This window comes from Calonectris borealis, chromosome 16 (assembly GCF_964195595.1).
Source record: "Calonectris borealis chromosome 16, bCalBor7.hap1.2, whole genome shotgun sequence".
Taxonomy (NCBI): Eukaryota; Metazoa; Chordata; class Aves; order Procellariiformes; family Procellariidae; genus Calonectris; species Calonectris borealis.
The window spans coordinates 15841601-16096330 of NC_134327.1; the positions used below are offsets into that span (position 1 = coordinate 15841601).

The 254730-nt window shown below is 49.0% G+C and overlaps 1 protein-coding gene across 4 annotated transcripts; it reads left to right on the plus strand.

The window, feature by feature from the left end:
* Positions 1-2246: 2246 nt before the first annotated feature.
* On the plus strand, positions 2247-243012 carry LMF1 (lipase maturation factor 1). 4 transcript variants are annotated; one of them, XM_075165486.1, is made up of 15 exons: positions 2247-2448; positions 12759-13068; positions 27673-27683; positions 62391-62539; positions 84751-84816; positions 142186-142353; positions 177396-177579; positions 181124-181277; positions 184374-184557; positions 195010-195122; positions 206329-206554; positions 206750-206820; positions 219531-219695; positions 239854-240125; positions 240892-243012. In XM_075165486.1, exons 1-11 carry the CDS (start codon positions 2247-2249, stop codon positions 206501-206503), a joined length of 1716 nt encoding a protein of 571 aa, XP_075021587.1. In that variant the 3' UTR covers positions 206504-206554; positions 206750-206820; positions 219531-219695; positions 239854-240125; positions 240892-243012. The 4 variants fall into 4 exon arrangements, with proteins under 4 accessions (XP_075021587.1, XP_075021585.1, XP_075021586.1 ...); XM_075165485.1 differs by lacking the exons at positions 2247-2448; positions 27673-27683; positions 219531-219695; positions 239854-240125; positions 240892-243012 and adding an exon at positions 212129-214030 and having other exon boundaries at positions 12595-13068; XM_075165484.1 differs by lacking the exons at positions 27673-27683; positions 206750-206820; positions 219531-219695; positions 239854-240125; positions 240892-243012 and having other exon boundaries at positions 2336-2448; positions 206329-206741.
* The last annotated feature ends 11718 nt before the right edge of the window (positions 243013-254730 follow it).

A 254730-nucleotide genomic window follows, 5' to 3' on the forward strand; every position in this document is an offset into this window, starting at 1 on the left:
CTGTGATTATTAATTGTACCATTATGGTACCACTTAGGAATCCCTCTTCTGAATCAGCACCCCCTCATTATAGATGCTGGACAAATACAGGAGAAAAAAAGGTAATTCTTCCTCTGAAAATCCTTTTCAGCCTTAATCCTGCTAACCCTGGATCAGATTTCCACAGGGAAGGATCAGGGATTTTAATGGAAAAAATATTGCCGCTGGAAAAATCTTAACTAGTAGAAGGAAGCTCCCAAATTCTTTGTGAGATCCCCACTTCCCATTTAGCAAATGCAGCTGAACGCTCAGCGGGATTGTGTATAACTGCATTATACATAACTGAATGTATGTTTTCTTTAGAGGAGTCCCCAAATGTTAATGCTGCTTTACAAAATAGTTATTTCTGCGCACATTCACTTTCTCTGTTTTATTTAAACCCAATTCCTGGCAGCCAGAGGGGCGAAAGACTAGACCTGAATGAACACAGAGTAATTTAGGGTGCCAGGGACAGCAGGGTTGAGGTGCTGGTGGGGACAGCTGCTGGGGGCTGTGACAGTAAATGCTTGTTTCTCTGTCACTTTTGCAGCTGTTTGGAACACAGCAAAATCGGGTCGGGCGGGGGGACGTGGCGGCGCGCATTTTGTTGAATGAAGATCAGCATCAATGATGCCTCAGCGCCTGCCTGCCGCCCTGACATCTATGAATCGCTTTCCCTTTGAGACTTGAAGGCTCGGAGCCTTGCTCTTAAATATCTTGTTTGCGTTTACTTGCTTGGTTTTTACACTGTTTTCTTTTCCGATACCTTACTTTGAAAAGAGGGAACGCGACGGAAAATCGCGACATGAAAATAAAAGCTGACAGTAAGCAGGTAAGTGAGGAGAAAACCCCACACAGGTGACAGTCCGCACAAAGCCGTGTACCAGCAGGAACTCAGAAGAGAGAGGAGGTCATCTGATGTTCTAACCCACCGTTTTATCCCACGTTTTCCTTTATAGCTTGATCCATCTTCCAGTAAAGCTGAAGAAAAAGCTGCCATTGCCTTTTATGGGGGTTGGATCGGTCCTTTAGAGTAACAACATTTTTACGCCATTTGATAGACTTAAAACTTTGCAGCTCGTATTGTTGCACGGCGCTGCTGACACACCACGTCCCCCGAGCTCGGGGAGCTGAGTTTGGTGTTGGTCCCAACCTGCACATCTGGCAGATCTCAGAGCGATCTTCGGCAATGAAAACCGACCCAGCTCAGCGTTACCTTCCCAACTCCAATTATTCCTTTTTTTTGCTAAATCTTTAGCCTAAACCCTCTGCTTTTCCTCAGTAATTTCCTCAATTATCCAGTTTGTTTTACAGACATTTCCATTTAATGTGGAATTTGCTGTAAAAGTTTCATAAAGACCCCACAAAGGAAACCATTAGATTACATCTATTTAAATTTATCTAGCCAAACCTCGTGGCTAATCCAAAGGGAGTATACCAGAGGCCTGTAACAAATAGCTTATTTTTCTTTCCCTATACAATGCACCATTATGTAGGTTTTTTCTAAGGAGAACAATGCAAGCAGCAGTGATGGGAAACTGGAAAAACAAAAGAGGCATTTAGAAGGGACCGGTTTACAGTCTGAAAAGCATTGAATAATGTTACACCTGATAACAGATACTTTCTCAGAGACCATCGAACGGTTTAGCACGGCGGTATTTACTTAAGCGGGATACATGACGCACGTCTAAACTCATCGGTGGCTGCCGAGGCCGCTTTATTAAAGTGGTTTTGCTAAAAACCAGTATTTATGAACTCAGCACGGAGTCAAGTGCTCGACGGCTCTAGACTATAGGAAGCAGAAATCCCGGCAGCATCAGAAGCGGCAAATGTTGAAAGCCTGAGGAATTTAACTTAGCATTTTTCCTCGGGGAGGGAGCCCAAGCGCGGCGGGGCGAGGGGGCTGCGGCGCTGCAGAGGGCCCTGGCCTCCTTGGGCGGGAGGTGGACGAAGGGTTTTGGAGCCAACTCTTTCCGTTTCTTTCTGGGTGTTGTTGTTTTTTTTTTTTAACTTTGCACTTTCTCGCCGTTTTTCAAAGGTCGCTCCCTGCGGCCGGGCCGTACAAACGCCATTTTTCCACAGAAACCCCCGCCCGGGCCCCGCTGACAAGGCCGACCCGGGGCAGCCTCCCACAGCACCACCGCCGCAGCCGCCCCCGCCGCCGCCCTCCCGGCCCGGCGCGGCCCGGCGGCGGTAGCCCGCGGCGCGGCGGGGGGCGGGCCGCACGCATGCTCGCTGCGGGCTCCGACATGGCGGCGCCCAGCGCGGCGCTGAGGCAGAGGCGGGCGGCGGCGGCGGGCGGCGGCGCCCCCCCCGAGGCCCCGGAGCGGGCTGTGGCGGGGCCGGCGGGCAGCAGGGCCGGGCCGCCGCCGCCGGGCACCTTCTGGCTGACCCGCATCGTGCTGCTGCGATCCATAGCCCTGCTTTACTGTGAGTCTCCGGGCGCTGCCCCGCGCCTCTTTCTCTCTCCGCTGCCCGGGGAGCGGGTGGGGGCCCGGCCCGGCCCGGCGGAGCCCCGGGCTGCTGGGGGCGGCCGGGCTCGTCGCCACGCAGAACCCCGTGAAGTCCTGGGGTTGCCCCGTCCCCCAAGGCCTTCCCCGCTGCAAAGCCTCAGGTGGGGCAGGCGGGACCCCCGCCACGGGGAAGGGGTGAGCCCTCCCGTGGGGTCCATGCTGGTGCCACGGTGCGAGGTCCCACCGTGGCGGGAGAGGAGGCCCGTGACCGTCTCACGAACTCGGTGGTGAATTTCTGTTTGCAGGACGGGGGGCTGCAGGGTGCTTTGCTGCAGTCCTGGGTCCGGGCCCCGTCCTGTCATGGCAGGGATGCAGCAATTGCACTGAGGAGCCCTGCCTGCTTTTTACCAAAGTACTGCTTATTTTGGGGTGTTGGGGGTACGCGTTTGCGTACGCAAAGCTTGAGGGGACGACTGGGATGTGAAATGGGAAGAACCTCTTGTTTTCAACTCTTGCTTTGCTGCTGGGACGGGGACCCTGCGGCTGATGGCTGGGATGGTCTTGGGTGATGTTGGGGCTCCCGTGTTGGTGGAGCTGGAAGGAGAGTTTGCTCACACCGCGAGGCTGGTACCTGTCAGCAGAGCTGGTCGGAGCTGGTAGTCCTTCTTCTTCAGGGTAGATGTTGTGAGCTAACTTGCAAAGGAGAAACTCCTCGTCTTACACAGAAGCAGGTCTTTAGCATCTTATGTAGGACTGGAGAAACACGACATTCTTGGGTGCCAACAGTACCAGTCGGGACCTAGAATTGATGTGACCTTAAAATGGTTAACGGTGAAATCGGTTTTCAACCTTGGCTGTGCTCATTTGGCTCTCGCTTTGGCAAGGAACGCTGAGAGCCGTGCTCGGAGCCCACTAGTGCTCCACTTAAAAAATATTCGCAGTGAAACCTAAACTGACATGTAACACACTACGTTACAAATTCTAAACTTGCCCCAGATTTGTCCACAAAATCGTTAGGATTTGTAGGCTGCCAGCCTGCTTAGATTATTTTGCATCAAAACCATGCAGAAGTTGTAGTTTTGTATGGTTTTGACACGTGCTCTGTTTCTAGTTTGGTTTCAGCTCTCGGTGAAATGCGGGGTTATGACTCTTTCAGTCAAAATGAAAGCGATTCTGATATTCCCCCGTGTGTAAATCCAGACTGCTGAGTTTCCCGTAGCTCAGTTGGCAGTTTCCTTATGACAAACTGATTAGCGTTCTCTGCTGTGCGTTCGGTGGAGGCCCGTGCTTTCTGATCATGGATTTGGGGTTATAAATATGCCACATCCAGGACCGAATGCTGTCCTGTAGGGTGCTGGCATGTTCAGTGGGGAGGTGGGAAAGGAGAGGTGGTGGCTGGAGGGGTGGGAGTTGGTAAGGGGGTGATGAGGCAGAGGAGGGCAAAGAGCGAGGCAAACGTATGGGACCTTCTGGTGAGTGGGAGACCTGATTCGGAACAAGGAGAGCAGTAAGAGGTGAGGAGCAAGTATCCCATCCAGGGTCAGGTGAGTTGCAGCATGGAAATGGTTGAAACCTACTGGCTGCAGGGAGAAAGGGAGAGCGAGCATTTGTAAGCCAGAGGGTGAAGCTGAGATGGCAGGCTGGTGAGTGAAAGCGGGATGAAAGAAAATAGGGAGAAGAACTGGATTTGGCACTTTTCGAAAGAGGAAAGGGGAGTGGGAATGCCTGGGAGTGGCAGAAGCGGGGGGGAGACCCCAAAATGCTTCCACAGTACCGAGTGAGGAAACCGTTTTGAGAGAGGTAGCCTCAGAGGAAAGGATTTGGGTACCAACTATGTTTGGGTAGGAGGATGGCTCTGTCCTTTGTAATGGAGGAGGTGCAAGAAAGGAAAAGTTTATGTGCTCGTTATGCAACTTCAGCTTGATTGCGATCAGGTAACAGTGATTTCTGCTGTTTGTTTTGGTTGAGTAACAGCCAAGGGACCCAAAGCCAGAAACCTTGGCCAGATTTGAGACAGAATTCTGACTTGGGCCGTCACTTGCAGCGATGTTGGGGCTCCAGCTCTGATCCCAATGCGGGGGAGACGCTGCACAGCCTACAACCGAAGCACTCACGGAGGGGAAAGTAATTGGTGCATCTGAGGTGGAGAGATTGTGAAGAGGTAGATTCCTCTGTCAAAGGCTGCAAAACCATGATACGACTGTTGGGGTGGGTTGCCTTTTGATCTCTTCTGAGAGCCTGGGTTTAGAAACAGCAGAAAACAATTTAAAGCCTCTGTGCCAAGCACCTCTTCCAAGCTCTTTTCTGAAGATGGAACCATTTACTCTGACAGATTATTTTTTTTCCCAGACGCGGCGATTTGCACACACCGAGTCTCAGACTTGCTGAGGAAACGGTTGATGTCGTTGTGACAGTTTGACATTCCTCAGTCGTGGGATGTTTTTCCCCCTTCTTTCATTTCACCCTTTTAAATGTAACCCTTTCATTCCTGCTGTGTTAAGCAACAAATCCTTTGGGGGACTTTGTGCTAAAGTATCAGGAAAGTGGTCACCCCCTGATGACTGCAGCTCCTGCTTATTAGTGCAGCTGTGTGAGCTGAAAGCTTGTTCTCTCTCCTAGGTGGAAAGGGAGGGGTGGGAGAGTGAAGGACCCTGTGGATGGGATGGAGAGAAACATGATTTGGGGTGTACGGTGATGCTGAGGTGAGGGGCAGAATTGCCAAGCGTGATTTGGGGGCCTGTCACCTCCCTCCTGCCCCTCACTCCACTGTTGAGAGGCTGTTTTATTGCCTGATGCGAGCTGGGGAGATTTTCCTTTGGATCTTCTCCTGCTGAAGGAGGACAGGCAGAGCAAGGCAGGTGTGAAGTATCCTGTGTGCCCTCCCTTCTCCCCTGCCCCCTTTGATTCTAACAGCTCTCCTCTTCTTTTTTTGAAGGGGGTTTCCAGAAGCAGCCAGAGCCTGGGAAGTCCCTGGCAAAGCAGCTGTTGTCTGAGAGGCAGGTTAGAGATGGAAGGTGGGAAAGGATCTGATGATTTGTGGAGGCCAGTGACCAAAACCACCTGCTGCTTGCAGGAATGGGAAGGAAGGGGAAAATGGATCCAAGCTGAAAGTGCTTAGTGAGGTTTGCTCTTTGCAGCAGGGCTGTGCCAGTGGGGTCCTCCCAGCTGAGCACTAAGGTAAATGAAACGCCTGTCTGTGCAATTCTGGTTTTAATAGTAGCTAGCACTGTGCACTTGTAAATTAGGTGACACTTAAATTCTTACAACTGGCAGCCCTCAGAGACGTTTTCAAATCTGGGACCTCTTTCGGCACTTCACCAGCTAAGCATGGGCAGACCAAGTTGTAAAACCCTTCTGGAGGAGGAGGGTGTGAAGTGACACAGAATCCAGCCCTGAACACTGCGGAAGAGAACAATTGTGTAGGTCTTACCCTGTGCTCTGCTGCCCAGACCCTTCTCTCTGTTTCTGTAGGGGTATCTTTGTATAATACTGGTGTGCAGACTGAAGAGACTTGTCTCACAGACTTCCACCGTTGCAACCTGCCTGTCACTGGCTAACTGCAATCTCTAATACAGTAATTCATGGGACGGGGAGGCTTGGAGAAATGATGTTTTGAGATCTGAAGGTTTTCCGTCCTTGTCTTGCATTGTGTGTTTGTTCTTTATGGCAGGAATTGACATTTTGTAAATACAGAAAGTCTTTGAGGTCTTGTTGGAAGTCCTCTTACAGGTAAATAGCTGGTCCCAAAGCTCTTGACAACAAATGTGCTTTATTTGCTCCCTTCACCCTCCTTCTAAATCATTGTTAAGTGCCCTTTTTGGATGATTACTATCATCAGATTCCAGATGTAGAAGTTTAAGTAATTAGATACCACCCTTCCCAATTCCAGCCAGGCTCTGTAGAGTGCTTTGAAATAAAAGCTATTATTTAAATCCAGTTTATCTTCCTTCCCCTTATGTATTGTTTAATAGTAGTATTTTCTTTCCCCAGAGCTAGAGCTACGGGAGGTTCATGCTACTTCTTCCTAATTCTGAAATCTAAAGCCTTCTCAGGGGGGTTTGGCTTCCTGTAGGTTCCTGGCTCTCCCCGGTGTCCTCCCTCCTCTCTCTCTCTGCCCTCTCCCCTGCTTTCCCCCTTCTCTTCCCTCAGTTATATTAAAAGGCTCCCAGTAGCTTTCAGCTTGCCTGGTCAGGATTATAGTACATCTTCGGACGCTTTTTCTCCCCTGAAAGGTTTTATTTCAGTGCAGTGCTTGTTAGCAAGTCTGCACAACAAAGGCAGTATGTTAGCACTATGTCCTCTTAGCAAGCTACATGCCTCCCGTTTAACTCTGCACAAAAGAGCTGCGTAAGCGAGACAGAAGTGCGTTTGGTCCTGAACAAAGCACTTTCACTGTGGGAAGATAAATTCATAGCAAGCAGTGATAGTTTAAGGGAAATGATAACAGGATCCGAGAAGGAGAGGATCTATCTCCCAGTCTGCTGCTTGCCCAGAGCTGGTCTGGAGCAGACGGATCTTCTCAGGGCATCCTCCAGCTGCAGGCTGGACTGCCGCTGGTGTGGTTTGGAACAATCTGGGTCCTATGGGGAAGCTTTTTAGCAGTGCCACAGCCCAGAGTTTTCTATTTGCTTTCACATTATTTCAAACAAAGAGACAATGGGGAGATAAGTGCTCAAAAAGCCTCCAAAGCAACAACCCCAAAGTCTTTAGCTTTGCTGTGAATGGCAATAAAACAAAAAAGTGTTAAGAACGGACTACTCTGTTGTGTGTTTATTTGTGGCTGTAGGGTTGGATGATGAAAAGGGGGTGCTTGGTTTCAGTCTGGCTCTTTGCTCAGTACTTCGGTGTTGTTGTTTCTGTGTTGCAAAACTTTGCAGGGGAATTTATCAATTGAAAACTTACTTGATTCATTTCTCTGATAATAATGAAAAGGCCATGCATATTCTCCTGCTTCTTCTTTTCAGTAGTACAACCTCAGCTTGCCAGCATCCAGCATAGGGCCTTTTTTGAATGCCTTGTTGGGTCAAAGGTGCACTTGATATATGGCTCCAGGCAGATTTTTTTTGTGTGTGCAAAATGTAGTTTGGTTTTCTGTGCTCTTGGTTCATTTCTTCTTGTGGTTTGGGCTTTAAGTAAAAGTTAAGACTTATTTTAATGGGGGGAGAGAGAAAGCCATATGACCGGAAAGTTTTGGATTTCACATCTTTAAATCTTTACAGAGCATGAAGAATGGGATTCTCTCATTCTGCTACCATGACAGGCTGAGCCTGATCCGGGGGAAAGGAACTGAGGTGACAGGGCAATATGGATAGACCAAATCATTTCAGATGGGTGACTCTTGTGTTGCATGCTTGGGTTGTGTTTATTGGTAGCATGTGGGTTTGAACAAGGAACGTGTTCAGTTTTGGGGGAGAGAGGAGGCTGGGAGGGGAAGGAGAAGGTGGAGGGGGGGAGTTAATGGAAAAGTACAGTAAAGCACCTTCTGAGGTGAGAATAAGTGGTGAAGGTCTATTAGCAGTTGATGATAATTTACATGTATTACTTATGTAAAGATCAGCTCGCAGCAGGTAGAGGAGCGTGCTCCCATGTGAGTTGTCAAAGGCTCTGTCTGCCTCCTGAGTGGGAGGGAGCATGGGAGGTGCTGAGGCTGAGTTTTTTTTCAATCTGCAAAGGAGCAAATAGTCTGAAGAATGGCAAAGTGCTTCAGGTGGAAAGAGAGAAGACTGGCATGGGCTGAAGATACCCAAATCCAGGAAGTATTTGTAAAAAGTCCAGGCAGTGAGCAGCCACAGGGGTGATGGGTTTTATGCTGGCTTTGGAGACTTGACGGTGTGCAGAGCTGTGCTTGAGTCTGCAGGGGATGTTGCTGAATTAGGAGCCCAGCCATGGCCTCACGTCGTTCCCATCCATGATGTCGGAAAGGATAGCTATGGGAAAACATCAGCTTCTGTGTCCTGGTCGGCAAAGTGCATCCTGAACTCTGGAAAAGCCCCCTTCTCAGTTATGCTCTCGTTTTGTAAGATGGTACCAGAAAGTGAGAGTCATTCTGAGGGGTTTGGCCTGCTGAAGAGGCTGGAAGGAGTGGGTGACTCTGGATCAGGCCCTGCCTTAGCTTTCTCCATCCTGGGGGAATCCACCGTGGACTCCTCAGTGCCGTATACGCCTGAGCTGGAGGCAGCTCGGGTGCTGATGGAGGCGAGCTGCCTGGTGCATAGGAATGCAAGTGTTTGTGCTGTTCTTGTAGGAAAAACTAAACCCTGAACTGACAGGAGACACTGATGAATGCATTGCCCAGAGTTTGCAAATCCAGGAGTCAAGTTTGCTCAGGAGGAAAGCGGCTTCTCCTGAGCGAGATGCGGAGTCTTGCAGCTCTGTTGGTGACTGAGACGCTGCCCGCTTGCCTGGCTAACAGCGGGGCTCAGCAGCTGCCGGCTGCCCGCTCAGACTCTTTCACCGTTCCAGCATCCCTTAGGGTAAGACCCTTCTCTCTTTGCTGCCAGAGATGAAAATGTCCCTGGACTGGCATGAACCATGCAGAACCCAGGAGCACAGCTTTACAGAGCGTTTGGGGAGGCTGAGGTGGATGCAGTGCCGTTGCTCGAGCAGACTCCGTGCCTTGGACCCCATGCGTGGTTGAAGCCAGCATGCTGTGTGGGTGGGTCCCCGCAGCATCGGCTGACTTACTAACTGGTGAATTCTGGTTCATGTAACAGAACTGCTCTTGCCACCCTCTTGCCGGGAAGAAGCTATGGGACAAACAAGAGAAGTGATTAACCTTGCCCCATGCCCCGGCAGTGCAGCGAGCATGCCAGCCAGTGCCCAAGGTGGAAGCAAACTTGTTTGACCATGTTTACCTGGAGGGAGTGGGAAGATGGAGAGTGGAAAATCCCCAAATGCGAAGCCAAAGGGAGAGAGGTTTCAGAATAGGGGTTAAGGAAGAGGAAGAAAAGCACAGGCTTTGGGGGCAAAAGGGACTTCTCCCTCCCCCCCCCCCCCCCCCAACTAAGCCAAGATCAAAGGGAAGGTTCCTGGAGAAGGGAGCAGGGTCTGTGTTATAGTCAATTTAAGGATACAGTTTCTCGAGAAGAGTTCAGGGAGAGGAAGCAATGACAAGCTGACAAATAACTTCCCTTTTTTTCCCCTGGGATCTATGCATCTCCTGTGTTGTTGAAGTCCTTTGCAGAATCTGTCTTTAGTTTCAACTATTGCATGTGCCTGGTGACATGGGAACTGCTGCCTTCAGGGTGAAGCCTCTCAAAGGCTTAGCTGGTGCCTTGGGAGAGTAGGTCTAGACGATTTGGTGGTGGGGTTTGAGAAGTGGGTGCTGCCTAAGGGATGTGCCCTTCAAAGGTGCTCCAAAAGATGCTGGAGATGAGTGGAGAGGGAGCACGGTGTGAGACAGCGGCTCAGCTTGGGGAGTGTCCAGGAGAGGGAGCTGGATCCGGACGGAGCAGCACGTCTAGGAAATGCTGCACACGTGTGAGCAATAAACGGCGCTCGCCGGACGTGGGCCCCGATGGCTTGGGAGGGTGATGGATCGAAACGTAGGTGGAACGGTCAGGATTTGGTTTGAGTTAGATGAGTTCTTCATCACATTGGGCCTGTTGCCGGTGGGATTTAGTTGTGAAATCATAATATATGAAATATCAGCAGTGCAGCATCTTGTGAGAAATCAGTGCTTTGGGAGAAAACCTCTTTGGAGCCCAAACTGGGCAATATTGAGATGTGCAGTTCATGCCAACCTATAATGCAGTCTTTGCTGCTTTCAGACTTAAAAAGGCTGTACAGTATTTTGTACATACAATGTGTACTTTTCTGCAATTGCTATAGTTTATTTTTCCTAATTTACCCTTTCCTTGTTTATCTTGCATACTGTGCAGGGGTCTAATTTAGATTTTTTTAGAAAAAAAACTCCTTAGCAGTTATGGGTTGGGGCAGCAATTTCTGTAGCATTTAGAGGTGAATTTGATTAGCGCTTTTGGAAAACTGTGCAGCAAATTGCAGTGCTAATCACGGGAAATCAAGCCATGGAGTTTTAAGGCAGAGTTGGTCTTTATTTTTTTTTAAAACCAAAAATGAAGATATTAAGTTGTCTGAGGCTCAGAAGCTTTATATTTCTGCCTGTTTCATGTGTCAGGCTTTCTGATTACACAGTTGTGCCGAACAGTGTGTTGGTCGAAAAATATGAATACTCGAAAATATAAAACACTTAGTTTGCGGTCCAAAGCTGATTTTTTAGTGTTGCGATCAGTTTTTTCTCTTGTCCCTCCCTGTCTGTAATTGAGTAAAATATTCTGCGTGTCTTTCATTAGTTTGTAAAATCCTTCACTGTGTATAGAAGATGGACAGAAAGAGATACAACCAATTAAGCCCCCAACTTTATTGTGTTAGCGCTGTGATTCAGGATCTGTTGAAATCAATGGGAACCCTCCCGGTGACCTCAGATACGCGTTGGATTGTGAGTTTTAGTGGTTTTTCAAATGAGAACAAAATACACGCTGTGTGCAAAGTAATGCAGTAAGTGTTAAGTGGATTAACTGAAATCCACTGGAGACCTTTGTGTGTGTCTGGGGGGAATGGGACATTTGTTTTATTCCCTGGGGCTGCAGACTTTGGGTTGCTAATCGAACTTCAAAGAAAGGGGAATCCAGGCCTGAACTCGGGGTATAGTTTCACATAGACTTTCTACCAGTGTTCCCAGTGAGAGAGACCAACCAGATGAACACCAGAATTCTTGTTTGCAGAATGACAGTATTCAGATAAGGAAGGAAACAGATTTGATCATTAGCTAAGGAAGATTGAGGGGGGAGACAGATCAGCCTTTTGTAAGACCTCTGGTATTGCTGTGTGTGACGTGGCTGGTGTTTGGGTAATGTTTGAAAGATGGGTAAGTTAGCCTCTGGGAGCAAAATGTATGGAGCATAATCAGGAAATGTTGGCCTTCATCATTTTTTTCTGAGAAATGGAGATTACTGCAGTTACGAACTGCAAATTGGTAACTGGAGGAGATTCCTAAAATATGAGATAATCCCTAGAAGCCGACCAGCTTTCTCTGTAGAACATCAAATTCTAGGTCTATAATCTGTAATTAAATTGCTTATGTGCTGTTAAAAAAAGCATCTGGCTGTTCTAAGATTGTCCAGTGCATAGACACTATAAATGAGAGCTGTAGTGACATGTAAAAAGTAGCAATTTAGAGGACAGAAAAATATTAAGACTTTGTATTTCCAACCTACCAGGATGTGAGAGGGTCCAGAAGATCAACCCATAGCATAACTACTGCCTTTTGCAGTTGCGATGAATAACCATTTATCATTATGCTGCCAGAAGAATTAAGGTGTCCTTTAGACACCTCTTAAATGGTGTGTATGAGTTTAAGCTGTGTGATTAACAATATTTTGAAATATTAAGTGTTTTCAATATAAGGAAAAAATCCAGTACTTGATAGATGCACAGGTAGCGTTATGTAAAAATGGAGATACGTTGTCCTCTAAAGTCAAAGCATAACCTTGCAGGCACAATCTGCTATCAGTCTGCTGTGGGTTATTTGTGCTGGGAGCAGCAGACATTGTAGATCACCACCACCACCACCAAAACCCAGGCTGGAGCTGTTGTCTATTTACACTGCACAATGTTTTGTGAAACTGAAATTTGTTGGAAAGCAAAGCTGAAGGAAGTTGTGTGCGCTCTGCCGGCTGCTTCAGCTGTGCTCCCCAGTACCTGTGCGTGAACTGAGTGTTTCTCAGTGTCTCCTTTCCAAACACTTTTTGTAGAAAGGAAATTCTGTCTGGAAGTCTTGAAATTAATGCATTACTTTCACTTGTACTCTGCAGTGCAATTAAGCTGTTTTCCTCATCTGCATTAGGAGATGAATAGCGTATGTGACTAAGCTAGGGTCACGCGGAGTCTAACAGAGCTGGGCTGAGCCTCCTGTTCCTACATTGGGTCAGGTCGCTCGGTTACAGGGAGCTTTTCCCAGAAGTGCATTGTTGAGTTTGCCTGAAGCAAGTGGCATGTCTCTTAGAGCTGTTGAGGAGAAAATTATCTCAAAACAGACTCTGTGCCATTTCCTGGTGTGAAGGCAGAGGCAGTATTTACAGAATTCCTCTGCCTTCTGCATCGTGGTTAATAGAAATGACTGTGTTGTATTTTAATGGAGATGAGGACATGTGAATAAATTCCTTCCCGAGGCATGAATATACTTCTGTAACTCTGGACTCAAAACACGTACTTCAGCGTGGATGATTTCTAATACTGTTTTTTTTCCCCCTCCTTGTTTTCCTCTAGTTGTGGCCTTCCTGGTGGCGTATCATCAAAACAAGCAGCTAATAGGAGAGAAGGGGCTGCTCCCTTGTAAACTGTACCTGCAGAATGTCAAGGAGTATTTCAAAGGGAAGATAAACCTGGATGCTCTGAGCTATGCGCCAACAATCATCTGGTTTCTGGATTGGTCAGACATGGACAGCATCTTGGACTACCTCTCCCTGTTTGGCCTGGCAACTTCAGCCTTTGTATTGGTAACTGGATGTGCAAACATGGTCCTCATGGCTGTCCTGTGGGTTCTCTACCTCTCGTTGGTCAATGTTGGACAGATCTGGTAGGTTAACAATCTCTCTGCTTTGTTCTTCTCTGTAATCTCTTGCTGTTCATTGTACACGTTGACTTTCTATTACAATTTGAGATTGGTAATCTGGTAAGGAGTGATGTAGGAATGTGAGATAAGGAAAGCATTTGGCAGAAATGAGTTATGGGCATGCCCCTGCTCTCTCTCTTTGCCGGGATATCTGCTCTGATTTCTGTTGTCATCTCTGAGAGGCAAATTGGCTGCATAATGTGCCATGCTACACATTGTCCCTGCTGTGGAGTACCTTCCCTCATGGCTGTTGCAAGGGAATTCCCTTAATAATTACCTTTGAATGATTTCTCAATTTTTAGTTCTATCCAGAAGAGAGCTGGAACACTCCGGATAAGTACATAAAGCCCGCAGGGAAAAGTAAAGGAGAAATAGTGTCTGCACATCCCCTTGCTGCAGGGAAAGACTGCGGTGCAAAAGTAAAGGCTTTAAGTGGTCCTCACAGTTGTCAAGGCACCAATTACATTTGTTAAGAGGATGGGCCCTTAGGAAACCACATTTCGTTAGCTGACCTCTTCAAGTACCTCTCTGCCTGTAGCAGAGGTGGTATGGTAGCTTTGGGGAGGTAAAAAGTCATGCCATGAAGGTGTGCCCAAGCTGTGAACATGACACAGCTGTGTCATTGACATGTTCTGGCTCTGTACAACACATTTCAGGACACCTTCTATATAGACGAGCTCAGTGAATTTAATTTTAAGGATTTGCATGTGCTTGGGCAGCCCTGCATCTTGTCCTGTCCCATTCATTCCTATCCTACTCCAGATGGTATGCAAGTGGGTGAAGGATAACAGCTTCAGTTTTCTGAAAAGCTCTGTTCTCTGAGCTCTTAACTCAGCGTGGACTTAAGACTGTGAAAGAAAGCCACAAAATTTGAAAAATAACTTGGTGGATAGTTTTCCATTGCCCATTTCCAAGTTATTCCAAAATAGCTTGTCTATTTGTCTAGATGTTTTATGTTACAGCGCAAGAATTCAAGCACCATCCTGCTCTCATTTCCAGAGATACAGGAGCCTGTGTCATTGTAGCAGCAAAATCCGGATGCGTTCCTTGACTTCTTTCTCTTTGCATTTCTGTTTGTGGGGGAGGAAAACCCCTAACAACCTCCCCCTCAAGCTGCAAAGGTTTTGTAGCTGAAAGCAGGACCCGAGGCTGAAGGTTTGATCTGGCTTGCTCCTGAAGTAGTGGGCTAACTAAGACATTAGCGTGACAGGCTTTCTTCGTTAGTACCCACAAGGCACTCTGGAGGGCTCAGTGTACTGCTGCCGCTGCTGTAGCAGTGTTATAATGTCATTATAGTTTTGATTTTTAAAAAAGCTAGCTGGAATGTGTTCTCAATGGCTCGTTGGGCAGTCGTGTTCTGTGCTGGTCCTCTGCTCCCAGTTGCTTTTCCTGGTGCAGGCAGGCTGAAGGCAGAGGTGTGATGTCTTCGCCGCCGGTGCTGGCGGGGTGACAGTCCTGCAGAACTCCCAGGTTTTTGCCAAAAGAAATCCAGTTGTGCCTGTTGAATGCGTGGCTGTTTTTGTCGTCTTTCAAGTCTTAAAGGGAGAGGCGAAGGGCAGGGGATAGCGAGGGGAGCCTTTTGCCACTGCTGCACTGAACCACCACCAGTGTCCAGCAGCCCATGTCCAGATGCCTCTTCCTGAGAGGGGTTAGAAGCTCAGGGCCAAGCGTTAGGTCTCTGCAGCTCTGAAGACAATGAGCTGGCCAGCAGGAATGCAAGTGGAGCCCAGAGTTTGCCTTTTGTGGATGCTGTGGTTGAAAGGAATTGACTCTTCATATTTGAGATAAGGCTGTATTTTTTCCTCCTTTGCTACTTCACATTTGGAGTTTAAAAGTTACCCTGGCACAGGCAGGTGACTCCTGGTATACAGTGATAACACACCAGGGGAATGGGTAGGTTCTTCTGGGGAAGGGGTGAGAGAGAAAAGAGGGGGCAATAGGAGGCGTTGCCTCAACTTCATCTCTTCTCAATTGTGCCATCGAATATATTAAACAGGAAATTAGGTGGTTCTTGTAAAGGGGTGAGGGAAAAGAATCAAAGTAACCCAGCAGTACAGTTCATTCAGCTGTGGTTACATTTTTCATTAGATCCTCCGAAATGGGTCACTGGGTGGTCAAAACCATATTATTATTGTGCATACAGTGTGACATTCAATTCCTGGAGAAGGGGATGCTGGGTGGCTAGGTACTTACAGGGCAAGTAAACGTGGGGAAAGAGCAAAGGCGGGGTTTAACTAATTTCTCACTGTCCTTCAGGGAATTGTGGTGGCACGAGGGATGAGCTGAGAGTACCTGAAATCTCATGAATTCTGCTGCTAATCGTGGGTGGGTGGGTGGCAGCATTGGCCTTAAAAATAAGGCTGGCTTTAAAACTCCCTTTTCACACTGGTTTGTAGGTGGGCTTAGATAGTCTGTTAACTTTGTCTTACTCTCAAATTTGGGCAGATTGAGAGGTTTTGATGAGTTCTGATTCTTCTCCAGAGCATCTGTTGAAGACCACAGTGACTTCTTATAAAGGGAAAGGGCAACATTGTCAGGCATTCCTGATCAGAGTTACGAGATAGCTCAGCAAAGAGGCGTCTGAAATGAGGAAGAAAATCCTCCTGTGGCCACGTTGTTTTGTAGTTATTGTACAGTCTTTCTTAGTGTTCCTCTGCAGCCGGCAGGCGTGGACTCCTGCGAGCTGGCACTGCTGGGCTGGGCACGCACCCATCAGCTGAGCCGATCCAGAAAAATCCTTTGCAGTAGTTGCCTGGGAAGCCAGTTCAAGGAAGATACGGGGTGATAAGGAGGAATAGAGTTCTCTTCTTTAGGCCAGTGAGGAACAATTTATTCCTTTTATTGCCTTTTTCTATTTTAATTTTAAATGTTTCTATTTGTTTTGGGCTGGAGTCTCCAGATACCGGGCGCTGCTGCAGGAGCGGGTCTTTCAACTGCTGTCCAGCTGGCTTGGGCTCAGAGTCAGAGGAAGCTTCAGAAGAGCAAACCGTCTCCTTTGAAGGGCAGGAGATGTTGCCTGCCTGCCCTGGTACTGCAGACCTCCACCTGTGAGCCGGGGAATACACAGTGTGCCTGGGGACAGCTGAGCCTGCTGTGACAGCATGGCAAGGGACCAGCTAAAGGTCTTGGAGGGTGTAATAACCCTCAAGACAGCTGCTCCTGGAACAGGCTGACGTGAGCTGTTTGTAATGGATTTTGCGGGATAAGGATTACTTTGGCAACCTAAAATCCTGAGAACTGGGGCCAGGATGTTGTCCTGGCCCTGAATTCTTGACTTTGCCAGTTTACTGTTGGCTCTGCCAAAGTGCAGGTGAACTGTCTGAAATAAGATGTACTTTGGTGGTTCTCAAAACTAGGCTAGCTTTCAGAGAACAGCATATTAATTTTGGTACCTGTGAAATGCGAGGCCAAGATTGCCTTTGCCAAATTTGAAAGTGGAAGGCACAGGGAAGCTTTTGTAATTCTGGGCACTCTGTTCCCAAAACAGCTGTGGTATTCGGGGTCTGCTCAGACTCAGAATCTGCTCAGGTCTTCTCTGGGTCATGGGGCATGTGTATAACGGTGCAGCCCTTGCATCACAAGCTCAGTGCGTCTGTCTTAAAATACTGTATTTTTTTTTCCCCTCTGCCATTTTGAACTTTTCATTTTGAAGTAGGAGGAGACTCTCAAGAATCCAAAGGTCTGCCAGTGCAAAAGAATATATAATGTCTGACCCATAGGCTGGGTGAAGTGCTTAATCATTATGTTAATTTGAGCCTTGATTTTTCTTGTAGTTTCTCCAGACGATGCCTAATTTCAGTAAAATAGTAACAGTAAAAAGTGGTCCCAGTTTGAGTATAATAGAAGCTATTTAACGAAGCTAAAGATGCTTAAAAAGATTTTGTGGGAATTCCCCATATTTCAGCGTCCATTTTGCAGACTGCAAGTCCTGCTTGTCTGGGTTCAGTCATTGGAAGAACAGTGCAGCTCCACAGGTCCAATACGAATGGCTTTGCCTTTCTCCCCACTTCCTCCCTCCTGAATATTAATATAATGGATTGCCGTACATTTAAAAAAGAATGGGAAAAGCTGCCCCTTTGTTTAAAAGGAAAAATACTTGTTGCAGGTGACCTCATGAAACCTCCATTTGTGGTTTTATTCCCTACGGTTTCTGGTGGGGCATATGTCTGCAGAGATGGACCATCAGCAGTAGAGGTCCTTTGTTAGGACAAGCTCTCTGGGAGAGGCGTTCCGGCAGAAGTTGAATCATTTTTGTACCAGAATAACTAATGCACTTCTAAAGTGAATTCGTAATTCTGGAATAAAATCACTTTTATCCCACAGTAAGGTGTCTCCAGAGAGCTATTACATTTTCTTATATAAACAAACTTTTAAACTACTCTGCCACTGATCTCCTGTTTCTTCTTCTGTTGTTTCCTCACCGAACCACCCCCCCAGCATTTTCAAATGTCATCTGAAAACCCTTCCTTCCCCTTGGTTATTGTGTTGTTTCATTTTACAAAGCGTATTGCCCACTGTTAGAGAGCGTTCAGTGGTACAGTTTGTAAGACACTTGATACAAAAGCTAGAATTGTGGGTTTTTAAATCCTATTGCCTTTTTTTCTTTCATGACTAAGATTCTGGTAGAGTTACAAGAGCTCAAGGGAATAGATTAAACAAGCCAATAAATAAAACATTATAGTATGAGGTGGCTACAGCGTTCTTTTCAGTGTGTTCTTCCCTTGTGGAAAATGTTGGTGGAGCTACTGCTAACAGGTATTTAGGGTAAAATAAGACTAAGCAGCACACCTTTTTTTCTGCAAGGAATATGAAACCGAACAGTGCTTCACCGCTGTGCAACCCCAGAGATTGCAGGCGAGGGCCGTTTGAGCTGTGTTCACGTGCCCTTCGAAGCCCTCGTGCCCAGGTGGTTCCCAAGAAGTTGCAGATGCTGCAGCACTTTTCTAGAGCACAGAGAGGAGCACATGCCTCTGTCTTTCTGGCCCCAAATGCCTGGGTTTTTTTTTTCATATTTAGCTGATTGAAAATAGTATTAATAGCTTTTAAATGTAATATTAAGGACTTATTGGAGGGAGAGGTATACTGCAGGTCATGAAAGCATGTCTCTGAGGCATGTAATTTAATTGCAATTAAATTACCGTTCTCAGAAGTTCATTTACAACAGAGAAAGAAGAAAGACTTGTATGTCATGGAGGTTTTGTGGTTTATATGTCTCATTAAAAACCACTTGACCTATGCAGGACTTTAATCACAGTCTTGTGTGTGCTAGCGGATGAACTGGTGACTGGTTCAGGCTGAACTCCATTAAATGCTAGGGAGCTGATGAGATGCTCAGGGCTGTGTTTTCACTCTCCAGGAGGGCATTAGTAGCCATTAAATGGACCTCTTCCCCACTTTCTTTCCTGTTATATTCTACAGCTTTGGTTTTTCAGTCTAACGCAGTTGGGTTTTTGTCTGGTGTCATCCTATCCAGTAAAGGTTAGAAACAGATCTCTTCTGAATTTCTTATTCCAGCTTGTAAAACAGCCAGCATGTGAATTGTGGGCTGGATTTGGTAAAACATCATTCCCATTTTTAAGTGTACTGGTTTGTGACCCTCTTATGACAAGGGCACAGCACTTCTGGAAATCCTGATTTTATGACTAGAAGAGTCCTAGTCTGACATGCAAAATACAGATGGAAGAATCACCCTTAGAGCTTCCAGCAGACCAGAGCCAGATCAAGGGTGAATGAACATATCCACACGGGTGCACTTGAGCTAATGCACGTTTTATTAAGTAACTTGGGTAATTCGGTAAGACTTTTGACTGCCCCCAAGCAAGCAAACACTGAAAGATGAGGAGCCGTGCAAGTAGGGAATAGGAACTTGCGTGTCCATTCATCAGTATGCTTGGTTCCCTTGGGAAGTTCTCCGAGGTGGCACTGCACAGGCAGGAATGGATGCGTCGGGCTGTACTTAACTGTGTGACCTTGGCAAGGTCTTTCCATTAGTCTATATCCTGCTTTATCTGCCTGTCTGGAAGTAATACAAGCTTGAACTGAGGGACTGTAAGACTTGATTAATATTAACTTTACAGATATTAAAGTTTGAAGTGCAAGCAAAAATTAATTTTGTGCCTGCATCCAGTGTACAATTGTATTAAAAAAAAAAAAAGTATTTAGGACTTTAGATGAATCACATCAACAAATACCACCTTGATGCGTATGCTAAATTGGAGTCGTTTGAAGTTTGCTAGGGGCTTTGCAAATAACCCGCTTGCAAAGAACCCTTTTGGAACCTGGCTTTATTTTTCTAGCTTTCCAAAATATCCCAATGACAACAACAACAAGAAAACTTAGAATATCTTACTCCTTTATCTGGCCTGGCCTTGGCAATAAACCTCAGGAATTTCTTTGTTATTGCGGATTGCAGCCTTGCATCCCTTTTGCTCCGAACTCCCCTCCCTCTTTCCCCAGAAAGAAAAGATTATCTCTAGAAACGTAACCCAAAAGTTGAAGGATCTCAGGGGGTCATCCTTCCTGTCGAGGAAGCTGCTTTTTGGCACTTCCTACTCGCACAGAAGAGAGGGAGCGTATCGGTTTCAAAGAATGCTGAGAGCAGCCGTGAGCAGTTGATATGACATATTAATGAAAACAAAGATTAATACCATGTGACACTGTTGCCTTGCTGTACAACTGGGAACTAATGAGGCTAATGAGAACCATATTTTTGTTTGAGAGATTAAAATTTAATCATGGCTGATGTCAGAAATGAATCATTTAGCGTTCCCCCCCCAGCATGTGTAAGGTTTCCCCTCCCTGCCCTAGGCTGGCTTTTGGTTTAGCAGCAGTCCTGGAGAGGGGCCGGCCCTTGCCATCTGCTCGCCTGGCATTCAGCGTGGCTGGGAAGGAGGAGGGTGGTGCCATGGCTGGCTGGCCTTCCGTAGTCCACGAGACCTGTAAACGTGTGCTCTGCAGTGTGAGGTTACTTGTCTTGGTTGAGGCAGTTGAGTTAAATGCTCAATGGCAACGGGTTGTATGCCATTAATTTAGGCTGGGATTTTTAAAGGGGCAAGTAGGAGCAAAGACCGCAGTTGCCATAGGATGTCCAAGGAGGTTTGAGTGTGCTCCTGCCCACATCTACTCCAAAAAACGTGCATTAGTCTGTGAGAGTGGCGTAGACTGAAAAGGCAGGCAGAGATGAACCTGATTAAGAAGCCAGGTCCAGCTATGACATGAATTTGAGAAGATCTGCATGAGCTGTCAGTAGAAGAGGAGCTGCCAAAAGCCTTCAGGGCTGTCAAGGGATGCTTCGGTGGGGTCTCGGGCTGCACCAGGTCTGGTCGTTGCCTGCTTCCGTGAATATATTCCTGGAGAAGAACTGAACCGTGGCAAGTCTAACTTGCCGTTGAAACATGATACGAAATACAAGAGAAGCGGCTTTGGTGAAATGGTGTGCCGGGGTTTTTTGAGCAGCTGCAGCGTGGAGATTGCAGCATTACTGCTGCGGCTATTGATTTTGTAGCAAGTAGTGCCTCTAAGATTAACGACGTCTGAATAATGTGAATGCTTGTAGAAACTTAAATAGGTTTAAAAAGAGGGAAACTAAAGGGGAATTTAAATATTTTACATTGATTGGTTGCATGTATTGTTTTGACTTACTGTAATTACTGGCTTCGCTTCACTTAATAATAGCACTTTTGAAGGATTTTTTTTTTATTTAAATCTGGTGTAAGATAGCCAGAGATCTATAAAAATGAAATCACCGCGTGTAGAAGAGATCATTTCTTTTGTCTACAGTAGAAAACAGTATTGTGCCGAGGGTCCCCTTAAGGTGTGTGCAGGGGCTGTAGCGTTATGTCCGTACCGCAGCGTTCCCCGGCTGTTCGGGTGCCGACTGGTGCTGCTCCCGTGAGCATCCCATTGCCAGCCAGCTCCTTCTGCCGCCAACGCATGCTCCGTCTGTTAAATGTGCACTGTGGAATTGCCCTCTGAGTCCTGGTTCATAACCTTTTATCACATTAATTCCAGTAACCGCTTCTGTCTAAATGTCAGGGCTGTTACCTGTATCTAGTATTAAGAAAACATAGAAAAGCAGTGGTGTGTGTCTGCTGCTTCGCTTTGCAGAAAGCCTGACAAAATGACTTAACGTTGTAGAGCGTAATGCTTTGATAGCATAGCAAATGTCAGCAAAAGGCACGTAGCAATATTCTTTCACCTTCTTCCTGCTTCCCCTGCCCCTGACTTGATTCCGTGAGAAGACCGTGTTAAAACATCAGTGGCAATTGGAATTGGATACAGGGTAAAGCCATTGCACAGGGAGCTGCACATACTCTATGGACAGTTAATAACACCCCAGTGTTTCCTTTGCACAAACTGTCTCTAGATTCCAATCACTTCTGCAAATCACGGCCGATGAGAAAATGAGAGCAAAGAAATTATCAGAAGATTATGTGGTTAGTGGCGTGGCTGTGCAGTGTCTGATGTACCACAGGGCTTTGCCAGAGACTGAGACAAATATTTTTTAATTGCTTATTATCTGGCACATCTAATTGCCAGCTGTATCCAGTATGTAGACTTGGGTATTGATTCCACAGCTGAAAGATTTAGGAAAAGAATGAATAATGGTTTTTGTTTTTGTTTTTTTGTTAAACTGTAACTTGCCAAATAGCTTCATGCACCCAGTCTGGTCCAGCACACGTTCATGTTGTTTAACTCATCTAACTTCTGAAACAGCTGTGGTTGGAAAGAATGTTAATACGGTGATTGGTACAGCCGAAAAGCAATCAGGGGTTAGGGAAGGGTCCAAGCCCTGGTGGGATCTGTGTTTACTAACTTCCCTAAGGGTCTTAATCCAGAAATTTATTCTCAAGAACAGTGTTTGCTACCAGCGGTGCCGGCTCATCACTGGGCTGGGGTTACTGCACAAGGAGAGTTATCGCAGGGCTGAGCCATGTTACTGGAGAAATGTTCCAGGTCTGTCTGGGTAAACAGCTCCGTCCTGGAGAAGGGGAGGCAAGCGACTGCAAAAACAGGCAAGCTCTCTTGGGGGAAGGGTCTGGGGTAGAAAGTAGGTGGAAACTTGCACTAGAATAACTCATGTCTTTATGAACTTAGTGTAGAGGAAATGACCACGCTTTCACTGAAACCATGGCCTTGCTGCAGACTTCTTCATTCAATCGGGAATCGCACTCAGTCTGCAGAATGGTTGGCAGTGGGGGGCCAACCTTCAAAAAGAGATTAATTAATGCAGTTAAATGATTCTTTTCTTTTTTAAGCAAGGAATGGAATTACTGAAATGCAGTTTTCCTGGGATTTTACCTGCCAGCATGCTGACAGCAGAAATACAAAACCTTTCTGCTGCTGGTCCTGAAAAAGCAGGATGGCAGCACTTGTTTTGTGCTGCCCCCCCGTGCACGCACTCACACCAAAATGCCGTGGTGGGACTGACCTCTTGTTCTAGGGCTTGAATGTGTCCAAGCCGATGCTGACCCCTTTATTTTCCACCATGTCTGTTTCCACTTGCCATGCACATGCTTTTCAAGTTCATTCTGCCTAGGGAAATGCAGCGATTTCGGCAGGTCGGGCAGCCTGGTGTGGCTCCTGCCGGGCTCTGGCAGGGTGAAGCGGGGTGGAGGAGCTGCAGTGCTGCTGCGGTCGCCTTCTTGCTGCCGGCTCCCATTCTCACCTTTCCTGCCTTGGACTCACCATCCGGCTTAAGGAGCAGCTCAGAATAGGGTTCTCGAGGCTGCCATTTCAGCGTCTGGTTTTGGCACTGGAAGGATTTAACCAAAGCAAACTTCCCTTGAGTTTGGCAAATTCTGCAGTCACATAAGCCAGGGCTTGCAATAATTTTTAGCTTTGGAAATGAGCACGGACAGAACAGTTGGCGAGTGCCGGGGCTTAGCTGGGTAATTCACATTTGGTCTCTTAACCAAGCCTGGTTCCCTGCCTTGCAAGGGGAAAATAAAGTGGTGCTTCGATGGCTTGCCGCTTGCTCGGCCACGGGGAGAGCCGTGCGGCAGCGCCCGACCGCGACGGCTGCGCGGGATGGGCGCGGGTGCGAGCACCCGGCGTGGCTCCAGGAGGGCGGCCGTGCCGTTCCTCATCAGCTGGTTGGCTCCAGCTCTGCCCAGGCACCTTTCCCAGCACCATGTGCAAACCGAGGAGTAAACCTCATCCTCGAGCACTCTTTTTTTAATGTTATCCCTGTTCCTTCCATTTAAATGTGGATGTTGTAATTACAGAGCGCAGAATCCCAGTTTTTAGAGATCTGTGACCACAATAAAGTGAATCCAGAAACCAGACGAGTGGTTTCATTTACTACCATTCTAGCTTATTTCCTCCCCCCACGACCGCTGTGCAATACTAAAGGCTTGGCAGCAACTGAAACCAGCTGTCAAAAATGTTTCTTACCCCCACACTTTTAAGTTAATGATGTTCTGAAATTAATGGTGCACTAGACTAATTCTGTCATTTCATTTTGATGGACTCTCGGTCTCTTGCAAGTGATGTTTGCCAACTGGCTTCTTTGTTTTGAGGCAGTGTGCTGAGGAAGTGGATCCCCAGGTGCCAGGTCCTGTACATATATATACATTGAAAAGATGGTTTTTGTTGTCCTGAAGTGTTTACAGCTTTAATTTGGTTCGTATATTGTGGTTCACCAAACAAGCTTTCAGGCACGTAAACTAGTAACTTTTAGGAGCGTCATGTGCAAGACAGCCGTGGATGAGGTTTTCCACTTCTCGGAGCTGGGAGGTGTCAGCCAGCATCTCGTGTCTGGTTGTCACATTGCGCTGGAAGTGGCTACGGCCCCACGCCGGGCAGAGAAGAGGCACAAGCCTCGGCGGCGGGGAAGAAAGTGGCCTGTTGTGGTGAAAAGCTGAAGGAGCTGAGTTTGATTAGTTGGGAGAAAGGAAAACTGGGAAAGGAGACAAAGATCTTCAAGTGTGTGAAAGCAGCAGAGAGGATGGAAATTAGTTGTTCTCTGTGTTTGCTGTCTCCACGCGGAGAGGACAAGAAGCTGTTGGTTTACGTGGTGGACATAAGGAAAAGCCTTCTAAATGTACATATGGAGGAAAACTGGGCTGAATACCTGGAGAGGGAGGTGCAGTCTCCATCGTTGCTTAGACAGGCGTCTGTCAGAGGTGATTCGCAGACCACCCCTGTCTTGGGGTAGGTGGAATTTCCACATTTTCTATACTTCCGTGGCTTAGCCCTTTTTTTTCCTCCCCTAATGCAATGCCTGCATTTCTGGCAGGCAGCTCATCCAGCTTTCCCTGTTACTGAAATTTTGGAAGGAAGCTCTGCACTCTGCCAGTTGTGTGTCCATTTGATTGCCCGCTGGGGTCTGAGGCTGCTGCGCTCTCCTGGGGAGATGGTCCCTGCTTCCTCCTCTCCCTGGCTGGGTACCGGAGGGGGGACCAGGGTAGTTAATGTGTCACGTTTCCGCCCTTCACAGGGAAGGAATACCTCACAGTGTGGCTTCTACCTGGTTTCCATTGTGGAGAGGTGCTGCTGTGGAAACGGCATTACAGCAGATTTTGGAGCCGTATCCTGATGGAGAATAGAAAATGTGTCTGTGCTACCCAAATACTTTTTCCCCCATCCCAAGTTGTACAGCCCAGAGAATAAGAGAGATTCAGAATGGAGATGAAAGTTGACATCTGGGTTCACTTTCCGTCGAGATGTTCTCCATGGAGAATAGTGAGAGAAGCTGTTAACACTGGCTGCGGATTAGGGATGCAGCAGGGATTTATCCTGCCTGTGGAAATCAGTTTAGTTGGAAGGATCTTGTGGTGTTGGGCGCTGCTGGGATGTGAATGGTGGGTAGGACTGGTTTTTTTTTTTCTATTTTTGTATTATAAATACAGATGTATTTTCCTGGTAAGCATCACACGTAAAGATAAGAGTTCCTGTCTATGTTCTAATGCTATTTCTTACTAGACTCTATTTAGAATTTTGTTACGTTTTACAGACTTGTAAGAGGAGTCCCTGTCCCAGTCAACTCTTGCATTAAATAATCTGTGTAGCTATGGGGTAGATGAGCGGAGAAGGAATGTAAATTTGTTGGGCAGGTCTGGCCGATCTGCTTTTCCTCCTCCTTGAGCAAATAGAAACCATCATCCCGCATGCTTTGCATGCAGAAAAAAGAGATGTTATACAGAAGAGGCGGTGTTTTCTGCTGGGTTGGTTTGGGAGCTCCCTGGTTTTTTGCACAGTTTTTGTGCCTGCGTGTGGTTTGGAGACATGGGAAGCTCTTGCCGAGCCGTGTCTTCAAACGCAGCTCGGCTCCATGCTGCCTCCACCATGGGCACTGACGGCGGGAAGTATTTTCATCAGGAGTGATGTAGTTTAATGTAGTTTAAACTATGTTTTGCTATCAATTTTTGCTTTCCAGGAATATACTTGAGCTAGAATTAATCAGCATGACAATGTGGTGAAAACAATTTAACCCAAATATTTGATGATGTTTATGATTCCCAGCTGATACTTACAGTCTTTCTAAGTGTGACATGAAGTTTGCCTCTAACGACAAGTCATGGCTAATTACATTATTTCTCCAACCAGAAATGACATCACGTTTTAATTTGATTTAGAAAATCTGAATGGAATATACTTTGAATTTGCAAAATTTCTGGTTTTGACAATGTGCAGATCAAAAGTTACTCTGTTGAAATTTACCAAAAAACCCCAAACCCGCAAAATCAAATCCATGTTTTTACTTGTCATTATCTGTCGTTAATGTTTCAAATGCCAAGGCAGGCAGTAGGAAAAAAATCCGTTTTTTTAGTAAACACTTCTGTTTACTCCATATAAGCAAGGAAGAGGACCTTGAAAAGGAAAAATGGTAATTACGTTCCAAACTACAACCTGAAGTCTGCGGGAATTGGGTACCAGCCTGTTTGTACCTATAAAAAAAAAAAAAAATCCCTGCAAGAAGCCCTGCTGCTTTTATGTATTTGGAGTGGGCCATTTGGTTTGGTTTCCTTGGCATTTGTATCGCAGGCTTCTTCAGAGAAATAAATTCACAAGTGTTTGCCTGTCATCACATGACAAGTTATGGAGCCTAGATTGATGTAATCAGCAACAGACACACGTCAGAAAACTTAATGTGGTTCAGAAGAATACAATATTTTATTAATTCCTCATTTTGTGTGTGTCTCTGTGTGTGTGTTTTAAATGAGCCTCAGGGGGTTCTTAACTTCTGCCAAGAAATAAGAATAATTCGTACAAGTTTATGTTTAACTGCACCACAACTGTGGTGGAGAATAGCGAAGTTAGGTTGCCCTTAATGACAGATATCTTTATAAAGAGCCGCTTTTATTAAGAAAGTTAAAACTTATTGTGCATTTCAAAGTTATTGGTCTCTATACATCAGTAGCCCTGTATGAAATTGTTGTTAAATATGTAGTAAAATATTTAGATTGATGGATTTTAGAAGTATTCGAACTACATGGGTATGAGTATAAAATTTGCACACCTATTCAGGACATTTTCAGTAAGAGCAAATCTTTCTGAAAATCTTTAAAAGCCTGGGGTGTTTTTTTATTTTGGGGTTCTGGGTTTTTTTGGCTTGGTGTTTTTTTTTTTTTGTTAGTGTAATGCAGTATACTGCAGATACAAATAATAAAGCCCTGATGTGGGATTGAAGCCATAATGGGAGTAAACACAAGCTGTCTGTTGAAGAACAGCATCTTAAAACTTGTTAATCTTTGCGTTTTACTTTTAATCGGAACTGGTAAACTTACAGAAAATCACTATGTTGTAGCTAAGGCTAACTGTAATGTCAATGAGAAGAGCAGTTGAAAAAGCAAGTTAAATGATGTGGCGAAAGTGTGGTGAAAATTCACATGAAAATGATACAGTAAGCGTGTATCACTTTCCCTGGGACACTGAGGATTGGGGAGCACCTAGTGCACAGCACTCAGCTAGCAGATGGCACGGTGCTAGACTTTTCTGTCTTCAAAAGGGAAAAAAACCCAATGAATAGTTCACCAGCGAGAAGTAACTTCTTGCTTTTCAGCAGCGTGGGCTTCAGCAGCGCAGAAGTATGCATTAAGCTTTGTGCTTTTAACAACTTCAGTTGCTGCCTTCTGCCTGGGAAGTGCTCAGCGTGCTTTGGAAACCATAGATGAATGATCTTGCAGTGGAACGTGGTTAAGCTGCACGATCAACTGGGTTGCTTGCTCGGAGGCGTTTCTCAAATCAGAGGAAGGTGAGGAGCAGCCCTTTGTGAAGCCCAGTATCTGTTGTGATTTGGGACCGTGCTGTCTCTTCTGGGCATGCTGCTTTAGCATCTTTATTGAAAGAAGGGTGGCCAATTGCTTGGGGTGCTAAATAACAGCTTAATTTGTCCAGAAATGAGGGAATTTGCTGCTGTTGCATTTCCAGGTAGCAGCAATTTACCATTTAGTGCCTTTGAGTTGCATGTTACGTGGTTCAGGCATGTTTCTGTACTCCTTGACAGATGTGTTTTAAAACTCAAAATGTGTGAAGTTTGAAATAAAACTAATATGAGACATAGGTTCCTACAACTGATCCACCGAGATTTTAATTTTTTTGCTTTTTCTTCATTTTGTTTTGCAGGTATTCCTTTGGTAAGTGAATAAAAATGAAAAAAAATCTGCGGTTATAATTTATTGGTGCATTTGTGGGTATGTAGCTTTTACATTACTTTAGCTTGCTTTCTCTCTCTCTCTGTCAAACGTTTAAATTACTATTGTCTCTACTCTCTGCCTTTCACTGAATTTCTTTCTGCCTATATGCCCTTAAGGAAGGGAAAAGTGGTGTAAACTCTGAGATTGAGATTGAAGGAGGCTTGGTGGAAGGGTTGTGTAAGTACCAACAGCATCATTTGGAGGGTGACATTAAAGACGAATAGTAAAATAAGCCTGAGGCAACCAAGCAAAGTGAGATCTGAAGGACGTCCCCTGGGAGGGAACATGTTCCTCCTAAATTCCAATTCCTTTTCCACTCGTGATTTGTATGAACGCCAAGAACCTCTTATTCGTATCATCTGCTTTCCCACTGGTGTGTGGTGCAGATATTACTCCCTTGGAGATCTGGAAGGTTGATTCATGCTTTGCAAAGGTTGGGGTTTTTTTCAGCATTAAGTACTCCAATCCACAGCTGGAGTCTAAACAGAAGGTTAGAAATCCTGGTAGAAAATCTGTTTCTCTCTGTGGAAATACTAGGAAAACTGCTAGTGTACTTCTGATTTTTCTGGGAAGTACTGCCATGGCATAATGTCTTAAAGCAGCCTATTTGGCCGTGTCTTCTCATCCTTTCAGCCTGGTGCTCATGCTGTTGGGTGGGTGGAGAAGGATGCTTTGTCATTGTGTGGATGAAAAGGGGATTCGTATTCCCAAGTTGTCACTAGCCAGTCACAAATAGAAATTTGGTTATTCTAATATAAGGCTCAAGAATAGTTAAAGTCCATTTGTGTCTGTGTATTATGGAGGCTTGCAAAAGTAATGACCGAGCATGCCTCCCCCTTCTCCTCCAAGGAATTGCCTCGGTCTCCCTGTTTACCAACTGGTCGTTTTAATCAGTTGTAAGTGAACAAACTGGTTTTAGTGTATGTGGGATATTGAGATGGTGCTTCACCAAGTGGAGAAGCAGAGGAGTATGGAGAATTGTTTCCACTCCTGTGTGGTTTAGATAATACTTTCACATTGGATGTGGATATTTTAACCAGCTGGACTTTACAGCATGAATCCAGACCTTTGTTGGGTTAGTGAGGACACCCCATCTTAGTTTTAACTCAAGTTACTCATCTTCTGTATGTGTTTTCCACTCTCACAAGATGATTGTAGAAAAACTGCTTTTCGCAAGTGGTGTTTTATCTTTCTTTGGCCTTTCTTTATGTCCCAACTGGACAGCCACCCTATGAGGATTACTGAAGTCCTTTGTACGCAGTAGGGTCTCTCCCTTCCTTGTTTTTGGCTTAAGGGCTACTTCTGAATGAGATGAATGAGATGTAAATCTTGAGTTACTTCTGTTAGAATACAGGAAAACCACAATATTTTTGTTATAATATAGCTGAAACAACAACGTTGTCATCCATTGCTGTAGAAGTACATTAAATATTGCTGAGCTCTGGAAGCCTTATTCTTTGGTAGCATCTACTTCAAAGCAAGATCTTCAAAAAAAAAAAAAAAAAGAAAATTCCTGGAGAGATCTTTGTAAATGCTGACTGTTTCCTATTCCCCTCCAGGAAGTGTGCTTTTTTTTGATACATCTTAGGATGGATTTTGGTAGCTTCTATTAAAACTGCAGGCTGTCCCTATGAATTTTAAAGAACTCCAGAGTCTGGAAATAACAACAAGCAGTTAGGCCAAATGGGATCAACTGGTATTGCCACAGGTTTTGCTCTTTGCTCTTACTCTTGTCAGGTAACAGTTATTAAAAACACTCCTCACTTCAGGGAATGAACTGCGAAACAGCCGTGCAAGAGCTTTCACAGTGCAAAGCACCGGCCGCGTTGGACTATTTATCTTTGAAAGGTGAAGAGGTGCTCCGCAATGCAAATCCTGGAGCGGGCGTCAGCCTGGGGTTAGCGCTGTTCTGAAATTAGCCGAGCTGTAATAACTTCTCAGCTTTATTTATTGTTATTCCGGTATAAATTTGGCTTTAGATGTAGCGTGGCGTGTTTCAGTGAGCGCGCAGCGGTTTTACATCGGGTCCCTGCCCGGAGACGGGAGCGCCCGCCTTGATGGCCCCTTTCCCTCCCTGCTTTTGGCAGTGCAGGGCTCTGGTTGCTGAGCGTGGACTGTACGCTGGTGGGGCTGCTCGTTGGCCAGAGTATGCTGGATTGCTTTGGTTCTTCCTAGCTGAGCTGAGGCTGCCAGGAGTCTCGGGGATGGGTGGGTGGGTGGGTGGGTGGATGGATGGATGGATGGATGGATGGATGGATGGATGGATGGAGGTGCTGCCTGTCCTCGGTGGAGCACACCTGCAGGGCCAGCAGCCAGGCTGCTCCTGGAGAGCTGAGCTTCCGTGGCAACTTCATCCTCATGCTCCATGGCCCTCTGTTCGAGCCCCTTTCTAGGTGCCTTGGTGACCTGTGCGTGCCACCACGAGCCAGCTGGCCTCTCTCAGCACCCTTGGTCCTGGCTCAGCTCCAGAAATGGCAGGTCTCCCTCTCTCTGAACACTGCAGCTGTGGTGCTGGGACTAGAAAGAACCAGCAAGGTCAACTTGTTATTTTATCCTTCTTTAAAATTAAGGACACCTTTTCTCCTGACTTAGAATGAGACCGAAGCTGCTTCAACAGATCTGTGGTGCTGACAGCTTTGCTGTTTCTGACCCTTTCTAAGCAAGGGTGCACTCTCCTAGAGCAGTAGTTCCTGATGATGCTTCTGTCGGAGATACCCCCAAGGACTTTTTTTTTTCAGTAGAAGCCTGATTTAATACAGTGATTTATTATCTCTGTTCTAACAGAGGCTTTGAAAAAGATGATGCTCTTTTACAGGCCTTCTTGTCCTCTTTCTTCTATTCTGCCTTATTATTGTGTTAAGTAGCCCCAGATATTCAGAAGACAGTTTGACGGTGCGATGTATGTCCTGAGATACTGGTCGAAGGAGAGAGCTAAGCAGAACTGTGGAAAGGCTGCAAAGATCGCGTGAGTTGTAACGGACAGCCACGTCTCTCCGTAGAGTAAAAATCCAGGTGTGGTGTGGGAAAATGATGCAACTGTCCAGGGAGATTCTGACTCCGCATTGTTGCCTCCATAGCTGTCGGATACCTCTTGGAGCAGCAATCTGGATTCCCAGCAAGGAACATGCAGAAAAGACAGCCATGCATCTGTTTACCTTTTGGCTATCAGTGGGATCATTAAACAGAAAGGATTGAGAAGCAGCTGATCTTATTTGACTCTTGATGCACAAAAGTGTCCTGTTTGGAGCCAAAGCAAATGTTTCCTTGGGGATCGTTCCAGAGAGCCTTGCTTCTGCACTCTTTGCAGGCCAACTGTAGGGCTAGAATTAGAAGCATATTTTAAAAGTGAGAGCTTTTTTTTCCTCTTACAGTAAACTTTCTTGTTAATTTTAGTAAGGAGAGAAGACAATCACTGAACGTTGAATTAAACTCCTAGTTTTTTTCCATTCTCTGTAAACATGGAATAAGCAAATAATCTAGTTTGTACCTATGCCTGCCCTCAAATTTTATATTGCATCTATCATCTCAGAATTTAAGATGAAGTGTGTTTTGATTAGAAGTAGAGTAAAAAGTTGAGAGCCGAGTGTACCTAATTCTCCATTACTTGTTAAATCCTCACTCTTTACTTCAATGCAAATTGTTCCGAGGAGGATTTTCTTTTAAAAGGTCTTCAGGGATCTTGAATTTTAGATGTGCATTGACATAAAATGAAATGTTAGAGTGCACAGCTGGGGTTCTGGCTTTTGCTGTACAAGATTGAGATATTTCTCCTTTGTGAGCGCATGTTTCCAAGGAAGGGGCGAAGTTTTCATATTAGTTGCAGTATACTAGCGAGCAGCGCTGCGGTCACAGAAGAAAATGAGAGTAAGTTGAAAAGACTAAGGTCAAACTTCGCCAGTGCGGGTCCAAAGCTTAGTTTAAAAGCGTACTGAGATGGGGATGTGTCTGGGCTGAACTGTGCCCAGAGCTAACCCCTTGATTCCTGCAGACCCATCTGCAGTGTCTGCGTGGTGGGTGTGAGGTTGCCCAAGTGCAAGAGAATTCACTGGCAGAGGTTTGCTTTTTCGCGTGGCAGCACATAAGTATCATGCTAGCACCCGGTGGCACTTGTTACTCGGGTAGCTCGCTGTGCAGATGGCATGTGGGAGAGACACTGGCAGCAGGACGTGGAGGACGGGTTGGTCCCTGTTATTCCTGAGGAACTTTGTTCCGTTCACAGCAGGAGACCGTGGAGCTGCGGCGCGAGCGTCCCAGCAAGCCCCTGGGAATCGCTGCGGGGTTGAACACCCAGATGGCCATAGGCTGCTATTTATTCATCCTCCCCCCACGCTGAGATGGGAGGGACGGGGCTGCTTACCGACTATTCCTGTTCCTGGCTAATATTGTGATCTGCTGTTCCTGTTTCTCGTGTAAGAGTGGGAAACTTTTCTCTCTGTCTTATTAAATCTATTTTTCAAGCTGTCACTTAACCAGGTCTAGTGACAGAGTCGGATGTTTATGTGGCCCTGGACACTTGAACTCTGGTGTTTTCAATCACAACAGCACCTTTTGCCAGCCGTTGTGAATTAAATACTCCTCGTGACCTTTTACCCTCGCCGCTCTTAAATTCATGCTTTAAAAACAGCTTAATGAGGGGTTTACTGGCCCAATTGGAAGTTTTTATTAAAACCTATTAGTGTGCTAGAGTAGCCTGCCTGAAGGAAACGATTAGCCCAAAGCAACTCAACTCGGAGCTGGCCCCTAGCCACACCAGGTTTTCACTAAACTGTTTCCAGACCCACGTTAACCCTAACACTGCAGCTTGCATGGTATTCATATCCTCTGCTTTAATTTATAGCTTGTCTGATTCTCTCCCCAGCCTTTCTCCATGTTCACGAAAGCATTTTGTTTTAATGTAATTAGACCTGCATTAAAGGGCAACGTGCCTTCATTCAGGTCTGACTCGTTTGAGAACCTCAATTAGGTGGAAGTGTTCCCCCAAAATCCTCTGCTGATGCCGCCCGGGGAAGGAGCTGCCCTACAGATGTGGTGTGGAGCCCGCTCGGATGAAGCCGCGATGCTCCCCAGGCCCTGGTTAAGCTTCCCATGAGGAGCATCCCAGCGTCAACTCGGTGATGCAGCTGCATTGGTGGAGCACCCCGGGGTTTGAAATGAAGCTGTGTTATCTGGAGGGCACAAACCTCAGGATAGCACACGGGAGCTGGAGGGTGGAAATCCCAGCTGCTAAATTCCCCTTGGATCTTAGCTTGTTTACTCTTAAGTCTGTGTTTTATATTAAAAACTGGGCCAGTGGTTCTTGCCCATCTTAAAATTAAACTTTACAATGCTGCTGAAGCCCTGTAACCATGATGTTTGTGTTCTTGTGCTCATGTCTCCGTGCAGCTGAGAAAAGCCAGCCAGAGCTCCTACTTGTTAAGAAAATTGCTGTAGCAAGTCCCATGCCCCAAAAGTGCTGAGCAGCTATCAACTTTGTATGTATTCCCTCCCATCCATGTTCCTGGCTGCTTGTCCAGGCTTCCTGCGATGTCTCCTTCTTGAAACCACAAGGTCTTTGGAGAAGGGACTTCCAGTTCTTTTTTTGATATATTTTTGGCACAGTAGCTTGCCTGTTTGTAGCTGTCTGCAACTACTGAACTGAAGGCATGAAATAATGCAAAACTTGTAAGCTGTATTTAATGTTTTGCTGGTGGTTTTCTTTGTTGTCTGGCTGCTGAGATGACCATCCATGTGTTAATGGTACATCCCCAAAGCAATGATACATCACCCAGGGAGTCACTGATGTATGTACTGAATGCACTTGTCAGGCTTTATGTTGCTAACCTATAATCAGGGAAGGCAAGTTGAAGAGTGAGACATAAACTCTCACTTACAAGACCTTGTTTTAGCCTGCAAAGAAGCCAGATTCCCCCATAATAATACTACAGATAGTAAATATCAAAATTAATAGAAGAAAAACAGGGAGTTGCCAATGTACTAACTAGCCTGCTGTTTAAGTGACAAAGATTTAGCTTCTGGGATGCATTTTAAGCATCATGAAGTGATTTTCCATAAACAAAGTACAAAACAAAAAGCAACTGGTCCTTCTCTGCACCATGTGTTTCCTGAGTGTCACCTTCTGTCTTTATTTTTACTGGCATATGGATGCACCAACCTTGGGAGGTACCTTTTAAAAAGAATGTTTAAGGAAAAATCTGCCATTAAAGTTATTACTGTAAAGTAGTGCCTTTGATTGCGGCAATTATGCAAATGATTTTAAGGGATAAAATACTTCTTAACAAGGACTGATGTAAATGGTGGTACTGGAATAAGTGCATAACTTCTTCAAACAAGATCTTTCTGTGCAAGTAATTTTCTTTCAGCCGTTTGCCACGTTGCCTGGATGTCGACCTGTGTAACCGATGACCGGCCTGCGGATGTGATTTTATTTTGTCTTAATACAGGAATGTAAGTGGGTGGAATGGGAACGCTGGTCTTGCAGAAACTGGGAAACCCTTTCCCTAAGCAAATTGTTTCTCCACTGCTCTTGTGACTGACTTTTGTCCTAGCCTTAATAAAAAGGAAACAAATAAAAATGCTTTTTGCAGGCAGAGATTTTCCTCAGAAAAAGGCGAGTTGGACTAGGTGGCTAGCAAGAGTGGAGCTCTCTTTGATTAAGGCTCTTGCCTTGATGCATTGCCAAAGTTAAGTTAAATGAAATTTCCTCCAATATTAGTTTTAAAGCAGAGAAGTTGGATCCTTGTCTTCCATAGTTTGGAAAAACATTGACCACAATTCAAAGGCAAGCTTATGTTGTTGGTGTGGCCAAGAGACTTATCTCCTATTTCAGCCTGTGGTGCTTAAACTAAGCTTTTAGCTCTCTGTGGAGCAGAAACGCAGTGCTGCACAGTGCGTGGCATCAGTTATGGGTAGTTTTACTGTTTCAGTTCAAATAATTCACAAAAGGTGTCAATGAACAGTCAGTGCCTTGACTTTGGACTAGGTCAAGGATGTTCTCCCCATATTATGGATTTGTTTTCATTGGCCCTCCTGCAGCTGGCATATAATGGCATAAAAGCCAAAAGCCTTTATAAAGTCATTACAGTGAGCAGTCGTGGAGATGCAGCAGTATGGAGGGTGCCCACACGCGACGTGAGTGCCGTTTGCGCTCTGTGCAGTAGCTGAATTGCTGCATCCCTTTGAAACCTCAGCATTAAAGGTATGGTGGAAATGCAAAATGAGTGTCTATTTTCATTAGTCATTTGTCTAGTCTGCCTGAAAACCTGCATTGTGGGGAGAAAACTGTAGGAATTAAAGATATAACAGCAAAAAAAAAAAAAGACGTCTTGAAGGTCTGGTAGCACAGATGTCATGTACAGGTCTTGAGACGCAGTGGATTACAGGGTAGTTTGTTCAGTGTATGCTTCAAAAATGGGCACAGCCTGCACAAGGATGCAGAAGCCTCTGTCTTTGCCAGCAGCGGCAACAGGCAGCCCTGTTGTTCGGTCGGCGTTGGGCTCGCACGCGAGCGCTGCGTCTCTGGCGAGCGCTTGGATGCTATCACGCAGATCGAGCTGTGATGCCCAGTTTGGCTGGAGCAGGTGTAGTAATTTGCAATTGTAATTGTAGCTTCTGTTTTTGCAAATCTGTGTGCAAATAGCAAGGGTATTGTATTCAAAGCTTCATAACCTCCACATTTTCTCCTGAAATGCATTCTCCCTTTTTGGGTGCTTTTCCTCCTTTATAAGGAAAGGATTTAATGTGCTTACTGCAATGGTATTAATGTCTGCTTAGATTTTTATCCTTTTAAAAAGATTCTAATGAGAGAAAATTTGTATATGTGGGTATTTATTTTAAATCTGGGCATTTTTGTACTAGGAGAAAGACAATGCAGTTCGATTAACTTTAATTGCAGTAAATATGTAAGAGTGCACCTATTCACAGATGCACCTGAACAATTTGGTACTGGCACTGACTTCACTTGTGTGCATTATAAAGCCAGCACTTGTTCTCCTTATCTTGCATTAGCGTCTCCGTTATCTGCTATCCTGAGCTTACGTTGGATTTGTGTTAAGCCTTTCCGTTAAACTTGTGACTTTGTGCAGTGTTCCCAATTGCGGCTTCCTGTGCAAAAGCAAAAACAAGACTAGGGTTAATAAAAATGCCAGCTCACTTCTTTAAAAAAAAAAGAAAAATCTTTAGAGTAGCCTTTTCATAGAGAGGTGTATCTGAACAAAGGCACTGGCTCTGATCATGCTTAAATTTTTGAGGAGGATTTGACTTACATCCAAACATCCCAGCTTGGACTGATTGCTACTTGTTTGTGTAAAAAAAGAAGGCATTTCCTTTGCCAAAGAAAAAAGCTTGTTCCAAACTCACTATAGGCAAGGGAAATGCTGCCCACCACCAAAAGGCTGCTACCGCTTCGGGTTGAGGTTTAGCACTGTGCAGTAACGCATAGGGACGGTGCACGGTGTGAGACAGGGTAACCTGAACACAATGCCCACTTGTTTGGGGGGGTTTAAGGAGGTCAAATGTAATTGCCCAGTTGGAGTGTGGCCGGGAGAGGGTGATTAATTTCCCCACTCCTTCAGAAAAGCCTGTGGGAATTTTAATGACCCCAGCGATAAGATCCTCAGTTCTGTGCATCATTCAGAAAAGCGGAGCTCCACCTGCCCAGCCCTGCTGTAACACTGGGTGTGCTCGGATTCGGGACTGGTTCGGCAGCGAGGAGGGACGGGGAGGTGCGGCGCGGGCGAGAGTGCCATCTGCAGAGCCACCATCCGTGTCCTACAGCACAGACGGGTTTCCGAAAGGTAACCAGGCAGGTATGACCGCTCTGACCTTGCTCACGTTGTGGGTTAGCAAGAGGTTGCAGCAGTTGTACTGGCTGTTGGGAGTTGTTGCTTCTCCGTCTTTTGGTTGTTCCTATTTAATTGCACAAAAGCATGACTTTTCCCTCTGCAAAACTGGAGCAAAGTCTTTCAGCAAGGCTAGCCTCGTAGAATAGCCACAAAATTGTTCCTGTAAATACTGTACTATGCGATTATTTTTTACTCTTTTTTTAAAAACAAAACTCAGACAACTGTTTGAAATAGGATTTTGTTAAGTGTCTAGGCAATTACAGAGGACATCAGCTTTATTTTATGTCCTCACCTCATTTATGGGTTACTGCTGTTTTTTCTGCTTCTGAATAGTACCCTCTTTCTGGCCATAGCGTTCACCTGTGTGTTACCGTGTGTGAAGGATCTTGAGCATGCTGCTGCGAGCTGCCGAGCAGGAATAATGGCACCCTTGTTGTCCCTGCAATATTTGCCAGTTGTCATGAATGCCAAGAGACAGCACAGCCCAGGCATAGTCCGTCTACTTGGTTTTACCTTTTAGAAAGCAGTTAGTTCTACTGAATATGTCTTGCAAGCTAGAAGGCCAACATAAAAGCATAAAACACCTCAAAAGTGGGAGATAGGTAGTAAAGTTTTTTCTGATTTTTAGTGAGAAAGACAACTTGGGGAGAATCCAGTGAAAACAATGGATTAGCTCCATGACAGTGCTGGCTTCAACAGGCTGACACTTCTCAGCAAGGCGCTATTTAAATTCATTGTGATATCGCCAGGCTTTTGATGGAAGAAGGATGAGAGATGGGCAGAGTTGTCTTCAAGGCGTGCTTTGATCAAAAGTTAAGTCTGGCATGGGAGAACAAGTTTTATTTTTATTTTTCTATTTTTCTGAAGTTAAATAAACCTTGATGTGCAGAATAACCTCTGAATAATAATAATAATAATAAACTGAAGGACATCCGAGGAACTGCTGCCATTTTTATTTTTCATGAACCACACTGTCATTTCTAACATGCATCTGATTTATCTGTCAGGTTAACCATTGAAATGCCCTTTTTCTGACCTGATATACATCACATAAAAGTTTTAGGGCAGTAATTTATAGAGGATGATTACAGCTCTGAATGTAAAGTTTTGGAGCACCATTCTTCTTGAGGATGGTGGGTCTTGTTGGATGTTCCCGAAGTATATGGTAGAATTACAGATTAAAGGGTTGAGGTCTTGGGACTTGGCATCTCTGGGCAGCAAAAGGAAGTTGTGTGTGGACCTGTGAGCAAGGTCGGTGAGAGTATGGGCCCTTTTTAAGGAATCCAGCTCTATCAGAATATTCTTCATCCTTCCTTTATTCTGGATTTGATCTGGAGTGTGGAAGTTTGAGTGGAAGTCTGTAGATTTTGGATGGTTTCCATCAGGAACATGTAATGAACAGAAGTGCACTGCAGTTTGGGTCAGGTTAAATGGTCAAGATCTTCTGTCTTTTTTAATAAGTCATAAGATTTAAAAAGCAATTTGTCTGGAGAATCATCAGCAGAACCGCACCATACCCTGAATGTCTCTGTGCAAAATCCCAACTGCTCAAACGCAGATGTGGAGGGAGCAGTAGCAGCATTGCAATGGCAATGGCATTTTGGAAAGGGGAAGAACGCTTTAGTATTCCTGCCCATTTGTATCTGGTACTAACTTACTTTGGCCATGTATTTAAAAACAGTATTAATCCAGTGGCTTGACCAATAAAACAAAGGACCGGTTTCAGGAGACATATCCTAGCGTACTCTCATCTATTCTCTTTGTCTTCTTTTTCTTGCTGGGAGGAGGAGGAGTGGTGTGTGGGGTTTTTTTTTTTCCTTCTTTTAAGTCATCTTTTTAAGGGTATTTATTTGACTGTTCGATGCTACCGAGGGCTACAGAGGTTAATGTATTTATGCTGGCAGAGTCCCTTTTTGAAGCCTGTGTGTTTCTTCACAAGTCTGTATTTTGAAGTTTATTGCATTTTCTGTGTTCACTCCACGTACAAAGACTGGTAGAAGAACTGGCGTTGGGTAATGGAGTGGGAGCCAGAGGTCAAGTTTGATCTTCTTAAGTGCTGGACTCCTTGATCTCTCCGGAGCAGGGAACAAGCTGTCACTCTTCACTGTCTTTGCAGAAATTGATGCAAAAGTGAGTGGCCGCATGAATGGAGCCGTCTATGGATTTCTTCTTAAAGTTCCTTTGTCCCAAAATGTCGTTTCCTTGAAATGGAGATTATTCGTGGGAATGCACTGGTTTGAAGAGATTTCTGGATCAGGAAAATGAAGTCAACATTTCTGAAATTGTTGCAACTCTTTTTGTCTTGCCATCTTTAAATTAGGAAAAAAGTGTGTCATAGTTCAGAGAGACTTAGTATGAAGAAATTTAGAAAGTGATTGCACTTATTATGGCAAAATGTGTGCTTGCATTAGTGTGTTGGTGCATGCAAAAAAATGGAATTGTGCAGCACCTCAAAGCCGAATTAAGATCAAACCTGTAGGCTTAGTAGCAACCAGAAATACTGCATTTCCTTGCCTCTCCCTGGATTTAAATGAGCAAACTGACGGATGTCTGTGAAGAAAATGTTTAATTGACTTAGCATCATTTAAAACCGGTATCTTTGTAAACTTAATGGGATATGACTGCATTCTTGAGCATCGTCTGAACTTCAGATTTCGGGTAAAATCATTCCAAGAGCAAACGTGCAAAATCTGAAACAAAAGAGAGGGTGTGCAGAGAAATGTTTGTGCTGTGCTGTTGAATTGTGTTGAGTGGTGTCTCAAAGATACCGCATCAGGGAGCTTGAGCCTTGGAGCTGTCGGTTTTCTTACTAACCCCCAAAGCATCTTGTTTGACTGTAAGGAATTTACTGCGGCAACTGGGAGTTGAAATATCTTGTGTGTTTTTATATGATTTGTGGCATCTTTGCACAGAAGTCGAAGCTGATGCATCTGCTTCTGACTGAGCCCCGTGTCCTTCAGCACGCTGCTGAGCGGGATGCCCTTATTTTCTTAAATACCATACTAGCGTATTACGGTTTCATGTTATCAGTTTTGGTTTAAGGAGAATGCTACCTAGCCAAAATACTTCTGACCGCCTCCTCATTGCATCCACCATGTTCCCTTAAACTCTTAAAAAATTTGATTCATTTATTTATTTTTAGTCTAGCGAAATAATTTTCTCATGGGTTTCTTTTCCGTTTCTAAACTGGGTGAAACCGCAGTGTTAAGCCATCCTCTTTCCAGTCGTATATAGGAAGTGAGCATGAGCCAAGGTACATATTTTATGTTAGTCAAAAGAGATAAGTGTCAGGATTTCAAAGTAAATTCCACCCTGCAACTTCCAGCGCTGAAATCTCTGCTGTACCTTGGCTCTTGTGCCTTGATTCAGAACAGTTGGCACTTTTATTGCAACTCTCTTGTATTTTTGTATTATTTTGGGTGGGGGGTGCCTGCATGCATGCCAGAATTATCTGTCCGAGTCATAATCCCTCTAGGAAAACCCTTGAATGGCAGGAAAACTGCAGGTAGCAAAGCCGGAGTGGGTGCTGGCCCGCGAGCCGCAGGTGTGCGGGCCGGGAGGGGAGGAGGAAGGCGCGTGATGCCATGCTTTGTCATCTCAGAAAGAACAAAAGCAGCCCCCCTCCTCGCTCAGCAGAAGGCTTAACGCCTGAAGGAGGTGGTCCCTCCCCAAGGGCACGTACCTGTCGCGGGGAGGGGGCAGGCTGTGTTATCGGAGGGGAGGGGGATGAGCCTGGGGCCGTGGTCCCACTCGCCTGGTGCGCATTAACTGCATCTTTCACGTCCTGTTTCCCTTGACATCTGATGGGGATAAGGCTTTCCCCAAGGTGCTTCCAGACCGTTATGTAAAGCTGCTACATAAAAGTGAGAGGTTGCTACTCGGTTAAGGCACAGTGCCTAAAATAACAGTGTTTTAGTAGTGGGATTTTGATTTCTATCCTATGCTTTCAGGCTATTAGGTGATTAAAGCACCATTAAAACCGGACTAAACAGCTCTGGATTTTAGTGGAGCAGGTAGCTGAGGTGTGGAGGTTTATGAGGTTACTTCTTGATTTACCATTTATTACGAACATTTATCGGGGAGGAGATACGGGGTAATTTTCGGTTTTGTTTCATGTTTGTCTGAGCCATGCTGGGTTGTGCCCAACTAACCTCGAGCTCAGCTGGAAGACCTGCAGGATGGAGCCCTTCGCTTCTGCGGGTAGGAAGGGCAAGGAATCCCGAGCGGCAGGCTGTGGTTTTAGCCGTGCAGACTGAGCCTCTCAACAAGGATTGCTCAACCTCCCTGGAGCCGGCTCGGGGCTGGCCGGCTCGCTGCGTGGGCAGGCTGGGCTCCGACCTGCCTGCCGAAGCCCATGCAGGGACGGCTTCCAGGGATGGGTGGGAAACAGCAAAGTCAGGAATAGGTCCTGCAGCTCCAGCCTGGTCTGCTGTCACCACCCAGCGCCTGCCTTCTGCAGATTTTCCTCTGCAAAGGAGGGGTTGGGGCTAGCGCAGGGTGACTGCACTTGCACGCAGTGGAGATCTGCCTGGGAGCTGAGCAGTGGTACCGAGGGGAAAAGTCATCCTGCAATTCTCCAAAAATAGGGTGGTACTTTTGTGTGGGAGGGGTGAAAGGAGAGAGCAAAGATGATCCCCCAAAAAAGAGTGAGGGGGGAATAAACAAGCTATGCAATAAATAAGCAATGAGCAATCTGGGTGCAGGGTAGGGAGGAGACGTCAGGAAGGCTCCTCTGGGGGAAAGGAGCAGTGGGGAAAGGTGAAGGATGAGGGGTAGAAACCGATGGGGAAATCGTTCTTGTCCCTTGTTTCGGATTGCTGAGGTAATGCTGTTATTTTCGAATAGAGAGCTGGAGCGCGTGGCAGAGCTCAGTTCCCCCGTGTGATGTCTCTGCTCAGCCCCGCAGCTGCAGGAGGAAGGCTGTCAGCGATGGGAGTGACGGGCTGCTGTAGCTGCGGGACAGCCATTTGTTATCACCAATTGTCACGGGGGCAAATGCAGCCAGGATATTTGTTTTTTTTTTTTTTAATGCAGTTCGGTAAACACGAGGGCCAAATTCAGGTGTAAATCTGGAATAGCGTCAGTGCAGTTGGATCTGCCCAGCTGTGCTGGATATCTCGCTTGGATGAAAGCACGGCACAGGGCCGGCATGCCGGGTTGCTCTGCTCCGCTTGGAGACACTGAAAAATTACTGGAGGGATGGGGAAGGGCAGCAAGGGGGAAGGAGGTGCCAGGGAGGTGTCCAAGGGGATAATGCGGAGCTGTAGCTCTTTCCATCTATTCTGCGCTTTGCTAAGCTTTAAAATGCCACTTTTTGTCCTCTGTATTTAACCGATAAATATATTCTGTTCTCATTTACATGGCTTATTTCTTAATATGACCTCTTCTGGCTTATTCAGCTTTTAAAAAAGGCGTGCCTGATAGCTAATGGCCAGGGAGAGGAGGAGGAGAACACTTTAAAGTCAAGATTCAGTGCTTCAGATTCAACACTTTAAATTAGAGCGTCAGAAAATCCAGCTATAGGAATTGATGTTTACATGGAACCGTGTGTGCCTTCATCCCGAGGCTTCAGCGGGAGGGTAACCGGGGGCCCTGGGCCTGTCTGGGCATTGCCCAGGCGATGCCGGCGCTGAGCAGCCCCAAAAGCCGGCAACTGAGCCAGTGCCGGGAGCGGCCGCGGGGCCCCGACGTCGCCTGGCTCTGCCCGGGGCAGGCGCTGGCACAGAGCAGCATCGCTCCACGCCGATTTCCACACTCGTGCGTATCTGCGGGCACGGCACAGAGATCTTTGTCCTAAAAGGCTCCAGGATTTACAGCTGTGTTGATTGTCGAGCCCTGGGGAAGGGAGTTGGAGGGCTTTCAGCATTAAGAGCTGTCTTGCTTGTGTCCTTGCTGCAGAGTGGGTGAGGTTCGATCTGAAGTGTTATTTGGGCTTTAAAACTTACCCCCAGATACAGGAGTGAACCAGACCTCAGAGCAAAGATAAATCCACGTCCCTGGGGCTTTCTCGTGGGCTGCTGGGTCTCGTGACCAGTGCTGCAGCTCCTTCTGTGTCGTGATACTGCACAGCTTGTCGTGTAAAATCCTTGCTCACGTTTTGCAGCGTTGTGTCAGCCCTACTGTGTCACTGAGATGGTAATTGTATTTATTTATTTATTTTTTAAAGAAAGTAACTTGATGCATATATTTCAATCTACAGGAATATGGAGAGCTCAGAGATCTGCACGGTGAAAATGGTATATAGATAGTTAAGCAGGGGAATTTGGCCAAGACTTTCTGGCACACAGCTTGGACAGTTATAATAATTTATTATAATATTTTCCCATCTGTTTGTTATTATTAAATATGAAGTACTGATGTTGCACAATCTTACCTTTTGGATTTATGTCCAGAAGAAATCGGTGTACATTTTTATTGACTACCTTTTAACTCTAACTTATGGTTACAAACAGCATTTTGAACTTCTCCTTTGTGAGTTTAAAGTAAAATTAAATTAAAAAACTCCTGACACATGCCACTCTTTAAGGGTCAGCACTTTCTCCTTGGAAAATTATCCTGAACATGAATATCTTTCTCAAGTGTTTTATTTCACTTCTAAATCCTGGGTTGCCAGCAGCTTCTTTTCCTCGGGGTGAAAGAAAGAAGTCAGTTTTGCAGTTGTGTCCCTGGCTGTGCACACACAGAAGGCAAAATAGTCTATATTTACACCAGCACCAGGTATAAAACTGCTGTGAACTGCTGTTCGTGTGATTGCCAAAAAATAACTCCTGCTGCTGGACTGCTGATACCTGCTGCCCTGAACTGGTGCGGCCGGGGCTGGTGGGAGCTATAGGCGTTAGTACGGTTTTGTCACACATGCTGCTTTGCGGGGTCACCCTCTGGGGAGCCCCCTGTAATGGAAATAACTCTGCAGACCACAAGCATCTCCAGAAATTCCAGATAATTGCTAAAAACTCCCTTCTCTGCAGATGCATCAATTGGAAGAGGATCTGGGCTCTCTTGAAATGAAGCACTTTTTCACTCCTTTTGGTCCAGAGGCTTGCTATGCTCAGTTCTCTTTATTTCCACATTTCTAGATACTTTAAAAAATGTTTTATCTTTGATATCTATACTTACCCTCGTATGTAGTCATTTAGAGTGGGACATTGTGTCACGCTAAAAAGCTAGTGATCTCTTTTAAGTGGCTTTCTAGACCAACTGAGCAATACTACGTTTATTAGAGAGAAGACTAATTTTTTGTATAAAAGTTTACTGTACATGGTAACATTTAAAAATTGGCTATTTTATAGAGTAATTATTTTAACAAATAATGCAGATGCTTTAGAATTGCTTTTGGTTCCCTTACCGTGTTTCAAATGACTTTTAAATAAAACATTTTTTTTCTCCCTTCCAACCAGGGTTTATTGAGCATACTGCAGCCTCAGGTGTATGATAAATCACTGGAGTAAGTGGTGCTGGTGTTCGGGCTACCTTCACACATGTTTCCAGTTACTGAATTTCAGCCCCCAGCTTTACTGACAAGTTTCCCATTAATGATTGAAAGTTTGCATCAAAGACTGGATAGTTATTTCTATCGATAAAAAGAATGCATTCTTTGAGCAACTATTTTAGAGGTGTTTCCATTCACTTGCAATTTCAGCATTAAAGCAGTTGCAGGATATTTTCCCCTGCTTTGGGGTATTAATAACCATTTGTATGGAAACTCCCCAAGCGGTACCTGCTATTTTGCATTTCCAGGTTGGCTTTACGTTGCTGAATGCTTAACGAACCACACACTCCCTTGCTGGATAACTCTTTGTTCTGGGGCACACGCGTTTTCAGCCTGAATTAATAACACTGTAGAGTGAGGACAGAAAAGCCAGTGATTAATTCATATGGTTCATTTTATGCACTGGAGTCATTTGGGTTTCCTACAGCGGGGAGAGCCGAGCGGGTGTACGAGGCTTGTGGTATTGGGACATATGTGAATAGCTGTTTAATATCAGTTGTCACTATCCTGTGTGATTTTTTTTTTAATGTGGTTGATTTCAGCGGTTTATATAAAAATATAAAAAGCTGCTTCTTCAAATTAGAAGCAAAAATTCTAATTATATGCTACAGAATATCCTCGCAAGTGAATTTGATGTCACACGCATGGGAAACCCACCACCCAGGTTGCCGGCAGCAAGCTGGCTGCTTCGCGGCGCTGGGGCGGTGAGGGGCAAAGGAAAATCTTGCTGTATGCTGTGTTATGTTATCATTAAACCGCTGAATCCTTCCAACTGGCAGCTTCTCAGCAGAACTCGGGGAATGGTAATATTTGTGGGAAAACATGCTGCTTTTCTTCTCCCCTCCTTTCTTTACCAGGAAGGCTTCACGGCATTTGCAGCTGGGCTGGAGAAGGGGGATCGTTCTGGAGTTGCTGTAGGTAGATGTTTGCAGGGATGCCCAACTCCCTGTCTGTCTTCAGAAAGCCGCGATGCAGGATCCGTCAGAGGGGCAAGGGAGTTGTTTTGTTGGGGTGACCTGAATCAGGACTGTGACCAGAGGCTGCAAGAGCATCAGGGTATCTTTGCTGATAAACTGGCTGTGCAAAAACCCTTTGCTCAGCGCTGCTGGGTTTTCACATCTCACTGGTGTGGTGGCCAGGCCATAGTCATCCGGGCTTCCCTCGGTAACAGAGTTTGGGTGAGCAGCCTTCACGCTGCTGCATCCTTAGGAATGAATACTGAGTATCTGTGGTCACAAGTGGAGCAAAATTCCTGCTCTAAACATCTCCAAAAATTAATTTGCAATTGGTTTTGATGTTGTAGCAGAAGCAATAAGTAATCATGGTTGTTAAGAGCTCTAGGAAAGAGCTAATGATTTTAAAAATGCATTTCTGGAAAAAACAGCCTTGCCGGCTAAACTGTTGGACAATTTAAAATGAAGGATTGCATCCTGTGAGTGTGGTGGTGGGGTTTCTTGTTTGTTTGTGTTTGTTGTTATTTTGGGTTTGGGTTTTTTTTATGATCTCCTGGCTAGAGGAGAGGAAAGACGGGACTGGATTTAGGGTTGTCTTTTTATTGCTGTGTTTTGTTACTGACTATGGGATGTAGACATGAATAAAAATAGAATTGTGAGGCTTAAAATATTAGCTGTTGCTTCATAACGTTGCTGTGTCAGGAGCTTCAGGATTCCTCCACCGCTCTCTGTGGCCCTATAGATGCAGCAACAGTTGTCCAGCCCCTGCAGCTGGAGGGGGTGTAATACCCTGGGACAGAAATAATTAGTGTACTTCATTCCGTGTCAAGGGAAATTGGTTTGATGGATGGGGCAGAAAACAAGAAATGAAGAGCCCTGCAGTTCTAAACCTGCCGGTGCTGCCGGTGCCACCGCTGGTGCCTGGGGAGAGGGTCGGGAGCAGGTCTGCATCGCTTTGGTGCCTGGTGTGGTGGTACCTGAACAGTGCAAAGCCACCTCGCCCAAAGGACATGGGAGAGCTGGTAAACTGAGGCAATGGCACAGCCTGAAGCAGGTTGTGGAAGACCGGAGACTTCCCGCAGAGCGTGTGGCACGTGTTTAGTCTTGCATAGTCAATTCTGCAGAGTGCAATTATGTAGTTACTTTGCCTTGGGTAAATATAGATTTCAGCTAGCACGAGTTTGAAGTGGATGTTGTAATTTCGGGAACATATATCTGTTTTAATTTCCTTTCCAAGATTTTCTTGATTGCTCCCTTGATACTTTTCCTGTCAAATTATTCTCTTGACAGTTGAGCCTGACAGCTCAGGTCTATCAAGAACGTTTGCTCCTGTCCCAGATGAATTTGGGCTTGGAAGCTGCGTTGGAGGGGACAGGTGAGGACAGGTCGGCAGAGCAGCCGTTTCTGTGGCAATGCATGCAAAATGCAAGCAAAAGAGGAAAATGAAGCATTTGCCCAGGACCCTCTTTAGGCACTGAACTTGCCGATTTTAGGGCCTGGGTGCGTGGCCGCCCTCCTCTGCCCGCGGGGCACAGCCCGTGCTGCGCTTGGTGGGGCGAGGGATGCTCAGCCCTCCCACCCCAGGACCTGGGGGCTGTTATCAAACTCCCTGATAACTCTGTTGGGGGAAGGATTTGTCCCAGGATTAGGTGACCAGTGCCACTGTTGGAGCACCTCCGTGCTGGGTCTGCGTGCCAGGGGCTGAGCCATCCATTTGTCATTGTCCTTTGCCCTACTACCACTGTTTACAATTTGTTTCTTACCTGAATAATTCTATTTAGCTGGATTTATTAAAATAGTGTGAAAAAAGGAAACACAGGGCATATAATACTGTGCACGCAATGATTCAGGAGGACTTAAGGAGTAGCTTTGCATTACCATTTAATTTACTGTGGTCATTATATATCCTGTTAGATGTTGACCATGGGTTGTTCACCTGTGTACGTGACCAACAAATCTGTGCTCAGACTCATGGCCCCGCCTTTGCCAAAGGTGTAAATGATGGGGGGTTTGTTTGATTATTTTTTTTTAAAGTATAAAATAATAAATAAGTTGCCATTTTTGTCAGGTTTACTGTTGAATTCTGCCTCCTTGGAAGCTGAGTGTGGCTCTTCTGCAAGTTTCCTTTCAGGAAAGTGTTTTTGGAGGAATATTTTTATTTTTATGTTTTGGTAGTATGTAATGATATTGACTGTTCAGTAGTAGGCAACAACGCTGCAAAATGGCCAGAAAACAGAGAAAAATATACATTATTTTCCAAGTGTTGGGGAAAATAGGCAAAGTGAAAGTAATTTATCCCAGCTGGCATTCTCAACCATAAAACGAATGCGTAGTGTTTTCCAAAAAATAGGGTGGTTCATAACTTCCAGGAATTGAGAACCTTGTTTTTCTTCAGGCAATATTAACAGTGATCATTCTCATAGAAGATGTGCAGTTAATGCCAGTTAACCGTGGCTGTGCCATGAAGAGCATACTTGACCTGGTAGTTCTTAATTTTATTTAATGAAGTCCTAGGGTATCTGCAGAACTTCTACTGATGGATATCAGAGCTAGGATACAGGTCCCCCTAATGAGAAGGTGAAAACACGTAGAAGGTGGTCTGTTTTCCTCTAGTTTCAAGGAAAAAAAAAGGTTACTTAAGAAATCATGTTCGTTCAGAAACAAACTCAACGTTGGAAGTTTCCTTGTTATTTCTGTAGTAATAAATTTTGGGTTGTTCTGGAAGTTTTTCTCCTCTCCTTCCCTCATCTTTTTCCTTTGTGGCTGCATCTTTGTGCCGCAGCCCGTGCTGCCGCGCGCGGTCCCCCCATCCCAGTGTTCCTCTGCAGAAGCAGCGGCCGGGGCTGGTGGGGGGAGCGCAGGGCCGGGGGCCGCCGCAGCCCCGCAGCGGGCACAGCCTCCTGCGCGCTCCCCGCAGACTCCCGTTGCAAGACCTTCTCAAGGTGCATCAAGGTAAGACCCGTTTTCAGGCACAGGAAATAAAGGACCTAGAAATGGTAATTTATCATGCCCTTCAGGCGAATGGGAGTTAAATATTTGGAATATATTAATGCTAACTAGTCTGTGTTGCTAGCTCTAATTTCCGCTGAAGGGAAGCACGTCCATATTCATTTTAAACGGATAAAGCAAACCCGGGTCATTGCTATGGGTGCTTCGCTCGGCCGGGCGGGTGACACCTGTAGGGGTTTAAGCCGGGTGCCCCAATGCCGCGGTTACCAGCACTAACACCTACCCTGACAAAACTGGGGGGACTTGGGGGTCGGGCAGCGGGTCTCAGGGTCACGTCCGCCTGCCCGTGCTCGGGGGGGTGGCAGAGACCCCGCGCCCGCCAGGGGCTGTGCATCGGGGGATGCGCGGCTCCCAGGAGCATCCGTGACCCCACCGGACAGCCCGGGGGGGCACCGGAGCCCTTTGCTGCGTCCCCCCCTTTCCCCACGGGTGTCGCCGACCCCAAAACACGCGGTTCGGCCGTGTCTCCTCTCTGGACTCGCGGCCTGGCCGCCGTTACCAAGGCTTCCTTATTTTTACAAAGTGGATTTCAGAGTTTCTTTTAGAACCATCATAAACAGTTAAAACAACTAAACCGCAGCTGTCAAAATAAATAACCCTGCTTTGTGTTGCTTTATCTTTTTGTTTTCTTACCACTCTGAAACTTGCTTATTCCTAAAAATGGAATCCACAGTAATTCTCACAGCTGCTGGTTCAGATTAATAAGGGTGTCTGTCTCCGGCTCTCTTGCCAGTGTCTGAGATTTTCAAGTTTAACAAGTAATATCTATACATGTGGCGAGGAAACATAGTGAATGGCATGTTAATAAGAGCAAAACTTAATGAATGCCACATCTGGCTGTTTCTCAACATAAGTCTGATTTATATTTACCTTTTTTATCAGCTAAAGTCTAAATTTATATTTTAGATGCATATTATAATTGGGTATTTACTCCTGTTATTTTGTAGGTCTTAAGCTGAGCTTCTGTATGCTCATGTTTGACACGGGGGGAAGCTGCTCTGGATAACTGCTGTGCGTCTGCGCTTCATAGAGGGAGTAAAATACTAGGACAGGCTGAGAAAAGAGCTTAAAGAAATGACCGGAGATCTTAAGACTCTTGCAATTATTTCTCTCTCCTCTCAGTGTATCCTCGTGAAGACTGATGAGTAATTTGATCACAGTGGGGAATTTCTGTGGCACAGGGAAGAGAAAAGGCAAAATTAGGGCAATGTTTGGGGCTGCCTTATGGCAAAAAAAAAAGGATAAAATTCTATGGATTTGACATGCTACTTAAAAATTGTAACTGTTTCTGGGGGGTGAGGTGGAGAGGTCATCATCTGAAATCTTGACATCAGGCCTGCAGCATTTTAATTAGCTTTTCTCTGTTTAAGCTGGAAATGGCAGGTTTTGGTTCGAGGTGGCTGAGCGTGGCTGTGTCCTGTGCTGGCTGTGGGCAGCGCCGGCTGCGTCCTCCTTCCCTCACTGTCTCTGAAATCCATTAACGGATTGGCTTTAAAGGTGTCCAAAGGACACTTTTGGCTTTTTTTCAAAATGAGTAATGATGGGAAGAACACCAGCTTCTACAGTGGGTGGGTTTTGTTTCTGCTGTCTTGGTAAATTGTCCTTTGGATGTGGCAGCAGATTCGCCAGGGTAGGTCGGTCGCATTGAAGGTTCAATGTTTCCTGCAGACTGATTGATCATCTGAACAGTAGCTTACAGATCCATTTGCTGTTGCTGAAAATAATTATGTTGAAGTGTTTCTGATTTCTTTTTTTGTTTGTAATTTTCAATGTGCTATATGTTAGTTTAGTTGTTCAAGCACTGAATTAAATGATTGCTGATCTAGACCATCTCTTTCTTTGTATCAACAGGGAGATTTTGGGACTCGGAAGACTTGGCACGTAGTTCAGGTCTCTGACCATCAGCATTTCTGCCTGTTTGTGTGTTTGCTCATCTCTTTGTACTGTGCAGGGAGAGAAAGACTTCCTAATGCAGCTGACTTTTTGGCATTTGTCCCGTAATTGCCAAAAAACTGCTGCTTCCTCCTACGTATCCATCAGATCTTTTTAAAATCGGACGGGTTTTGAAAGCAGCTTTTTGATTTCCTGAGATCCGTGTTTGGTCTTCCTTCCTCCTGCTCCCCCTTTCTTCCTTTGTTCTTGGAGGTTACAGATGTGGGTGTTGAGGTCCCATTAGTCATTTTGGCCACTTCTGAGCTCATCATGCTGAAAAATCTGTGGATTAAACCATTCCTGAATTACAGCAGATTTACATCGCTGAAGCTTCGTTAGAGTTAGCTGAGTTACTTCAGAGTGATGTAGCTGAATGGAGAGTCTTGTTTACTTCTGCTGGGACAGAGGGGATGTCCTAAAAGACACAGCAATATAAATTTTCTTACCTAACTGTAATCCTGAAAAATAACCTTCACTCCAGACAGAGCAAATCCTCTTTTAGAATCAGAAAATTCATATTATAGGTACTGTAGTGGTTTTCTCATGCTGTCTTGTATAAATAGTATCCTGCTTTTTGTTTGTTTCGCTCTTCTTTTAAAAGGTTTTGAGTGTAGAAGATGGTGCAGGGATGTAACGGAAAGCTCCATGTGTGGGTGAAAGTAGTTTCTGGAGTTCGCCACTGCTGAAGGAAATGGTCATCTGTGGTCATCTCCCTCCTGATGGCTCTTGGCTCGAGCACTGTTGCCGCTTCCTTGGATGAGCGTGGTCGGTGGGATCAGGCTGTGCTAACACTGGCCCTCCCCAGGCTCCCGCTCCACAGCCGGTTCACAGGGCTGATGATGCCTCCTGGGCATTTGGCGTGCGTGTTCTGTAGGCATCTGATGATGGGTTGCGTGTAACTGCATGTGGATGCGTGTTTGTTATGCTGAGTGGTGGGACCATGACCATGGCCGGTCTCTCTGGTCCATGCACTGGTAAGAACAGCCTGTCGGAAACCAGTGTGCTGTGCCTGCTAGCAAATATGCAAAGTTGTAATCTCCTTGCTCTCCTTCTTACTACCAGGACCTCTATTTCCTCTCCTGCACCAGGTCGGCCTTTCACGTTCAACCTAAAAGTTGGCCATAACCTGCTCATGCTCTTCTGATATATCACCTTTGAGATTACACCTTTGTTATTGCTCCTGTGATCCTGTGGCTGTTGGGGTGTTGGATGGGTATATCTGCCTTGAGGTTAATGAACTATGCAGCCTTTTTTTCCCTACTCGGTATACAAGTTGTGTTTTAAAGGCACTATGTTCAGGAAAAAATTAGGGAGGCAGAGAAAATTTTAAATGAGAGGTCCACTTCAAACTGATGGGGAAGCCCGATGAAGGAGTCATCCCTTGGTGAGTGTTTATCATCTCCTGCAAATGTTCATGCTAAAACATGTGCTTGCATGAGGCTAGAATGTGATCTCTCTAGGGCAAAGGGAATCTCACATGATACAGCAGGAAAAATTTGTCTAATATGCTTTTTATTTCAAGACTTGCTTTCTGTCTGCTAGCAAAATAGCTTGCCAGGTGCCTTCATGGTATTGGTTTTAATTTGTTCTTGCTTCAAGTGTACAAGTGGGGAATGATAGTTTTGAAATGGTGAAGAAAGCGGGCTGGTTGAGCTGTTAGGCTCAACGTTGCCATGCTAACCATGTTAACAGCTGCTAATGGTTTCTTAAGCTGCCAAAGCAGCCTGAAGATAGATTTAACACCCAACAGACACCTGTGTTTAGCAATTTAGCTCTGCAGGCACACGGCACAGTACTGCAGGGGTCCTGTTCATAAAGAGCAAGATAAAATGTGTTCAACAGGTTGCTTGAGAAGGTGGAAGTTGCTGACTTTCTACTTCATAGTAGGGCTTTCTTGGTGGAGAGTAAGGAGGAAAAACACAATAAGAAGGAATGTAACCTGGAAGAGACGAGCACCAAAGGGATTTTTTGGTATTTCAAACTCAGCTTTGTCTTCCAAAGCCCTTGGTGTCTTTCCCTCAGTCAAAGGACCCTCATGTCCTTGGTTGCAGTGTCCTCCCAAGGTTCAGAGTGCTTTGCAGGTGGGAATAAGGTGCCACTTCTCCCAGATGCTTGGAGGCTCCCGTTCCATCTCTGAAAGGGTCCACCGTAGCAAGGCCAAGTTGCAAGATGACCTTCCCAGGAGTTTTAGCCCCAAGGCGGTGTCAGAGTCCCCACTGGCTGATCCCAGCACGACCTTAAGTTTCCTGAATGAACGTTTGTGCTCATTTCCACCGGTTTTCTCCCTGCCTCTTCTCTTGGGGCAGTTTGTCCTGTGACCACGCGGACTGCAGCGGCCACCAAAGCCGAGCAGAGGGCCATCCCCAGAGTAGCGGGGGGTGCTAGCAGGGGGAAGGCCCTGCTGGGAGAGGCAAGCTGGGCTGGGAGGGTGTGTTGTATGCAACAGCGGTGGCCTGGTGTATCTCGGTCATGTTGGGGTAGACTTGAACTTCTGACCCAATCAGCTCTTGATCAATGCTGGGAGGAAAACATCTATTTCTCTGTGAAAGAGGGCTGAGAGCTGAGGTTCGTCTCTCTCAGGCTTTCAGAGCTGTCACTGCAGCCTCCTGAAGCTTTGCTTGACCATTCATTGCAATAAAGGGGCTTTGAGAAATTTCAGTTGCTGAATCGCTGTTAGCTTCACGGAGGGAAGCTGCAGGATTTCTGTGTAGACCTCCCTGCAGAGAACAGCGCTGCGCTTGCAGAGCTCGTACAGACCAGCTCCGAGCTGAGCAAATGGGATATTTTTACGCGAGATGGATTTCGGGCTTTTCCAGTCACATAGCAGGAATGTGTATAATAACTACCGATTCCTGAACAAACCCTGACTGCTCTGGTTTGGTAGGTGAGGGTTCAGTCTTTGCCTTCCTTGTCCTTTGGGGTATGTTCTGGTTTTGCTTCTTTTCTTTTAAGCAAAAACCTCCTGACTCTGTGCACTTGGTTGTGCCATCATGTATTCTTTTCATCTGATCAGTGTGGGTTTCCAGAGAGAAAACTCACCAGAAAACTGTAACTGGCTTTTAGTTATATCATAGACTTCAAAGCGATCGGCACAGAAAGGATAATTGGAAAGAAAATCCCTTCCAGGTTCTAATTATTTTTCCCAGGAACCAGAGTTCTTTAGTGATGATACATATTTTCCCTTTTGTTTTCCTAGTGCCATGGGAACCTGGCAGTAGATGGTCTCCACTGGTATGTGCAGTGTATACCTGACCCTCCGCGCAGGGGAACGGAGGAATCACAATATTGGATTCAAACCAGTGATCCATCAAGACTTGCTTCTAGCAGTACCAGAGCCAGCTGCTTCAAAGGAAAACAGAGCGCTCCGCAGTAGGCAGGTTATCGGTTTCGCAGGGAAAGCTTCCCTCCGACAACTCCCGTCAGCCAGGGATTGTTCTCTGCCTTCAGGCTTTTTTGTTTTAAGCCTTTAAAGCTGCTTTCTTTTCTTCCGCTGAGAATTGATTGAGTGGGAACACGCTGCCGTGCCCTAATGCAACGTGTAGCACCGATACTAAATGGATCGTATCACCTGGTCATGGTGGCATCACTTGTCCTTGGCCTCTTCTTTCGTTCTGCGTTTGTTCCTGGCTCTGTTTGACATCTCGTTTCACAGTCAGTCCCTTGCATCGCTTCCCATTTCATTTACGAAGTTCTCTGTGTTGCACATGGTTTGTGGACTGTCGCAGGATGCCTAGCTTTTTTTTCTCCCCCCATCTTTGTGGCCAGCCTAAATCCTGCTGATCTTTGTCCAAATTTATTGGTGGCCATCATTGACCCTGCTCCTAATAATCTGTTATGGGGAAAATAGGGTGAATCCCCCGCTGTGGGAGGTGAGTCCAGAGGAGCTGTTAAACCTGCTGTTGGGTTGCCCTGGGACCCAGCACCAACCTCAGCCGTGCCCGCAGGAGGACGGTGGGGAACCCTGGGAAGCCACTGCCATCGCTTGACTGTGAACCACTCCTGATGCTCATTCCCCTCAGCTCGCCAAGATTTGTGGCACAGGTCTTGTGGCTGGTGGCCATGTGAAGGTTTTGAGGGATGGCTTGAGATGTTGACAAGTCCAGTGAGTAAGCAGGAGCTGCTGTGGTTACACATCTCCAAAGACAACACACCCCTCACGGACAGGCAGCAATGCTTGCATGTTCTCCTTGCCTTGATGGCCATGCTTGAGAGATGCTGGTGCCCGTGAGTTCATATGAACACAGATGAAATTATTTTCCTTACTTTAAGACAGAGTAATTAAATACAGTATATATGGATCCCTCAAAATGACAGCCGCCCACAGAGCTAAAAACAGGAAATCCATTAACTTCATTATTTAAAAAATAAAATAAAAATCCTCCCAACTGATTCCTCTGTCACTTAAAGTTCTGCATGGAAGGAGGGCTAATTTAACGCTGCATTAACTCACTGTTATCACCCTCCTGTTACCTAAGTAGTTTCTAATGACTACCCTGGAGAGCACTTGGAAGCTTTTAAAAGTTTTTATGCTAAATTTTTTTTTCTGTGTGGTTTATACTTTAAGAACAGAAGTTATCAATAACATTTTTCCAAATCTTCCAACAACATCAAGAACTATTCTGTTGGCTGCAGAAATGTGAAGTATCACCAGTCGCTTATCTCTTTGGCAGGCAAGAAATTTGAAACATGTAATATAGGTGGTGTTTGGGGAAAATGGATATGGCAGCGTTTGACTGTGGGAAGCTAGTTCAGATCTTGGGCTCGTTGGTGTTCGGGGCAGCAGCGTGTCCTGGGGGTGAGAGTGGAGGAGTGGGGTTATCTGCTCTTGCCCAGGACAAGGCTGTCCTTCAGCCCTCTGAGCTTTGGCTTTCATAGCTCTGAAAAGACTCAAGACCCCACGGGGCAGGCGGCTTGCGAGTCATATCTCTTTGTTCTGGGATCCGTAAGTGAAAGGCACCACCGAATTGAGAAGCAATAAATCATTGTCTTTCCTCGTTGTCTTTTCCTCAGAGCTGTGGTGGACCGATTTCTTCCTTTTTAAAGTATATCTCCTCCTTTCTCTGTCCTAGTTCAGATGTGCTTCTGAGGTCAGCATCTGTTGCACTCGGAATTTGGAGGGGTTTTTTGGGGTGACTTCAAAAAGAAGCATTCTTGTTGCTCTGCAGTATTTTTAGGTCTTAAAGTTGAAACTTTCTGCTTTATATCAGTTGAAAAGAGAGCTTTGCTGTGCTCCTGAGGTGTGTGCAATGCCAAAGCCTGGGCTTCGCTTTCCCCCTGATTGGAAGACCTAAATTATTTCAAAGTTAAGCCTTGCATGCGTGCTCTGCCTGCTGATGGAGGAGATTCAGAAATGCTCTCTGACATTATTAACAGGGTTTTTGTGTTTACAGACTGACTGTGTGACTGCAGAGAGACCTGGTCTTTCCATTAGGAATCGCCAGAAATCCTGTCCATCGGGAGCCCTGGGAAACTTTTAAAACTTGACACAAACTTGAACGTTTCTTGTATGTGCTCTTTGTGCCGCTACTTTTTACTGATATTTGGAAAGCTAGAGAGCGAGGGGAGTGAGTCTGTCCCCCGATGGATTTGTTGTCCTTCTGGAAAAGGAAAAATGACTGGAAAAAAGGCAAAAAGGGGCAATGTCACAGGGGAAGGACAGCTGCTGGCAACGCCTCAGGGAGCACCCAGTGCTTCTGGGGTGCAGAGCACGACCGATCACGGTGTGAACTTCTGCACAGCGAGTTAAAGCGATTCACTGAACATCCTCAGCTTTCCAAGGGTTTCCTTCCTCTGTAGACTAAGGTCTTTGCATCTAGCTGTTGCTCTCCTTAAGCCTAAAATGGCACAGCAGCAGATGGATCCTGCTCACTTGGGTTTTTGGTGTCGTCTTCAGCACCGTGATGCTCTTCCCTTGCCCCGGGGCTGGCCGGTGAGCCCACTCCTCTGGCACTTGTCTTCAGCAGAGAGGAAAAACCAGCACGTTTCAACAGGTGGTAGCCGAGACATGGGAAACTCCTGCGTGAAAGCCAGACCCAGTTGAAACTGGTGACAATTTTGCCATGGATTTTAGTGTGGCCAGTATTTCAAGCTGGAGATAGAAAAGTTATTTGTAGTTAGCTGGCAGGCGCAGTATTTTAACTTATTAGAGGTCATGTTAGCAAGACACTTCAAAACAATGCAGCTCTTTTTAGGATAGTTAGGAACTTTGCTTTGCTTTGAGGAAGTTGTTGCTATGAATGATGAAAGATGTAATGATTTACAGAGTATTTTGTTAAAAAAAAATAAGGAAAAAGCAAAAACATTTATTTCCCATGGCTATGTTGGGTTTTTTTTTTTTTCAGATTTATCTTTCACAGTTGGAAAAGAGGGCTAGGTTTGACTGGGCTGTCCTCCTTTAAGACAATACGTACTTACTAAAAGAAGTATTGATACACCAGTACAGTTCTGTGCATTTTCTAATTTGATTTGTGTTTCTGCAAGTGGGAAATGAGTACGGACGGCAGGGTGAAGGAGAAGGGGAGACCCTGATGGGGAAGGCGATAGGGATGAGCGGTGGGTGCAGAAGCGAAGAGCGGGCCAGTGCCCGTGGCAGCACACCAGCAGGTAAACACCTAATTGCTCAGCACATTGCTCGCTGCTGGACACGAGTCCGTTTGCATCAGTTGAACCGCACGTGGTAGTTGCAATGAGTATTTGCAAACTAAAGCCCTTGGTCAGAATATCCTGTAGTCATCAGCATAACCCATACCATTTTCAACAGGTGTTTTAACGCTATAGCTTAAATTATATCATACTAAATTTCAGGGAGGTAGGGAGGAGAGGCTCAGGCGCAGTTAATCTAATTCCAGTGTAAATCAGTCCGTATTGGGTATCTCCCTTGCTTTGGCTGCCGGGGCGCCTGACACACAATATTCATAGGGAGACAGCTGCACTGTCCGCTCCCCAGCTCCGCTGCGTGCTGGCTGCAGAGCGCGAGCTATAAAACGCGTGTACATTGTAGAAGCATTTGTCTGTGCCATGCAAACGTGCTCTCTATAAATTTTATGTGTAGATACGTATATACAAAGAGAGACAGTTTGCTGTTTCACCTTATCCCGTATTTTAGGAAGGGGAATTAATAAAAATAATTTATCTGAGCTATTTCTACCATAGCTAGGTATGGGTTTTGATTTTGACCAGATGATTTTTTTCTCAAAAACAATTGATAATAAGAATTGATAATTGATAATAAGAAACTTCATTATCTTTGGACCTGACTATTTTGTATTTAGTTCTGAAGGCTTTCTGCCCTTCTCTGCCTCATTGCTTTTTCCCTGACTGTCCATGTAAACAGAAAACCGGTTTGGGATGCGGGAAGGCTGAAGGTCCAGCGTGCAGGGCTGGGTGGGAAGGGGTTGCACTGGCTTTCCTCTATAGCCGTGGACAAGCTGCGATAACTTGGCTGTTTTTTTCATCAGGTATTTGACAGTAAATAGTAAAGATGAAAATTGGAAACCTTAATGATATAATGCTATATAATCTATATTCCGTTAGAAATAATACTCTCTATAGGGAGCCATAATGGGACTGCCTTGGACTTTTCTGGAGACCGTTCATACCAAATTGACTTTTGTTTTTTTTTACATGTTAAACACCAGTAATGTTTTCTACAGTGCATCAGATGTTCCTGCCAAGGCGTACGGTCTCTGCCGAAGGGCTCGGTGAGACCGTGCGGTGCCGGCTTTCGCAGTTCCTCTTTCAAGCAGCAAATGGTTTTTGGTTCTAGAGATCACTTGATGTTGAGCTAAATTTCCTAGCTGTAAATTTAAACTATTGGAGGGTTTATCTAATTTTGAAGAAGAAAAACATTTGAAAACCCTAAAAGGGAAACGGGAAAGCTTTTGTTTTGTTTTGTTTTTTGCTTCCTCCCCTTCCCTGTCTTTCCTGCCCCCCCGGCACATCCTCCCCGCTTCTCCTCCTCCCCTGCCCCGGCAGAGACCTCTAGAAAATGCCAAACCATGGATTTTGCTGCATCAAGTTCGGAGCATGTAACAAACATTTGAAACGCGTGTGGGGCAAGTGCAGCCGCCATTGGCAGTTTATTTTATTTCAAATTTTTTTTTTCCCCAAAAAAAACCCCCGTGGCTCCCTCTCCGGCTGCGCGGGAGATAACAATGGGGCGCTTTGTGCTGCTCTGCAGCTGCTGAAATTTGACTAGATCCAACTGAAGAAAACAGGAGCAGGTGGGTCAACAACGTGACCCTTTCGTTCCCAGCAGTATCAGTGTGCGCCGGGGCCGGAGGGACCGGGGCGGAGGTGAGCCCCGAGATTTAGCCCAGGCGATGAGGATGTGTGGGTTGGCGCTTTGAGGATGGGAGTTGCCTTTCTGAGATAGTCCCGATGCCTCTAAATATCATGGGGTTTGCTGCCATTTATAAAACGGGTTTCACTCCAAAAATGCTACGATTGGGAAATGTCGCTGCACATGATAAACTGGCATCGCTACAGGCAAGAGATCTTTGCTCCGTTACTGGTGCTTTGATTCCCATATTGCCGCTAGTTTCTCGGTTTGTGCGGTGCTCGGCGGCTGTCGTGCGGATGCTCCTAAAGCCCCCGATACCCAGCGCCTGCCCTCCCCTCCCACAGCCCCAAGTAGGGGATTATTTGATTCCCCCTCTAGGTCTGCCCAGGTCATGGAGATGACTTCCTTCATGTCCATATTTTTGCTGTGCTAGAACTGTCCTAAAAACCGTCGAGGGTGGGAATTTCTGCAGCTTGGAGAAGGGTTTGGTACGTGGTTCCCGGTATGTTTGGTGGAGATGGAGGATGCGGTTCTGTTGGGCTCCTTTGCCTGGCTCTGCCGCAGCAGCAAATGCATCTCATCAACACTGCCCGCTCGGCAGCAAGAAGAGGAGGTTAAGGATGGGGAGAAGCTAAGTACCAGTTATTCCTAAGGTCTTCCCTGCCAAGGTGTGATGACTTGGTTGATTCCTTATACATGTCGTGATATGTCTGGGCTTTGTGAGCCTCGGAAGTGGTGTTAAAAGGTGGCAATGCTCAAACTTCAGCAGTGTTCAGCAGACACATGGTTATGGCCTCAAACCTGTCTAAGATTGCAGAGGATTTTGAGTCTGAGGCTTTTAAGGGGTAGACATGAACAACTGTTTGTAAGTCAGCAGTTAGAAACGCAAGGTTTGTGTTGATGGATCTTGTAATCTTGCTTTCTAATATCAACTTACAATAAAGCGAATGTGAGATGGAGCAGAGCCCCCCCTTTTACACTGTACTGTGGATACAGTTGTGGTGTTGAACAACGTGTTCATGTCCTTGAAACTCTTTATGATTTGGCTGTAATTTTTTGTCGAAAACATGATGCACATAGCATCTTGGATAATCCTACCGCAACAAGTGCTTGCATTGCTTATGGAGTAGCATCAAGCAGTACATTGTTTGCACATGATGAAGCCTGTAAGAGGAATAACAAGTTGCAGTCAGGGTGAGTCCATGCTAAACGGGGAAGGGGAAAGCAGTGACAACTTTGGCCGTGGGTCAGGAGCAGGAGGGCTGCCGCAGGGAAGGGTCCAGGGTGAGGAGCTGCTTGGGGTGGAAGGAAGATGGATGGAGGCTGGAGAAAGAGCTGCTGCTGCCGAGGGCAGGGTGTGTGACTGTTTGGGTGATGTGTGCTAGTACGGAAAGTTGATCTGCATGACCACATTACCAGCTGTGGAGACTCAGTCCATCAGGAAGAGGGTTGTTAATAAATCAGGCTCTCCATGCATATCTGCATCTTAACTTGTTTTTTAGCAGGAACTTGCCGTGATCTGATATGAAGGTCAGTAGCAGAGCAAAGTACAGCACAGTACTTCATCTGCGCTAGCAAATCTGCCATTGCCGTCGACGGGTGCAGAACAGCCGGAGCTGGACAGGATTTAGCCGCAAGCCGAGGAGGTTTAGACAGAGACTTCTGAAACGGTGCTGTGACCGTAGTTTGTCCTTGGCTGCACTTGCAGTTAAACCCTGTTTGGTGCCGGCTTAGCTGCACCCGCTGCCAGCCCCCGTTGTCAGCAGCGGGTAATTTAAGAGGTTTCTCCCAACAGCTGGCAGCACTGTTTACTCCGGTCCTCCCCTCCCGCCGCGGCTCTGAGCTGTCCCCCTCGCTGGCACGGTTCGCGTTGGATTACGCTGTTGGACTCGCAGCCGGGTGGTGGTGGTGCCAGGATTCAAACTTGTCGCTTTGGAACAAGAAGCACAGGTGCAGGCTGAACTCATGATCCTTGGAGGCCAGCACATACCAGGAAGGCTTCGGCTTCGCTTCGGACACGCGCGCTCATGCACGCGTCCCTGCACGCCGGATGCGCGCTCGTATAACCCATTTAACGCGCAAGAAATGTGTCACGCGGGATCGCACGATCCTTTCGTGCCCCTTCCTTCCACGCACGCAAACACCTCCCTAGGAGTTCTGTTTAAAAATAAAATTAAAAAAAATGCCCATGTGTCACGCTTGGTGAGAGGCAATGCTGCTCTCGAAGGGAAATGCATACGTAGGGATCTAAAGGCTGTTTGGAGATGTAGAGGCGTACGCCTTCCTGCTCAGCCATCCAGCGTGCATCCTATACGTCTGCAGGGGAACACAGTGATTAACATATGAAAACGCTGATAACAGTGGGATTCTTGTGCAGGCAGAAACGAAGGAGATATACTACCATTTTGGTGCCAGTTAGACCCATAACTGCTATTTGTGGCTGGGTTTAGTAACAATTAACCTTTCACATTTTGTATTAGCCATTGCTTTCCTGCTGCAGCTGCTTTTATAACAATATACTTCGCTTCTCCTCTCAGAAGCACTAATTTTGGCAGTTGGAGTATCTGTTCTAGAAACCACAGGATATATGGAGGGAGAATGGGGATTTTTTTAATAGCTGTTTGATGTATAATAGTATTTTTGAAAAAAAAAGAAAAAAAAACAAACCAAAAAAACAACAAACCCTACATTACATTTTGATTTAAAGGACCTTGTGCATATTAAGAAAAAGGAGGAGATTGCATGACTGCTACTTCAAATATTTTAAAGCAAATTCAACATAGTTTTGCTTGTGTGACAATGTCAAATCATGGTTTTTAAAAATCTCAACCTCGTGTGAAATCAGGTGTCTCAGACTGGAGCTGGAAGAAATCAATCTCTCTGGTAGGTGTTTCCCTGTTTGGGCTGGGTGAAAGGAGGGGTTATGGACCAAAGTTTGTTGCTCCATTTGAAAACTAGTGAAGTGCTTGGGGACTCTTGGGAAGGAACATAGCTACAAGTGACCCACAGGCACTATCTGGTTTAATTTATGTAGACATGTAGATGGGAATACCAGCATCTTAAATGGCTCCAACAAGGTTGCTGAGTTTTCAGGAATTGGCCCCACTAGTGTGCCATTTAGTGTCTTTTTTTTTTTTTAATGGCTTCAGAGTGCAATTGTATTGCACAGAAATATTTGTAAATAAGAGTGTTTAATTGGAGGTAGGACAAAGTTGGAGTAATTTGGTTTTGGCATCAGTATATTGTTACTTAAAAACGTAGTAGAGGTTGGACTTCACCTGTCAAAACAGCATTGCTGTGTTCTGGCTCTTCCTGAATAATCATTTCAATATTTATACTCTGTGCTCTGCTGGAAAAAGAAAATGCAAAATGCAGATTGTCGTGAAGTAGGTTATAGCCTGTCTTCTCCAAAGGGTCTGGCATCGCAGGTAACAGGGTTCACTGTGTGGTTACAAGGCTGTGCTTTGATCTCAGCTCTACGGGTGTTCAATCTAGAGTAATTTTGCCAAATCCAGCAACATGTAAACTGGCTTGATGGACAGTTTGGACTTTTTTCATTATGGTTTTCCTTTATGATTAAAAATTCAAAGCTTCTGGCTGCACGTTAACGTTGATGATGAGTAAGACTTAATGTGATTTTAATCGTCATCTTTTGAAGATAAGGAGTGCCCCATTTTGGCACAAATCCAGTAAAGCCAGTGGGACTGGTGGCAATGGCTTGGTCAGTCCCTGATCTGCAGGAATCAGTAGTGGCACTGATCAGCTGTGTGCCTGGGTCACCTTGCCAGGTCCCAGGGCACTTAAATCGCATTTTCCTTTGCTTCATAAAAGTTCTTATTTTTTCCCTTGCTTCACGCTGCGTAAAATAACCCTGTAAACAGCAAAAGTGTCAATGTGCACTCTTGGAGAAGAGCAACTCAACCCAATGCACCAAGCGTAGACACACATCATTCACGCTTAAAGCATCTCAAGTCCCAGTGTATGTGATGTGTGTGTCAGGTACCTAAGTTCCCCCAAGTTAAATTTAAAAAGCATTACAGTTTCTTTTTTTCTTCTTGGGTGTTTAAAATTTGTGAAAGGATAACTTACAGGACTTATACAATAACTGTTTTCTTTTTCATTTCTCACATGTTGGCACTACAGGATGGGAATCGCAGCTCCTGGAAACAGGGTTCCTGGGGATATTCCTCTGCCCACTCTGGACCCTCTCCCGCCTGCCCCGGCACACTCCTCCTTCCAGGATCGTCATCTGGGGCTTTCGGTGGCTGATTTTCAGGATCATGCTTGGAGCGGTAAGTGGGACTTCGCGTTTTTGTCCTTTTGAGGTGACAGCAAAAGGAGGATCTCATCCTAGCAGAAATCCTGCCCCTGATCCAACACATTGGAGTCCTCTGGTGTAGGAATTTTTCTGGTTACAAGGAAGGAGCAAGTAGCAGGAAACACTTCATGCTCTGGTTTACAGAATCTTTCAACTTATTATTAGTGTTTATTTTAAGGAGGACAAACATCGGAGTAAGAATATCTGTGTTGATTGTTGGTGCTGCTCTTGTGATTGCCTCTTGAAAAGGAATAAAAGTGAAGTTTGAGACTTGGGCATTTGTGGCTTTTTGATATGATGGTTGGGAATCCGGTGGGTAATTCCCAAGAACCAGGAGCTTTACCCCCAGTTATTTTCTTTGTGTGTGCTTTACTGAAATGTCATTCTCTGCTCTGTGTTTTCAGAGAGAACAATTGCTGCATTACTGTCCCATAGCCAGTGGAAATTCCCAAGTAGCTTGTAAAAGAATCCATCAGGAACTGACACATCTTTGTTAAAATAAAGGTGTGCCAGGGGCGTTACCCTGTCATCTGGATCTGCATTTTGGACATTTCAAAACATCCCAAAACTTTAAGCTGAGGGTCATCACTGTAGAAAGGGATTGGAGGCAGGTGGGACATTCCTGTGTCCATTTGCTCTGAAATCCTCCTTTCACGCCAGCTCTTAAAGTGCTTGAATCTGTAGTCGAGCTTAATAAGCTCTTAATTATCCTCCTGCTTTTTTTTAAAAAAAAAAAAAAAAAAAGACAAACTTTTTTTGTGTTAACCTTGGTGTTACCTGTTTTCAAAGCAACTTTGTTCATGGAGAACGTGTTATCGCAGTAGATCTTCTTGAAAAATGTGAGCTGTATGCTGGTTGCGTCAAAGGGTGGCTTCCCAGCCCACAACAGTTCAGCAAATTCAGGTTGAAAGAGCAGAAAATTTTGCTTTTTCTTGTCATGCAAGTGGTATTTCAAAACCCACTCTTTAATGTTGCATTCATTTCTTTGCCATAGCTATTGTGTAGCACTGCCAAATTTTGCTCAGCTTCCTAAAGCTGCAATTCTTGCTCATTATTTATTAATTCCTGCAATTCTTGCTCATTATTATTCCTGCAATTCTTGCTCATTATTAATTAAATAGATCTGGTCCTGCTGCGGGGATGAACAAAATGACTCCTGAAGGTCCACTCCAGCACAGCTTTCTATGACCCTATACAGTATCTGCGTGTGTAGATAATCCCATAGATTTTTAATGCAGCTGCTGGTTGAAAATATTCAGTAAGGGTTTGGGGGACAAAGTCACCTTTGTAATGCTTTTAAAATGCTGTAAGGCTTTCGGTTGGAGTTCAGGTGGATGGTACTGTTCTAGATCCTACCATACTGCTCCTGCCATACCTATGGATGGAGGCTGCTGGATGCATCTGTAATTGTAACTTTACTTTAAGTGACAGAAATCCAGTCTTTTAGGAAGCCTGACTCTTGTAGAGAGAGGGTCTTGTTTGACAGTCCCCAGGATGAGAGCGGGAGTTGGAGTTAATGAGAAGATCTCTGTGCTGGGCTGAACACACAATGTCAGGACAGTCACGGCAAACAAGCTGTTGTAGTTAGGTAGGTAAATGCAAAAGTATTTAGGCTCTTGTGATCTGTTTCGTGGAGTCTTTTCCTGCGACAGCTGGGAAATTCCCAGCTAGAAAAAAAGCTGGAATGGTTCTTAGCAAAACTGCTGATAGGAAAGGAATCAAAGTGGGAGCGTCTGCGGAGCTTGGTGCTGTTTATGGGAAAATGATGTTGGAAGGGAAGTGTGGTAGCCAAGTGCAGTGTATGATTTTGGGAGAGAATAATGGAAGATAATCCTTAAAAATGGCCTGCTTTAAACCAACAGTTTGTAAATCTGTGCGTGGGCTCTGCTGCAGCATCAGAGTCCACAGCCTGGAGAAGCAGTCGGGTGCTTCAGGGCTGGCCCCAGCGCAGGCTCTTGCTGCGCAGAGGCGCTGCCTTCATAGCATCAGGCTGGCTCTGTGACGGTGCTTGCTACTCAGGGTCACTTCTGCACGAGATGGCCTGCTGACTTGCTGCTGGCTCTGGGCAGAGCTCCTTGGGGACAATAATTTGCAGTCCACATGAACATCACAGGTGATGAGGTGTGGGTCTCCATGCAGTTGATCCAACAGGTATGAAGGGTGTGTTGTTGGTCTGGTGAGAACGGTTCTGTTGAAACTTTTTTGGATGAGAAATTAAGGGTGGTTTTCGTGTTAAATTTTTGTGATAAAGTGTCTGTTGTTCTTGATGCTTTCCCGTTTCTCATTTGGACATCACGTTGACTTGGTTAAAATTGAGATCTTTCACAGTTGGCTGGAGAAGGTCCCAGTCACATCTACCCTCCAGCTGGCTGGAGCCACATGTCCTCGAGCCATGGGATGGATGTGGGGAGGTCGCAGTCCCGAGGGCAGCTCCTCTCCACCTGAGGAAGGATTTCTACAAGTTACAGCAGCGCTTAAAACTTAACACACCAGCCACTATTGAGGCATGGTTTTTACAGTAATTTTCAAGTATTTTAAGCAACCGTTTAGGGAACACAGTTGAAGGCTGCTAACCTGCCAGAAATATCCATCCATGTTTTATTACAAATTAAATTTCCTGTCCTCTCCTTTAAGCACAGAATGATAAGCACTTTAGTAGCTGGCCTGCGTGGTTTCTTCATTACATTTTTGAGGGCAGCAAAGGTCTAAGTTGTTAAAGGTTTGTGAGTGCAGTAACACAGCACTGGCTGGCCTTTAACGACAGTCATGGGGACCCGTGTGGGTGACCCACGGGGGCCCGGTCCCTGCAGGACCCCTTGCAGTGATGCAGGAGGAGCTGAGAGTGTTCCCCATCTTGCCAGATAAGATCCCATGAGGTGACCTGTTAATCTTCTGTACTGGTGAAGTCCAAGATGCAAGTTGCCCTAAATGCACGTTAGACTTCGCTTTGACTGCAGGGCTTGGGTGGGCTTGGTTCTGGATGGGGGGGTTGATTTTTTGGGGAGGGGTTTTTTTTTTGTTTGTTTGTTTTCAGGAACCTCATTGTGAACGTATTATTTGGGCCATTTATCACCAGTGACATTTGGTGAAAATGTCAGCATAGCCCCTTTGTCCCCGATGGATGGAGGCTGTCCTGTGGTCTTGATGCTTCTCAGCTTCTGAAATGCTTCTTCTCAGTCATGATGCCAATTACAGAAAGAATCAACAGACCGTGACACTACGGTAGGGAGATGCAGCTATTTTCTTAACAAATTATAGGATCACCAAGTTTGTATCCTGCTTTCCTTTTGAAATGGGAGTCTGACTCTGAGCTTTGCTCTGTTCCTGCTAATTTGTAATATAGATTCTGAATTATGGGACAGGTTGGATATAAAGGAAAACCGTGCTCAACAAACATCTTTGTTACTGTTATCTCTGTACTGCTTCTCAGTTTTATCTGGAGAGTAATAACCCTCCTGTTATTTTAGGGAGAGCCCTCTGCAGAAGAGATGCCGCCCCTCGAGTCCCTTGTCTGTCTGGGTTACTGATGTATAAGTAACAGGCATGGGAGAGGAAAACATGGAAAGGTCATTAAATGGGGATCTATATAAGCAAGTGGAAATCGGTGATTGATGGTATCTTTAATGTTCTGGGGCCCGAACACATGTACGTTTCCTTCTCGGCTGGGGTAATGACGCTTGCAGGCACCGGGAAGCGAGTTTAATGCGCGAAACCGAAGTGTCCTCCCGGAGCGCGGGTGCACCTGCTCACAGGCCATCTTTGGTTTCCTCCTGGTCTGGGCAGGAGCTGAAGCATGTGCACAAATGTGGATGAAGGGAGTTTTTTTTTCCCAGGGGTGGGATTGGCAATGGCTATATCTTACAAAGAAGGAAAGTTCGACTTTCCCGCACGGTTCTCCGGGGACTCTTCTAGCTGGTTGCGATAAGGCTTTCCTTGTAAAATGCCATCCTCCAAGCAAACGGCATTCCCTCAGGTCAGCTCGGTTTTTCTCACCTTGTGCTGGATGTTAGGGGAGCAGTGCCATGTGTGGGTTTGAAACACACCTTAGATGGGCAAGCTTGTTTCTCTTTTGCAACGTGATCGCTCCCAGTGAAGACTTCGGGTTCTTACCCCATAGCTCTCCTGTTTTCTGCACTCAGTTCCTGTATCATGAACAGTACATGGGGCTCGATTCCACTTGTCAGCCCCCTTTTTTTTTTTCCTGTTCAGTGTATCATATTTGGGAACTTTTTCTATGCAGAGCTCTAGCAATCAGAGACTTTGCACTGAAGCACTGGGAATTCCTACCAAAACGAATGTGGTGCCGATGCCCATTGCAGCCCCTCTTGTATCAGCCTGTGAAGGAAGAGAAGATCAAGCCCAGTAAGCTGCTGGATACAAAATAAACCTGACTGTAAAGAAGGGAGGCTGGACCTAAAGCACGTTATTTCCTAACCCGAATTGGCATGATTGTTGCCATCCATCTCCCCAGTGCTCATTAACCACCTTCTCAAAAGCTTCCCATATCCTATCACCCCACGCGCTTGTTTACAACCTCCTAGTTAAGGAGCACTGGAGCAGCAATACGTCTTTGTACTTTCTACCACGTAAACCGTAGAAACCCACAGAGCTGGTGGAAGACGTCTGAGCAGCTCGTGAAGCTCACGAATGCACTGTGCCTGCTCCCTTGCTTTGCTGCTGCCTTTTCTTTTGTGTCTCCCTGTTAATCTCTCTCCTGCTTAGGAGGTGATTGTTGCTCCTGACACTCAGCAGCATCCCCAGCACGGTCCTGTTTTGTCCTCTCTTAGTCTTCACCAGATGTTTGCTGCTGAAGCATGTGAGCACCGATGTCCAGCTCTGGGCTGGTGTAAGGGAGCCTTGCTGTTTCCTGGCTAATCCTCCCCCCAGAAAATCGTGTCCAGATCTTGCTTTATTGTGCATGCCTTCCTGGGGGCTGGCTGGGCTTTCTTAGGGGAGATGCAGCGTATGACAAGTAAAATAATCCCAGCTGCGTACTTGCAGAAGGCGAGGAGCACAGGCAGGCTCTGCTTCTAGGGTTTGATTGGCAGCAAGTGCTGGGCTGATCTCAAATATTGCTGACTTTTTAAAAGACGTAATTATGTGATTCAATCTATATGTTTGATGTTCCTAATAATCCATTAGTGCAGGATGTAAAGACGGATGCTTCTTAGGAGCATGCAGAGGCAACAGAATAGCGGTCCCTTTGTGTGAGCGAGCAGCTTGTTAGAAAATAAGTGATGCAAACAGACGTTTACGGGGCTGATTTGCCTCGGAAGTGCTCAGTGACTTGATGTCTTCGTCGTTTTGCTCACGTCTCTCTGTCACTCTGATTTCTTGAAGCTTGGAAGATGCAAAGCGTTGGGTGGGTAAGCAAAGGTGCGTGCTCAGCCCGTCAGGCATTAACCAAGGACATTAACCAAATGGCGGTGACTTGCCGAAAGGAGCAGCCCATGCTGTCAGTAAGGTGCTTTGCTCGGCAGTGTTGCCTGGTGGTAATTAGGTGTTTTGACATCTGCAGCTACCTGGGGAGATATCGAAGGCACGATGCTGCGCTCTCAAAGCCTCGGCCCTCTCTCAAGTATATATATATATTTTTCAGCAGACAGAGTTTGTTTTCCAGCTGCTCCGTTCCCTGTAGAGCTGTTGTTAGACTTGGTGCCTTTGATGGGTTTGAGGACGGTGGGGCTGTCTGCGTGCTGCTGGCCCAGCTCCCCGGGCTGGGTCAGCCTCTTCTCTGAGCCCCCCACTGCAGGCTGGGGGTCCTGGGGGGCTCTCGGCTCCTGGCAGCCATTTAGTCAAACTGCAGATTTTTATGATCACCTGATCCCCAGTAATGGGACTCGTTGGAGAAGTAGCTGTGCTTCCCCGGTTCGGTGGAGCAGCATCTCCCCTGCATCTTGTGGATTTTCAAACCCAAGTGACATTTGTGCTGTCTGGGCTTCGTGCTCTGGCCGGGCTGTTGGGGGGAGCTTCTGCTTTAACTGTGTGATCTTGTGTGCACTAGGTGAGGCCGTGGGCTTTACCTCTGAGGTGGGCAAGTTTCTGATTTTTTGGTTTTTTTTTTTTGTGATAGGCAGCAGCATTGCTCATGAGCTCTCCTTTATCAGAAAATATAATTTGTGGCTGATACCCCATCCAGCAAATGCTAGTCCCGTTCTTTTTTTGCAAAAGACTTGAAAGTAGATGACAACTTTGTTGAGTTCATATATTCTGTGTAATCACCTGCTGCAGGCAAAAACCGTATGCTGGGGGAATCCAAATACCTGCCCCGCTTGTGCTGGGGGCAGGCTGGGGAGTAGCTGTGAGCTGATGAATCGCTAACACCGTGTTGCTGAAACTTTGTAGTAGCTCTTTGGATCCTGAAAGTCGTTAGTGATTGCACATGTAAACCATAAAATACAGTTTCTGTTTATTCATTAGTTGACTAAGAAGCATTGCGTGCATACTTGCTCAGAAATGTGAGAATTTGATTTTCGTCAACACCTGTGTGCGTAACTATAGTAACACTGATAAAACTTAGTAACTGAAAAAACACGTGTAAAGGGATAGGAGTTCAGGAACGTGATTTAACTAGATTTTGGGAAGACCCCTGGACAAGGTTCATCCTTGAGCCCCCTGCAGCCAGCCTCGACGGGCAAGGGGTAGCAGTGCTGGGTGTCGGGGACATCTCCTGATTTCTCTGCTGTGGGGCTTCCTGTGTCGCATGAGCTTTATCACCCCCCGTCCACCCTGGGTGCCACGCTGCGCTGCGGGGGAGCTCGGGCTGCGTCTTGGCGAGCATCGAGCTGAATCTTGACTTGCAAAGGCTGATGCTTTTGACCGTAGACATGACTTTTATGATTTCCTCACCGATTATTCCCAAGGGTTGCCTCTGCTTGTTACACACAGCTCCTCCAGTCTCACACCAGAGGGGCTTTCTGACAAGAGGCAGTTAGATGTGGGGCTGTTCCCTCCTATCAGCACATCTTTCTGTCGATAAAGCGGGTATAAACAGGGTGTGTAATGAGTTCAGGTCTAACTCTTGGCATCATATTGCCTCTTCCAACTGGAGCTGGTGAAGTGTGGTGGTAATGATGGGACAGGTCAAGGACTTACCAGGTCAAAAAGCAAAGCAAGCAGCGAGTCCCCTATAAAAATTGCCCCGCTGCTGAGGACAGAAAATATGGCTTAGGGACCGGGATGGGGATACAGGTCCCAAACTGGGCCAGGGGAGACACTGGGATGAGCACGGCAGAGCAGGAGCGAGGATGTGGGAGCCCCGTCCAGCAAAGGATGCTGTGCCAGTCCCAGCGAGGTTCTGAGGCCCCTTCCCGCTTGGGCGGGTTTGTCGAGCCTGGTGCTGCCAAAATCATGCACAGCCGGGTTCAGACCTGCCCAGCTCCGTGCCAAGATCTGTCCTTGCATCGTTACATCTTTGGCTTAGCTGGGGAGAGCATTAAATAGCGGGCAGCTTTGAGTGGAGGAGACATGAGTGGTTTTTATGGGGGTGCGTGATAGTGTTTGCACATGTGCTGTCTGTCCTGCTCCGTGTTATTTCAGGTTTGGAGATATTTGAAGTATGCTTGAAGGTTTTTAACGAGTGCGTATCAACCGTGCACGGCCTGGATTGCTGCCGCAGGTGAAGTTAGCGGGGAAAGTCATGCGAGGGAACCCTGCCTGGAAGCGTGAGCTGCTGCTGTTTTACTGCAGCTCTGTGCGGCTGCAGCTGGCACTTGGAGGGCTGGTGCTAAAAGCAGCATGGAAATGTCATTATCCATTTACGGCTGGTGTTCCTCCTGTAAAACATAAGGCACGCAAAATGCCTTTAGGTCAGGTTGGACTCGACACCAACGAGAAGCAAGAGCTGAGACTGAATTTTCTTGCACCAGAGCGAACGCGAGCGTTTGCTGTTTGCAGGTGGCACACGGCCGCGGTGCTGTCGGGTGTTAGTGGTCCCTCTGGAAGCAACCAACAGTGATGGTGTGCTTCAATTTATGTGGCTTCTCATTATCTCCATTTAAAACCGTCTCCTGTGCCTCTTCCCTCTCTGCCTTTCTCTTTGTGGGACGCAAACGTGGAGCCTGGCAGTTTGCTGTATTACACGCAGCCGCGGGCTGGTGGTTGCTGTGCTGGTAACACGGATCCCATCCCAACACCCGCTCTGGACAAGGGAGGTGTCAGTGGGAATCTGTCAGAAACAGTGATCAAGGAGGTCAAACGCCTCGAGATTCCCACTCTCTTGTTCTTGCAAGCCTGCTGCGTCCCAGAAGTTTCATGGCAGCATAGACACATACATACAAGTGAGGCTGTACACATGCAACGCTGCTTGTTTGGACTGTTAATGGAGAGGTGGTCATTTCTCAAGGGTTTCCAATAAGCACTTTATTGTGCATCAGGATGGGTTTGCAATGCCCCGTTAGCAGAGAGCAGGCAGCGCTGCTGAGATGTGTACGTTAGTCAGAGGTAGGTAACGTTTGCCAGCTTGATGATGTGATGTTCTGTACAAATAATTATCACTACTGGAGATGCAACGGGGATGTGGAGGGGATTCAAGCACCAGGGGTGTAACAGCACGTTGGGAAACTGGAAGTAAATAGGGAATTAAGGTGGAGCTGTGTCTTGCAAAGGATCACAGACATATGGAATAAGTTACCAGGGAAGGTGGCTGGAGCAGAGACTATAAGTGAGTCTGAGACATCTTGATTAGTTTCTGGAGGAAAGGATTGAAGAGTGTAGTGAAAAAGCAGGGAAACAGGATTTAAAGCACATTACCACTTTAATTTAAAAGTGCCCAAAGCAAGGAAATTCAGATTTAAAGCTGTGAATCTATCACTGGCTGATGCAGGTGTTGGGGTTGGGAGGACTCCACGGGGTCTGTGTGCAGATGGGTCCGTGCCCTGCAGGCTCCGCTCCCCGGCTGGGGCAATGAGCTTGGGCAGCTTAAGCCAAAGCCTCATGCTTGCCCCAAGAATGAGATCCTTTATCCTCTCCCGAAACCAGGACAGTATGTTATGTAATAATATAATAACATAATAATAATATTTAATAATAATATTTAATAATAGTAATATTTAATATATATATGTATTTTTATATAATAATCTGCTGTGTGTGCAGCGTCCTTGACGTCTTCCTTGTGCGATGCCCTTAAAACTGTTGCAGGGGCTGCTCCCCGTGCACCAGGAGCTGGGGACGGGGTCATGCAGGGAAGGGTTTTTTTTTCTCCCCCTAATTTTCACGTATTTGAGAGCCCTTCCCGGGAATCGCTCCTCCTTACGCAGGGTGCATCATGCAGAAGGTCCTGAGGGGCACACGGGGGATTTAGGGAAACTCAAGTGCATCTTTTCATGTTGTGATTTGTGACTTGGCAGTCCCTCCCCTCAGTTTACTTTTTGTAAACAAAATTTCTCTTTCTCTTTTTTTCCACTTTCCGGATTTCCCTTTCTGAATGTAACTGCAGACTGAGCCCCCCGAAGTCTGAGCTCTGCCTCTCCGAGCTGTTCAAGTACATCCTCGGAAGAAGCCGCTGCAGAACAGAGGAGTCCCGCAGCATTTTTTGGCAGGCAGAGACTTAGAAAATAATTTAAATCCTCTGGCGTTTCAAGTCTACACAAATGATATGTTTCTCCTTTCAGAAGAGAAAAAAAGATCGTTTAAAGTGGTAGTCTTGGGAAAGAAATAGTGCGAAAAGATTTATAATAATTGGCAATAAATTATTCCACTAAATTCTCATCATTGTTTCCTAGTAAATGTTGTCCATCTTTCACAGAGAGATGTGTTTTCACAGAGAAAGGATCATTTATTTCTAGGTTATTTGTATATCATTAGATATTTCATCTCTTTTTAAATTATTTTATATTTTCTTTACTATTAGAAAAAATGTTTCTTTTAACCAACTGCAGCGAATTATTTTAGAAACTAGTGGTTCATGTTAAACTCTTCATTTTTCTTGTTTTGTTTTTTCTTGGATTCTGTTAAAAGTGTCATAACGTGGGTGGCATTTTAAAGGTTACTGGAAAGGGTGGGGATGTGATTAGCTAATAAGGGAGATGAACTTTCTGGCAAAAATAATGAAGACTTTGAAGCAAACAGAATCTGGATGCCTGTAGTAAAATTGCATTAGATGTAATGAAATAAAAGTTGGAATTTAGGCAATCTCTGTAAATACAAAAAAAAAAAGAAGAATCAAACGGATGTAGTTGTCATTTCAGTGACAAGCGTGCCCTCATCCTGGGCATTATGGCTCTGAAATTGAGAATAATTATTCTAATTTGTTTTATTACATTAGCGTGGGTAGGAGGGAAGAAAGGGAGCTTTCTTTTATGGCTTTCTCATTATTCATAGGCGAGCACGCCGGGGCCAGGCTCCCGACTCCCGCGCCGGGGCTTCATGGGAATTTTTGGAAAATGATGTCTGCAATGTTCTGACCTTTGCCGTCCCAGCTGCAGCCCTCCTCCTCTCTGCAGGGATCCCACACTTGACTCCTTAGCAACCTCCTTTGTGCCTCTGATCTCTCTCCATTTGTCTAGTAATAGCCCTTGGCAGGAAGACTTGTTGTTCCTTCGGTGGCTGTAAAAGGCAGGGAGCCGCTAATGCCAAGTACTTTTCAAAATCCCTTTCACCCACTCCTCGCAGTGCGTCTTCAAAGTCAGTCAGATGCTGGTGCAGCCATGGTGGCTTCTCAAAGGGTCTTTCTGGTAGCTGAGGGGAAAACCAGCAACAAATAAAACAAAACAAAAATCAACACCAGTGACATCTCTTTCAGAAAAGTGTTTTCCAGCCCGTCGAGTTGAGGTGCTTTGCAGTTGCCTTTCGTGGTGACTCCAGGTTAGCTTTTGCACTGGACCAATCTGCGCCCATTGCAGCAGAATCTGGACGTTTACCTCCTCTGTGGACGGGACCTGTCCTGTGGGCTTACGGTCCTGGGGCCGTGTCGGAGCAGGAGGGTACCAGGCAGGTAGGGTTCGTTCACCTGAGGGTGGGTTGTTCCAGAAATCTGGAGCCTGGTCCTATAATCTGCTAAGTTGGACCAGAAGTAATGTTCTCCAGATGATGGAGAAGTCCCATCATCTGCCCGCAGAATAGGGCTGACTGTGAGCTCTGAAATGATGCTCAAGGTACAGAATAAAGCTGTTTAAACAGTGGTGTCATCTGATGAGCATAAGCTTGTCATTCTCTGGCTAAGGAAGAGGTAATCTAGCCCGTTGTTTCGCTCTCTTTGCATGGAAGAAGCAGGAGGGAGTTGAATTACCAGCTGTCCATGAGGGGTTTGTATCAACATCAGGCACAGCTCTTAAAGCCTTTAGTTTGCTACTGTCAGTTATAGAAAAAAGTTTCCAAAAAGCCTACTACCTGTGTTATGTCTTCCCTGTGTGGCATTTCTAAAAGAAAGGAATAAGACACCCCTGTGCACCACGCGATCCAGGTCATCCTTCCTGCGCCGCAGAGCTTGAACCCTCCAGCAGAGCCTGCAGGTGGGAGACGGGGCTTCTCGCGGAGGTCTGCATAGGTCTGGCCCACACCCAGCCTCTGCCGCCAGCACGGTTCGTGGCAAGCCCTGCGCCACAGCACTCGGCAGTTGAAGATTTGGGCTCATAAATTATGCAAACATTTAAAAGTATGCAAACAATTTCGATAGCCATAACATGAGCCTTGAGGCATAAAAGGACCATAGAAAATGTGTTGAATTTTAAAAAAGCTAGAGCCCTTGCTGGTCTTGGGAATTAAATATTTTTAAAAATTTTTCTGTTATGGAAAAAAATGGCATAAAACAATGTCGTGGAGTTCAGAGGCAGTTTTACAGGTCCAGCAGGACTGTACGGCTGCTGTGCATTGCTGCTGTAGTGTCGCACCCATCAAGCATCTTTCCCCTTGTGAATGCAGCATTTGAGCATAATATTCGTTATTAAGGTTGCAATAAAATCCAGAAAATTTTCAAGATTTATCTTTTCAAATCCAGAAGAAAGCTGGAGCAGGTGGGCAGCGAGCAGGCTGGGCGACCTGGTGCATAACAGCAGGAAAACTTGAAGTGCTGTAGTATTTCTGCTGTGGTCTAAAGGCAGCCTGTCAGGTCCACGGGTTTGAGGGCTTCAGGTGCGGGGTCCGGCGCCATTGAGGAGCAGCGTAGCTGGCTGTCCCCTTACAGCCTGTCCTATAGGCCTTAAACAATTTTTTAAAAAAAATTTGACTTTGTGATGCTCCCTCCTCTTCTGTGAACTTGGGGTCTAAATTACAGCTGGTTTTGTCTTTAAAATACACTGGTATGTGTTTGGCTCTCAAAAGATGTTGAAAACACTTTTTCCGTGGGTAGCAGAGGCTGGCGGGTGCTGAGTGCGTGAAGTACAGGGCACCGTTTGGGATTTTCTCTGGGAGTGTTTCATATTCATATTATGAGAAAAATTAAAGTCTAGAGTTTAGGATTGCCCGTCATTGAGATTTTTTTCTTTTTTGCCCATCTTTTGTATTGTGAAGACACAGAAAGAAGATCTTTAAATTGACTCTAAATTTATAACGCTGGTGCCCCGTACCCCACCCGTCTCTCCAGAGCCGGTATCAATAGGGGTTTTGCAGACATAGCTTGAGTCACCAGGCTTTTTCTCAGCTTCCCGTGCTATTGGCCTGTCTGTACCATTTTTTTCAGAATTAATTTTGGGCTGAAAAAGTCTCAAAGAGTGCTTTGTTCCTCCTTGACACTCACTCCAGGGGAAAAAAAAAAAGAAAAAGAAAAAAACCGTGGAAAATCTGACATCTGCATTGTAGAGAAAAATCAATAGATAGGGAGGAATATAATTATCCCCCACTCCTGAAAGAATTTTTAAGATATTTTTTGTAACAGTGACTCATATGGGCTTAGAGCTTGAATGACATTTTAATTATTTAGGCTTTTTTTCATTTTGAATCACCAAAGTACAGCAGCCTGAAAGGGGTACAGTTGGGCAGAGCAATCTGCGTAAGATGAAAAGGAAGGATTTGGCGTGTCGGAGTTCAGCCGCTTCCCTCCCTTCGAGCGGCGTCGGGGCGGGAGCTGCGTGGCGCAGGGCGTGCAGAGCAAGATGCTGCACCGCTCCGCAGCGACGGGTGATGGATCACCCCTTGGTTCCTGAATCATGTTTGCTGGCATCGAGTAAATAAGGAAACAGTTTTGTCGTCTTTGGAGACGTTTTGCTCCGTATGTGAAGCGTAAAATCCTTACGGAGTTGTCTGTGAGGGTGCGTCCGTGGTGGCTCTTGAACTGATATTTGTGCCTGGGCTTGATTCTTTGGGGAAGGGGGTCAGGGACGAAAGTGGGGCTGGAGGAGTTGATGGTGGAGGTGGAGCAAGGGCAATGCCATGGATTTTGTTTGGGCGTAGGCAGGTTTAATTAGAAAGACGATAAGCTAATTAGAAAAGCAATTGAAAGGAGAGCGAACGCAGGAGGGAAGGAGAGAAAGAGAGGTCTGACGTAAAGCTAGAGGTCAGAGACTGCCAGCACCCATCTGCGTGGGGCAGAGATGGGGTGAGAGCTTAGCAGGAGGTCAGGGGGAGCTGGAGGTGCCAGTTAGACCCGCATGGACCTTCCCCGGAGGATGCTCCCTCTCCTTGGGGTGGCTGAGCTGCGTCCAGCCTCGGGTTTTGCAGTGGGCAGCCGGGTGGAGGACCCTCAGAGTGGGGAGATTGGAGGTGGGTTTCTGTGATTTTCATTGTCCATGGTGGCTGTGACGTGGACACGGTGGAGGAATCCTCTCCTGGGATGGACCCGCACAGTTCCCATGCTCTGAGTCTTCTGCAGATCCAGAAGGTCTGGGGCAGGTCCGGGGGGCCCAGGGGGGTCAGCTTACGGAGCGTCTGCCAGCGGTAGCAGGGACCAGGCAGTCTTCAAACTCAGTGTTTTGCTTAATCCTAATGGCAGGAGCTGGCGATGATACAATGAAAAGGAGCCGTGTCCAGATGTGCTCCTGTCACCGAAAAATTGCGGTAGAAAAGCAAGGGCCCATTCCTTTTGCACGTTCATCCTCTCTGTGATTTGAGAAGGCGATCCCCAGCATGCCACAGTGCAAATTCAGATTTCAGAACCCTGAAACCAAACAGTGGGGTGTCTTCGGGGGACGCAGCCAGCAGCTGCGCGGCTCGCATCCCTCTTCGGTTCTGCCTTCCACTCCCGTGTTGCGTTCCCTGTGCCATCACGTGCCGTAGCCTTAGGTTTGGGATGTCTGCCACAACTTAATCAAACTCATGAAATGTAGAAATCATAAACTGTTGGTAAACTTTCTCTCTATGGCTTAATTTCCCCTGAAACCCCTTTTGTTGGATACTCTTTCAGTGATGGGGAAAGAGAAGGGGGCATGTGAGGTTACTCAATCAAGCGAGACTGGAATTGATTCAGTGGGAGCGAAGGGGTAATTTTGATTTCCACCCCCAAAGTCCCCTGGCCGCCAGTTGGCAAACCTTGTTGAATACATTTGCAATCTACTGCATTTGAAAGATAATTTATTAGTCATAAATAGCTAGTTGTCAGCAGGCTGAGTTTTATAAACCGGACTGGTTCAGTGCCTTGCTGGCTGGATCAAGACCTGCGGCAGGCAGGCAGGCAGGTGGATGAATGTTTGCAGGGTTTTGCTAAGAATTTGGTGGGAAATGTTTTTTTTATTTCTCTGTTTGGTTGTGGATCTGCTCTGCATGGTCATCTTTCTTCTAACACTGTAGTAAGCTATCAAAGCTAGTGATGATGCTGGAGGCAAAATATCCATGTAGCCGATATCTTATCTATAGCTCACAAATAAAATAAAAGTACAGTAACAAAGTCATCCTGCGGTGTATCCAGGGCGCACATCGGCTGAGTTTGGGAAATGCTATTTATACATGACTGTGAACGCATGGATGCAGAGCAGGGCTGGTGGATGGAAAGTGCACGGAGGCTGAGCGAGGATGGCCGAGTGGCTCTGGTGATTAAAACCAGGCATTTTATTGAACACCGTTAAAATTTAAAAAAAAAAAAAAAGTCCTAAATGTAATTTTCCTTCCCCTGTGAAAAATGCTGGTGAATTTAATGCACCTTAATTGTGAGAGCCTGGGAGCCCCGGAGGTTGGCGTTTTGGAAGTCCAAGCAGGTGCTGCATCTCCATCCTCCCCTGCGCTCCTCAGCCGTGCCCTAAAGGGAGCAAACTTAGTAGGGGAGAAGGTATTGAGCACATATTTCATTCTGGATGCTAATTCAATCCAGGGTTAACATTTTATAGTTCTCATGCGGACAGCAGCGCAAGGAGATTTCTGAGTGTGCAGAATGGCCTGGAGCCGCAGTCAGCTGTAAATTAATATGATGAAGATCTCAACTTTCCCCTTCCCCAGGCCAGGCGTTCTTATTACTGGCAGGGGCTTGTGTGCACGGTTTGGCTGCCATGAGCTCGGCCGAAATGATCAAACCCCGGTGTCTTTGTAGCCACCATCCCATCAGTATGAATTTAATAATTCTGGTTAGAGCTGGATTCAAAGCAAGGCCACAGAGGTGAAAGGGCAATTGCTAGTTCACTTAGCCACCTGTTTCCTTCCCTTTAGCTTATATTTAATTTGTATTGCTGAATACCTTTCCCTTCTGATATGCGAGGCTTTGAAAGTCCCTTCACCCACCCCCAATGTGCAAACAGAGCTGGCGTTTCTGGGGGTGCTTGGTTTTTTCCTGGGGTTGTAAGCATGTGAGCATGCATATGCCTTTATCACTGGGAGAAGAAAATCAACTTTAAAAGCCATTTCCCTGTCCTTCCCCAACACATACGCACACTTTTTAGTTTTATCTAACGATTAGAGTGGATCATAAAAAGGGAGAAATTAAAAAATGTTTTCAAAAATCTCTATCTCCTGCCCATTATGTCAAAATAAATGCAGAATTCAAGTTTTTAGCTAATGCTCTGCTGGCTCAGAACTAGGAAGAAACTTCCTAAATTTGCCAACTTAAAAAAAAGGAAAAAAAACTTTTCAAGTAATTTTGGAATTTAGAAAACAAGAAACAAGTCAGTGTGCTGAGCTTGCTATAGCACATCTTTTCCGTGTTTCCCAAACGATTGCATCGCCACGTGACAATATTAGGAGCATTATGCCAAGCTGGAATAATATAAAAACATGTATAAATGAGGACAATGACTTCTTACAATAGCAGTGACTTGAATTGACAGAGGAAGCTGCGTGCTGCAGGACCGGGTGCTCCTGGCTGGTGCGAGGTACCCACGGGGCTCACGGTTTCATCCTGCGTCTGTGCAGCATCCCGCCCGACGGGGTCCTGTTTGGTGACACTAACTCCTCGGTGCTATCGCCGTGCGAATAGTAAATACCCATATGCAGCGTGGCATCGGGTGCTGTTTCAGATTGCCTGGGATCTGGAGGTTTTCTTCTGTATTTCAGACTTGTGAAATGTGGTCGGTGTGTTATAAGATAACCAGGAGTAATGACGTTACCAGCTGGCACGTAGCCCCCGCTGTGCAGGCAGCCTGACTTCGCAAGATTAATAAAAAGTCAGGGAGATGGTTGTGTTGGACAAGTAGCTGAAAATGGGATGAGAAAGGCTTTCCTCTTCTTTGTGACGGTGTCTTATTGTACTCACATCTTCGGGATGTTTCAAAAGGGCCATAAAAGCTGGGATGGTTCAGTATGTTGAGGTGCGGTCCGGTCTTCAAAGTGAATTACAGTGGGTAAACATGTACTTGTCATTTTTTATCACCCATCAACTGGAGCTCAGTAACGAGCTCAGCTCCTCAGTAAACAGGGGCTGGCAAGATCCTGCCCCACATACAGCAGCAGTTTCTCAGGAGTTAACAGCAGCTGCCCTTGGAAATATTTTTCTGCTTATTGCCTACCTGTAAGCGTGGCCAGCTTCTGACAGCATTAATTAGCGCTGGGCTAACAGATCCATTTTGATGTTGTATCAAAAAACACGTGGTACCTGAAGATGCTAGAACACCACAGGGAGAAATTAAAGTTGGGAGGGATGGATGGAAGGGGACCAGGCTTGGCATGGAGAACACCAAACTGGAAAATATGAAGAGGGCTCTGCAAGTGTTGCTTTTATTCATTTGCTTCCTGAGCCTTGAACTTATTCTTTACAAAAACTAGAAACTTAAACATGTGAGAGAAAGAGTGATTAAGCTGGAGGCTGGTACAGCAGTTTGTGGTAGCAGCTGCCCGTAGCTGCCACCTGGAAGCTAGCGAAGAGTCTAAGTGCCTTCCTATGTTCTTGGACTTTCAAGGTATCAGGCAGATCCTACTCTCAAAAAATGCCCCCCAAAAGTAACAGAAAAATCCTTTGTTAAAACACTTCCGTCCTGGTTTTTCTGACAGTCAGGTATTGCCTCCAACACAGCCTTAACACAGCAAAACACCAGGTTTGTTCTTAAATTTGTCCCACCTAAGGCTGATCTGTGGAGCTCCGTTTCAATCATATACTTAAAACTGAGTGCCTTGCTGCATTAGAGCCTAAAGACGGGCTCTTTCCTTTCTCTCCTTTCCCTCTGCTCAAGCAACGCTACCAGGAGGTAGCTGGAGGTATGAGACCTGGCTGCCGTGCCCCGCGGGAAGGAAGCGGTTAGAAATGTGATTTTTGGGGTTGTGAGCCCTGCTCTCAAAGTGCTGTTAAATGATTTCTTTCCTTTCCTTGTTTTCTATTTAATTTGTCCATATCGTTCACCTGTTAAACTCTGCTTAATATTTGCCCCCAAAATACTCCTTGCAAGGTGTTTGTAGCTTATGTCCAAATGAGAGGAGGGTCTTCCAGGTCTGCTGGAGTCTCATGGGGTCTTCCCATGTGCATGCCCTCGGCTCCTTTTCCTTCTGGTCCCTCGCAGGTCCTCTCCACATCCAAAGAGAGGACAGTTGGGGAACATCAGAGATGCACTACCCTCTGCTTGTCTGCGAGCAGGGGATGGAGATTTTCCCCTGTGCTTTGATCTGTGGTATGGCAGCATAATCTGCTGCAGCTGTGGAGTCCAGGCCAGTTCAATACACACAGAGAAATCTTGAAAATGGATTGGGAATTGTTAGCAGACTGAAAGAAATCCAGCGAATGTCAAACTCCAGCAGATGTGGGGATGCCCATTTCCTCCCTTCCTCCTTCTGCCCTCCTGTGCTCTCTTGGACCCAGATACCGTTTCTCAAACTAAGTTTGCATCTTCAAGAGAACAGGAGCTGACTTCCAAAAATGTCAGCAGAAGCCAAATAAAACAGAGTCCATCCGAGCGTGGAGCAGTAAGGTATGTCAGAGCTCGTCCTGGGTCTGTCCATACCCAGGGATCCACAACTCTTCACAGCAGGATTATTTAGGGAGCCACCGTGGCTCGTTCTCCTTTTGTGGTCCTCCTCAGCAGAGACGAAGCTACAGAGAATGTAGATTTTTGTGCACTACAAGCTCTTGTTTCTTAGTCCAACTTCATTTGAAAACTGGAAAGCTCACATGCCAGTGTGGGAGTGGAAGTGGACTTGAAGACAGCAGCCGGGTAAGAAGACTTGAAACGCCCCCTAATTATGAGAGTGGGAGTTTTCTATGCTGAAAAACAGATTTGATATTAAGAACTTTAAGTGACTTTCCTGTTTGAAAGCTTTATAGTAAACAAAATGTGATTAACTCACTTAGTGACTCATTGCAGGAAAGATTTTGATTTTCAGTATGGTGCTTTTCTATCATATACTTGTTTTAATTAGGCCTGCTGAATAATAGAGCTTGATAACAGCTTGGGCAAGGTAGGAGGGAAGGTCATCAAGATAGCTGTCGTTTTTTAATATTCTAGCATTCTTGCCCAGAGCCTTTCTCAGTGTCCGTCCTGCCACTGATGGGGCTGGCGGCTGCGGCACATCCTGTGAGATGCTATCTACGTATCCTGTAATTTTAGAAAAGGTTCGAGGGGCAGAGCGAGCCGCGGATGATTCAGGAGGGGGAGATGAAGCCGTGACTGTTGACAGCGAGTCTGTCTTGTCCCTGCCTCCCCTGCTCCAGCCCCCGCAGAGTGATGGAGAAGAGAGTGACGGGATCTGCTGAGTAACTCACTAGAGAGTAAAACCGCAGAGCAGCCGTCGGTACCCACCGCCCTGCTTTCCCATCCCGCGAGTCTTGTATGATGCCAGTTTGCATCCATCGTGCTTTTATCTGTGCCTTTACGGATCAGCTCTGCTTGGGTTTTTGTGGTGGTGGTGCTGGTGGGGGGTGTCCTTTTCGTGAAGATGCTGAGCTGCAGACCTCCCCAGCCGGGGTATTTCTAGGTCTGAGCTCCTGGTGTGGAACCATCTCAGCCGCGCATGGAGCCACTCCCAGCCGTTCCCATTGCAACTTGCATAAGACGACAGCGTGTGTGAGGTTTAAAGGTGCCTCCTTCCTCCGGAGGCTGCTGGGAGGGCCAGTGCTCGGGCTTCAGGGAGGCTCGCAGGGAGTTTTACAGGTCTGAAGGCCAGCAGGGATGTGCCGGGCACCTCCGGGGACGGAGCGTGCGCTGCACTGCTTTGGTACCCTTCCTCGTTCCTGTGTTGTGCAGAGCCACATCAGACGCCACAGAAACCTTTGCCTTATTGCTATCTTCCTTATCAATCACTCTGTAGAATAATGATCACCCTTTACTGTATCTCCTTGTTCATCCTCGCTGGTTACGATGGCGTTGATTTGCTCTGTTGCATCTCTAGCATTTGCCTCTGTGAGGTGGTGCTTTTCCTGCGGCTGACAGTTGATGCTGAGAGCTCGTGGGGACCGTGCTCGCTATCTGGCATTTTCTTGGTTGGCCACAGAATGGTATTGTGTACAAATGGCCCTGCCCGGGGGAACTTCCATCGTGCTCCATGAGGTGTGCCATGAGGAGTTCGGGCTTTTACTGCCTTAACTCTTCCAGGTTCTCCTGGTTCATTCTTGGCTAAAAATTACAGGGTGTAAATTGTCTGGATTCACGGTTTTTGAAAATGTGTAATAGTTTCTGTTTACTGTCCTCTTCAGTTAGCACTGGCCTGAAAAATATTTCATTTTTTTATGACTAGGAAAAAAAAGGAAAAATAATTTGGAACAGCAGATGGGTAAAATCTGCTTGAACTCAGCAACGTGCCTGATAACAGGTATAATTTAAGGCTGTAAATTGAAGCCCTATTGAAGGCTACTGGGGTCACCCCTGTTCACAAAGACATATATGTCTAAACATCATCTGATATAAGGCTCAGACCAAGAAAGGTTCCTATTTCTTATTAATTTACCTGCCAAATAAGCTTGTAAATATTTTTGTGGATCTGTGCTTAAGAAAGTCTATATTGGGTTAAGCCCAAGGTCCAATTAAGTTCTTATATTGTCTCTAATAGCAGCCATTAACAGATGCTTGGGGAGGAATATAAAACATAAAGTGATCTTCTGGGGCAGCTCCTGGCGATCAAGTGGTGTAGGGACTTCCCGGAGAGGAGTTTGTGCTCAGAAGTTACCCCGAGCCTGTCCTCTGGGAATGCATCTAATTCCTTTTGAACGCATTTGTACTTCTGGCTCCCATAAAGTAAATGATCTGCTGTGTGGAAGAGTACATCTTTTGTTCGCTTCTAAACCAGCTACTCGATCCTTCCATCAGATTGCCTTTACGTCTTGTATCAGGAGAAATGGTCAATAATCGTTCCCAGTTGACCCCTTCTGCATCAGCCAGGAGTTACGAGACTCTGCTCGGTCCTCTCTTTTCCACGCTCGACAGCCCTAGGCTCGCAGACGTCGTACAGCCCATACTCAGCTCGGGAACTGGGTATTTCTGGATATTTACTTATGACGTCTGGACAGTTTTGGGGGGTCTTTAACTGGAATTTGGAATTTTTCTTGAGCCTCAAACCTGCTAAACTTTGCTTAATGCTGCAAGTGAAGATTTTTTTAGCAATTTGGATGAAACCAATAGGCTGGGATATGCCGTAGTGCTGGAATCTCCTCCTCCTCTGAGCTCTGGGATTTTAGCACAGCAAGGTCACTGGTCCTTTCCCACTGCAAATGTAAAGAAGCTTCAGGATGCTCCTGGTGTAGCCGGCAATGGGTCCTTACAGAAACTCCCTGTATTCTTCTACTAAGGAAGGCAGGAACATTATAATTAGGGGCAATGTCAGAGGTAGGCAAATACCCCCTAATTGTATGCAGATGATAGAGCTGGTTCAACCTTTTGACTAGTGAAGCTTTCCTCAATTTGGGATATTGTGATCCTAATCAGGGACCTTTCCGCCATACATCAAAGCCGTCAGGCTGAACCCGCATACCTTCAGGCTGGCACGGCTTGATTGCAAGGCTTCCTGCAGGCAGGCTCATCCCTGGCCAGGTGTCTTTCCTGCTGTGGACGACTGATTCCTTTTTACTCTTCATCACTGAGGCAGAGAAATTTAATCCCAATATTACTGCCAGCCCTGGAATGGACCCACTGATTTGGAAATTTCACCCTCTTGTTGCCCTGAAATATCAGTGCACAGCAACCTCTGATACCTGCTTATTTCATTGCCAACCTCTAACCTAAGGTGGAGCAGACCTGTCATTAGCGCGTTCATCTGTGTTTAGATCTGTCAGCTTCCTTCCCCTTCTCCTCTTTTGTTTCTCTAATTACTTTGATTGCATCTCTGTATCCAGCTCAGGGCTGGTGAGGCTGCGGGGTCCCCATCCCAGTCTGTATCACTATGTCCTTTTCTATAGGCAGCAGAGGCGGCTTTGCGAGAGGGAGAGAATTGGATCTGGATTTTAAAATTGTGAACATGGCTGTGTTTAGGTCTGCAGGTAACTTTTCGGTCTGTTATAGAGAAATGTCCCAGCGGCAGAGCCTGGTTTTCAGGCTTTTCCTATGGCTTCTCGATGCTCTGCGCGTCCCTGCCTCGTACCCAGCCGTGCTGGAAGCCGATGCTGGGAGCCCTGGGCTGCTCATAGCCGCTCTGCAGAGGCTCGGCTGTGGGTGAAGCATCTTCCAGCACCCTTTAAGTGACGTGGCATATTCCGTAAGGATTTTGTGTCAAATTTTCAGTAGACAGGCAGTGGAAGGAGTCATGTTGGAGCTCTTGTTGCATTATGTTCCCTCAGGGTCAATGACTGGGCCTGGGGTGCAGATGCGGTGGGTCTCCGGGGGGTTATTCCAGCCTCTGTGCTTCCCTGCCGTTACAGGTTCCCCCTGTAGTTTAACCAGAGTATTTGGCATCTTGAGATAATACCTTGACATACAAGATAAAGTAAAATAAAATATTTGTGACGGTATTTTTTGTCTTTTGTTTTTTTTTCCTCAGGGGCTGATTAAAATTCGAGGAGATCGCTGCTGGAGAGAGTTAACTTGCATGGATTATCACTACGAGGTGAGACATATGCACATTAAAACTGATTTCTCTTGTCTGCTTTACTTTGGTAGTAAAATTTTCTCCAACCTTTTCTCTTCTGCCAGGCAGCTATCCATGTTTTCTTTCTTTATCGTTGCCTTCTGTCTCTGGCAACGCAGTCAATGTCCATGTGCCAGCTTGGTGATGCTGTTGTTCCCAATCAGAGCCCTAAAAGACCGATTTCTCTCCTTCCCTCCCCTCACCATCATGGACTGATTCAGGAGCAAACCTGAGCCTCACTGAGAACTCCCTCTGTAAAAATGCTACAGAGAGGAACAGAAAGGAGTTTTCCGTAGCGTTGTGCTGAATGCTTTCTGCTTACGCTTCCAGAACGTGGACGTATGTAGACAGAAATAGAGCATCTCGGTGCTCTCCAAGATGCAGAGCACTAATCGTTGGCAATTCAGAATTACATGGTTTTATCTTTTTGACATCTGTTTCAGTGATTACATTGCATTCTGATTATAAACTGTGGTTTGTATTCTGGCTCTGAGTGTTGTCTCCTCTTTGATTACAGAGAGGGAACTCAGCTTCCCCTCTCTTTTTACCTACATTTTTGCATGTTGTATAAACAGTGTTAAAAAAGAAAGAAATTGCTGCGTGGACCGACACTCCACTGGGCGAGTAGCCCTGGTTTAACGAAGGAAATAGTACTGAAGCAATATTCCCTCCTCCAGATTAACATCACAGCCACTGAAAACGGCACACTACGTTGTAACGCCTCTGATCTATAATCTGTGTCCCTCAACGAGCGGGTGAGCGCGCCGCATCTGTTAGGACGAGGCTGCAAAGTCGCAGCCCGATGCTGCACGCGTCCCGTGTTGGTAGGACCTGGGCACCCCTTCGTGCCTCAACCGCACAGTTATTTTCAGCTCAGGCCTGAGCTGTCAGTCCCTGGAGATGTACCTTTGGGGTGACATTCTCGGCGGACCTTCATCACGTCTGGAAACCATTTCCCCACTCCAATTAAAGCTGGCAGAGCCTGACTTCTCTGACCTGCAGAACGTGTTCCAAGGTGTTGCCTATGAATTACTTTTTACGGGGTAGGCACGCTGAGCAGTGGAAACGGGGACGCTCGTACAGGACCTCTGTCTTTCCACCCTTGTGTGAAGAGAATTGCACGTAAGTGCGAGGGACTACGTTACCAGTCCTGTTACAGGACTGGGATTCCTCTCACCAAAATAGGGGAATAGGGCTTTATTTTTCGCTCCTGTGACTGAGTTAACTGGTTGCATGTTTTGAAATGGAATTTTGCAGGTCCAGAAAGCTGTATCTGCCTTTTCAGCTTTAATGCTCCTTTTTTTGTTAGTATCGTTTACTTTTAATGGGGTTTCATCCGCTGAATGCAAGGGTGACCTTTTACAAAGGCTGCTGCTCAGTTAGCTCTTGTTGGACCATCGGTGTCCTGCTTCATTCTGAGTAAAACTTTGGATGCAAAGACCCTTCGGTGCTGTTGTTCTTAATCCTGAACACAAAGGCGGCTGCGGTAAATTGTCCTTCATTTTTGCCTAGCAGCGTGAGGGCTCTGCTCCGCGTGCTGCCAGGCACCTGGCAGCAGTCAGAGAAAAGCCAGCTCAAAGCGAGCCCCCCAGAATGCCCCGGCCGGCTCCGCTGGTGACCCCAGCCCACAACAGTCAGCCTGCGTAATCCCAAATATTTCAAATCAAAACCAGAATCAGTTCTGTAGCCCAGAAGGCTAATTAAGACCATTCCTGTCATATCCATAACGCAGGATCCCCAGCCTGTGCAAGTAATTGGGAACAGGGGCAGGGGGCAGATCACATTATCAATATCAATTATTTTAATCCGCACAAAAGAAGCTGCAATAAAAGGAAAATGAAAGAGGCCAAACTTTGTCTACTAGCGATAACAAAGGACTGCAATTCACCTGCTGATTTCAACCAGCCAGAGGGAGGGAGAAAAGGGTGAAGCTGAAAATACCTCTGCGAGGGAGGGAGGGAGCTGGGAATCTGCTCGTAATTAGGATGATAAAACTGGGTATTGGACCAGCTCGTAAGTGGACCTGGGCCAAATGTAGTCTGCTGTGATGTATGTTGGCCACCCCAGCTCTCCTGTTCCAGTCCTGAGCTGCAGTCCAAAACCTACATGGGCTTCTCTGCCAAGAGAATTAATGAAAACACATGGCCTCCATCTCTCGCGTGGTGAGCGCGCCCTGGACTATTTATTTGTAGTAGAACCAGCAGCTATGCTCGTGGAAAATAACATTTCCACTTTTGTCAGGAATCGTGTATAAAATAGTAAAATGTTGTTATGGCTTGGTAATTAAATGGAGCATATTTTTCCTCCCTCTTTCCTTTATAATGTGCAGGGCCTTAATCCCAGCCTTTATGGAGATCTGTTCCTCAACTGAAGACCCTCTGTTTAGAGGGCTTACGATCTGTGACGCTGTGTAATTTGGAGAGGGAAATGGCAGAATGCATGGTTTATATAGGAAAGGTATTTTCCTACCAGCCTAACACTCCTCTGATCCCTGAGGAGTAGATGGGCTCCAGTAAGGGTGGAGGAGAAAGGCAGACACTGATGGAGTTGAGAAGGCTTTGCTACACCACCGTACACAGCCTGGCACATGGAAACTGCCTGGAGGCTGGGCTGAGGGGTGGGGGTAGAAACACTTGGCGGATTAATCATGGCTCTAGGTGCCAGGAGTCCCAAACTCTAATCCCAGTTTGGCAAGACAACCGTGAACAGAGAATTTAACCTTCTTCTGCAACAGTTTCTTTGCTAATGTGGCCAGAGGCTCCGAGGTAGATGGGTGCGTTTGCACCCTGGGGTGCACGCCGGTGAGGGCTCCTGATGCCCGTTGTGCCCCAGAGCTTCGCTGCAGCGGTGTCCACATTAGCAGTGAAAGTGGTCGTGCACGGGAGGTAACTGGCAGGTGAAGTCCTGGGGTCTGGCACGGGCTTTATTTGTTGGGTTTGCCGTCATTTCATTGCCGGCTGTGCTTAGGTGGACTTTTTCCCCTACAAAAAGTCCCAGTAAAAGGGAGGCTTTTGCTCAGTGGAACCTGTTCCTGATGCAGTTAATGCAGAGGGAAGCTGCTTCTGTGTTTTAGGTCTGTTTGTCATCATGATTATTAAGCATTTATCTACTGTGTACACAATGGTTTACAAATATGCGTGCAGCGGTTTGCAGACTGGAGCTAGATTTCTGCTTCCACTGGAGCGCATGGCACGGATCCCACGGTGTTCGGCGGCATCCCGCCCGTTGGGCGAGACAGAGCAGCCTCGTTCCCCGCTTGTGTGAGTGGGGAGACGTGGCTGAGCGTGTCCCCCTGCCCCTGCCTGTCCCTGCCTGCTCCAGAGAGCATCCTTCCCCCCTGCAGAGTGCAACAGCTCCCTGCCATAGCCAGGCTCCCATATGGACCAGGGAAAAGGTCTGTTACAGAAGGTTTTGTGCCACTTGAGGCCATTTCTGGAGCTTGGACAGCTTGCAGGACATTGCCCGGGCATTGGCTGGAGCAGCTTTCTAACTGCTGTTAGTAGGTACCAGGACTGTGAGCCAGGCACGGGATCGGGGAGCACCAACCTGCTCCCCAGGGGCCTCTTACCGCTCCCGCCTGCGCCAAGCTTTATCTGGCCCAGGCTTTGCTGATTCTGGGTGTGCTGCTTAGCTGGCACAAGCACAATGTCTTAACATGCTCCAAATGGAGCAAATCCTCTTGTGCAAGACCCGTATTTTAAAATCTCCCCACCAAACCTGCCGCTCTCCGACCCTCGCGCTTACGCTGCAGAGCACCTTGCGACCATATGTCTTGGCACAGGCCAGGTTTGAGTGGCACAGGCAGGAGATGAGCATTTCTGACCTGCAACCAGTCCAAATGGAGCCTGTGTTTTTGGATGCTGGTGGTGGTCTTGGCAGAGTGGTTAAGCAGATAATCTTAGGGGTTTAGAAATGGGAAAGTCCTATGTGGTCACATCTACTGCGTCTCCCCACATTCCAGTGCAGAAGTACTCCCTGTGGGATGCAATCCAGTGATGCATTTTTCTAATGGCTGCCAAAGTATTGTTGCTTTTTAATTACAGACAGATATCTTGTAAAATTCAGCCACCAACTGGTAGGAACAGCTGCCGAAGCAGCTGCTCGAGCAGGCGAGCGCGTGGAGGAGAGCCTCGCTGCGCCTCCTCCTCCTCCGCCAGCTTTGCGCTGAAACTGCGCGGGGGCTGTTAAGCACACCCAGGGGGTCCCTCGTGTCCCGGTGGCCTGTCCTCGGCTGGGCCGGTGCTGGGTGAAGCTCAGCAGAGGTGCGAGCCATGGCATGCAGCAGGCAAGGAACCTGTGGCCCTTCTGCTCACTACTGGAACAACTTGGATTTTAATTTTAAGATAATTTTTTTAAGTGATGTTTTGAAGGGAACACCTTTTATCCAAGAGTTTCTCAATGATTTGCATCCTTTGCTGCAGAAAGCCAGGCTAGGAAGGCAAACTTACTACTGAGACAAAGATGAGGCAGAGGGATAAAGGGAAAGGCCGACAAAAACCCGCTCCCGAAGCAACAAAGTCTGTGTCAGCATTGGAACTGAGACCCAGGATTTGCTTCCCTGCTGTGGAGTTATCTGTAGGTGCTCAAGATGGGTCGGTTGCCACAAAGCAGGAAAGTTTGAAGGACTTTGCTGAACCAGCCTCTACTTAATAACTGAGTCACCTTTTAGTTCTGAATTTTGTCAGTGCTGCTGAGAAAAGCTTTGTTCTTTACGTAAGATGCTGCGCAGCCACAAAGGTCACTTCTTCTGATTTGTACAAATTGTCGCTAATTATTCTGTAACTGTTTTTCTTAAATAGAGGCTGTCAATCAGTGCTCCAGCTTCTGGCGTACAGCAGCTCTCCAGTTCCTGGAGAAGCTCTCCAGAGCACAATGTCTTTTGTACCTAATTACGGGCTTGCTGACTGATAGCTGTGCTGATAAGGATGAGAAGGAAGCTCTAACTGCTCTTTAACTGCCTCTTGATTTCTTTTCTCCCTTCTCTTCACTGTATTAGACCTTGTTAGACTTTTCATCTAGCTTTTTCCAACCTATTATGAAACAAAAAGTAAATAATATCTAGCAATTCATTTTGATAAATCAGAAAATTATCTGCTTCATGATCGCTGATGTCTCAGGATGGGCTTTATTCCAACAGTTTGCATTGCTGGAAGCAAAAATGTTCCTAACAGGGAAACAGGTACTCAGATGTCATGCTCAGAATGTGTGTTTTAAAGTTACAAATTAATATGGGGGAAACGGTGCTGAATTAAACAGAAAACAAGGATATTTAAAAGAAGTAACCGTGCAAAGCATTTTGGATATCTTCTTTTTAATAACATTATGAAATATTTATGTAGCATCCTAAGTTTACAATCACTGGCCCTTCACAGAATTTTCTCCATTCTGAAGACAATAAATGTGAATCCTGGCAGGACTGATGGTCACAATAATGAATTATTAAGGCCAATAAAATGTATTCCCCAGCTGCAGCTTCACTGTGGAACTCCCAGGTCTGGCCTGGCTGTGGGAGCTCAGGTTTGACAGGTGGGTTTTCCAAAACTCACGTCTTCTGGGGGAAGCACAGATCTTCCCCTTACCACAGCCACCACAGGGAAACCAAAGAACCCGCCTCGGTGTTTCGGGCACAGCACGGCTGAGCCACTGGTTGGCACCTTTCCCCCTCGCTGGTATGAAAGGGTCTGATTTTGTTTCATTGGATGCAGAATAATTTGCATCTCTGCCTCTTCCTTCGTGCAGGGCGTGAACTTGCACAGGTTTGCTGATGATTTTGCTGGTTCCCCGTGGGACAGGAGGTACTGGGTGGCAGCAGTTGAGTTACCGAGGTCAGGGCTGCTTCTCAGCCCCGGCGCATGTGTTATCAGATGAGACTTACTGCAGAATTGGTTGCGGCTTGGAGGAGGGTCAAGGTGCAACCTTGACATGGGAAATCATACAGATTTTTCCAAAAGCATTTGAAAAGGTGTGGAAGTCCAACAGTTTGTGCTTGCAGGGCCTGGGGTGAGCTCAACGCTGCTGGGCATGTGGCTGTGAGCCCAGGGCGACTGCCTGCCCTCAGCGTCTGGGAGGGTTTTAAGAAGTGACCATGGGATTTGGCAGACGTGCCGTGGGTTTCTGGAGTTGCTCACAGCCTGTCGTTACTTGAGACAGTAAAATTTGTACTCTGAAAGCTGTATTTTCGTAAAAATATGAGTGAAGTGAGTTGTGATCCATCTCTGCCCTCACTGGACAACTTCCCCCGCAGAAGCCAAAGCTGCTGTTGATGAGTCCTCCATAAAGAGAGCAAGGCAGAGGAACGTCGTTCTGCCCATAGTGGATTATAAATGCAGTTTGTTTTCATCTCCTGTTGTAAAAGCAAACTGTTCTTGGAGTTAAGGCGACTGATACAAAAAGGAAGAGCGTGCTTGTGTTCAGCTTTTTTTTTTCTTTTTTCTTCCATTTGGTCATAAGTTTTGAAAAATGACCTTTTCGGAGGCATAATTGAAAAACCAGTTGTCCTCATTCACACATATCGAAGGGCTGCTTAGTGTGGATTTGAAGCTGAGGATTAGGTGCTTTCTTCTGGTTTTTGGTGACTTGCATGATGTCAGTGCTAGCACTGGAAGAAGGGCCAATTCCTGACCTTGCCTGTGATCAATTAAGTAACAAGATCCATCATAAGGTAAGTGCATGAAGCAATAATATTGGCAGATAAATGTCAACACGACATCAAAAGCTTATTACGCTGTATCTGGATTTTGTATCAGGCTGCTGCAAGGTCTCTATCTGAGACAGGTTTTCAGATGAATCCCAGGTGCTCTATATTGGATGCGAGATATTTTTTAATACAATTTGCTAGAAATGTTTGTTATTCCCAACTTTGGGCTGGGCTCTGTTGTTCTAATAATACTTAAATATGCACATCACTTAAAAAGAGAGGGAGCAAATGCTTTTAAAGGCGGAATTTGTGCTCAGCTTGGGAAGATGGGTATTGCTAGGTTTGCACAGGTGGGGTTTACTGGCAGAAGCACAAGCAGAGATTCAGTGAGTATATAACTTCCAGCTGAGCACTTCTCGGAAGGAGGCCCGGTTTTTCAGAGTTTGGGCGCTGGCAGCAGGTTCTGCTGCAGATGATCAGCGCTTCTGAAAATGAGGTCTGAGATCTCGAAAGCTGCAAAGCAGTAAATTTTCAGAAGTGTAACCGTCCTTGTGGAGTTGCAATTTTGGAAGACAGAGTGATAAATACTGACGTTTATGCCCAGTAATGCTGCTTTTTAAAAAGTGAAGAGGAATACAGCTCTTCTGCAGTCAAAGGATGCTCCAGAAGAACTAGGGTGATTAATAACGTTGGACCTTAAGCAGAACAAAAGCAGATTTCTTCTACTTGCAGGGACATGGTAGGTGATATTTTATTCCAAGCAGAGCAGGCAGGGGAGCTGCTTTCCAGAGCCATGCACTCATCAGAGCGTAGGTTTACTGTCAGCCAGCGTTTGGTCCAGGAGTCTGGCTTGTATTACCCTGAACAGCAAACATGACAGACGAGTGGTAAGTGGATTCCCAACCACCTCGAAGTCAGCATCAGTTCAGCTATCGTCTTCATCGGGACAGGATCCTGGCAGTGAATTTAGGAGAAGGGGGAGGAGCGTCTGGTCAGAGAACTATCGAAATAAAAGGTAGAGCTGCAAATCAGCATCATAAGGCAGACCCAGCATCTTTGGCCCGGGAAACCATATACTACTGAAGTAAATTGGACGTAAGCAGGTGCTGAGAGAGAAACTTTCAGAATAGCTTTAAAAGGAAACTAATGGCAGGAATTGGAGGGATGGGATAAGCACGCAGTAAGTGATCCCTCCCAGACGCCAGCTACCATGGGCGGCAGAGCACCGGTTTTGCTGCAGGATTTATCTCTTCGGTGCAGTTCAAGAACTGCTTTTCTTTGTGTGTTTCTTCACCAAAAGTAACTGTATTAAAGCAATCAAAAATAAAGCTAGCAACCTCTGATTCTTGCTTTGGTATAAGCCAAGCCGTTTAGTGGCACCTGCCACTTGGGTCACCCACCGCTTCCCATTGGTTGCCCCAGTTTTCCCCTGATTTCCAGCAATATTAAAACAAAATAGGATAAACTAGCAGAAGTTTAGTGGAAATGCCCCCCAGGGAACTTTCTGTTGTGAGTCTTTTGAGGTTTTTGAAGCGTAGGAAGACATTATCCCTCCCCACTGCCGGGATCAGCAGCAGAACTGTCAGTCACACGCTACAAATGCATTGGGAATATGCCAATACCGTTTTCAGCAGTAATACAATTCCTCTTCCTGGATTCTTTTCTGTTTTTCTTAAGGATTTGTTTTAAGCCTGGTGAAAGCTTCCTGTACAACTATTGGATTTCATCTCTTCGTTACACTCTCCCACTGTTTCAAACTCGTTTACAGACCACCCAGGACCCTCATCATTTGTCTTAAACATTCTCCTCTTTTCTCTTCCTCCCCCCTCCACCCATTTGGTCTTTTTCAATCCTAATCAGATTAAGCCTTACAACCCACTTTGCAGCCACTTAATAAGCGCTCCGTGCTCCGACCCTGTACGTGGCCTTTATCCTGCTGGCCAGCTTCTCCAGGGGACAGGAACGATGGAGCTTCCCTCTGCCTACCAGGGGCTGTGGGGAATAATCTACTGCTCATGAAATGTTCAGGACCCAGGAGGTTTGTCAGCTTTGAAGATAACAGAGGCAATGCTCTGATAATTATTTAAATTGTGGATTTATGAGCTAGTTAATGGTATGTTTTAAGAAATCTGCAAAGAGAAGAAAGATGACAAATTTCAGTGCTATCTGGAAGACAGAAACGAGAGGGGGAAATGGTAGAAGAAAATTTAAGAGCTTTCCAGCCTTTCCAAGTAACACATCTGTTATCTCTCTTGCTTTATGGTCGAGAATGGCTCGGTTGGCCTCCCTGATATGGTCAGCAACTCCTCTATTTCTACCACAGCATCTTGGTCCTCCAGGGTCCACAACCACGTCCACCAGGCAGGACTGGCTGCCTGGCCCTGGACCCTCTGCCGTGATGGGGCAGCCTCGACACCCAGCTTGGGACTTGCTCAGACCTGGCCCAGAGCCCTCACAGAGGTGTACCCACCCCTGCATACCCCTAATGTCAAAACTAGTCTCCATGGCAACAAGTATGCTAATTTTATATCATCCTTTGTGGCATGCATGGACATTAAATACTGTCTTTTCTGGTCTCCTTCATAGCAACGTGCCAGCTGCAGTCGAGGGAGAGTTGGTCTTCTCATCCGTTCCCACCTTCCCCAGTGTTTGTAGGGGATTAACCATCATTCCAGTTCCCTTGCTTTGGAGACCTTTGGGATGATGCAAACTGTTGGTGTCTGCCAAAATTTAGTGCTCTTCTTTTCCCGTAATGTTTGCTCTCAGAGGTCCAGAAGTCTAAGCGAAACTGAAACTTGAACACTGCGATTTCATGTAGTATCAGCTGCAAAATGGTGTATGCAGAGCTCCAACGTACAATTAAATTATCCAAAAAACAGCCTACATCCTTGCCATCTGCTTTTCCAGGGGAAGCAAAATAACTACATGCTTTTAATTGCAGATAGAGTTTAAACAAATAGGGTGTTGCTTACAAGCTGGTGCTTTCTTCTTTGGAGATCAGATTACATTTTCATCAGATTATGAAAACGTGCTACTGTTTCATCTCTTTCTTTGACTATTAAATGTGTTAAATTGTTTAATGAATTTTCGCATAATAACGAAGTCTGTCCTAATTTAATAAGTAAAATATTGAATTTGTTGCCTGCAAAATAGCAGACACACAAAAAAGTTCTACTGAAGAAGCTGCGTCCCCAGGGGTGGGTGTGTTTGTGCGTGTCTCCTCCTCTGGTCTCTTATTAGGATTTTCTTGGGGGAATAACCATACGAAGCTATTCCAGTTCTCAGGGCCACACTGTATTAATTATTGCACACATCCAAAGTTTTAAATTCAGCTTCAAGCTTTATTTCCACAGAAACGTTGGTCTGTCGAGGAGAAGGACCAGCCATTGGCAGAATTTCATAAATAGCAGAGCCCTTCCATTTGCTGGTAAAAGTTTCAATTATTTGCATATCTTCTATTTACATTTAATATATGCTGTTTCCATGCAATTCTCTGTGTTTTCAAACTTTCTGTGTTGAACATATACTTGATTTGAATTGCAGCACACAGGTAATGTCACTTAAGTAAGCCGGGGGCTGATGGCCCAGTACAATTCCCATACACATTTTCCTCCCTACCGTAGATCTGGAAGAATTCCACGTATTTCTCCAATGTAGTTTTTTTCTGTCTTGCAACTATTACAGTGCTCACAGCAAGCCTCGTAACTCTGTAAAAAGACAAATACAGTGTTAGGATGGTGCATGAATGAGTTAATAGTAAGTCTCTGCTGTGGTGTTTTGCTCCAAAGTCGTGTGCGCCAAACTGACCTTTAATCTTGGAATATAAATCACTTTCCAGTCCTATTATTTGTAAAATCCTACAGGCTTGCAAATGCACAAAAGAAGCCTTTGTCTCTTATTAATTTAATTTATAGGTTAAAGTTTCAAATCAGTGGCAAGCAAAAGCTGATTTACTGTTCACTTCAGGAATTGCTGTTCTGGAAAGCAGGCATTTGCTAGACTGCCTAGAAATTGTGATATGTAATTAGGAGCTTCTGTAATTGTATATAATGTAATATAATTTGCTTATCTTTTTTGGTATGTATTATACATAAAAGCTGGGAGGGTAACTCAATGTGGATTAGCTCTTTCAACCCTAAAAACTCAACAGTCAGTAAAACCACTGTTTTTGTCTTATTGTATTAATATTGTGGCAGGATCAATGTTTTCAAGCGTTAAAGTTGCTGCCCTTTTCTTTTACATATAGAACCATCCCATCATCTCTTGTACAATGCCATTTGTGCTGCAACAAAAAGTAGCCACTTCTGTGATAAAATTTAGGTAAAAGCAGTATGGATCTTTTTCCTGCCAGTTGAAAACAAAGCAAAACAACTGTTCCTGTTATTTAATTTGATTTAAGGTATGAAATTCCCGTGTGGAGTGAGATGTGTGGCACTGGTTTCTCTTCCCAGAGTTAGGCATGTTCCCATCTGTAGTTCAGGCCCGTTTCTTCCACTTCCACATGGGATTTCTAGTTAAGCCATGAATTCTAGTTAAGATTTTGTAACCAAGTTGGAAGGGTGCAAGAAAGTAAGTGTTTTCCTTTTTCTAGTCCATCTCAAAGTAACTCGAGACAAAGAAATGAAACTTTTCCATAACTGTGCTCTCGTACCACATTCCAGGGTAAAAGCTTAGACTGCTCCAGGTGCTCAGAAGAAGCTTTTACCTCTTGACCAATTTGCAGGGAACAGTAGGGATTGTGAATTGTTGCCATTGCAAGGATTATGGAAATATTTGTATTGAAAGTGGCATTTATCTTACCCATATTCATGAATTCACTTATCTATATTTTCCAAGGATCATATTCTTCCTCTTCCCTTTCAGCCTGGCTGTCTCGATGGCTAAAAGGGGTTTTATTGCTTTAGCATTAATCAAGACATTTGACAGAATTGAGCTGGATCCTGTCCAATTAGACTGAGACAATATTGAATTTCGAACTGTCATGTTGGATCCATTTGAATGTAACACAAGCTTGTCGGTCCCTGCAATCAATACATGGGCTTAATAATCCCAGCCCGAGGTGAATGAATGCCCACCTTGCCCCTGCAGCCGTGGACGGTGACTGAAGTCAGCGAAGCTGTGCCGGGGCTGCGTGCTAGGGTTTCCGTCAGCTGCTGGGGGCACCGAACAAAAGCTCTGTGGGACGAGCAGGGAGAAGGTTTTTTTTCTTCTTCTTAGAGCCACGTTCAATGAACTCTCCTTCCTGAAGGAACCTGCTAACATCTGGAGTCCTGCTGCTGGTTCTGCTCTTCCCCAGGCTCAGCACTCCAAGCCGTTGGCTGCCTTGGTGAGCTGGGGCCAGCACCGCTCTTTCACCCACGGTTCCCCTTAGTAGTATTACTGCTTTTTTAACTTCTGGGTGCCAAGCCACCCCCCCTCACAGGGAGGAGAGTGTGGGGAGACATTAACCCGCAACTGCTGGAGCTAAGCAAATTCTGCTCTGCAAATAATACTATTAAAAAACACTTATTGAAATACAAAATATGAGTTGGCTTTAGTACCCACTAGTCTAACAGCATCGCTTGCCACAAAGAACATGTAGGTTTGTTGGTAGCTCAAGGGCCTTGCAACGGTCTTCGTCTTGTTTGATAAAGTTTCCTGTCATCCGTCTAAGGAGTAGAAATAGTATCCCACGCAGGAGGTGGTCCACGCTCTGTGTGAAATGAGCCAGGATTGGTAAGTCCTTAAGGCAATGGTTCAATTAACAGTTTGCAAGCAGCCCACAATGGAAATCTGCTTGAATGTGTTACCCTTGGCCCCGAGGCAAATAAGTGAAATATTTTAATTCAAGGAGTTAATTGCAATTTTAGCAGCCTTTCCATACCAAGTTTGGCAGATAATGTGAAACGCTGTCCTGCTCTGCTCTCAGCCAAATGACTAGGAACACCGGCACAGATGTTGAAACCCAACATGAGCAAGAGCAGGCTGGGAATGTTTCTTGACTCGTTATGTCGTTCATTAATGATTTTTTAGTATTGCTGCCACACTTTAAGTTGCTGCAAATCAGCATAAAGACTGTTTCCAGCAACGACAGAAAGAGAGCCCCGTGAGTGGATAGCGTGGTCAGATCCTGAGATCTCTAACCATTAGTTGCCAGCTCAGAGCGCTGTCTCCCTTTGCCCTTGCTCACCGGTTCTGTTGGTAAACAGAGCTGATGGACGTTTCACAGCCTGTTCCTCCTTTTGAACGTTGAACCTGAACTGAGTGCACAAGGGATTGACAGGAGAGAGCAGGAGCCAAAGAAAACTGCAGTAACCTCTTTTCTCTGCCAAAAGAAGTGAAAGGATAATGTAGCATGTAGTTATCAAAGGGTAGTTTTCTCAAAGCCGGTCAAACCTGACTTTCCTAATTGAACTTTGGTTTTATTATATAGAGAGAACTCTCTTTTGTAACTTGCCGAGATCAAAGTTCACATGAGGGTGCCTCTCCGAATTCGTGCACCCCTGGTCTTGTGTGCTGACCTTGGGTTTGGGTGCTGTTGTTAGGGAAACTTCTTCCAGCAGTTCTTGTCCCAGCTTTGATTCCACGAGAGGATGCTTGGGAAGGTCCTACAGAGATTGTCAAAGAGAGCCTGAGGGTGCCAGGGGAGGGTCAACACCTGAAACCCTCCAAGGGGAGGCAGCTGACCCCCTCCATGTCAGGGTGCCCCAGTTCGCTCCCGGGGCTCCTGAAGGCATGCTCTTCTGCCAAACATGTTGTCCTCCTGCCAGCGGTCCCCAGGCAGCGGCCCTGCAGGGCTAGGGGCAGTTGTGAGGGGCTGGGGAGCTCACCATTTCTTGGCCAAATCCTGCCGGGATGCTGCTTGTAAGAGGTGCTGAGCGTTTCCAGCAGGTTGATCCCTTTGTTTCCCAGAAACCTGCACAAAGTTTTAAAAGGACAGTCCTTTAATTCTTTAAGCCACTAGTCTGAATTTCACCATGGTCTGTTAATTTGTCATCATTGAGAATTTCCTGTAGAAGTTTTGTAAGAAATGCAACCAGAAATATGTCTTTAAAAAGCAGTTTTTCTCCATTAATGCATTTCACTTCTGCAAAATGTTTGATCATTAGTATTCCTCTGTGTATGTTTGTGTGCAGTTTTCATCAAGTTGCTCCTGCTGTACGTTTTCCTAGCCACGAGCAGGATCTAACAGTGCTTTTTATAACTCCCTTTTGCAGTTATCCGTGCCAAATATGCAGCAGCCACACACGTGACCCGACTGTGCTACCAGCAGACAAGCGTTAGCTGATTACCTTGGGGGGATGTAAAGGCCAGCAGTAGTTAACAAACATGGCCGGTTAGCTGCTTAAATATTGGAGATTTGCTTTCTATTGTTTTATTACTCCTGTAAGTCTCGGCAGTATGATTAGCATCAAACCCATTACTTTCCTCGTTACTGTAATGAGTTTATCAAGCTGATGGGCAGGGGAGGGGAGTTCCCTGGGATGATGGAGTGTGATGCTGCCCAGCAGTGAAAGCCATGTGTGTTGCGTTAGGTAATTAAATGCAAAAATTTCTCAACTAGAAAGTACTTCCGAGGTTTGTACACGATATGTTTTCTTGTTTGTGGGACAGCTGTTGGTAAAAGGAAAAGCTGCTGGCAGGACTGTGAAAGATCAGCACGGGGAGGCGGTTTGTTGGGTTTTTTTACTTCTGAAGTTAAAGATATTCTAAAGGTGGCAGTTAGGCAGCTTGGTGCTTTTGAGGATTTTGTCCATGGCTCTGTCCTGTCTAGTGTCTTTGTATCTGTAGCCCATATGAATTATTGGGTCTTACGCTTCTTCCGAGCTAGAATAAGTGAAGAGTAACGCAGCACGGAGGGTCAGGAGGCAGGAGTGGGACCCTGTAAGGCTTGACGGGCACGAGGGAGAAGCTGAAGCGCAGGAGCGGGTATTTACTTCGCTCCTTGCTCGGCACTGTCTCCTATTTTGTCTGACAAGGGTGAGTCCGGGTTTCATTGTATGTGATTTGCCTCCAGCAAATCTCAGAGGCGCTCGTGCCAGGCTTGAGACCTTTCAGCCTGTCTCCCTCTGAGAGTACTTTCTTTGAGCAATAATACGGGCTTTTAGCAGGGTTGCCTCTACATCAAGCGTGGTATGGGTTTAATTTGCTAGTTAAGATGTTCCTGACTTCTCCTAGATTTCTAATGTTTCCTCTTCTACGAAATCTTATATGTCACCTATATGGGAGCCATTTTAGCTGGGGGTTTTTAGGAGAGCACTCAGGAATTTCTTACTGTTTCTCTGGTGCTTCAGTTCAATTTACACTGTACACTAAAGAAATAGTTCCCTTTAGGTTAGGATAGGTTACACGCTCTCGTCCGTGGAAGAACAAAGGACTGTCTGTTACAGCGTGCATGGTTATAAGTTGGGAGGTGATGCTGCAGACGGTGAGGATGCAAGATGGGATTTTGTGGCTGTATTTCACATTTAGGGGGTTGACGAGCAGTGAGAACATTGCAATAAAATAGGACACAGACAATCCCTTAAATACTGGGAATGTAGAAATACATTAAATGATTGGCGCGCAGGGTGTTGGCTGCATTGTTGTTTTCTGTAGGGACGCTATAGCAGCCAGTTGTGGTTTGGGGAGGCTGGGTCCTGTGGTCCTCGCTGGCTGAGAGGGAGCAGCGGGGTCAGGCGGGTCGTTGCTGCCCCTAGGCTGTATCGGTGCCTGCGAACAGCTCTGCCCTCCTCCGGAGGCTGGGCGGACTCCTCCGGCTCTAACGCCGTGGAGTCTCTTGATGCTGAGCTTAACTTGCATCTTTGTACCAGATTTGGGCTTTTTTAGTGCTGCAGAGGTGCTGTTCTAATGCCGTGGCTAAAGGTGATGGCCAAAACTGGGTGAAATCGCTTCATTTTTTTGTTAGCATTAGTCATTTAACCAGATCTTTGTGGGCAACATTAGGTTTTGCCTTCGCCTAAGTTGTCCTAGGTGGTCCCCGGCATACTGCACCTTTTGCTGCTTTTTTGGCTGTCACATCCCCTCCCATGGCTGCAGGCTGATAGAGCCCATCCGTGCATCTCGGTGGCAGGGGAGCCCTGCGTAGGGCGTGCTTTGACACTCCCATAAAAGCACTACATAGCCATAACCGTGATGTCTTTTCATGCAGACTTTTGGTCCACCTCTTTTTTAGAGCCCGTGGGAGATGCGCTCCGTGGCCTGGTGTTCACGTGGCTCTGGTGCACGCAAACCTCTGCACAGTAGCAAGCCCTGACCTCTCTTGCAGGACTTTTCACACTGGGAAAAATGAACCCCCATGGACCCTTAATAGGTGTTTTCATGTTTGGTTTAAGGAGGCTCCACAACATGCTGGTTTTATGGGTATTGCATTTGTGTGCATTTGGGTTTAGAGTCCCTCTGGGATGAATGGCCCAGTTACCGCCCCAGTCTTTTCTTCCAGAAGTTATATTTAGAGGTAAAGCAGCTGTAAATTTGTATAATCTCCTCTGCCATCAGACACTGCTGCTGGAGTATAGGATTGAAGGCCACAAAAAAGCTAGGCAGTGATTTTTACCCTGGAGCAGTGGTTGAAATGATGACTTGAAGTTTGTTTCTCCTGCTGTTAAAATAACCACTGCCTTTGATCCCGAAGAATAGCTAGAGCGGACCTGGGCATGCATTGCTGAAGATGTGGAGATATCAGCACCTGATACTGTGCAATGAGAGTTGACTTCTGTCGCGAATGAGTGGTTTAGAGGCCGCTTAAAGAGATCAACAAGCGGCCCAGATCAACAAGTGGCCCGGGGAAGAAAAGGTGGGGTATGAATGCACCACCACAGCTTCTTAGATCTCCTCCTGCTCCTCTAAGACAATCCCAGGCCTGTGCCCTTACTCTGTACCTGGTTTTGCCCAGTGCAAACATGGATTTTCATGCGTTTTGAGGGGGCTCTGCCTGGACTCAGAGACCCAGATCCAGGGAGTCATTCTGGAAGGTCATCCACATGACGAGCAAAGACCAGAAGCCATCCAGGGTGTGGTAGCCTGTGTAGTCCGTTGGGGAGGCAGGGAGAGAAAGACTGTCTGAAGCTATGGGTACACAGAGCTCAAAAATAATTGCCAGCTTTGGATTTCAGTAGAGCAATGGGCTTGACATGCTTGTTCTTAGGGGGAACTTCCACTGGCCTTCCTTCGCCCATGGCTCCAGGAGCAGCTCTGCATGTATCTAGTTGCGACCTTCTAAGCCCCTGTTTCTTGAAGATGATTCCCTCCATTGCCAGCTGGTAGATTCGAGCCCAGCCAGCCCAAGGTAATGCCAGCCCTTGCGCTTCTGTTCTGCAGTTTGTAAAATGGCTTTGGAAAGGGTCAGCACCATCCAAAACAGGAGATGGCTTTTGTTGTGGAACCAAGAGATCAAACGTGTCTGATGTGTGCTGTATGAGTACAGGCCAGAAAGGTGACAGGCAGGTGCCATGCGAATATTTGATTTTTAGCCAAAACATGCTCTCGTAAAAGCATCTTGGGACGAATTCGTTGCAACGTGCATATGTTCATCTTGGTCCTGAGCGTGCAGCGTGCTGGCCATCAGAGTGTCCAGGGGGACTCAGTCAGACGTCAGCGGGTAGTAATTAACTCACCATTTAGCATCGTACATTTTTAATGGTTTTATGGCTTCTGAGAGACCCCGACTCTTGGACTACTGTTTTTCTTATTGTAGTCCATTAAGAAAGCTTGCTTCAGGATTTGGTTCTACCTGTTGAAAGAATTTATTATAAAAGATATTGAGAGCTTTGTCTTGTTTCGTTTACAGATTTCGTGGGATAAATTGTATCCATGTTATGGGACCATGAATGTATGTCTATGACACCAGCTGGTTTTGATAAACTATAAAATGGCCCGTCTCAAGTAAATTAAACACAAATTTTACGAAACAATTATGCATCGGCCTTTTCATTCCCTTCCCTCAAAGTTTGAATTCAATTTTATTGCTTGAGATTTAGCAGAAATTTAATACTTTATCTTCTTCTGAAGAGTGAACCATCTCTCCAAGGCCCAGCATTCCTTTGGCTGTACAGCGTGGATTTTGGGTTCCAAGCACAGCTTATGTTTTGCCAAATTTAAGTTACTCTGTACCCAAGCTGCCCAAGTTTAGTGGATGGTTAAAACCTTTGAAGTTTGCTCAAGAATGTGCTTTACGTTTAGTTGCATGGCAGGAAAGATTCCTCCTTTTTAATTTTTCATTTAAAGCAGCCTTTGGTCAGAAAGCCAGACTCAACCAAGACGTCATGAGTCACTAATCTTTCAAAATGCTGGGTTCGGCCTGCAGAGGTATCTGTTTATTCAATAAGGATCCCAGACTTATCTTTATTGAAAGAGAGTAATTTAGAGCCACGATGCAGCGCTTAGTCTTGTGGTTATTAGATGAGCATCTAATCTGCTCTGCAGTGGGGATGCGGTCCTCCAGCTTTGCTAATGATAGGAATTTCATTAGTGTCTGTGGGGCTCCGGTGTAATAAATACTTCCATGTGTGACGGTTTGGACAGTTCACTATAGGAGTTCTATGGATGTTTGAGCATAAAGGCACCCACCAGCTCAGGATCATTTAATGCGTGATTGAAACAAAATATGATCGGTGTTGCTGGAGAAGGAAAACCTGGCACACAGGTGGAGGGGGAAGAGGGTTTAGAGAGTGTTGTGGGCATGGCTGAAGCCTGGGGAACCCTGAGGTAACATCGCGTTGATGTCATGGGCAATGCGGTGGGTCAAGAATATTGAAATAGGATGTGGTAGAAGAGGAGGATGCGCAGAGGCAGATCTGTAGGAAACCAGGCTTCGGAGCTTCAGCTCCTGATGGCACAGCTCTCACGGCTTTTGGCAGCGTTTGCTGCGTCCAGGAGGTCTGCATCCCAGGGGAGAAAACTGGGAAGGAAGCTAATACTGTTGAAGCATTCAGCAGATGCACCTAGGAGCTACCTCCTGGGTCAGACCACGGCCTGGGTCCAGAGATCGGGCTGCTGCGTACGTTGTAGAGCCGCTGGCTTAGGCTGTCTCTAGGAGTGCCATCTAGTGCTTCCCTATAGTACTGGAGCATCCCAAACCCTTCGTTTTGGAGAAAGTAAGGCCTCCGTTGGCTTGTTTTGTTGTGCTAAACCAAGCAAGGGCTTGTGGAAAGCTAGGTACTTTTGTTATAAGTTTCTTTGGAGGCTTCATGTTTGTCTTCTGCTTGGCGTGGGTTTCTGGATTGAGTGCGAGATGTGAGGTGGAAATCTCAAACGGGTTTATGTGCATACTGCAAAATTAGCTTGTATTGCTGTTCTCTGTGTTTGAGAGGGGGAGAATCTCTGCAGGGGCTCAAGCACGGTTAGGTGAAGGCAAACGGTCCCCTCTTCCCTTGACTTTCGGATCACAGCACGGAGCTGGGGACAGACGATGGGTTCGCCTTCCCTGGGGGTGCCCGGTGTAGCTCCTAGACTGCAAAAGTTAATTTGTTAGAGACAGGCTCTGGTCTGACGACTGTCAAACCATGAACGTGCTCTGTCTTAGCGAATTTGGTTGATCGTGGTCTTTATGATATGCTGCCCCATGGAGTTACCCCCTTGATATTGATGCTGTGGGGTGAAACTCTTGGCTTTAAATGCTTATTTCCAGTCCGCTCACTCAAAGAATGTCCTTTGTTCCTTTAAACTAAAATTGTGCCGTTTCTGTGGAAGGATAGTGCCCTGGGCTATCTCGTAGGAGGGTTGAGGTGGGTGGAAGAATGATCACATTATTCCCGGTAGACATGTGGTTAACTGCACGTGCGGAGGGGCTGCTTTTATGGGCGCGGGTGTCTGCGAGAATGGCAGGGTTTCTTCTGATTTGCAGGGGGAGGAGGGGGGAGCAGTTCGGGTTTGCCCCAGAGGGCTTCACCCCAAAGGTTATCAAGATTTTGTACCATTTGCCTTCGCTGAGTTTGGCTGTCGCGTTAAGGTCCCCAACTCCCCATCGACACATTTGCAGGCAACTCTGAATTGCGTCGCTTTTTGTGAGTTTGTGCCAGAGCCGTATTATTTTAATGTGGCTGTTAGCGTGTAAATCTGTCCGTATTGCGGCGTATAAACAACAGCGTTTTCCCTTTCCAGTTTTAAAAAAACCCACAGCATTGTTTATTCCTCTGGTTTTTGTCCAGTAACGCTGGGCATCTCCTGCCCGAATGCAAAGACTGAGAAAGCAAGTCCCATTTTAAAACGAAATAGGAGATTGTCTGCCTTTTGGTATTTGAAGTAATTCCATTCCTAGTGCTTTTCTAGAGGATGTTCTTGGGTAGCGAGCTGGTACAGTGATGATTCGATTAGGGGCGAGCGGTGGATACGGGGACTCTCAAAGGCAGGGACAAGGCTTTCCGCATGGGACGCTCTCTGGCAGGTCCCCGAGGCATGCGGCGCTGGCAGGAAAGCCATTGTAAAGCCATTAAAGGTGTCACGCTTCTTATCTGCTTTTTGTTTATTAAAAAAAAAAAAAAAAAGGCTACAAATAAAGCAGTGTCACAAGATCCTACTTGTAATTGAGGGTCCTAAATTAATTAGCTATGGTGAATGTTCTGCATGGCTTTCTCTCTCCTCTGAAGAAGGACCCCTTTGTGCATCACGGCCGAAGGCTGCCCAGGCAGGATCCGCACATGAAATACCTGGGGGCATCACGGGGCCTTTTCCTCCCTCTCTTGTTTTCACACTTCTCTTCCCCTTTCCCTGCCTGTCCTTTCAAATTCTTTGGATGAGAGGATTTCCTAACATCTCTTTTCAGCGTCGCTTCCTCTTCGGCTCCCCCACATTTCCCTTAATGCCTCTAAATTCCACAGCAGTAGTGGTGTTACCCTGGTTGTTTGATTTTTAACATCTGAGCTGACGCCATGGATTTCCAGACCTCTGCGGGCTGGTAGATGCAGCTGATCCTTTTCCAGGGTCCGACGCTGCTCCTCTCACACCTCTCCCTTGGTTTGACCCCCGTGACTGTCATGTTTTAAGTGGTGTGCTGCTTGTCCTCCTCTGCTGTGCCTCTTAATTTGCGGCTTACTGGTTTCTCTTTAGATTTGCTTTTTGTAGCCAGTTTGGTCCTTTTTTTGTGATGATTGACACTGTTTTGCTCTTCATCTGTTGACTGAGCTATGACTTTCAAGAGTACTGGCAGGAGCAAGTCTGGATTTCTCTAGTGTTGGGGTTTTCTGCCTTGTTTCTATTCAGTCTCTTCAGTTTTTTCCCAGTGACTCCTGCATAGCAAATTCAAGTCTACAGACAATAGCTGTTAACCTTGAAAATACAATTCTTATATAATTATTTTATATAATTGTATTTTATATAATTATACTTTATATAATCCATATTACAATTTATATTTTAAAATTGTAATTTAAAATAATTAATCAACAACAGATTCAAGGCTTTTCTAGATTTTACGTTTAATTTGTGCTTCCTGATCATACAGAACTGGGTTCTGCCCTGCAGTGCGTGCACGAGCTTCCCCACCCGACACCCCCTTTTGCGTGGGGATCCGCAGCTGAGGAGCGGAGCTGCTGGCGGATGAGGAATGTGTCCATCAGCCCTGAAATAAATCAGGATGGGAAGTGTGTCGGGGAAACTAATCCACCAGCTGTTCCACCAAGCTGTCACTGATCGCTCAAAGACAAGAATTAGACCAATATAATAAATACGGGGACGTTGTTCCGCAGGCACGGCCACGCTGGCCCGGGTTGTCTCCGTTCCCCGTAAGGGGAGGCGTTGAGCCAAGCTCCGTCCAGAGCATTCCCGATAGCTGAGCATCCTCTAGGAGCGGGCACCCTCTTTCCGACGGGTATGTGCTGTCAGAAACGTGCTCTGCTGCACCAGGAGCTCCTCCAGCCACCGCTGTGTTAATGTAGGTAACCTTAAAGAGGGGTAAATCCAGTGAAAACCCATTCCCCGCAGCCAGCCTACCAGTGCAGTCTGGGAACCTGACTATAATCTGTTCCAGTTGTAAACTTACAATCAGTCCTCACCCTACTACCCTTTTAATACTTTTGGGGCTGTTTAAGCTAAATCTGCTCAGCATGAGTATAATCTTATTTTACTGTTCAATGCAATGTTGTTGCAAGCAGGCCAGGCTAATTAAACTCCACGGCCGCTCGTGTACCGACACTTTTGCTGGAGTAACTGGAGTAATTCATGTTCAAATCCAGCAGCCAGCCGAGCCAGGGCTGACATTGGAGACATATTTCATAGAGCAGTAATGAGCCTAAATTTCAGGTATGCGTCCTCTTCCCCAGCCCTCAACAACATGGCTGCGACACACTGTTTACTCAAGGAAATTAAAGCCAGCAATGTGCATGCTGAGTTTTTTTTATTTGTTTTTTTGTGTTTTTAAAAAAAAACCAACCCCCCTCACAACACCCTCCCTGACTGTTAAAGTTTGTGCATGATTGATTTTAGTGGGTGGATTAAAAGAGCCAATCTTTTCTACCACGTTCCAAATCATACATCAGAAATCATAGGGGAGACATTTGTGCCCTGGGAGTGGGGTGTAAGTTATCCCGGTTTTAATTGTGAGGCCTGGATGTGTGCAAACTGTTTCTTAACGTAATTGGATGAGGGTCACTGGCTGCCCTGAGATATATGGGCACACTAATCAGAGAATAATTTCGACCAAGGTTGAAGTTGCCAGTAAAAGTTGTAAAAGTTAATTTTATAGGAGTTTGTACAAAATATCAGCGAGCAGTTTTGTAGTCATGGTTTATTTGCTTTGTCTAGTGACATTTTTATTATGTTTTATTATTATTATTTGTGTTTTAAATGCAATTTTGGGCAGAGGGGAAGAGAGAGGAGGGAGCGCTGACCTGATTAGCCAAAGTAGGAGGAATTCGTAAACTGACATGAGCTGCCCTAGTCACAACCAGAATTAAATCAAGTTGCAAGATGATTTATATATTTTTAACCTTATATTCTTTCCTTTGATTTCCAACAAGTGGCAAAGCCCATCCAGAGTGTATTAAATAAGTGGGTTTATGTATGCCATAGCCTATTGCTCCGTACGGATGAAACGCTTTCAAACCGCTGTCCTCGGCTGAGCCCCGCGGTAGCTGCAGGCAGGGGAGGTGGGACATGGCTCGCGTGGTGGGAACGCACACGTTTTGGGATGTCTGCAGGACAGCAAATGCAGAGAGCAGTCAGTCGGTTTGGAACTTCATCAAACCCATCTCAGAAGATAATTTTTGTGTTTACTGTTATGTGAGTCCTTCCTTAACCTGCCCCTAATAATGTTAGATTGTGCAGTTCCCATTAGTATTAATAGATATGGCTGAAACCCAATGTCATCAGGTATAGATTGCTTCCATTTATGTTCTTATTTCAGGTGAAATGCTTCATACTTGGATTTTTGCCATACTTGCCTTTTTTCCTCCGTAAGTTTCAGCACAGTCTGTTGTTGAGTGGTGCAGACCCATGCCTCTGATCTGAAAGAATTCGTTAAGGACCTAATTGTACAAATAGGCATGCAATAGCCCACAGTAAAAAAAATGTAAGTCTTATCCCGTTTTGAAAACATGCAGTGGAGAACTAAAAGTTAAGCAGCGATGGGAGTTACCCTGGAGCTCAGCAGAGAGATCTGCGAGGATGTCAGCAGACCCTCGCTGGAGCCCCCTCGGACCCGATCTTCAGAGCCTTCCTGCTGAACGCGAGCAGGCACCCTGCCAGGAGTAGGCTCTGCTGGGTACCACACCAAAACATACGGTATAAAATGTTATAGCCCTTATAAATGAGTAATTGCTTTGGAAAGAGCCCTGTTAAAAGGGCGAACGATGTCAGTGCCATGAAGTTACCCATTAAACTGGAGCAAACACCTAGAGAGTCCAGGTGAAGTCGCTGGCCAACGCTGACAAAGCGCTGCTGGATTACAGTTCAGCTCTTGTCTGCGCTCTCTGTTTGAAGGTCTGGGCTCTGGCCCGAAGTACGGTTCCCTGCTTTTTCAGCAGCATGACTTCAACGTACTTTCTCAAAATAATTTTCTGTGGTCCTGGAGAATCCCCTGAGCTTTGCAGTTTAAATAAAAGCCAGACCTCAAATGAAAGCTTTGTAACATTCAAGCAACCCACGTTGATGGCTTCTTCAGCATGGCACGACCCTTTTTCCAAAAGCAAACAAGATAGTCATACTTCTCAATGAAAGATTTGGGGCTACTAAATGGCCTGAAATGCTTTTTGATGCCTGTCTGGTTACCTTTATATTTTCTCCTCCTGAAGTGAAAAGTTTGGTGTCTGGAGGTACTGTTGGTCATTTTGGGCTCATGCTTGTTCTATCCCCAGCAGAGATGTTAATGTTTGGTAATGAGGTGTGGCAGTACTGTCTCATCAAATTTTCCTTGGAGGATGTTGAGCAAGGGTTTGGAATACAGGTTAGGAGAGAATTGTTCACAGTAGTCTGTCATGGCGTCAAACGAGCATCCTTGATTTGAAATGGTGTTTCAGCTGCCCCGTGTTTTATCTGATGCTACCAACACACCAGGTTGCTCCATAGCCGCAGTGCTCCTGAGGTTGGTTCCAGTAACCTGAGGTCCTCCTGCGGTGGGGAATCTGCTTTGGGAGCCCCGTTCTCCCTTACATGCAAGAGCTGAGATGGACGGCCAGCGAACAGAGTGGGAGACACGCAGCACCAGGGAGCTCCAGGTAGGACCCTCTGAAGGTCCGTTCCTCAGAAATGATCTTGCGTGGTTTATTTACCATCTTTAATATGAAATATTTTTAGCTGGAAGTCACTGGTCTAAATGCAGTGTTCTTCAGTTTGCTCCCTGCGCCAACCTCAGCTTGTTCTGGGCGACCCACCTCTGTTGCAATACAAACTCGTGACAGCGCAGAGGTACCTTGTGGAGAGGGGAAACGGGACGAGTAAGCACGGGTGGCTGTACATCAGAGACCTCTGTACATGCTGGTGTGGTGGTGACCTTTCCTTCCCAGCAAAGCCGAATGCGAGCAGAGCGGGCGCACAGCCCAGCAGCTTATTGCCAGGCGGCCCCAGGCTTCCAGCCTGCCTGCAGCCTGGTCAGCAGTTCTGTTTGTTCATGGTCACAAGAGTTTTTCACAGTCGCTTCACATTAGGCGAAAATACGACTTTTCGAAGAGGGGATTGTGTAATTGGAATTGTTTTTCAGAGCCTGTTGTGAGCACCATGCTTATTCACCTTCCTGTTATTCATCTTAGCATGTCATCTGAGCTGCAAAATCTCTATTGTTTTCTGCTGGACTGAGCCTGGTAGCAGAAAAACGACTTCGGAGAGACCTCGGGGGACTTCATCACTAATAATAAATCGCTGGAGGAATCAGCAAGTATTTTGCATTGGCATACAACACGAAGCAGGCATTTTGCCATTTGACTTCAGAGAGTAGCTGCTTTTCTTTTCTTTTTTTCGGGCCCACTGCATGTGCACTGAGGTTATGCTGCTTGGGCTGCTCAGCTGCACCTATTCAACCATGTGCCAGGTGATTTTTTTATTACGTAGGACTGATAAAATCGAATGTAAACAGCATTTGAGAAGTGTTTGCCCTGTGAAACACTGCAGTGTTCATGTGCTGGTGGTAGAATGGGAGTTCAGGTTCGTACATATTATCAGAAGCAAGAGACCTTCATTATTAAAAATTATGAGCCACGTGTTTTGAAGGTCTATTCAGTGTCTGCAGGACAGGTAAAATGTTAGGGCTGTAGCAGTTTGTTGGTTGTAATGTCCCAGGGACAGATGCATTTCCTTATTTCTGCAAACTTTAAGTAATAAAGTTCAATTGTGTCTGTAGTTTTGAAAAGCAGGGAGGTCACTCAGCCCTTTGGAACATCTATAAAGCATTTGGTCACAGGCCTCGTCCCCGATATAAAGACAGTCATAAAAGATATCTTCACAATTTATGAATTGAAGCAAATTGTTTCTTTTTGGTGAACATATGACTATATTGGGAAATGTGCTCTTCTACATTCTGCTCTTTGTATACTCATGCACTGCGGCGTTGCCAGCTGTCCCAGTCAGTGCTGCAGAAAGGGATGGATTTTTACAGTGATTTACCTTTTCACCCCTTCCCTTGCACCATTGAGAGTCAGCTGCTACTTTTATCTGCTACTTTCTGGAAGTTTTGCTTGACGCTTGTGTCTATAAAGGCTGCAGTCGTGCCTCTGGTCTGCGGGGCAGGGGAAAGCGCTGCTTCGCCGGGGGGATCTGCAGGGGTTGACGCGGTGGCCGGTGGGCACCAGGGCCCGGGATGTCCTCGGTCAGCATTTCTCTGTGCGGTTGCTCCAAGTCACAAAGCCCACAAGCAGCGTCAGCGCAGGCAGTTGTGAAACGTGGGAGGCCAAACGAGAAGTAAATGCCCCTTGATTCTGTTTATGCCTAATAGTGACATTGTTCAGTGCATGGTTCCTGGTTTTTGCAGACTGACCCTTTCTAATGCGCTCCTGTAGAGAAGGATTCATTAACACGCTGTTTAGGGAATTCTTGAACGCTTTCCCAGCAGTTCCCTTCATTACTGCAGATGTTAAACTCCAAGAGCCGTGCTGCAAACAATATTAGCGTGGGGATGACAGACGGACACTTTAATTTTGATGCCTGCATTGCTCCAGTTTTGATGCTGAAGTTTCATTAACCAGAGCAAAAAAGAAACAGTGGGGACAGGAGAAATCTCACGTATGGGCACGTACCTCTGATGGTGGGGTGAAGCTGAGCTAGATGGGACCAGGTGGCTTCCCCGGTCCCTGCACTGAGGGCTGGAGAGAGGATGCTGCAGGCAGTGAAATGCGTGTTGTCCATACCTTTGCTTTCCCCTATATGTCTTGAACTTGTAGTCATCTTTTTTTCAGTTTTGAACGAATGCTAGGGGGTTGTTTCTGGCTCGTGGAGGTTGTGGGGTGAGCAGCGGCCGGCTGGTCTCCCTCCCAGGTGGTTACCTCCTCGCTGTGACAGCCAGCACAAAGCTCCTAAGAGCAAAGCCCGGTCTGGTGGGAGGGCAGCGCCCAGGCTGCAGCGGGCTGTGGAGCCGGCCCCGGTTTGCTGTGTCGCACCAGCCACTGTGCGAAGAACAGAATTCAGAGCTCCGAGACCCTGCTGCAATGAAATTCAAAAGTACCCATAAATTCCACTCATTTTTCGTTAACATGTAGGATCAGGAAATCATGCTTTTGGCTCTCAGACTTTAATAAGGAGACTGGCGTAGTCTGTCTCCTGTAACTTTTTGATGGCTGAATCTATTAACAGGTGAGAAATTACTTAATTTGATTCTTCTATTTTATCTGACATTGAGCAGTTTCACAGCTCCAGTTCCTGGATTCAGGGAAACGTGTTTAATTTTCACCATACATCTATGTCATTTGTGATCCTTAACTTCCTTCTCTCCCTTAAGCAGATGATATCAGTACGAGGCTTGTTGGTATTTAAGAGGATGCCTGTCTCTGTTCTTATTTATTTTGGTTTATGTTGTTACTATGTAGGTCTACTCTAAAGAGCTCCATCCTAGCCCTGGGCAGTCCACGTGGAGGGGACAGCTGAGCTGGGATATGCTTTTATTTTATTTTATTATTATTTTTATTTTACCTAAGAGCTGCCTTTGGTTCTTGACATGTAGTAGGTTAAAAAAACAGAATTCCGGATCTTAATGAACAAAACTAGGATGCACAGACTCCAGCTCCACTGCTATTTAAAGAGTTTAGGGACATGTACTGGTACATGGCTTTGCGGTGCCCAGTTTATTTATTTCACTGAAGTGGGACACAAAAATATTTCTTCTAAGTCCTCAGTGTGGATAGGAGTGGATGTGAGGACAGTTCACTTGCTGTCTAAAATCCTCTTATCAGGGCTGATACGGTTCTTGGGGGTGAATGCGAGATATTGATTTTCTCAACACCAGTCTGCAGAATTTCTTAAAAAAGAAAAAAAAAGTGGTTTTAATTATTGTAAGTAGGAAAAATATTTGCATTATTAAAAACATCTGCATCCAGCCGGGATTGCTCTTATCAAGTGAAATGTTAATTGCTTTTGACTGAAGCAACAGCGTGTTTATTCAAATATGCCTTTCATTTTGATGATACTGCTAATTAAGCCCTTTATTTTATTTAGACAATTACGTCTAAACAATTGTGGAGTTACAGTAGCTCTAATTGAGCTCTATTTTCTTACCTGCTTAAAGATTACACATGGCTTTAAAGAGAGAGAGAGGGGCTGAGTTTATGTCCCAGAGGATGTAAAACCCCAGAATCTAACACGAATTGGTCAACTTCCAGTTCCTGTTTCTGTCTGTAGAGTTTACGGGGGGATAGAGGGTTTTGTTCTATTTTTTACTTTTTTTAAAGTGGATTCTGCTTTCCACAAGCCTGTATTGATGTTCTGGGAGTGTGGGCTGCTCCCCCCGTGAAGCCCAGACCTGCTCCTGGTGTCTTCGCCCAGAAACGCGGGAGCTGAGACCACGCGTAGGTCTGCGAGGGGGCAGGAACGTCCATTGCCTTGATTCGGAGCTAAACCGTGAGCTACTTCGATTGCACCCTCCTCCCCACGGGCTTTTACTCCTACTGTGCACATGCTTTTGCTCCCATTTCTCCCAGCTGTTCCTCTTCTTCCATCAGTATAAACTAGCACCGATGCTACTAAATTCGCCGGAGTTGTGTGAGAATGGCTTTCTGCAGCCCTTCGCTTGCAGTTTGGTTTCTATTTTTAGGGACGTTGGAAGGAAAATAGGATCCTTTCTCCTCTGGTCACCAGGCACCCGTTTCCCCATCTTCTCCTTGTCTCTGTGCCTGGCACCCGGAGCTCAGTTGCTGCTCTCTGGCGCTTTAACTCTTGCACCCTCATCTTGCTGTATTGGCTTGCTCTGCCACTCTGTTTTCCGTGATTTTTAAACTATATCCGTGTAAAGCTAAGAAAAAAAAGCTTCTAAGTAGTAAAATGTGTATTTCCCCATACTCTTTGTATTTACAAATCCCTCTGTTTTCAATGTAATTAATAATTCAAACCCCACGCTTAACTTTTCCCTCCTCTGTTGGCTTTCTTTGCTGCAGTTCTGAACCTGTAGGTGTGTGTTATTTCTCTCTCTTTCCTTGTTCTCTTTTTATTTCTCGCCATCTGCCCTGTTTCCTTGCTGTGTGGTTTTCCCTGCGCTGCAGCTGCCTCGTCCCCACTTTCCCAGCGAGCTCTCCGGGGCTTTTCCCGAGTGAACGGGAGTGGAGGGCTGAGATGGCCTTGCCGGAGCTGCCTCTTCGCCAGTGCCTGGGCAGGATCCGTCCCGGCTGCTTTAGCATTCCCAGACCGTGCTCGTGCTGCTCTTCACTTTGCCTTGAAAAATTGCTCTGAGAGGAGAGTGTGGAGCAAGAAAGGCAAGATTTTCAAACTACTGTATCAGTTTAGTAACGGGGATCAAGAGTTGTTTTAACTACATTTCCTAAACATATTCCAGGTGTGAAATCTGTAACTTGCCTTTCCTCCTTTCTCTCTCTCTTTCCTTCCTCTCCTCGGGCACTGCGGTGTGGGTTTTGTTCTTGGCCGCCGCTAAAAGCCGCAGCAAACCCTCTACCGTGCCCGGCTCAGCGGCGTGGCAGCAGGAGCAGACCCAAGGTGGTCCCACAGCTTTGCGGGCGAGGGTTTCAGATCTGCGGCGGGAGGATATTATTTCTTGAGATTCCTAGGGCAGAGAAGTGCCGCGGAGCCCCGACTTGGGGTTCGGATGCGGTTGCGGCCGGTGCTGTTCAGGTAGAGAGCAAAGGGTTGGTGGAGTAAATGATGAGCAGGTGGACAAGCAGAGGCAGACGGACGGGCAAAATTAAGAATATATCCATCAGTCTGGCGGGCAGCAATCTGCATGTGTCGTAGTAATACCACTAGGTTATTTTAGCACAAGAGGAAGGACCACACGTACAAGGGAGGCACCAGGACTTGGTGTCAGACCCTCGATGTCTGCGAGGCCCGGGCAGGAGCTGCTCCCCGGGCTCAGTGCTGCTTTTGGGGAGCAGGCAGAGGAGCGTGTGCCTGCCTGGCCATGCCTGCATCTCCCTTACACCTTAGATATCCTGTGGTTTAGAACAGGAATTTGTTATTTTCATCACTGAAGTTTTTCCCATTTTTGTTGTCAAACATGCAGCTGAAGGACAAGGGAACGTGATTGTTCTCCTGCTTAAAAGGAAAAGGAAACTTGGATTTTTTGCATCGTCAGGAGCGCGCCCAAGTGCTTCTGAACCATTCGAGTGTCTTTAACTGGTTTTTCCACATGGAACAAATGAGCATGGCCCAAAAGTCCTGGGAAATTAATCCCTGTTAGGGCTCCTGTCGTTGCTGTACTCGGGCACCTCCCTCCCAAATCAGCGGAATCCCTGGAGGGCGCTGGGTATTTCTCCCTTTCAAGCCGAGAGCTTATTCTCATTTTTCTTTAAGGTGATGGCGCCCTTCAGCTGTGTGTCTGGGGCCAGCCTCAGCAGGGTGCGCCCGTCTGTGCTGCAGACGTCTGTCCTGCCAGGAGATTCCGTCACCCCCCGTGGAGCTGATGGAAAGTCTGCTCTCGGGCATGCCGCTCTGCCCACTGCTCCCCTCAAACCCTCTGCTCTTCCACACACACGCAAATAAATATAAATAATATTTTGTCAACAGTGTGGGGCGGGGGGATGTTTTGAGCCTTGCAGGCTTGTTTGTAAGGAAAAGCAGCTGAAGACCTCCCTTGCCTTTTCCACCTTGTTTATACCTGCGAGGCTAGTTATTAAATTAAAAATACACGTGCCCTTTGGGCTTGTGTCTGTTTTAAGCATCACGGGGTGTATTTTAGAGCTTCTGTGGTATGCACCCGTAGAAAGATGGGATGTCCTGGCCCTTTCCCTCGTTACCTTCTTGTCTGCCATCCCCCAGTACCTCCTCTGTGGTCACCGAGGGGTTCAGCAGCGCCGAGGAGCTGTTGGTGCCAGCAGTGGGCACAGAGGGGACCAGGGACCCCCCAAGCCATGGAAGCTGCACATCCCTGGGACCATCGTGGTCATCAGAGGTGCAGGTCCCCTGGGGCTGCAGACAGCTGACCCCCTTGTCCTCATCTTCCTTGCCTGGAAACCAAGCAAATAAAGTTGTTATCTGACTTGGGCTACCTCGAAGCACGGGTTAATCCAGATTTAGTTGGTGTCCCGCAGCTTGAACAGGAAGGTAACGTTAGTGCCGTACCTCTTCTGCCTGGGACAGGGCAGAGGGGTGTGCTCAGCCGCACCGAGCAAAGGGGGATGAAGAAAATAACTCCTTCTCCTGCTGTTTCTGCTCCGTCCGTGCCATCCTGTCCCAGAAAACCTCCAGGGAATTGGAGACCCCAGAGCGTTTGCCGATGGTCCCATCCTGCATCTCCCCCTGCTCGCTGGGGTGCCGAGGCCCCGGGCACTGGCAGGTGTCTGTCCTGGTGGGGTAACTGCCGTGATCAAAGGGTGTTTACTGTCCTGGGGACAAGGAAAGGCTGTGTTATGTCAGGTGCGACCGGAGGCTAACAGAGTATTTTGTCCGTGTGTCTTGATTCCCGTTTTCCGGAGCTGTTTAGGAAGTGTCACGTGCAGAGGCGTTACCAGCGCAGGACCGGAGCAGGTAAAGCGCAGACTTATCCATCTCCCTCTGAAGCGAGCTGGGTTTGTTATTGCTCTCCCTAAAACTCAGCAACAAAGCCGAGTTTCCTTGTTTGTGTTTGCTGGGAATGTCAGGGGTATGATGGATTTGGCTGGAAAGGTAAATAATCTGCCGAGCTGAAGTGTAGCCCAAGCAACCCTGAGAATGTGCAGTCACTATCTTGAAGGCCTTTCATTTGTTACGTTTGATTTGACAGATTTTGGTGATTGCTCAATATTTTCACTCTGCTTTGGACCCACACTGTTTATTTCTGTTAGAAGTTACTTAAACATCCCAAATTTGTTCTTCTTAAACAGTTGCTTTAGTTTGCAGAGGCTTTAAGGCAGTAGATGCCTCTGACTTTGCTTGCAGTGCAAATAAATAAATAATCCGTTTCCAGGATTTCCAATTTAGTTCTGTTTATTTTCTTTTAATACACGCACATTGCACACAAAGTAGCTGGAGCTAGAGGGCATGGTGATGCACTGGGTTAATTCCATCCTTGTTTGTTTAAAAGTGATGCACTGCGATGTCCCGGAGCAGGGAGATGGGGCGTGTTGGAGAGATGCTGCAAGTGCTCTTTAAAACATGCTGAATTAAATGGCTGCGCTGCCACAGGAGAGGTGGGCATTGCTGCGGCCTCTGAAGAAATGAGAAGTGTAGACAGCTTTTGGTAAGACAAGGCCGTAGGGTTGACGGATCGTCACGTGAAGCCTGAGTTACAACAAGTTTGTGAGATCCCTTTCCCTTCTCCCCGGGGTGATGCTCGCCATTTACTTAGATTCTCCAGATCATTCCTTCTCTCCTACTTCCAGTACGTGCTGCCCACCTTAAACATCATCTGAAACATCTCCCAGGTCTGCAAACTTGGCTTCGCTGCGCTGCACAGAGGTAACAAAACAGGCCCCCCATAACACACATGTGCCCGCGTCTTCCCACCCCACTTGATTTTGTAGCAAACATGCAACATCATCTCCCTTCTCCCCAGCCGTACCGTACCGGCAGAACCCCAGGTGGGCACAGTGGTGCTGCACAGAGGCACTTTTGGAGCTGCGGCGTGTGTGACTCGGGGAATTAATTGCAATTGCCTCTGCTGTGGGAAGCACATGCTGGCTGCGGGGTCCAGCGTGCCTCCGCTGCCCTGCTGTGCTACCCTGGCGTGGTCCCTGTAGGCGAGACAGCAAGGGACATCTGCGTCCCTCCCAAGCCTGGTCCCTCTCAGGGCTTCTGCCACTGGCACGTCCCAGGAGCAGCAATACCCCGGAGGTCTCCAGACCCTGACTCTCAGCCTGCAGAAGTGGATGAGACTCTTCTGGGGACTTCACTGCCTTTTGGATGTGTCCCTGTAAGAGAAACAGCAGTCATTGGGGCTGGAGCTATAGGGAGCTGCTACCTTAATTAAGGCTAATTAAGAGGGCAAACCCTTTGGGGCAGGGCCCTGTCTTTGTTTCAGCCCTATAGGCACGATAGTAAAACAAATATGCAAAACAATAAAGCAGTAGCCATGTAATACAGCTTTTACTCAAGAAATGAAACCTATTGTTTAATTGTAGTATTGCCAGGCTGAAAAGGAGCTGGGGGGAACCCCCCTGTTAACGCTAGTGCTTTGAAATGCTTACAGCTGCTATCACATAAACCCATGAAAGGATTATTTTTGGAAACTTTGTTGGCACGACCGTAAGGTCATTCTTTATTGTCAGCCAAAGTCATGCTATTTTGGGGCAAAGCGTGTTGAATTTGCTCAGTGTTCGGTGCTGGCTTCGCATATCCCGAGAGCGGGGGAGAAGCGGGACGAGGGGCAGCCCTGGGACCATCCTGGCAGCACGGGATGCTGCATGAGCGGGAGGGGGGTGCAGAGGCACCTCTTGGGGTTCGTTAGAGCGAGCGCCGCTCGGAGCAGAGCTGGCATTCAGGTGGTGGTGAGGGCATCGCAGAGCATGCAGAAGTTGGTCGTCCTGATTTAGGGTACAGGGTAATTTGTCACTTGTTTTAAGTTGGTGGTAATTTATGATTGAGGTTTCCTTCCAGGAGTATCTTACCAAGGGCTCCTTGGGGTGCGGTGTGCGATCAGAGATGTCCGGTGGCAGGACAGGTAACGTAAGGAGGGAAACCACTTGAAATAACATCTATAAGCATAATAAACCGACGGTGCAATTAAAGCTGTGAAATGTTCCCGGAGCAGAAAGGCCCCTGGTGCCAAATACTGATTTTGCTTGGTTTGACCAGCGAAGCGCTGCCTGCACAGGGGCAGAGGTGCAGGCAGGGGCTGCAGGCAGGGCTGTATCGCCCTTAGCGAGGTGTCCGCTACGAGGGCACGGCTCTTAAAAGTCCTAATGAGGGCTGGGGAACGGAGCTCCCCCGTTTTTGTTTTATTTCAGTGCTCCCAACAAAACAAGCTAATATCTACCCAGTGCCTGGAGCCATTTGGAAGCAGATTAAAAGTTTTCATCGGCTCTTCTTAATAGAGCCAGATAAACCAGGCTAATAGTCATGTGTTGAGTTATTGAAGGGAAGTTCAGGTAATATGCAATCACCTTTAACCTTCGGCTTCCTAAGACCTCCTGCTTAGTGATTGTTTGTCTGTGGTGTAAACCATAGTCCAGTTCATAAATTATTATGTAGTTCCACTAACCTTAATGCAGTACAGGTTTCACGGTGTTTCATTTTGTAGTGTAAGCTAATTCTGGCTGTGCACACAATAAAGCTCCAATGTTGCTAGAATTAACCCTTTCCCTGACTACCAGGAGTTTGTCAGTAAGTGCATTATCGCTACTTGTGCACCAGTCTGTATTTTGTTCATGGGCGTGATCCACGTGTGATTCTTTCTTTTTGCAAGTTCCTAGTGAATCTGAAAAATTCCTTGAGTAAAACATAGCAGGAAGTTTTTATAAAAAATTTTAAAAAAACTTAAGATGTCATTTTTAGAATTCAAAGTTAACACCACTGTGATGATTTCTGTCTAAAATTTATGGTTAACAGTTTTACACCAGGGATATTAGAAAAATGTATGTTTGTGTAAAGCCACAGACAATAGTTGTCTATTTTTTAATTGAATATGAGCCAGTAGAACCCATGCATTGTGCACTATCCTCTCCACTGACTGGGGCAAGGAACTGGTCCCAGAGGACGTTCAGATGTGGGGTATCTCCGCTTGAGTCTGCTTCCTCGTCTGAAGTGTCGGGGGGTGCAGCTGAGCCCCCCTTGAAACAAACACGAACACCTGAAACCCGCCTAACGCCAGTGCCATCCACGCAGCGCTGTACCCTTCCTTCGTTTGCGTAATTTCACTCTAGATGAAGTTTATGCCAAGGGGTGCGATTGCAGTCTTGAACTTGTTTCTCAGTGTTTGGGGGTGTGGTGGTGTGTGGTTTTTTAATCCTGGTGCTTTTGGCTACGTTTTCCTGTAGTTTCCTTTATTCAGAACTGCTGCTGGAGTATGACAAATCTTGCCCACCTAACGCATTGTTCTGGGCTGCTAAAACACGGCGCAAGGAGCCTGGCCGGCTGCCCTCCCGGCTGCGCAGGGGCGATGCTGCCCTCTGCGGGAACGCCGGCTCCCCAAACCCCACCAGCTCCCCCAGCCCTGATGGCTCCCCAAACCCCACCAGCTCCCCAGCCCTGACGGGTCCCCAAACCCCACCGGCTCCCCGCACCCCTCTCCTCCCTCGCTCCAGCCTCTCGCCCTGCTTTTCCTCCTCTGCCTGCACTCAGAAAGCCTCACCGCACAGATCGCTGCCGCGTGTTGTAATCACGCCGTGGAACGACCTCGTGGTTAGTCCTAACTGCAAAATACCGTGCAATGGATCTTTCTCACCGTGAAGAATGTAAAATCGAAGCATTAGATCGGCATTCGTCAGCAGTCTCTGTCGTGGATTTTGTGCCCCAGCACTCCCCTTTTCCCTGCTTTGCCTAATGTTTCATGCCGGGTCTCGGGCTGGTCGCAGCACGGTTTCTCGGGGTGCTGGTGCACGTGGGTGGGTTGCTCGCTCCCACGATGCTGGGAGAAGGGCTCCCACGGGAGCAGGGAGCAGAAGCTGTCCCATATAGAAGAGCATTTTCACTCATGTACAAGTCTTGCCTTTATCCACTGCTTCATGATACCTTAGAAATATAATAAGCTAGTAGATTCGTATTGCTTTAATAATAATAACAGTGCGTTAATTTAATAATACATTAATATAATGTACTTAGAATTTGGTTGTAAGTGATGATTTTTTTTTCTTCTTACGAACATCTATGGAAATTTCATTTGTATTCATACACTTCTTTTTAATCACAGTTATTCTGAATTTCTTTCAATAGTTCCTCCTCCTATTCATCAGTTACTGTTTTCCATTTAAGTAGCAGATATCCTGCCCTGTGACGAGGGGTGGCTGATACGCAGCATAAGTGAAGGATATTTTCCTTCAAAAGGTCAGAAACCTTTTGAAATGAAGAGCGGAATCCTGTTGCTTGCGGGGACTCCGAGTCGCTGTAGCAGGAGGCTGGGTGCACGGGCATTTCGGGGGTATTTATGGCCAGACTGCTCGGCAGGTTTTTATATTTGGACTTTGACATTGTAATTTTTTTACGGAGAAGCCGTGAGAGATGAAATTCAGATATTGCTGTTGGACAAAGCAAGCCGTACGGAGGAGCTGCTGTTTTCTGCGAGCCGTTGCCTTCGCCTCGCTCTCCAGCAGCCCTGTACACCAGCGTTCTCAACGTTTCTTGTTTTTGGAAAAAGTTATTGCTTCATTAGCTCTGCAGGACCTGGATCACATCCATGAGGTGGGAGATTTGCACCAGAGGAACTGGACTGCCATTGAGGCCCGCCTCGTCTCTGATCTCTGTCCAGCTGGCTTTGGGAAACCCTCTGCTTTTTTGGTCCTCGGTTCCTTCTCCTAGAGTTGGATCTCATCCCCCATCCCACTCTGCCAGGTCGGCTCACCTGTGAATCCCATTCTGACCCCCCTGGTCCAACACCTGGGCCCAGGTTACCTCCTGCTCCCCTTGGCGTGGGCCAGACCACCTCCTTGCTTCCCATCGCTCTTGGCCCTCTCCCACCCCACTCTCGGTGCCCCTCTTGTATTATCCCACTCAACCACGTAGTACAGACCCTGCTCAGACCAAACTGGCATCTCTTACAGCCTCTTCATCCCCCTGCAGCCAGGCTTAAAATATAGCAGGGCTTCTTAGGAGAACCACCCTGTCTGCCGCTCTTCCTACTGAGGTCTTCCAGCTGGGTTCCCTGCCTTTTCAATTCCTTCTCCTTTTCTTCTAGGGTGGGTGTCCATCACCCTTCTTCTTCCCCAGTCCAGCCAGAATGGGTTGTCTTTGATCTCTGGAGGTCCTTGGTCTCTGGAGGTCCTTGGAGGCTGGCTGGGGTTCACGTTATCATGGTGCCCTCTGCAAGAGGATTCTCAAACCTGCAGAGCCACAGGTCCTCTTCTCCTGGCACCCAGCATGGTACTAATGAGGGGAATTGTCCTCATCTCTGCTTTCTCAAATGGGCCACCCAAGCGCTGCTGGGAAAACATTCAGGACAACCCCGCAGGAGGGTTTGGCTATACTTTCATTTGGGTTTTTGTCACCTCATTGCAAACACTGCGTGGTCCAGCATGTCTCTGGACAGCTTTTCCCCTCTTCCCTTTGAACGGTGAGCAATAACCAGCTTGCTGGAACGAGTCTGCACTGGTACATGTATTCCTGCTGGAGTATCTGCCTCGGACTGCCATGTGCATGACTTCATCAGGATGGTGAATGCCGTTCGTCCCCGTTCCAGCCAAGGGCTCAGCCCCCAGAGTGGATTCCCTCGTACAGTGGGTTGCAGGTTCTGCTGGCTCTCCTGGGAGCTCTGGAGCCCCTTTCCTCTCTGACCTTGAGCAACATGATTATTGTCATCTTCCACTGACCCTTGAGACTCTTTTGGGTTGAGTCTAGTGCACCGCAAAACTGGAGTTAGAAGATGTTTGAGATGTCTCCAGGCAGCCAAGCCCACGGCCAAGTATTTCTGTTGTTGAGTTGTGTATTTCATTATCTCCCCTCTCAAAATTTTCTTTTCTGCTCAAGGCACGGCACGTTTGCAAACAAGGCAGCAAATAGCCGTGACTGTCCTGAGGCAAATATGAAATAGTTGATTCAGAAAGTGCCAGGAAACACAGGACGTTTCTCAACTCCATCCCACCTCTGGAGCCTTTTCCATTTTGGTGCTACGAATTTTTACTGGGGCAGCAAGTTTATTTTAAAATGCTCAATTTTGAGGAAGAAATGCTGTTACCGGCAAGCTGGTCCCCAGTGGAGTGCTGTGGACAGTCACAGGGGTAAGTAACAGTAGGAGTCTCCAGCAGCACACAAACTCACAGAGCGTGGTGACATGGTTGTATCACGTCACATAAATTGTGCCGATGTGGTTGCAGAAGATGGGGAAATGGTACGTGCGGGTCCGCAGCAAGGGCAGGGTACAAAGCCCCTCCTATCTGCATCGCCACTCGCATCTCCTTAGAGCCGCCAGATTTTTTTTTTTCCAGGAGTCCGTTTTCCTCCCAGCAGCAGCAGCCGCCGATGTTAGTTTTTCCATATCCACTGGGAACCACACTCCTCGTTAAAGCCATTCCAGGGCGGGAGGAGGGGAGGGATCCAGTTCCTTCCAACAACACGCCGTGCCGCTCGCAGCAGGCAGGGCGCTGGGGCGAGCAGAAAACATTGACCCATTGAGGAGAGCGGCGGCTGCCGTAGGCGCATACCTGCGGAAGGCTCCCGCTCTCCGTGCTGCAAGCTGACACCTACTGGCACCGTCTGCACAAAGAGGTCCCTAGTAATTTAAGAATCCTCTTTAAACGTAACCAGAATAAGAACAAAAGCATAATTTTCACATTCCTGTTATCTTCTTTGTGCCCGAGCCGGGGAGCCTGGGAAAGGAGTCCTTCAGGTGCTGATTTGCCCCTGCTCCTCCCCTTTCCTGGGCTTGTTTATCTATATTTATTAATTCATCCAAGTCTTGAAATAGTTGGAAAGTCAGTTGCTCTTTGCTTTTCCCCTCAAAGCTTATGAGAGGACAGTGAATTTTTAATGAGACTCTTTCAAAGTGTTTGCTGGCTGTGGAAACCAAAGTGCTGAAAACAAATTCGTACAAATCTGAATTTTCTAACCAGGCTGCCCTTGAGTTCCCTTTGCAGTGACTTAACGTCCATTCTCCTGAACCTCCGTGAATCTCTTTGGCAGTCGGTATCAGTTTCCTAGATTGCCGAAGACCTGCTTTCTCCAAGTAAGGAAGAAGGATGATAATTATATCTACCTTGTGAGCGCTGTGCCCGTGGCTTGCTGGGGTCTGTGTCCTCATGGGGAAGAATGAGAAATTTTTTTACAATCACAGCTCTTGGCCTCCTCCGGCTAAATGTGGCGTGTTCTCCTTATAAAATGGTACTTCTGCGCATGGCTTTTTCTTCCTGCCTCCCAGTCACGTTGCCTTAAGGACCAGCTGGACATTTAGACGTGCTGCAGGTGAATGGGTGTTGGAATCACGTTTTTGGCGTTCAGTCCTTTTTAAGTCAAGATGTACTGTTGGATAAGAAGTTTATGTAGAATTACTTTAGCGCTTTATCACAAACACAGGACTGGGTCGCTGCTCTGCCTGTTCCAGGTATGCATTATAGATCTGGGAGGAACGCGGACTTCCAAAAAGATGTGAGCAAATGTGTGTGCAACTGCAGGACGCCTCTGTGCTTTGGTCTACGGGGTCAAGACCCTGTGCAGATGCTTAGTCAGATTTTAAATACATATTTGTCGATGTGAATATCAGCTTTGCACATGAAGCTGCGGGGCTTCTGCATTGTAACCGCTTGTGTGTGTGCAAAAAAGCTGCTGCAGTGGGCCAAAGCTGGTGCTCCCTCAGCTGAGGAGCAGAAGAGCGTGTTCATGCAACGTCTGTTGCTTTGTTGGTGGGGAACATCAGAAATGAGTTTCATGTGCGCTACATATTGAGAACTTCTGCTCTGGGATAAGACTATCGAGTCTTTTTTTATTATTTTTTAACTGGAAAATTCTGGTTTATTTCTTTATTCACGTGGGATTGCCTTCAAATAATTAAGTTCTATAAGATCAACCACAGTAATGTTTATATGGAGAAAATTATTTGGGTAGTTTTGATACATATGCTGGCAGTGAGGCGAGGAAGTGGAAAAAACGGTTCAGCGTGGAGGGGAGGGATTGTCGGGGGGACGAGGGAGAGGGGCTGGGGCTGGGGTGACGTAAGCTCGGCTGCGTTCACAGCCCAGGCGCATCTGCTAAAAGATGATGACAGATCAAAAAAAGCGTCGTCATTATTGAACTGAAGTGGTCCCAATTTTTAAGTCTGATTAAAATTATCCCTGTCCATATTTTTCTATAGCGTTTCCTCTGGCCGGAGAGATGCCGCGGACTCTCCGGTGCGTCTGACCCGGGGGGGCTCTCGGTGCTTTCCGGAGCTGGCCGCTCTTGCCATGTTTGCTAGTTTGTTCCTGATCCCTGGGAATGAGAGGTTATTAACAGTGGGTACCAGCTTAACATGAAGCAATGGTTAGCAGTTCATAACTATTTTTTCCTCTAAATATAGGAGGAAATTGCTGGCTATGGTGAACTATAGATGTTTTAATGGCAAGTGCTGTTAACGAGTTTTACTTCCTGGCTTACTTATTTGTAAATTTTATTTTAATTAGTGCATCGACTTGGAAACGTGTTAATCACCAATACATAGGTTCTAGCAACTCTTTTCTTTTTGGGTTGGTGCATACTTTTAGTGCACTGAGCTGCTTGTGTGGGCGAGAAGCTTACTTTTTAAATATTTTATGGAAGGCACAAAGTCTCAAAGGTGTTTTATGTGGCAAGCTAAAGATGTAATTTAATAACAACAAATACTTGAGGGGTTATTCGGGGAAAGTTTGCCTCTGTGCAGAAATGCTGAAGAATGTAATGGAAAATCCAAATTACCTATGCATGGCACGCTGCTTGCTGTTGCCCCCCAAAAGGACGAGCCCGTGGCTTTATTTCATTTGACTGCTCTTTTTATGGTAGAGTCTGATCCTAAAGTCTTTGCTTTTCCCTGCTGGGTTCCTGCAGCACAGAGGGTCGCTGGCTGTGGGACATCTTCCACTGCTTCCACTGGTAGGTGGCTTTCAGGAGAGGTTTCCAGAGGCGGTTCAGGGGGTTGGACCCACTGACCACTTGCACGTTCTGGTTGTAATAAACCACTTTTCTCTAGATAAGGAATTTTTTTGTTCGTTCCAAAAGCCCATGTGCCAAGAGACTTACTGAAAATTCAAATTTCGGGGGCAGAAAGAGAAATCTGATGTTTTAAAAGTCTCTATAGGCATTTTCTGCTCCTAGCAGCTATCCCTTTCTTGGCACTGGGTTAGAAAAGAAAAGCCCGACTACAAACCCTGGCTCTTCCCTCCTGGCAGCTGGCAGGAGCTCGGGGCGCTGATAACGCCTGCGTCGCGTTTCGGCTCCTGGTGCCGTCCACTAACGAAGTTACGCCTCGCAAAGGAGAGGGATTATAAAGGAAATGTAAAATGATTCGTAGCAGAAGTGGCATGAAATGTCATTACAGGGGAGGCGGTGTAGGCGGGGGCACCAAGGGACGGGGAGACCCCTCTTCTGTCCTGGCCGATGGCGTTGATTTAATATAGTGTTGATTTAGTATAGCATTTTAGCCACGTCACTTTTTTTGTACTCCTTTCCTCCCTTAAGTTACGCTGTGTCTTTATTAGGCTTTCTGCTCTGATCTCTCACTTCCTCGGTATTTCCACAGCATTCAGCATAACCGGGTCCCAGACATGGACAAACTGCTATCCAAACAAAAATACCGGGTTTTTTGTGCAAACGCATTTGTGATGAGCAAATGGGACAGCTCTGAGCTCACTCTCACCTTCTTGTTTGCTCTTTCTTGGCAGTGGGATGCTCAGGACTGGGCTTAGACCATTGGAATAATCCGTAAATTATTGGCAAAAATTGTGGCATATTGCACAGTTATGGGCAGTGGCTCTGTGTCACGGAGCTGTACGGCTCTGCTCTGCATTGCAAATCCGAATTATTTAAATACTTGGGTAGGCAGAGACATGCGTGGGGGTGGCCTCATCCCAACATTGCTCTTTTGCTCTCTGAATTTCTTGTGGACAGTCGCGTTTGCTTTATTTTGTCCTTGATTTAAGTACAGCTGGAAAGGCAGCTTAGACTGTATTTAATAACTAGTCCTTCAACACAGAGAGGTGCAGAAAGTAATTTGTCCCCTTGCCAAGCACCAGAAAGAATGGGCATTTTGTTCTTCACTTCACGGTGATTTTACCTGGGTGTATTATGGAAAGAGAGAAAGACTTGTGCTACTGTTACCCTGCACGCTGTGTTGATTTATTGAAATTGGAGCCTGCAAGTGTGAGTCGCGAGGTACGTTCTGACATGGAATTTCTAGGAGAAATATACAATTGGCCTGGTTATTATTTTTTCCCTCCTCTGTTCACTTGGGCGTGTTTCCAGCTTTTGCACTAAGGAACAAGACTTTAAATTAGTCTTGAATTTTAACACAATGCAGCTTTGCCTTCGTATTCCCAGAGTTTTATTATAAAGCATCTGAGGGTGCGTTCTTGTTTCATCTCCATCACCTTGCTCACCTGCTCTGAAACAGATAGTGTCTTCTCTTTTTTTCTTTCTTTTTTTTTCCTCCCTGGAGGAATGAGGCTGCAGACAGTTGTCCCGTTGGGCTGAAACTGTGGCTTCGCTGTGACTTAAATGTCGTCGTCCCCCTTCCCTGTGTGTCTGCGTGGGCTGCGGTTGCCTTTGCCGGTGTGCACGTCCAGGCAACCCCTCCTCTGGGCAGGGGAGCTCCCGACGGGGCCAAAACCTCTCCTGGACACAGGACGCAAGATTTGCCTTTTCTGCCCGGCACGTGTGGCCGGGGAGGTGCCGCGCTCTGCCTCGGAGCAGGCGGGAGGAAGAGGAGGAACCAGGCTGGGCTGAAAATGGGTTTTACCAGATTATTTAATAGGAGCAGGCTGCTTGCAGCAGAGCAGAGCGGTAGAGGTTGGCTGAGAGCTCGGACATCACCTGGTCCAAGCCCTGCTCACGCGTGGCCTCAGCGAGCGGGGGATGCACTGGAATATTTTCTCTTATTTAGGCAATTCGTAGGTAGTTGTAGACAGTTAGGATGCTGATATTGCAGCGAGCGCTCTGTATGGCCATTTTACTTACAAGATTAATGGTAAAATGGGATAAATTTGTTGGGCTCTAACAGAACTTTATCTCTTGTTTAAGTAAAAGCACATGCGAAAGGCAGGACGAGGGTTTGTTGGGTGAGATGGTGTAGGGCTTTATTTTGATTTATGTGCTCATATTTATATATAATTTTGTATCTGCTTCCAGAAGCTGATAAAGACATTGCAAATGCAGTGGGATGAAAATGTAGGGATTAGAAATGACCTGTTCATTACAGGTAACGAGGTCTGAGGAAGGCGCTCAGCTAAAGCAGCAAAGGAATTACTGCTCTGCATCGGGCGGGCGCTCTCTCTTGCTGGCAGGAGAAACTCCTTGTATGTAAGGTTGCCGGAGGAGGTGTCACTCGGGCGTTACAGTCACATATATAATGCATGGGAGAGTTTCAGCTGTACATGGTGAAGTATGTTCTCACCTCTTAGTCTTTCTATTAAGATCATCACTTAAAATCTATCGATGTGTTATAGAGGGGGGACACGGGGCCGCGGAGCGTTGGCTCCCGAGTGGCAGCCAGATGTGCACGGGCACTGGGGAGGGCTGGAAGGGTCGAACCCTCTCGTATCTCAACAGGGCCTAATAAAGGCGGGGTGCGTTGGCTATGGAAAAATTGACGCAGATGAGAAAACCACAGGGAAGGAATTGTTTGGAGACATGGTGCGGTATTATCCATGTCTAAGATCTGTAAGAAGAGCAAATTCCCTGACAGCAACTCTAGTTAATTTATTTTCTCTTAAACTATATTAAAATATATGAAGAAATCCTTCTCTTAATTAATATTGCCAGCATTCATACATTTTTTTCGTATTTCATTATTTTTAGAGCAAGAAATTCAGGATGAGTATTTTGTACTGATTTTTCCAGGCATATTTTGTATCTCCTTATTAGACATCTAGGCTGCTTCTCCTCTGGTTTTAAATTATTTGCTGGGCAGGTTTTAACTCTTAGAGAACGGCTCTGATCTCCATTATAACTCTGCAAATCCAGCGGGGTTACCTTGCGAACGAGTCTTGAATCTGTTCCCATTAACAAATTCTCGACGAATGAACTTGGGATTTGAGCATTGCGGTGCTTAGATTTTCTGTGTACTTCACCATTAGCGGGTTTCCGTTAATTATTGTCCCGCATAGTTATTAACAGTATCTATGATCATCCAGTTAAAGCACTTCCACGGGCTGGTGTTTCTCCATGGAAAACATCTCTGCCTCTTGACCTGTGTAATAATTCAGCAAAACACTTCAACACGTGCTTTGAGACCGGGAGCAGTCGTTTGCCGACGGATCGGGACCGGCACGGCGGCAGTGGCCTGGCGAAAGGCAGCGGTCGTTGCATTGGGATGGTAAGAGGCAATTTTTAAGAGCGCACGTAGGGCAGAGAGCTGGAGCTGCTGGTGTGTCGAGACCGCGGCAACTTAGCGCAGGTCCTCTGTAGTCCTCCCACTTTCCTCTCTTCCAGTTTGATCAATGGCAAAAAGCCGCCTTCCCTCTCCGGTGAAAGATCAGCTCCCAAGTAATGATGTCCAGCTGTACTGACAAAATGTGATTGCTCATCAGTTTGGTTGATGACTTAATCTGGGGCTGATTAGCATCTTGGAGACTGTCCAGACGATCAAAAATGATGCATAATTTTGCTGCGGGCCACAGTTTATTTAACATTTTAGCATCCTCCCGGCTCTTGCGCGTTGCGATGCGTGTTCGCTCTCCGCGAGGCTTGGTTTTGGGAGGGAAGGGTGCGCTGAAGCCAGGCTCCTGTCGCAGGGAGGAGGGTGTGAGCTGGAGCGGCTTGGCTTTGTGTCACCGGCTCGTAGCTGCAGGGGACGTGTCGGTGGCCGGGGCTTCACCGGGCGGAGGTGCGGAGCATCACTCCCAGCAGAAGTTTGCTGTGCCTTTGGGGTAATGATAAATCCGTAAGAGCGATAAAAATCCTCTCCCTCCCCCAAAAAGCTGCTTCCTTACGCAACTGAATACAGTTTGTGTTTCTTCTTGCAGCTTTCAGATCATCGCCCCAACAAGACTTTTTGCTGCCGGGGGGGTTTGGGGAGCAGGAGAGCGGACAAGGCCCGGGGGGACGGACACGGGGACGACATCTGCGGCTGCCGGGAAGGCTGCGGGTGAGGCAGCCCGGCTCCTGCCCGGCAAGGGTTAAAGCTGGAGCGGGGACTGCTGGAAGAGTTCAGTTGTTTCACATTAGGCCGGGGCGGCCCTGGCTGCCTTCCGTGCTCTGGGAGCCGGGGGCCGAGTCCCCCGTGTTAAATCTGCGTAACCGATGCCGTACAACTGGCACCAGCCTTGACCACAAGTGGCCGTTAAAATAAACATCCCCGGGCTTAACTGACAGGCAGGCTCAAGGAGAAACAGGCCTGCATGACGGGGAATATTAAATACCCGGCGAGAACCTAACTTCATCAGGCAAACACACAGACACGCACCCCCCCGCCGCCCCGGCATCGCCCCAGCCCCGCGGCGTCAATGGGCGCAGTGTTTGGGGCAGGCGCGTGCCTCTCCCGGGGGTGACGGGCTGGTGCCAGCGGTAGGGGAATATGCGAGAAATCCAACCCCGAAACCCCTCCTGGGTAAACACGAGGGCTCGAGCCCCGCGGCGGCACAGGGAGCGGCCGGCACGGGCACCGCGGCACTGAGCGGGGAGGCAGCGCCGGAGGAAGGGGGCTGCCGTCCCTCGGTTGCTCGGGCTCTGAGCTCCTGCTCCGGGACGTTATCTGGCATTAGGAGAGGAGGTAAAAGGCTTTATTAAAAATGAGACGTTTGGCTTAGGTCGGCAGTCTTATTTATAACGATGATTTGCAAGCTCTCCAACTTGGGACAAGTGTGAGGGCATTATTACGTCCACGGGGATAGCGGAGCGACACATTTATTGGGTAGAATTTATCTGTCTACAGAATTTATTTATTTTTTTTAGAAAAGCATAGAAACAAGCAACACTTACAAAACAAGCAAGGCGATTACACAAGCGCGATACTTGACGGACCTCGAGGCAAAAGGATTTGAACATTCAGACGTGTGTTGGTTGGTGCTGGTAGGAGAGACTTCACCCAACCCTGCAGGCGACCTGAAGTCCCTCTCGGTTAACAAGCTCCTCCACACGTGCTGCTTAAAATCTGTTCATGTTTTTGTGCCGGAAGGTAAACCACCAGAGTTATTAAGAATGTACTGTAGAACTTTCCATTCCTAAATTGTCCTTAAAAATATAGGTAATTATTATTTTTACCCAAGGAAGGCCTTGAGCAGGACGAGGACATTTATAACAAGCACACTTTTGTATCCAGATGTCCAAGGATGCCCAAGCCTGTTTCCCGGCATTAGCAGAATTTAATATTTCTATCTATGTCACTATGTGTGTGTATTACTTCCTAGCAAGTTGTCATGTCTTTGCAAGAAGTCATTATTTTAACCCTTCAGTTAAAAAAAAAAGTTATTTGAATGATTTCCACACGAGAAGATGCAATGCCTGTTCAAGTGGCTGTAGAGGTGCAATTCGTTGGCGAGAGGGCGCAGAATTGGCTGCTGGATTCATCCAACTGTTGAAAGAGTTTGTGCATTGGCTCCTCATGGCAAAGAGTTTCCTAGTGGATTGCTTTACTTGTCCTAAATTCTTTCAGTCAGCATCCTTTGTTACTAGGGAGAAAGCTAAAACAGCAGTAAGCTCTGCCAGGCTTTTGGCTACATCTTTGGGACAGCTACCTGTTTTTTCCTGCTTTCTTGTTCGCGCAGGGCAGAACGGCTCACGCGGGAGGTGACACTCGCTGCTTTCCAGACTCTTGTGCTTTGGCAGATTTTTTTCCTTCTCTTTTCCCCTAGGAAACAAAAGGATTATTTTTATTCCATCCTGCTCTGTAAGTGCTCTTAGATGAACAGCAGATTCAGGCCTGAATTCTCCTGAATCAGCCACAGCGTGTCCTGCGGAGCTGGTGCCTCTAGCAGAGTGAAGCACCTTAGCGTGAGCATCACTAAGTATCCAGTGAAAGGGATGAGTAATTTATATGCCCATTTAGAAGGCCCTTTTGACCAAGTATCACAGAGAAATCTTTTTGTCTGCTGACAGTGTATCCAGGAGCTGGACTACTTCAGCTATAGAGAAATAGTTAAATTTGTAAAATACTGTGGACTAGAATGGGCAGAGTTATCCTGGTGTTTATATCAATGTAGTTTCTAGAGGAGAATAGGAATAAGATATACCACATGTTATTTTATCTGTGTATTCAACTTGGATTGAATTGGCATAACCTTTTGGGTAAAAAAAAATTACATCTTCATTATAATCACGCAAGACCTGTCAATAAATTGGAAAATGTATGTGGCAGAGTCGTCAGGCGTTACTGCTGAAAAATGGGCTGGAAGAACACATGAACCAAGATGAGAACTTGCGTTAGAGATCTCTGTTTCAGTGTCAAAAGCAAAGAGGTGAGGTCTACGGCAGCACAGACGTCTTCTGTCTGCTCCGGGAAGTACTTGGGTGTACTTCTCAGTACAGAAGGGTAGAGTAGCTCCATACCCTGTACATTCTCAAATCCCAAGGACCTTTATTTTCATCTTGCCCTTAATGACGAGATAATAAAGAAATAAGAATGTATTAATCTGGTGCCACAACGACTAGAGCACGGAGGAGCAGACTTCACTGATGTTGCCCACCCAAGGCTTCTCTTGCCTGGGGCTTCTCAAAGGCTGTGTGCTGGGACTCTTAGGCAAAACATGTATTCCTCATGATAGCCATCCATTTTTGCACCTCTCCGATGGAGCAAAGAGTCAGTTCCTGGTTTTTTGTTATTTTGGAAGGATGTTTTAAGTGACAGTTAATGGCATTACAGGAACACATGGCAGCTCTTTGTACAAACATCCAGGAGGATGGATGGGAGCTAATCATCTTCAACTTGTTTCACCCTTTGCAGCCTTGCAAAAACACCTGGTCAGTGTTGGGATCACTCTTTTGTTTCATTTTAATATGAAAGTTTCAATTTACATTGTTCTCCTTCTTTTTTGACTTGGCTCAAAGTCTTCTCGGTAAAGCCCAGGTGACTCGCTGAGCTAACCAGCACCAGGACGCCTTTCACACCGTACCCTCAGCCCCTTCCACCCCTTGGATGTTTCATTTACAACAACGACTGCTCAAACTAGCTGGTTAGTTGAAATACCAGCATTTGAGACAGACGGTGTGGAGGGTACTCTGTCTCTCGGGCAGCTGGAGAGTTAAACGAGGCAGCCCGTGACGCCGAGTTCCCCCTCCTACCCCTGGCGCTGGATTTGGCATGGAGCGCGGTGGCGTTCCAGTTCGGAGAATTCAAATGACCGTCCAGGTAGTCGGTTCCTAATGGCACAATTTACCCTTTGTGAACACGTTTTATGAAAGATCCCACTGTTTGTCTCAAGTTGTGAGAAAAAAAAAAAAAAACCCTAACCCAACTGTAAACGTCCAGGCCACGAAACTGCCTAATCCAAACACAGGCACGAGCCGGGGGCTTTGCTGGCGTTCGCCGCCCGTGGGTTTTGCCCGTGTGTTCCTTGGCCTGGTGCTGAACGTCGTATTTATGAGTGCACACCAAAAAAAAAAAAAGCCCTCTGAAGGAGATACGATCCTGGTTTTAGCACCGGACTTTTAAAAAGGAAAAAAAATGAAGTAATGAGGGCCTTTGGGAGAGCAGCCGCGGTACATTTTTAGAGGCGTGAATGGTAGGTTAAAGCCCAGGGTCCCTGGGTCCGCCTGAGCAGGCGTAGCGGTTGGAAAGATGTCCTTCCACCCTCTCTCTAAAGCAGTGGATTTGCCCTTCAAAGCACACCCCCAAAGAGAGAGAAGGGACCACGCTGCACCGCGAGGGTCTTTGGTGTAGATGGAAAATGGGCACTGGCTGGTTTGGAAATAACTTGCAGTTTGGGGCAGATCCAAGGATGCAGATCCGAGGATGATGTGACCCTGCCAGCTCCGTTATCCCATGCATCTGTGTCCGGGGCTTTCCCTGCTGCAGGAAACCACGCAGCCTCCCACGCTGGCACCTTTCGGATGAGAGTAGAAAGGCTGAAAATAACCTGGCAGCTGCCACGGTCCCCGCAGGCATCCCGGGTGCCCTCAGGGGTGGCAGAGGAACATGCTGCTCAGCAGGGTATCTCCCCTTACTGCACTTGTTCTCAGCTGGACATAGCAGAGTTGTACCAAGAGACCCAGAAGACGATTTGCCCGTAGATCCTCAGCAGGGAGGCTGTGCTCTGGGATGTGGACTTCTTCCTAACTGAATGCAAGCTTGTCTTCTTTTTTAACATGGTAGATAGTTGTTTCCTCCTCCTCCTCCTCTTCTGACCATCTTCTATGTTGTAGGTTCAGCTTCAGCTGCTTAGGGCAGCCTGTGATCTGTATTTTTAGTACTTAAATTGAATTTTAAACGCTTTTCTGACCCTCTGGTAGTTATGGCTCTATCTGTTGGCAGCAGAACACCATCACAGCCCAGGGCTCTGCAACTTCTGATGGAGAACGGAGACCTTGATTTGCAAAGCAGCGGACAGGAGTCCTGGGGTAGCTTTTGGTTCGTGCATCCTTGTCGCTGTTGTACCCACAGGTTGTGGTCATCCATTTCCCGTAGCAGGCAGCATCCTGGTGCTGCGTCCAAAGCTCCCTGCTCATCTGCTACATCCAAGGGCTACAGCAAACCAGAGAACCATGGCTTGGAACAGGGAGCTCGGCAAAGCAGCCCTGCGCGACAGCAGCTCTGGCTCTGTGCTGTCTTGCTGTGTGGTGTTGAGTGAATACCCTTTTGTTTGCACTGGTTTAAAAACACACTAATTTTGATATCATTCCACGGCTGTGTTATCGACTAGAGCGTGCCAGGAACTTTGCTGAACGGTCAGAAAATCCCAGTTCATTGAAAATTCTCGCAGAAAAATATTGTAGTAAAATGATCCAGAGAAGACCATGCGAGTGACCTTGCAGAGGTCACAGAGGGGACTCATCAGAGGGATGAACAGGACAGGATTTTCAAGGGGATCTTCAAGGTGCCAGAGATCTCAGGGAAATGGGACCCAGAGGTCCCATCTGGTCCTAGCTAGAGTTAAGAGCATGGAAGATGCTGCTGCATGGTGACCCATGCTCTTTGGGATGAACGGTTGACATCTTTTCCTTCGAAATGTTTTGTACTTGGGCAGAATAAGGAACTGCATGAGCTTTAGTGTTGGAAATGTTAAGCACTGTCATCTCAGTCCACTTGATGGTGGAGCTTTGGGTCTTGCAGTGTTGGTAAATGCTTGACGTGGTGTCCTGGCTCCGTTTTCTCTCCTTTCGGCTGCTTATTCCCGGGATAGCAGCGTAGCTGTTGCCTGTTATCTGATTTACCAGTTGCTTATAAGGGGGTACCTGGTGGGAGCTGGCAAATCCATCAGTGCTCATGTTCCAAAGTGATACCTCTGGCCTGCAGGAGAAAAGACTAAATGAACCCCAAAGTAATGTGTCTTAAAAGAAAATGTAAAATGGCAGAGGCCACATGAACTAAGCAGAGGTATTTTCTAGCTGTCTAGTCTAACGTTTGGTATCATTTTTCTCTAGGATTACAGGGGCTTTCACCTCATAAATTTGTGCCTGTTTGAGGTCGTTAATCTTTCTTTACATGTTGCTTTGCAATTTTAGAGCTTTGCCACCATCTGGGATCACATTTTAAATGGAGTTTCCACTCAGTACGTTCCTTTTCATGAAATTATTTATATATAGAGAAATGTATAATAAATATATCAGGACTGGGTTGTTTTTAAACATTTTCAGTGCTTTCGCAAGGGCTTACCTTGTGTGGAAAAACTTGTCTTCTCTAATAGAGAGCCATAACAGTGACCAATTAAAGGATCACATTTGCAATATGCTCTTAAATGGCAATTTAAAATATTGGTGAGCGACCTGCCTCGCAATCCGCTGGGGAAGGTGAGCTCCATGGGAGAGCGTGGGGCAAGGGAGCGGGCTTCTGTGTCGGAAAACCTTGGAGTAAGAGACACACCAGGAAAGCACCATCTGATGGCAACTCGATATCGAACCGTGGTGATCGCTGGAGAAGGATTGCTGCAGCTCCTCTCTCAGCCCTGTTGCTTTTGGGGTGGGACCTTCTTGGTAAGGATGTGTTGCTCTTAGTTCATGTTTCTTACAGATGTACCTTCCAGCCTGGTCCACTCCCTAAACCAAACATGACCCGTCTCTGGTGCTCTTAATAAACAAGCCTTCTCCCCAAAGGCAGTAATGACCCGCAGTTGGTTGCACCAGCTTCTTCTGGCCCCGCCAGAGCCAAGATGTCTGTTCCAGGCCCTGCTAATTATTTTAAAGGGATTTTGAACAAATAAATAGCCTGAACAGTTCAGCAGTTCCTTGTGTAATTTTAGCTCTGGACCCCTCCAAGAATGTACAGAATAAATAGGTGAATCTGTAATACATCCACAATTAACTCTATATACAGCGAGCAGCTCGGAGGCACGCTATGGAGGAGTAGTGTCAATAAACAGGTATGCTGTGGGCCGTGGAAATGTGGTCTTTATTATTGGAGAAGGAGAGCTCTGACCAGGAGGTAGGGTGCAGTCTGGAAAAGCAAACAGTGCAGCTGTAGATCCTTCTGCCCCCACCCAACTTGTTGGAATTCAAAAATCCGTCATTTCAGTGTGCCCCTGTAAGGTACGTCCTCGCTCGTGCTGGTGTAAATCAGGGCTGACTCATCATGAGCAAAGCTTGGCTTCGTAGCTAAATGTCACGGATGTGGCAGGAAGGTTTCACCTACGCTGGTGACTTTGCAAGTGCAACTTTGTGAACAGGAAAAAAAAATTCCTCGGGATATTTTATAATGCCGAGGCATGAAATTGCACAGCAGAATTTTCTCCCAAGACCCTTTCCCCTCTGGCGTCTGTAGCCGCATGTGCAGCCATCATTCCCCAAGAAACCCAACGCCCAGACGTGAATCATTTCTCTGATTTTTCATGCTTTTAACTTTTCATTGCTGAGGCTTCGCTCGGCCGGGAGAAGCAGGGACCTGTTTCAGCTTTGAAAAACCTTAGACGGAGGGATGGCTGGGGAAAGGAGTTAAAAATGAAACAGCAGATTTATATATATAAAAAGTAAAAATATATGTTCTACATCTGAAGTTTATTTAGGTCCTTTGGGAGAGTGGCGCGGCACTACGTCTCTACTAAATTGCCAACATTTTATGGTCGTGCTGGCACCGAGTCAAACACACATCTCCTTGGCTTGGGTTGCTGTCTTAAAGCAGGCAGATTCCAGTATGTTTTTGTATGAACTGAATATTACTATTGACTGGACAGGGAAGCTCTGCCCAGCAAGAACATATAGGTAACTTTTCTTTTTAATAGATCTATCGAGACTTAATTATTTTGATATTGTGTCACTGAAGAGCCGACCCCTTGTGACCCACCCGGACACATCTTTGTGCATTTTAAGACAGATACAACTTTTTAATTTTTTCCCATTATTTTATTTTGATTGGAATCATATTAAGAATTGGAAAGTTTCAAACGGCCTGTTCTTAACTGGTTAGCTGTTGTGTATGTTAGTAGCACGCACGTGGAGCCTTGTGCGCATGATTGTACAGATAAAATACACACAGCACAAGGTACCGCTGGGATTTACACAAGAGGCTGAGCAGTTCGCTGCTCAATTTCCTTTTAAAACCCTTGCCTACATGTGTATCTTTGTGCAAAATCACTATGTTGTTCATCAATCAAGGTTGCTGCACATGTAGAGCGCCTACCACAAAGCCCCACTGGCGAGGAAGCAGCAGCTCTCCGTAATCTCCCCCAGTTATGAAGAAGGGTGTTTCGCAGGAGTCGTGGGTTACTGTACAGCACGAGACGGTCTGACTTCAGTCAAGACACGCATCTCCCCACACTTCCCAGCAGCTGCGAGTGACCCAGTTTATCTCCTTTCTGCTTGCTGCCTCTTGCTCTTCTGCACGGGGCTGGGAAGCCGTTTCTGCTCGGGCTTGGGAAAGTGGAGCTTTGATCTGCAGATGCGTAAGGAGGAAGGGTCAAGATCTGAAGCAGAATAGACTGGCAGAGAAACAGCCTGTTGGATCATGTTGATCAAATTATGCTCTGCGATGGAGAATCCTTTTTATTTTTTGGTCCAAAGTACAAGAGAACTGAGAGCTTTTCTTTGAAGCTGAGAAGATGAGTTCATGCCTCAGTGCCTTGGGAAGCTGGAGAACTGTGCTTTACAGTTCATCTGTACCTTCCACAAACGCTCGGGAAAACATTCAATAATACCTCTCAGACTGGTTTTCCAGGGTACTGCTCCTCTTCACGCCGTTCTGTTTGTGCCAAAGGCTTCCCTCTCTTTTGACTGTTGGAGCCTCCGGTTCTGCAACTTCAGTTACTGAAGTGTCCGTTGTGCCAAGTTAATCCTATTTCTTTTGACCAAATAGTTGCTTCCTCTCGTCATTTATTCATACTTGCTGTTGTTCCATTTCCTTCTGTTTTTCAAGATTTTTCTGCCATTAAGTGCACTCAGATTTGAGTATTTTGGTTAAGTAGGTGCCTTTCAATGGGAAAAGAAATGACAGTATCTAGAGTGTATAGGAATATTTACGAATTGCTTTGTTTTCACCAAGCCAGATTTCTGCGATAGGCACCCAGGGTAATGTTTTAAAAGGCTGTCCTTAGCGTTGTTTTAATATTAATGCCAAGTATACTTTTGGTTATCTGAATCAATAGGTAATCTGAGTTTACCTTATAGAAACAGGTAGAATAATGGATTTTTTGTTCACCTTTTTGAAACTGATTCATTCATAACTTGCTACTGGTTTTTGAAAGATGCCTTGTGAGTTTGAGCTGTTGAGGTGCTCAGACAAGCAAGCAGATACAACAGAGGCTCCTGAAGCCGTGCCGCAGTTTATTGTGGAGTGAAGGAAGGTTAAAACCCATCATTGCAAAGGATAAAATTTACTTGATGCATCTCTGGGCTCCTCCTCATTAGTGATCTCGAGAGGACAGGGTCTTCCCTGCCCTCCCAGTTCACGCTCCCATGCCGCAGGGTTACTTGCATGGGAGTTGTGCCGCTCGCGCTGTAAGAATAACATCCCCAGCCCTGTCTGAGCAGCGGGTTGTTCAAGGACAATGTGGGGCTTGTTTTCGTGCACACGTGTAGGAGAGCCTGGAGATTTCCCTAGGCTGAGCTGGGGTATCTAACACTGGGATTAAATACTCCGTCGGAGTGTATGTAATGCCGTACCCATAAGGAGGCTGAGAGGAGAGACCATGTGCATTTACAGTCCCAGAGAAGAGCGTTTACGCTGGTGTATAATAGCCTTCTGTTGGGTTTTAGTAGCGTATAGTTTAGTAAATTAGGAGTCTTCAGGTACTTAGCACTTTAATGGTTCTCACTAAGAACATAATTAAACCATAGACCCCTTAGGGAGAAAAAACAGTTTATTGTGCATATTTTTAGAATCTGTTACCAGCCCTCATAAAACCTGGTAGATAGAAGCCAGAGAACAGGCCTTAGCTGGCGACCCAGAATTCATTCAGCAGCCCCCGCCGAGTGTCGCCCCGCAGTCACACGTTACAAATCTGCCCCGTGAATTATGGAATTAATTTTCCCCAATCTGATTTCAAAACGCATTTGCAGCGCAGTTTTTTCTCTGGCTGCTGGAGGTGTGAGGGAGGCAGAAGGTTTATTATATTGCACCTTGTGCTGACACATAAAGCCGGTTTTTGCTAATCGTTTTTTTATTTAAAAACATTTTATGTTTCACAGAGGTATCCAGAAACGGGGCTTGTTGGAGGCAAGGGCTGTGCTCTGTTCCTCTCGCCGTACGTCTGCCTTGGGCTTGTTTATTTAGTTGCATCTGACTCGGAGCTGCATTTTTCTTTGTGTGTGTGTGTCAGGAGTTCACCGTTCTCAATGTAGGGGAACTCCTGGCTGCCTCCTAGGATGCTTCTTGCAAAGCAGCCACGAAGCAAAGCGTAAAGCTCAAAATCCCCAGCGAAACGAGCCGGGTGAAGTGACGCTGGAATGTTTTTTCCTCCTCCCAGGCTCTGACACCGCCGCCTCCGACACCGCCGCGATGTTTCCGTAGGACACGGCTGCAGGGGGAAAGCACTAGGCATGCCTGCGTGGGGCACGCATCCTCTCTAACCCCAGCGATGTGCCCCGGGTGCTCTCTCCCAGCCCCAGCTGGGTGCTGCGCAGCAGGACCCACGGGATGGGGTGTGGGGTGCCCCCAGCACCCCTGGGCAGCAGTCGACTGGGGTGCAAAAAGAAACCAGAAAGCTTTCCAGCATCACAGGTGCCTGTGTTCAGCGCCGCAGTGATTCACACGTTGCTCTGGGTCTTTGCTCTTGCCTCAACGCCCCGTCCCGAGTAAACACGGCTTTCTCCCCGGGAAACCTGTGCCGCGCTGCACCCGTGGTCGCAGCATCTGGAAGACATTGGGAGGAACACACACACACAGCGCTCTCCTCCCCCAGCGGCCTTTTAACGAATTTCTGATACATGCGAATCACTTCTCTATCACTGTGTTTTGTTTTACATACTCGAGGTTTACGCACCGGAGAAGCGGCTGCAGCGGTGGGGAGGGAGGGTCCCTTACTGACCGTGTCCCCCGGGGCTCCAGCGCCGCTCTTATCAAATGCATTTCTTTCCCTCTCTCAGAACAAATGCTGAGGAACTCTGTGTTATTTCTGGTGTGTCTGCTGCTGGTTTAGACTTTCAGTCTTGCTTGTCATTTGAGTTATCTTGCCTGTCGCACAGCATTGCCCCCGCTGACACCGCGATAGTGTCCGTGCTGATAACGTGAAGGATGGCAATGCTATAGCACCTGGGAGCGGATTATTAACCCACGCCAGATTTCTGTGCTTCGCTTCTCCTTTTTCCCAATTGCTACTTCAGGATAAGAATTAGGCTGCTGCTAAAAAGCATAACCCGCAGCAGAGCCGGCTGGCCAGCCTGGGCTGTTCCCACGCGAGCCCGTACGTGGCTGCTAGCAAGAATTTTCTTCTGCATCTTGTCCCACTGCAGGACCAGAGGCAAGAATTTTATCTTTCCGCCCTTAAGCACAGCAGATTGCGGGGACGATATCTTGAGTCCCAGCCCAAAGCAACACGCGGAATTTGCTGGCTGCGATTGGCCTTGATAGATGAGGGCATCAGCGGGAGCCTGTGATGGAGGGGAACCGAATGGCACGTTCGATAGCTAAGGGTGGCCTTTGCTTTAAAATTACACAGTGTCAGCCCAGCCCTGCAAAGCCACAGTCAAATGTATAAGTGCTCTGTGCATCACATTATGAGATTTAATTACGTATGTAAGTAGGTATGTAACTACATGTGTAATACTGCCTGTTCTCCGGGGGCCCTGGGCCATAAGTGCTGCTTGCGTTGAAGGGAGCGGACCCAGGCACCCTGCCGACGGGGAGACAGGCAGTGGCTGCATCGCAAGAGGGGGTGAGCGTGAGTGCCGCCTTTCTGCAGCTCTGGCATGCTAGAATCGGGCAGTTACATCTGGAAACCGGCTCATCTCGGGCTAAATTTTATAACCTATAGGGCTGATACCTCATCTAGGTCAGTTTTGGTTAATGCACTTAAAAAAAAAAAAATAGAAGAAGACAAGAAAGCAACCTGCCTTTTTGGAAGGATAAAAGCATTTCTCAGCAATTTGGGATCAAGGTAAAAAAATCTCTTTGTGAGCCTCCCTGACGTTCTGGGAATGCTCCAGAGCAATCCAAGAAGGTGATTAACTCGAAACAGGTCCCACGCGGAGGGGAAGGACCCGCGGTGGCACCTGGGGCTGCTGCCGCTGCCCCGGGACGGGGAGCCCTGACCTCCCGGCCCCTTGCCGGAGTGGACTTGGCAGAGCTCCTTGACCCCGACACCGCTCCATCCGGCGCCGGTGTCCGAGGAAGGAAGGATGCGGTCTCCTGTCCTAAGGGGTTACAGCAGCCTGAAACCCATATAAAGCAACAACTTTATTAATCCCAGCTTTGCTAATAAGGAATTACAATAGTTGTGGGATTTGGCAGTGGAAGCACGCTCAGTTGCCATGCATAGTACAGTATTTTCCCTGTTTTGTTTGTATTTTTGATTTAACTACAAATAATTTAAAGATGTGTTGTGTCTCCTTCAATTAAAATTTGTGTCTTCATGCTCTCTTTTTTTCTGTCGCAGTTTTAAAACAATACTGATGAATTTGAGCTTGTCAGATAGGCTAAGATAAATTGTCAACTTCTTTCTTTCTGCTAAAATTGCAACATTTCTAAGGGTGGCAGTTATTAACATATCAGGATTTGGGTTTGTCTCCTTTATAAAATTTGCAGCTTTATTGTACTGGATGGAAGATCTCCCAGTGTCAAAAAATTTCAGGCTGATAGAAGAATGATATTGTCACAAGGCCAGTATGTAAATACCTTAAACCAATATAGCATGTTTAGAGGAATTACACTTTCCTCTCCCAAATTACGATTTTGGAAAGCAACTCTACCACCCCATTTATTTCAAATTTAAACATTTTGAAAGAATATCTCCTAGGTTTTGAAATCTGGTTTCCATTGCTGGCTCTGTTTGACCTACTGTGTGACCCTGAGAAAATCTTTCTCTCAGTTTCTGTATCTGCTTAGTTGCTCTGATGATCTTCAGCACTCATGCAGAGCAATCTAACATCCGCTGGTGTCCAGCTATGTGTAACATTTCAGTATTAAATAATAGTGGTTTTAATTTAAGATGAGTGGGTTTTGGCTATGAGGAAAAAAGAGAAAATTAAAAACTCCTCTTTTTTTAAAAAATGTATTAGTTCAAAAATTCTTGGATTTGCATGAAAAAAATTGAACGAAGTAATTTTCTCTAAAAAGAAATGAGTGCCCAGAGGCAAAGGACGGTTCTCCTGTGAGCAAACTTGGGGAAAGAAATAAGGAAAAAGGCCAAGAGCTCTGTAGTTCCCCCCGATGATGAGCCTTGGAGGGGGATTGATTCTTTTTTTCTTCCATCTTTCAGACGCAGCCAGTGCCCAACCCCATCGCCTACTTCATGCATCGCTCGCCGCGGTGGTTTCATCAGTTCGAGACTCTGGTCAATCACTTCATCGAGCTGGTGGTGCCATTCTTTCTCTTCCTGGGACGGCGGATGTGCATCGTACATGGCCTCTTGCAGATCCTCTTCCAGGTGAGATGCTCCTGGCTTTGCTTCCAAAGGGTCACGTCTTCGCCCGGGACGGAGCACGGGTGTTCAAAGGGTGTGCGGCAGCTGGGGCCGTAGGATGGGCTGGGACCTGGATGGCCGAGACGCAGACGCACGTTCCTAACGCCGGCTCCGTAACCAGCAAGGACGCGGGCACGCGTGCCGGGAGCCGTAACGCCGCGTCGCGGCAGCGCTGTGGTTCACTGGAGCCCATCTTCTCCAAGCAGGAGCGGCATCCAGCGGAACTGACTCAATCGGCAGGTCAAGAGTTCAGGCTCAAGTGAATCAAGATGATTCACAGCTATTCACTGTTGGCTCTCGGGTGGTTCGCGCTGGCGTGGTTGCTCTTAGTGTGTTGCTGGAGGTTTGTTTCCCTTGCCGCTGGTTTGGTTTCCATTCATATGGATGGCAGAGAAGTGTCAGCCCGGGACTAGTGCAAAGGGTCTGATCCTGCGGCTGTGGAAGGCTAGGATGAATACTTGCAATTTCTCCAAAAGTTAATTTTTATAGAGATCTTTCACCCTTTGAAGGGATTTTTTTTATATTTGACGTTCAAGGGCTGTTCTTTATCTCTGAAAATATTTGAGCTGTTTTTTACAACCACCACATTTACTGAGCCTAGGTTCATAGTGAAAATAATTTCTTCAAAAATTAATGCCATTCACATTCCAGTTGATTTTTTTTTTTTTTGTACATGAGATAAATAATCCGTGCAAAAGTCAGAGGACAGAAGCTCCTGCATATATACTTTCCTAGACCACATCTGATTTCTCTCATCTCTGCCCCAGGATAATACAGAGAACTCATTAAACCCCAGCGACTCTGACTTGCAGAAGCGCAGCTTTCAGCCCTTGCCGACTGCCGTGTTTGTTCAGTATCATTTCAGCATCATGAAACTCATACTCAGTAGCTGTTACTGCTTCCTGTAAATGCGTGTGATGATTAAACTGGAGAACAGCTTATAAACTCTATTGGTAAGCCACAAAAATGTTGATCGGATTTTAAAGGGCTGACATAAAAGCCGCGGGATTTGTGCCCTCGCAGAGATGCCCGCTCCTTCTCCTGCTTCCGAAACGCGTCCCGTTGTGTCCGGGTACCACCACGCCTTTTTGGCGTCAGGTTTGGTTTTGTGGGGATGGATCTGCTCGGGCAGCTGGAGGTCCCGGCAGCGGGGCAGAAGAGGTCTGACCCAAAGGGGTCTCGGGGCATTGCTCCACGAGGTGCCAGTTGAGTTTGCGACAGGCATCGCGCCTGTTTTCAGTGTCGCTGGAGGTTTATATTCAGCCCAACCCTAAAAAAACCTGCTCCCTTGTCTCATGGACAAAGCAAAACATCCCATCTCTGTCAGCTGCTTGTTGCAGAAGGAGGTGGGTGTTGAGACGTGGTGGAGATCAGATTAGCAAGCAGGAATTGTGAGTGGAACTGCTTTTGCGTGTAAGGCAGTGTAGGGAGGATGGTGATGGCTCTTTCTAAGGCAGGTAGACCCAGGAAGGAGCAGGACATACCATAGCGAGCGGCCTCTCGGAAAACAAAGCCACGTTGCCAAATTCCAGGTTTGGCACGGCTGCCCAGTCTCGGGGCAGAGCTGCCGTGCTCTGCTCGCTTCTGCGTTGACAGGAAGGTAATAGCCTAATGGACTGAGGTGGCGATGCTTTGTCTTCGCATCTCTGCCAGAAGAAACTTCCGTGACAAAAGCCTGACCAATGCTCCTCTCTCATCCCCTTCTCGGCTTGGGTTTCTCCGTCCTCGCCGTGCCGCCGGCCCGCGGGGGATGCGCCCGAGCCCCCGGCCGGGGCTCCCCGGCTGGCGCACGCCTCCAGCGCCTCACGGCTCCTCCAAGGGCCCCTAACGAGCAGCACGACTGTTTGTGTGCTGGGGGACTTCAGACGGAGCCAGTGGGATCTGAGAAAGCCAACTACATACAATAAAGGCTCATAATGACATATTGTAAATGCATGCATCTAACCACCCTTTAATTGGCGCTTTATTGATAGTTTGCAATTACTGACTTATTTCTATCATGAGGGGAGTCTGCAAAGGAAAAAAGGGTCCCAGTGTAAAATGCAGCTCTGGTGCATTTATAGCATTTCAACAAAAACCTGTTTATTTAATATTTACTGCCCTTTTCTTCATTCAGAATGACTTTTATTGACAATACTTCTGCTCTGCAAAGGAAGCAATAAAGTTTAATGTTGATATACCACTTAATTCTGCTTTTCAAGATTTGAATTGACATTACATGCAAGTTTTATTGGACATTTTATAATTGTTATTGGAGTCATGGTGGCTAGGTTGAGTAAGTGTATTTTTCCAGATTCCAACTGGCCTGGAGAATATTGCTTTGTCAGGAACCCAAGAAAAGTTGTGCTTTAAAGAAAAAAGTCTTTTTTTTTTTTTTTTTCAAGTGTGAACTTACTCTTCTTGCCTAGTTCACGTTTGTAAGGAAAAAGACTTAGTGAGTTTGGAAAACGTCAGAGAGGAGGGGCTCGGCAGCCCGCCGGCTCAGCGGAGCGGAGAGCGTGCCGGGAGGATGGATGTCTGTCCCCCGCTGGGTCCCCATGGGGTTGTGCCGGTTGTGCCATAGGCAGTGCTGGTCCCGGTGTGCCGGGCCGTCCTGGGCCACCTACTGTGCGGGAGATTTGGGTGATGACGACTCAAACACACACTGCGTAGGCGCATCTCTGCACCGTCCCCTTCCCGCGCTCGCCCACCCACCCGTGTCCTCACAAGACCCGAAGCGGGGAGCCCAAGCAGCCGGGACCCCCACGGTTTTGGCGCTTCGTGTGCATTGATGTTGCTGTGATCTCGGTTTGGAGTCTGCCTGCTCCGATACGAGTCCCCGTAGCTTGAGCTTCCAGAAATCTCCCCCTTTGGCTGCTTTTTGATCTCGAATAAATCGAAGAGTCTTACTTATTGCAAGTCTCTCGATATAAATAGTCTTTGCTTAAAAAAAAAAAATCAAGGAGTGTGTTGAATGCTGGCCAGTTCCCATTAGAAAAATCATTATTCATTGTCGCTAACCACCAGGTTGGGGAGGGCTTTGTGATTTACAGCTGTGGGTGTAGTTTTTGCAGGACATCTGCACACAGATTCTCAGTCAGATTGCAGCACCCAGAGCACATTTACCAGGATCAAAGGTGAGCGGAGGGAAAATGTCATCCAAGATTTTACAGCCAGCCCCCGTCAGCCGCTTGTCCCCCGGGCGGGCTGCGGAAGAGCTCCCCAGCCACCAGCGCAGCTGCTCGCGGTCCCGGCCAGGGGCTCAGGGCTGGGACTGTCCCCACGGTGTGGCACGGGGGTCCCACCAGGCTGCCCGTCTCATGCATGCCAGGGACAGTGAGAGCGGGTGCGTGTCCTCCGCACCGGCGACACCCTGCTCCCAAGAGAGAGGTTTGGGTGGGCTGGGCTGACCTTGTCATTAATCGCTGCGTGAAACCCCGATCCCGAGGAAGCTGTTTGCACTGAAGAGGTGGCCGTGGAGGGGAAGCTTGGGGACATGGCACCTCCAAGGTTGAGGAGCCTCTCTCAGCCATGCGGCCGGTCCAGCCAACAGGCAGGTTCGTGCTCAGCGGGACTAAACAGTTTGACTGTGCCCATCTTGCTTTCTCCCATCACGCATCTCCCAAAAGACTCCCAGACTCCCGTCTGCACAGGTTGACATCACCCCATGAGGCGTTTTTCTTCCATTAGTGTTTGCTGGGATGCGAACCCCTTGGGTGTCTGAGACCCAAAGCAGTGCATCGACCCATCCCACCTGCAAGGGAGCCCGCTCAAAAGATCTCAGCCGGCATGAAGGCATTAGCAGGTGATGGTGGCAAAGCCTCCCCGTTAGACTGTCTGCGCTGAGAGCATCCTTTTGCATTTAGAAAGAAATCTTAGATGAAGGGCAGCCAATTATAGAGGATCTCCAAGGTAAATGTGCTTCAAAAAAACGTTCTTTCTAGCATTTACAGTACGTAGAAATCCAAATCTAAAACAGAAATTAAACTAAATGGACGTTTAACTTTTCAACATCGTTAGGGATTTATTGTAAGCAGGTGCCAGACTTGACGTGCCGAGCAACACTGCTGCAAATTGTCTCTGCCAGGAATGAAGCTGGAGGAGAGACTTGTAACTCAGCTCCTTCCCTGCTCAGCTCTGTGCTCCAGCCCTGTAAAAACAGGCTGGTGAGAAACGGCCAGTCTGAGCCACAGAAACCGCCAAATAAGCCTGAGGTGGAGTTTGCCCTTTGCTCATGTGTAACCCAGAGTCCTTAGAGTTTTTGAGAGTTTGCTAAATATTCAAAGCTTTTTGCTATCGTTTATTATGTCCTTCCTGGGGAGTATAGGCACATTTTGTAGCAACTGTGTAGAGGCACGACCATATTTGCCAGGATGCTCATGTCTGGAGCAGGGACATTTGCACCCCCTAATTAGGTTTAAACTAAACTTTCAGCGCTGGGGTTGGGGTTTTGGACACCTTCTCTAATTCATAAGGATGGGGTTGTTTTCACTGAATGTCTCTTGACGGTGGCTGTTGAATGTGATGTTCACTTAATGGGATGGAAATCCAGCTGCAGGTCGTCGCAGTAGCCAATGTTTTACAAATCACTTTGATGAATGATTCTTGCATTTTGAGTCTGATGGTACCAATTGGCTGACTTTGTAGTAGTGTTGGGGTCTGAGCCTCAAAAATATACATGTAGATCTGAAGCACGCCGAAGTTCAGGAGAAATCAAGTCCAAAATGTGGCTGTTAGTATCTGGAGGTGGAAGAAGAGGTCTTGGAGGGTCCTGGAGACCACAGGTGAGGTCTGGACCCTGTTATTCTTGGTTCTGTAGAAGCATCAAGCCAGAGCCTGCCCGTGTCCTAAAGAGCTTGTGGTTTTAAGGGGGAGGGAGGGTGGAAGTGCTGCGTGGGGAAGGCAAGTCCCTTCCCCTCCCGCAGGTCGGTGGCGTAGGACCCCTTCCCACCTACGAGAGCATTGTGTCGTCTCCCCTCTCTCCCTGCTGGCGCTTCCATCCCTGTGCACACCCGGTCACCTTTGTGGACCCAGAGGTCCATCCCTGCGCTCAACCACCCACGGCCAGAGCAAGCCGCGTACCAGCGTCCGTGAGTGAAACCGGAGAGGGTGCAAACGCACGGCCTCGCTGCTCTGCGGGTGTTTCGCTGTTCTCTGGAGCTGGCTCCTAAAACCCTGAAGCTGCATGTTTTTCACGACGTCTAATGCACAGCTTACACCAGCAAACGTATTTCTTGGCTCCTTAAGCCAGGCAGTAAAATTACACTGCTTGGCAAACGAGTTGATGAGGGGAAACGAGAGGAAAGCCAAAAAGCCAGGAAAAAGTCACCTTGCCCCTACGAGCTGGCAGGTAGTGCTGGGTTAGAGAGCGTGGCGAGGGGGCCGCAGCGCCTGGGCGGGAGGGGGCTGAGGTTTCTTACAGCCGGGGGATGCTTTTGGCTGTGCCAGATGGGAAGGAGCTTCAGTATCACAAAGGTAAAATCCAGAAATAAATAAATAGTAAATGGAAAGTATAAAGCTAGCCCTATTGGAAAGGCAGGGTCATTCCTTTGCTTCCACGGCGCTGTTCTGGGTCATAGTCATACAGGCATAGTTTGGGGTTTTTAGGATGCGTGGAGAGTTTTAGGCCTTCAAATCCCTTTGGATTTGAATGAATTTGGGAAGCCTGACTCCTTTCCGTGGCCCCTGAAAACTCCCAGCACGTCTTCCTGCGCGGAGCATCCTCTGCGCAGGCTCGTGGCTGGGGAGCTCCCGGCGCAGGGACGTTCGTGCCGGGATGAGCTCAGCCCCCGGCGTCACGCGTCAGGACAGAAGTTCCCCGAAGGAGCCGGAGCGGCGAAGCCTTGGGGTTGCCAGTTTTTCACTGCCACTGGTCCTCCTCCCGCCGAGGTTTGGCAGTGGGCTGAAATTCGGGCTGTCCCAGGATGTTTTTCAGCAGGAGCTGTATGTAAAGCGGAGGGATGACAATGCCAAGAGCGAAGCTGAATTCCAGCCTTGCGGCAGGCAAAGATAAAACCTCCGCAGCCAAAACCCCCTCGAACTCAGAGCGCTGACAAAGAAAGCTCCCGAGACAGCTCTCGGGGTCCGGCCAAGGAGCTGCGCGGGAACACGGCAGCTTTACGAGCTGGTGGAGGGCCAGGGGGGAGGACCCGCTGAGAGGGAGCCCGCGGGCTGGGGGGGCTGCGGCAGAAACCTCCTGCAGCAAAAACCTCCGGCTCTTTTCCCTTGGAAAACAAGCTCTGAGCGCTGCCCTTGCCCAGCCGGGCACCGCACCGGAGACACGCAGCCCCTGCGTTCCTGGGAGCCGGGAACGTGCAGGAGAGTGGGCAGCACAGTCATTTTCCTCTTTTTTTTTTTTAAGCAGAAAACGGTTGTTAAATAGATAGATATTTTCTGCCCTTTTTTTTCCTCGGCTTGGACAAACCCCAACCTCCTAAAAATTTTGATGAAAATGGACATTTCGCTCTAGTTGATCCTTTTCCCATCTCCTCTCCAAAGCTGTGCATGGCAGGCGAAGCAGGGGTTTTCCCCCTCTCTTTTGGGAGGGGAGGACCAAGCCCCCCGCTTCCACCGCTGCTGCCTCTGCCATGCCGCAAGACGTTGGAGGGATGAACTGCCCTTCCAGCCACACACGCGCAAATTAAATCATGCTGTTGCAGTGCCACAGCTGCAACATATTGTGTTGCTGACTTAGGAGGTAGCAGAGGTCACAGCAGCAGCCCAGAGAGAAGGAACAAAAATTAAACAGCTCCCCCCTTCCCTGCAGAAAGTGTCTGAATCCAGTGTTTGTTTTCACTTGTCAGATATGAGCTCGGTTTTGTTCTTTTTCTTACGCTGGTGTAAATCAGATGTGTGGCCAGGAGGATTATCAGGGTTACACAAGTCCCAGGCAGAGGAATCAGGCCCTTCGTTTGTGCTTTAATTATGCACCTATAGGACATTTGCACTGTTCAAGTAGTTGTTTTTCTTTATTGATGCAGAGTAGTGTCGTTATCTCATGAAGACGTTGTGCACGAGAATAAAGCCACTGCCCGATTCGCCGTAGGAGCCAGCCCAGGGCTGCTGGGAGGCAGCAGCCAGAACATTCGGGCATCTGTTCTGCACCACTGCCATAGAGATCGGCACCGTGAGTGCTCCTGAGTTAGGACCGTGAAAGAGACGGCAGATGGTATTCCTCCAGGTGATACCCCCAGGCCAGCCCCCGATTTCACTTGCAGATGCCCCGCGAGGTGGGATGCAGGGAGCGTGGCCCCTCGGACCAGCATCGCTGGCAGCAGCATCCCTGGGAGGGTGCGAGCGAGTGGGTGTTCGCTGCTCGGGCTGGGCGGCAGCGCAGCCTCTCCCCTGCGAAAACAAAGAGGAAATTCAGCCTTCACAAAAGTCCAAATTTTGTTGATTTTGTTGTGGTTTAGAAAAAAAACAACAAACGGAGAACGTCCCAGGAAAATCAACAGCAGAACATGAGTTTGCTGCTCGGGGAGGAATGGTCTGATGGAAAATAGTTTTGCAGCTCAATTGTTTAAAAATCTGCTTTGGACTCGAGTCTGAGACGGAGGATGCAGGGAGAGCGTTTTAAAAGGTTGTTTGGGAACCTTGAAGCACTGGACTGAGATTATGGAGATTAATCATCATCGCTGCAGCCCCCGGCGCGCTCGGGCCAGCCTGCGCACCCGCCCCGGTCCCGCGGGCGAGGGGCGGCCGGGGTCCTCCTGCCCCTCGCTCGTCCTCCAGCCTCCCGCGCTCAGCCCTGGCGCGGCTCCAGCTCGGCTTTTCTCAACAGCAAAACAAAAGGAATGTGAAATCAAAGGAGTTACGGGGTAGATTTTCTGTTACATTTAAGCCACCTTAAATTAAATCCCGAGCTATACCCAAAAGAAAAAAATCCAACTTAAGCAGGCAGAACCCAAACTATTTAATCACTCCTATATTTGATTTCACATCCAGCTTGATAATATCAGCGAGGCGAGGCTGCCATGCCAGACACGAGAATACCAGCACATACCACCCCAAATCAGTAAATAACGCTGCTCATATAATGGTGTCTGGTATTAGTTAGCAACAAGTTAAGTTCTTGCATTCTGCAGTAGTCAGAGTGACTTAGAAACACTTACTGTTAGCCATAGGAGTGCATTTAATTAGCTTCTGATTCAGGGGGCTGGGGGGTTTTTTCTCTTCTTTTTTTTTTTTAAATCATTAAATAAAGTGTCACCCCTAGCCAGTGCTGTAAACTCTATTTTGATTGTGGCTGCAATAACCCCTTTGGGCGTCATTCAAATTGTACTAAACAGTTTCTGGAGAGTGCTGGTTTCTCTCAAAATAAACCAAAGTCCGGCTTTGACAAGCTCTAATGAAAAACAAATTGTTATATTACTTAGAAAAATAATTTGAAGGAAGTCTGAATTAGTTGTAAAGGTGGAAAAGGTTCAGCTACTTGAAAATAGAAATTTGGAAGGTATTTATTTTAACCATTAAGCCAGCGGCCTTGAAATACAGCCTTGTTTGTTACAGAATGCGCCTAACGAGAGACATGAATCATGCTGTTAATCAGTATGGGAACTTGATTAATTGGAAAGGGGACCGTCAGTGACTCCAACAGGCGGAGCCGCCTGGCAGCAGTCTGCGACGGAGCCCTGGAGCTGGTGTGATTTACCATCAGTCATCCTGCTGGCACGCGGAGAGAAACTTTGGAGGGATCCCACAGCCTTGGGTTTGCGGGTTGTTGGTTTTTTTAAATTGAAAATAAAATGTGGTTATTTGGGACACTGTCGGCCTTTGGTTTTTGGTGCCTCTGCGTTTGGTTGTCCGGCTTGAAACGTGCTGGTTTTCCACGGAGGAGGTTCAGCGTGTCTTGGAGGCATCTTGTTAAGATGTCCCGGGCGGGGATGCCTGTCGTCTCACCTTTGCTACTGATAGTGGTTTTGCTTATTAAACCTGAGAGCGAGATTTTACGCCCAGCTATGAAATCAGATTTGCACGGGAGGCCCCCAGGATGCAGAGTGCTGCCATGGCTATAAAAACGCAGCAGGAAGGTCCGTATTAATTTTCACTGTTGACTGGGGCTCTTGGTTTTGGGGCCAGGAAGAGCGTGAGTGAGTTTGGCCATCCAAGAGCGCGGGTTTGTCTCACAGCAGCGTATATTTGCTCATACGACAAAAGGATACGGTGGCAGGGAGGGGAGGGAGCGTGCGGCTGTGCCAGAGGGGTGAGTTCCAGCTGAGTTTCAGGTTCCTGGTGGAAGGTGCCACGTGTGTCGGGCTGTCCCGGCAGCAGGGACCCGGCTGGGTGCCGTCGGTATCATCTTTGTGCCACAGTAACTGCCATGGCCGAGCCAGGGAAACCCAGGGACCAGGTAGGCGCCGGTGGCCCCGTGTCCTTGGCCGTATTGCTAAGCACTGACGTTCGAAGATCACAAGTTAGATCCCCAAACTGCAAGATTTGCTTAAGTATAATGAAAATGCAACCGATTCTGGCTCCGCTTGGCGTTTCTTCCGCGTTACAGCCTTCCAGGGTACTCTCAGGTCTCCTTTTCTGTGCTGCTCTGTGTAGGCTTTACACCGCTCTCCTCTTCGCACTGCATGCGCACCTTCCAGAGCCGTATTAAATGACATGGCTGACATCCACCACATGTGGTCCTTCCTTTGCCAAGGGAAGAGGTTGTGGAGTACTTAGGCTCCGAGGGCTCTGGGGCAGGGTTGGGGTTTTGGTTTTTTTCCCCCTGTTTTAATTTTGCATTTGATTTTCAAGATTTCTCTGCAATCCAGAACCTTTGTGTCTGAAGTCCTCTAGCAGAATTTCCAGGTGCTTGGGCTCGCAGAGAAAAATCAATTACAACGATGTTGTCAGTGAAACAATATGAGTTGGCGAGGCTGCAATAGCTTCAAAACATCTGCACTTTCCAGATGTGATTCGCTCGGTGCAGCATTTGGGTCCAAACAAGGATGGGAGATAAAGTATGTGTTGCACATGTGATTGCATGTATGTGTGAGTGTATGTCTAATAAGAGCCAGCCCAGCTATAAACCAGAGATGTTACTGAAGTCAATGACATGATCTTGAACATGCACTGTTACCATATTTCCAATGATGATTATTTATTTATGTTTAGGTGTAGCTACTAAAGCTAACTAAAACTATTACGATCCATTAACGTTGCCCAAGCCAAAGGACTCACCCACTAATACGTGTCAAATGTCTTTAAGCTGTAGATTTATCCAGTTTCAGTCTAATGGCTTGAAGCAATGGTAAAGTTCTTCCAAGTTTAATCACATTTTCTGTATCTTATTCCTGATCTGAACTGGTCACATTGCATCTTCCCAGCCCCTGGCTCTCACCAAGTCTTTGCTTTTCGGCGGGGTGATGGCGGTGGTGGTGGTATTTGGAGTTTGGTTTCTCTCCTCCCACCATCTAGATTACGGGACCTTTAAATAATGTTTTAAATTCCGTTTCAAAAAAGAAGAAATCAGAACAGCCTAACTGGAAACAGATGGCAGATTCTGAACTTTTTTAAAGGGAATTTATAATACATGTGTTATGAAGAGAATCATTTAATAGTGTCAGATATAGACGTGTGAAGACAGAATGTGCCCATTCGAGGAGTGGAAGGGGCTGAGAGTGGGCTGTTGCCTTTGGTGCGGTGTTCTTGGGGTGAGGGGAGGATTTTGCTGCAGTTAATGGCTACGGCGAGCTCCCCTGCCTCCCTACCATTACTGCTCTTCAGGCTTTCCTCTGGTATCACTGCCTGTCGGAGCAGTTTAAATTACCTTCTTACCTTGGGTTCTGGGTTCAGGTTAGCCAAGCCAGGGAGCCCAGTGGGTCAGAGCTCCTCTGAACAAGCTGTCCCCTCCGAGTGATGAAAATCTGGCTCCGTTGACTCTGCCTTTAGCCATGTCCAAATTTCTGTGCAAAGATGTAGCTCTACGCATCTTCCTCACCAGCAGGAGCAGCAGGAGTCTTCCTCGGCTGCTGCGCCCGCAGAGGGGGGTGTGCTGGGGGTGAAGGCAGCGTCGGCTGTGCTGGGACCTGATGGGCGAAGACCTGAGCTGCAGATACCAACTCGTGGGCCAGGTCTTCATTGGGTGCAATCAGGGTAGCTCAAAGTCCGTCGAGACATACCTGCGTGCCCAGATGATTCCTCCTGTCCTCCCAGGTGGTCAACTCAGGCTTTTTTATTAATTTGCGTATTTCAATAAGTGATTTTCTGTGAAATTAGTGCATCTTTTATGCATGTGGATAGTTGGATTTAAGCACACCTTGTGTCAGCTGCATGTGCATCCGTAAAACCACCCATAAATCACAGTATCCCTTGCACAAAGATTGGATAGCTTGAAGTAAAGCCATTAAAATGAATCCCGTGTAATTTCAGAGTAAAGACAAAGCCATGGAACTCTGTGTCTGGGCTGCTTAGGGATAGAGGTGAAGATGGATTTTGTAGTGTCCTGCTTTGATGAAAATAACTCATTTGCTTGTTCTGGGCCAAGTTGCTGGGTTTAATGTTTCTCTGTAATGATGCTGCCTCCAGAGAGGTTTTATTTTGATTTGGAAGTGTTGGGATGAGGATGCGGCCCTGAGATACTTTAGCCCACACGCAGTTTACACAGCTGTATTATCTGATTCCCCAGGCACCACCAAAGACATTATCTCTTGGTGATGCAACAGCTAGAAATTGCAGGAAACCTGTGTCACTCATTACTTTCATCTTCCTATAAAAACTGGGGTTTCTTGGAGCCGGTGACTCAGAGAAATCGCCGATTAGTGCAAGATACTCTTCGAGCAGCTGTGGTTTGTTTGCCGCGCCGGCCGAGATGAGTGAGGTTGCGCTTGGACGCAGGCAGCGGTGCCCGGCTCTTCCCGGGTGCGCACCCACCCACGCGAGGCGTGGAGACGCTGCACGTGATCCTCGCCTGGAGAATTGTTGGCAAACCCCAAGTCTCACCTTTCCTTTCCTTGGGGTAATGTTGGCATTTTGCAGAGGGTAATGGATTTTTCTTGCTGCCATAAACCGAGTCGGTGGCTGAGCTCAGCTGAGCCTCAAGCCCCCAAATACCTTGTTCCAGGCCAGTGTTTGTAGCACGAGGTCTCACCTCTCTTGCCTTCCTCCAAGGGACTCTTGCATCTTACTTTCGTGTCTGCCAGGAGCACGCTGATGGTTTGTCTGACCACGGGAGGTGTTCTTGATTAACTGCTCGTTTCACACATATGCAACCCCCTTTGAAGGTGGGTTAAGCTAAACAGGAACAACATAGGTTTGGTCTGGGCTTGGTGTCCACATGTGGAGCTATTCAGGAAGAGATATGGCACTTTAAATTTACGCCCTACTTTAATTAGAAAAACTTGCAAGCACCGAGAAACCCTAGATCAGTGCCAGTTTTGCAAAGGCTGAGAAAGCAAGTGCCTAAAACAATGTTTCCTGCTCATCACATCGGCACTTCTCGTGACTTGTGCTGATGGGAGGGGAGATGAAAGAGAAAATCCCAGAGGCTTTCTGGTAGCCATGCAGCTGATTCATTCTGCTAATAAAGATCCAAGGATCCGAACCCTCTAAAAGCTTGAAAAGCTGGTTCCTTTCTATGAAACATATCGTTACTGAACTCAAGCTGGTGTTAGAGGAAACATCTCCGTGCACATAGCGCGGGTCTCTCCCAGTTGCACAGATCATGTATACAAGGCAGTGCCGTGGGAGCGTGGAGAAGGTCTAGCAGAAGTGCTCACAAAATAAGCGGTAAATCCTTAGAGCAGTTTGGGAATGTCTAGTACCGGGTATGGCCTGTGTAGCCTGGCAGTCGGGGTTGGTGGGGCACGTGGATTGATTTCTTGCACCTTGCGAGCGAGCAAGCAGAGAGTATGAGGGTCAGGTATTTTGGAGCAGCCCGTCTCCTTGCAATGGCAGGTTGCTGCCTGGCTGCCCCTCTTGCTTCTGGGGTGCCCCTGTGTCATCTCGGCTGGTTTCTGTAGCGTTTGGGTAATGTTCTGTGTTGAGTTTGTGCCAACAGCCCAAATTGTAGCTGTTCTGGCCAGCTCGGCACCATCAGCTCAAGGCGGGCGTGAAGTTGCGTTCACGGCTGCGTGTGCTCCGTTAACCTCTCTCCCCCAGGACGTAGCAGAGCCTTCTTTCTCCTCTTTGAAGGTGTGAAAGCCCAAATCTGCCCTGAGAATCAGAGGAACACCCGAGTCTGCTGTGCTGGTGGCAAGCCATAGCCTTTGTGACCAGTGAAGCCATGAAAATGAGCGGATCAAACGAGGAACCAAAACCTCCCACACCAAATGGTCTTTGTGAAATGCTCCCCCCTAGTGCTTTGTAGCCGTGCGTTTCCCGTTCATCTGCTCCTGTTTGAGGTCGTAAGCCACAGAAATGGAAGTGACCTGACATCCATATCCTCAGATACTCACCTCTGCGTCCTCCTGGGGTGCAGAAGCACAGCAGTTCTTATCTGCCTGGGTTTTCCAAAGCCTGAAGAGCTAGTAGTGCCTGGGAGGCACAGATCACTCTAATAACTGTACTGCTTGTTTCTTTGTGAAGCTCATCTTTTTCCTGGTAAGAAGAGATTGATGAATTTTTTTTCATCCTTAACTTAACCAATTCCTCAGCAGGAGCCATTTTTACCCAATGTCTTTTGCTACACTTGCCTGGATGCTTGGGTCTGTGCTGCCCTGTGCCAGGAGTCCTGAGGCTGGTTAGCATTCAAGGTGAGAGTTTCCTCTGTATCTCCTTCAGCTGCATCCTCCCTCCTTGAGGAGACGGTGGATTTTGGTAGAGGTTAAATCATGAAAGCTCAGGTGATTCCTCCTGAGCAAAGTAAGAGGTTAGGGAAAGAGGGATTTGCTGAACTCTGCATTCCTATAGCATGAAACAGGGTGGGAGAGAAGGAAGGACAATCATTTCTCATCCACCAGTCAACACATCATGGTCTACTCTAGAGCACCTGCCAGCTCCTGCAGCTAGGTGCTGTGGAGAGATGCAGAAATAGAGGGGCAGTAGAAAACTCAGAGCATAGTCAACAAAAATTTAAAAATTTTGTCTGGAAAAACAAATACTGTATTGTTTGTTTGGATCGAGGTTGGGAGTTAGTGTGGCAGGAGTGGAGAATGGGAAAGGGACAGGGATTGCTTCTATTGCATCAATAATGTCATTTATTCCATAGCCAACCCTTGAAAACCAGTTCTAATCCCCACGCAAATCCCTCTGTAGCAACAGCGGCAAATCTGCCAGTTCTCCTAATCAAACGCTGATCATTACTGCGGGCCAGAAACCTCAGAGGGAGCGAAGCCAAGGTAAAAGGGTCAGGATCTGGGGGAGGGGGCACTCTGAAACCCAATGCATCCAAATCAACTCCATCTTTGTGATTCAGTGGGCAGATGGGATGGTGCCAGAGACACTACGGGGCCAGTATTTTTCTTTCCTCCCCGCAAAGTGTTCAGGGGCAGACAGTGGGGTCCTAAAGAAGTACAGAGATCATTTTCCTGGGGCTATTTAGAGGAAACGTGACCGCAGATAAGAAGTGGAGATTCAAAATGTTGCCATCCATCCTGTGTTCCTTCCCCCTTCCCCTTCTCCACCCAGCGAAGAAGCGGTCATCAGCTGGAGAGCCTTCATTCAGGCTGTTGCCTGCTTCTGGTCCCGGCTGCCGTCAGTAAAAAGGGTTGTTGGTGCCTGCAGTATCTCTGCTGGAGGGTTTTCCTCTGGCCCCCATTACCGATTACTGGAGCGTAGGGGAAGGGGAGGGAGATGTTTTCATGGAAAACTGTACCTCAACCATCTTGGCAGCCAAACCTGAAACGGCTCAAGTCTTTTGCCCCCAACTTCATGTTTATGGTCAATCTGAAACTCCACCTGTGATCACCACATGCGTCCTCTGCAAGACTGCAGTAAATTAAAGCACAACAGGGAATTTTAAGAAATACATCCTCTTCCTTCTCGGAGTCAGGTTACATCGACCTCCGAACATCTGGACTCAGTGTCTCAGGGCTCCCAGAGGTTCTGCCGTATTAAAGGTTCATCTGCCTTTGTTAAATTCCCGGCCTTTTCCCTTCCTCGTTGCCTCCTCTTGATTCAGCATTGCTTTCAGTGTGGCTGGCCATCTATGTAATTGGTATTTTATGTTCAGTATGTAAAACACACCATGGAATTTTAGTTATCTCTTGCCATGGGTAAACACAGATCCGTAACCCATTGCCATTTACTGTGCTCATGGGAGAAGTCTAAAATAAAATACACGCGTATTTTTTCAAAAGCCCAAATTCCTTCTAAGCTACTGGTGACCAACATCCTAAAATACTGAAATATAATGTTCATTTTTGAAAAAAAAAAGCTATTCCCTAGTATTCCCTAGGTCACAAAAATGCATTTGTCGGTACGATGCCCCTTTGCTTTGAAATTCCTTTGCCTGATCTCCAGGTTGCCCTGATAAACAGGCGGGCTTTAATCACCACGTCCTGCTAATTAAAATGCAGAGTGCAGAGGTGGAAGCAAGCAGGTCCTGCTGCCTCCAACCGCTGGGTTTTGTTGAGAGTCCAGAGCAAGAGAGAGGCAAAAGCCGTCAGGTGGCTGTGCAGGAGCTGCCGGTCCGATGGTGGTCCGCGTGGTCCCCGTTCAGAAGATAATGTTGAACTGCAGCACCTCGTGGAAATCGCCCCGTCCTCACCCCGGGGGGCGGCACATCTCTGGGCTCACCCCCATAGCTCCGCAGCCCTTTCGCTGCTGTGCAAAGATCAACGCCCAGAAGGAAAATGTAACTCCGGCTTTTTGCTTTCTGCATTTCAGGCATAGGCCTCAAGGTTTTAAAGACTTACATATGTGCTTCACTTGATGTGCTCTGAGTATTCCCATTGAAGTTAACTAAGTGGATAAGACTTTGCAGGATTAAAGCCAAATGAGTCCTCACCCACCATGCTGGGAAGTCTTGTTGAAGTGGGTCATTGGAGGGAAAGGAGGAGGAGTCAGTACCGAACTTGCCCCTTTCATTTTATGCTTCTATTTATTTAAAGGATATTTTTTCTGAGACAACTTGTGGGGAGAAAAGAAATAAAAAAGCCCCAGGCTGTGGTGTAACCACCACGGTCAGATGTTGTCATGACTACTAAACAAGAGACCTGATTTATAAAATGAGGAAAAACATATGAATGTGAAATAAAAGAGAAAAAAGAGAGAGACGATCTTAAAATATTAACTATGATGTAGAGAAAAATATAAACAGACACAGTTAGGAAATTCCATAAGGAATATGACTTGTTTAATATTAATCATAAAGGAAAAGATTATGAGAGCTCCAAAGAGTGCCAAATGAAATACTCCACACACATCCAGTACTGTGATAAGAGTCCTTGCGGTGGTTTTCCTCGGCTGCTTGGGCAGTCAGTGCTCTCGGCCATGCCCCGGTGGAGATGCCCCGGTCAGAGGATGCTTCAGGGATGTACGTGGTGGTTCTGCTGCTTCTCTCTTCATGGTGCTTTTCCTCTCTTGCAGTACTGGCGCAGTGTCTGAGTGCAAAGCTCCATCCCGTCCCTGACAGCCAAAATAATCTGTACTTTTATTGGAAATGTCAGTAAGTTGGGGAAAGTAGTTGTGTTTGGGGATGCGTAGGGATCTGTGAATGGATCAGGTCAGGAATGGATCTGATGTTCCTTAAGCCACGGCTTAATTGTTTTCCAAAGCTGAGGTGGCTGCAGAGAAGCGGCTGGGCACATCCCCTGAGGTGTGTCTCAGGTGGGCTCTGCTCCCTGCTCCTGTCTCCGTAGGTGCTGTGTCGCACTGCTGCTCTTCTTGCCTCTGTCCTGCCGTCTGTCCTCTCCTGAGTTTGGAAAGTACGTGGAGATCCTGAAAGCAAAGCATTAGAGAAGTCCCAGATGTTCATGATTTGATCATGAACACTCAGGAGCTCACAGGCTAACGACCATTCCTTGTCCAGGGCAAGGTCAAAACAGGGAACCCTGAGGGTCTTCAGGACCAGGCTCACCCACAAGACACCTCCGAGCAGGTACTAAAGAGCTCCTTCGGAGCTCGCTGGGTCCATGCAAATACCTTTTGTTGTGTTGGGCTGGCACCGCTCATCTCTTTTCTGGTGACAGTGCCCTGATGTGGCCCAGGGACCCATGACCACCAGCACCATGACAGCAGTGGTGCCACCACAAGACGCCAGAAAGGAGCTGCTCTGACCACAATTGCCAACGAGCAAGTACTGGGAAATACCTATGTGGTATCTCTCGGGTGGAAAATCCTGGGCAGAGCTGTAATTTGCTGCTTCGTTAAACTTCCCTCAGTCATGTCTGAGCTGCTCATGTATCTGTCACGCAGAGATTTCAAGGCTAAAATTGTGCGTTGGGAGATTAATGCCTTGTGGCACGTCCTGTGCTCTATCGTGTAATTTTGCAGCGGTGGGGCTGGCTGCTCGCAGGCCACATTGGACCCGGCTCTCTGTTTGGCACTCACTTGTAAACATGCTGGTTTACAGAAACCTTAAGGGTTCCTTCTCGCTGTCAGAAGAAATTACGCTACAAAGCCATACTAAAACTACCCGAAACAATGTTGGACTGAAGTCCATAGCACGAAGGTCCAGGATGTAGATGCCCACCCAAGCCAGGACCTTCCAGGGGTGTGGAGCAGATTCTCTCCACGCCGGACCCCTCCGGCACACGCGAGCAGCGCTGCTGCCCCGCTCCCGGCTCACAAAGTGCCTTTCCTCCCGCCTGCGGTCCCGTGCTGCTCTAACCTGGCACCGGCCGTTCGCATGCAGCTGCATTGCCAAAATGCTAATCCCAGTGTTGACGGTGCAGAAAAACTGGACCAGCAAAGCTCTCTGCATCTTTTCCCAGCTCCCTGCATCTTTTCCCAGCTCCGTGCTGGCGTGCAGCAGCCTGGGAGTACTCAGATCCCGGCTCCTTCTGATGGCTGCCATTTCAAATGCTGCTGCAGCAGCTCCGGCCAGTGCCAGGCAAGTTCTGGGCTCTTCTGCTCTGTGTCTTGTTCCCCTTCTTCTGTCTTAATGTCACGCTAGCTGTCACCTGGCTCAGAAGAGCTCGTCATTCCACTTTGCAAGATGAGGCTGTTTGAATCACAGAACCAGGCAATACTGAATTTTTGCTCTCTCCATCTGTTGACAAATCTAATTTGCTGGTGAATAATGAGTAACCTTTTAAAATCAGCCCCATGGCTGATGTTGATGCACTTGGGTTTTGTTGAATGAGTCACACGCTCGCTTTGGAGTGTAGGAACTTACTCACGGACAGGCAGCTGTATTTCATAGTCTGCTAGAGATTATTTTGAGCTGGAAAACCTCAAGCCCCGTGCAGCTTTTTTCCAAGAGTGCATCTCTTCTTGATAACAGTGCAGCTGCCATTAGGTTCTTGTCAGAGAAGGGCTCGTTGCGGCGTTACTCCGCCAGCAGTAAGGCTGTCCGGTGACAGCTCTTCCTGGAATATTCTGATATACATATATTTTCACTCCTCTTCCAAGGTTCATCTCATATGTAAGCGATCAGTGCAGCAGCATGAGCAGGGATCTCCTTGCAGCTGTGACCTTGAAAGTGGGTGGCATTTTCTGCTTCCTCTCCAGCATCCTCCGGGATCTACATTTCATGTGATCCCATCTGACACAGGCCAAATCTGTGCTGGGAAAAGTAGTACGATACTACCAGGAAATACCCACTGCACTAACCTCTTTATGGTTGAGATCTTCAAAGCTCCCTGTAGGAGACGGGCTCCTTGGGCAGCTTTTGAAACCGTCATATGCCATGTGTGCAGACAGCTACCTCTTAGATAAATTGCACACGCTTTATTCTGTTGCCTATATCCCTTCAGAGCACCTTATCTTTTCCGTCTTCCTCTGCAAACCTAAATGCAGGGCTTTAGCTTCTTTTAAACGCTTGCATTACTATCTAGTGCTAAACGGATGCAATCGGTTCCTGTATTGGAGGTTTGTTTCCGTTTTCTACAGGCAAATAAATGTGCCCATGAATGCACAGATAAAATAAAGCCCCCCCAGCGAGGCTGGAGCGACGCTGAGCATCCTGCTCCTCCTGGGTTCCGCACGTCCCTCCCTGGCTCCATCCCCCGCGCTGTGCTCGGGCATGGTTTGGTCCCGTGCAGAAGGAGCTGCTCGGGGAGGGGAGGGAAAGAGCTGAAAGTTCTCCTTTTTTGATCGTTTCATAATTTATACCTCGTTCCCATTGTAACCTAAATTACAAGCAAGGCACCCAACGCTGAAAAGAAACTGCTGCAGATGGCAGCATAAAAATGTGTTCTTTAACACGTTTTGTGTTTTCTTAAGCATATCTGGTTTTGCCCAAGGTACATTTCATTTGCTGTGTACTGAAGTCCCCGCCACTGACAGCCTGGGGATCGCTAAGCTACCATCTGGGATGTAAAACGCCTTTTTTCCCTTTGTCTTCTTTTGGCCTCAGAAAATTTAACAAAGGCTTTACGTCCGCTGGTTGGGCATTTCGTATTTTAAACGTGCGGTGCAACGTGTCAGCAAGCTGGCCGGTTACATCATATATTCATCACAATTTTCAACCCATTTTCTAATGCAGTGGAGGAACGGCGTAGGGCAAGTGCAGCGGGGAGCAGCCGGTGCTTTGCTGCCTGCTGCAAAGGCTCTTCACTGGCGGAGATGCTAAGGCACGGTAACTGTTCTGCACTTTCTTCAGGTTTCTCTCTTTTTTTTTTCATTAAACATAGCATTTCTACTAAAATTTTTACATTCAGTACTTCATTTTTTATCCCTGAGGCTTTTGCAGGCTTTCTTTATTAAAATCAAATGGTAAACAGCCCCAAATAAGGCACCGGATTATTTTTTCTCGGTGCATTTTCACGCCACAACTGTTTTCTATTTCTCCTGAGCTTGCAGAAGCCCCCGGCCGACAGCTCAGGTCCGCGCCCATACGTGCATTAGCTCCGAACGTGCTGCGAGAGGTTGGTTTGGTGGAAAAATCCAGGTCATCCTGGATTTGAAATACGCCCAGCCTTGGCTTTCAGTGACACTGAGTAGCCAACCCAAGTTAAATATTTTACTGCAGATGTTGCTAAGAGCTTAGAGTTACTGAAATTATGTACTTTAACGAGGCAAAGAAAGTAGCTGCAGAAAGATATAAATCAGAGAAGCCACCAATGTTTTCCACCGTAGTGTCAAGCTGATCAGATGTGACATCCCCTTTACTTTTTCCTTGCGCTTTCCTTACGCCTGCGGATGTGGTCGAGTCCCTTCCTTTTAACTTTAAAAGGAAAAGACGAGTTTGAATCTGTGTTGGGATTGAAATGCCAGTGAATTTGGGGAGCGGAGTCCCGATCCAGCTTTTGCAGCTGGCTGCTATGTCTCCACAATTGGTCAAACCTAAACCTTGGATGTGAATTGTTTTGAAAGGGATTCGTAACACAGATCCCGTTTCCCTATGCCAGGGCTGTCTGAGATTTGAGGTACTCAGCCTGCCCATCTAAATTTATTCCAAAGAACATTGTTTTTCCCATACTTTGTCTTTAATACCAATTTAATCCAAATTTTACCAAGACCTGGACAGATACTAGGCAAAAAGTTTGCTATCAGAATAGATTTTTTCTGATGTGTTCTCCTTCTCTAATGGGGTTTGCTCATATTTTGGCAGTTGTTATATACGTCTAAATATTGTAGAAAAAGGGAATTTCAAAGGAGCCTGCAATGACGGTATGTGGAAAGGGAATTGAAGTATTTTTGCCAGAAGTATTTTAGCATTCCTTCAATCAAGGAATATAAACAGTTCCATGTGACTTCAGACTGATCCAGGATTTGAGAGAGCAGGGTTTAATTCACATCATTTCTTGCAGAGGGAATTTTGAACCCACACATCTCTCAGTGAAGAATGTCCTAATTAGTAGCGAAAAGGATATTCTGGAAAAAGGGCTTTCACTTTCTAGTCTTAATACTGTTCTACTTTATTATTGATAATTCAGTAATCATCTAACATTTATTACAGTGGAGTTCTGTGCTTTGCCATGTAATTAGCGAGCGAGTTACTGATTTATGCCTATTGACAGCCTATTCCAGATTGCAATTAAAACGGGATAGACCTCAAACAAGGATTATTTCTACTAGGGTGAAAAATGCTTTTGCTGAATACTTCTTTTTCTGTATGTTAATATTAGGAGATAATGCTTGCTTTGAAACAGAAATGGCAAATGAAATGGTGTCTATAGTTTGACCAACTCGTGAGTCCAACCACTGGTTTGTCCTTGCAATGTCTTAGTCCTGGTGAAGCTGGTGGGAAGGGCCCGGTGGAGCTGTACGCTGGTCTCAGTCCTCTGAAGCCTGCCGTGCCTGAAACCCCTGTACCTTTTGGGAAAGACCAAGGTGCTAGGGATGCCTAGGGAGGCGTTCTTCATCCCTGCTACTGTGTAAAGCTAAAGGGCCGTAATTTTGCCACTTGAGTAAGTGACCTACTTTTTCCTTTTTTGCACACGATTGAATTCCAATCACCACCACGTGGAAGTGACTTCCCTTAGTCCCATATTCTTTAGGAATATGTCTGTCATTCAAGGGGATGTATAATCTATGAACATAAAGGCAGTATTTCCTCTGTTGAGGGCGTCCCACGTCCTCAGATCATCTTAATTCATCCATTTCACATTCCCTCCTTTTCCTACCCGCTAGAAGATGAGCCATGTCCTCCATGGCTCACCAAAGGCTTCTCCAGTGTGATTCGCAGCCTGTGGACAAGATGGCCAGCGGGCTCCTACCAAACCTTGCATTATGAGTAACAACCACCCCGGGAGGTTTCGCGGGGACGACCACCGGCTGGAGGTCCAGCTGCCTGAGCAGCGCAGGACCACGCCACGACCACCTCTCGGCAGCCACGCGCTTTCCCACGGGGACGGCCTCTGCCGTGGGTGCGCGACGCCCCGGCTGCTCCCGGGGCACCGCAGCCCACAGCACCGCAGGCATTCGTCTGCATCCGCTTCCAGAAGCGCATCCAGCCAACAGCACAAGCAGCCCGTGTAACTGTTTAGGTTTTTGACAGTTTTATAACCTTAAATTTGCACCTTATGGAAAACTATGACAGTTAATGATTAATTGCCGTGTTGGAATTTTTCTTATGATGTCTTAATATCCGAGTATGTAGCAGACCTCAGCAGAGAGGAAAAATAAAAACCTGCAGCAAAATGCTCCCAGAACAACTTGACTAGGCAAGTATTGCCCAGTCCAGCTAGCGCCGTCCAAAAGACACGGTTATATTTAGGATTTTTTTTTTAAAGCTGTAATGCTATTTACTAGGTGTCTAGCTCAAATGTGAAACCAGCTTGAAAGGAAGCCGTGAAGCAATTTTTCATGGGTGCGTTCTTCAATCACTTTTCAGTAAGAAGGTTGGTTTTGATATTACGAACCAGCTGCTGGTTGTTAACCAAACCAGGCAAGAGCTCGTCATTAAACACCGCTGCTGTTGCACTCCAAGACCTTTCTGCCGTGCTAACAAGAAAAGAAAAACAATTCATCATTTTTTACCCTCGGGTAACTGCTTTCATCTCATTTGCCATTGATCTGCCTTATCTTGTGTCTGACTGTCTCCACTGGTGACAGACCTGGCTTCATAGCTGCTCCACGTTGACGTGCAAGCCGCCCAGCACACGCGTCTCCCCGCGGCCGCGGCGGCTGGGAGCTGGGGACGGTCTGCGGTTTGGGGCTGTGCGTGGGGAGAGAGCGGGTGCTCGAGGAGTCCGTAGCCTGACCCTGTTGCTGTTACTACAAGAAGAAAACATCAGGCACAGGATGGCAATTCCACTTGTGAGTCGCTTCTGTAGGCTCAAGTTTGATGGTGTCCCACAAACCAGCGTGATGGTCTTCAAGCATTGTGGATGGGAACAGGGTTCCAGGGAAGGTGCTGAGAGCTGGGTCTGGCCCATGTAGTGTTTTGATAAATCCACAAATTATGATTGGAAGAAATCCTTTCCAACCTGCTCTCCTGCCTGTGGAGGAGGCAGAGGGAGGGCAGAGCCTGACGTCCCTCCGGAGCGCGTGGCGTGGGGCTCTTTCCAGCATAACCCGTCTGGAGATACCACTGAAGCACAGCACTTCTGCTGGACTTGAACTCTACATTTGCTATAAAAGTATTTTTAATGAGCGAGATGGAGCTGGTTAGTGAAACGCTTGGACCGTTAATAGATGTAGAAATTTTTTAATGTGCTGTTTGACTTTATTGATGAAATGAGCTAATCGGAACGAGTGCTGCTCTCGCGCCGAGTGAAGAAACCCAGGCGTGCTCTGGGGGAACAATGCTGTGGTTTTCCACAGCGCTCTTGTCCTGTGGATGGATCCTAAAGTGTGTTGCAAACAGCACGTTTGGAGCTCTGTGCTGGCTGGGACATCACCGCTGCTCGGTTGTGTGCCGGAGGGAGCGGCTGCCGGGTCCTGCGGGGATGCCGGGAGGGGCTGCGGTGCCCTGGTAGTAACAACCTGACTTGGAGTTTGGGTTGAGGTCTTCTGCATCCTGCTTCTCCCGGCTTCGTAGAAAATTCCGTGGTCTCTTTTATGACCATGAGTAATCAGGAACTTGGTTTTACGTCCTGTTTCAAAGTCCACACAAGGCCCCATAATTACATGCTAATACGGTTTTCTCAGGACTGAATTGGGGCCAGATCCTGGTCTCATGTGGTACGGACCAACGGGGTAGTTCGCTCCGGTAGCTCTGCCTCTTCCTGCTCCACCTCCTCCTGACAGCGACAGTAGTGGTGGTGGTGACCTGCCAAGTCTTCTGCTAATGGTTAGTGTTTTGAGTCGGTGCCTCGTGGGTATTACCTACCTGCAGGGCTGGTTTGGGTTAGCAGCGAGAATTGTTTCTGCGTTATCCCTGTACGAGCTCAAGAGCTGAGGGTCTGTGGAGAGGGTCTCCCTCGCTCTTCTGCCACCTCCTTTTCATGTGCTGACATGTTCTCCACGGAGAAACTCTCTGTCCCAAACTTAGAGGACTTGGTCTTACCTGGACTTGCCTTCCTCCCCTTAAACAGCATCCTAATCTAGGAGGTCTGCCACTAAAGTCAACTTTTTGGAGCAAATTGGAGTAAAATCAGGAAGAAATTATCTGGAATTGGTCCTCTAATGCAGGATGCTGCTGAAAAGCTCGTTGAGATTTGCTGGTCCATGAAAATGCTCTTTGGTCTTTAGTAAAACCATAAATAAGGTGTTGAAAGGTTTTTGCCGTTAAGTGTCCTCGTGACAGCTTCCCCCTTTAGGAAGTAACTTCACCATCAGGGATGGAAGGATGTTGATAATTCAGAGCAGAGTAGCAAAAAATTCCTTCCTTCTGTAAAATTATTCTTTCATTTTATATTGGTCCAACAGTTACATAAACAGTCCTTCGGCAGTTATTTAGCCTGTAATATATTAATGTGGAACACCGTAGCCTCTAGCAAAAGAATCAACGGATCAAGCAACACCAAGAGGTATTTTACATAACAAAGCTTCAGAGTAGAATAAATGTGTCAAAGTCAGTAATTCGGAGACACATCTCGGCTCTGCAGGAGCAGGGCAGGAGGAGTCCGGTTGTGTTTCAGACCCAGAGCGAGCAACTGATCCTAAATTCACACACAATACTTTGGTAATCGAGTTAAATGTATAAAATTTCCTGGAATAGGAATACTTACTGCAACATCTTGGGCTACATGACAAATAAAAGAAACGAAGTTTAACCCTTTTGGCACTGGACTTATCTCTCATCCCAGTATCCCAGCCCCAGTCCTGGGTGTTTCAGAAGGGGCAGTCCGTCCGTCCTTCTCCGGACCGCTGACCGCTGGAGGTCAGGCGGAGTGCTGAAGTGTGAGGTTTGTGCTTATATTTTTTATATATATATACACATATATATATATGTAACCATAATCACTCCACTTTCACTCTCTTGCTCCTTTAAAATTTTTCCCATTGAAAATCTGGAAGTTGTGCTTATCCATAGAAATCCTCCGCAGTCAAATCCCATCATCTGTGGGAACTACAGTAGGTGGTTCATACAGCTACAAATTAAAAATGAGTATGGAGTGAGGCATTTATATTGCTTCACATTCAGATCAAGAACAAATGTCGGGTATGTAACAGGAATGGAAGGGGTTTGGTTCCCTATTGCTCCAGCACAGTTCTGTTTGTAACTTTAGACCAGGTACTTAGACCGGGGATTGCAAAAGCCTCACAGCGCAATTTGTAATGTGTCAGAATCTGACCCAGTTCAAGGACAAATTTTAGTTAAGATTGCTGCGTGATTGCGTTCGTACATCTGCAGTTATATTATTCCTCAGTAGTTGTTTATTCCTCAGTATTTCTATTCTACATTTATAAGTTCAGGGGAGTAGCTAACTATACAAGTATTTATAAATATTTTAAATACTGACCTCTGCTTTTTAGGGATAAGTATGGGTCTTTTTCAACACAGTTCTTCAAGCCCCCGGCCATAGTGACTCAGGCAAACAAAAATCGGTATATAGCATGTGAATTATAAACTGCATTGAATTGTAGCTAATTCCTCTGGCTCTAAATGGTCATTTGCATATCTTTGGTCATGCCCGAGTGACCCCCCGCTAACTAGAGGTGCACAGCGTGCCTGTGCAGCTGTGCAAGGGGCATCTCAAGGTTTATTATTTTCTTATTTCTGTATTAAATGTGGTAATAATATGTGGGTTCTCTCCTATCATCTTGTGGGAAGGAAATACTCGGCCTTTGCCTATGACATCATGTTTTGGATACCAAATTTGGGCTATTTCTTGGCTCCACAATATTCCCAGTGAGCTGGGTAGGTGCTTCCACCCCTTTTGGAAACTCCGGGCTGAGGTCTCTGAGGAGCGCCCACCCGAGATCAGGTGTTCCCACAGCAGGTAGGGGGTGGGGAAAGGCAGTTTGCTTTCTCTCGTGGGCTGCCTTTTGTAATGTGAATTAAGGTGAGATCACCTAATTGACCGCGCGTCCAAAAGTAAACCAAAGTCAAGCCACGTTCTTCTTTCTCATCTTCCCGGCACAACTGACTTTGCTCCTTTTTCTCCTGGTACTTCCAGTAGCTTTCTGAATTTCTGTGGGATTCACAAAAACACTTTATCTGCTGTGTAAAACAGAGAAAGTGGACAGAGGTAATTATTTTCCTATGTATTTTTCTGCACTAAATAGCTCTGCAAAGCAGAGATTAAATCCTCATGCAAATTTTGAATCAAGAAGTTAACAAGAGGTTTAATTAATAATAGGCGAAAATTAAATGTTCTTGCTGTTGTCATTTAATGGGAATTTTTTGCCCGTGCCTACAATAACTTTTGGGAAAAACTACATGTATAAGTATTTTTCAAACTGAAACCAGATGGGGGAATGATAGCCTGTTTTTCTTTGTGGGAGGCTATGTTTTCATGGTACGCAAGTAACTGGAGGCACATTAAAATCAAATTTGGCTTTTGAGGCTTGTCCTTCCTATCTCTGACAGGAAGGACCAACTTTTGATGTTATGAGTTTCAGCTTGTCCTAAGAGTAGGAGATTCTTTGGCGGCGGGGCCGCAGGTTTCAGAAGAGCGGAGTTAACTGCTTAACCAAAACCAAAGCAATGTATGCCCGTTTGGAGAACGCTGGTATTTTCTTTTTGAAGATCCATCCCAGGCACAGATGGCAGAGAGGCTGTGGGCGATGAAGTGTCCCCAGCGCAGCCGGTAGCGCTTGTGCTTTCAATTCCAGTGGCACCAGCGTGCCACCAGCCGCCTTTCACCCAGCCCGGCTGCTGGGTGCCCAGAGGAAAACCAGAAGGAGAGCAAGCCGGCAGAGGAGCGAGGAGTGATGCTGGGGCACTGGGCAAACAGACTGGGGTGGGTGATGGCAAATCTCCCTTTCCCTTGGTGTCACCCGTACCACCAGGATTTGTCCCCCGCTGCTCAAAGGCATGGCCTGGTTGGGTCATTTCCAAACTCCCCTTCTCTCTGGTTCCCACGGGGAGCCGAGCAGCCCACGGTACCTTTGCTCAACCATGGGAGGTAAGGCTGGTGCGGGCATTTTTCTCAGCTGGGACCCTTGCCGTTAGCCCTGTGTGGCTGTGGAGTAGCGCTGCTGTTGTGCGCGGGATGGAAAGGGATGGGGACCAGATGGTCCTGCCGGTGCAGAATGCCACCGCTGTCCCTGGTAGCTCCAGCGAGCACGGCACACGGGTTCTTGGGTGCTGGCAATGGCTCCTCCTCACATCTGCTCCTTCATAAGGATCCATAAAATCCAGCTTAAAAGACTGATTTCCTCTTTCCTTGGTGACATGCAAAGTCCATTGAGGAGCGTTCTTAAGTTCTAGAGATCCAGCAGCAGGTCCGTCGGGAGCAGGGGGTCAGCTGAGCTGATCCGTGTGGCTCTGGGGATCTGCGGTGAGAAGATCCATGTGGGACCCAGGTACTGCAGTTCTGAGAGCGCACAGACGAGCTGGGCTCTTTTTTCTCCAGCTTTCACTAGCAGAGAGTGAGTAAGCAGCTGTTTATTTTGTGTGCACGGAAGAAGGTTTACTTTTGTTTTTTCTACATCCTATTTTTTTAATTGATAAATTTGGTCTGTGTTTTATCTTGAAACGATTAGTGCCTTTTTTGTAACAGTCATCACTAAAAAGTCACAACTCACGTGGCTGTTGGTATAATTAATACCAGTAACAAAGCAGAATGACCTCAGCCACAAGCAGGGGAGAGCTGGGGAGTACTTAGCTAAGTTAGATCTTTTCAAATGATCTGAGCCTAAGGAAATCTATCTAGGGCTGTTAAAGAGCTGGTTGTTGAAATCCTGTCAGCATTAGTGATTATCTTTGAGAATTCATAGAACACAGGTGAAGTAATGAAAGAATGGAGAAGAGCTAATAAAGTACCTGTCCTCTAAAGAGAGAAAAAAGGAAGAGCCAGGACATTACAGAGCCATTACTGGAAAAATACTGGGAAAAAATGGTGAAACAGGCCATTTCTAAATACCTCCAAAAAACAAGGGGGATGGCTACAGCTGTCATAGTTTTGCCAAGAGCAGACCGTGTAAAAGCAGTTGTCTTTCCTTCATTGACAAATGAGTAGAGGATAAACAATATATGCTTTTACTGAGGCTTTTGAAACTGTCTCACATAAAATCTCATAAACAACCCAAGAAAATGGGGTCTGTAAGAAGTAGGAAATACTGTCCGGCAGACGAAACGGGTTGGAAAGTCTATTCAGCGGTTATCAATGGCTCACTGTCAGAGGGAAGGATTTATCAAGGAGGCTTCCCCGGGGTCTGTTTAGGGATATTCAGGGTTTTCATTAGTGATGTCTAATATTAGCAGACCACGCTCAGGTAGAGGGTATTGGCGCACATGGTGAGTATTCAGAATAATCTTGGCAATGCGATCAAGTCGGCAGGGCTGCACTGTGCAGAAGGGGCAAACATCCTACTGGAATATATAAATTCTTTGTGCTCCGAGTATATAAATCTTTCCTGCTCTCTGCCGCTGGTTAGGCTAGAGCTAACAGCTGTGGCTCAGTTTTGGGCATTTCCTTCAGGAAAGGTATGTCCCAGCTGGAGAAAATCCGGAGGATGGTGAGAATAAGCAGAGATCTAAGGACTGGATTCACAAGGCAGAGTGGGACCAACTGGGACCATTTAATCCAAACGAGAACATTACTGGGAGGGAAGAGGCAGCGGACAAAGGACAGTTTTCACCTACATGAAAGGCTATTGCAAATAGAAGAGAGCAGTCTGATGCCAGTGAGCAGAGAAGGGGTCATGGGATTAAATATTGTCAAGGAAGAGTCAGGCTAGGTATTAGGAATAATTAAAGATAGTGAAGCGGTGGAGCAGGTAGCCCGGGAAGGCCAGGGACCTGGCTCCATCACTCAACGGGGCTTCTAGGAAGAGTTTAGACAAACACACTGCGGTGCAGGTAGAGACGACTCTACCTTGGGGCAGCAGGAAAGACTGGACGGCTTCTTGAGGTCTCTTCCAGCCCTCTGCTCCTATGGTTTTCTCTTTAAATAAATTATAGTTCTTCTGGGCACCCCAATTTTGGCTCTTCTGTGCCAATGGCTTCATATCAGAAAGCTCCAGTGCCGCGTGGTGACCATGTCCCCGTGCTTGGACGGAGCCTGCAAGCTCCAGCCAGCCCTCGACTGTGTTTAGGAGTTTATAGCCCATTGTTGTTCCTTCTGGACAAATATACAGTCTGCTACACAGAATATGAGCTTCTCCTACCTACTGTATGTTTATAACAATCTGTGATTTAAAAAAATAAAAACCAGCCAAACAAAGAAGTCTAACCTGTAAAAAAGTTATGGGTGTAGGTGCCCATTTTCTGACAGAGGGGTTTGGTAACAGTGCAGGGGACAGAAATGTAAGGAATAATTGTTTTTGGGCCTAGAACCAGGAAAACTACTTTTCCAAATTAATCCAGTGAGAGCCATGAATCCACAGTATTTCATATCACACTTCATAAAACTCCAGTCATAATCCATAAAACTGACATTATTAGATTAAAAACCTCAGTTCCTCCTATAAGGAGCTCGCTCATTAGACATGCTGTAGTTTTATAACCTTAAAGTTCCTACCCAATTACCATGATTAATACTGTGCTTTAATAAAAAATTTTTAAAAATCACCACAGGGGTTGATACCATCTGTTTGTTATAATTGTGCATTTAAATATTGTCCAGCAAGGGAAAGACACTCGGTAAACACACATCACGACCAAGGCAGGGAGGGCACAGCCCATCCACCGCAGCAGAGGTCCGGAGGTGGAGGTACAGAGATCTGGTTGGGTTGCGACCGCGGTAGGAGCACAGACGGGCCGAGCCTGGCATGGTGCGAAGGCTGAAATTACTGAGATGTATGCAACAAACCCTCCTCCTTCATGCAGCCGATGGGGAAGGAGCAGCGATGCTCTCCGTGCTCTGCCAGACCAGCAGCACCAGCTCCGGCAGGGGTTTGGTGTCCTTGCCCCCAAACGTGGGTGCGGAGGAGGTCCAGCACCCGCACACCTGCTTTGCACGTGGATGAAATAAGACCTTGGGACGCTTGGTGGCTTCCCCGCATCACCAGCACCAGCGTCGGGCGGGCACCCCCGGCAGTTCCCGGGGCGGGAGGTGAGCACACGCTGAGCAGAGATCTCAGCCCTCGCTGCCCTGAGAAATTCATCTTAAATTAACCTTCCCGCCAGGAACCAGCGCGGCTCCGCTTTGCCAGGGCAGGGAGAGCAGGACGCGGAGGTTTAGGAGGTTTCACACAGAAAAGGAAGGATTTAGGTAAATGTGCGCTGCCTGCCAAGGCACATACTCGTTTGAATCGCGAAGGATCCACTAACCCGGGGGGATGCTGCGCGCGCAGGGCCAGCGCTGCAGAAGACAGCGGTTCCTCAGCTGACAAAGCTTCACCTTAATGCCGGCCGGACACGTCGACCAAATAACATACACCTCGCGCAAAAACGGCCACGAAACCCTTTGCTAGGACAGCCGCCCGTTGGCATGTGTGAAAAATGACCTGTTTTCCTGTTAATTGACTTTGAAGCGGGAGTTCCTTTGAGGTTTATTTTTGCAAAGCTGAGGGGTTCAGGGTGCTCAGCCCCCCCTCGGGCAGGGTATAATATGAACCTGTGTTTGAATCCGCTGCCGCTGCCCGGGCAGCGGTCGCAGCGGCTGGCGTTGAGCGTCGAGACTCGGTCAGAATAACTGAAGTTAAAAATGTGTCAGGTTCGTGATTCCACCCACAGACCAGAAAACGCCAAACTTGTATTATTTTTGAATCCCCTGATTTTTAAGGGCTGGTGGAAATAAGATATCTTGCTTCTGACTTCCAAGCAATAAAGAGAGGTGAATCACTACTAAAAAAAAACTCCCGTGGACCACCCAGTCGCTCCATACAAAGCTGTAAAACGAGCCTCGGCAGAAGTGGCAAGGGGCAGAGCTATTTTCTTAATATTACTGCAATTGCGCGAGGCAAATCACATCAGAAAAGAATCAGAGTTTCCTAACAAAGCAGCTAAGTGAGAAGTGTGTTAATGAATGCAGGCTGATTAATATGCATTGAACTGAATCACATTCGGGTCAAGGGGGAGCACCAAACCTCGAGTATAAGATGGTATGTTCAAGGACCTAACGTGTATGTAATTCAGATTTAAATACTTTTTTGCCCTCATAATTCTGGATAATTACCCAACTCAGGATAAATAAGTAATTTTTTTTTTTAACTAAATAATAGTTAGGACTTCTGTTACTTACTGTAATTGGTAAGATCTCTCATTTTTTTAAGATTATGTGACTCTGTTACTGAAGAGTCCTGCTGGGGGTTTGAAAATTGTAACCTGCAAATCACTCTATTTAAAAAAATGGTGCCAATCATATAAAATATGAAATGACATGTTTTTAACATTTATTTGTTGTAGTTTTTTGTGAGAAAACATACATCTTTTTAACAGAACACTGGCTGAAAGTCCTCAGACCAAAATTGGGCACGTGTTATTGATGTTTGCGTTGTGGAATAGTATTTTGGGAGACCACCTCTTATTTTCGAGTGGGAGAGCAAGCACCACAGTGAGCCTGTTTCAGGGAAGGAGAGGGCACGCCGGATGGGGCACTCCGGAATAAACCATAGGGAAACTCAGGGGATGCAGGTATTTCGGGGGGGACTTGTAATTAAGACATTGGATTTGTAATTGGGAGATTTGGGTCCTATTTCAGGTTCTGCTGCAAGACTCCGTATGTGATCCTGAGTGAGTTTCTTTAAGGTGATATCCCCAGAGAGCGTTGCTGAAATAAGAATTAGGTGCCAAAATTCTTCCGCTCTCTGCCCGTAACAGAGCTGTAATACATCCTAATTTTGATCTAACTTTGTCTGGTATGTTTAGGTTTAGTTTTTTTCAGGACAGGAACTGTCTTCTTATCATCTGTTTTGGCAAGTCCAAGCTAAACGGGTCCACGTTGCAATTGGAGCTTCCTCGTGTTACGTGAGTATAACAAAATCCTAATAACAAACCCCCAGGTAATGCCCAAAAGCCCTTGAGAACAAATTAAGTGTGCTGCTTGTGAAGTAAGGTGGTGGGCTCGTTTCCTTGTCCCCAGCCGAACGGTTGGCACTGCCATGGAGACCTTGCTCTCGAACAAGCCCCAGCAGAGGTCAGAGACCTCTGAGTGAGCTCAAGAGATGCGTCTCTAAAAGCCAAGGGCAGCATGAAGTAATGTGTAAAAAGTATATTGCAGCGTTCCTAGGTGTCCAGGATTTAGCCAAAGACCTGCTCTGTTACACGGTCTGTCGTGTGCTGTAGTAAGTTTTACCACGGTAGTGGCTCCGTGCTACGTTACGCAGTGGGGTTGGTGTCTGCCAGTACCCGCCTGAGCTTTCATCGTCCTGGCCAGAGGAGGAGAACCTGCAAGGCTCACTAAGATTTCCTCTTTGCTTGGGATGTAGCTTTTTGGTGTTCGTTGTGGAGTTTTTGTGTATGTTGGAGAAGGCAGACCCGAAGGTGTGCTTTGCCGTGGGTTTGTGATGGTCTCCAGCTCCCAAGGAGTCTTCTTGTGTTTGACTGGAGTCGGCTCTCGAAGGCAGCTGGGATTCCTCCAGAGACCCGCTGTCTTTGTGTGCAACGTGGGCTGGAGGAGCAACGGAGAACTTCAGCTGTGCCTCTTGGGTCTGTGGTCGGTCCTTCAGCTTCTGCATCTCCTCAGGGTTTCTGAAAGCTTCATCGCTTGTTCACTGAAAGGAGGAGACCAGTGGGGGCCAATGAGGGGGTTGAGGTTAATTTGGCAGGAGTGTGGTCCACACTCCAGCTCCTCTGCCTGCGGTGGGATGCTGGGGATGTTGTGGGTTCACGCGTTTGGTCTTGCACTGTCTTGAAAGTCTTCCTTGACCACATGTGCTAAAATTGTGAGTAAACAGTTCACGGGAGGATAAAGTTCAGCTGTGTGAATGGAGAAGTGTTCTTTAAATAAAATAATGGTGGTGCCAATCAAGGTTACAGCTTTCAACCCAGCCGGAAGGTGGGGAACTTCTCATTAGCTGGTCTGAAAGCTGAAAAATAAATGACTTTGTTACATCAGGGCATTATTTTTCGACGTGTAATACATTAAGTCAGCTTTATAACCTTCATTTTTTATGGACAAGATGGTGAGATTACTTTCTTTCCTTTTTTCTGCCTCTTTTGTTTTAACGTGTCTGAGGAACAGCTAATTAGAGCTAAATCCTAAGTAATGTGACTAATGGGACAAGAATCCAAATCAGCCTCGAAGCTCAAATAGTCCCGAGCAGGCATCAGCTTCTTTTCTCTTCTTGTCTTTGTGTGCGTGGATTCCCGTATATTGTTTTATGCCAACAGGCTAAATCGCTCCTAACACGTTCCTTTGTGACCGCGGGGATGGCTGGGCAGCCCCAGGGAAACCCAGATGTGCCTTCGCGGCCACCACCCTGGGGTTGGCTTTGTTTGGCACTGGAGCAAGTCGTTCTGCTGGCACTGGAGCAAGTTCACAGCGTCCGTTCTGCATCTGGTGCAAGTCTCGGTGTCAGCAAGGTTGAGCTGGCAGCGATCCCTTTTCGGATGAAACACAGAGCAATTAAATGCTTTTGGTTAAAAACCACATTGTGTATGAAAGCAAAGCAACGGATTTTTGAGTCCGTCAGTTCTCGGCATCCTTGGTGGTGTCGGTGCAGCCCAGCCTCCTGCCTTCCAAAGGTTAATGAGCAGATGGGATGAAATTAGGCTGTGTGACACACGGGATGATACACCACGGGTTAGGAGCAGAGACGTCTGTGTGATGCTGGGAGCTACGTATTTGGAAATTTCTTTTGTGTAGAGGGACTTGTGTGCCTGGGCTGGCAAGCACTAACGTGACACCCCGGCGGAGGAGATAAATGCGGCATTAAAACACAGCGGGAGGGGTAGTTCTGGTTGAGCATGAGAAATGGTAGCATCGCTGTACGAGTTCCTGGTGAGACCCCTGATATCCTCCGTGTGGTCCTTGTCGGCACCCAGAAAGATTGATTGAACCTCGCTCGGGCTGAGGGCACGGCTGCTGGGATAAGCAGGCAGGGAAGTCCCCTGGGAGAGGAGACCAGAGCAGTTTGGCTTGCTTGAAAGTATAAAGGAGGAGAAGGGATGTAACTGTACATATAAAACAGGGGGTCTATGAACAGGTAAAATACTGGCTTAGAAAAAAAGAGTAAATATAGGCTGGGCTTTAATAAATTTAGGCTGGAAGAACAGGAATTAAAAGCAATGCTTGTGAGGAAGCAGAAATTGCTCTGTGCATTCGGGTTTATATGAAGCTCTAATGAAAAGCTCTGGCGGGGGCTTGGTGCCTACCTTGAGCAGGGGTGTACCTGCACCTTCCCCGTGGCTGATGTATGAACGTGGCGAGGAAGTGACGCCTTACAGCTGCAAAAGGAAGCTGTGCGCTGTGAAGATGTGATTCATGACCAAGGCTAAACGGGCAGTGCCCAAACACAACTGCCTGATGCTCATTAGGACTTGCTGGAGAAGTGCAAGAAAGTTCCTTGTATTTTTCAAGTCACCATAAGAGCAAGACAAAAAATAATACGTGCCTACAAAATGCTCTTCCCAACGTGTACAAATATTTACGGAGACTCCTCCGAAGGCTTGCAGATTTTTCCACTTTCTCTGTCTTACACATGCAAGACGTTCTCCTAAACGGCCAATAAAAGCTAAAATCTAAAAAAGAGCCTCTTGAAAAAACGCACACTTCTATATTTAATGTGCTCTTTAATTAGAAGGTCCAATATTTCCTCCTGAAGGGTTTCAGGAATGTGGCTGTCACAGATACATCGGCATAAGCAGGAAGCGGACGGTTCCCCTGGGGCCAAGCCGCTGTGCCGTCACGGGAGCACTATGGAAACGAAGTCACACTATACCCTGGCTGATCCTTCTGCTGCTGAAAGCAAGGGCAGAGCTCGCCTTGAAGCCAGTGGGGTACATTTGGGCTGTAGCCTGGGCAAGCAGGGAGAGGTTTGCCATCACTGTGGAAAATCAGCAAAGTATGTGCTGGGGTGCTAAAATCCATCCGGCGTTTCCTTCACCACCCTTTTCTGTTGTTGTTTAAGCAGATGCAACACCCTCTGCTGCCTTCTTTCCCGTTTAGGTGCTTCTGATCATCAGTGGGAACCTGAGCTTCCTCAACTGGCTGACCATCGTGCCCAGCATCGCCTGCTTCGACGACAACAGCCTGGGGTTCCTCTTCAGCTCCAAGCGAGGAGGGGTGAAAGAGCGGGTGGCGCAGATGCAGCTCAAAGAGGCCACCGGGGAGCAGCTTCCCCTGCGATACGGTGAGTTATTCCCGGAGCGCGGAAGAAGTTGCAAAGAGGTGTGTTTGGTGTGCTTACCTCAAAAGCTGTCGCCTCCTTCTGGAGCAAACATGGCGGGCAGGGAGATGCCTCCGCCCCGCATGGTCTCCTCTGCGGGTTGGAGGGTGCCTGGACCTCGCGCTGCAGAGGGTGAGCGTGAAGGCGGCGGCTGGTTCGCAAGCGCCTGCAGAGGGACTGCCACGGGGGGATGGCCGCGGGGGCATTGCTGTGGGGGCTTTGCGCAGGGGGATTGCCACGGGGGCATTGCCACAAGATGATTGCCGCGGGGGGACTGCCGCGGGGGCATTGCCCCAAGGTGATTGCCGCGGGGGCATTGCTGTGGGGGCATTGCTACAGGGGGATTGCCACGGGGGCATTGCCCCAAGGTGATTGCCGCGGGGGCATTGCTGTGGGGGCATTGCTACAGGGGGATTGCCACGGGGGCATTGCCACAAGGTGATTGCCGCGGGGGCATTGCTGTGGGGGCTTTGCGCAGGGGCATTGCCACGGGGGCATTGCCCCAAGGTGATTGCCGCGGGGGCATTGCTGTGGGGGCATTGCTACAGGGGGATTGCCACGGGGGCATTGCCACAAGGTGATTGCCGCGGGGGCATTGCTGTGGGGGCTTTGCGCAGGGGCATTGCCGCGGGGGCGTTGCGGCTAGAGGGCACGTCCTCTGTGCAGCGCCAGCGTCTGCAGCTCTGACACCTCTGCACCCGAGAGTCAGTCCTCCTTGCTCTCACCCCAGCGAGCGTCAGACACCAACCCTAAATAAGCAATGTGGAATTGCACGATTTATCTTGTGATTTTTTTTTTTTTTACTTTTTTTTTTTTTTATTTTGACTATTGAAAGTCAAGGATGAAACACCCAGCGTGGGTTGGGGCGAGGATTTCACGTTAGAAGTTGGGTGCAGAAGCAGCTCTCATGTTTGCTGTCCTCTCTCCGCCGTGGCACCGTGGCCCTGTGTCCCATCTGCCCTTCATGCCCACGGGTGCTGGAGCTGCCCGAGCACGCTGCTTCTCCGGTTAAATAACTGGACATGAGGCCAGACTTCCAGAAAGAACCAAATTGATTGTTGATCCGTTGTGGGTCCAACAGCTCTTTAGCTAACTGGGAAAGAGGCCTGGCTGCTGGCAAAGTGGCCGTTCCCCGTTCAGTGTCCTGCTTGGAGAAGGCGAGAGGAGCAGATGCTGGTGGCCACCACTGGCAGCGTGGGCACTGCCACGGCGGGGAGCGAGTTCCCCAAAGCAGGGAGGAGGTGAATTCGTGTTCCTACCATGAATATGGAAAAGCAAACACAAGCGGTTTTGTAACTGAACAAAAGGGATCAACGTGGCCGATGTTTCCTTCTGAAGGGAGTTTTCAAGCAGCCCTGTTCCAGAAGATCGCCTGCACACACAACATTGGGATATTTTTCATGGGGCTGCGTAACAGATGTAGAGTTGTGTTTGTAGTATTTTTATAAACCGCATATAAGCAACAAATTGCCTATAATATCAACAACAATCACAGATGCTCATTTTTAAATAGACCAAACATCTGTCAGAAGAGTGAAAAATGTCAACAAGATACAGCATCTGTCTCTAGTCCTTTCTCATCTACCAAGCAACACAGCTTATTAACCAGAAGCGTTAGTTCCAGCAAGGCTAATGCGGTTTCGTTAAACTTTCTGTGTCTCCTGTCTTACATATTTTGCTGGAAGAAATCTTTAACAGCTTTCCCCCTCCGGTAGCTTTGCTCTGGAGGCTGTGAGAGCCTAGAGCTTTCCTACCAACTGTATTTTTGCATCCAGTCCCAAACGACACTCAAGTTGCACCTTCCTTTCTGGAGGAGAAGCCAAAGGGCACCTCTTTGCTATGTCACTCGGTGAGTCACCCGGAGAGGTAGATCCTTTTTTTGAGGAACTTGCTCCTTTTCTGTGATGTTCTCCAGAAAACCTTACTGAGCCAGGGTGCCCAAGCAGGGACAACCCTCCATACATACTACAGCTCTGGAGTGTAGATGTGTCCCTGTTCTGGGGTCTTAAAAAGAGGTAATCTGCAAGTGAAGGGAAGGGTATCTCTAATATTCTGGGTGAATTTGGATTTCTGCATATTTTTTCTGCTAACAAAGCAGAGGCTGTTGAGCTGTTGCTGACGGGCTGTGTGGCAAGAGGCTTAGAGGAGCCCTCACCCCTGGGTCACCAGAGCAGAAGACAGGAGGGTACCCAGCCATGCCCCGCTCGTGACCTGATTTGACAAGGCTCTGTCCACATCCCTGAAGTTTGTGTGTGTAATTCCTACTGAGACCTCGAATTCCCATTGCTAGTGCTCAGCTCCTGCCTGCTCGATCCAGGTCCCGTTGGCTCGTGTCCCATGCTCCTTCCCCAAGTCTTGCTCCATCCTTGCCATGGTTTGGGTTTTTTTTTCCCTGTATTAAACCCTTTTTCTCTATGACTGAGTAGCTGTGACCCCAAGGGCATGATGACGATCACCACCTGCTGAGGGACGAGCAGTCTGTGCATGGCCATAAACTGTGACCTGAGGAGCTGCTGATGCTGCCGTGTGGTGGAGGGCTCCGTGTCTGTACCTGCTCTTTAATTACAGGCTAGGAAGTGTAGCTTTTCTGAAAGACAAAAAAATGCTTAATGGACTCATATTCTCGCAGCAACACAGGGGCGAGGGGAGGCATCTCAGCGAGCTCCTTCCCAAATCAAATGATTCTCCAGAAATGTTCTCAGACTAAACAATTATTAATAGCTTCTGAGAGAGGTTCAAATAAACATCCCTCTCCTGCAGAGGTAAGGGGAAAGCTCCATGCAATTGCTTTGAATCTGATCCTTTGGCTGTTAACGTTAAATAAATTTAAAACGGCCGTGAGGGTAGGCACCTCTCAGAGGTCACGTCTGCTTATTTGTCTGGTTGCAGTAGGTGTCGTCTTAGACTGAACTCCAGCACAGCCCTGCGCTGCTGCTGCAAACCGAATACCAAAGCGCTGGTGAAGCAACAGGCGTCTCATACATAAACGATAAGCAATAGAGATTTTGCAAAAGGAAAATGAGGTTTGAGTGGGGCTAGTGAGCGAGAGGGAGGACAATGCGAGGAGTAAGTCTGGGTGGCGAGAGCCTGGGGCAGCGGGGAGGAGGCAGCCAGGGGCAGGAACGGAGCCACGGGGAGCTGGAGGCACTCCACGCACGGCTTACAAACCAGGAGGGCAATTTTGAGCAAGGTGCAAGTGCCAGCTGTGTTTTTTCCCCTGTATTAAAGCAATGATTAATCTTACATTTTAGACATTTTTCTTTTTAGCCCTTTCTCAGACTATTTAGAGAAAGGCAGATCCCTGGAGCGATAGCGCGCAGCCCTTGGCAAGGTCGGGTTGATTACGGCGAAGCGTTTGTCAGCCCCGGCCCGAGAGCCGAGCGCAGCTGTGAGCACCGGGACGGGGTCCCGGCCACCGCGGGGGGGTCGGGCCAGGGAGCGGGGGGAGCAGAGCCCACCGCCAGCGGTCAGATCACCTTCTTCTGGTCTGCTTTTGTGTCCCGAACAGGCTGCTATGTCCGCAAAGTGGTGAACATCTCCTTTGGCCTCCTGATCGCTTATCTCAGCATCCCGGTTGTCCCAAACCTGCTCAACTCCAGACAAGTCATGAACACCTCCTTCAACCCTCTCAGAATAGTGAACACCTACGGCGCTTTCGGGAGGTACGTGTATTTTCATGGCACATCATATAGCTCAACTCCTCTCTCCAGTACAGTCTGATAGCCAGTCTGTGTGCCTTAAAACGAAACAGAAATCCTAGAAAACCTTCCAGTAGCCAGTAGACTTGGAATATCTGTTTATGAGAGAGAAGGAGAAAAGGAGCAGGTTTCTCTCCCACTGAATTATAATTTATGGGATATCTGTTTATGAGAAAGAAGGAGAAAGAGAGCAGGTTTCTTTCCCACTGAATTAGAATTTATTTTCTTTGAGTCACTTTTAGTTAGCTCATTATATTGATGTAGCAAATGTAATAGCAGGATGAAAATATCCATAAAAGAGTTCATCCAGTGGATAGTCTTCACCATCACCAGCCAGCTATATTTATGGTGAACTTCTCTTCCCCTGCGCGCGTTTGCTCTCCCTCATGTAAATATTCACATAAGCTATTGGGTAGCAGATTTTAGGCCAACAAAAGGAAGTGCTTTTTCCAACGAGTGACTTGGGGAATTCATTGCTACAGGAAACTGTGGAGACAAAAGTATAAATGGCCTCAAAAAAGCACAAGACAGATTGAGAGGACAGGCCCAGCAGCAGTCTGGCTGCTGCCTTCAGCTCAGGAAATCCCACTTTCGGCTGCAAGGTGGGACTGGACAAGGGAAGCATCTCCAGCTGCGTTTGTAACCAGGCTGTTTTTAAGCATCTTTTCTGGGGACAGGTCACCAGGCTTAGGTGAGCCACGGTTGGGCTCACCATGACCGTTCTTGTGTGCTGTCCCTCCCAGCCTCTGCCAACTGAGAAAATGCTGAAAAACAGGGCTGCATCAGAAGAGCTTTCCCCAGGGGCAACAACAGGGCCAGTCTCCTCTGCATGGACCTCTTGGCTTTGCCACCACCTCGCCATGGTGGCCGTGGGGTGTTCCCCAGGGGTCTGAGCCGAGGGGTGGGATGGGCAGCTCTCGGGTTAGTGGGCTCTGGACAAGGTCCCACAGGAGGAGCCAACAGTAATTAAATAGGTTTTATGAAAGGCGAAGCAGGCTGGCTGTTGAGAGGGCTGGCTGAGCAGATGGTGAAGGGGAGGAGCAGGTCTCACTGGGAGCACTGGAGATGCAGAGGACACCTGGAGCACATCAAACTAATATGATGTTTTCCCCAATTTTTCAAACAGCAGAAATTTCTGTGGAAAGAAAAAAGTTAGAAAAAAACATGAGTAAAAATGTCAACACTAGTTGTGGAAAATGCTGAGGTTTCTCCTTTTTTTTGGGAGAGGGGGAAATAACCCCTGAACCTCTTTGAAGGCTGGAGTGGTGAAGCTACGGGAGATTGTTTTCTTTGGGTTGTTGTTCTTTTTCTTCTTCAGTCTATGGTTTCTGTTTCAACAGTTACCAGAACCTAAAGAGCATGTGATGAAATGCTGCTGTAATATGTTTGTAATTCCACCCTATGTAAACCAATAAAAAGAGGATTGCAGCTTATAATGAATATACGATTATGTGAAACTTGACATATTTTGAATCACACAGTAGGAACATACTTTTATTAGTAATTTGGTGTCCCTGATTTACAGTGTGTTTCTAACCATTGGGCAGCTGGCCATGGCTCATAACTCAGCCCAGCGTATAATATGGAACTTGGCTGGAGAATCCAGAAATCTATTAAATGTAGGTAACAATTATAAGCGGAGACGTACAGCATTCCTTGGGTTGTAAGCATCTATCACTGGAAGCCATCGGGGGGGAAGGTGGAGGCTGTGTGTTCCCAAACTTTCGGTTTCTTGGGTTGGAGGAGGAGGGACCAAAGTAGTAAAAAATTAAAAGGGTGTTGGGAGCTGGACAACTTTGATAGGCAAAGTTACGCAGTTATGTGTTCGTTATGGAAAACAGCTCTCCAGTGTAGGCGAGCTTCACTGGCAGGTCATTGAGAACTTGATGATGGTGTTTTCACATGGGCTTTCCGTGGCCTGGAGAGTTTGCCATCCCCACTGCTCCACCACCTTGCTGTGCAGAGAGAGTCCAGCCAAGCAGCAAAGGGAATACGCGTGACCTGCCGTAAGGCTGGGGTGCTTTTTAACCAAGTTTCTATACATCAGCTGGGTATGGGGGGGCTTTTTTGTTTTCATTTTCTGCTTTTCTTGGCTTGGTTTGCATTGGCTCAGACGTTACCTCCTCCTCCTCTTGCTGAGTAATAGCTCCATGAGACCTGTCTTCCAGCCGGGATGGTGAAATGTTCGGGCGCTGTTAATGGTGGTCCAAGAGTCCGCTCCTGGGGGGTGCTCCGTATGGGGCCACCCACCTCCCCAAGGCTCAAGCAGCTGCAGCGGTTTAACCTGGACTCGTTGCGAGCGTGTCCTGCCCTTTGCCATGGCAAAGGGGACGCTGGAGTGGTCCCAGGTGGCAGCGGCTCTGCTGATCCCGCAGCTGGAGGTGTCAGGGCCAGACCTGCAGAACCCAGAGGCAGGATTTCTGTGCGCAATCGCCTGTGGAACGTCCCCTGCAGAATCGTCGGTGGCCGTGCCATTAGGGCAGCCGCACGTGCCAGTTACAAGCCTGTATTTTTGCACATGGTGCATGCTAAAAACCTGGAGATGGAGCTATGTTTTGTGACCATCTTTCATCTCCGTTTTCTCATGTCACCGGGAGCTTGCAGTCAGAGAGCGCTTGTATCATGGGAGTCATCGGAGTAACAGAAACAGGTTTTCTTTAGAAACATGTGACAAAGAGAGAAGTTGGTGCAGGTTGAAGATGCTCATGTGGGACTTGGGAGACACCCATTATATTTTCTCAATGTCTTGGACAAGCGTTAGGCTCTGATCTAGAAAGACAGACCCATCGATTTCAGTAGGAATCATCTTTTAGGGCCATAGTCCCTCCTTGGACTGGCACAACTGCAGTGTGATAGAGGGGAGCGTGCGAAGTTGAAGTTTTCCATGTACTTTGCTGCTGGAGAGAGAAAAGTCTGCCGGATAGACAGGTTCTCTGTAGCTTCACCCATCAGGATCCAACTGTACCACGAGGCCATTGACTCGTGTTGCCACGTTGACTCTCATGAACTAGTATTTTACATGACTTGAGACAAAAAACAATATCATGTTGTGTCCCACAGCATTACCAAGGAGAGAACAGAAGTCATCCTTCAGGGGACATCCAGCCTGGATCCCAATGACCCTGCGGCTGTCTGGGAGGAGTATGACTTCAAATGCAAGCCTGGGGACTTGAAGAGGAGGCCATGCTTTATCACCCCCTACCACTACCGCCTGGACTGGCTTATGTGGTTCGCTGCCTTCCAGGTACGTGCCCGTGGGTGTTCTAAGACTTGGGTGTCCCTTGACCAGGAAAAACAATTTCTATGAACTTATTGTGTGTTGGGGTGGGTGAGGGAATATTTGAAGCCCCGACTAAGTTAATTATGTTTAAAAAGAAGGGGGGTTGTATTGCTAAAGGATGTCTGCTACTAGTGTAATGAAATTCTTGAAAGTTTTATGTGAGGCTTTTTAATTGCTTCTCAGCAATAATAAAAGACATGGACTGCACCTGCCTCGCGAAGCGGAGGCACGGCGGGGCAGAAGCTGCCTCGCAGGGTGCCCGGGACTCACCCGGGCTGGCAGCATCCCCGGCTGCCCGCTCCGCCGGCCGGCTGGAACCCGCATCCCAGTTGGGGACACCCGTGGGGACACCGGCAGTTGCTTCCACTGCCCGCCTGCCTACAGATGGACATAGGGTCCCTCAAAATATTTTCCCCAGATGGTATCAACAAACAGGTGACAGCCATAAATTAAAATAGAGAAGACGGAGGGAAACTTGTAAAGTTAATTCTTGTGTATCTTTTAGCCTATTCTGTAAAATCTTATTCGCGTGAGCATGACAACTTGGACCAGGTTTTACAAAACCGACTTACAGCAGTGGCATGAGGCAAACCCATCTCAGATTATCACAGGCTTTTCTCTTTCTTCCTGTATCCTCTCCCCTCACTCCTCTCCCCCTGCCCCAAACTTCTCTGTTTGCTTTCTTCGTGGTATTTTCATTTAGGCGCCTTTTGGATTCCTCAGCGATGACATAACCATTGCTCTTTGGCTATGGTTTTATATTTACCCCGCTAGTTTTTGTGTGCTGGAATTTCATTTAATCTGCATTAGGTATGCTTATCCCTCAGCAAGACGACAGCAAAGGTTAAAACTCAAGCCAGCAACAGTGCCCAGCATTACATAAAGGTGCAGAAGGTTGAATGGGAGCTGTTGGTTTAAATCTGACTGTATTTTGGGAGGGCTCCGGCAGCGGAGGAGAAACCCAGCTCACCCAAGCGAAGGTTGTTTCTGAGATGAGGGAAAGGCTGTTTGTTTCCAGGGCAGGAATGTCCCAAAGGCTTTAAAATACAAAGTGATCTCAGGTTTAAAACCAAAGGAGGACAGGGCGTAAATACTGACGCATCGCAGGTGAGCGCGGCTGTGCCGGTGCTGAGAGACACCATCGCTCCCCAGCGCCGTCTCTCCGCAGAGCCGGGCCGGGCGCCGAGTGACGGGGATGTACGGGACGTGGGGAGGAGGAGGAAGAGGGAAGAACACGGCCTCTTCGCGTATTTATTATTAGCGTTTAATTCACTGAGAGGTTCCCCCACGTGTTTCTGTTAGCCTGGGCGCCGGGGGCTGCTGGAGCACGTGCCTGCCGAGGCGTCTGTCCGCACCAGCTGATTAGCAGCAATTAGCGTTGCGGGTCTCGTGCAGGGGCAGGAGGGTGCGTGCCTCCCGCTGGGGTGGGTGCCTGCCGGAGGCGTCCGCCAGCTCCCCGCTGCGGTGGCACTGGGTGGAAATGGGTCTGTTGCCCCTTCCCGGCCGTCCCAGCGTGTGCATCCCGTGCCCGCTGCAGCGCTCCCTCGTCCCCTCCTGCCGCGGGGACTTTCCCGTGGCCCCTCCGCTGCACACAGGTCTCCGTGAAGCAATTTCAGGTCCTGCTTAGAAGCGGCATTAACAAAGGTGCAGAAAGGAGAAAAAAAACCTTCTGAAAAGTGGGGATGACTCTTGTTGAAAACAATAGGAAGGTGAGTAGCCTAGGCACAGCAGCAAGCATTTTCAAATCTGGATGTTCAGGCATGTAAATACCTGCTTAAGCATGGAGGTAAATCCCATTTGGAGTGGCTGAACGTTTGTTTGAAAACTGTGAGCTGTGTATTTGGTGCCAGCTGTCATCCCTGGGAAAGCTGGCTGTCCTGCCGTTGTCCCCGCGCTGCCATAGCCAGGAGAAGTCGCCGTCATTCGGGTGTTGTTTAGACTTGAGTCACGCAGAGCTGCAGAAAGGATGAGAAACCACAAGTCGAAACCCCAGAAGAAATTTGTGAAGCCAGGCAAGTTTTGCAAACCCCATACAGTAGTTTACGGAGTCCATAAAACCAAGTTACTTCAGCCTCTGGATTAGATTTAATTTGTTTTTCAAAGTTCTGGATTTTTTCTACGACACTGCTCTCCGTCTGCCCCATCGCTTCCCGAGCAGGCGGCCGCGGGGCTGGTTTTGCAGTTCGTTGGCGGTGGCCAGGTAAGGAGCTGACATATCCAGCTCTGACAGGCTGCAGAAAAGCCGGGGACTTGGGGGAAGATATTTACCATCCCTTTGTGCTGCTCGTGACAGGTTCCTCTTTGCACCTCATCACCGCTTGACATATGACGCCTTCCTCTGCTCGGGGTTTCCTGCAAAACTTTCCACCTTGGCTATAGCTGCAGGATTCGCTTTGAAGAGCCAGAGCACGGGAGAGCCAGGCCCTTGGCACGGCTGGCGCGGGCCGGCGCGGCGGGGGAGCCGCCGGCACGGCCCTGGCGCGGGAGCGGGAGGAGCTGCGGTGCTGCTCCACCTCTGAATTGCAATTTATTAGTTGACTGCCTCTTAATTACCGTTCCAGTAGTGCCATAATTATATGTAATGTAACATGGCATTATTTTCCAGGAAACAATTTTCGTGATGTTAATTTTATTATCTAAATATAATATGCCTTTTCACTTGTTTTCTAAATCCCTTCTTTGTTTTGTATGTCTCGACATCCCGAGGGTGCTGTAGCTCTGAATTGAAGCCCTTCATTTAGTTCTGGCAGGGACATAACCCGTCCAGAAACATGTCTGCATTGCTTCTTCCCGTCTGCAGAAGGGGAAAAACTCCCACGAACCGGCAGCGGCGTGCGGAAATCTGTGCGACCCTTTTCAGTTGTTTCTCAGCAGCCGCCTCGGACGGGACCCCCTTCGCTCCGTCGCCCAGCCGATAACCTGGTCACCTGTGTGCAAAGCGGGCTGCGGTGGTCTCAACAAAAATAATGCGTCTCTCCGTCAGGAGCTGATGTTCAGGCGCTTGTGGCTGAGGTCGGTCGCTCCGGATCACCTACCTCCATCGAAGCAATTTAAACCAAGGTCTGAGCCAACTTAATGCCCATGTACATTTTTAAGAGGAGCTACTGCTAATTGAAAAGAATGGCATGACGTGCTCATTGCATTTGCAGATGCCGCCAAGCTGTGAGCACAACAGAGGACAAGGCCTGAAAGCCCAGCACTCTTGCTGGTTTTGGTCCGAGCAGTCGGGAGAGGCATGCGCGGTGCTGCACACGGGCAGGACCCGTCGCCTGCCCCGGGACGGGGTGGAGCAGGGCATCGTGCTCCGGAGAAGCCTCTTGGGCTGAGCGTGCAGCACAAGATGAGCACACCTATGAAAAGGCGTTGTGAAAAGGCACGCACGATGCCATCATAGGTGAGCAGGCGTTCGGCGTGCGTGGTGTCACCCTCCCATTACACTCAGCCGAGCACCCAGTTCAGGAAGGATGCAGCTGACTGGCAAGGGTGAGAAGGGGGACCTGCAGAAAGAGCAGAGGTGCAGAAACCTTCTCCCACGGCAGCACAGTGAACAAATCTGCATGGGCATCCCAAGGTCAAACCAGGTTTGGAATAGGAGAAAACCTACTGCAAAGGGGAAAGCAGGAATCTGTTTTCCGTGTCCCAGTGGAGAAGGGAGGAAATAATGGATGAAATGGCAGAATATGATTTAATTTCAGGAAAATTCAGGTTAAGCATTAGGAAGAACTTTCACCCCTTGACACTATATTGTGTTAGTGCAAAAAAATCCTGTTTTTACAAAAGCTGGAAACAAATTCTTAAAGTTTTGTGTCTCCTCCAGCTGCTGATGGCAGCGCTCCTGTAATTACTTGACTTCTCGTTTATGGTGGGCATTTGTAGAAGGAGCCCAGCCATCACAAGCCTGAGAACTGAGCTATGCTGTGCCGCTGGTACAAAAAGCGTTACAATTTTTGGCAGGCTGCGGGTGGATTCAGCATCGTTAATAGATAGCAACCAGAAAACAAAATACTGCTCATAGTTTTGGGGCTTCAAGTTGGTCACTTTTCCTGGTAGTGGGATGTCTTGGACTTTACAAAAGCCAGTTGTTTATCGTACCAAAGATTTGTTCTTCACCAGTGGGCAGCAGTGGAAAGCCTTCAGTGCTCTGAATAAAGAAAAATCAAAGGGAAGGCTTTTTCCCTCCTTACTATGGCATGAAGGTTATTTATTCTATTTGGGGACTGCATTTGGCCAACGCGAAGGCACGCTCTTGGTGCTTACCAAATAATAACTACTCAAAAAATAACAAAGCTAATGCCGTCTTCATATTGTTTTTTGAAGCCCAGTGTCTTGTTGCATTGTACCTTGAAGCTGCTCCAAAAGTCTCTGAATGTCGGGACTGGCACAGAAGCCTCGCAGACTGGTGGCCCGTGTGGCTGTGTCCTGCAGGGCTCTGCGGGCGGTCAGCAAACCCACCGCAGAGCAGCGTTTGCGGTGCACTAAGCAGCGATGTGTGTTTTCCAGATACGATGTGTAAGTTTATAAATAAACTTCAGCTGCCTTCCTAAGAGAAGAGAGAAACTTCAGCAACGGGATCGGTGCTCCGAAGATTTCCCCTGAGTGGTAACAGGGAGTCGTGACGGAGACTTCACGTTATCGCACACAAACTGGAAGAGCTGAGAAAAAGTAACCCTATTTATAGAGAAGGCAGATTAATATTTTTGTAAAATATTTTATTCAAGTCTCTGTTATCTCAGTCTTCCAGCCAGAAGGTGCTTACAGGAAAAAGCTGCATGGCAGCAGAATGGAGGAGGAGGTGTGTGTAACGTAATAAAACCTAAACCTCATGCGCAGTGTACTAAGCACAGCCTTTTACATTTCCTTTCTTCCCCCTTCTAAAAATACAGGCCTCAATTCACTTCCATTTTCCATTGCAGCATTCATACGTTTTGGTCCATGTTCAGCGTGTGAGAATTTTATTTTCTTCTTTTAACTGTGATTACTTGTCTCCCTGTGAATACGAATAATTTCAAACCCCCAAGCTGCATTTAGACAAACTGCAGGCTGGATCACGGGCAGACTCACCTCTAGGAGTAATATTGTGATGGAAGTGCCCAGAAACCCAAATACGACCGATAGCCTATCGTGCCGCGGGCTGTATAAATACAGAGTAAGACCTTGTCTATGCAGGGAATGATTATTGTCTACAGCGGCTATTGTATCTCCCTGTCTAGACTCCATTCTGGAACAAAGTGACTTTTCTTTCCAAATACAGAGGTGATACGGGAGCTATGCCAGGTGTGCGATTTCCCCGGATAGGCAAGATCTAAGAGCCGGTTCCCAAAGTCTTGCTCCGTCTTCTGTTCCTCGCCCGGACCTGCCGCGCTCTGCACTGCGCCCGCCTCCTCCGGGGACCTGCTGCTTTCCCAAGCATTTGCTAATAGGACGGGCAAAGGGGTGGCTTTTCGTGAGGCTCGGGAGACTGCCCCCGCTGAAACACTGTATGTTGAGCCAGACCTGCCGGGAAATGGCTTGCCCCTTTGGGAAACTAATAGAAAGAAGGGGATACTGGAGATATTGTGGTTATTGGAGATAACGAGAAGTGATGCGACCTGATGTGGCCTTTGACTCTCCTTGATTAAGTCGCCTGGGTAGCGGGATGGTAGCAAATGGCAATGATCTGGAGTATTATAAAAAAGCAAAGGGTTGCATTAGTTATGCCCTCTTTTCTGTGGGATGTGGATTATTTCTCCAGCTGATAGCTCAAGTTCCCTAGACAGCAACAGTTGAAGGTGCTTAGCTACGAAAGTGGAAACAGCAGTGTAAACAGCAATGTGAATATTGGGTGAAAACATCCGGGATGGTGGAGTTACCGCTTTACATCCCCAAAGAGGGTAGGCTGTGACGCGAAAAATGCCCCTTACGACATAGCGCGGGAAATGTAAACCTCCCCTACCCCTCTGTCATCCGCCCTCGCACTCCGACACCGATGTGAAACCGTGCAGGGCTCCCAACCATGTGAAATAATAATGCTGGGCTCCCGTGCCAAGTTTCCAGCTGTTTCCACATGTGCATCTCATACTTACCTCCTCCCGTGTGCCTGTGCCAGCACCGAGATTCAATAAAATGCCACACTAATCCGCAGTCCTTTTTCATTAAATGACCAATTAAAGCTAGAGGAAAAGGGTTCTTATTATTATTATTTCAGTTGGGAACATGTTCCCTGTAGCGCCGGGTGGTTTTTATGTGTATTTTTTGCTATTATTATATTCTCTTCTGCTTTGTTATCTCTGCAGAGTTTGGTCGCTACTGCGTCTGGTTTGCCCCGAGCTCCTTGCTGTTGCCTGACTTAGCAGTGATTTGGTTTTAAATTCTGTAAAGTCATTAAATACTTCTGTACACAAGTTAATGTATTCAAGGTGAGAATGCCGTGTTTATACACTGGGAAAGCGTGTAAGTGGGGAGGTCAGAGAATATAAACAGGTGAAGAGAAGCCTCGGGGCAGCGTGGCTGCCGGGAGGTGGTGGTACCCCGGGGCGTGTGGGGATGCTCGGCTCCTCGCGCGGGGCCACGTGCGGGTGGGGAGAAGGAGCAAACCCCCGTCCCGAAGCACCGTACGCGGCGAGGCTGGCACGGAGGGCCAGGGCGAAGCCCGAGCACCGCACGGGGCTGAAGCCCGTCAGAAAATAAAAGCTCAGGGGTTCTTAACACCTAGTCCCACATCCTCTTTGTTAGTCCACTGTGTTATACCTAAAACCTGATTTTCTGAGGTCTTGAGAGCTGGTACCAGCTGTAAGGACGGTTAAAGATGATCCGGCTTGCTGGAGAGCTGCGCGGGCTGCGTTTCCGTGGGTCTGCACGGACTGTCCTTGAACACAGAAAGGCTTCGGCTTTGTGGTGAAGGTAACGTTGCGTTGGGAACCTTAACCTCTGCCTGAGCTGCCTTTCTCAGGCATTTTAGTTGGGTTCATGATGGGTTTTTTGTGCATTTAGGATCCTTAGTTGCTTTCTGTGTTAAAATAGAAAGAAAACTCTCAAAAGATAAAGGACGGAGTCATGTCCACATCCATGGTGGACATGGTGGGCTGCACCTCCCCAGGGATGCTCTGTTCAGGGTCGGACAGTGAGTTGTGCAGCTTATGGCACGTTTCGGCATGCTCCGACGAGCAACTTGTAGCAGCAGGCTGTGCGGGTCACTGGTTCCCCAGTAATCCCAGTACGGGTACAGCACGGGCCCTGCATGGCACAAGGGGAGCTGCAGCCCCAGCTTTCGGAGGACGGGAGGCAGGTGTGGGAGTCTCGGTCCGTGCCCACGTCGTGATGGAGGTGCAGGGAGACAGAGCAGCCCAGGGACCTGCGTCGCTGGGGCAGGGTCGGTCCCCAGCTGCCTGCCTTTGTGCTCGGTGAAGATCCAAAACCTAAAGACGAACCCAATACATGCGTGCATGCCTACTTTAAAGCTATGTGTGCATCTGTCCTGACTTTTTTACTAATCCCCTGGATGGTTCAAGCTCTGACATTCCTGTTTTGCACACTCGGAGCTGGCAAAAGCGGAGCGCAACGCCAGGCGAATGCCTCCCATCCTGACCGTCGCAGCTCTGCAAACGGTTCGGGTCTGGGTCTCACTGGATCCACAGACAGAGGAACTGTCACCTTCCCACCCTGCGCTGTGACGCTTCCCTGGACGCAGCCCAGATCTCCTGGACTCTTTTTTTTCCTCCCTTTGCCACCGTATCACTTTACAGAGTAATGAGTTAAACAGCGCGGTCGTTAGTGCAGCTCGGCTCCTGCGTGCTCCCAGCATCGGTGGCGCGCGATATCTAAGCCTTCGTGCTGGGGGGAGTCTGGGGGGCTGCACCGGGTGGAAATTTCTCACCGCAGACTTTGCTGGGGCCAGACATGTTGTAAATTTTACAAGAAAAACACTTTACAAACCAGAAGTCCAACTCCCGTGCGCATGGAGCTGCTAATTAACAATTTGGAGACCATGTGAGCCAGGGAGCCGATTCCACCATTACAGAGCCTCAAGGTTTTGAATCAGGCTTTGAAGATTGGGGATCCTCCATAAAGCTCTAGCGCTCGGAGTCGGGTGATTTCTGTTTCTGTTCTCCATTCTCCCCAACTTGCACACAGGAACCCTCACACCTCCCGGGCCTTCCTAGAAATAGCACTTAAAATCATAGAGCACTTTAAAAAGGGATCTCCAGGGAGGCACAGGATGCTGAAGGTCTGACTGGCGATATTTGATTGTCTGCAATTGCAGTCGCACCTCTCGGGAGGTCCCTGCTCACAGCCAAGGGTGCCGCGGGCTGCAGGTCCCAGCGCGGCACCCGCCCTCCCAAAGCCCGGCCTGAGCCGAGCAGCTCGGGCATCGCCGAGCCGTCGAGGGGCACGGAGTCCTCGGCGCGGTTGGGGGTCTTGGCGCGAGTCGTCCCGTGACACGTCACACGGTCGAGCCCTCGGCAGGAACGCTGCCAGCCCTTCCTGCAGCCCTGCCAGGGTTATTGCGAGTCTTGCAAGGTTTGTGTTTAACGTCTCGCCTGACGCCGAGCTCCGGCTCCAGGGCTCCCCTCCCCACCCTGCGTCGGGGCCACGGGGGCCTCGGTCCCGCGGGGGCTAAGGTTGCTCGGTCCCACCTTGAGAGCCGCCACCACCTCCCCTGCGCCGGGAGATGGGAGACGGGATGGCACGGGGTGTCGGTGGAGAGAGGGGAGCGCCGGAGGTTAAGCGGGGTTTTGGGGTGGGCAGAGCGTGGCACGGGGCTGGCGATGGGAGACGCCCCTGGCTCCACCGCCCAGCCGTGTTGGTGGTGCAGCCGGGAGAGCAGATGGAAGGAGCCGCGCGGTGAGGCACGACGGGAGCAGGCGGATGGGGAGAGTAATCTTTTTTAAAAAGTTGTTGGCTTAAATAACTGTGGTTTTCCTCTGAATTGTGATGAGCACGGGTCAGAAACCCTGCGAGGTAGAGCTGCCGCTTGATGGGCCTTTCCACCAGCGTTTGGTGTTTTCCATCTCCTTTCTCTCCTCTGTTTCCCTTAGCAACGGAAATAACAAACTTTATCGTTAGAAAAGATTTGCAGAGTAACTTTGCCTTGATGTTCTGCATTAGTCACAGTCCTGCAGGTACAGCTGCCGGGTTTCGCTTTCCCACAGTGTCCCCTACTGCTTGCATTAAAAAATCCATTTAGGTACACATTAAAAAAGGAGGAAAAAAAAAATCTTAATGGAAGTGTAAGGCACAGAAAGTCACCAGAAGGGGAAGTGCTTTTTATGGAGCCTCAGCAAGAATCCCTGCGAAGAGCATGAGATGCTTGGATTTCTGGAGGGAGGCAAATGCAGAATCAAGGTCTGCCACCGCAGCTTGGACTGCGGCTCCCGAGAGCTGGTCTGCTCCCTTTCTGCGTGATTACGGGTACGCACCGGCGCGGGATGTAAAGAGGACAGATCAGATGAAAGGAAATAAAGAGGAGAGAGGAATCGGGAATAGAGAAGTCACTTTCTTCTGTTTTCTCTTGGATAACACAACAGGGGAAAGCAACCTGTTGTAAAATGATGGACGAACTGTCATTTCAAATCGTGCCATTACTGTTCCTCTGTGGAGCTTGCTGCTAAAGAAATTATTTAAATCAAGTATTTGCGGTGCAGAATTGGCAAGGACTCTCCAGCTGTGTTAGAGACGTGTGAAGTCAAAAAGAGATTTGTGACCCAAGGTGTGGGAGGAGCCGCAGCTGATGGGTGTTGGGGAGAGGCGGGGGTGGTGGGTGCCCCTTGCCCGGGGCTGTGTGCGCTCCACGTCTCCTGGACCAGCGACGCGCTATGCTTTCCTGGTAGCAGCAGTTGTAGGCTTCTCCCTGGCACTGGGAGAAAGCAGTGCTACGGGCTCGGCGGGGATGCAGGGCTGCAGAAATGCCCCCCCGGCACCACGCCTTGAGCAGAGGTCACTGTCCGGGCTGGGTGACGGCGGAGATGCATCCCTGACCGCCTTCTAGTCTGTAATCACCAGCTGAGCCTGGCCGCTGGCCGTGGGCACGCTCTTCGCCCCCCTCAGCTGTGATGTGAATTCCTTTGGGACGCTTGAGATGCAGGATGCTGCTTTGCAGTTGGGGCAGGCTGGCAGCGTGCACGTAGCCGTCCCAGCTCAGCTAACGAACAACTCGTTAAACCTTTGCGACTTGCACACCCTCAGTTGTGTCCGTACCCTTGGGGATGATCTCCAGATGAGGCAAGCTCAGCGAAGCGCGCTCTGCTCCCCACAGATGCCCGGAGGGTCTCAGTGTGGACTCAAGGGATCTGTCCCCTGCAGCACCAGGAAATTCGTTGTTTGCTACCTGAATCGATTGTAATCTCTCTTCAAAGACCTCATAGAAGTCTTTAATGCTAATAACACAACCTGACAAGCCCAGCAGTGCCTAACGTTTGTATTTCTTCTTCCTTCCCCAAGACCTATGAGCAGAATGAATGGATAATCCACTTGGCTGGGAAGCTGCTGGCCCAGGAAGAGGAGACCTTGTCTTTGATGGCAACGAACCCATTTGCGGGCAGAGCACCCCCACGGTAAGCTTCGAGTTTTGCCGAGGGAGCTGGAAGTGCCCGGGCTCCGTGGTGTTTCTATCTTGGATGTGCACGCGTGGTTTCTGTTGATGGATTGGGGTTTGTATTTGATGGTACCCAGGTGGTCTTTAAATAGGGTGGGTTTAATTTGAGGACACCATGAAGAGCTGGTGCTCTCAGCACCTTAATGCCTTCCTGGTGGGGACACAAGGACCCTTTGGTTGAGCCCGTTCCCAGGCACGTCTGTGCAGGGCTCGGCGTTGCTTCTCTTGGACAGAAATTGTGACGGCTGAAGTGGTTTCCTGCCCGTCAGCTTTAGATACTTTGCCATGATCACTTTGCAAGCTCGGATCAAAACTGCCATTTCTACCGGCCTGCGGAGGTATTTCAAAGACAAAACAGTCCTGCAAAAATGATTGGTTTTGTGGACACTTGTCTTGGAAGTGTTTGTGTTTTCAATGAGAGACAAAGCAAACATCAGCAAGTGAAAGGCACAGATGAAAACCCCAAGGTTTTCTACAAAAGGAAATTTTTCACAAAAGTGTCTATTTTGTTGACGAAGTTATTTTTAGCTGAGAAAACATTTTAAGGGAATTTTGGATCAACTCAAGTAATACTATGCTCTTGCTAATATTTTCCATTTGAGGCTCTCAAGATGCACTGCAAACAAGGATGGAGGTTCACAGCACCGTGTGAAATGAACTTCCTCTTGAACCCTGCTGATGTTTTTCAGCTTTAGCGCAGTGCATCCCCCAAACCTTCTGAGGAGAGACTCCTCTTCCAGCTAAGACATTAACCACTTCACCTCTTACCAAAGCGCTTCCTCTGAGGTGGTTTACACATCCCAAGATGGTGTAAATGTGTAAGCCCAAAATGGTTTATACTCTGAGCTGAACGTGTGCTCTTGTCTGAAAAAAAACAGAGCAGAAATACAGCTTGGAACACAACTGCTAAGTGAGTTTCCCACCATCGTACCTGAGTATTTCTAACAACTACATCTCTGGGTTCCCCAGGCGCCCAGCCCTGTCTTAGTGCACAGGCACTTATCAGAGCATCGGTACGGGCTGACGGGAGCATGCTCCCTCCAGGTACAGGAGCCAAGACCGCTGTAGGAACAGTTATTTGAGGGTTTTTGCACATATTCTCATTTGAGAACCGGTTTTCCCGTCGGTGCAGCACCGCAGAGCGAACCAGCGGGCGCTCTCGGCGCGGGGGCGGGAGCCTGCCCATAGCCCAGAGACTCACAGCCGCACCGGAGGGCCCATACACGATGGTTTATAGTTGAGGGCGCGTTACGGGGTGGTGTCGCCGTTTGTTGGGTTACACAAGCCGTGGATCTGTCACACACAAATGATGACGCCTTGGCTCCGGTCCAGGAGGGCTCTGGGGAACCTCTATTCATTATTGCTAGAAAAGGCGTGCTGGGCGAGACCAGCCCGGCCCTTGCCATGGAGAGATACAGTTTAATAATGTGCATGGAGGGGCTCTAGCTCTGATCAGCTGTGCTGGGGTTGGCTTTCCGTGCGAGGAGCAGCACGCTGATGCTGTGCCATCAGCTGGTCTGGCTCGGTGGCGTCAAGAGGAGCGCACCGTCGCGCGTGAAACCTCCTTGCTATGGGTTGTGTTCCCATTTTGGCCATGTCTTCTTTATTTTTGTGGACCTTCGTTTGACTGCACGTGGATTTATCGGCCAAAGTAGGGTCTGTGGCTTGTGCCAGCAAGCTGGACCCCCCCGCTGCTCCCTGCCACCTCCTTTTTGGGGGCTGCTCAGCCCCCACGGAGGTGGCACCTTTCTGATGGCCAGGGAAGGGGCACGGTGCAACAACTGCTCACGTGGCGAAGGCGGTGGGTGCCTCATTAGGGTGCTAACGAATGCCAGAGCTCACAGCGGGAGAAGTTCAGCCCAGTGAGAGGGCTCGCGCACCGGGACCCGGCAGGAGCTGGGTCCTTCGGGAGCTCGTACGGAGATGGTGTGGGGGCATCATTTGCAAGGCTGAGCTGGAAGAGCGACCGGAGAACCTGCACTGCCTCGGCTCCGTCTCGGGTGGGTTTATCAACTGAGTCTCACCAAACTTTGCTCGTGTCCCCAAGGCTCAGTGCTGTAAATTCACCGAGCGACGTTCATTGAGGGACATTCCCTTGCATTGACTTTTTTATTTAAAAAAAAAAAAAAACTAGAAGAAAGAAAGTCGGTCCTGAGGGCTGGCTGACCCCGGGGGTTTTTAGCAGAACGTGGGACCTTCAGACACCGAGTCACCAGTTTGAATTAGGTGGCCCCTGGTGCCAGCAGCCAGAAGCAATGACCATCTGGTGGCTGCTGGCAATAAACGGCTCCTGCGGTTCACGGAGCGACAGAACCATTTGATAATCCCAGAGCTGTTTATTACCACGTGTCCCCCAGTGCCGTAAACGTTGCTCCTGGTACTCACCGCGGCTGAGGCTGAAAACAAGACATCGTAACAGATTAAAAATCAAGACAATACATATCACGTCTTGCCTTCCGAGATTTGCCATAGACGGGCTGTGTCTCTTCTGTGCTTTCTGGCATCAGTGGTGTTCAAAAAAATTAAAATAAAGTAGTTGAACAGAGGAACTCATTTTAAAATGAAAATAATGAGGGGAGATGTGGCTGGGATAACACTGCATTGCTCCAGGTGGTGAATAGTTTTTTATTGTATTCTGTAACAGGTGAGGAAGTGAAACGTTCAGGAATTTAAAGCAAAACCAAAAGCAAATCTTTATCTTTGTTAGTATTTATAGGATAACGATTGCAGAGCGTACAAAGGGTCCAATAAGTAATCACTCAGAGCGCGGATGCTGTGTTGAACACACGGTGCTATAGATCTTGTTGAACAGGGCCTTGATTCATGCGTTACCCTGGTTTAACCAAAGCACAGACTCTGTTTTCACTCTTTAGCAGCTAGTTTATAGTAGGAAAAGATCAGGATCCAGCGCTGGTTTTATGTGTCAGCTGCCTTTGCTCTGGCATTAGTTTTGCTTTAAAAGTTTTTCATGGGTCTAGTGTATTTTTGGGTGGCGTAAAATAAAAATAACAATTTACAAATGCTCGTTTTGGCTGAGACCAAAATCCCACACCCCGTTCCACCCTGGGTCCCGGGTCGTGGGTCACGTTTCGGGTTTTGGCGAGCCAAATCCAAACACCTGGGACGTTGGCACCGTCCGGATTTTCACGCAGGTGCGGAGGCGAGGGCTGGGGCGGGGGTGGGTGCCCGCGCCTGCGCGCCCCGGGGTAGCGGGGCCGGGGTCGGATCCTGCGCTGGGCTCTCACGTCAGTCACCGATTCCTCTTGCTATTTACATTTCTTCGGTTGTTGCTTGTTTGCTGTTAGCGCTTCGCCTGTGTAAGGAAACTGAAGTGATCGTTTGCCTTTTTTTTTTTTTCCAGTTTTCGTGCCCCATCCCAATTCTGCTGGGTTTACACTCGTGGCGCTTGCGGCCGGCCTGGGCACAGCGGCTCCGGCAGCTGCTTTCCACCCAGCGTTACTCCTGCTCAGGCGGCCTCGCCTGCTCGGTTTGGGGTTTTTTTCCTTTAAATGTCAAGAACGCCATTTCTTTGTTTAGTTTTAAACGTCCCCTCGCTGCTGGTCGACGCTCCCAGCGGGGCTGGCCGGCCCGCTGCACCCACGGCACGGCCCGGGGCGCGTTCCCATGGGAGAACCAGGGCCAGAACCCGAGCGACTGATCCGACCCTCCAGTCCGGGTGCAAGAAGAGGCCGTTAGCAGGATACCTCCCTTTTTAACCTCAACCCCTTGGCAGTCTTCAACTGAGGGCGGGACGCGGGCGGGACGCGGGCATCCTCAGCGCCGACAGCCGCTTACAGCCAGCGGTCGCCTTTTTGTTACAATTTCATTTTAGTGGTGAACAAAAGCCTTGAATGTGAGCCTTAGCGGTAACACCTGGAAAGAAGAGAGAATTCAGGGTGGCTGTAGCTCCGACGGTTTCCGCAGGGCGTCCCTGCGCCCTCGCCCGTGCGCCGGAGCCCGCCTGCGACCGCTGCAAGCCTTAACCCCGCTGAGGGCTGTGCCTGGCGTGGCTCGGCGCCCTTCGGTAGCTGGGTGGAAAAAAAGCTAATTTTCCCACCATATTCCGCGCCCCCCGCCTCCACTCTAAAGGGAATTTTGAGACTTAATTATTTTCGTTCCCTGCTAGACTAAATAATTAGGCGAAGGGACTGTTTTCCTTAAGAACATTACGCCCCATACTCCACGGAGTTTATTCTGTTAATGGAAACTCTACACCTTAAATAGCCAAGGGACTTTCAAAATGAGTTAATGCCTTCGAAATGAAATTTCTGAGACCAAAGTTTGTAGGTTTCTTTACAACTCTAGAAATTATAGTATTTTTTCAAGTGTGATAAACTTAAAATGAGAAACAGGTGACTGATTAAAAATGAGGGTATTGTTGAGCACCCAGCCTAGCTGAGTGTGAAGCTTTACTTCAAGCACGGTGATGTTTGTGGAATGTGGATTTACAAAATATTATTGTGCAGCGGATAGTTCATAAAACACCAGCCATCATAAATCTGAACGGTAGGGCTTTGGCTGAGAAATTAATAAGTGTTTAACACACCGTCATGGAAACAGACTGCAACAATGAAAGAAAACAAAAATCAGATTTTGCCTACAGGAGGAGGAAAAAAAAATCAGGTTTATTTTTGACTGAAGTGTTCGGTGTCTCTGATATTAAATCATGTTCACTTAAGGACTTTTATTCCAATTATAGTAGCACTTTGTTGAAAAAGCCCCAACATGTAGCTGAAGACCTGGATTTGTAGCGGTGGTGTTATTTATGGCGGCAGCGCTTCCCATTTGATGCTCCCTGGCTGCAGGAACGCAAGAAGAATATAGCGTTTGGTATTCTTTTTTTTATTTGGTTGCCCGTTTATTTCCCATTTGTGTCACAGCTACTGGGCTTTATACCTGGGGGCGTGCTGGACTGGATTTTCAAGGTGTAGGCCACCATGGACCCTGGCAGAAGGTGTAGGTGCTTTCCCGCGGGATCTGCGGAGGGGTACAACCCAAGTCACGGGAAGGGCTTTGTCGTATTCGCACCGTGTAGAAGCCACTTTGGGGGCTGCTCCCCTGGACCCCCCCGAGGTGTAAAGGTAATTCTGTAGCTATGGAGAGCAGTGCTGAGAGCAGGCAGGGATTATGGGGTTATTGGAAAATAGGGGCATCGCTGGGGTGTAGGTGGGAATTTCTGTTCTGCAAGGTCTCTTCCCAGAAGCCTTTAGAGGAGCGGTGCTCGTGGGCATGGGATGCTCCGCGGGGACGCGAGTCCTTCGGGGATTGCACGTGGTTTTGCTGAATCCCAAGTGCCTCCTCTCACCCCGAGGCATTTCCCTGCCGGGACAAGTCTCCCTGCAAGCATCAGTGTGGTCCACGCAACGTGACAGATGTAAAGCCGCAGAGTCCCCAAAGCCTCTCCCACGCGCGCTGGTGTCTTCTGCACAGAGGAGTAAAATGTTTTGTATGGTTTTCCCACTGAAGAACGGCTTTGCCAGCAATGAAACTGTCCTGGGAAGTGGCAGGATCCTCAGAGGTGAAAAAGTATAAACACGTTCTTTTGGCTTTCTCACTGAGTTTCGCCATGGTGAAATGTTTTATTGCAGTTTGTTTCTTCTTTCCCTACGTACTATAATTTAAAAGAAAATCTTTAATTTATCGTCAAAAGTATAACGTCTGATATTATCAGAATGAAATGATTCCACTGTCCTGAATGAAAGTTTAAGGGATTTTCTTTTGGTAAAAACAACCTCAGTCTTTCAGCGTGGTCAGGGAGGGCAGAGCTCATCTCGGAGCGTCGGGATTTCCCCCCGGGTGGGAAATCTGGTTTCCAGCCACCTCGTAGTGGCAGCAGATGCAGCCGCGTGTCCCGTGGCCGTGGGGGACGTCTCCCTTGGCAAGGGCAGCTCCTGCCTTGGCTCCATCGGGAGCATCGGCCGCATCCCTGTCACACCTGTGAAACGCTAAACTAAAACCCACAGGCTGGGTCTGTCTGTGCCGAAAGTGCCGTGAGCCCCGGGGAGAGCCAGGTTTCCTCCCCCAAGGTTTGCTCTGCCCTCGGGGTAGATGCAGCCTCTGAGCCTCCCTTTCTAAGCTGGGGGAATGAACCCACTTTCCCATCTCCCAAGAGAGCTTTGAGGATGCTCCGGCTCTGCAGGGCCAGACCTTGCAGGAGCCTTGGAGAAAGAGAAGGCAGCGGCGTTGAAAAACAACCCATAAAACTGCCCTTATTCTGCAAACTTGGGCCAAGATGAATTTATGATCCCTCCCGCTAACGGGGCTAGAATAAGCAAGAAAGCCGATGATGGAGGCTCTGTTACTGTAATGAATTTGTACTTTCCACTGCCACTTGCTCCCTGATTTACAATGGAATGGGGAACCTCGAGATAAAAAAAAAACAACAAAAAAAAAAAAACCAAATCGAAAAGACGCCCCGTGTTTTGGTTTCTTTCTTCCCTCTCCCACCCCGCCTTGCCCTGTCAGGCCATTAATTCTAACAGAAACCGCCGGCTCTGGTTTTTTCCCTCGAACCCCTCAGCTGTTGCAGGGAGACAGCTGCACCCTCTGGAACTAATTACAGCTGTCTGGGAGATTTAGCCCTCCATCCCAACAACTCCAATATTGCTGCTAATTTTTAACACGTACAGTTGGAAGATGTCATAATAGGCTGATATATGATCGAATCTTAAAAGTGCTACAGCGCAGCTGCTACCGGGCATCTGGTGGGATGAATATATTGATTTAAAAAATAATGCTTATTATTTTTAGCCTTTCTGCTCTCCCCGAGGCTGTAGCTTTGCCCGATCCGGGTGGTGATGCTGAGCGGGGGCTTGCCCAGAAGGGTGGTGGCAGGGGGGTCCCGGCATCCCGTGCGGGGCAGTGGGTCCTTCTGGGCGGCTCGGTGGTCCTCCCTCTTCCAGCCGTCCGCACCGGGATCAGCGCCGTCGCTCTGCCGCACGGCTGCTTGGCTTCTCCTCCCAGGCACCGCCGCTGGGCTCGGGGGAAGCTGCCAAAGGGGCCCTTCTGTCTCTTGTCCTCCATCGCTGCTGCTGCTATAGCAGAGAGGGTTTTCCATCTCCTGGAGGAGAAATGTCTGACTGGCGTTACCTGACCGTGTCTTGTTTCTTGCCTCGCAAGTGATTATTTTGCCCTCGGTGTCTCCCAAGGGACCTAACCTGGGCTCAGCTGGTCCAGCCTGATGCTTGTCCCGAGCCGTTTCCCCGCCTGGCTGCGGTAGCTGGTGCCCGGTGCTTCCCGAGGAGCCGGGAGGAGCTGCTGGCTTGTGTTCGCCCAGTCAGTCCTGGGAAACTGCTTGCAGCCGGGATTGTCCTTCCTGACCTTCCGTCCGTCTCCTCTGAAACATGGGTCTTGCTCATCCTTCTCCGAGTATGAGTGACCCCTTGTGGCATTAGACCTCTTTTTAATGTAGATGAAGTCAGATGGCTTCTTCATGACCTTCTTGAAGATGTTCCCATTTCTCCAGAGCGGCAAGCAAGGTTCACGCATGCCGGCAGTCTCCTGCGTCAGAGGGGGCTCAGAGACCTGCGGATCCCTTCCACCAGCCAGGAGGTCTTTGTGTGAGCCCCAAAGCTGCACAAAACACAAGCAATGGCTGATAAGGTGATCTGGAGCCTGTAGCAGCTTCTTGGTCTGCAGGCGACCACGCGTGCGCACGTCTCGCCTGAGTTACAAGTTGTCCAGGGCTCCAAGTGGTGCTTGTAAACTCTGTGAGCCCTGAAATGTGGACTCCAGGGTGTTAATGCTTCGGTCCTGTTAGTGCAGGAGCGCGTTCGCTCCCCGAATCCCGAGAGGAGAGAGCAGGTCCAGCGAGGCAGCGCTGGAGGAGTTTGCAGATCCTGTGACTTCAGGACTGAGGCACCCAGGTAGATTATAAATACTGGGGTAGCTTGTAAACTCTATGAGCCCTGAAATGAGGGGCTCCGGTGAGTATTAAACTCTGCAACTTTTACATCCGAGAGCCTTGCAAGGAAAGATTCTCACAGGCTCCAGGTTTTCTCGTTTCTCCCACAGCCCTTAACCCCGGGAAGGATGGAGAGGACGCATAGCGCAGGGTCTGGCTGCTGCCGTCGTATTCTGATGCTCAGAGGTATTCTGATGCTCAGAGGTATTCTGATGCTCAGAGGTATTCTGATGCTCAGAGGTATTATTCTGATGCTCAGAGGTATTCTGATGCTCAGAGGTATTATTCTGATGCTCAGAGGTATTCTGATGCTCAGAGGTATTCTGATGCTCAGAGGTATTCCCGCTGCAGTTTCTCCGTCCTGCAGCACACGTTGGCTGCTGCAGCCGTGTAAAGGCTCTTTGGTACCTCCATTGACCAGAATGGAAACCTTCAAGTCTTGAATCCCAGAGAAGCGCTGGTGGGGCAGGACAGCGAAGAGCCGTGGGCTGTGGTGTGCCGGAGCTTTAGAGCTCATTGCTGGGTGAGTGGTTCAGCTCCTGGAAGAGCTCAGTTCCATGGAGTTCACAAATTCCACAGCCGCCGGCACTGTGCAGGTTCCTCCTCCGTGGATCTTGTCATCCTGACGTGGACCGTGCGTCCCAACGCTCCAGCTTACGGCTCAGGAGGAGCGGGCTGGGGGAGGCAGAGTGACCCTGGCTGGGACAAGAGGGTGGCTGAATTTAGAGGTCGGGGGGGCTTGGAGGGACTCCTCAGATTGATTTAGGCTCTGAACAGAAGAGCCTGAAACATAGTCAGATAGAAAGGCAAACTTTATACCACAAAAATGCATCTTCAATTGCATGTGGTCGCTTTAATGCTCACACGGTTCTAGTTTTACATGCCGATCCCTTTGATAGCAAACATTTTAATAGACAGAGAACATATGGGAAAAATCATACCAAATCAGATGATAGATATTATTTAATCTGGGCAGGCAAGCCCGTTCGAAAGGGACAAGGAAATTTTCATTCCAGAGGGGTTATAGGACAGTCCTTGAGGTTGGGGAGAAGGCGCTTCTGTGTCTGAGCAGAGACCTGGCATCTCCGGAGGTCTCCTAGGTCTGCCCCGGGAGCTCAGATAAGCTCTCTGCGCGCTGCATCCCCGTCTAGGAAATGGGCACTTTGCCAGATGGGGTTTGCCGATAGCTCCTTCAGCATGGGGCACCCCGTTGTACCCATATTGTGGGTGTACGTGGAGATGGGTCCAGCTTGGTAGATGCTCTGCAGTCGCTTAGTGAAGAAAAACCCCAAAAGCCCCGGTGTGGCAGGCGGAGGGAGGCTTCGAGCAGGAGAGGCACTGACATAAAATCAGCCACTGAAGCCTTTTTGGGAGGTGGATCTGTTTTTTGAATTCAAGAAAGCAATCAAGCAGCACAGCTTGGAAATCTCTAACCATCCCGGACAGGAGCCTGCAGGCTACCTGGACCCGCGGGAACGTTGCTGTTCAGTAACGCTCTAATTATTAACAGGAAATTTTGTGCTCCTGTGAAGTAAACACTGTGGGAGTAACACTTCAGCCCCCGTTTGACTTTCACCAGCCTCAGAAGAGGCGGGGGAGAGAGGGTGTAGACATGGCCCTGACTGTAATGAGGGCAGCAGCTGCGGGGCAGCATTTATGGTGACGAGATGCAGGTCTGTGCACCCCGAGCCCCCGGCCAGGGCTGGGCATCGCCCCCTCCTCTGCCCGTTTACCTTCCCCTGTTTGAGGGCTGGTATCCCGCCCCCCTGCAGCCCCCCCATCACGGGCAGCGAGGCAGGGTGCCGGGGAGGCTCTGCTGCGGAGCGGTACGGCAGCGGGGGACATTTCCATCCCCATCCCCACGCTTCCCTTGGCACCCAGCCCTCACCAGTAGTTTAAATGAGAGCTGTCCCAGTGCAGCTCCAAATGCATTACTCTGGGCTTCCTTGGATCCCCCCTTCGTCCTCAGCGGAGAGGGAAACATGGAGATATTTGTCCTATTTTCATTCCAGCCAGGAGACAATCAGCAAACATGATACTGCCGGTTGCTGCAAGTCAGCAGCAAACGATGGGCGTGATGAACAGCTCCGCGTTCATGTGTTGTGTTAGGAGAATTGTTTCTGTATTGCTCATCTGGGTACCCAGCAAGACTTAAATTGAGATGTCGAGATGTGATTGCAGCAGGCCTTTTAACTGGGTGCAGTTTTATCCGTTGTCTGCAATCTCTCCTGCTTCCCATCAGAGTGCCGATGTTACGAAGGTGAGCGCTAATGGCAAATATATAGGAGTCGTCCCTAATTATTTTAGCAGTAGGAAGGAACTTTACGGCTGCCCGAGGTGCAGCCCCGGGAGCGAGCAGCTGCGGGAGCGCGGTGCCCTGCTCAGTAGCAGGGTTTGTATTTTAGTAGTGATGCAAAGCAGGTTTAAATGAGCATTGACATGACTTTGACATTTTTATATTGTGGGTTATTTTATGAACTTATCCAGCAAACGCGGCGATGCACTCTGCAAACAGGGACCACAACGCTGGAGGACCGGGGTGTTACTCCTTCTCTTGTCAGCATGCCCTACATCAAGCGGGACCAAACCCCCCGAACCGAGCGGCATGGTTAGCCTCCGAATGTGTTTCGCGACACTGATGAATGCTTCTTTCTGCACTGTTTTAAAATCTCCTTTTCTGTCAACTCCCAGGGCGGCCAGAAAACAGATGCGCTCGTAGCCCCGCTAATAAGCTGCGGAGCAGAAGGAGCAGCCGCTGGCTGGGGCAGAGGGATGCTGGGGGAGCTGGGGCGGGAGCCGGGCACTGTACCTAAAAATGTCCCGGCAGAAATACTCCATAGTTGCTCTCAGAAAAGAAAAAAAAATAATTTTCCTGCTTTTATTATTGTTCTTTCAAACTTGGTTGTAGAGAGGTGTGTGGAGCGCGTGGTGGGGAGCGCACGGGGCGGGGGTGTTAAAGCTCCTCTGCCTTGTGCATCGTTCCAAAATTGCATCAAGAGGAGCCCGGGAGCTCCCCGGTGCCTCGGTGCAGCAGGGACGGCTGCATCGCTGCCCCCGGCTGCGGGCACCCCAGGGGTGGATGGAGCACCGGGATGCGGGAGCCAGCCAGGCTGAGCACCCTCGAGCTGATTTCTCCATCCAGCTACGGAAAGGCTTAAAAACTCCGCTGCAGGGGACCGTAAATAGGGTCCGCAGCCGTTCCGCCTGGGCCCGGCAGCGGTGCCGGCCCCTCCTGAGCAGGCTGTGCTTTGTCTCTCTGCAGGTGGATCAGAGGGGAACACTTCAAGTACAAATTCAGCCGACCCGGGGGAAAGCACGCCAGCGAGGGGAGGTGGTGGATTCGGAAGAGGATCGGCCCTTACTTCCCCCCTGTCAATCTCCAGGGCCTGAAGAAGTTTTATGAAGACAGGAATTGGCCGTACCCTGTGCGGGACTGATGGAGGAGGACGAGCAAGGTCGAGAGGGACTGTCTGGGAAGAGGGAGAGCGGTCAGCTCCCTGACAAACTACATGTCTTGCTTCTCTCTGTATTTTTTATCCATATCCTTGTTTACACATCTTTTACAGAAGGTTCCCAGCCAACCTGTCCACCTGCGGTTGTGGTCTGGTTTTTCTCATCTTCCTGTTTCTTTCTGTTCATCCTTCTCGCCACGGCCTTGCCTGATGATTGATTTCTTTTGCCAGGCTGCTCCGTTTGGAAATCGTTGGCTCTAGAATTTGGGAAAAAGGTGAACAAATACTGCGATTAGTTTTGGGTAGGTGTTGGTGTTGCTTTCCCCGACCCATTGCATTGTGTGATGGCTGCAGAGGTGCAAGGGGAGATTTCGTGGCCGGGGCTCACAGGTTCCCTGGGGTCTGGCATCAGGCAGAGCAGCCAAGTCCTGCTCTGTAGCCAGCTCATGCAAAGGTGATGCTGGCCCGGCACGGGGCACCGCTCCTCCATCCCATCCCATCCCATCCCATCCCATCCCATCCCATCCCATCCCATCGCAATCCCATCCCAATCCCATCCCATCCCCATGTGCGCCACCAGCACTGAGCCATCAAAGCTGCTTTATTCCCAGCATAGCTGTCCCCACGCTGCCCTCGCTGTCACCCTGGGAAGGGCCCGGTCGCCACCTTCTCGCCGCAGGTTAATGACGGGGCTGAGCTACGTGTCCTGCCCGCCCGTCGGGTCCAGCTGTCCCGCAGTTCGTCCCCGGGGCAGCACGGCAAGCCGGGGCTGGGCAGTGCCCCCAGGCTGTGGAAAACACCCTGGGACCTCACCCTGTCCCTTTGGAGTCTCCCCTCATCTCAGTCTGTGTTTAAAATCACCCCAAATTCTCCCACCACGTGGGTTTTGCTTGGTGAGCCCAAATAATGGGAGGGAACTGAGAGCAAGAACACGGACGGCGTCTGAAACAGCCAGCAACTGGCCGGGGTAGTTTATAATAATCAATTGCTTGTTAGCACATTCTGCTGCACACGTTTCTTCTTGCAGGGGAAAAAAAAAGATCAAAGCAACCTGTGTAACGCATAAAACCCCGTTGTATCAGGCTTGCCTGCAGAAAGCCGCAGGTTTACTGAGAAACCCGAAATAGCTCCTTGCTGGAGCTGCCGTGTGGGCTCTGTGACTCAGCCCCGAGGACAAGCGCAGCCCTGTGCGGCCGCCCCGACCCGTGTCCCATCGCTGCCGATGCTCGTGGGTCGCCCGGGCGGCCGCGGCCGGGTTGGAAAGGCGGCCGGAGTCAACAAGTCTGCCGCCAGCCTCGCCACGATTAAACAGGTCTTGTTTAACGGGCCCTGGCCTGGCAGCGCAGACGCGCGGGGCTGCGCCTTCCTGTTTGCTTAACCTGGGATTTTTATAACTGGTGCTTTTTGTCTGCGGCCCCGGGGCTGAAATCCGCCTGTTTGGGGAGCTGGCGGAGTTTGGTGCCGGCGGTGTCTGACCGGCCGGTGTTCGGGAGGAGCCGAGCATCCCGCGGGCACGGTCCAGCGCGCCCACGCACCCAAGCAGGAGAGGGCAGGGCGAAGCGCAGAAAGGGGTTTGCCAGGCTTTTCCCCCTGGGATTTTGCAGTGACATTCCCCTTGGCCCCCGGGGAGGAATTCCAGTGGCCGGAAAGCTTACAATAAGGCTTTCACCCTTCCAGGGCAAATTCAGCCCAAGCCACATGCAAGGGGAAAAGCGTTGCTGTGTGCCGGGCTCTGAAGCGGGTCGGTGCTCGGGGCAGAGCCGTCGTCCCCGGGGGCCACCAACCTGGCGGGGACCCACGGGCACCGTGGGAGGCAGAGGCGGTGGCCGCGTCTCTGCCCCCATCCCCAGGGCTCGGCCGGCTGAGCCCATGCCCTCCCGCGTGAGATGTGCCAAAAGCAGCCAAATGTGGTTTTAGAAAGAAAAACGGGTCCAAACTGGGAAAAGCAAACCAGCCGGTAACTCTGGCAGCGGCTCGGGGCAGCGCGGGCTGTGGACGTGGGCACAGAAATGCCATTTTGCACATTTCTTCCCCCTTTTTGACTGCATGTACCCAATGGGCACCACTGAGAGTGTATTTCTGGAAAGGGATTAAAGCAAACAGCTCTTGCATAACCAGAGGGAGCTTCCCTCATTTTTTATTTTTTTCTAAAAGTGTTAAAAAGGGAAAACAGCAGCAGCCCCGGGAGGGCAGCCCAGCCCTGGTGCAGTCCCCCAGTGCCTGCCCTGTGTGGCTCGCCGGGGACACTCCACCTCCTCCCGAGGTGACGGGCGATAAATAAGGTGAGTCCTGGGTGTCCAGCCTGACCGGCTGCTCCATCCCTGGCAGATCCAGCTTGGGATGGCTGGAGGGAGCAGGAGGACCTCCTGCCCGGGAGCTGGGAGGGTCCGAGGTCCTGCGGGACCGGCCGTGCAGGCTCTGCGGGGTCCCGGGAGGTGCCCGCCTTTGCCAGGGATGAGCCAGCGGGTGGGAGCAATGGCTGGCAGTTGGCACCCGGGAAAGCCGTGACGGCGGCAGAGGTGCAGAGCCCATCGCTCGGAGCCGCCGCGCTTCTGCAAGATGTTAACACTCTTGGCCGGGGACTGGGAAAGTCCTGTACGTTACCCGGTCGTGTTCGAACCAAGACGAATATTTTAATTGCAGGGCTTGGAGCAAACGTATAGGGCGCTCCAAATTGTAAATAACATTTATGACTCAATTGTGTTTTCCTAAATATTTGCCATAGTTGGAAACCAACGCTCTTCTGCGAACAATGGAAGAACATTTTGTTCCGATTACCGCACGGAGGGACGAGGGCGAACGCCGCGATCCCGCATCTCGCTCCCATTATCGTCGTTCCTGGCTTGGCCAACCCGCCGAGGGGCTGGGGCCGGTGGAGGGCAGGTTGTGTCCGTCGAGACCCGGCGTAGTTCACGGGTGGGGGTTCGTGTCTCGATGGGCGTGGGAAATAACAAGCGCTGCTTCACGCTCAGCATCTCCATCTATGTGAGCTCGGGCGCTGCCTGCACTTACCTCTTTGCCAGATGTTATTTGAAGCATTTTATTTATTTTTTCTATTTTCTTCTCCCACGGCTGAAATTGAGCCCTGGAGTGGGACGCACAGAGCAAGGCTGGACCCCGTCCCCTGACCCTGTCCCACCTTGGGCAGCCCCCAGCAGTCAGGCCCTTTGGCAGGATTTTTTCGGCAGGTGAGTTGGCCGAGAGCAGCCCACGCCGTCCGCGTGCTCTCTGGCTTGACGGGATTACAGAGCCTCCCATGAAAAAGAGCTTTTCAGTGCCCCGCTGTCCCCTGCCACCAGCACCCTCCCCGCCTGCTCGGGGCCGACCCCTCTCCGGGGCCGGGGCTCGCCGCAGCAAAAAGCCCATTTAGGATCCCACCTCCACGGCTGCACCCATCCCTCTGCCGGGGGTCCCCACCTTGGGATCCTCCACGCAAAGCCGGGGGATTTTAAGTCACTGTTAAAAGCGCCTCCGCCCCCGCCGCTGCGCTGTGTTCCCCGTCCCCTCCGTCCGTCGGCTCTAATGCGAACAAGCTGGCGCGGGCGGGCAGCCCCGTGCGTCTCCGTGGGTGCTGGGAGCCAGCAGCTTCGGTAACGGCACGAGGGTGAGGGTGCCCCCCTGCACGGGTGATGGGTGATGGGTGACGGACGTCCCCCGGGCATCCCTCGCGGGCTGGTCACCGGCAGCAAATGGTGCTGGCCTCTCCCCTCCCCAATTTAATTAATTTCTTTTGGTTTCCAACCTCTGGGTCAGGGATAATGGAACCCAGACCAGCATTTCCATTCCTGTTTGCTGTGCATTGTGCTTGTTAAACTTTTTTTTCTTTTCTCTTTTTTTTTTTAAATCAAAAATTTTCGCTCCGCTCCGGAGCACTGGCTGGAAGATAATACACATTCAAAGGCCGTGAGGAAGGTGCATGCAGGGGATTAAATTAGAAACGTTTCCCTGGGACAAAATTTTAAAAAAGAAAAGAAACAATTATTTAGAGGGGGTGAGGAAATCGGAACCATATTGTGTTATCTGTTGACTAGAAGTTTTCTTGGAGAGATTTTTTCTTTCCCCTGAGCTATGCACTGGAAGTAAAACTCTGTGGCGTTCCCAAGTCAGCGCGCCGTAAATCCAATTGAACGATAACTCTGTCTGAGGTCTGCTCCTGCCAAGCTCCTCTCCCTCAGATGTCTTTGAAGAGGGGACGGGGACACCCACCAAGCGCCTGGCAGAGAGGACTGGGGTCCCGACATGAACTCCACCGGCTCTCGGGCACGGGGTTTGGCTCCACCAAGTCAAAACAACGATCAGCTGAACCCCCCCGTGACAACTCTCTTATCTTGGCTGTGTTTTCCCAGCTCATCCCCTGATCCGGAGCCTGATCTAACCCCGCTCCCTCCTACTGTTTCTCCTCGAGGTCCAAATAGGTCCCAGAGCCACCGGTGCCGAGAAGGGGAGGACGTGGCCGGGCTGCTCGCCCCACGTCAGCCCTGGGCAGCTCAGCTCCCGCCGCGGCCGGGGGCACCTCAGGTGACATTGTCGGTTCGCAAATAAGCAGCTTTATTTTTTATTTTCTTTTCCTAGATGAAAGTTATTGACCTTTGGGGTATTATGGACGCACCTTCCAAAAGCTGCGCTCCCCTGTCCCTCTGCAAGGCCGTCGGTGGCTCTGCTGCAGCGCTGGGTGCTGCGCGGCACCTCGGGTGCATCACCCACAAAATCACGGGGGGGAATAGCTGGGAGAGGCCCCCGTGTGCACGCAGATTAATGGACACCTTTCCTCCCCACTCCTGGGCAGGGTCCCCGCGGGGAATGGGTGATGCAGGGGGGCCGGGGGGAGCCCCCCCGCAGGATGCTTCGGTGTTTGCACGGAGGACGGTGGCGTCGTGCGGCCCCTCCGTGCGTTCTGCACAGGTTCGCTGGGGACGGCGGGGGCTCGGGGCACGCCGCCTTCCTCCCCGCTGAAACCCCAGCGTGCCGCTGCATCCAGTGCTGGCTCGGCGATGGGCTGCTGCAGGAACCCTCCAGCCCTCCCGCCTGGAAAGGTGCCCCCCGCTCCCCGCCCGCTGGCTCGTCCCAGCCCTGGGGCTGTTTGCCTGGAGGTGGGGGGGAGCCGTGGGGTCTCCGGGAGGTGTGCGAACGCCTTTGGGTGACTCCTGTACCCAGAGCGTCCTCCGTGGGTGGTGTGGGTTTGGCAGGGTCCCCGCTGCCACACCGGCTGGAGGGGGGAAAGGCTGGAGGGGCCCCTATGTATCCTCCTGGGGAGAGGAATCACAGGCTCGAGGATGCTCGTGTTTACCCTGCGCTGAAGGTCGAGCTCCTGTCCCTGCACGTGGTGGGGACATTCTGGACAGGGGACCAGGCTGGACCTGCCGGCGCTGCCCCTTGCGCCCTGGTCCTGCCCTGCTGGGAGCCGCGTTTCCCTTCGTGGATGACCAAACAAACCAGTGAATTTTCTGCAAATCCAAACCCCAATGCACCCAGGAGTCACTGCGAGTTCCTGGGGACGGTCCCTCAGGGCAGGTTGTCCCCTTCAGCCTTGTTTTGTGTTGCTGTAGAAGTTTCCTTGCTTGGATTTTTTTTTTTCCTGATCTCATTGTAGTTTTTTTTTTACTTCTGCAGCCCTCCGACCCGCTGCCAGGTCCCCAGGGGCACCCGCTCCACCGCACACCCGAAGCTGGGGCTCCCCAAGGCGAGTCCTGGGGTGGCCACCACCGCGGCGGGTACCAGCCCGGTGATTCCAGCCGGCGGGAGAACCTGGCTGCGGGATTGGACCGACTTTTTTCCTTTTTGCCAAGATTACAGCCTTTTGAAAGCATGAGACCCCCTAGCAAGCACAGCTGGGTTTGTATTTCCGCGCGTTGGCCGTCGGCTGCGGCAGGGTCGGATCCCGCAGCCTTGGCCAAGCTCATCTGGGCTGCTCTTCCCCCGAAAAAAGGAAGCCCCCCTGGGCTTTGTTTTAATACCCCATATAAATGCCTATGCCTGTTGTTGCTGCTGGGGAACACGAAGTGGGTATGTACGGGCAGATGGGTTTTAGCTCCTCTCTTGTACACAGGGAATGGCTAAATCGATCCGTGCTTGCATAATTCGGGAAGACCCAGCACGTGGCTTTCGGAGCGATGCCCATGTCAAGGGGAAGGTGGGGTGGGAGGCTGGATCGGACCGGCCAGGGGTCCCCAGAAGCGCTGGCTTCTTCGCTTGCTTTATTACCTTGCCCGCCACGTGAGGCTTTGGCTCAAGCCCCGTGGAATATAAAGTCGCAAGGGCTTTCCAGGTTTTATAGATCACCTACCTGTCTCCAAGCCCTCCAGGAGAGCTGTCTTCTGGCGGTCAGATGGAAACCTGTGGGGTGTGTTAATGTGCACCATGTTTACTCTCCCACAGGAATTTAAGACTCAGCTGGAAAATCTTTAATGATGAACTTACATTTGGAAGCTCTGTTTTCCCATCGGGGTTTATTTCTGCTGCAGGAACACAGAGAGGTTCCCAACTCCATCATCATCCCGCTGGCCACTGGGCCCGGGAGGACATCTGCCCTCGCACTGACAGCCTGCCTTTCACAAAACCCTCCAGGGCTGGTGTAAAAGCTCAAGATTTGGGGAAAAAGCCATTCTTTCCATTTGATTTTTTTGTGATCCACCCAGGTCGCGTTTTCAAACCTTCCTCTGGGTAAAAGCGTGGATTTGATGCGTGTTTTGGGAACGTGGCCCCTGCAGTGGGGTCAGTGGTGAGGAGCTGCCGGAGAACGTGAGCTTGTGGCTGCGCGAGGTCCCTGCGCAGGGCTCACGAGACCGTCCTGGTGTTATCCCTACTAGCAGCTACCACGCACCAACCCCGAGATTTCCTTACTCCTGGATCATTTATAAACTGTACTTATTTGTTCTAAAGTAGCCAGCCTTCAGTCTGGGAGTTCCTGTAGAAAATACGTGTATTCCTGTACCTTCCCTGCTCCCAGCTGCTTTTAGAAGCTGGCTCTACTTTAACACATATTAAAGGAAAGAGCTTTTTTCCTTCCCAGTAGATTAAGTTTGGCTAAACAATTCAGTGTGAACTGCTGGGCATGAGGCAGAAACCTGTAGGCTAAATTACCCAGCTGCTATAAGTTTAGACCAGCATGGGATGAATTTCAGGCTCGTATATTAGTTTCATTTAATCTGATTATTCTGGGCTGGAGTTCCTGGAGGGTCTTCAGGTTATTGTCAGTCAAAAGAATCTTTAAAAGCTTCCATTTGCACTAAACTTTTCCCATTAGAAGTCTATTTTCATTATGGATCGATTTTTATTTTAATGAAAAAATGATTCTCCCAACCCCCTGCATTTTTTTTTTCCCCAGCTGGGGTTAGAACTGAAGCCGCAACGGGGTCTTGCCACTCAAAATACCATTCTCCTCTTTTGCTGAGGCCGTTGGCTTGGTTGAAGGGGCTGGGGCGGACGACGAGGGGGCAGATAACGCGGAAAGGCACCTCCTCCGCTCCCAGCGATGCTGCCTGGTACCCGCCTCATCCTCGAAGCCTTCCCTCACTGGGAAAACGCTTTAAGTGGCTTGAATCCTGGGGGGATTTCTAGCTCAAAAGTCTCAGAGACTAATGCAGGACTAATTGGTCTTAAAAGCCCGTTGCTGGATGGCTCGGAGTCGCGCGGTCAGTTCACGGGCTCGTTTCTGTCATCCGCTGCCTCCTCCCGGCTCCAGCCTGGGGAGCAGCGCAGCCCGGCACGGGGTCCGGCGGGAGCAGCCCCCCCGGGGCCGGGAAGGCAGCGCACCCCCCGCTCGGCAGTGGCGGGGCCGTCCGTGTCGGCTCTGTGCTTTGGGCAGGAGGGGCAGCTTTGGGGCACGGTGTGGCTTCAGGCTCCCGAGGCTGAGACACCCCCCGGGGCGTCCATCCCGCCCGCCGCAGCGGGGATGGCAAAGGGCCGAGAACCCGCCCAGGGCTGTGGTAGGGAAAAACCAATACAGAGACGTCCAGAAATAAACCCCAAATCCGTGTTCTTTGTGTATGCAGGATTTTACATTGGATGTACTGGCCCGAACCTTCCGGAGTCCAGGTTCATCCGTGCTGCTCCGGTAGGCGATCCCAGCGCTGACCCGTGGCGGGACCAGGGCCATGCCAGCCCGATGCAAGGCTTCAGGGGACACCCACGTCCCGGTACCTTGGCGCTGCCTAAAACCCTCCGTTTGCTCAGGTTTTGCACGCAGGCAGGTGGGGAGGAGGGAGCTGAGCTGCGGCGCCGAATCGTCCCTGTGGGAGTTGTGCCCCGGCCGTGGGGCCGGGCACCACGTGGGTCCCCCCCGATGGCATCGGGGTTTTCCATCCCGCTCTGCCGCCCCCTTCCCCCAGCGAGCCGGCGGTCAGGACGAGCCCCTGCCGGCGGTTTTCCGCAGTTGGTGGGATTTTGCCATGCCCTTCACGTCACCGAAACGCCGGGTTTTCCCTCGTTTCCCCCGGCACAGGCTGGGACCCTGCTTCCTCCGCGGTAGCAGCTCCGGATAAGATTGCACATTGCTGAGCTTTTCCCTGTTGCTGGGACAATTATACTAAAATCACACCACCTGCAAGCGGTTAGTTACAATAATAAATAAGTGATAGATTATCAAATAAAGCATTGGCTTCAGATGAGGTCATCCCAGCACCGTGTCGTGGGTCTCGGAGGGTTTGCAGGCTGCTTTCCTGCCGCTGATGGGCTAAATAGCTCTTGTATCAGTCAATAAAAAAGTTGTAGAGATTAAAGAATCAATTAGGCATTAGCCAAAGGGGCAAAAGCGTAACCCAAACATGCTGATAAAATCCAGTAGGTGATTATGGGAATGGTTCTTATTTCATTTTACGTTAGAAAGGAATAATTGCTCGTTATAGAGCATGGAGTGACCTGGACTGGATACTTTTCCAGCTTTATAGAGGAGGAAATCCTAGCGTTCGGCTGACAAATGCGGAGGCACGCTGCGCTTTAGGGCTGAATGGGCGTTTTTTGGATCCTTGCTTTGAGGAGGAGCATTTTGTCCCTGGAAAAGAGGCCAGGGGAGCTCGGTCGGTTCTTTGGTGCAGCCTCGGCTCAGAGCACCCTCACCCGCAGGCGCACGCATCTGGGGTGAGGGGAGATGCTCCCGGGGAGGCGAGAGGGAGGGACCGAACTTTGGCGCCTGGGTGTTCCGGAGCCCTGGGGCTCTGCTCCTTATCACATGAACTTTGATTAACCAAGTAAAACCTGATCAGCTGAAAAAGCATTTAGGAATGTATATATTAGAGGTTTTTTCCAATATTTACCATATGGCCTTCCATTTTCCAGGGCTGGCAGCTCGCGGTCGCGAATCAGGCTGCGCAATGTCACGTTTTGCTTATTCATGCGAACGTTTATTAAGTGTTAGTCCAGTGCAAAGCCTTACCTCATTTTGGGCCAAAAATAGGGGGTACCTGCCGGGGGATGGCTCCTCGGGAAGGGGCGACCTGAGCATCCCACCCGGCATCGCCAGCGCTCCTGGGCCGCTCCGGGGATGCGGCAGCTCCTGCAGGCGGGCTGGGGGAGGGGCGGCGGGACGGGTCACTCTGGGTTTGCCTGTGTGTTTCTGCAGGTGGGGCATTCCCCAGGTCGTTTTCCAGGGAGGAAAGTTCAAATGAATTAGCGCTTTTCCCCCCGCCTCGTGTTAAGATGAAATGTTTGATTTTACAAGGGGAAAAAAGCATGGATTGCATCGTTTCAAGTCATTTCTGTTTGGAGCTATTTCTGAAGGGGAAGCATGATGCTTTCAAGTGGATTTTTAACTCGTTTCCCCCCCACAAGAAGCATTGGCTGCCCACCGCTCCCGTCCGGAGCAAACATCCATTTTGAGATGGAGCAGCTCCCCGGGAAGGGCTGCTCCGCCTGCACGCTCGCTCCCTTTCCTGCTTAAAAGGGAGAGATTCACAAGCCAAAAAGGCAAAAACTGAGCCATCCTGCAGGCGCTCTGGGCCCGGGGTTACTTCGGAGGTGGCACGAGGGCATCGTGCCACGGGGACAACAGCCACCAGTGTCCCCTTTGCCGGGCCGGCCGGGTCCCGCTGCCTGCGCTGCTTCCAGCCAAGCTCCCAGCTGCCTGGCCCTGCCTGGCCCTGCCTGGCCCTGCCCGGCCTGGATGCTTATATATCCTTCACAAAGCATTATTTTTATGGTGTGTATATAAAGCACACGCACACCGTACATCACCGCCGGGCTGGCAGTGCCTCTCAGCCCGTGCCGGCCGGGCCAGGAGCGAGCTGTTATTGCTCCGTGCCCTCACCTTGCAGCTCCCCGGTACGTGCGTGGGTGGGTGAGACGGGGAATTTGGTTTTCCCTTTGGTTTTTTTCCCTTTTCGCAGGTCATATAGCACCAGGCCGTGCCGTGGCTGCAGGCAGATCGCCTCGTGTGGGCTGGTTTGAGGAACGTCGGAGAGTTTATCCCAGCTTGGCCGGGGAGGCGTTAGCTCCCTGCTCGGTGCAGGCAGGCTGGGGCAGGGATGTGCCATGGCTAAGGCATCGCCTGGCCTCTTGTCTTCCACGTGCACCAAAAAAATAGAACAAAATATAGAAGCCCAAGGGCTAGCTGCCCAGCCGGCATAAAAGCTCTTGCAAAAGCTACTTTTGCCCAGCCGGCGATGGACGGCTGCAGCGTCGGGAGGGGAAGAAACGCTCCCGGCTGGTGCGGGACCGGCCGTGCCGCGGCGGCGAGGAGTTGGGTTTCAAGTGCCGGGGAAAAAAGAGCCCGATCCTCGCTCGGGGGCTATGCGCCGCTAATCCCCTGTTTATTCTCCGTCTAGCCCAGCCGCCCACACTCTCCTAAGCTTTTGTTCATTAACAAGGTCCAGGGTAAAAAGATACCTCTGCGGCAGCTGTCTGCAGCGCCGGCGCGCGGTCCCGGCGCGGCTGGAGGAGCGGTTGGTGTCGGCACAGCCGCCGCCTCCTCCTCCGGTGCAAACCCCATCCTCCCAGCGCAGCTCCGGGTCGGCGGGGCCCGGCCCTGTCGGGAGTATTTCGGCTGAGGACCCCGGCGCAGCGCTGCTGCTCTCAGCTCGGGTAAAGGTTTTACGATTTTGGGAAAGCGGCAACAAGTAGGAGGGACGGGAGCTGCGTCGGCGGGGTGAGCTCCGGCAGCCGACGTGAGGCAAGACGGCCCTTGCGCTGGCTGCCTTAACCCTACCAGTAGGGCACGAGCTACCCCAGGGCTGGTGCATTTAACTGGCAAATTAATCGTTGTCTCCTGGCCCAAATTCGAGAGCCAACTGCTGCCCTGAAGTGATGGGCAGTGGGGTCTAAGAGGGAAAGTGGGATCTCCACGCTCCGGGTTATAGATCCAGCTTTGCTCCCAATAAAGTGTTGAAAGAGGCAAATCCCTTGTATATAAAATAACAATAATTATTAGCAGTAATTTATCGTTAATCATTCATTATTACTAATTAATAATAATGCAAGTGCTGAGACACTACAGCAGATAAATATACTTTGGAAACCGAAGGCCAGCCTGCAAGGCTAGGTAGAATTGTTCTTATCTCCTGGAATGAAGTAACTTTTATACAGGCTAAGAAGGTTTTGCAAAACTTTGAACAAATTCAGAGGTGACTGAACTTGTATGACTTCAGTCTCTGAGATGATCTCGTCTGTCCCCAAACGGAGGGGAGACGCTGCCTGTACCCGCAGCGCTTGCAGCACCCACGTACGTACGGAGGTTGTGGCACCCCCATCCAGCCCTGCCTGCAGGGGAGCGCGGCAGAGCCCGGCTTTGCCCCTTGAGGGGGCCCGGAGGCCGAGAACCGACACCGGAAAAGTCAGAAGTTGAGTCAGAAGACAAGGATGAGAAGTTGTGCTTCTCCCTGTCTCCAGGAAGGTCTTCAGCTCCTTTGGGAATGACCGCACCCCATGGACAACCCTTGTCCCGAGACCCCTCTGCCGATCCCAGCGCTCGCCCGGCCAAAGCCGGAGCCAGCCATGGCGAGGCCGGACGTGCCGGTCACGGGGCGAGTCGCGGGTGGCTCGGTCGGCTTCTTGAGACATCCCGGCATCCCTTCCCGCTCGCTCCTTTTCTTTAATTAATTGCGTTTGCTGTCCCTTTGTGGCGTGGGCGCGCGCCGGCTGCGGAGGGGCGAGCGGGGAGCGTGCAGCTGTGGGCTCGGCGCGGAGCGGCCATCTGCAGCGCCCGCCCGGGAAAAAAGCCTCGCAGCTGCGTGAGCCTGGTACCGGCGGTACCCGGACGAGGTCATTCATCACCAGGAGCCCGGGCAAGGAAGCTTGGCAGGGAAAAGGAGGACGGCAACTGCAGGAGGCAAATCTTAAAAATACCCTGCGACAGCGGGTATTGTATCCGCCGCCTCGGAGCTTGTTTCCTCTTGCTGTTATAGATGGGCAGGATGCGCCCGTTGTGTCCCGTCTGGGGTGGAGCAGCCCCAGCGCACCTCTGTCGAGCTGGTCCTGCCGTCAGCGGGAGGGATGAGCAGGGGCATCCCTTCCCAAGAAGGATGGCGAGGGGGTGCGAGCGTTTAAATCGGAAACGCAGCACGTTGGGTTATGGTGGTGGTGATGGAGGGTGCCTTTCTTGGTGCCCTCACCCAGGCCCTTCCTCACTGTCTTCCCCCGGTCTGTAGACCCATCTATGCTGAGAGCAAATGAGGGGAGAGAGCAAAATGTGTGATCTGAGCCCTGCGGGTACTTCTGCGTGTCCAAGTCCACTGCTCTGGTTACGTGAAATGCTGCTGAAGGCTCTGACCCACTTTCCAGTTGAGTCCCGCAGCAGCTGAAGGTCCCCACCGTGGGCACCACAGCAGCACAGCTGGCCTGGGAGCGAGGACGCGGCGATGAGCCGAGGTCCCCACCATGGGCACCACAGCAGCACAGCTGGCCTGGGAGCGAGGACGCGGTGATGAGCCGAGGTCCCCAGGCTGGGGAGCTCACGCTCACCACCCCCAACCTGGTCCACCTCCCCAGTCATCGCTCGGTCTAGCAGAGGGAGCCAGCAGATGCCCAGTGGTGATGTCCACGGCAGGCTCTGACTCTGCCTCTGGTCTCTCTTCTTGGCCCCCAGTTCACCGAAGAGGAGAGTGGGTACCAGGAGCTGCATGAGGAACAGGGGGTGACCACCCCAAAACCCCACCTGGCTCCCTGGACACGGATGCCACCACCAGACCCCTCGGTGGAGACAACTTTGCTCCTGGAAGATGGGATATGGTCACCTTGCCGGCAGAAAGAGGTGAGAGCCGGGGAGCGCGGCCGCTCGGCACGGCCCCGCGGGGGACGGGGGCAGGGGTGCCCACGCGGAGCAACGCGACTCGGTCCAACGATGCCTTTCCAAACTGGTTTTCTCTCTGTGGGATGCCCCGTCTTTCCTGTTTACTTGTTATTCTGGAAATAGAACAATAAATAATTTATCGCCGATCGGTTGGCGCGCGTCCGACCTGTCAGTTAAGTTGATTTTAACTGGCCAAGTGTCAGGGCAAGAGGCCAGGAGCGCTGTGCTAGGGAACAGTCACCACCACAATTATAAGATTAACACCTTGTTTAGTGGTCAGATACTGTCAAGTGGTAAAAGATTGCTCCGGTTCGTCTCTATAGAGCATCGCTCACAAATTACCTTATTAAGCAGGATCTTGCTCGCGGTCGGCTCCCTGCACCTGTGTCCTCAGATATTTCCATTCATGGTGGAGAGGAGGCCAACACTCGGCCGGGGCTGCTGGGGGCTGCGCAGCTGCGGGAGCATTATTCCCTCTTACCGTATTTGCATATCAATGAGCCCCTGATTAATATTTAAAGAGCCAGCTGTCCGAGCCACCTATGAAAGAAAAAAAGCTCTGTGAGGTTTTTATTTTTTTTTTTTTTTTAGGGATAACACTTACTGCCCTTTATCAAGTATGCTTCATTTTTACCCCCCTATTCTTTTATTTAAAAAAAAAAAAAATGCCAGGGAAAAAATATGAAACGCCATTAACGAGTTATCAGTGAATGAGTTGTGCTGCTCTCAATGCTTCTCAGTCCTTTTGTGCCGTAGTTGCAGCTGCATCGAGCAGGTTTTTAGGGGCAGGAGCCCGGCGCCGACGGGCGCCCATGGGAACTGCATCTACGGGCAGCTCAGCGCGAGCACGGGGCCTGGGAAACGTCCCCGCGGGCGGGCAGGGCAGGGGCTGCCTCTCCTTACTGGGATGTATGTCCGTGCTCCCGGCTTCCCCGGGCTCCTGTCGCGGAGCCGTGGCTGGTGCCGATGTCCCCGCGGTCCCCGGGGGGGGAATGGGTGCAGCGGCGTTGTGCTCGGCGAGGGATGCCGATGGTGACCCATCGGTTACAGAAGAGAAGCAAGACACAAAGTAATGGCTCGAGCGGGCTCGTCAACTGAAATGCCATCGAAAAACTGAGAATTGGTATTTTCCGTGCCTCCCCAGCACTATTAATCACCAGGCGGTTTTGTTTCCAGGCTGAAAAAGCTGTCATTTTAATAGACTATTCTCTTGCCTATTTTTCCCTTGAGCATTTGTCAATAATCCTCCAACAGCGGCAGGTTTGTTATCCCAACTAATTGGAGTCAAGTAGGGCTGCGAGAAAAGATCGTTCAGCACCGAGCCCTGGGAAAAATGCAAAAGGATTTTAATTTTCAATAAAATATGCAGATAAGTAGAAATTAACAGTGGGGAACAGAGTCTGGAGCCTGTGTGAATAATGGTGCTGCTCAGACGATGGCGGCTCGAGTGACTTAATGAGGACTGGAGCGGGTCGCTGGCGATGCCGGTGGCTCTGCGGGGCCGGGGGGGCACGGACCTGCCCCCCGCACCTGCCTGGCTGCCCTCGGGAAATCGATGGCTCGGGGTACTTTTTAGTATTTTAATCGGTATTTCTTGTGTGCGGGAGGTGAGCGAGCCGTTTACCTGACCGGCCGTGCCTGGCGGCAGCGGGTGGGGAAATATTTCAGGTCAGGCTTTGTTATTTGCATAGACAAACGAGGGAAATTTGGGCATCCCTTCGCAGTGGGGGTGGGATCACTGCGGGATGCTGCGGTTCTCCTGAGGCCAAGTACGGACACGGACCCTCTGCCTGCACCACGGTCCCAGCCCGAGCCCGGCGGTGACCACCGGCTGCTACGGATGCGGATTTTGGCCGGGATGCCCCGGGCAGGCACAAGCGTTTCTGCCACGCTCCCCTGCCCACCGCTGCCTTTTGACCCGGCTGGCGGCAGATGGTCTCTTCTGCTGGTGCCGCCTCCGGAGAGGAACTAGTTGGGAGCAGAAATAAAAATCCCTCCAGCTTCGCTGGACGCACAGAGGCTTGGCTGGATCTGCCCAAAAGGCCTCTCCTGGCCCTGCTGGTGGATGCACTGGGACCAGGGGCAGTCGCGCTGAAAGATGCCGTTTGCAAACGGGTTTTCAAAAGGGGTGGGACAAAATATTTCCCAGCGAGGGGCCGTTCAACGCCTCCCGCAGCGTAGCCCTGACCATTCGCCCAGGGCTGGGGGTGCGAAGGGCTGCCCCCCGCCCGCGTCCCCGGGCTCCCCCTGTCCCCGGCTGCATCGGCAGAGGAGCGGGTGCTGGAGGGGGACGGTGCGCGGGCAGGGGACTGGGTGCCGGCGCAGGGCAAACAACCCACGTGCTGCTTGCAGGGTCTCAGTGCCGGCTCCACGCCCCCAGCACCGTGCAGGACAGGTGCCTTTCCCAGCAAGTCAGGGTGCTTTTTAGGGGGATTTTGCACAACCAATGCCTCCCAGCAGCCGTGCCCCATCCCACTGCCATGTGCTGCCCCGCGGGGCGCAGAGGGGAAGGAGCCGTACGAAGCTGGGCGCAGCCGCCGAGGAGGTGCGGGCAGTTTCCCGAGGGCAGGATGGAGCCGGCTGAAGCGCTGGGGACCCGCTGGCCCCCACTCAGCCCCCTCCGGAGGTGGCAGCCCCGTGGGGAGGGGACAGCTGAGCCGTCACCTGTTGGAGCTCAGACGCCGCAGCTGCGGCCGGCACCACCCGGCTGCTTTGAACCCGCCGGATTAGGCAGAGGAGAGTGCCACGCACGCACTTGTGCTCTGCATGCCAATGCCTTCCTCCTCCTCCTCCTCCTCCTCCCGGCACTCTGCCGGACACGCAGCCTCCCCGACCCGACATCTCGTCCGTTCGGCATCTTCCGCCCCAGCTCCTCGCTCCTCGCTGCTGGTTTGGGGACAGCCCCAGGGGCGGCGGGTGGCAGCGACCCTTTGGGCCCTGGGGGCTGGAGCCCCCCGAGCCGGCGGCTGCCGCCCCTGCGGAGCCCTGGGTGGGGGCAGCGGGGATCTGCTCTCGGCTGGACCTGGCGCAGCAGTGATGGAGGTGGGAGGACCTCTGGGTGGGGGTCAAAGCACCTTCAGCATTTGGGACAGTAGGTTTGGATCTGCTGAGCTTTATCCTTCTTATCCAAAACAGATAAAATCATAGGAAATCCTGGGAGGAAAAAAACAAAACATTTTTTAACTTTGGGCGAGCCAGAATCTGCATGTGGACACAGCCCAGTGCCCAGCTGCTCTTTTTTTTTCCACTCCATCTCTTCCCATCATGTTCCCTACTTCCCACCGCAGCCCTCCCAGGAGAGGAGCTGGGGTGGTGGGACCTCGTTAGCATAATGTTCTATGAAAATCATAAACTGAAGTCAGTGGGGTTACAGGGGTTACAATTAAGGGAAGAAATTAGATATTAAGTCAGTAGTTTTATTCTTTAGGACAGATGTCCCCTCTGCGGGGCGGCCGGGGTGGGCTCCTCTCCTGTTGCCTTCCGTCTTGTGCAGGTGCTGCATCTCCAGTTGGGGCGCGTTGGGTCCCCCAGTTTGGGTAGGGTACCCCCAGTTTGGGTACGCGCTGCTCTGTGCTGCTCTCCCCTGCGGGCGACAGTAGAGCGTGGCTCGTGGTGGGCGGCTGCGACGCGCGTGGGTGGCTCCGACTGCCGCCGCGGCACGCGTTGCGGTGATGTTCCCAGCTCGGCGGAGGACAGATGGGGACATGGGGTGGCCGGAGGCTCCGTTCAACCCGAGTACCACCCCTTCCCTTGCCATCCCTCCCTTACACGCCTGCGTGACACCGCTCCCCTCGCACCTCTTGTTTCTCTTGTTTTCCTCAATCCGAAATTCAAGCCCACGAAGACAGACAGGCCCGTTCCGCGCTTTGCCAGCGGCAGCCGAGCTGTCCCCGTGCCCTCGCCGAGCTCAGCGCCGCGGCAGGACCCGGACCAGGACCAGGACCAGGCTTGGCCTCAGTCCTGGGGGTGCGTTTCTTGGAGTGCAGGATTTGCCCTCGGCTTTTAAAAGCAGAGAGGGAATGGTTGGTTGGTTTTTTTTTTTTGGTCTGTTGGTTTTTTTTTTTTTTAAAAAAAGCTTTCTTCCCAGTACTGTACTTTTTAAATTACCCAGATTCGCTATCTGTTCCCCACGCTCATGCTTTTGGTCTATTTAAGAGCAAGAGTGTAACATTAAGATGATTTATAGCAATCTCTGGAGTGGAAGGGCAGAGACTTGGGTATTTTTTTCCTTTTCCTCAGGTGAAAGAAAACCTTGAATGTTAACTCACGAGACATTACAACGACTGCTCCGTCAATCCTTGATTTACGAGCTCGAATTTATGAGTTAAAAATTATTATTCCACTCGCATATATTTTTTCCCTTGGCCGTTTTAGTGCTTGTGAAAGGTGAGGGCTTTGACAGCTCCTGGAAACAAAAGCCTTTAATATCTCCCCGAGCGAGGCTCTCCCAGGCGAGAAGAGAGATGCCAGGAGGGCTTTTCCTCCCTGCTGCAGATATTAGTCACTCCAGGCCGGTCTTAACCAAACAGAGCAGAAAGTTTGCTTGAGATAAGCCAGGACTAATTAGCAAAGTCCGTCCTTGGTGCCTGGGGAGTCCCCTGGGGTTATGCTCGGCGGCCGGATCAGCGCTGGGCTGGCGGGTGAGGCCGGGCGCGGAGGATGCTCATCACCCCCCTGCCATTTTCGGACCCCTCCCACATTTTTTTGGGCACTTTCAGACTTGCTGACGGGGACACGAGGGGACTCGGGCTGTGTGCCGCGCGGCGGTGGCGGGTCGCCCTCCTCCAGAGCTGCTCTGGGATTATTTTTAATCACTTTGGTGAAGTACCTCCCCCCTCCTCCATCCCCCGAGTGACACCAACGTTTTGGGCCTAAACTAAACTGGCAGCAGTCTTTAAAATATAACATGCGTGAAATACCAGGGAGCAAAAAATATCCTCTTTAAAGCATATGTCGCGCAGTGGCTTAGAGAGCCGGGGGATTAAAACCTTAGTGGAGCTTGGGAAATAATGCCAGAGCCCTGCTGCACTTCATTAAAGTACATTTTTGACGCAGCTTGCCTTATTCAATAACAATTTAGCTGACCAAAAACTGAATCGAAAGGGACAGGCAACTGTGTAGCATTTTGTTGCATTTTCATTTTCAGCATTTTTTCGTGTCACTTTGCCGTCTGCTGCCCCAGCGGCTGGACGGGGGCCGCGCTCCGCCGGGGCAAGGCTGAGCCCCTCTCGGGGTGGAGGGTTGGTGTGTCCCCCCAAAAATTAGATGGAGCTGGGGTCGGGCTGGTGCTCCCGCGGGGTCGGCTGGGCTGGATGCTGAGGCTCACCACCATGCCCACCTCCCCACCAGCTTCTCCACTCACCCCACAGCCGTAAGCCCCACTCGTGAGTCCTAAAAGCTTGCTCTGGCCACGCTTGGGTGGGGTGAGCGTCTTGGGTTTCCCCTCCATCCCCACCGGTCAGGACTCTACCCCGATGCCCACGGTCATGGCAAAGCCCAAACAGCTTCAAAGCCGTCGGGACGGCTCCGCGGTGGGCGCAGGAGTCCGTGGGGTGGACGACGCTTCGCCACCGTGGCCAGCGTTGCAGCGGGGATGCTGGGTTGGCTTCTGGTTTTACTGGCCACGGAAAGGAAATGTGCGTTTTTAGGTGGTTTGAATGGCAAAGCAGAAAGGAAGAGTTTCGCTGACCTTGGCTTCTTCCTGGGGAAATTCCCATTTTGAGGAAAAAGGTGTTTTCCTGTTGGAAAACATGGTTGGGAGGAGAAGGAGCAAGGGTGCCTCGGCCTGTGCCTTACCCCCAGGAGGGACTGCAGATGGTCCTGGCGTAAATCTTTCACTAAGGACATTTCATGGTGCGGGGGGCAGGAATCCCACAGCCCGGGAACGGCGTTCCTGACACAGGGAAGCTCCAGCAGCTCTGAATATATTTGTGTTTGGTATTTCCAAAACCCTTGAAGGCAATCCTCCATGTTACGGAAAGTTCCTTGGGAGAAAGGAGCCAATTTCAGCCTGGAAGGGCACGAAACGGCCGCTCAGATGGTATCTAATTGTTTTCATCTCCTTCCTCCGCCCGCTCCTAAAGTCGGGTGGATTTTTCTTCCCACAGATTGGCTCAAAAAGAAAAAAAAATTGATCCCAGGTTGAGATTTTTGTATTTCAAGTATTTGGGGTGTGTTTCTCTTCAGCGCAGAGGGAGCGTCGCAGCCGGGCAGCCGAGGGCCTGGCTCCGTTTATTTAATATTCCCCTCTCCAACTCAAGGGGCTCAAAGACGGTGCGAGCGGGCAGGGTGGCAGGAGGCACCGTGCGGTGGGGGGACGGGGTATGCGGGGAGATTCCCGGCACTTCTCCTTTGCCAAGTCCGTATGGGGCTAACCTGCCTTAGGGTGCATGTTTTTGGGTGCAGAGCCCCTTCTGTGCCCCTAGTCCACCTGCCCATGGGTAGAGCAGGTGCCCCACTCTGTGCCACCGCCTCCTTCGAGGTGGGCACAAGGAGTTCAAGGCAGAGCAAGCACCACGGGCTGTTAAACACACAGAGGTGTTCTCCAGCTTCGGGTGTCTCTGACCGTGCCTGTTCCCTCCTGGTGCTCCCGTGGTATCTGTCCATCAAAGACCAGACCCTGGGCTAGAGGGATGCGCGGGACCCAGCCACGTCCTTACTTCTGCTCCATCTACACACCCCAGGCATCACATAGACCTCTCTCGGCCATAGCCCTCCTTGGGCCAGGCGAGCTGGGGAGCAGGACAGAGTTCTGGGTCACACGAAGACATGAGTGATGCTCCTGAGGTCAAGCGAGAGCAGGAGGGGTCCCAGGGGAGCCGAGCAGCCAGGTCCAAATATGGATCCACCATGTGCATCTTCTCCAGGAGCAGCCAGCCAATGTTCCCACAGCGTGTGTCACGGTTCCCTGAATAACCAAGGCGTTCGTACAAACAAAACAAAGAAACCCTCCGTCTCTCCGGAGACAAGTCACAAACAGAGAGCCAGGCCAGGCCCATTGATGGGGCTGGATGCAGTGAATCACTCAACCAGCTGTAGTTTAAGCAATTTGGGTCAAATATGCACCCTGGCGTCACGCCACCGACTTATCTTGCGTTTCACTTGTCGTACCTCAGCTCAGGGTTTGCCTTGCAGTTGCTCTTAGTTAACGGCAACGTCTTCGGGGCTGAAGGTGGGTACCTGCTCATGCAGAGTTACCTAAGGAATCTGCTGTCTTGGTTTTATTCTGATTTATTATTATGTCAGTTTTATTCCTGGCTAATTTTTACTGCAGCTGAACACAAAGGACAGCAAGAATAGAATTAGCAAAGAACTTTACTGAGCAATTAATGTTGCCTGTGGGTGCAGGGTGAACTCAGACACTCAACAAGTGTATAAACGGGTCCGTAAGACGTGCCCGGGGTTTCCCAGCGGTGCAGCACCGAGGGGCTGCAGGGAGACTGGCCCGCCTCCGTGCGCCGGCGAGGGCCTGAAGCCGAGGGCTCGGTGCAGCTTCGGCTTAGCGAGGCTGGGCCCAGGGGACCTTTCTGCAGGATTACATCAGTAGCATGAGGATGCTGAGTGTACTGTCTGGGAATCTAGAAGACGAGGGTTTTTTTTTCTTTGAGATTATGCATATGATAAAATATGTTCTTCCGACGCTCGGGCCGCCTGCAAAAGGGGCTGTGCTGCAAAAGCGACGTCGCCTGATTTTCCAGTTCCTGGAGATGGCAGCTCTGTGTGCCGAGGCCGCCGCGGGGCTGGGCTGGGGCACGCTCCCCTTCTCCGCGTCCCTGCCCGGTTTGGTCCCTGGCGCTGCTGCGGGCAGGGAGGTGTGCGCGGTGCTGTCTTCTGCAAAACGGGGTCAAAACCACCCGGCCTGGGGTCACCGAGCCGCTGTGCTCTGCTGCTCCGGGATGTGCCGGGGGTCCTGCGCCCTGTTCCGCAGCTATGGCAGGGGCTGGGGTGCAGTGGAGATGCTTGACCAGCTCTACAGGCGCGGGTACCACGGTGAGGATGCTCTGAATAGCGAGGAGCTCGGCCAGGGTGGCTTTATCCATGTCGTCTTAGCGCCGCTCATGCTGTTTGGGTGATGCCTTAAGCAGCTGCGGGATGCAGCTTTGTATGGCAGTAAAACCTGGTGTTTCCAAGCGTTTTACGCTTGGATTTTACACCAAACGAGAGTGTGAGGTGGGAGAAGGAGCAGAGGGGGTGCAGCTGGGAGCTCCCCGAGGCTGCAGGGGAGCTCAGCCCCGCGCCTGCCGAGGGCTGGGGGAGTCAGCAGGAGCCCCACGGGGATGGGCGAGCGCTGGGAGGGGGAAGGCAGAGCAGGACTTTGCTTATCAGCTCTACACTGGGTCCTGTGTGCAACGCAGGAGCGAAAATGGGGGGAAGAGAGGAGGCCAGGGGCTTTCCCTTCGGGGACAAGCTGCTTTGCACAAGTGTTTGCTAGCGGGCTGGGGGGAGGCAAAGAGGATCCGGTTCCTAAATTGGAAGCTAGCTGGAAAATGGAGGTCTGCCCCCGGGCAGCTGGGGATTAGCTGTGGGGATCTGTGGAAGGGGGTAAAACATCGGGCTTCCTTCGGTCAAGATCACAGGGACATAGTTGAGCGCCGGCCAACGCATCTCGCAGGCCAGCGCTCCGCAGACAGACTCCACCTCCCGAAACAACCGCATTGCATCGGGCTTGGCAGCCCTGCTCCATCTGGCAGCCCCCTCCCGAACAGGCTCAAAACTGAGCTCATCCGGAGCCAGAATAACCTCTCGTCCCAGGAGGGGACCAGAGGAGGGGAGCAGGACCCACATCAGTTTTGGTGTCGGCGTTGGGTCTGTCCCGCAGGTGCGGCACCCAAATGGGTGGGAGAAGGGGGACTGAGCTGAGCGTCACCCTCACCCTTGGGTGCAGAGTTCGAGGAGACCCTAGTCATGCCCCTGAATCTTTCACAAGCCTTTTTGGATGGGGGAGGGAAATCGGGACAGCTCCTTGCCCCCGTTCCTGACCCAGCCTCAGCGCCCGGCGAGCCCGCCCGGGGCTGTCGGCTGGTGGGGAGGGATGCTCGAGGGACTGGTTTGTCCAACCAGCGTTGCTGGCCAGCTGAGCCCGGGGTGTGCTGAGGGCTGAAGCTTCTTTAAAAGCCCCCAGAATTTGCTTCAATTCAACATTTCAGCAAGAAACTGAAATTTTAGTATGGGGGAAAAAACAGAATTAAAATGTCAGTGGGGATCTTTAGTAAATCATTCAGATCCTCCATCCTCCCCAAGTACAGAGGAGGCTGGAGTTGCTCCAAAACTGCAGTTTTAACCAAAAGAAGCTAAAACAAACAAACAAAAAAACCCAAAAAAAACACTTGGCTGTGTTTTTCGTCGTCCCCTTCCCCCTCCTTTTTGATCGTCTCTGTCTTGTACAACCCTGGTAGAGGCAGATAACTGAGGATTTCACCCATCTTTTCAAAGTAGCGTAGAGGAAGAAAGCAGCCTTTGTAAAGGGGTTTCTGAAGTTCTCTGTTCTGGGAAGATTGGAAATAGCACAAAAACATCCTTTCTCACTATATTGTGTCGCTTCCAGCTCTAAGCTCCACCATGACCCAGATGTTTAGATGCTGATGCTGAAAGGGAAAATAAGAGCCATGGCGAGAAAGCCAGGAGCGTGGGGATGCTGTGTGAAATGTGCTTCTAGAAACCTGCACTGCTCTGGGTACAGTGTCTGTCTTTTCGAAGCAGGGAAGAGAATTAGAGAAGGAGACTCAGTCGTTGTGAATTAATATCTTAATTCAGTAGGTATAGTGATGATTATTAGTCCAACTGCACATCTCCTTATGGGCAACCGTATAGTTTAGCTTTAAGACAATATGCATGCTCAGCCTCGAACATATTCACGGTTTGGTACTATCAAGCATTTTTTTTTGCCTTTTGATCTGATTCTCCCTTTTTCACTGCATTGCTCCCAAGTTTTTGGGACAATTATTGGTGTGAGTTCATCAGTCTGCTTTTAAAATTATCTTTATTCAGAAGGAGGAGGGACCTCCTTAGGCGGACGCATGGAATAACTCTGTTATTACCTAATTGATTGGACAAGGAAAGTTAAGTGTGAAACTCTTCTTTATTGTCCGTATCCCCTCTCCAATTATCCTGACTCAGCAAGGACATCTCCAAACGTCCCGTCCATGGTCCCTCTCTCATTGTTCTGCCTCAGCACGAATTTCTCCAAACGTCCAAGCTGCTAATCCATCCCTTCCAGAGGGGTCTCGGCGTGGGGTTTCGCAGTCAGCTTGAGCCGAGCAAAGTCCGCGGTGATGTGGGAAGGGGGTGACCCCCCACCTCTCCCAGCCCGCGCGTCCCCGCTGTGCCAGCGTCGGTGTCCATCCAGCTGCCGGGACGTGTGTCCAGCTGGATTTTGTGCTGGGGAGAGGGGCTGGGACCGGACTGAGCGCACCCAGATGTCGATGGCACGGGGGAGGCTGCAGCACCGCTGTCCCCCCGCCCTGCCGGCTGTCCCAGGCAGAGGGATGTTAGGAGGGGTCAAGGCACCGTCTCCCACCCGTCCTAAACCCGCTGCAGCCAGAGCACAGGTTGTCCTGGCCAAACCCCGGAGCAGGAGGTGGGAGCTGAACTCGTCTGCTCTGGCAGGCGGAGGAGCGAGACGAACTGCTCCGGCGCTGACTTTTCGGAGCCTAAGCCCTGGCTCTCGCCGCACGCCTGGCTACGGGCTCGTCCCGGCGGCGGGGCCCCGCGGCCGCCGCTGCAGAGGGGAGAGGGGACGTTTCCGTCCTGCGCTCTCCTGCCTTCTCCGAGGGATTAGGGCAGAGACCGGGATGCTTTAAAAACAAAGCCTCCAGTCTGCAAAGGTTGTGCTGCTGGAGCGACAAAGCTGATTCACCGTCTGCGGTGGCAGGCGGCCACGGAGCAGCAAACCATATGGTGGAGCTGGGTGGGAGGAGGAGCTGGGCTCCGTGCTCACCCGCAGACCCCGGGAATATGTCATGCGAGGGTCCCCGGGCGCCCCGTGCGGGGTGACCTGCCCGGGGAGCCTGCACGTCCCTGCCCCGTGGTCAGCCTCTGGCTCAGAGCCTGTCCCCAGAGCACGAGCGGTGGTTATTGCTTTGGAGGGACGGGCTGTGGGTCAGTGGTTGCAGGGAAAATCCCGCTGCCCGGCTCCTCCACAAGCCGCCTGCGGGCGGTGGATGGGTGCGGCGTCGGCTGTGCCGGAGAGGACACCCCCAGCAGCGCCCCGGGTGCTGAGCTCGTGCTCGTGTGTGCTGCAGGTCCCCCGCCGTCACGCTGTCCCCCAGCACCCTCTCGCCACCCCTCCGCACTTCGCCGAACCGGAGGGCGATCAGAGACCCGCACGGTTTCTCCCCGTCCCCACTCCCACCCTCCCTTTCCCGGCTGGTGCCTAATTCGATTTGTTTCTCCCGAAACAGCTCCCCATAGCTTGACCATTAACAAATGGAGTTGGCCGGAGCCTCGGTGACCATTTGCATGCTAAACCTGCTGCCGCCGCTGCCTGCCAGCCGGGCCCCGGGCACCCGCGAGCCGCGCCGGCGCTGCCAGCACCCCGCCTTCGGCGCACCGCGGAGAGCTGCCAAATCGCAGCGGCGCTGGTGCCAATTCAGAGAGAAAAGGGCGAGGGAGCAGCACACAAAGAGCGGTTTATAGCCCGGGCCGGGCACCTGACACGGGGAGGAGGGAGGGCTGAGACGTGCTTAGCCCTGATAATCCCCAGTTTGAGTTTAATATATTATTTTTTTTTTTTTAATCAAAAGCACAGCAACAGCTGGGGCTGAGGCTTTCCAGGAGATGAACTCATGAACAACTGTTCAAAATAACTTTATTCGTACTGCTATTAGATCAGTCCACTGGGGAGCAACCAATTATTTTTGATTACTCGAGGCAGATAAGGCTGGGGTAGAGCCGAAAAGCGTGCGCCGCGAGGGATCAAGGGCACCTCGTGGTTTGGGCACGTCGGCTGTGCCGCTCCCTGGCAGGTCACGGGCACCCAGCACCCATGGGAGCCCCCAGCACCCATCTGAGCCCCCAGCACCCATCCGAGCTCCCTCCCCGGTGCCGAGCGATCGTGCTGGGGGAAGCACATCAGGTTGGGGTTTTTCGCATGGGGTTTTGCAGGTGTGCGCCGTGCGGGCGTGCCGGAGGCAGCAGGCACCCGTGTGCTGCGGGCAGGCTGTGGGGATATTTGCAGGCAGATGTGTGCCATTTCTGCCTAAAAACCAATTAACAGTGATGCTGCAGAGCTAATTAGCCTGTCCGTGGTCTGTCCATCGCGTTCATAAGCCCCAGCGTCAGCACAAGGAAAACGGGGGGTGTGGAGCAGGAGAGGTCCCTTCCCAGCGGCCGAGACGAGCAATGCCGGGACGCGCGGTGTGGCCGTGCCTGCGGCAGCGGCACGGGCACCGCGGTCCCGTGTGCCCCTGCCCGGCGAGCAGCGCAGGGCAGCGCCCGGTCACTCGCCCTGTTCCCATCCCGCAGACCAGACTTGAAGTGTTTTCAGTCAGCTGAGGCCAGTGCCGGACATTTTTGCTTTCCAGCATGACATCAAGCAAACCTGAGCGCGAGATCTGTTAGCCAGCAGGGTAATCTCCCGAGGGAAGGAAAGGTGGAAGCTAAAACACTAAGAGCTGGGCTGCAGGGAACAGCCTGCACTGGCCAGGAGACAGACTGCATGATCTAATAGGTCTTTTCCATTTCTCGCTCCTGTGATTCAAGAAGTCTTGTCGCTAGGGATTTTTTAAAAATAGACTGGATGAAACAGAAGACGGTGGATGCAGGGATCAGTCCTGCCTTGGCTGGGAGGCAGGTTGGTCTAACAGGACTTTTCCATGATTAATCGAGACAAGAAAAGAAAAGAAAAAGGAAATTGATAAACACAATAGTAATTCCATCCAGGGTTTGCCTTAGTCAGATTATTATAATCCTGACATCATGTCTTGAAAAGAACACTGGAAATAAATCTCCAGTAGATAATATCTGCTCGCTGGGGATGGAGAGGTGCCCCAGGCTGCCAGGGGCACGAGGAGTTAATGCCTTTGGTGGTCCCCTCCCCAAAAAGCTGCTTCTCCTGATTTCACTGGGTCTCAAACCAGCCACAGGAGCACGGGGCTTCCAAGGAGACCTCGCACCTTCTTCTGCCTGTGCTCCTCAGCCCTGCCTGCTAAAATCACCCCCCCTTGAAAAAAGCATTTTCTGAAGGCGTCTCGAGGTGGTTGGGAAGTTTATTTCCTGCCGGGTCATTTAATCAGGACAAACGCTGGGAGGTTTGGGTTTGGCTTCAGCTGGGGGTGTGCAGTCCCCGGACGGCAGTGGTCTCCCAGTGGGTGCTCCACCACTGGGTCCATGTGGGAGCAGGTCCTCGCCCGCACTGCGAGCTCTCCGGCGAGACCCCGGATTCGGACCAGCCTGAGCTATAGCTGTTCCCGGAGGTGAGACGGGATGTCTTCGTGATGCAAATCAGGGTTTTTTCTGTCCCTTTGGCCTTTATGGCCGCTACTGGATAGGTGTGAAAGACATGAGCGAGGTTGCTCCGAAACGTGTCTGAGCCCGCGGACCCCTCTCCAGCCCTCACCGATGGCTCTGGCAACTCGGAAATCACCGTTTCAGGGAGGCAAATGAAATATTCTCCCTTTTTTTTCCCTAAATGGTCTCCACTAATGGAAGGTCTCAGTCTGGAATTGATTTGATTCCAGTCACCAGAGCTGCTGCTACCGGGAATTTCGTAGGAGTCCACAAGGCCTTTAATCTTTTCCTCTACAAATAGGTATGATGTAAAACCCAAATCCTGACCACCTCGCGGTTAGGAGTCTTGTGGCCCTTGCAGCCGGAGCCGGGAGCGCGAGCGCTGGGGTCCTGGCCCAACTCCAGCCGGGGAATTTGTGTCTGTCTCCGCGTCCCCCGTAGCTTTGCCCGTGGAAATCGGAGCTGCTCCCGTCCGGTCCCGGTGGCTCCCGCCGCACCACCGCGCTCGCTGAAACAGCCTCCGCACCCTGCCCCGGGGAGGGACGCGTTGCGGGGGCAGGGCTTGCTTTTTTGCTTATTTAAGTTCTTTAACAAGCAATTTTTTGCCCGTGAGCACACGCTCCGCTGCTTCTCCGCAAGCAGCCCCTGCTGCCTTCCTCCCCTCCGAGGGCTGCGGCTCGTCCCTCTGATGAAAACCCCAAACGAGACCCCACCTGTAAAGGAGCAATCCAGAGGAACACACACAGCTCTGCTGCACCCTCCAAAGGTCTGACCGTCTCCAGCCCAGGGAATTCCCTGGCTACGTTCGGACCCGGCACAAGGCTGAGTGTCTCTGGGTTGAAACATGTAAAAAAAAGTATTGCAATATTCAGAGAGCAGAGGTTTGAATATTGCACCCAGCAGTTCTCACACAGCACCTCTCCGCAGCCTTAGCAGATGGAACATAGATTAATTTTTTTTAAAACAGCGGCCCAGTTGCTTGCTCCGGCAAAGGTCGCGGTGCAGAGGTGGGCTATCACGGCATCTTGAAAAATCCTCTGCGTCCCCCCCGTCGCGATCAGCAGGCGACAGTGCCCTCTAGCGCGGCCCGGCCCCCGGCCCCCCGGCCCCCGTTAGCACCATGAAATCGGCAGCTTAACGAGCAGGGCCATGTGCGTGGCAGACCCCTGCCCACCCCCCGGCTGGCAGCACCCTCACCTGCTGTCTGGGGTTTCAATTTTTTTGGAAAAAATAAGGAGCCTCAGCATCACGCTTAATTTTTTATTTCGCCCTCCCGCTGCTGGGTGCGATCCCGACCCCGCCGCAGCCGGCACCGGTGTTGCTGCCCGGCTAAAGGCACCCGCTGGGGACCCCCAGCCCCGGGGATGGGCTCTCACATTTTGGGGCTGTCCTGGGGTGCAGCGCAGCCTGGCACCGCGGGCGTTCCTGCCCACCGACACGGCCAAAATTTTTCAGGTTTATGGTTGGACTCGATGATCTCAACCCGTCGTTCTGGGGGATGCCTGCAGATGTCGGGGACTGTCAGTCGCGGGTGTTCTCCCTGCTGGCTACCCCCGCAGGGAATCTCCGTCGTCCCACTGCTGATGGGTTTTTTCCCCACTCTTGTGCTTGCGGCTTCCTCGGAGGACGAGGCGGACGAGGTCGTTGGCATTCGGATCCCGCACAGGCGTGAAGCAAGTCGTGACCCCCCTTCTTCGGGCTCGGGCACTCCGGGGTGCCCCAAGACCTGCCCTCACCCTCAGTCTCTCCAAACTCACGGCTGCTAGGACACTGGCCCGGTGAGCTGCGAGCATCCCTGGATGATGCTACGCCTTTACAAGCATTTAATTAATTACACCTCCCACTGGCACTACCTGCCTTGCTTCCCTTCTCTAGCTCAAAATCTCGCCTGGGGATGAGAAGGGACGTGGCCGTCTGTCCAGGACCGCCAGGCACCCACGGCCACCCCCGCCTGCGCCGTCCCGCTGCTGCGGGCCCTTCACAATAACCTCAGCCAAACAACGTTATATTCTGCTGAGGAAGAGTCTGCGTTTTCTGCCTAGCTCTCTGTCAAAGCAGTCTGGAAGCAGGGACTGAACGCTCCCGGCGTGGCACGAGCACGATGCAAGAAGTAACTGCCTTTGCCAGAGCACCCCTCTGCTCTCCTACCCGGGGGGACGGAGGCGGGGAGGTCTCCAGGAGGGATGGAGATGCAGATGTTTAATAACACCGGGACGCGGGCAGGGTCGTTAGCGTTCACGGCTATCGGCACTGTTTAACCACGCACACGTTTATTTTCCCTGGTTCTGACAGAGAAATGTGCTCCTCGAGGATTCTTCATTAAGCAAAAAATTTATGAGAGAGGATGAAAATTGTGTTTTACTGTCTGAGGTCTCGGTCAGTGCTGTTTCTTCAGACGTTTTAGTAATTCATCTTGGCAAGGACTGAGAAAATTTCTCCAGTGAAACAGAAAATTTAACTTCTACATTTGGAGTCGGTTGCATCGGCCGGTCCCATCCCCGGTGTGGACCGATGCCCGGAGCAACGACCTGATCCCCTGGGGATTCAAAACAAAAGCGAAACAGCTCCCAATTTACGTCCAGTGAAAAATAACGTGTACGTGATGTAAAGTGTTATTGGGATTTGATGCTAATTTTAGTGGTCACCTTGGCTGCGTTTGAGGAAGTTGCTGGTGCTGCCAAGAGCAAATTTACCTGATGATGAATGAGGAATTGGAACATAAAATAAATAAATATCAGCAACACCTTTTTTTTTCCTTCTTTTTTGGCAGATCGGTGTCATCCAAGGTCACACATTTGTGCAGTAGAAGAACTACTGCCAGAGCTTAGCACTTTAAAATCATGCTTAAGTAAAGAGCAGCATCTGTAAGTGCTGGATTTAAAAAGAAAGACTAAAATAGAGTCTCCCAAAAATTCTTGCCCATTGGTTACATTTTCATGTCAGCGTTAATCTTCTTCCCTCCTTGTGCTCGGGCTTCGAAGAAGTTTGCCATGAACTTCTGCAAAAATTCCTTGTTTTCCTCCTCGAAACCAGGCCTGCAAACTCCCGTGCCGGGTACCGACCGCTCTGTATTTGACCTTTTCCTCCTGTTCATAGAAAAACTTTTGAAAAGTTGTGCTCCGAGATGGAGAAAAAGGAGGATTTTTTGACAAAATGCAACAAATCCCAACAAGCAGGAAAATCTTTTGTTTCCATCAGCAGTTTTCGGAGAGCGGGACCGGTTCCTGGCCACCTCTCAGCCTAAACTGAGCCAGGCTCTGCTCGAGGGGAGGCAGAAGCTCCCCGTGGAGAAGCTCATCCCAGAACGGGGGGGTCGTCTCTGCTTCCCTCTGAAGCGCGCTGGCCGCCGTCAGAGGACGGATACCGGACCGCAAGCCTGGAGGAAATACAGCCATTCCCACATTTTTATGATTTCTTTTAATTACTCCAGGTGGGAGTTTAGAAGGAGTAAGTGTTTTCAGGCTCATGGCACTGCAGCGATGGGAAGCAGAGCATCGGATGCTCCGTGTGCTTCACAAAATCCGACGCAAACCCTCTGCAAGTTAAATCTGCAAAACGGCTCGAGAGCAAAGCGGGCAGGAGCCCTCCTGCCGTGACCCCCGGTCCCGCGGGCTCAGAGGGCAGCAAGTGTCACTGCCTGCCTTTCCAAGCTGTTGCTAATTACTGAAAGCATTTTATGGGGAAAAAAAAAAAAAAAAAAAGCAGGAAGTTCCCCTGTTAAAAACCGCAGGTTTTATTTGCATGTAATACCAGCCATTCTGCGGTTTTGGAGATGGCCTTTAAAGATTTGGGGGTTATTTTATTTTTTATTTCCGCCCCCCCCAAAAAAGAGGATGCGGAAAGGAGATGTGTAAGGTTACAGAAATAACACAACCTACAAAGGGAGGTGGACGGAAAGTTTGCGTTACGTTAAGCAGGAGAGACGGGGCACAGCTGAATTTATAGCAGCCCTCAGAAAAAATGATAAATGGAAGCTGTAATTTTTATTGGGGGGGACGAGATCATGGGTGAGGGAACAAAATAATAAAAAAAGCATAAATTAGAAACGTGGCTTGACGGTTGGGAGTAGAAAGCGTTTGGCTCATATATAATGCGAGTTTCTTCTGGAACATGATCCAGAGCAGTGCATGGAAATTACCTGCAAAAAGGTTTTCTAGTAAGTCATGTTAGGGTGAACTTTCTCTATCACGGCTCCGTCGACCGATGCCCCGAGAGGGGCGGCTGCGCTTTGCTTCCCACCGCTCCCGAGCCCATCCTGCAGCAACCGCCGGGCTCGGCTGTCCCGCGCTGAGCTGCTCCGGGTTAACCTGTCCGCATGTTTAATACAGACAGGATGAAATTCGTCCTGCAGGGCCAGCGCACAATTTAAGCCCAATAAGCGGCGGGACGCTCTGTATTTCTCCTAATGGCTTTAGGAGAGGTTTTGCTGGTTGTCGGGCTGCTGCCTGTCTGTGCGCCCATCCGGCTGCACCGGGTGCTGGTCCCCGGGCCGGGGGGCCATTCACGCGCTGCCCCTCGGCTTCTACCCAGCAAAGGCAGGACCCGTACGGGAGCCTCCATCGCTGGGAGAGTTGGGAACGTCGCCCGCGCAGCCGGGAGGAATCCCAGCGCTCCGAGGATGTTTCTTCCCTCCAGCCCAGGCTGGGGCCGCTCAGCGCGTTGAGGCAGGACGGGACCCCGGCTCGCCCCCGCGGAGGTGCCCCGTGGAGGAGCTGGCGGCTGCTTTCCCGTGGGGTAAGAGCTGCCTTTGCCAGGCGGCGGGCAGCGGGGCTCTGCCTGCCCCAGCGCCGCAGACCTCTGCTTCCACAGGGACGTTCTCATCTGTCTGCCAGGAAGAGCAGTCCCAGGGGAGACAGGAGCGGGGGGCGAGGGCAAAGGTTTTACCAGCAGAGAAACGTTGGCACTGTGTTTGTAAGCCTCACCCTTCCCCAAAAGAAGAGAAAGCAGGATGAATCCTAGCCCTAAGGGACTGTGAGTTTATTGCGGGCAGTGCCCACCACCTCTGCCCAGGTGCCGGCGCTTGTGCCCAGCCTGGAGCCCAACGTCCCAGCCAGGTCCCAGATCTCCGTGGACGTGTCTGCACCACACGCGCTACCAGAGCCCCTTGGCCGCAATGGCTCGTGCAGAACATCCCTTCTTTCCTTGCTCTGCATTTCGAAAGGATGAGCGTCCCCGGAGGATTTGATGGCTTGCCATATGAACGGAGTGACTCCAGGTCTGCATGAGCAAATAAAAGGAGTGGGAGCGAACCGAGCATCTTTCCATGACACATTTCCACCCACCACATGTTTCTCAAAGAGCAGCAGACTCGCAGTGCCCCAGACTTTCCAAGTCTTGTCCTGACAGCCAAGTTTGTCTCTAAACCTGCCCGGCTTCTTTGGGTTTGAGTCCATCTACCGATCCCTTTTTTGATGCCAGAAATGCCTCCGCGAGCCAAATTTCCCTGGTAATTGTCCTTTGGATTAGTTTGGAAAAATTGCATAAGCCCTGCGTTAGAGCTGGCTGCATCTCTCATCCGAGTGCCTAAGGCTTCATGGGGCAAAGACTAAAGAGCTGCGAAATGCAGAGATATAACAGATGTTGACATGTAGTGAAAATACTAGACGCAGGAGCCTAAGATAATAAATCTGAAAAATTAACACATAGGAGAACGAAAAAAGGAGCAATATGTTTTGGTAATCATTCTGAACTGCTGAACCCTTCTCCTGCAGTTCAAAAATCTCTGGTATTAAGCAGATGTCATTCAACCAATGATTAACACATTACCGAATTTCTCCAGTCGTTTAATAAAAGTTTTACATAACATGCAGGTAATTGCTTCCAAATGTCAAGGTAACAATGTGGGCTTCTATGGATGGCATTGTTTCCAGCATCAGGTGAAAACCCCTCTTGTTGCCTTGCTATCAGGCGAAGTCCCGCCGCGAAGACCCCGCGCCCGGCCAGCTGCTTTTCCCGTCTCCTCCGAAGGCCAGAGACAAAGAAACAGGCTGGGAAGAGTCAAAGCCTTCGGTCTGGGAATGGTTTCTTCTCTTCAAACGTCTGTACGGGCAGCAAACGGGCCTTGTGCTCCAAAACTGCGGCATGGGTGATTCTTTTTTTTACTTTTCTTGCTAGAAAATCTGGTCGCTGCTGAGCGCAAGGGGGTGATGGAAAGAACAGGGTGAATGGGGGAGTCTGGGCAGCAGTGACAGGGTGTTGCTCTTCATAGCGGCCCTTGCCCTGAACCCAACCCATGCTCAAAATCTGAAATCATCCGTCGTGAGATCAGGGAAAAAAGTCATCCCAGCCAGTTTATTTGCTGGGGAGCTGTCCTGATGTACAGCCGGGGGGACTTGCTTTGCGCCGGTGCAGGATCTCGCTTGTTATTTCAGTGTCGGTGCAGGAGCGAAGTGTGCGAGTGATGGATGCTCGGGGACAGGGGAGCCCGACAGGCTGCAAACTCTGTGCAGACTTAGAGGATTGCTGGCTAACGGCCTTCACGGCTGCAAATGAGCTTCCCAAATTATTAGAGCTGGAGAACAGGATACCATTAAAACAACCAATCCATCATGAGACGTCTCCTGTATCTGTCAGAGGCAGCGTGACTCTGTTGGGGGAATCCGTGACAGAAATCTAGGGAGGGCTGTAAAAATGCATGTTGATGCGGTCGTTTTGACATGACGTTTCTTTTTAGGCAGCTTTAAGTGATTTCTGCTGCCACCGCAGGTAGCACGTGCCATCTCTGCCAACCAGCGCCTCCGCTACGGCTCTTGCTGCTGCTGGGAAAGCAGGATTGTCCCGTGGTCTTGCGAACGGAGAGAAGACGTGTCCAAGGTGCAGACGCTGTCGGTGCAGTTACTTCATCTCTGCGTACTCCAGTTCCTCGGCTGCAGAAGAGGGACTACAACAGCGCTGACCCTTCCCGTCAGGTGAAGCACAGGTCCGTTGATGGCCGAGGATGCACAGGTAGATTCACTGCAGCAGGGCGATCTTGTGCGGTCCTAATAGCTGATGCCATGGCCAAGACTCAGGTCCCATGTCAAGACCTTGGGCACATTTTGGGTGCCTGAAGGTAGGTGCCTGGTGACATTTAGGCACCCTGCAGGACCCCACCTGGCCTCCAGCTGCAATTCCAGCAGGCTGGGGTGTCCCATAGGTCCTGACAGCCCCACGGTTTGCCCTGAGACCCCAGAACATCTCACATGGCACCAGCTAGATACCTCTGTTTAGGGCCCCGAATCCCACCCTTGCTTCCCTGGAAGGGGGGTTGCACCCGGTGGTGACCGCTGCCCTTGGGTCTCGTTGGTGGCCACCTTCATGCCATGGGCTGACGGGGGCCACCGTTCACCGGGGTTGACTGTGTAGGCTTTCCTACACCTGGGAAGTTTGGGCCTTTTCCCAGCACCACTGCTCGTGTCAGCTGCTACGGACAGAATGATTTATGGACACATTATTAAAACCGTATTTTCAGCCTCAGAGCATGAGGGAACCGGTGGGTGGTACTGGAGGCAACATGCCCAGGGAGGATGGGGGTGCTCCTCAGACCACCTGGCTTCTCAATAGAGATGAACAGCAACAAGGTTGGGTAACAGGCTGGCCCAAACCGCCAGGGAGGAGATGCTGGAGCAGCTCTAGCCTCGCTCAGGAGGAACAGATTAGCTAGGAAACATCTCCCACCTCCTCGCGCGCTTAATGTCATTCATCAACTGCTTCTGCTCTCCATCACTGTCAGGCACCGAACTTCTGCACATGGATGGGCTGCTCAGAGACGGGGGAGATGGTAACGCGGTCCGGGGTGGGGGAAGCAGATGCAAACGATGGTGAACTGATCCAACCACGCACCTTCTGCGAGGGCACAGCATATCACAGAATTACTGACGTGCCCAACCTGCCGGCGAGCGGCTGGGTGCACTCGGCATCTGCAGGGCTCTTCTCAGATGAGCTCATCACAGTTTCCAGGCAAATACGTGGAAAACATTTGCAGGGCACCTGCTCCCCGACCCTCACACCTGGAGACCTTCTGCCTTCACCTCTTTGAACGATCGGCTGCGCTCACTCATCGCCTCCGGGACCTGGCCCTGGTCCTCCGGACCCGTTCATCACGCCATGCCAGATGGGTCCCTCCTGCCTTTTAGGCAGACGAGAGCACCGTATGATGTCATGGCCGCGCCGGCACGGCGTGCACCTGCCTGCAAACTGCTCCAGCACCTGCTGGTGCCGGGTGCGCTGGCAGACGCTTGTGTGTGTGGCGAGTACTGGGGCAAGATGAGAGGCGCGAAGGGAAACGTGCTCATGCGCAGCCCCGGGATGGCAGTGGGCAAGGTCGTTCGCAGGAAGAAAACAGGATGGCAGTAGCATCACTGGATTTCCAAGCCTGGAAATCATTTTGAAAAAAACTGGTTTTTTTTTAAATAGGAGCATTTCATCTTTTTTATCATGTCCACATCAACTTTTATCATGACTGAAAACCCAGCTCTTTTTTGAGTTTGTTTTGTGGCTTTATGAAGACATAAATCTGTGGATCTTGGTTCCTGCATGTCCTCATGGGACTCCTAGAGATATCGGTGTGCTCCGGCGATAATGGCTATTCGCTCTCCAGCTCCGGTGCTTTACAGCCCACCAGAACAAATCCCACTTGCCTGCCCTCCAGTCCAACGTCCCCGAGTTCGGAGAATTGAGGACACACCAGACGGTCTGGCATGGCCCAGTGACGGGAGCCAGGCTGGGGAGAGCGGGACGAAGGCTGGATAAAGCTCATGGAGATGGCTGATTTGCTACCTGGCACTTGTTGGGCTTTTCTTATTGCTAACATCTGTGGTAGGGCAAGAGGTGTGCGAGCACCTACCTGTCCGTGGGCTGCAGAGCGGAGGTGACCTTTCCACGGGCCAGCGCCGAGCAGCTCGGAGAGAGCAGGGCTGTGCGACTGCTGAAATGGCCTGGCAGGAGGTCTTTAAATTGCTCGATGTCTCTGTACTGAAAAGCAATACCTGCTGAGATTAAACCCTTTGGCCTCCTTCCCCCATCTCCAAGGCAAACATAGACAGTTCTATTCATACCCACAAGAAATACATATTTCAGCATTTGATTCTTTTTGTGTGTGCTTTGTTTTATCTAGCGCCATGGAGCTTGGATGTCTTTTTCATCTCATATTGTGCTTTGGATGCAGCCTCTTTTATTCAGCCCTCTTGCTGCCCTCCTGAAGAATAACAGCGGCAGTTGTTGTTTTTTCCCCTGGAGCATGGGCTGCTGTAAACCAAAGGGAAACTTCTTGCTGAAAGAGGGAGAGGGCAGGCGGGACGCTGCTGTATCCATTTCCACAGCAGAGCTGCAGCCCTGCAGGCCGTGCAGTTTGGCTTTCTCAAGCCTTCATGGAGAGCAACAAATTGTCCTATAAAAATTCTTTTCTTGAATTTTATTTTTCTAAGGAGACAGGCCCAACTTGTAAACTTGGGACTAAAATCTACTTCTTAAATGGACAGCAAAGTCCAAGATAGAAGCCGTGGCACTGAAATCTAATGGGGTCTTCAGATTCTGCCTCTCTCCCTCCCTAAATTTGCATCTGAAGCCGCCTTTTCCTGGCTGTGGAAAGCCCATTCTGTGGGCTTAGCTAAGCCCCCGTCTCATGCAACCTCTCAGCAGCTGTCATAAAGGAGAAAACCTTGCAAGGACATTTCTGCTTATCTTCCAGTTGAGGAGGGACAAGAGCTGCTGGCCCAAGTGCCAGACTTGAAGGATGTGGTCCAGCCTCACCTCCATCTTCCCGTGAAGGTAATTTGGGGTGAGGATGGGAACTGCTGTCCCCAGCCTCCTCCTCTCCACACCCAGCTTGGAAGTCATGCTGTATGAGTGCCCAAGAGCCAAAGTGCACGAGCCCTGTCCCCAGGTATCATCCGTCTTGCTGTCGGTGGCTGTGCTGCTCACATCTGTGCTCCCCCTGCTTATGCCACTGGCTCTGTTGCGTGGCCCAGAACAAGTGCAGCGGGGACTCAGCTCCACAGGTCACCAGCTGCTGATAAATCGCTTTCCTGGAGAAACGCCTGGGCTGCCTGCACGGAATGGCTCTGCCGGACACCGAGGAGAGGTCCCCATCCGTGGTCGTGCTTGAAACACTCTGAAAAACAGTAAGAAAATAAGGGCCCATGTTCAAACCAAGAGAGGGGAAAGGCTGGGCTCGGGGACCCCTTTTCAATCCTTCTTCCCCTTCATTCCCGCTCCAGCCTTGCTCTGTGCCTGGAGGTGGACAACGTCCAGGGCGATGTGTGTTTGGGGCTGTCAAAGATGCAGCAAAGAACCTCCCATAGGTCTGAATTATACAGACCCTCCTATTTTAGTTATTTCCACCTAAATTATAAATAATGTGCTAAGGAGACGTTTCTTCTTCCAGAAACCTTTAGGCACTGGTCCCAGTCATCCAGCTTGGATCATCTCCCATACAGGGTGCTGCAAACCACGCCATCCTTTCCCTGTTGGGCCTATTGCCGTGGTGGTTCCCAATGACCATGAGTGATGCTGGAAGCAAGAACATCTTATGGCAATATGTTGCCCTTGAACCTTGAGTGGGGAATCACGGGTTTTAAGGCTTTTGAAATCTGTGTCTGAAGTTTGTGACTTGTGTCATGCTCTGACCTGAGAGAAGGGATGCTTTGAACCGGGGTGGCTGCATGAGTTAACCAGAACAGCTCTCCTGGGACCCACAGTGTCTGGGGGGCAGTGCCCAAAAATACCCTTCCCAGCTCTCAGATCTGGTCCTTCATGCCCAGGTAAACACCAAAACCTCTTATTTGTTTAAATAGGTCAGTGTCTTTTTGTCTTGAGCTGCGTGTCTGCCCAAAAGTGGGGCCAAGGCTGCTCTGATTCTTGTTTTCCTAGTTGCAAAGGGCCAGGTGAGGGATGGCCGGTACTATCCCTGCTAACGGAGCTGCACATCCGACCCTCCGGCACATCCAACCCTCCGGCACCCGGGGCGGGGAGGCAGGGTGGGCAGGGTTGGGAACAGCATCTCTTCGGCCACAGGCGTCTCTTCAGCTGCGCAGACCACCGAAGACAAATGAACTGGAGGAAGCATTTCCTCTGCCGAAGGCTCACACCCGGGAGGTTTCTGTTCACCGTGTAGGTCAAGAGTTGAAAAATGAAGAAGAAAGGAAAACAGATAGAAAGATCCATCTTCCCTTATAAAATCCCCAGAGCGGGGGGTATTTGGAAGTCATTTTTCACTGAGCTGAGAGCTGAGAGCTGAGAGCTGTTTCTGGGCCTTTAGCAGATATTATTCTCTTCTCAAAGCTCACAGTTTGGGACATGGGGAAGCGCTTTCCCTCCGTCCTCGCGGAGTGTTGGAAGAGGAGCATTATCCTGGCTGCAGGACACTCGGCACCCTCCTCCGAGGCTGGGTCCGTGGTGGTTTGGGTGTTGGTGCAAGGTGGACCCCAATGCACGCTGAAAATTGCTCTTTTCCTTGGCGTGCAAACATTTTAAATGCATTAGGGCTGAGATGCAAAAAGAAATGAGTGGCTTGGATTTGCTGGCATAAATGCACAGGTTAAGGGGGACAGCTTTTAAGGGGGAAAACCCAGGCAAGAGGAGGAAGGAGAATTTCAGCATGGTTAAAGGAAATCTAAATAAAATTCCTTTCTGGAAGGAATTCAAGAAAATTATTTTCCTTCTGTGTTTCTGTCTCTCTTCTTCTGGCTTATAAAAACACCTTGGCTCGGATATTACATCAACTCTGCCTTTTATTAAAAACCCCTGCTCCGGTTGTGCAGATTTCATGCTGTTACATGAAAGTAAAATTTTATGACCAGAAGCTGAAATTAGGAAGGAAACCTTTTTTTGTTGTCATAGGATGGATTTTGTTGGTAGTCATGAGGGTTTGTTTATTTTTCCTTTTTCTAAAGCGCAGCCAACTCCTCCGGGTCTCGGCACTCTGGGTTTTTTGGGGGATGCTTGTTCCAAACAGGTGCTAACGTGGGGGAAGCTGAGCCCTGGACAGAGCAAGGGGATGGATGCCGACCTCCCTCCGCTACTGTGGTTGCCTTCGAGCAAGCAGGGTTTTCATGGCTGTTTCAGAATAGGACACATGCGTGGGAGAGCAAATGCATTTCATTGCATGGGACACAGGTCCTGGGTGTCTGGCCTGAGCAGCCTCGTGTTGTGAGTAACGGTGCAAAAGTGCGAGCTATTCCCTCCTCTCAGCCTCCCCTGCAAATCCAGAGCTGATGGGTGACAGTTTGGTTTGAGCCCGTATTCGACACCAGCTGCCTGTTGGCTGGGTAGTGCCAGCAGACCTTTTATTTGCCACCTCTCACTTTAAATGTGGTACTTCTGTTTTTTCATTAATTCCTCCCTCCCCTGTTAAAAAAAAAATTATGGAAGAGTGAAAAAATGTTTTAAAAGGTCATTCGGTCCTTCCTTGTTGGGTGAGCTATAGTGAGCCTAAGGAGTTACTAATCTGAAGGTGCTAAAAGAAGAGTTGCATGGAGTTAGATGAAAATTATAGCTATGAATTACAGTATTGGTTTCTTGTGGGACCTTGGCAAGGTGGTTTTGCATCTCCAGGATCCGTCCCTGAAGCCCCTGTTGCTCCCCAGCCCCTGGGACAGATTCAAAGACCCCTGGGTTGGTGGGAACAGCGACGTGGGGCCATCCCACCCAGCCCAGCTGTGACTGGAGGCTGGGGACCTCTCCCTGCACAGCTTCTGCTGCAGCCCTTGGGGATGGAGCAGCCAGAGGACATCTCGGGGGCCTTGAGGGCACGGACCTCCTCTCCCCGCAGGTACGTGCGCGCCGCGGCGCGCTGGGAGCGGAGCTGGGCTCCTGCCATGTCCCCGCTCCAGAGACACTCGCCACGGTCGGGATGGGGGATGTAGGTCAAGCCCCATGGCCCCTCCGTATCCTTCCAGCCCAAATGTCTGTGCAACCTACTGCTGCCCTTGGAAGATTTACGGAGCAGCAGTAAGTATTTCACCAGCTCTTTATTAATAATGCGGCAATAAAAAAGGTGCAGCCTTTCTTTCCAAGGACTCGCAGAGCCCTTAATAATCCAAGGAGGGATTTGGCTCCCCCCAATAGATAGTTTACTGGTGGGCATGCTTTACAGCCCCTTTGTTAGAGCGGGGCTGTTCCCCCATCATCAAAGTGCGAACTGAGGCTCTGTGATGGGCTAGTCCATAAATCTCTCCCCTCTAATCCTTTCCTTTCTACTACTTGCAAACTGGGGGAGGAGGGGGTGGACTGGACTAGGCAGGCCAAAGCTTTAACCCTTTGTGCTTTTGGGGATCTTCTCCTTCCGAGCAGAAGACGACGGTGTGTGGAAGGAGGGCTGTTCCTCGGCAGCCTTTTAGAAGCAGGTAGTTATATTCAGCAATTAAACCCCAAATGACAGCTTAAAGAGCTCCTTTGGAAGTTTAATAAGTCCGCCACTGTATATAAGAAATAAATCTGGCTGCATTACAATCACTTCAAACTACTTAAGCAATAAATGCAGAACTCTGCTCTTATTCATCCATTACGTTGCTTCACTCCTCACTGGGTTTCCAGGGCTGGGACGCCAGAGGAGGACCCAGCCCAGCATCTGGAGCCAAATCAACGCTGCGGAGATCACAGGTCTGTGGTAGAGAGGTTGGGTGATCCAGTGCTTCGGTTTGGGGCCGAGTCTGAGGCCAAAACTAAACACTTGTGGGCTCTGTGGAGGTGAAGAAACCATCCGAGTCAAACGCCAAAATCTCCTTTTGCTCCGTGGCTGGCGATGCGTCAGGCTCTTGAAAGAGGCGTTGCACCCTGGCTACCTGCAGGCTGATCCCAGATGCAGAGGTGAGGGGGGAAGTAGGTCAAGAACAAGAGGCAAGACGGTGATTTTGGTCTTCAGGTGTTTGTGCAAACACCTTCGTCAAGGCCAGGTTTCGATAGACCGGGCTGACGCTGTCATGTTGTGACACCAAACCATTTCTCGGTCGTGAGTGGATTTTTATCTTCCCAGTGCTCTTTGGAGGTCGGGAACTGGCACAAGGTCCATCGGTGGTCACCTGAGGTTCACACAGAGAATCTGGGAGCAGACCGTGTATGGCATTCAATCTGCTAACCCAGGGTTTCCAACCCCTCCTGCCCACTGTGGCATACCCCCATGCCAAAGAGAGACAGGAGCAAGCCCAGGGCAGGATCCGGCCGGCGAGGGCCTGCCTCCTTCCCCCCTCCGGCTGCACACATCTCCATTTTTTAGGCATTGCAACGGTTGAAAAATGAACTTTGTGTCCATTTTATCATAAAAGATCCCGGGCTTTTTAAGCCCAGCTTTATAAACAGTGATGAAAGGTCCTGCAACGGGCAGAGGTCTGCTTTTGAAATTGAACAAATTGTCGTTTTATGGTTCCCGTGGGGGGGGGATGCTGTAAATCTCCGAGCATTTAACGCATCTGTTCTTTTCCAACCATGCTACCAGCGTCTCAAGGAGGAGAGGGAGAAATATCTGACGTTTCCTGACATCGGCTGCTCTCACGGCCCCCGGGAGTTCCTCAGGAAAGTTTTTAAAGTAATATTTATGGATGATCATGGTGAATCAGGCCCTAAAAGGTACAGAGAAAGGACTGTTGTTCATTAACATTTGGAAACTGTGCACTGAGGGTTTCCCTGTGGAGGGGCAAAAGAAATGGAGTGAAAGTGAAATAGCTTTCGAATTAATGCAGATCTTTTTTAACATTATTGTTGTTGGTAAAAAACGGAACCTTATTTTGAATGAAGAAAAAAAAATTAGAAGTATGTTTTTGGGATGGTTTTCCTTCCAAAATTCCATAATGAGTTCCTTAGCAAAGATATTTGTTCTTACTGATACATGGATACGTGGTTGAGTTTTGGTCTTTGTTCATACACATCTCCATACTAAAACAACAATATATCTGCTCCGACTAATCACCTAGGAATAACTTCAGTTTGGTGGTTTTTCCTGAAGATAACTGCCTTATTGCCGCAAACCATTTCGTTTCAATTTGATAAAAATGTTCTTAAAGCTTTGCACTCACAACGGCTTTCACGCGATGTTCTCCAAGTTAAACTTCCGCATTTCAGTAAATATCAGCTCTTTCACCGAGACTTGTAAAATCCCTCAGCAGTTACTCAGTATTAATTACTCGAGTTTTATGAATAGGAAAACCGAGCACAGGAGGAGGGATGGTTTGGTGGAGTGCGAGTGGAATAGCATCCTGCGGTTTCGACTTTCAGTGCTTTTTGCTGAGGGCAACGCCGGTGCCCTTGTGAGTCAGTTGAAAGCCTCCTGTAGACGCCACGGATAACACAGCCTCCCTAGAGGTGAGCCGGGGTTTGTCCTTCAGCGTGTTTATGTAAAGTACCTTTGGAACAGATTTATTCAAATGAATGCACGGAGAAGATAAGGCCACACGTGTGCTTTGAGCTGGCTGTTTCTTTCAGTGTCATGTCTTGAGGCTTATCTGAGTGTGCCCGAGATTAGAATTAGCCAGAGAAAGAGAAAATCGGGGTATATTGGCAAAACAACATACGGATCCCTCCATAATCCCCAGGGTTTGAATTTCTTGGACTTTCGCTGTGACCCTGCCTGCCCTGCTCCCAGAAGGGACCACCAGACTCCCGCGGCTCCCAGCAGCTCCCCATGTAGGGATTGCATTTCCCTGGGGTCTTCTAGCCATGGTGTTGTGTGGTGACGGTGGGTGGGGTGCATGGGGTACACAGGGCCTTTGGGTCCAGCACTGCAACAACAGGGTCAGCAGCAGCCACAGCTTATTGATGTTGGTGAACCTACACCATGCTGGGCTGTCATCCTGGTGGTCCAGGTGTTAGGATCAGTGGACAGAGCCTGCAAAACTGTTGGTCTCTTTCCATAAGCATGGGGGGGTTTCAGAGTAACTGAGCCTCTGCATCAGGCAGTTTTGAAGTGCCACATCCAGAGGCAGTGGATGCAGAGGTATGCATACCCACACGGACCCCAGTGATGGTTTCCAGGGAGCAGCAGCTGGTCCACGCCTCTTTTTTTAAGAGGTGATGTGCCTAATAGATGCAAAACAATGGGAACAACCAGGTAGTAAAAAGAAAGTGCTTCCTTCTTATCATAAGACGTCCCATGTTCACAGTGCGTCAGAGCTGTGGTACCTCTGGTTTTCCTACGCGGGGGCGATCAGCAGCCAGAAGGACCCGCTTGCACATGTTCGTCCACGAGCAAAATCCTCCAGCGAGGAACTGCTCTCGACTCGGCTCCTCTGCTCGACTCTGTGTGTACTTGGCACAAGGCAAGAGGTGAAGAGCTCAGCCCGGGCAGAGCAAACCTCTCCTCCGAGGGCCTGCGATACCGGGGCCCCAGAGGGGCAGCAGGCAAGACGACGATGATTTTCTGCCTGACGCGCTAAGCTACAGCTGCCCTACCCCATCCTCTCGGGAGTGGGGCAAGGAGGGGGGCACAAAGCCACGATGACTTCACCAGCAGCACGAGGGTAGGACGGTGTCCAGCTGATCCTTGCGAAACACGCTGCCGAGCGTGCTGGCCCGCGGGCACGCTTCCCGGCTCCGAGCGTGCCCTGCCATCGCACGGTCCTCGCTTGAGTCACTTATAACCCAATACTGGATTGTTACCACAGGCATCGAAAAAGGGGTTTTTTTGCTTTTCGGTGACTTCATGAATCCAAGGCACTGCCAATTATCTATCATTCACGGCATTTAAAATGTCAACACCTCCCTCCCAAATGAAAATGGAGTTAAAGGTCCTGTGCTTCCCTGTGCCCCTTGCTCTCCCCCGTCCCGCAGTGGGGCCGTGGAGATCAGCCTTTTAGGAAGCGGCCAAAGCAATCCTGCCTCTTCCTCTCCTCAGCTAAATTGTATTTGCAATTTAGGACCGTGGCCTTGCGATCCTGCACCCAGCGCATGCAGTGGGACCCAGGGCAGGGGCAGGACCTGGGGACGTGTCCGGTGGGGACCCTGGTTTAGCTGTTCCTCGGATTTGTCACTGCAGCTCAGGAGCTACTGGGGGACAGCCGTGGTTGATCTGCAGTGGTCTGTCCCTGCCCAGACCAGAGGTATTCAACCCCAGAGTAGGTGCTCTGACTCGTTGCTCATGACTCCTCTGTCTTCCCAACATCTCTGTTAAAAAGAAACCTCCATCTCTCCCCCTCGCTTCCTTTTCGCTGAGACTCTGCTTGGAACTTGCATAAATCTTGCCCAAAAATAACACTGGCCGCTCTCCCAGCTGTGGGCGTCGTGACTTCTGCGCAGGGAAGGGAAGGCTGCGATCTGATTCGTTTCATGGCAGATTTCGGTCAGCTTTGGCACCCCTCCATCCTTGCTGGTACCAAATTTACAAGGTTCCTCTTTCCAGCTTTTCACTCTTCTCCTGGGCTTACCTCTGCCTCTCTGAGGCCTCATCTCTGGAAAGCCGCGGTGTTTTCTTGGCACAGCTGCCTGCGAAACGTGGCACAGACAAACCAATAAAAGTAGCCAATAAACTCGGTGAGTTTTCTTTCCTTTGCTGCAAGTGGCCAAGGCAGCGCCGCTTCCTTTGGGATGACATTAAAATGCAGCAGAGAGGATGAGACTCGGATCCTTTTCTGTTTGTTTCCCGGCCGATATATGATTTTTCCACCGGTGCGAGAAGAGTTCTGAGAAATTTTTTTACAAAGGAAAATAGTCATAGAGACAACTGCCATGGGTGCCAGCAGGCTCAGCCTGGGGTCCTTAGTCTGTTAACTTAGGTCAGTGGTGGCGAATCAAAACTGGAGTGAAAACCAAGGGCCTGATGCCCAGCTGTTGCAAATTAGTCAAACTCTTACGATTTTAATGAGCTTGACATCCGCAGATCACCTGTGCTGATAGCTCCCTTGCATGCTCCTGGTGGGAGGCATTATAAGGAGAAGAAGGGCAATTTGCTCCTCTTGGAAATCCTTCCACCTTGTCTGCGCAGAGAGGAAGGACATGGAGGGAGCGGAGCCCTGGTCGATCCATGCGGGTTGGGGGACCTTTGAGACAGGGAACTGGCTTGGCTCTCTGGTAGTGTGGATTATCTTCCTATCCAAGTAGGGTAAATCAGGAGGAAGATGTACTGAAATGGTGGGAATGACCCATCAGCCCATCAAAACAGCCTGCGCCGTGGGGAATCAGCAGCAGGAGAGGCCCTGGGAGGCTGGCGAGGGAGCCTTGACCCTGCTCCGAGGCTCCGGCCAGCCTGGCAATGCGATATACGGCTGGTTTGCAAGAGCCCCAGGAGTGAGGCTTGTGCAGTGCTGGTGGGGCCAGCCGTAGCCTTCTGGGATGAGGGAAACCCTGCTGCTGGCTGCAGCCCTGCTGAGGACAAGGGACATCCTTTGAGCTCAGCTACGGTAAGTCACGTCACCCCCCAGGGCCGAGTCCCCGTGTGGGACCCAACTCCAGCTCAAGACACGGTGACCCCCATTGACAACGACGACTTGTGTTACTTCAGCAGGAAAACGGTTTTCCTCTCTCCCCTGGGTATGGTTGTTGATTCCCTGTGCTCATGGTGGGAAGCAGGGACCCTTCCCTCTGTTTGACAGCCCAGAAAGCTTCTCTCTCAGCCAACCCCTTGTACAGCCCGTGCACTGTATTAATTTAAGATGCTGTGAAGTGAGAGGGGTGGGGGTGGGGGATGCTGTCTAAAACTTGTTCGGAGCCATTGCTGGATAAATCCCCGTGGAATTTAATTTAAACGAGCTGACACCAGTATGAATCATGCCAGCATTACCAGCTCTTGAACACTTCCTACCAACTGCCTGCAGGGTTCTCGCTTTTTAGTTAAAGTGAAGACTAAAAGCATCTAAAACTGTTTAAGACCTCTGTCCTAAAAGAATACTTTTTTTTTGTCCTTTTCACTGTAGGAAGAAACAACATCTGCTATAAAAATCTGCTGGCCAGGGGCAGTGGGAGCGGATACCACTTATCACGGTTTGGCTATTGGTTCCCAGCAGAAAGTGCCTCAGCCCGGGCCCCGTGATCACGGCGTCTCATCTGTCTGCAAGCTGGACAGATTAGATGTACGCGCAGAGGATGGAGAGCTAGGGAAAAAGAAAGGACCGAGGGAATTGGACGGGAAGGAAGAAGGAAATGAAAGAAAGACTTCCAGGAAAGGGAAGGAGACAACACTGTATTTACAAATATGTACCTGGGCTTAAGTGAAGTCTCCCACATGCTGCTGGGACACAAAGTCAGGCTGCTTTATAGTAAAGCAAAGTCTGTGAGGTAGCATGTCTGTTCCCGGGCTTTAACTGAAGAGTGACATCTCTGAAGAGGCAGGAAAGTGGTCAGGAGTAAGCATGAAACATGTAAGATTGCAGAATTCAAAAGGATAAACATTATTTGATACCTTATTTATAGGGCACCACAGGGGAAAGGTAAAGGTTTCAGAAAAGAAAGAAGCACTTTAATTTTATCTGGAGATTTTCCAACAATAAAATCTAATCCATCATTCTCTCTGTGTGACTGCTCTTAATGAAAATTTAGAGGCTGTGACTGAAATTTAGAATTCACAGGGGATACTATTAGGAAGATGTCTAGCAGCTATGCAAAACCTGTTATATCATAGCCCCTGCCAAAGGCCGGGGAAGAGTGGAGTGTGAAACGGACAGCTTTTAATTTGGCGTGCCGAGGCTCCGCAGCGCCAAGCCTTCCTCTCCCGGGTGGCAGCGGCGGCGGGACTCCTCGGGCCTCGCGGCGGCCAGTTCACCCAGTGGGCTCCCACCGGGGATCAGCTCACCGGGTGACAGCCGGGCTCCGGCAACGGCAGCGGTGGCGTTGATTTCAAAGGAGACGGGATTTGGCCCATTTACATTTACTTTTTACTCACAGCACCTTGTTCACCCTACAGTAGTCCCTCAGTGGTGACGAGAGCCGTAGATCTCCTCTAATGCAATCTCTGTGTTTCTTGCCCAAACTTACTGATCGTAGTTAAGAGCTTTCCAAAAAGAAGAAAACAAAACTGTTTTCTGCACAGTGTTTTCTCCCAAGACTGAGTGGAGACCCTGCAGTGAGGCAAGGGCTGTCGGACACCATCATGGCAAGGACACCCTGGCTACCTGACGGGCTTGGCGAGGGGCGCAGCACCCACGCAGCTCCGCTGCACGCCGTCCTCGGCCATGCACCTTGCTCCCGGACCTGCCAACACCAGGACTGCACCGCTCGGCCAGCGAAAAGGTATTGACAGTGCTTGGTGGGGCGACAGGAGTATTTTCCTGTCATCACTTGGATAGAGACCGTTCAAATCCCTTGCCCGTGGGCCATGCGGCTGGTGAGTAAAGACGCGCGCTGCCCGGGCACCACCAGGACCATCAGCCCGTGCTTGGGGCTGCACAGAGCCAAGCAGTGCCTTTCAGCCGAGGGTGAGCCGGAGGGGAAGGCTGACCATCTCTAATCATTACCAATCCTCTGCACTTTATTTTTAATCAAAGCAGATCACTAGACTGTTTCCAATACTTTTTAATGGGCAAAAAGGGGCTTCGATTATAAAGACAATAATGTTAAATTATTTAAGGGCCTGGATGTACATCATGAATCAGTTTAATACCAAAGTCACTGCCAATTATTCAACTGATTCAAAATGAGACTCCATCACAAAATGTTAAATCACAGGATAAATCTGTCCTGGGAAGGGCTTTAGTAATCAAAATTCTCTCAAAGCAGAAAAAGCTTTTCTAAAAGCAGGGGGGAAAAAAAGGTTACAGCTTAAGCCAGACATTATATAGTAATGCCAGATGTTAAACAGTTGACTTAAATTATTGGCAACTATCAAACGCAAGATACTAATACTACTGGTTGCAGAGCTATGCCACCAAGTTTGTAATCTGTGGAATGGGCTTAAATATTCCTTTAATTTTCTGCCTATGGATAACAGGCAATTTGGATTAGCTTCCGCAGAATAATAACCTCCTAATTCTCAGCAGATGAGTATAAGCCTTCTGCAACATCAAAAAACCAAGACCATGCTTAATATGTAACCTTTAATGGCATATGTTTTTAAATTATACGACTCCATTGGACCTGTGTAATTAAGCACAAGAAATGCCTGAAACCACTCTGCCTGCCTTGCAGACAGCAGAAGGCACCTAGATAGTCCCCCGTTCCCAAATGCAGAACAAAACATCAAAAACAGTGTTCACAGATTTGCACGTCAATCTTCTCTACCCCAAATTTTGCCTGTAAAAAATGTTGCCATGAATCCCTGTGGCTGGAGAATGCCAACATCACTTGGAGCGGGGGCTCAGCCCGTACCCATCTGTCCATTGGGGTTCTCAATTTCTCGCAGTGGCTCTGCCTTTTTCCCCTCCTTCGTGCGCTCCTCCCATCCACGTCACCCATTGGGCCACTTTGTCCTGCAGGGTCTGGGGGCCAGGACTGACAACCGTTTATTTATTTGTGCAGCACCCAGCCTGGCGCGTGTAATCCCTTGTAGCTCCAGCCAGCTGTCCTGCAACCCTCCTGCGTGGCGTCGGTGACTGCTTGCCATCCGAGGCTAAAGAAAATGGGATGTGGGCACCTCCTGACTCGGTCCGGGCCCGGTGGGGACTGTCTCATGCCCCGAGCAGCTCGGGCACGCGTCTTTTCCCACGGCCCTTGCAGC

What these genes read in the sequence shown, in the direction of transcription:
- LMF1 (XM_075165486.1), top strand. Translation starts at nt 2,247, where the DNA reads ATGCTCGCTGCGGGCTCCGACATGGCGGCGCCCAGCGCGGCGCTGAGG. An exon ending in ACCTACGGCGCTTTCGGGAG is followed by an intron (nt 181,278 to 184,373) that starts GTACGTGTATTT and finishes TGTGTCCCACAG; the next exon opens with CATTACCAAGGAGAGAACAG. An exon ending in GCGGGCAGAGCACCCCCACG is followed by an intron (nt 195,123 to 206,328) that starts GTAAGCTTCGAG and finishes GTCTCTCTGCAG; the next exon opens with GTGGATCAGAGGGGAACACT.